The sequence below is a fragment of the Ursus americanus genome, chromosome 12, assembly GCF_024610735.1.
Source record: "Ursus americanus isolate L20-20 chromosome 12, mUrsAme1.1.p, whole genome shotgun sequence".
Classification (NCBI taxonomy): domain Eukaryota; kingdom Metazoa; phylum Chordata; class Mammalia; order Carnivora; family Ursidae; genus Ursus; species Ursus americanus.
This window is the reverse complement of record NC_142138.1, coordinates 39,876,357-40,164,714: the sequence shown is the minus strand read 5'-3', so window position 1 is coordinate 40,164,714 and position 288,358 is coordinate 39,876,357. Positions and strand designations below refer to the sequence as shown.

The 288,358-nt window shown below is 40.4% G+C and overlaps 1 long non-coding RNA gene across 2 annotated transcripts; it reads left to right on the top strand.

The window, feature by feature from the left end:
• Positions 1–83,498: 83,498 nt before the first annotated feature.
• LOC123795245 (uncharacterized) lies at positions 83,499–254,402 on the top strand. Of its 2 annotated transcripts, none has more exons than XR_006780417.2 (4): positions 83,499–83,723; positions 159,573–159,635; positions 168,055–168,128; positions 254,148–254,402. It is a non-coding gene; the product is annotated as an uncharacterized LOC123795245 (long non-coding RNA). The 2 variants fall into 2 exon arrangements; XR_015726294.1 differs by lacking the exon at positions 254,148–254,402 and adding an exon at positions 243,542–246,261.
• The last annotated feature ends 33,956 nt before the right edge of the window (positions 254,403–288,358 follow it).

The following is a 288,358-nucleotide window of genomic DNA, read 5'->3' as shown; positions in this document are numbered from 1 at the left end:
AACAGGTAAAGATTTCAGACTACTTGCTATGGGACAGATTTCATGCAGGGTCTTTACATATATTGTTGATAATCCTTCTCACGATAATCCTAAGAGCCGTTGCTCTCATTTTGGAAGATAAGGGAGCTAAGGCTTAAATAGTTTAATAAATGCTTGATGTAACACAGCTGATAATTGGGTAGATCTAGGATTTGAATCTGAATCTGTCTGGTTCTAGAAACTGTGTTCAAAACCAGGAAGTTATACTTGCTTCCATGGCTCCTAACATGGAACTTTTGATAGGCGATTACTCCAGTCAAGAACCTAACAGTCACAGAAAGGTACCCGGCCACATGCCAGAATCACACTGTCCTATTCTTTCTGTCAGTCCGGAGCATGCGCTGCTCGCCAGAGCAGATGTTCCGTGCGTGCCCGTGGACTTCACCAGGGGTCCCGGAGTTCTTTGAGGTGTGTTCATTCTTTGAAATTTGACACGCAAATGAGCTTGTAGAGCTCCACAGACCTTATTTGTTGTATTTGTTTTTTGTTTCACTTTCAGATTTTGGTATTAATTGGGCCAAAGTGAAAAATAAATTGGGTGTCATTGGTGTTTTGAGGTTGACTGACTTCTGAGAAAGAGAAGAGAGACCTTTAAAGAATTTAAATCCTACCTGAATAGATGGTTCGGGGTAGCAGCCCTCATAAACTACGCCTGTCTCCAGCCTGACCTTTGTCCCAATCTCGGAATCAAAGTCCGTGGAGCCTTTCTTGGGTTCCTACTTTGAATCTGGCCCAGGTCAATAGCCAGTAAAAGGAAATTGTGCTGAATTATCACAATTTGTATTTGTGCTGACTTCTTGGAAATCAGGCAAGACGGATGAGGTGCAGTATCTGCACACTTGATTACCCCCTTCCCCAATTTTTCTGTGGTTTCATTTTGGCTTTCTTTGCTACAGCGTTTTAGCTCTAACTTTGGGCACTGAATCATGCTCCGATGTCCCATCAAGCATCTCGGTAATGTGATAAATTCATCCAAAGTCTCACAGTGCCATCCTGCACGTGACAAATGCAATAACACGTCAGGCTCGGAATGATACCCATATTAGGCAGATACTCCCTCTGCTGACAGCAGGTGTTTCTGCTTTATCTGAAAATAATTCACTGAATAGATAATTGGTGAATCCCCAGTGGGAACAAAACTTGATTCTGTCTGAGCATAGGTTACCAAGTGTACCACCATAAAATAATTGATTTTGTGATATATTAAGTGGGGACGTACTCAAGACTACTGAACTTTTCACTTAGGGCCTGGGGCTGAAGTTGAACTAGGCTCCCAAAGGTGAAGAACCCATGCATGACACGGGCAGGGCTTCACACTCCGACAGCCAATTTAACTTTCATTTTCTTTATTAATCTAATATGTTCTACCTTTCACCAGGACGTGATGTGCAGGGAGTTTCATTAAAACGGTTGAGTTGTTATTGGAGATAATCACCGAAGGAATGTATCACAAAGTCAAGAAAGTCTGAATCAGTTTTTATGCTGTTGTTTTAGAGAAGAGGTTTCGGATGCTGATAGGGAAGTTACTCTAGCTATAGGGCGAATTTAATTGCGTTTTTAGAAACTTCTTTTAATCCTATAATAACAAAAAAATTAAATCAGTGCTGACATTTTTTGTTGCCAGAAGAAGGTAGTAAAAGGGTAAAGAAATAATTGTTAGTTCTGAGAATATAATTAGCGACTTTAATGCTTTAATCTAAAAAATGCATATTTTGAGCCTAGGTGAATGATTAAAGAAAAGATATTGAAAGTCTTTGAAATTTCTAACTGTGTTTGTTTTTAATTGTGAGTTATGATCACTATAATTAGCTCATTTAGTGCATTTATAATGTAAACAAATATAAATTTCTACAAGTTCAGGGATATTTCAGGGCGAATAAGATTGACATCGTGACCTGTGGCTCTCTGCATTAAGCCTTTCTTCTAATGTCTGGCAGAAGTTTATTCTCTGCTTGTTGGGGGAGAGGGGGGCTGGTGAGGAAAGGAGGTTACAGAAGCCAGGATCAAACAGTGGGAGACTAGAGTCAAGGGTGGGATGTGTTCGGAGATTTATTCCAAAGGGGTGATAAGGCTGTTCCCAGGAGTAGCCTGGGCTCCCTCGGGCCCATCAAGGTTGGGCTGTGTTTCCCTGTCCCCTTGGATGGAGCCTGAGGCTGGGTCTGACTTGGAAGCACCGGAGGAAGGGCCAGGATGCAGATAAAGGAAAGCTCGCTGGCACTGAGCCTCTGTGAATGCAGAACCTGACTCCCCTGCTCCGTCTCTATCCTGCCCCACCTTGACAGAACCACGAGACCTCATTACTATGCACTAGAAAAGGGAAAAGGAAAAAAAAAAAAAACCCAGAGGGATCTGGGGAATGAACTTTTTGGGGGTCTTATTTCTCTCAGAGGTGCACATTAAAATTCTCTCTTTCATTCATTAATGTGAGTACAAAGCTGCCTGAGAAAATAGCTGGTGGGACCTCCCTTAATGAATAGTGGGGCTTTTCTATGCTCTAGAGGCTTAAAATTGGGTTTCATCCCACTGAGGATTTTTTTTTTTCCTTCTCCTTCTGTCTTCTTAACACTACATGTTTGGTTATATTTCTAGGACTCACCTAGGCTGTGACCTGCCACATCTAGTTCTAATCGCTCATATGATTACATTGGGCCACCCACAGATAGGCAAGGAGGGGCTGGTGTCAGAGGCTCCCAGAAGTTCAGGTATTTTTCCAACATTATTTGAAAGTTTCTACTCTGTCAATCATATGCGATCAAACTTGTTCTTGTGAAGTTCCTCATAGTGCTTGGTTTAGAATAGGCCAGGTATGGATATAAAAATCTTTTCTCTTGCTTTCAGGGTTTTTACCGTGGTTTGAAATGGAACGAACCCTTTTGGGAATTTCATGGCTTAGTTTCTTTAGAATTTTGACCTCAGCTTACTCGATTTTCTCCCTGTCTTCCAGATGTGCTCGGCTGCTCCATCACGCTGTGTTTGTGCCCCTCTCCAACAGTGACCCTCCAGATCACGCATCTGGGGTGTTTCTCGAATTATGTGACCAGTTCTCCTCCCAGGTACATCTCTAAGTTTCCTAAGGAAACATCGTGTCTTTTCTACTTGTCTGTGTCTCCAGGGTCAACAAATAGGGTTGCTCAATTAACGTTTTCATGAGAACGATGATCGTCGACAGAAAAGCCATGTTGTCATCAATTTGCTCCTCACTCCCACCATAGGGAAACTTAGGATAACCAGGAGCCCTTGGTCATAATTCCAGATCTTTAGACCAACTTGTCTGGAACTGGTAGCTAGAATGTTTATGGAGAGAGCTTAACTAATCTAAGTAAAATGGTGGTAGCAAGAGAAATGCTGAGAAATATCTTTTTCCCCATGCAAATTGAGAACGAGGTGACATTGTGATGGCAAGTTAGAGGAGCTTCTGGGTCAGCCCCAAGAAGATGCCAGAAGACCTCACACTGGGAACCGCAGACACACTCGGCAGTGGACGGTCGCTCTGTTCCACACCAGCTGAGAAACCCAGAGCTGTTTTTCCGATGGGAAAGGTATTTGGAAGTCTAGTTTAAAATATGTTGTTTTCTGTAGTTTCTCTTTGATAATTGTTTTAACTCATGGTATTTAATTTACTTTTATTGCACCCTGTATATTTTAAACACAAACAAATAAAAAACCCCAGTGTGTTATATTATTTAGAGCAAGATTAATTAAGAAGTGTGTATAGAGAAAGGTAGAAAAAGAGGGGTATAAGTCATAAATACTTAAGAGCCATGATACAGTTACCTAAAGCTCCAGAAACGGTTCTGGATCACTCACTATTTGTTTACTGTTTCCTGAGTGTTTACTAGGCCAGGTATTATGCTAACATGGCTTTATTTGTTTATTGTCTAATATTGTAAAGCTAGTCTATATCCATTCTAAATCAATGAAATGTATGGTCTCATAGACTGGCCAGTGTATTGGGCCACTTAAAAACATGTGGCATCTTTAGAACCATGATATTCTGGACTTCACACTGTTGATAGAGAGCTACTTTGTCCATAATTGTCTACCGATTTGCCTGTAGGCTTCTAAAAAAGGCAGATAATTTTTTTTTCCAGTGGGACCCAAGGAAAATTTGGTGACAGGAAGGCCAGGATAAAATTCTTTAAAAAAAAAAAAAAAGAGTTAAAAGCCTACCTTCAGCACCAGGGGCTCTATTTCCTATCTTCGGGAATCGTTTGGCTGCTTAAATTTTAGCACACATGGTGTAAAGAGTTAATATTGTGCAGCCAAAGTGAGCAAACTCATAAAGGAAAAGGCGGTGCTTCCTCTGTAGGATCAGATCTGTTACCCATTATTTGGTTCTGCTGCTGAAGGAGAAAAATAAGTCTTGGATATTACAGCTGTCACTGTGACATCTGTTGTTCCGGGATCCGTGACTGCTTCAGTCACCACCTGACCCAGACCATCACCATAACATTCTGTCCACTATTAAACTGTGAAAGGCCCTCGCCCTCCAGGTGGTACTTCAAGGTTGACATACCAAGGTGTTCGTCTCTGTCCCCCACGAATGCCTCGCAACTGAAAAATACAGCTTCACTTTGTGCAGAATTGATGGCCAACCAAGTCTCCCAGGGTTCAAGGGGAGCGGCAGAGAGCAAGCGTTCTTGAGGCGTAGCCCCGTTCTGCTCTTAATCACTTGTCACAACTCCTGGAGGGCCTCAGAGCATTCAGAGGGGGTCGCTTTTTGTTCTTTGTCATCGGTTCTCCCTTTCTTTGGAACAGATGAGTACAGCTCTTCAAGCCACAATAGCAAAGCGGCAGACGCAGAGCCAAGCTCCCAAAACAAGTATGGGAGGGGCTCATGAGTCCTCCCTAACCCAGGAAGAAGATTTTACTTGTAGAAAGTTCCTCTAAACACAGCCCCCCTTCTGGTTGTGTGTGTTTGGTTCAAATCATTAATGACTTAAATGAACGGCCACTGCTGATTTAGACGCAAACTTGGCGCATCGCAAGAAGAGTGTATCACGTGAGTGACCAAACTCAGGCGTGCCCGTACATTTACAGGAATGTAATAAATATGGAAAGTAAGGCACATCTCTGCTGTAAGAAGCTGCCCTTCCGAGGGTGCAGTTACCTGTTCGCTCATTTACCCTTTCCTCCGCTCGGAACCTACGTATGGAGACCCCGTAAAGGCACTGTGCTGGGAACCAGGGTCCGGCGGCACTCAGAGGGGAGACATTCTCTGCTCCCATGAAGTTGAGCGTGACAAGAAAAAGCAGGGTTCACGTCTCTATTTGTGATACAGATTTCTCCCACATATTGAAAGAAAGAAAAATCGAACCACTCCCAGCCACAGAGCCATCTGAGAGTCAGCAAGAAGCGGTTTACTTTCGTTACACAATGAAGGCACCAGATGATCTAAATCACAAAGAAAACACAAGAGCCACAAGCCGCTTCGCACATGGTATACTTCAATTTCCTTTCCTTACTTCCACTTCCCTACAATTTCTAGCCCTAATTCTGCTACTAGTTAAATGTATGATCTGAAACAAAGCACTTAACTTCTCTAAACCTTGATTCTCTCACACGTGAGATTGCTTTCGTTGATGTCGAAGATTTTTTTTTTTTTCTTAACCTGGAAAATACGCTACTCTTTTTCAGACAAGCTTAAATCTTTTAAATTCACTGTCTCCACCGTGCCTAAGGACATTTGCAGCTGAGGGAGGCCTAAGCATTCCGGTTGAACAGGCAGGATGGGAAAACACAGGGTCTGTGCTGCCCAAGCAGCGTCCGAGGAGGCCCGGGGTTCTCCGCTCACCTGCAGAGCCCCTGGAGTCTGGGCCTGAACAAAGACACGTTATCCAGACCTGGCAATATTTACCCAGCTCAGAAGACAGCAGGAGTGTTGGCAAGAGACAAGCCTGGGGACTGCACTTTGTGGCATCTGTTGTCACTTTATAGGTCTGCTTTTGTGGTGCAAGGTCTTCTCTTTGTTCTTCTTTTCTGTGTTATCGACTCAGTGCGCGAAGATTTAAGTAGTCGCTACCCAGTGAGTGTTGTCATCTTACCTCGTGGCTGTCCTGGTTAGAGGGGCAGGCACCCAGATGTGGGGAATGGAGACAGAGGAAGAATGAACTAAAAATTAAACCTCATATTTTATGTTTTCTCTATAACAAAAATTAGCTTAAGTATTTAATCAGACAGTCACCATCGATTATTGCATAACAACTGAAAGGACAATAAAATGTTGGGTAAAATTGAAAAATCAGTACAGGCCCCTGGGAGCCCTTGAATACTTTTCCCACTGACCCTAAATTTTAGACCTCTGCTTTAGTTATTCTTGGCTCTTTCTTTGCATGGATTTCCTCTCACAAACAGCTAATATTCTGGGGCTGATCAGATCAGGTATTTGGAGAAAAAGGTTATCAAAAGGCCCTGTTCAGACGAATGGGCTTCTGAAGTAGCAAGACTATGAACACCACAAGAGGTTGATGGCATGACAGAATACTTTAGAATCTGGAATATTTTTTAGGGTTCTTTTTTTTTTTCTTTCTGAGAATAAAAATTTGGAAATGAGATGCCCAAAAGTCCATTTGCCCACTGGCCGGAATGGCCCTCCACTTCGTTGTTCCTTTTCAGAATCTTTCAGGCTCTCTAGCTCTGTAACAGTATGAAGACGTATTCGTTTACACTGACAAGGATTTTAAAGATCGTGTTTGTGGACTATAAGGAGTCTTTCCCAGGGAAACAATTACCGAAGTAGTTTTATGCCGTTGTGATTAGGGGCTAAGAGAAAGGAAGAAACATGTTTTTGGAACTTAATGTATTTTTTTAAAGTTAGTACTTAAAAGCTACCCCCTTAGTTCTTAACTATCTCAAGGTAAAGACAATATTAAATTACTTACTCATGGTGGCAGCCTGTCAGATTGAACGTGTCGCCGAAAGACATTGGCAAACCCAAAAGCAGATCAGTGCAGGGCAGGCGAGCGTGGGGCTTGAGACGGCCTTGAAGGAGCGAGACAGACATGAGTGGGCATGGAACCTGGTGCCACACCTCAGTAAAGCCCAGCTGGAGAACGGGCATGGTCTTCTTCCCGCTCTAGGAGCCCCTTCCCTCTCTGGTGATATGCGCGTGCAGACTGGCACTCCCGTGAGCACACGTGAAAGAAACAGGCATTTTAACAGATGAGGACGTTATGTTCTCAGGGTAAACACTGGGAAGTATCAGGTTCATCTTGCTGAAACCACAAGGGTCTGTTGTTACCCGATAGGTACCTGGGTTTGCTCAGAACTTAGAGGACATACGAGTTTTAAAGCAGACGCAGCTGGTAAGAAAATGGTAGCACTGATATACACCAAAGCTAATAGAGGAAAGGATGGAATCAGATAAACTCTATAAAGAATTGGAAATTCAGAGTCTAGGGCTACACTGTCTAATATGGTAGCCATTATTACAGTAATGACTATAGGGCATTGAAGATGAGGCTGGTCCAAATCGAGATGAGTTTTAAGTGTAAAATACAAAATGGCTTTTGAAGACTTACTATGAAAAAGAACATGAAATATCTCATTGATAAATCTTTATACTGATTATATGTCAAAATAACAATATTGTGGACATGTTGAGCTAAGTAACATATTAGAATTGATATCACCTGTTTCCTTGTATGTTTTTTAATATGGGCAGTAGAAAGTTTAAAATGACCTGTGAGACTTGCACAGTGGTGCCCACTCTGTTTCTCTTGGGCAGCACTGGCCTGGAGGCTGCCCCCACGAGCAAGCCGCACGTATCTGAATGTGGGGGAACACAGGAGGGACACTTGTGTTAAGGAGCTAAAAGAAAAAAAGAAATCCATGTTTCTAAAATAAATCCTATAGGATACTGTTCTTATGCATCTTATGCTTATGCAGATCAGGTTACGCCGTGGATCAAGTAGTGTACCCTAAACCTTAATAACACTATTCAACAAAATCTCATCTACCTATTGGCTTGGAATGCAGCATCGCACACCTACCGACAAGAAGGAAGAGAGGGAAGGAGTGTAAGGAAAGTGCTAAGATTGGGGAATAGAGACAATTCATTCACTATATAAAAGTGCTTTTCAGCAACTCCCACAATTAGAGAAATTCCAGAAACAATTAAAGGATTTGGAAGTCCCCAAGGATTCACTGTAAGAAAGCCTATTGTCTAACAGAAACCCCCAGGAGAATCAAAGAAATGCGTTGCTTTCATGGGATTTTGCTGTTCTAGGTAATTTTCAACATGCTGAACATTTCTTCCCCGTCTTGCTCCAGAAGAGTTCTGTATGAATTGGGTCTTCAAAGAGAAAACGTTTTGTTTCCTTATGAAGCCACTCAAAGACTCCTCCAGCTTAACCCCTCCTGAAATGAAGGACGCCTTCTCAGAAGACTGTTCCATCACTCGAGCCCTCGTTGCGCACTGCGCCTGAGATGTTTTTCAATCCCAGTGTAATTATCTCCATGATGGAGGAGGCTCCAGATGCGTTTATTTGCCCCTCTCTGTGACTGGAAAATGTATTCCATATTCAGTTAAACTCAGTAATTAAAATGGCCTAATCTGCATTCGCTTTGTAACCGCAGGCTGAGACTCCCCCCCCCCTCAACCCCAGAGGTGGGAGGGCTTCTGCTCTTAAACCCACCACGAAGAGCTCCGATTGGCCAGTGCGTAGTTAGAACAGGTGAAATAATCTAATCTGGAATATTGCTCTCCTCACCTTTTTTAATAAACATTTTGCCTCACCACAGACCTTAATATAACAGCAGTAAAGGCAAGAGAGGAAATTGGAAACATGGCCAGGAGTGTGCCTTATGGTTCATAACAGCCCCAAATCGCGACTGTTTATTAAAACTAACACCCTTTTGTGAGGGTGTGGATCAAAATATCCAGTGGTTTCTCTTCTTTGATATTTCCTCTTTTTTTTTTTTTTTTTAATCGCACTGAGTTTAAGTTTCAGTTTTAGGGTTTAATTAAGTTTCTGAAATTGTTTCTGACTAAAACATTGACATAAAAAAGCCGCTTCTCCCTAATCGGGCCCCATCAAATATTTCCATCATTTATTTCAATCAGTAGGAGATGTGTGTGGATGGATTACTTCTTGGGCCACCGAGATAAGAAAGAGTTAAGGCAGGTGAAGGAAGGGAGGAGTGAGGAGGCCAGAGAACTGCCTCACAAAATACAATTAAGGGCCTTTCCCAGGCCTGGGGCGCTTGGTGCTGCCAGCGGAAAGGAGCACCGAGCACAATGTTCTCCTTGTCCGCATACCTCCCTTTTGTTTCAGCAGCACTTTGGATCCCACACATGCAAAAGTTTGAATTTCCTGTTGGCTCTGAGGTGAGATTTATAACATTTATTAAGGTTACTATTCATTGTGAATTTACTGGGCAATAAGCCTAAAAGCTTTTAGGGGTTTAATTGCCTGTGTTTACAGGGGTTGCAAAGCTCCCCCAGTGTCACTGTCAGCCAGGTTGGCCAAACGTAGACTTCTCAGAGCGTCCAACATGCATGTCCTAGTCTAAGGGGAGGTCCAGAGAAAAGCTGAAGGGCTCTAAGGAGCTTTAGGTTGGTTTTCTGCTCTGGCTACTTTGGTCCACTTTTCTCTGTCTCCTCTACCTCCTTCTGGCCATGTCGGAAGACACATTTGAACTTTCTGTGTATTCCAGGAAGAGAGGGGAAATAATTTGAAATAATCTGGATGGCAGGTTTCAAAAATAATTTGAAATCATTGAGAGGGTAAGTGGGAGTGGAAAGAACGGAAGTAAACACGTGTTACAAACATAATGTGGGCTAAAGAACCATGTTCACGTTCACCGTCACATTTAATCTTCACGACGGTCCTGTCAGGCAGAGACTGTTGTCCCCACTTTACAAATGAGGAAACCAAGGCTTAGTTAAAACTTTTGCTAGTAAACACAAGAGCTGGGATTTGAACTCCATTTTTCTGTGGCTTCCCCGTCCCGGTTCTGAGCTCCACACTGGGTTGACCCCTCTTTTACAGCTGGCTGACGTTCTTTTAACTTTAGCAGTCGGTTCCCTTGTGTCATCAGGACATTGGAAAGCAGAGGGTAAACTGTTTGGTTTTTAAGATAGTGGGTTTGCTTTGCTGCAGAAAGGTAGCTTTTCCACAATGGCCTTATCCCTGGGCCTCACCACACCCTTCCAGAATGGAATGTGCAGGAGCGAAATAAAGCACATTGGACAGTGTCAGGGGCCACATAGGAAAAATGGACAGATGTCCGTCAGCCCCCGGGAATGGCAGCTACTGAGGCAGCTCTGTGTAATTTGATGAAAGAATTGGAAAGAGAAATGTCTGCGGGCCCATTTTGTTCTTTCATTCATTCATTTATTCAACACATAGTTGGTCAGCACCCTCTGCACGAGGCACTGCGGTAGCACTTTACCTGCTCCCTTCCTGCCCTGCAGAGGTGGCCGGGATGCTGGCCATGCCCTGTCTCTTTAAAGGCTTTCCCAGGTCTGCCCAAGGTCTGCCACAGTGACCAACTTCCCAAGCCGCTTCAGAGGTAGCTTTTCCACGGGGAAGAACGAATCAAAGGCAGAAAATAAAAGATCTGATGAGCAGACATTGTACTCTTCATATGAAATAAGTAAACGAACATATATCTGTGTATGTAAATACACATACAGAGCATAACCTTCACATAGAATAAATAAATGAACACATGTATATGTACATACATATGTGTGTGCATTTGTGTACGTAATCAGACTACTTCCAGTCCAGGCTACCAAATTGCCATTACAGATTTATGATTGGGCTCCTAACAGGCGGAGAACCTAGAGGCACAGAGGCCTAGGCGGGAGAGCCGTCGCTGTTGCAAATGTATTGTTCAGGACATTTGCTAATTTATTGATGCAGCAGAGGTACAATCAGATTCAGTTATTCAGCTGAAGAATAAATTGGAATATTTTGGTGCATTTCTTTAAAAAAAAAAAGGCACTTTCAAGCCTATGTATTAAAATGACAAAGTCTTAAATAGGGGTCTCTTTTTCTAAACAAAAGATATGCAAATTGCAATTCAAGATTTATATTATGATAAAAACTGAAATACAAAAGAGTCATTATCCTGCAAAATGTAAAAGTGCGTTGCTTCATGAGTCTATAATGATATAATGGGATGTTGATGTAGTAAGAGGTGTCAGAAGGGAGACAATGACCTTAAAATTTTAAGTCAGAAACATTAGAATTGAACAGTAAGTATCTATCTACCCACCTAACTCCCCATCTATTTATTGAATATTGCATATTTTGAAAATTTGAGATGAGAAGCAGCACATTTTTATCTTCCAATGTCGTAGGCATAATAAGGGGGTTGGGTTGGAGAGGAGGTGGGAAATACTGTTCACATAGCCGTTCCAACTCTGGAGTTGGAAAAAGATTTGCCTTGAATATTAGATCAATAGGACTATTTCTCTTGAGAATCAGTGGTGTGTTCTTCCGGGCCGAGCCACGGGGTCAGCACCTTTAACATCAAATGTCAGGAACCCCAATGCTCCCTGCATAAGACAGACCTGTGGTTAGTTGCAGGGACTCCCAGTGTTTAAGACAATGGGAACAATTTCTAGTTGATCGTTGTGTGTCACCGAAAGAGAATGATTCAACCTAACCAGACTGCATGGGAACACGATCCATCCATTTATTCTATCAAATCCCAGAGAAACTGCAGCAAACTGATATTTAGGTTTGAGGTTATTCTACTGGCTTATTCTAAAAACTGGAGGGGAGAGAAAGAGACAGTGTTTCCAATGGAGGCATAGTTTAAGTAATCAAGTGATATACCACATGTGAAACAGATGTACAGACTTGTTCCCACTACCACACAGAGCAGAAGGCCTGCGTTAGCTTTATTTGGCAGGAATTTCTATACTTGCTTCACTATTTGATCTTAACTTAAACAAAGGACGTTGGTCTCAGCCACCACTGACTTCAGGGCAACGGCTCTGTCTTCTTTCTGAAAGGCTGTGGAATTGTGACACCTCAGAAATCAGATGGTGGCACGGTATGGAAGTACCTTAAATGTTTATTTATTGTTTTAGTGAGCCAAACCCTCCCTGTCTTGTTTCTGAGTATGCCACTGATTGCGCTGAGAGTCGTAGGCAGAAGGACCTCACTTTTATACACATGTCAGAACCTTGGCAAAGCAATTCCCAGGACCTCAGAACAAACCCAAACAAGCCAGGGACTCTAAATGAGGCCTAAGAAAATACTCTCAGACCAAACTCCTGATAATTTTCCAGTTCAGAAAGTTGTTGAGGGTCTTCTGTCAGGGCGAGCTCATGGTTTATGATTTTTGAGCCTGTGTGACGCTCCTTTCTATTTCATCTTGACTTAATGTCATTAGTCTTCCTTCACAGAAACCTGAGCGTTCATTTTCTAATCTATCTAGATGATACGCTGACAGCATTTCCCCTGATCGAGACTTTACCATTTATGTCTCTGCCTCTGTTAATCATTTTCAGAAATGAGATTTATAGTAAAAAGGATTAAATCAATTCTGACTACCTCCAAATTTCCAGGTTTTCGGGGATTCTTGATGAACACAGAAACCATGGCCCCTTAGAGATGCTTTCCTAAGAAGATCTTTCTTACCTGTGCTCGTTGGCCTTTCGGAGCTGGCCACCTCTCTGTGGATTATAGCAAGTCAACTTCTCTCGGTTTTGTTTGGCAACCGCACCACAGAGGCCGCCCTCTGAGCAACTCAAGCTATTTTTGATTGGAAATAGATGAGTGAGCTATCAATTCTCCTCTCCTTCATTCTCCATCTTTCCTTCTTTCCCTTCTTCCCAGTCCTAAAATGAGTACCCTTAGGAAACGTGTCAGCCTAGTTCAATTAAGTGTTTATCTTTTGAGTTTCTCATCATGGGGTAAATTATGACATTTTTAGCAGCCAGGGGTCGAAGAGAAAAATTGCACCAGTCCAAACTAAATCACAGCTTATTTTCTCCCTTTCTAATTTCTCTAATCTGCAGCTGACTTAAAATACCATGACTGCTATGCATTGGCTTTGCGCGAGGCAAAGAACTCATGCAAATAGAATCCTTTTCTCTCCTTCTTTTCCTTCCTTTGTTCCTTCCGCCTTGCAGCCCTTCCTTTTCTTTTTCCAAATACACTCTCATTATTTTGCTTCATTGAAGAGATTTTTTATATCCTCTCTCAGTCCCCTTGGATTTCCTCCTCCAATATTCATGCTAAGTACAGGGATAGTATTAGCATTCCCCGACTTTTTTTTTTTTTTTTTTTTTTGGTCCTTCCCTAAACCCTGCCTACCCCGTGAGGTACCCTATCTCAGCAAAAGGACAGTGATCATATTGACATATCCTTGGTCATGTGTCTAGGTGACCAGACTCAGTGCCTTAAATTCACTGAGCCAGTCATCCACCAATAGTTGTTTAAACCATCTGGCCCACGTCCGCCCGCGTGCTGTCTGCTGTGATGTAGAACGTACCTGGATCATAATCCTCTCGGTTTGATTCCCTTTGTCTGGCCCTGTGCTCATCCCCTTGGTCTAGGGAGACATTTTGGTTCCCTGTCTTTTACCTGCGTTACTGTGTAGATTCTAGAATGGTCCTAGGATGTAACCTGAAAATCAGCTGGACTCTCTCCTTTTTGGACCACGCTGGGAAACTACTAAAGATATAATTAACTTATACCCCTAGAATCTTTCCCCAGTACCATTTTTCCTTGGTTACTAAAGCACTCATCACTGTCCCCAGGTTTGAGGGCATGGAGGTGGGTAATGCGTCAAACGTTTTTGCCTCAATTCAGAATGTCTTTTCTTCACCGTGGTGAGCTGGCCCATGCCTATATATTCTAAAGTCATTGTGTTACCTGTCATTTATCTGGTGATGGTTAGGAATTTATACATTTAAGATTTGTATCTTACACATACAAAGATCTCAATGTCCAGGATCCTGGCCCTGAATGCCTTACTGCTTCTCCATGGAGATTATCCTTGGAGCTGCTGGATGCCCCCTCTAAGTCTTTGGACTGAGATAGTATAGTGACCTGCGCTCTTGCTGTTACCATTTCTTGCGCTAGTATTCCAGGGCTAGGAAAGAACCAGAAAATGAATTTCTGGCAGTTCAAGATATGTCAGATTAAAGAGGGACAGAAGAAGCAATAGCCTGAGCATCTTACTCCTTTGTTAGTTGATAATAAGGGATTTAGCAAGCAAGAGTAGAATAACAAATACTACTAGGTCATAGTCTCAGGGATTTCATGATTCACATCATGTAGGGTGCTCCCTGCCGTCACTACCCACAACAAGCACCTGCTGTATACACAGGGCACTCTGATTCATGAACAGTGCAAAACATTATAAAATACAGTTCTTTTTTTCTGGGGACTTATTATAATGAGACTAAGAGAGACCACCATAGACTTAAAGGATACAAACTACCATATAACACTTGTTTGGACATTAGCATTGAAGGTGTTCCCAAGACAATACAATGACTGAAACTGAAACAAAGTAGAACTTTACCTAGGGACATGGCTGGCTTCGTGGGTGTGTGACCTGTGCAGTCTCAGGGGACCTCACACTTGGTTTAATTCTCTGCTGCCTCTATCTTGAAATTATGTTTTTTTTAATTTAAATTCAAATAGCCATCATATAGTACACCATGAGTTTCAGATGTAGAGTTCAGTAATTCACCAGTTGTGTATAACACCCAGTGCTCATCACAACACATGCCCTCCTTAATGTCCATCACCCAGTTACCCCATCCCCCAACCCCCCTCCCCTCCAGCAACTCTGTTTGTTTCCTATAGTTAAGAGTCTCTCACTAGCTTGAAATTCTTAACAATTTAATCTTTGAATTTGTGTTTTGTAAGTCCTAAGGGCCAGTGGAGCACATGCATGGGAAAAGGATTACGTGTGACACGCGTTGTCCATCTTTCCTCATTGCCCTGTTCACATACAGAATTCATGGTGTCCAGGGAGTGTGGACTTCTGGAGCCAACCACTTGTGCTGGAAGTGATGACATGGAAAGAAAGGCAACGATAGGATGACCCATGGTTCATTTTCCTTTCAGTCTCCTTATTCATCAGTATTGAAATTAACACATTGGTAGAATGAGCGGGTATAAAGAAGTGCAGTAAGAACAGGTGAGCTAGGTTTGTCAGCATTTCCACAGCTTTGGTAACAAAATAACTATGCGTATACCAACTACAAAATAAAAATCGTGCAATTTCAGTAAATCTGTTTACAGTAAAGTTTAAATACTTTCTATTTAAAACTGTCATTGCATAATATAAAGATGAACAATAAAATCCAGGCAAATAATTTAAAATTTCAATTTTTACTTACTTAGAATGCCACTAAATAGTAAATAAAAACCATCATGGCAATTCAAGAGAGAGACAATGGAAGAAAGGAAAAAAGTTTTATAATTTAATATGTCTAATGGCATTTGTTTCCTGTTCTTTGAGCAAGGGTCTGCACATTTTCGTTCTTCACAGGGCACCACAGATTGTGTAGTACCTGCATGAGAGTCCTGATGGAGAGACGAACCCAAGAGAAGCAGAGGGTCACTACTGGAAGTGCTACCTCATGCCCTGACATTGATTTCCCCGCTCTGGTCCATGAGTATCAAAGTGAAAGTGCAAGCCCTCAGAAGCATCTCTTCTGTTGATTCTAAGCTTAGAAAATTAAACCTACCCCCAAATGCTTGATGCATTCTCAGTTTTCTTTTCTTCTGCTTACTCTATGTTTTTTCATGGTCTATATATTCAACTCATAAATCCCCGTCTATGACTGACTGGGGGTAAGGTGTAAGACTAGGGCAGTTACGTTTTTCTCAAAGTGCTGAATAGCTATTTGTGACCTTAATTGTCTCCTGAATAGTATTTAAACACCTGATTTTTATTTGTAAGCTTCTTGTAAACATGTCTTAAAACTTCCAACCATTTCTATGCCCTCGCTGTCTGCACCCCTGAACACTGCCTAGGTTTCCACTATCCTTCTGTTGGATTCTCAGGTCCACCCCAGCGACCATCTCAATACCTTCTTTATGGGACTTGCCTCTTCCACCTCTTAAGTCATGCCACCATTTGTACCTGGAGTAGTCTTATGCAGCCATCTGATTACTCGTATTTATCCCATCTCCAGTTGTGAAAAAAGGATATTTCTTGTCTCTATCTCACCTTGACTACAGATCCAACAAAAAGGGGGTGGAAGTACTTTATAACTATAAAGCACTCTACTGATCTACAGCATAATCACTAAAGACATTTAAATTATATTGACAGCAGTTAGTACTTGCTTAGTGTATGCCCCGTAGTATTCCAAACCTTCACATGCATTAATTTCTTTATATTCTCACAGCAGAGAAGTAACTTGTTAAACAGCTAATAAGTGGTGGAGGTGAGACTCCAACCAGAAATCTCCTTGTTTTACCTTCCTAAGGAGAGATTCTGGGAAGTACTATAACGTCATACATTAGTATGCAGTAATACTGACCAGTCAGCTTGTAGTTATGAAGACTCTACGTCTGTACGCCCCAGAGAAAGGGGGAGGCAGAACTCCCAAATGTTCATATCAAGAATTGCCTGCCAGAAAATCTGCCCACTGTTTGCCTCTATGGTTTTGTCTTGTTCAGTTTTGTTTGTTGGTTTGCTTTTTGTTTTTGTTTTGTTTTGTTGAATTTTAGAGACTAGACCTTCTCTGGGAAGTCTGGTTTTGCTTGGATTGTCCGCCCGAGACCGGAGCATGGAGAACAGGCGTGCCTTTGCTGTCTCCCACAAATGCTCGCTACAGCTGTGTGACCACCAGCCTGCAAGACTGCACTGCAGTCCACTTGGAAATTCCTAGCAGGACCACCCAGAAGCTGCAGCTGGTGCTGAATAAGGTGGCCGCCTGTTTACATGAGAATGAGAGCTGAAGGAAGTGGACAGTACCTGCTTTCCGTTGTCAGCCAAAACCTGGATTCCTGTGGGAAGATCTGATGTGTAATCTAGAAATATTCATAGATTTTTGGCCCTAACTATTTTCCAGACATGGGGTCTTCCCTTTCCAGAATTGGGGCAGAATGGAGCTTCTGCAGAGCCAACTGTAGGTCTAGAAACATGGGTCGGGCAGGGTCCAAATGTACTGATCCACAGATAGGCCATGTTGAAAGAGCCATTTTCTCATACAAAGACTTTCCGTTGAATCATATCCTATGCACTATCTCTGGCTTGTGAGAAAAACAACACAGAATTGTAAGAAGAAAGAGCTGTCCTCAAAATCCCGCGTCTGTTGCGGATAACCCAGTTCCCGCTTAGCTACTTGCTTTGAGAGTGCGTTTGGCAATAGTTGCAGGAGAAAGCTTTTCTGCCCAACGAAGACAAGTGTCTAGAAAAACTGACTTGTGGGGAGGGTTGTGCGTGTGGAAGCCAGGAAGAGCTTCTCAGAGCTGTGGCAGTGCCTTTATAACACACTTTAGGTAACAGACTTTCACTGGACAGTTTATCTTACCTCTACGTTTTTGTAACTCAAATCCTTCTTTGCAATTCCGTCTTGGTACTCTTTAGAGGGTTCATAATTTAAGAATTGCTAATACCTACTTCCAAGGTAAATTCAGATCTTCAAATATCAAGCTGCCATGAGTTGAGGAGGATCTGTGTTAACAGCTCTGTCTCTTCGGCTTTGGCCTTTTAATGCGCCCGCTCCACACCCTTGGGGTCCATGCGGCAGGCAGGCGCTGGGAAGGAGAAAGAAGAAAGCAAGTCACCCAGAGATAAACACTGCAAGCAGGTGAGGCTTTTTCTCCCTTGTTAGCCTGGAGTACATTCTTTGAGGCTGAGCCTTGAGAGCAAAAGCTCACTAAGATCTACTGAATTGGTAGTAGGTAGCAGGCATTTAATCACACAACAGTCCCAGGAGGGAGGAAGGAAATGAGATAACATTTAATGAGCACCCACTATCCAATGGGCATGGAGCTAGTAGCTTTACAATGTATTGTTTCGTTTAGTCTTTATAATTAGGGTTGCTATAGCTAGCAAATTAAAATCCAGTTAACATCTAGTTAAATTTGAATTTTAGGTAAGCAACAAATATTTCTCAGTGTAAGTACATCCCATACAATATTTGGGGTATACTTATAATAGAAAAGTTGTTTAAAATTCATACTTAAAAGGAAGTCTTGTGCTTTACTGGCAACCCTATTTACAATAATCTTAAGCAGCAGGAATTACTATTCCCATTTTATAATTGAGAGAACTGAGACTCAGAGACATTAAGAAATTTGCCCAAGATGGTAAATAACGTCAGAGATGGAATAGCAAACTGGTTCTGTTTGATTCTAAATTCTATACTATCAGCAACTCCGCCATGGTTCTCCTCATCCTAGAGAAGAAATAGAATCTGTTTTTATTCAGTTAAATAGACTGCCCCAAGAGAGCTCACTTCAATTTTAAATACTATGTATTTATTAATGATCTATCTGGTCCAAAACCTCGTGTTAGGGCTGGAGAGAAGGAAGGATGCATGACCAAGATAATTAAAGAACCAGGGCCTGCCCTCCCAGGAAAATATAATGTAGTAAAGAACATAAGAGAGAGTGAGACGCTGAATGTGTTACTGATCCGTTTCAAGCTTTTAAGCAGGAACATTACAGTGTTACAGTCAAGTTTGCTTTAAAATCTTGAACTAGTGGTGAGCTCCTCTGCGGAGAGTCTGGGGTGAGTGTTACTGAGAGGAAAATAGATGAACGTCCTCAGTGACCCCAAGGAGCAATGTTCCTCCTTGTAGGAGATCAGCGGCTGCCTCTTTGTGGTCTCCCCGATGACTTCAGACCACGCTCTAGGTTACACAGTGACTGGTTTGGCTGTCACGTGGCTTGCCTCACTGATGACCAGGGTGCCTGGTAAATCTGTCCAGCGAGGGGGCCGCCCCTCCCCTCTTTCAGCACCGCATGTGCCACCTGCTTGTGAGAAGCAGATGAGTAAGAAAGACTCAAAAGCATGCAGAAGCCAAGGCAGCAAGTATGAGAAGCGCCAAGAAATTAGAATCCTCATAAAATCATCGTCGAGTACTTCCCTCGTGTCAGGCATTGTGTCAAGTATTTTGTAGGCGTTATTTCTAAACAGGGCAAGAAAACAGCAAAATCGTGATCTCTCTCTCTCTCACAGATGAGAACACTGAGGCTCAAGGACAGTCAGGAGCATGCTGAAGGTCACACAGCTAATATGAAGGTCTATCTGAGCTGAACCCTGCTTTAGGCTTCAGAGCCATGGAGTTCCCTCCTTAAAACAACAGGAACGGAACCTTCTTCCCTCCAGACAGGCAGGAAAATTCACCACTGAACAGCAAACAAAAAGAGATGATGTTCAGGGCCGTGGTGAAAAGAAGCAGGGCTGAATCTAATACCATTCTCTCTTATCTCTTAATTGAAGCCAGGGGTACACAGGACCGTTTTTGTAGCTAACATCGAAAATAGAAATCAACACTGTGCAAATGTATATCTAATAGTGTAGCTTACGGTGTGCTTCCTTTGCCCTGTATCATTTTACAAAGTAGAAAAGATTCGGGAAGAGAAACTTAGAAGTGGACACAGAAAAAGCATATATTTTGATAGTAAAGGGCTTTTTAAAGTTGAAGTTCTGTTTTTGATAAGAAAAAGCTTTTAAGAATGCTTTTTATATAGTATTGTATATCTGTATTTATAGTCAATTTCTTCCTTCACTTTGCTTCTTCTATGCTCAATGCTAAGTTCCCCTTCATATTTTCCCAATGGTTAACGGTCTGCTTCTGAAAATTATCCATTAAAATTTTATCAATTTTGTATTTTGGTGAGCCAGTATGAGGAAATGCCATTGTGAAATTAGATTTTCCTTTGACATCAGGCGCCCAGTCAGCAATCCAATCCCATGTGTTTCTATTGAGACATTAGGGTTTGATATAATTTTGGGCAGAAAACATTTTAAAAATGAAACAATTGAATTTTCTAGATGGTCTTGGGGACCACTTAGCTTAAGAGAATACACTTCCAAATCAAAAGCCTTTCAATCATTTTAAATATTATTTGGATGATATTTGCTCTGTGTGTAGTAGCAGTTTGAATTTGTATTGAATGTTTGACCGGCTCACGCACACATAGATGATGTATGAAATTATTATTTCATATTTTTCTAGTGTTTGCATTGCAAGTGACATCTGGCTGACAGGAACTTGGAGAAATGGGATACAAAGTGAATGCTGCAGTTACCACAAGCATCATATTTATCAAAAGGTTTAAGGTCGGTCTGTCTTTGTTTAACATATGAAACTTGGAGCAACGACCGAGAAGCACTATGTTTTTGTGTTGCGTGCATTTTTTAACTGAGTTGTTTAGTAAGAGAGTAGTCAGAGAATAAACACTAATTGTATTATTTGTTCTGCTGATGAAACTAAATATTATACATCCTAAGTTTAAGAAAACACACTTAAATTGGATTTGATATAATTTCCATACATTTTGCCTGTGTTCAGAGACTTTACAGCTTTCATGTTAGAAAAGCATGCATACTCAACACTGTTCATCGTTGCACAGAAAAGTCGATGTGAGAGAAAAAAAAAAGGCTCAGCTGCATTTTTGGTTTTATTTTTTTAATTTGTGAATGTGCAAAATGTAAAAAAGACATGTGAAAACATGTAGTATGGCATTTGCAAGCTCTAACTCTACTGAAATAGACACATACGACTATAAACATTCTCTTATTATCCCTTTTCACGGAGGGCATGGTGCAAACCATTAATTCGGTCATGAGAGATATCATTCATTTAAGAAAAATTTATGAGCCTTCTAGGGGACTGTGGACTACCCAAGTGCTGGAGATCTGCAGAGAAGTCAGATGATCCCAGCTGTTAATAAACTCACAAGCAGCAGGGAGGGTCAATATGAAACAACCAAGCACAATACAGGATCACAGAGACCATGATAAGGTTTAGGATCATTGGCAAAGTAGGGGCAGAATGGTGATGGTGGTCCATCTCCCAAAGACACATTGGTAAACAAAAAAGGCCGTCTGGACATTGAAAATCTTTGTGTATCACAGTAAGACCTGCTCATTTTTTGAAACTTGAAAATTTCAGGGAAATAGGAAGATGGCAAAAATATCCTTGTTCTTATCTTCTAAAAAGAAATACTGCTGACCTGCTTCTAACATGTCCTTCATTTCTTTTCTCAATAACTTTTTTGAAAGCACTGTGATAGTCCTGCAAATATACTGCATATATTCAAAAAAATTAATTTGCTGCTTAAAAAATGTGTCATTGTTGGATGCACTTCCATGTTATTTTCAACTCTTCCTATACCGAGTTATTAATGACTGTATAATAGTACAGTTGATATTCACTGCCATACATTAGTGATTACTCCATTCAGATATTTCAGTTGGGCACCTGGATGGTGCATTTGGTTAGGCATCCGACTCTTGATTTCGGCTCAGGTCATGATCTCAAGGTTCTGAGATCCAGTCCCCGCACTGGGCTCTGTGCTCAGCATGGAGCCTGCTTGAGATTCTCTCTCCCTCTCCCTCTATCCCTCTCGCTCATGTGCGTGTGTGCTCTCTTTCTCTCTCTCTCTTTCTCAGTAAATAAATAGATCTTTAAAAAAAGATACCTGATTTGTTTTTCATCTCCCTTAACCAGCAATGAGTTGCTAACTTTTAAGAAGGGAATTTGGGAGAAGAGAGATAAATCTCCAATGGTGGGATTCCTGGCACCAGAATCAAACACGAAAAAGGTAAGTAGCATTTATTCGGCATCTGTTACTGTTCTAGGTACTTTACATATGCTACTTCGTTTATTGCCACAGGAATCCTGATTCAAGTGTGGTATAGAATAGACTGGAATCACCCAGAGCTGGGCTGCAACTTAAAACCCGGCTTTGTCCAGCTGTGTGATTTCCAGAAAATTAGTTAATCTCTCTAACTCTCAGCCTCCTCATTTATGAATTCGGGCAGTGTCATCATCCATTTATTTAACAATAGTTTCTTAAGCTTATTTTATGCGTAAGGTATCTTGCTAGGTATTAGAGACCTAAGATGAGTGTGGTATGTCTCACGTCTTTGAAGAGCTTACACGTAAGCCTAATGGCAGAATCAGACACGGAAAGAAAAAGGCCAGACGGGTCCCAGGGGAACTCAGACGAGAAGGGAATACATTCCTCCTGGTGGAGTAACATTTGGTCTGGGTCCTAAGTAATGAGGAGCAGGTTTTAACTTGCTGTTCTTCACCAAGAGTGTCCCTCTTCTGCTAACCAGGCAACTGTCTGCTGTGTTATGCATTTTTGCCCTTATCCCTGCCCTGAAGAAACTTACTGGCTAGTTTCAGTCCTGCCAGAAGAATGTGGCTTCTGTTTTATAGACTAACACACTAATTTATTAAAGAAGTGATTGTACTGGTTCGGAGGTGATTGGTTTCTGCCAGAGTCCTTCCTTCTCAGAGACGTGTCTAACTGTGAGATGATAGAAAATGTATATTGATCTCGGCCCGAGTTCCTGACACAGAGCTCCTGAGACTCTTGTCATTTCAATGACAGGGGTTTTGGGGGTGTCTTTTGTTCTAAGGAGGGCACTCTGGGTGGGCTCCTGGATGACTCCTGGATGAGGGCTAGTCACCAGAAAGACCAGGCCATGATGAGAAACTTAAATATTCAGCCTCACCCCCCCCCAACCCCCATCCTCCAGTGAGGAGAGGACTGAAAATGGAATTAATGATGGATATGCTTATGTGACAAAGACTCCATGAAAGTATGGGGTTCAGAGAGCTTCCAGGTTGTTGAACAGGTGGAGGGGCTGGGGGAGCAGCACGCTCAGAGAGGGCGTGGAGGCTCCGTGTCCCTTCCCGCGTACTTGCCCTGTGTGTCTCCTCCATCTGTGTGTTCGTCTGGATCCTTTTCTAATCAACTGGTAAATGTAAGTAAATGTTTCCCTGAGTTCTGTGAGCTGCTCTAGCAACTTCACGGAACCCAAGGGGGGCGGGTCGTGGGAACCTTCAGTCCAATGGTGTCTGAAGTGGGTGGGGGGCGGTCTTGTGGGACCGTCTTTCACCTGTGGGATTTGATGCTATCTCTGAGTAGACAGTGTCAGAATTGAGTTAAATTGTAGGACACCCCGCTGGTTTTACTGTGGGGAAAAAAACCTCCATGCATGGGGTGACCAGCAGTGTGAGTCCCATATGAGTAGTCAAGAAGACTCACAGGAGAGAAAGTCATTGTAGGGAAGAACTGGGTTTTCTTCCCTACAGGGAAGGTGTAAAGTGAGTTTCTTTTTTATGTTAACCTTGTAAACAAAGGGTCCTGTTGGCCCAGGGGTCACCTTTTGACACTGTTCTTTCAAAGCCTCATTAATCTGAATAAAACTGTTACTAAAATGTCTGGGTTTTACAAAAGGACAATGGCATTAAACAACATACAGACATGCTGAGTAATCAGATTTGGGCCTCTACATTATTAAGTCCCTCTCTGCTAAAAGTTTCCCAATCTTAAAGCTTGACTACTCAGACCTAAAGGCAACTTTTCATTCATAATTTAGCAAATTAAAATGTTTCAGACAGCATTAAAGTTGTCATTTGAACTAGAAAGATCTTTAATTTTTTTTCTTTCTCTTCCCAAAATTGGATCCAAAAGTATATCTGAATGTTCACCACATCTGGGAAGGTAAATATATTTGCAAATTTTACTAATGAACCCCAATTTTAAAATAAACTAATCTGTAGCTCCTGTCTTCTGTTATAAACCAATGGGGCATCAGTTAGCGATTGCTGTCGAACTACAGCATGACAACCCACCCCACAATTCAGCGGCTCAAAACAGTCATTCATTTAGCTTTTGAGGGTCAAGGTAACCGGGATTGACTGACCTACACTGGTCATGGCTAGTGGTGGCTCCATGTCACCCTCTCCTTGGGACCCATGGATTAGTTTGGGCATATCCTGCTCCTGGTAATGGCAGAGTCACAAAAGATAGTCCGAACCCTTTTCAAACCTGTTTGCATCCTGCCTGCTAATGTCCTACTGGCCAAACAAGTCACTTAGCTGAACCAAATCAAGGTTTGGGAGAGCACTGCAGAGGGGCAGGTCAAACGGCATAGATGCAGGGAGTGGAGACGAATTGAGGCCTAATATTAGCAGGGTCTATCCCAGATGGCCATAGCACTTTCTACAAAGAAGAATGGGGTTTAAATAGGTATTTATTTTTTTTATTTCCTTTTCTTTAAAGCCTTCTATATTTTATGCCTTGACTTATTATCATCCTGCCGTCCTACAAGATGCATTTCAATATCCATATTTGCAGATGAAGAAATTGAGGCTCAGAGATGCCGAGTAACCAACTTAAGCTCTCACGGCTGGTCAGTGGCAGAGTCTGGACTTAAATCCTGTCTGTGGGCTCTGGGTCTTGCGTTCTTTTCTTTCTCCTGTGTAACACCGCCGCTCTGTAAATTTCACTTGTGAAATTCAAGAACCGGAAGGAATTTTAGAACTTATCTCATCTTTTTTATTTTGTAGATGAAACAACTGAGCCACAGAGAGATGATGTCCACACTTTTATGATATTAATTAATAGAAAATCAAGGGGCTAGAAACTGAGTCTCTTGGTTCCTCACTTTCTCCATTATTTCATACTTTTTTTTTTTATTGTACACAAATTTCCTGAAGGCCCGCGATGCGCCAGGCCTCGTGTCAATTCCTCTCTCTGATGCTCACATCGTATTCTGATGACGGAGATGTAGAGGAAGTTCTCTTGAGTATCCAGTAAGTGACACCATGGTTGACCATGTTTTCCTCCAATTTCCCATAAACTGAAATCCTGAACTGCTTCATCGGTCTGTTTCATCCACGGCACAGGACAGTCTTCCTCTCTGGCACTGACCCATCGCACATTTCCCGGAGCCCGGTGGGCCTGGGAGGCTGCGGGAGCCGTGCAGGCAGCCTGCCGCTCACTGCCCATGGCGAAGGAGAGCACCTAGCTCCACTCTGGCAGCTGTGAAACGACGCTGAAATCCTACAGCTGCCAGGCCCCAACTTAATTAGAGCTGACCTTAAGATGAATTTTGCAAGCCACTTAAATCTCTCTTTTTGGAAAGTTTTCAGAGTGAAAAGGAGAAAACAATAAAATGTCTCCAATTTGCAGTCCCTCCCTCTGAGATGGGCCGCATGCGCCCCCATGCTCTCCCCGGCACTGACTCATTATCCCCAGTGGGCCCTGCAAGCCTAAGACGGATGGAAAACAAGAGAAATAGAGTTTAGAGCCGTTCGCATGGGATCGAAGCCGCCCTCCCCATGTCTCAGGGCCCGTTGTATTAGCTGTGGGAGGACAAGGATGGTGTGGAGGAAAGTTGGAGGCAAACCGCCCGGGTGTGGGAGGTACTAGGGCGAGTCGTTTAGCCTTTTCCTCTTGAAAAAGAAAGTCCGCCTGTACCCAGGCACGGCCCTGGCACATAGCAGGTGCTCCGTAATATTGGGTGAATGAATGATGATTGAATGAACGACTCTCTCCCTCTTGCTGTTGCCTCTCTGATTGTGTTTCCCTTGATTTGGGGGAAATTCTGCTCTGGGCCCCAGTACAGCATAGAGGATAATGGTTTAGGCTGTATATTCAGTCATTCAGCCACCATGTATGAGCATTGACTGTGACCGTGGCATTGAGGAAGTGACAGGTCACAGGTCTGTGCAGCTGCTAACCTTGAGGAGCTTGCTGTCTCATGAGATAAGTTAGACCTGAGTTTTGAACCCCGACCCTGCCACTCATTAGTTCTTTGTAGACCAGTTATTTATATCTTCATGCCTCAGGGTGTCCTCATATGTTAAAAAAAAAAAAAGTATTATAATAATAGTACCTAATTTGATTAATATATATAAAGCATTTAGAATGCTGTCTGACGTCCAAAAAGCACTATGTAAATGTTTGTGACTATTTCATATATTGCTGTGAGGACTAAATGTGAAAACGCATGTAAAGAGCTGACCATGATGCTGGCAGATGTCAAGAACTTTGTAAATTATAGATATTATCCTTTCCTGTTATGAGGAACTTTAAGCATCACGGCCATTCTCACTTGATGTGGGGGAGGTGGGAAGTGGCAGGGGAGTGGATTAGGGGGAGAGTAGGGCTGGGTCTCAGGCAACTGCAGTTTGACCAGTTTTCTGCTTCTCAAGCAAATACTGTGAATCACACACACGCAAACACACATCCTTTACAGCACTGTTAAGGTTACATTTTGGAGGAGGGGTGCCTGTGTCCCTAATTTAAATCTTCCTAGAAGTAGAAATCCCTTATCCTGGATTCACTCCCATCTCATGGACAGTTATTCTACTTGGACAGCTATTCTGGGATGCAGCGGGACGGAATTTCCCAGCAAGATCAGAAGACGCCATGTTGGCCAGGGTACCTCTGCGTGGGTGTCAGGGGCAGGGGGCTGCTCCTTTCTGCTCTGGAGGGATTCTTCCCCATCCTCGCAGCCTGTCAGCATCTGTAGAATGATATATTTTCCTTCACACTTACACTCCTTTCCTGTATCAAGTGTTTCTTACTTGGTATTGCCCTGTTCCTTTGGATCCAATGAAACCATTAGAGATCCGCCATTAATCATTCTTAATTTTATTCCCTTCCTCCTCTCCCACCGGACTTCCACTAGGGCCTCTCCTCCTGTACATAATCACTCCAACCTGTTATTTTTCCTTCTCTGTGGGTTTCTCCCTCCTCCTGAATAGCTCACTCATAAACAGCATCATTGAGATCAAGATAAGTAGATGTACAAGTGCCTCTGTACTTGAGGCTTCCCATCTGGGCACGTCCTCCTCCTGCACCGAAGCGTGTCTAGGACTTCGGTCTCCGCAGCCCTCTTCAGCGGCAGAGCAACGTCTGCTCTCTCTGTGCCTTCTCGCACACCCACAAATGTGGCACCCACAGAATCACGCCCAGGCCTCTAAACAGCCCCCAGTCAGCCGTGCCCCCAGTGGTGACCGTGGTGATGGGGATGGCGGGAGAAGGGGGCGTGAGGACATCTGAACGCCCATCTCCCAGGCCACAGCATAGAGTGAGTGAGGGACAGTCAGCATGAGGAAGAGGAGTGGTTAGAAGCAAGATTCCAACGGGTTGTCCCGTGCTCTCACAGGAAAGGGAGGGAGAAAAACGCGGCCTTACATTGCAGCAGCGGAGAGTTTTGCTAAACAGAAGAACCACTTGACATCAGAGGCGAATAACCCCGGAAACAAGTAACCAAGTCAGTCCTGAAAGCTATGTTCCGAAACGAAACATAATTGTGTATTTTGAGTAGTGTGGAAAGAGATTTTCCCGGGGATGAGGTTGGAGTGGGGTGGGATTGCACTAGACAAATACATATAATCTTAGAACCGGAAGGGGCATGAGGGGCCCACACCGTCTGCTTCACAGAAAAGGCACTGAGTATGTTGGTCCAAGGTTTCAAGGCTAGCTTGTGTTTGATGCTCCCAGCTTTGTGACTCCTAGTCCAGTGCTCTTTCTGGAGCCCCAATTTAACTTAGAGACTGCATCCCACTTCAAGATTTTTCTTTTTTTTCTTTTTTAAAAGGAGGAGAGGGAGGATGAGGATGATAAAAGGAAAGTGATGGGTGCTAGGTTTTCCATCATCCTGGTTGACTCAGGGTGTGTAGGGGAGAAAATCCTCCCTTGCGGGCGAGAAGGACCAGTTAACAGTAACAGGTAGCCATTAACCCTGAAGCTGAAGACTGTGAAGACATGCCGTTATCTCTTCATTTTGTTGTTTAAAGGGCTGGGTTCCATAGGCGGAGAAGGAGCCATGCTGAAGAGCGACACTTACCATTTGCTCCTCCAAACACATTCTGTAGGAGGGCGTGGGATTTCACAGCAGTGAGAGCAAAACTATTCACAGCAGTACCATATGTTCCCCACCATCAGGAGCGGCGGTACTGGTCACTGGACTTGGCAGGCAAACCAACTGAATGGAAATTCTGAAGACCACAGTAGGAGTTTTCTCTTTGTGGGTTTTGGATGGTAAAATCTTCAATCTGTTCCACAGGCAGAAATCAGAGTGAAAAATAATTCTACACAAATTGTGTGGTGTGGATGTGTGTGTGAAAGAACATGACTACGTGTTGCTTCTGGAAAAGTTAAAGGAGAAGCAGAGGCTCGGCGTTTATCTTGGACTATCCTACAGAGGTAGGGGATCAGAACTTGAGTGCAAAAGGGGAGAAGACTGAGAGAGGGAAAGATGGAGAAGGATTATTTTTAGTATAAATTCCATGTTTTCAGCTTTTTTGTCTAAGAAAAAAAGTAAGATTGAGAAGAATTTCCCAAATGCCAAGACCATTTAATAGCAGAATTACAACTGACGATAAGTGCAGCACTTTTTAAAGCTTGTCCTTTCTCTGTTATTAACTTTGTTCTTTCGGTTGTGCCAGAGAAAGCACAAGAGACAGAAATTGGCAGAAATATGGGTCTGAAGAACAGAAATTCAACTCAAATGAAAATACCGTGAAAACCTCTAGTAAAAAAAGTCTTCAGTTTAATAGCACAACTTTCATCATCAAGAAGAGGTTTATTTGAATTAAAAGTAAAATTTAGGACGCTCTATTATCTAATCATTAGTCATTCTGGCCACGTATGGGCTATTTTCTCTTTCCAAAGTGGTTTGCAATCATTAGTTAATCCACTCAGCATGCTTAGTCTAAACTGTGTTATATGCATGTAATAGATAAGGACGGTTGTAGGGGGGAGGCCGCCGACACGGCGGGCTGAGGCACAGACCGGGAAGTCAGGGGCCGTGCCTCCTCCTCGGAACCCCCCGCTCCTCCGTCGGCCGCGGGAGCTGGGCCTCTGCCCCAGGACTTCAAAACAAGGATTCCACTTGTCTAAAACAGAAATATCTTTTTATTACATAAAATATCTTCTCCAACAATTGTTGGGAGGCCTGGAGTTTTCATTTCACTCTGGCAGCCTGTGGGGCCAGTGGTCCTCCTAGGGAAAATCGATTCGAAAGGGCCAGTCTCTCCGAAATCTCTCCGTGGAGGGACGGCCCACGGTTAGATGCTAACCCAGGATCCCTGCCCCGTGAGGACCTCGGCCGGAGAGTGTAGATGCACTGGGACAGATCCGCGGTACGATTCCCATTCGTTTCTCTTTGGTCATCGGTAGTGCTGGTCTGTGTTGGTGTCTGAGGCTTGCCAACTTCAGTCTTTCTCTTGATAAGAAGGACGCTCTAGGCAAGTGGCTTTTAAGTGTTCTGATGTGAAGTTTTTCAAAGGCGAACCAAGGCTTGTGTCCAGCAGAGCTTGTCCACATCGTGCCCGGATTACAACTGTAGCTTTCCTTTCATTTTATTTGTGTGCTCCCACCCGATCCAGACACACTAGTGTGTGGCTCCGACACTGTTTTCCGTGTGCGTAATTAGCCTCTACGTGACATGCAGGGACCTGTGGCTTCTTAGCTGCCTTCTTCATTTTCTCCCCATTTTAACTCACAGTCTCTGGGGTCTTGGGGTTTGTTTTTCTTGTTTGTTTGTTTGCTTGTTTTCATTCTTTTCGCGGTAAGAGTCTGTCCAGACTGAACTTACCTAACTGCTTCAGGTTTTAGATTTTTCTCTGGATACTACAAATTTAGTTTGGTCTATAGACCCATTAAATTAAATCTGTCCTACCTTACACCGTGTATAACCCAGTTGTCACTCAATCAGTAGATACGCATGCTAAAATCTTACTTAAACTCGTGTTAAGGAGTTCCCTTTTGTAAACCTTAAGGATTTTTTAATTGCATTTAAATGTTCATAATTTCACAGTTTCTTTCTCAATAGTTTGCTTGGTAAGATTTTGATTTTTTTGAAAGATGTCTAATAAGTCTTAACTGTGTCCTGATAATGAAAACAAAACAAAACAAAAATGACCAGGACTTCAGTATTTCATTTGGAGACTATTCAGAAATTCTTTACTTGTGCTAACTGATTACCAGTGACGACGGCCCCCAAAACGCCCCCACAGAGCACATGGCCAGCCTCGGGTGATTCACTGTGGCGTCACTGGGAGAGATTACGAAGCCCAGGGCTGTGATGGTGCCAGTCCATGCCTTTTCAGTGAGAAAGCATTCAGGCTCCACAGAGTGTTAATCTGGCCACAAAATGGGAGACGGCTAAATCTGCCTGGAATGTCTGGCTGCTGGTTGGCAGACGCAGCCCTTTCTTCACCTTGGATCTGCTGGGCTAAGGATGCTTTCATAGTAATTTTCCAATGTCTTCCTTGATCAGTAGACTGCAGCATTTTATCATTTTGCAGATTTTGTTTTCTTCATGGGTTATTACTTCCACTGAACTGCACTTAACATCTATTAGCTTAGGTCTCCAGAAGATCAAAGTCTCTCTGTATCTGATTATTCTGCTCTTTGCAATTTGTGTCTCCCCCTCACTGCATCCCCTCCCCACCAATCCAGGAGCCTTGCACGTTTACAGATTTGGTTTCAGTGTCTTCCCCTAAATTGTTTATAGACATAAAAGCTTTATAAAGAGGGCATTGTGCCTTCAGAGAGAGAATAAGAGAGAGAAAAAATGAAGACAGCAGTAGTAATTCTTGCATTATTTCTATCTCAATATGCATCATTTAAAACTCATGTGTAAAATCTTTTAAAACTCCTGTTTAAATATTTTTCTTTTTGAACCCGGGTGGGCAAGGGAGAAAGAAGTGCTAATGTCACAGAATTATGCTAATGGTATAGAAGTCAAATTCCTGTTGAGATTTTTTCTTTTTCTAAATCACTCACTCTGCCCCTTTCCTTTTTTCCAAAGCCCTGTCCAGTCTCCCCACATTTTTAGTTAAAAACATTTGCATTGTCTTTTTTAGGAACCTGTCCACCGGGCCAACATTCCATTCATTTTATGGTTTACTGTTAACCTTAATGACTAGGTTCTAATGGAGGATTTTATTTCCTTTCTGAACATCTAGTAAATAAGAATCATCCTCTAAATTTGGTCTCGTAGCTGTGATGTACCAAAGATCCTCTATCACATGTCAACCCAGTCTCAACAATAGACCAAAGCTGGCCCGGTCAGGGCATTTGCACTGGCCCTAAAAAAGAATATTTTTAGAAACCACGTAAGAGGCCTAGTACACACCTATCAGCAGACATGAAGTGGGTGCTTGTGAGTGGAGACAGGTATTAAAAACTAAAACTACATCTGGCAGCCAAAAAAACAAAAAACAAAAAACAAAACTCTAAGGAGATTTGAATTTGAAGAATTTATTTTTTTTATTTTTTTTTTAAGATTTTTATTTATTTATTTGACAGAGATAGAGACAGCCAGTGAGAGAGGGAACACAAGCAGGGGGAGTGGGAGAGGAAGAAGCAGGCTCCTAGCGGAGGAGCCTGACATGGGGCTCGATCCCAGAACGCCGGGATCACGCCCTGAGCTGAAGGCAGATGCTTAACCGCTGTGCCACCCAGGTGCCCCAAGAATCTGAAGAATTTATTGAAATAAAGGCCAGGAGCTTTTTTTGTGAGGATATTCCCTTGTCAGAAATGCTTAACGCTATTCTCCATGGTGAATAGAAGAAGCCAAAGCAAGAGGGAGAAGATAAAGTGGGAGCTAGAGCATGGCTTTTCAAACTTGAAGGCTCTGATCCAGTAGGACCGGGGTGGGACCTGAGAGTTTAACATGCTCCCAAGTGATTCAGATGCTGCTGAGCCAGGGACCACTCTTTAGCAAAGAGGTAGAGGCTTTCTCTGCACCCCGCAGCTAGTCTGACCCTGCAGAAGGCCCCCTCATTTCACCTAGCACAAGAGACCCTTTCCTTGTGAGACATTAGTCAACGAGAGCGGATGCTTGGGCGTCCTAGATCAAAGGATCTGAAACTTTTCTGTGTATTTTAATTCTCTAAGAACTTTAAAAACCCTAATTCCCAGGCCACAGGCCTTATCAATTAAATCAGAATCTCCAGGAATAGTCCCCAGGCATCAGTATTTTTCAAAATTCTCCAGAGGATTCCAAGGTACAGTCAAGTTTGAGAACCAATGGCTTGAACAAGATACATTAACTAGCATAATAACAGCAGCCAACATGTGTCGGCTGCTTCTATATAAATATCAGGTATTGTGATAAATACATACATTTTTCAAATTGAATCATCAAATAAACCCCTCTTACAGATCAGGAAGCAGGCAGAGATTATGTAGCTAGATAGCTGATGGAACAACTAATAGAAAGGCAAAAAGAGCACTGTCACCTGGAAGTAAGCGTTTGGTGGAGGACCAGAGAACTTGCTCATTGATGAACATTTGTGTGTGAATCCAGGTTTTCTTCTATTTGTATTTTTGACTTTTACCCAACAGTTGGTGATGCCATGTTTAAAATTCCATCCCCCTCTCTTGCTTCACACCCACCCTCAAAGACCCAAGCCTGTTCCAGACTCTTGAGCTGAGGTTAATTGACTTCAGTTGCTGGCTTCTGGAGCCTTGACCCCCAGTAGGCTTTGTTTTGTCTCGTTTCAGAGATTACTGTGGTCTCTCTTACCCCCAACTGGGCAGCAGGGGGAGCTACGGCTACCAGAAAAAACAACCTGTAAAACTACCCCCAAATGATACGGCTTTTATGTTATTTCCTAAAAGAAAAATCTCCTAGCAGTTCTTCATGCGAAAGCTCATGTGTCCTGCCCCAGACCCCAGAGGATAGGCAAATAGCCATTTGGGCATTCTAACAGCAGAAAAGTTACAGGGGTCCTCAAGAGGATCGGAGACAACTGAGAGGAGGCTATACCAGTACAATAGTTGGTGTAGTCAAGATGGCTGATCAGTCCAGAACGGAGCCATAAAGAATTGATTGCATTTTCCTGAATGCTGTTCCTCATTCAGAGAGGACTGAACAACTATAATAAAATGTGTAAAATATAAGCATGAGCTTTCTTTTTTAACTCTGATCAATGATTTGAATAGAAATTTTTGAATCCGTGTTCCTAACTTTAAATGGCTACATATTAGGTCAATATAGGTTCATTTAACTCAGGCTGTACTTACGTTAGAGGACATAGGGACGGTGAGGAGTTGGAATCCCCAAAACAGCACTCTTGTGTTAAGAGATTTTGAAGGAAATTTGAAAAATCCTAGAAAGAGAAAATTCTCCCTCAGTTCACTGCAGAGCAGGGTACCAATTTACCCCAAACCGTAAATTTAGAGAGGCTGATCCCAAGCCTGAGAGCCTTTTCAGAATTGCTTTGGCTCAGACCCTTAGATGGTGATGTGCTCAGAGGAGATTAAGGCCTGTTACTATGAACATATTAGGATGTCTAAGTAGAACTAGAAGCTAAATATACCAACTCAGTTCATAAGAAACCTCTGTTCTCTTAACTACTCTTTACCTGGCCTCCACTTCATCCTCCCTCCCCAACCCTGAGGTAGGAAATCACAAGGGAAAGGGTGATGGGTATCCCATGCCATATTCCATTCACAAAGATAATCTGTTTAGAATTCCTATTCTACTCTTAATCCTGGAGTGTTCATGTATCATCTCTGGGAAGAATTTAAGGATGATGGAATCAGACCATTTTCTGTTTAACAGCTTTTGGCCACTATGATGCTAGGAGCCTTTAATGTGCTGCCGTGAGTTGATAAAGCTCCTGGAAAGTGATATGTAAGCTTCATGAAGGGCATCGCCGTGTGTGCAATGGATTTTTGGAGTGTGATCTCTATGGCTTTGAGTCCCTGAAGCAATTGTTAGCAGAGTGATATGAAAATATATTCAGTGCTTAACCTTAATTTCACTCGCCGTATTCTTCACAAATGTGTCCTAATTACGTGTGAGCTTGCTTCTCTTCTCCTCGATGCACTCGAGCTAGTAAAGGAACTGGGCTATTGCACCGCACGCGGACAGATTAGCAGTGGCACAAATGCATGCAAAAATACACAGACAAGTCTTTGCTCTGTAGTCAGTCTCCCTGGTAATCCTCCCGTGTCCTTGAAATTGAGTTGCCAGTTTACATACACCAGCTAAGGGGTCTGCTTCTCCTCACTGAGCTCTGTCTGAGAGCCCCCGTATTACTTGACTAGCGTGTGAGAGTTACACGCTCCACCCCTGTCCTGCCGAATCTCCCCGGGATCCTGAGCCAGACCAGAGACATTTGGAAACACATACAGTCCCCTCTGCAGCAAAATATTTCACTTGAGGAAAGGAGAAGTGACAATCTTATTAAGAAAGCTGACTCTTTAAACAGGATTTTTTTTTTTTTTTTTTTTTTGAATCTCAGTGACTATAGAGGCTCACATACTGGCGAAGGCTTAAAGGAAGGTGGTCTGTAGTTTGAGAGACTCTCCAGTCACAGCACAGAACAGGCTCACCGGTCTGTGGGATCACACACCAAGGAGAGAAGGAGGTATGGATGCGCGGTCAGACCCGGGAGCTGTCCCTCCTCTCCAGGAATAAAAATTGCAATTCTGCATGTTTTGTCTCCAGGTTAAAAATAAATAAATAAATAAATAAATAAATAAATAAATAAATAAATAAATAAATAAATAAATAAAGTGGTGTGGGCAGTTTTTCCCTAATGTCCTAATAGGCTGCCTGAGGCATATAAGCATGAACAATAAACCTTGTTAAATGATAATCTGAAAAGGAAAATTGAGACCTTATTCAAATGTGATGGAGAAAACACACTCATACACTCCCTACCACCTTGTCATAAGCAGAGGAGGGCTCTCTCCAGGGAAGCAGTGAAGGATCCATGCACATTGGAGGGCCAACTAATATGGGAATTGGGAACACATTCAACTATACCCACACTTTACCCCTGTGTCCTCAAAAGCTGGGTTGAAAACTCTTTCGGGGGCACCACACAAAGAAGAGTTTTGCTACTTCTTTCCTGGGCTTAGCTTTTCCCATCACACCCCACAATAAACAAGTCTGAAGGGTCAGACATAAACTAGGGTCCTTCAGGAATTGGCCCCTATCCCACTTCCGTGGATACCACTTTCTTTTCCCTTCTCTACTTGTGCTTTTTATTCATTGCTGGGTCTACCTCCTAGAGGAAGAAATCCGGTTTCCCTATAATTCACCTTTTGGGGTGGGCCAAATTTTCACGATTTTGGAGCAAAGAAATTACTGAAGTCCCACCAAATTTGAGGCAAGCTCCCAAGTAGGGGCTCCTTTCGAAAACCTCTTCTCTGCTTCACCTGCAAAGCTTTTCTTCCTGAGAAATGATTCACTCTCCCGCTTTTGATGGGGCTCTGTTTAGCAGGTGTGACAGACGCTGTTGATTTGCTCACTCAACACCTCTTTCCAACCCCCCTCCTTTCTTGCCCCCCTTCACCAGTGCTTTCCCACTCACTTTCCCAGCCTCCCTTGGATCAGGCAGAGGATGGGGGTGGGGTTTGCAGTTCTGTTGATAGGAGTCCAAGGCAGTTGTGGCACCGCTCATCTGGGAAAGCGGGTTTTCTTCCTGACAAATGTTAGAAATAAAGCCAGCACCCACCCTTCTTACTTTTTTCCACTAAAGGTAAGTATTGCTTGAAGGTATAGCTAGTATCTGGCAATAAGGAAATACTAAGGGTATCAGAGTGGAAATATAGAAGGAACTGGGTTCTCGATAACTTGGTTGAGTTACCATAGCTCCATGCATCTTGTATGGATGTCCTAGATTATCTGTCTGCCAATTTCTTGTTAGGTTACAAAATATATATATATATATATAAATATATCTCTCAAAGCCAGAAATATCAGGTATTCTGTTACTTACAGATTAATATGTCCCTAAGTAGAATAAATAACATAAAAACCAAACCCAAATTACCCCCCTCCCACCCCACAAAAAGCTTTATCCCACTGAGTTCCAAGCTCTGTGTTAGGGGAAGACATAACCATGATCGCTCATGTTGCCATGTTCTTATTTTTGCCATTTTACAGATAGGGCAACTAAAGGCTGGGGGTCTAAAGCAGCTTTACAAGGTCACACGGTAAGCCGCTAAAAGCTGGGGAGTAGAGCCAAGAGCTCTATAATCCCAGGCGAGGCCTCCTCTGCTCTGTCTCTCCCCCTCAGCTGGGAAAATGTCAAAGGATTTATCAAAAACAGCCTGAAGCTAGATTAGGTATTTTAATACCCAAAGCACTTAATTACTAATACAGTTTAAGGTACATTAACCTAATTGGAAACTTTCTACATATGGCATAGGTTTTTTTTTTCCTTTCCCTGAAAAAATTAATAGTATTTTTTTCAAACTTTTCTACTAGCCCGCCTCATCTTTATGTGTTATTACTGGTTTTCAAAGTTAAAAAAAATATCACAGCCAAGAGCTGAATTAATGTTATTTTCTTCTATAAAAGAATAAATAGTATAAAACGAATAAAGTGGGAGAAAAAACAAATAAGAAATTGTACCTGATCATTGCATATCTTATGCACTTAACATGCTGGGAAGCTGGCGGGACTCCATCATGGGAACCCAGAGGTCATCCTTGGCTCTTCTGCCCCCTCACATCCCCCCCTCCAATCCATACCACTTCCTGTTGTGTCTAGCATTTCTCGCTGCCTTGCAGTGAGGCCCTTAGGCCAGGCACTCCATGTTCTCCTCTGGATTCCTGCGATGGCTCTCCAGCCAGTGCCTAGTCTCATTCCAGTCTGTTCCCCACACTGCAGTTGGAGAGATCCTTATAAAATGCAAACCAGATCAGTCAGCCCCCTATTTCAAACCCTTCGATGGCTCCCCATGGTCCTCAGGACAAGTCCAGACTCACTGCTATGACTCCTTGCTGTGGCCCTCATTGCCTGTTTTATGTCTAATTCCCCGGTCTTCCCTCGATGCTCCGGCCGTATCAGACTACTTGCATTTCTCCAGACTGACTATGCTTTTCCTCCCTTCCAGACCCTCGCAGGAGCTGACCACTGCTGGCAACGTTCACTTCCTGCTCTTCCTCTCGCTTCCTGCCACCAGTTCTCAAGCTAACTCCTCATCATCTGCTGTCCAAGCACCATTTTCTCTAGAATCTTCTCTGGACCAGCTCCTCCCCAGACAAGGGTAAGGGCCTCTCTAATGTGTTCCCATAGCAACCTGGCATAAAACACACTGAGATAATGCTGAAATTATTTGCTGGTGCGTCTGTCTCCCCGGGGGTATCTTGAGAGCAGAGGCTGCATTTTATTCACCTTTGCTTCATCGGCACCTAGCACAGCGATGCTTACAAAATAGATACTCAGGAAAAATAATTGTGAAATGAATGAAAAAATAAGCAAACTCCCCTTGCGCCAAGGTCTACGCCCAGGTGGGCCGGGAGGATGACTTTACTGTTCCCGAAGTCACAGAGAGCTTGTTCGCCCCGCGCTTAGTAAGGAAGGCATCCGTGTTTAGTCAGGGTCCGGCCTCCAACACGGCTGGGTCGCGGGTTGTTAATGCAGATGGAGAAAACTGGCAAATCTGAGCTGACTACCCTCTGAGAAGGAACGGATGTAGGGTAGTCTTGAAGAGCCCCATACGCCTCATGGAGGCCAAATGTGGGGCAGAGGGATTTTAGGGTTCTAACCGTACATGCACAGTTTTGGATTCCCCTCTCTCCTTACCCCTTCCTCGCCTCCCCACCGCTCCTTTCTGCTGATGCCATTATCCTGATGTTTTTCGCGACAAAACCAGAGGTGCCTCCAGAATCGACTCTTCTTTTTAAGCCAGATAACTTCATAAATTGTCCACACACAGATGCCCTGTAGAAGCTAAAGCTGACATTTCACACCAGAACATTATGTATGAAGCAGCACTAAGTAGGGAACGGATGGCATTTCTCTGCACTCTCTCTTAATGCACCTGTGACCTCTAAGTAACAAAGTCGTGCACGCCGTCGGCACCGATGGCTGCCTTCAGCCGGCAGTAGCTGAACACAAATGGGTGGGCTGGGTGGAAATAGCATGCCTCGTAGGACCTTCAGGGTCTGTGGCCTTTATTCGTTACGTGAGCATAACATGTATGCGGCCACCCTTGTTTCTCTCCAAGCCCGTGGCCACAGAGGCTTGTGGGCCTGGTAGCCTGTGGCCATCGCACTTCTGAGAGGTCAGCCTCGATGTCAGGAAAGCTGTGCATGGAACGTCCAAAGAAAGAGGCAAACTACCTTTGAGAGATCTGTTATCTGGAGCTGGCTCTGCTCATAAGGGAAGAATCCGTAGCGGAGTGAGTCGGTGTATACAGGAAGTAGGCTGCGTCCGTGTTTGGGACGGCCATCTCCGTGTGTGCTTAACTTACCCACACTGGCTCCTGACCTGAGTTGCCAGAGCCACCTGGGGACAGGAGCTGGGGTTGTGGGAGGGTAGTCTCCTACAAATCTCCCAAAAGACTGCGACATAATCAAAAGGACTGTTTAGAAGTTCTTCAAAAGCAATATAGAAAGAAAAAGGCACTGGAGGTGACAGCTTCGGGGGCACATAAAGTCCTCTCGTCTGGAGCTTGGTAAGGTCTGAAATTTCAGTCGATCAATAAATATCGAGTGTTTAATATACGTAGGACATGGCACTCTGTGCTGTAGATGCTACAAGGTGAAAAACACAGTCCCTGTCTTCAAGGAGATGTCCCTCTAACGTGGGGAGTAAGCTCATATACTAGTGAGGAAAAAATTGCATCAGTGAGACAAATAAAAAGGGAGTCAGCAAAAGGGGAAATCACTGCCAGCCGGGATTACCTGGAAGGCTCCCTGGAGGTCCAGCCAGTGGACCAGACTTTGCTGGAGAGGTAGGGTTATCATGGGACCCATCTCCCCACCCCCACCCCTTCATGACACCCTCCCCACCCTGCACACACTTAGGTGGACACTAAATCCTCTAGGAGACACTAAAGAACATGTGGAAACAATAACCAACTTTTACTAACTTATTTAATGGGATTTGGGGCCTCTGGGAACTCTATCTTTTATTTTCCTGTAGGACCAAAGCATTACTATTCTCCACTCCACCTGAGGAAGCGTTTCAGTCTTCTGTCACATGAGGCTTTTCTGTCTCCTTGAAAATGTTTTCGCGAAGGATACCCAGGTACATAGACGCTTCTGCTAAAGGACAGTTGCAATACTTTCACCCGCAAAGGATAAATTGATAATATCCTCATTGCAACCGCTGATCAACGTAATTTGATTTCTTTTCCCATTAGCTTCTCCCTCCTATTTGCTCTACGGTGGTTTTATCTTCCTCTTCCCATTCCAACTGTGGAAACATTTAAACTTTTTGGCCAGTCTTGCAAACCCTATGTACCCAAATCAGAAGGCTTTGTTCTTCCTTCCCTTGCTCCCAACAAGGCCTCACAGGAACCTGTTTGCATGCGAGCCTCCCTGCCTTCAAATCCCTTCCCACTCTCCCCTTCCATCCTCCAATTATTTCAAAAGTTTTGCCCCATGGCAGAGGATTTTAACCTTTTGAATCTTCCCATAATACTTGAGTGCGTAGAAGAGCAGAGCGGGAGCTTAAGGCAGCTTTTTTACTGTTATTTTAACCAGGATGCAGGACAGGGAAACAAGGCGTCAGAGTAAGAGTGCTAGCAGCTTTGGGGCATTTTATGCAAATGGCCTTTTCTTCTAGGCTCCTTTGGCAGCATTCCTACAAGTTGTCTTTCCCACCACTACGGTGAGTGGGTACACGTTGGACACATGAATTCACACTCTCTCTCTCACACACACACGCACGCACACGCATACACACACGCAAACAGCCTTGCCAGGGTCAGAAGTTGAGCTAGAATCAAGGTGAAATGCCCTTTTTAGGAGGCCCAGGGCTGGGAGCTAAGGGGAAGCATCGAAGCCACAGGGCAGGCATCGCCTTTGTTGTTTCTTATCTACTCGATCTCTTAATTTCTGCTCCTTTAAAGGGGGCTAACAAGAGCGCCTGCCTCATAGGTGACAGAAAAGCGCATCTGTAAAGCACAAAGAACAGGGCTTGGAACAGGGCTTGGCACATCGCCAGTACCTTAAGTGTTTAGTAAATACTAAGATGAACATGTAAGACCAGAGCCCAGCATGTAGTACACCCTCTACACGTGACTGAAGCAGCTCTATTCTTACCTGCTGCTTGAAAAACCCCCCGCCCCCACCCCCCAGACGCCATCCGTTCTAGGCGCTTTCCATGAACGGCTGCTAGGTAGTTCCGGGTCCCCACTCACCACCTTCTCCAGGGGCTGCAGCTTTAAGAAAACTTTTAGGCATTACGTATCTTGAAGCAAGTGTAACCTACATCACAAATGGGTAGCCTTTCTCCATCCTGAAGTTGGGTTAAGCCTTCCAGGTAATCAGGGCTGCCAGTGATTTCCCCTTTTCCCGGCTCCCTTTTTATTTATTTCACTGATGCAATGGTCGAGCCTAGGAAAGTGTACAGATACCAGCTTTCTTCCTGAAGCCAATAGAACAGTGTGTTGCAAACTTTGTTGCAAACTTTTTTTTGAGAGTGACCTACAGTAAGAAAGTCATTTTCTGTTGCCACCCAGTGCATAAGCACATGTGTTAATGGCTGACAGGAAAGCTCCTTAGAGCGATACTCTTACTATGTACAACACAGTTGGGTATTTTCACTTCCTTCTGTTTCATTTTTTAAAGTACTGTTTATGACCACTAAATTGATTTCAGAACCCACCAATGGGTCATGATCTGTAGTTTGACAAACACCAAGTCAGACCAAAAGTATCTTTAGGAACAGGCTAATGATAAGAAATGGAATCCTATAAAAGACTCTAAAAGTTCTTTAATGGAAGAAAGATGACTATTGATTTGGGCCGGTGTACCCATGTTTCATTCTCCTTGAGAATTTAAATTGCAAAGATAAATTCTCAGCTTCAGGTGTGTTTCTAAAAAAAAAAAAAAAACGACATTGCTTCACAAAGCTGAAGTAATGGCCCCCCGGGTGGCATTCTGGGACACATAGGTTTCTCTAGGACAAGTAATTATATTGAGGATTATCCAATTGAACTCTGAATAAGCGAGACCATGTAATGGCATGTGGTAGAGACAGGGATATCAACTCCTTCTCTTTGACCCTATTCCCGATTTGCACAAATCTTTGAAATATACTTACACCTTACAATCTACAAGTTCTTTTGGCAACTGGTATCAAAATAAATGGAGATGGGATCCCATTCCTACTGGACAAGTTGCCGTGGCACTCTGGCTTCCTGTTTAACAAACATCAGTATGCCTTTACTTCTGTACAGTACGTGGCAATTTACAAAGTGTCTGAATGCATAGTATCTCAGCCGCATAACAGTCCTGTGAGGTATAGTGGGCAGATACATTTACACATTGTATTTATGACTGCAATGGCATTTAAAACTTAATGGTTTACATTTTCATCATAAGGAGGGAGCATTTTGAAACATGTTGCTGGCTAATAACAAAAGGCAGTGCAATGTGGAAAGAACACTAGATTTGGCCTGAAAGACATGAGTTAAGATTCACAGTGTGCTAACTACCCGGCGTGTGCTTTGGGGAAGGTCTCCTAAACTCTAGCCTAGTGTTACGTTTAGCAAGCAGGGAGGCATAAACTGTGCCCACAAGTGAAAGATTGATGTGGTGGGAAGTAACATGAACTTGAGTGTCAGAACTGGATTCAGATCTTGTCTTTGACCCAAGCTTGTCAACTCAGGCAAGCAGTGTAGCCTCTCTAAACTTTAGTATCTTCATCTGTAAAATAGACATTATAGTGAAATATCACTGGCCAATTAAAACATCCTTCTAATTGATGTAACACACCTGCTTCTGAGTGCCTCCAATTTATTCCATCTTCGTGCCAATTTTAAAAAGTAAATCTAAGTCATTGCTTAACAACTTTACACGGTTTTCCGTTGTACCTCAGACAGACCAAAATCTTTGCTTTGGGCTACAAGGCCCCACATCATATGGTCCCTGCCCGTCTCTCCAGCCTTACTTAATGCCTCCTTTTCCTTCTGTCCCAAACATTTAGCCAAAACTGGTACTGTACTGAATTCTGTCTGGCTCCAGGCATTTGGTTGTTTAGAGCCTGTGCCCACTGCTCTTTCTTCTGCTGGAAATGATCCTGCCCGTCATGACCCCCATTCCACTCCTTCTCATCTTGTAGGTTTCAATGTAAATGTCACCGTGTTGAGAAAGACTTCCTGAACTCCTAGATCAGGTCAGGTCCTTATGTTCTATAACATTATGGGACCCTATTCTTGGTCTTTAGAGCCCACAAATGTAATTAAATAATGTTCATATAATTATTTGTGTAACATGGGCTCCTCCCACTGGAGTTTAAATTCCAGGAGGGCAGAAACTATGACTATCTATTCATGACCCTTAACTCAGGGCATGGCTTACTTCACTTGAATCCCGATAGCTGGGAATCTTGAAAAGTTACTTCTCCTCTCTGCACCCCACTTATCTGTAAAGGATGGGGGGTAGGTGGCAAAGGGTGGAAGATTAATAGGATTTATTCCCATAGAACTATGTGAAGATAGGGGCGCCTGGGTGGCTCAGTCGTTAAGCATCTGCCTTCGGCTCAGGGCGTGATCCCGGCATTCTGGGATCGAGCCCCACATCGGGCTCCTCCTCTGGGAGCCTGCTTCATCCTCTCCCACTCCCCCTGCTTGTGTTCCCTCTCTCGCTGGCTGTCTCTTTCTGTCAAATAAATAAATAAAATCTTTAAAAAAAAAAAAAGAACTATGTGAAGATAAAAAGAGAAAACATATGATAAAGTGCTATAGTCCAGCACTCAACACAGGATAATAGATGTTAACTATTAGGTGATAAATATTGGTGAAATTAACAGGCAAATTAGTTGATGAAATGAGATAAAGCTTGTAAAGAAGCACATACAAAGTCTGGAATTATAGTAGACAGTAATTGTGAGCACCACGCTTCCTTCAGTATTGAGAGAATCCCTCAGTGGGAGCTCTCATCAAAAGAGTTGAAGGAAATATTGAGTGGGCATAGTTACGAGGAAAAGATACAGGAATTTGTTATCATTCAAGTAGCCAACTCCTAAGCTGCACTTTGGTCATTTCTTTCTTTCTTTTATTTTTTTTTAAAGATTTTATTTATTTATTTATTTACTTATTTGAGAGAAAGAGAGAGAGTAAGGAGGGGCAAAGGGGGGAAGAATCTGAAGCAGATTCCGTCTGTACTGAGTGGGGAGCCCAACTCAGGGCTCAGTTCCACGACCAGGAGATCATGACCTGAGCTGAAATTGAGAATCAGATACTTAACTGACTGAGCCACCCAGACACTCCTCATTGGTCATTTCTGAGGGAGATGATTCTACGGACTCTTACCAGTGAGTGTAAATTCTGGCAATGGATTGGGAAGGGGTGAGCTGAGGGTTGGGGCCAGGGTCACGGTATGCATAGCAGTGACAGGGGCACCCCGTGTGTGAAGACATCAAGAGCCACTGGAACTTCATTCCTGAGGCAAATGAGGACTTGGAACAGAAGCAGTAGGAAGAGTTCAGGAGACCTTGGAAGACTGGAAGTAGGAAGTAGGAAGAAAAGAAACAAGCTCCTAAGGGAGTTTGAAGTGTAAGAAGTAGAGGTAGTAGAAATCTGACTCTCTGGCAGGATCCATAAAAGAGAAAGAAGCTTCTTGTGATGAAATGCAGAATGAGGGATGAAACCCATTTTGCCTGGGCTACTGGAGACATTGCTTTGCAACATGAACCATGTGCAGAAATTAAAAGAAAATTGGATAACTTTCACAGGAGTTAAGATGCTCTGAGCTTGCCTGGTGTATTGACATGGATAGGGTTTGACAGCTGGATTCATTGGGGGTTTGAGCTGAAGATCATGAAAGATCATAGCTCATGAAGACAAGATGAAGTGAAGGTGGAGCTGAAGAATTGCCGGGAGGGGTTGAATACAGATAACAGCATTAAGGACGCAGCCAATGCCTAGATAAATGAACAAACAATCAAATATATAAATAAATACATTTTTGAAAGTCAGCTGAGAACACAGAAGAGATCAAGGAAAAAGATCTTTGATGGTATTGCCCAAGATTCAAGGTACAAATGCACATATTTGCCTCCACCTTAGAGACTGGAACAGAGGGGATTCTGCGACACAGCTTTGGGCCTGGTAAGATTCATGGTTCTCTCTCCCACCAAATCTTCCTACCTTGCAATTAGTTCTCATCTCTACCAAAACCCCACACTGGGAACTTGACTTCTCAAACACAGAATACCATTTGGCAGCCGGGAAAGAAGGGGTTAAAGAAGCATGGTTGTGGCACAGCTGGGAACTATTAACAATTAAGTTCTTGGACAGAAACCAGCAGGAAGCTGATGAGGGGCTATGGAGACACAATGGCCTCTAAAAAGTAAAAACTTGATTCAGAAATGAATGAGCTGCCTTTACCAGTGAACCTTCAGCAAAATCCAAATTCCCTAATTAAAAATGAAAAGTAGGTATTGGTTAAGAGCTTATATTATGCCTAGCCATAAATCAGAGTTCTTAATAAGGAAGATAATGAGTAAGTTCATAACTTCTAGAGATATATTTTTTATTTAAAAAAAAAAAAAGCCCATATGAGATATAGGAGTGATCCTGACCTGACCTCAAAATTGGTGAGTCAGTGTAAGGTGCCCTAGTGCTTCAGCCATTTGCCTCCAGTTCTGTTTCCATTTTGATGGCAAGAGGTTTGATTTTGGAGGTACAGTAGTAAACCTAGTACATCAGGGTTGTATTATCCCGGGGTTCCCACGCTCCACGCTTTTCGGCTTACTTTCTCCCTGCCTCTGATCACCTGAAGACCCCATCTTCCTACTGATTTCTCTTATTTCTCTCTAACCCACCAGAATCCATACCAGACATTCATGGTTCCCTAATATCCTCTGATAAACTGAAATGCCCCAATTCATGACAAATTGGCAGAAACCTATGGGTTACTTCAGTCTCCCACCAATATTCTGTGAGAATCTTTTGAAAAATTGCAGCTAATCCTCATTTCTTCCTTCTCCTTGCTTGTATATTCCATCTCTACCATCCCTATTGATCCAATCGGATCATATTCAATTTGGCCCTTTATTTCATGTTGTCTTTGAACCACTCGGTCGTCTAATGTATAAAGTGTTACCTTCTACTAAAGATTGCAAACCGCTTGACAAGTGGGGGCATGCCTCATGGTTCATTTTGATCTATACTGTTTCATACAATGCTACTTACACCAGAAAACTTAAAGGGTAATAAGTCCTTTTAGAGCTGAACAGAGCATCTCCATGTCACTGAAAACTGTCCAGGCTGCTTCAGAAGATATGAGCTAGAGAGGGAGCCAAAAAGTGTGCTGTCCAAAGCCCTTCTCTGCATAGGACCCTTAAGGAATATGTAATATAAAAATTCAGATGTAAGGGTATTCAGCCAACATAATTGATACTGTTTACATAAGACTTGAGACTAAAGGAAAATGGGAGTGAGAAGCATTGCCTTACTTGATGACCACCACTGCCAGCTAGCACACCTGACACCATAGAGGAATTCAGTTGTGCGTGCTGAACGAATGAATAGATGAAAATAATTGGTCAAGAATCAATGATAATGTTAGTAGTTGGTTGGATTAATGAGGGAATATTTCCCAGATAAATTGGGAAATGCATAATTTAATTTTGGGAAGGGATAGAGTTTGAGGCTTCACAAGGGAGGAGACTGCTTAGGCGAAAACTATGGCCTAAGAAATCGTAGGGAAGAGAAAGCAGTAGAATGCTTTTTCTTTTGAAGGGAGAGGGTTAAGGGATAATGCAGGAAGGGAGATCATGTGCCCTAGAGAGTGGTGAGCATTGGAGAAGTGAGCATAGAAAGAGCTTGGGTAGAGAATAATTTAAGATGGTGGTGTCAGAAATTTGAGAGGCCATTAGGGAGTTAGGGCAATTAGGAGAGATTAACCCAAACAGAATAGTCTATCATGAACAGAAAGGTAAGGGGGGGAATGCATGGGTGATAGGGACTTGCTTTGGCTACATGTTATTAAGGAGTGTCATTTTCTGGGACCCAGTCATACAGACTTCTGTGATATTAAACTCAAGCTGGTAAGTCCCTGGAAGACAGAGGGCATTTTACTGCCCTCACTTGGAAGGTGAAGCCATTGAACTCAAATCCTAGGAATGTGTTACTTTGTTCTCTTAATAATAATAATGAATTTTCAGAGCTGGCAATATACAAATTCAAGATGCCTGGACTGAGTTGAAAGTACTCTCCAAAATGGACGGTTCAGATGATGAGTGAGCTTGGAAATCCGTGCTAATTAGACCAGCTTCTACCAACCCAAGGAGGTCATCTGACCAGTTTTCACAGCTGAATAAGAGCTGAAAACTTCAGACACATGGTCCCCTGATGATCAGGTCGTTCATGAGCAAAGAAGTAGGTAAGAAGCCACATCACTGGCGCTGAGAATTATCCTCACCCTGTATCTCTTTGAAATGTCGGCTGGAATTTTGTGAGTGGACATAAAGGACGACGCAGCTATGCTGGGCACCATCACTTCATGATCAATGGTCAAGACACTCTGGAAGAGGTGTAGTGGTGCTGATGCATGCCACTTCTGTGATTAGATTTTTATCTTTTTTTTTTTTTTTGAGAGATAGTCCCCAATTTAAGCAGAATCCTTGGCTAGAAGGAAAAATACAACCTCACATCTCTATCAATTTTGATTTATATTCGTTTTTCTATGTGAATATGACACACATTTGTCAAGGAAAAAATATTTCATGGAAGCATTTTTTTAATGCTGTAGGTAGAAATTGCCTGTGCTTTCTAATTAGACCCTATAAAAAGCCAGTTCCCACGTGCACAAAAGTTCCCTTGGGTTACCAATAGCAAGCCCCGTAGGAATGTCGGGAAATTCAGGCAGAATCGTTGGGGCCAATCTCATGCCATCTGCTCAGCATCCTCAAAAATCCTATTCCAGAAGGCAGTTCTTCGAGTTCTTAAGCGTCTTTTTGACTTGACTCAGTGTGGCTGATAAAAATAACCTTCATATTTTGAATCACAATCCCATGCACACTTTCCTAAAAAAATTGGGCAAAAATTTGTCAGTCTCTCTAGTCTCACTCATTGTCTGTCTCACAAACTGTGCTTAGCTCTAAGAACCACTCTCCTCCCTTAATGGCTGTATATTAAGAGATGTTGTCATCTCGTTAAAGAGTGTGTGGGGGCGGGGGGGGTATGTCTCCCTTTGATCACCTGTCCTCTGTTTCTGTGGACTTTGCATTTCGGCAGCCTCTATTGTTTGAGTGATAAGCCCATAGCTGGTGAACAGAGTGCTTGCTGGTAGGGTGAGAGCAATGTCTTTAACTATTTATTATCACTTTCTGTAAACTCAACTCAAATATAGAAGGAGGCAAGCAGAAACCAAAAAGACGTCTTCTTAAGATTCATAGTGTTTCCTCTGCAAAGAGCATATTCTTTATCAAGGACTGAGAAAGTGTCCTTTTTCCCTTTTTCCTTCAGCATATGAAATATTTACTTGTTAGGCTGCTCTGATGTAACCGTTTTCCGTAGAGCTACAGTGGCCCGGCCCATCAGTGTGCTGGTTCATTAAGTGTGACCTAAACCAACTTGACTTGAGCTCTGCATTAAATGCACAAAACCCATTTGAGCTGACCAGCAGCAGAAGTGGTACTCAGAGAAATTGGAAAGGATTTCTCCCAAATGCTTTCTACTTACTTACAGCACTCAAGTAATGGTTGAAGATTAGCATATGACATGACAGATTACATTAAGTCATGTCTTCCAGGGCTTTATGACAGCACTATCACATTAGCTTCTTAGCACTGGCACATCGAGGCACGCAAATGTTTTCAGACCCTTTTATTCAAATCTACAAGCTGACATGGCAGCCCTGATATGATTATTAGTCATTTGAGAGACTTTAATTCACGTCATCAGATAACAGGTTCTGCTAAAAGGTTAGAGAAACTGTCTGCTTTTAATGAAGCTCTCAGAAAAGACCCTCAAAAACCCTGTTACACACCAAGAGCCCGGTTTGACTTTATTGACAAGACCCCCCCCCCCCCAGAATGAACTTGAGTGGAATAACTAAATAGCATCCAGACATCAGAAATATGGTCTACTTTTCAGAGAAGACCAGGTTGGATGGTTGTGGTTTTCTCCTTCCTCACTGCACTCCCCTCTGGCCCATTCTAATTTGACCGTGGCCTCTGGTGCAGAGCATGGGCGACCCTGAGACATTTTTAGAAGCTGATATCCGATAGGAGTCGAACAGGCATAAAGATAATTATTCCTAGAACATTCACTACACTTGGGGCATAAGCACTGCCGTAGCTCACAGTAATGGGTTAATGGTGTTTGGCCAAGCATGGCATGACTAAGTGGTGATGTGACTGAAGATCACTGGAGTTTGTAATCCATAGTTTGTTCGCTGTAAATCGGTTTTGTAGTCAAATGTTTTGTTTTATAATGCGGCGATCTGCACTTAAACCCCCATAGAAACCCTCTTTTCAGAAGGCTTCTGCATAGATCAATGGAGTCTGGCACCAATGATGATCTTGTTAGAATAAAGGAAGATGGCACTAGGAAGTTGAAGCGGTGCACTGTGATGAGCAGAGCCGGACAGAGACCTCTCCAGGTGAAAAAGGTGTTTGATCAAAGAGCAGAGCGGAAAACACATTTTCTGAAACCTGGAAAAGTGAATGCAAAGGCACTTTTTTTCTTTCCTTATTTTTGTTAAGGTCCTGAACGGTGGATACTGAAAAACCATTGCAGGAGACCTTCAAAAGAGCTGACGTGAAAGTTTTGAGCAGTCTCGAAAGCCTGTGCTTTGTTCTTTGGTTTTTGGTTTGTTTTTTTAATGTTCAGTGTCAACTTGTTTGCTCAGATTTCTGAAGGAAAGAAAGATATACTTACAGTTTATAGTATGCCAATTTATGGCCATTCTACTATTTAAGAGAATAGTCAAATTATTTGACTTGTGGTTGATTTCATTTCTTCCTATGCATAGGTGTTAACATATATTGCCTTACCTGAATTATGAACTTAGTAGGACTCATCTTATCTTTTCTCCAACTTTCTTTTCCTTCTTTCTCATCAATTTAACAACCGTTTTTGAGATCTTCTTGTATATACTCTGTCCTTCCTTGTAGCTTTTCTTCCAACCTAATTCATAATGTTTTCTAAAATAATCTTGGCTGAAGGGACGAGTAAGCTACCAAATATGGAGGATCCAAAGGGGCATTGATCAACTATAGCGTAAACTAGCTCTGATTTAACTAAGAGCTTCTCTAAAGAAATGGTCTGACAAGAGCAAAGAGGTAAAGGAAAATCTAAATCTAAATTTAGATTATATAAATTAAACCATTCTCGTCTCTCCTTTTCCCATCACCTTTTTTTGCCTCTTTGGCACCTTCATCCTATCAGCGTGACCCTTCACCCTAGCAGACAGAGCGTAGATGCATACCACGTTGTCCGAAGAAGGTGGCCCTCTGGAGAATCTCAGTGGCCATCAGGAAAAGGCTGCTGACCCTCCCTTCCCCACCCAGTGCTCCTTGCCACTCCGACCCACAAAGCCAGATCTAGGTGGACATTTCAGTTGTGCGGCAGGTACTGAGTATCTGCCCTAAGCCGTACTCTGTTCAATGCCAGACACGCCCATGTTGTGCATTCGACCCCTATTACCCTTCCATTCAGGCTACAAAGCAACTCTCTTTCCTGCAGGCCGATTAGACTTTGTGAAAATACCACTTTCTCCATATAATAAAAGCAATAGCAGGCCTCTCCTTAGTACCCCTAAATTCCCTTTCCATGCCGGTAGATGTCTCTTCCCGCCTTTTAAGGCTTTCAAACACATTCCCTTTTCCTTCTTTCAATTAGAGCTGACCTCCTTTCACTTTCAATCACACCATAAAAAAAAAAAAAGGCTTCCTTTCCTCCTTTTAGTGCTTTTCTTCTAAAAATAACTCCTCTAAATTCTGAGTACCCAAGGATGATGGTGCTTATTCATCTTCCTGTGCCCACCAGCCAGTACAGTGCCTGATATATGGCAGATGATCAATAAGCATTCGGCGACTGAATGAATGAGTACCTAGAGAAATAACACAGGAAACTGTCGTAACTATACAGAAAGCTGTATTCTGACTCCTGGTAGTGTTCGCCTTTGCCCCTGCAGTAAGACAGTGTCTCCGCCCACAGCCCCTCCTGCCCCCTGGGAGCCCCACTTTATGCATGTGTGTATTATGTGTGTAGGTATGTGGACGTGTATTGTATATTCGACTTCCCTTTTAATGTTTTTTTCCATATCATAGATTAGGAACTTCATACTTTTTTGGCTCATAGACAGACACTTGCCCAAGAATTATAGTAAAATGATGAGCAGTGTACCCCCAGTTACTGCTGGTACTTTAAACTCTTCTTCCTCCTTAGGGTAGAGGCCACCCTTGGGGCTCGGGCCTCATCACCTGCACAATCTCCCCTCTGATACTGGACCTGATTCACCCAATGTTTTTTAAATAAAGGATTTAACCAATGTTTTGAATGTGTTCTTGGCTCACCTGCCTGTTCTGTGGGCCTCAGAGACCAAATCCTGGCTCTCTGGTCTCCAAAACACATCAAGAGTATACAAATAATTTAAGAATATCATTTGGACGCCAACATTGAACATCCCACAAAATTTGCACTGGCTTAAGCCAATTTCCCAGCACAGTGTTCTCCCATTTCTATTCCTCTCCATTTCAGGGTTTTAAAAGAAAACAAACATCTGCATGCATAGATTAGAACCCTCCCATAAACACATGTTCCTATCAAAACCAATCAAAATGGAGAAAAGAAAGAACAGAATATCATACATTTTTTCTTTAGATGTGATGTCTGATTTTCATTAGGTTTAACCTTATTTCTTTTAGATCTTAGGCAGTGACCCAGTATTTATTTTCCTGGCTGGGCCCTGTTCTTGCCAATATTTCACTCTGGCTCCTGGAGGCCTTGCAGGGGAGTTCAAGGCTCTCACCCTCCCTTCTCTCTTCTGCCGCCCCTCCGAGACACACATTTGTCACGTGGATCCTTCGTTTCATCTCAGAGTTAATTCCAGGCCCTTTCTTTCCTCCTATTCACTGCTTCTTAATTTCTCCCTTTCTTATTGGATTTATGACTGAATAGTTTAATTTATTCATCATATAATGTCTTTGTAACTCGTTTTTTCTAGTAATTTACACTGGACCATATGCTTTCTGCTGCTGCCTCCTATTATATTGATCTGTAAAGCTTCTGGGGGCAATGATTAGCATGAAAGAAGCTCTGCAAATGAAAGTTATATTGTATCCTATTTGTTCTCTTTTGAACAAAATATATTTCAGAGTTTTCCAAGTAGTATCCGATGTTCTTTAATTTTGCAGGGTTTTGTATGATGTTACTGATACAAATGTGTGTGTTGCGATGTGTATGTATACATATATATATTACAGTTATGTGTGTGTATATGTACATATATATGTATGTATTTTATGCAACTCTAAACAGAGCATTTTTTAAATTGGACATTGACTTGAAATTAATACGGTCTTCAGAGTCAGTTCACTGGGTGTATTTTGTAGACAGTGCTGATCCACGAAGCCAAAACTTCCAAAATTTCTTATAGAAGGAGTTTGAGCCACATAGCAATTAACTTGTGTGCAGAGCGTATTCTCTGTTTGATATGTCTGATCTGTTTGCATAGGTCACAGGAGATAACATAGAGGCTAGTACTTTGTTAATTGTAAAGATAGTGCAAATACCAACATTGAAATTGTCCTGGGGGGGGTACTCGCCTCTTTGAGTCCTTGTCTTCTCATGCATAAAATGAAGATGACAGCAGTGCCTGTCCCTAGCAATGTCCTGATGGTCCCAGGAGCAATGTATGCAAAAATACTTTATCAATAGAAAAGAATTTTATGAAATATCGATAAATATTATTTAAAAGGCAAACATTCCTCTTCTTTGCTCTTTGTTCGTATTCTTTGTTCTTCAGATTTCACAGAGCCTAAGGCGTGTTCATCTGAACTCTATAGACAAAGCCGTGACGTGGTTATCTGTGCTAACAAGTAACATGCCAGGACAACTTAAAGATGTCAATCAACCAAAATTATACAGTGCCACTACTTCTAAACAAAATCTTAGAAAATCTGTGACTTTCCATACTCAGCAAAATGATACAGTCGACAAGTAGTCCTGTAACCCCTAAGATGTCTTTCATGGGCCACAACAGATTGAATGCTGGGAATTTTGCGCCTCCTGGTCATTTTAGGAATTTGCCTGAAACTCCGTCCATAAAACTGAGGATTAACTTCCTCAAACCAGAGGGGAGCCAGATAAGCCCTGAAGAAGGTTGGGACTACAGTTGAACCCGGCCTCTGTGACGAGCTTTTGACATTTACCTCGAGCCAGTTTCCTCTGTGACTCTCTGAGAGCACTGGACTGGACCAGAGGATCTCGGAGTCTTTATCAGTGAGACCCTGAGTTCAAATGCAGTGGACGTGGAAGCCCGTTTTAGACAACAGATATAGACAGGACTGTTGGAACTGAAATGCAGGTGGGTGTCTAAAGCTGTGCTTGCATGAGTTCTGCTCATGCCATGTCAGCCTTCCCCTGCAGAATCCATAGGCACCTCAGAAAACCACCGATTGAAAAGACTTGCCCTGTTCCTTCTGGCTTTTTCCTAGAAAGGCGTTTTCCCCTCTGTCTTATGTCATCCAAGGTCTTGCCCAAAGTTTTTTCTGCTGTGTCTCCTCCAGTCTCCCCCATTCTTTTTTATTTTGAGAAATTTCAGATATTAAAAAAAAAACCCACAAAAACAGTAAAACAAACACTCATATTCATACCACCTAATATTGGTGACATTTTGTCTTAGTTGTTTTTAATATTTTTAAGAAATAAAACTTTACTTATATATATTTAAGAATATATATTACACATAAATATATAATACTATTTCTATATCTTTATTAAGTAATAAATTATTTAATTAAATATTGAATAATATTTATTTATTTATTTCTCTCTCCCCAGAGGCAATCATCATCATGAATTTGTTGTGTTTCCTTTTCATCTATATTTTAAGACAAAACCAAAACAAACCTTATATATAAGGTTTTCCATAAATAATATATGGCATTTTTTTTTTTGCTGCGATTTTATAATAGATGCGATGTTCTGTTTCTTGTTTCTGTTTTTGTTTTCGTTTTTTTAATTTCTGCTCAGGATTATGTAAACGAGACATAGCCAGGTTGATTTTTAACTGTTGTGTAGTTTTTCTTCATATGAATAGTCTACATTTTATTTACCCATCTCCCTATTTGTGAGGTTTTAGGCAGTTTTCCCCTCTGTTCAATCTTAAAGTGTATACTCGCATAGCTTTTATAGCTGTGTCTGCACTCAGCTGTAAGGGTCTCTCTAAATTGTACACCTGCACGTGGTCTTGTTGGACCCTAAGGTATTTACTTTAAACAGTTTACTAGAGGATGCCAAGTTCTGTCCCGAATGCTGGTAGCAACTCATCTCTTAGTGTTTTCATTGCCAGTATTTCATAATCTTGAATTTTTAAATTATTTTACATTTTGGTTAAGAAAAAAGCTACAGAAGAGTTCCTAATGTTGGGGATTATCACTTTTATTAGGGGATAATAATTTGTATTTCCTTGATTATCACTGAGTTTGAGCATTTTAAAAAATATCTTATGGCTCTTAGGATTTTCTTTGCTGTGAATTGCAATTCAATGTTTTGAATAATTTTCGGACTTTGCTGTTATTTTTTTCTTACTGTTTTTTAAAAGTTCTTTATATGTATTCTGGAAGTTAATTGTTAATCAATTATCTATTATACATGGCAAATATCTCCTATGGTGTGTCATCATCATTTTATCTCCATATTATTATTATCCTCATTTTACAGGCGAAAGTATGAGATACAGAAGACTTGAGAAATGAACTCTAAAAATTCATGTGGAAGAGTTAAAGTTTATGAATAATGGAGAAAATTTAAAATAGATGATAGGGTGCCTTAGTTGCTAAGTCAGTTAAACGTCTGACTTTGGCTCAGGTCATGATCTCTCAGACCCTGCACTCAGCTGGGAGTCTGCTTGTCCCTCTCCCCCTGCCCCTCCCCCTGCTCATGCTCTCCCCCCCTCTCTCAAATAAAAAAATAAAAATCTTGGGGCACCTGGGTGGCTCAGTCCATTAAGGGTCTACCTTTGGCTCAGGTCATGATCCCAGGATGGTGGGATTGAGCCCCCCCATTGGCTCTGTGCTCAGCGGGGAGCCTGCTTCTCCCTCTGCCCCTCCCCCTCCTCGTGCACGTGCACACACTCTCTCTCTTCTGTCCCCACCCTCTCTCTCTCTCTCAAATAAATAAATAAATCTTTAAAAATAAATAAACAAACAAATAAATAAATATCTTTTAAAAAATAAAATGAAATAGATGAGCAAAGAGGTGGTATGGCTGTGGCAGTTTCTTGTGGTTGCAGGACTGAGGTCCCCATATTTTTGCTTACTATCAGACCCAAGGGCTAGGCTCAGCCTCTAGAGGACACCCATGCATGGCCCTCACCACATGGCCACATCCAAGTTCAAAGACAGTAATGGAGACTCCACCTTGCATCACATTTTCCTCACTTCAAATCTCTGACCTCAGGAAGAACCCAGTCTCTTTTAAAAGTTCCCTTGATTAGGTCAGGTCCAGGTAGAATAATCTCCCTATTTTAAGGTCAATTGATTTGCAACCTTAATTACATCTATAAATCCCTTCAACAACACCTAGATCAGTGTTTGACTAAATGACGGGGAGAAGATGTGTGTAAACAGGGAGCCAGAATCTTGGAGGTTATCTTTGAATTCTGACTACTATGGAAGGTCCTTTTTTCCGTCTCTTTCAATACAATTCCCTTTAAATCTGTGGTTCTCAGACAGGGATAAGTTTGCTTCTTGGGGATATTTGGCAATGTCTGGAAACACTTTAAGTTGTCAGAACCAGGGGACATGGTGCTACTGGGGTCTAGTGGAGTAGATACCACAATTCACTGAACAGCCTCCCATAACAAAGAACATCTTTCCTAAAATGTCGGTGCTGAGGCTGAGAAATCCTGTTTTGCATTACCTTGCGTTGCTAGTAGACTTTTGATAATATTTACCTGGTCCATCTTCTACCATACCTTTATTTTCTGCCTTCTCTATCATTTGCTTTTAAACTAGTCTCTTAAAAAAAATCTTTTATCTCAGTTTTATTTTATCTACTCTGGGATTATCTATCTCTATTCCAAGAGTTTGCTGCTTACATGAGTTATCATTACTTATATATTTGTTCTCTTAAAATCTTGGTTTTTCACCCCTTTGTTCTTGCTTTCTGATGGATAATAAGCTTTGCTTGTTTCTTTTTTTCCCCCTCTCTCCTCCTTTGAAAGTTAGATATTCCAAGCTTATTCTTTTACTGCTAAACTTTACTAAATTATTGCTTTTTAGATGTGTCGGAATAAATCAGTATTTTTATTTTCTTGCTGAATAAGACAAAATTCCAGCAAATTCTAAACTTCCTTTTAGCATCTTTCTAATGTGCAAGTTGTTAGTTACCTATTTTTTATTTTCTAATGAATGTTATTAACTATAATAAAAATACTAACTCTTGTTTTATCATAATTATCATTCCTTATCATTTACAAATATTAGTAGTAATAGTATGTTTATTATATTCATAGTTATCTCTGCTGAAGATTTACCACCTTGCATTGTCGGTGTCCTGGTTCATCTTTTTCTTGTGTCCCACACTTTCCTTTTAGTACATTTTTATCTCATGGAAGTAATTTTAAAGTAGTTTCTTGAAAGAGGGTGGGTTACTATGGGTAGTAAACTTTATAATCTCTAGGGTGTCTGTTAATACATCTGTTTTAATCTCATCTGAAGCAATAGTTTGGATTGTTTTTGAATTCTAGGCTGATGGCAAATTTTGTTCAGATTTTCAAACATATTAATTTGATTATTTTCCGACATATATGGTTGCTGATGATGGATCCGTTGCTAAATTTATTGTCATTCCTTGAGGATAATCACTCTTTCCTCTAGTGGTTTTTTATGATTTTTTTCTTTATCCATGATTTTCTATAAATTCCCTACAGTGTTTCTAAGTGTAGGCTTATTTTTAATTCTACCAAGCATTCAATGTGTCTTTTCAATTTAAATTCCTGTTTTTGTCAAATCTGAAATGTTCTCAACTGTTTCTCATCAAGTATTATCTACCAACCATTCTTTCTGTGTTCTACTTTCAAAACTCTTATCAGACATAGATGTACCTTTCCCTGTTTCTCCTGCTAAGTATAGCTAAAGATCCTGGACATCACATATAAAATAAACAGCAAGAAGGCTGAAAGGTGATGAGAAGAAGGCAGACTGTTTAGAGACTGCAGGACCTTAGACAACATGGCAGTGAATCCTGTGGGCTTTATTTTTACCACATACATCCCAGACTGGGTGCCAAAGGAGCCTGCAACCCAGAAACACCTAGGGCATAAACAAAAAAAACCCAAGAAAAGTTAGCTCTTTCTATCCAAAAGACTAGGAAAAGAGAAAGCTAGCAAAATAGAAAATTTAGAGAAAGTAACGCCCTACTGCAGCCAGGCAGCACAAAACCTAGCCTAATCCTGATCCAACCCCTACCTCCCCCAGCACAGGCTTGGTGAGGAGTCTAGACTTCCATCCTCGCCTGGCTGGAATTAGATGTTTCCCAGCTCCCACCCACCAGGGTGATAGCAGCAAAGCCTGAATAGGAAGCCAGGACTTTTAACCCAGGGAAAGAAACAAGGAAACTCCCACCTCTGATATCAATGGATAGATTTTCCCCACCACCTACTGGTGGTATCAGAGGAGGCCTAGTGGAGAGCCAGGACTTCCGCCACCTTTCAGAGGTAATAAAGTATGCCCACCACTGCAGCGTCAGTGGAAGTGATATAGGGAGTCTGAACTCTTATCCCTTCCTAGCAGTAATGAGAACCGCCACACCCCAAAGGCCCTGAGGGAACCTGGACCCCGACCTGGCAGTAATGACAAGGTGGTGGGCCTTCTCACTTGTGCAGCATCAGAAAAACTCTGCCAAAACAAAAGATTTAAATAACACTCTAGGGTCACAAAACATAATACCCCAAATTTCTAGGGTATAATCAAAAATCATTCATCATACCAGGAATGAGGGAAATCTCAATTTGAATAAGAAAAGAGAATCAACAGATGCCAACACTGGGATGATACAGATATTAAAGTTATCTGACCAGGATTTTAAAGCAGTCATCATAAAAATGCTTTGAATGAGCAATTACAAAGAAACTTGACATAAATGAAAAAATAGAATGTCTCATAAGAGAAATAGAAGATCTAGGGGCGCCTGGGTGGCACAGCGGTTAAGCGTCTGCCTTCGGCCCAGGGCGTGATCCTGGTGTTCTGGGATCGAGCCCCACATCGGGCTCTTCTGCTGGGAGCCTGCTTCTTCCTCTCCCACTCCCCCTGCTTGTGTTCCTTCTCTCGCTGGCTGTCTCTATCTCTGTCGAATAAATAAATAAAATCTTTAAAAAAAAAAAAAAAGAGAAATAGAAGATCTAAAGAAGAGCCAAAGGGAAATTTTTTAATTGAAATAACACAAAAGTAAAACAAAAAACTCAATGGATGAGCTCAGCAGAAGATTGGATGGGACAAAGAAAAAAAAGAGTGAACTTGAATATGGAACAATAGAAATCACCCACTGTGAACAGAGAGAAATAGACTGGAGGAAAAAAAGGGAAGAGAGAAAGAGAGAGAGAGAGAGAGAGTGCAACAGACCTCAGGAACTAGAACAAAAGATCTAACATTTGTGTAATCCAAGTCCAAAGGATGGAGAGAACACAGAACTGAAAAAGCATTTGATGAAAATTTCCCAGACTTAGAAAAACAAAACCCCAGAGATCTGTAGATTCAAGAATCCAACAAAATTCAGAATAAACTCAAGGAAATCCATGCGCAGACACATAATAATCAATCTTCTGAAAACTAAAGGCAAGGAAATAATCTTGAAAGCAGCAAGAAATGGCAGTTTACCTATAGGGGAAAACTATTTGGATGGCAGTGATTTTTTATCAGCCAAATCATCAAGATCAAAATCAACAGGATAAGTTATGTTGACAGTACATACCCTTGATATAATGTGATGAAATGGCACTTGATTTCTGTGGATTTCTTCCTAAAATTCACAAACCCAGTCTAATCATGAGAAAAAGAACAGACAAATCCCAATTAGGGGACATTCTATAAAATAACCAACCATTTCTTCTTAAAACTAGTAAGATCATCAAAAACAAGGAAAGCCTGAAATACTGTCATAACCAAGAGGAGCCTAAGGACCCATGACAATTCATGTAATGTATTATGCTGTAGGAGATCCCAGACAGAAAAAGGACGTTAGGTAAAAACTAAGAAAATGTAAATAAATTGTGGACTTAATTAATAATAATGTATTGATAATGATTAATTAATTACAACAAACGTACTAGACCAATTTAAGATGTTAATAATAGGGGAAAATAAAAATGGGGTAGATGGGGAACTCTCCTATATTACCTTTGCAAATTTTCTATAACTCCAGAACTGTTCTAAAAAATAAAGTTTATTTTAAAAAAGAAGTAAATGATCCAAATATAGCAGTTAAAAGACAATTTGGCAGAATGGATTGAAAACATAACTCAAGTGTCTGCTGTTTATGAGAAACTCATTTCAAATACAGGTTTCCCCTGCTATCCAAAAGTAGAGGATTCCTATGAAACCTTTTGTAAGAAGAAAGGTACAAAGCAAAAAATAACCCCTGCTTTCCAAAAGTTCACATTACAGCATTCCCCTTTTATGAGAAATCTACACTGGAATCTGTTTTCACTACATGAAAGAAATTTAAAGGGAATTTTGCTTTCATGAAAAAAGCCATTACTATATTAATGCAGATCTTTCATAAAAGCAAAATGGTATAATGTGAACTCTCAGAAAGCAGGTGATACCTGTATATAGATTTAGGAAAGCTGAAAGTTAAAGACTGGAAAAAAATATATACCATGCAAATACTAATCCAAAGAGAGCAGGTGTGGCTATTTTATTATCAAAATAAGTAGATTTCAGAGCAAAGAAAATGATGAGGGGCAAGGAGACATTCACGCAGTTATACGCACATATTGTACCAATGTTAATTTCCTAGTTTTGATATTATATTAAAATATAAAATGTAATAAGATATAACCTTTGGAGGAAACTGGAAAAGGGTATATGGGACCTCAGTTTACTATTTTTGAGAATTCCTGTGAATCTATAATTATTTAAAAAGAAAACTTTTTTTTTTAAACTATCATTTATTGGAGCTTCTCATTCTATTTTTCAGATTTCTTGACTTTTCTTTCATTGGTACCATTTCTCATTTCTTTATGTTCTTTTCAGGGAGATGTCCTCTGTTCTATCTTCCAGTTCTCTCTTTAGCTGTATCTTTTTACCTGTCTATTAAGACTTTGTCTTTATTTTATTCTTTTTACAGTTTTATTGAGAAATAATTGATATTCAACAGTATAAATTTTAAGTCGTACAACATGATGATTTTGTTTACCTATATTGTGAAATGATTACCACAATAAGTTCAACTAACAACTGTCTTCTCATATAGATACAATAAAAACAAAAAAAGAAAAAAAGGGGGGAAAGTCCTCCTTGTGATGAAAACTCTTAGGATTAACACTCTTAACCTTCCTATATGTCACACAGCAGTGCTAACGATAGTCATTCCATTGTACATTACATCCCTAGTGCTTATTTATCTAACAACTGGAAATTTGTGCCTTTGACCACCTTCCTCCAATTCACCCTCCCCCATCCTCCACCTCCAGTAACCTCTAGTCTAATCTCTTTTCCTATGAGTTTGGTTTTTGTTTTGCTTGCTTTATTTTGTGCATTTTATTCTTAGATTCCACATATGAGATCATATGGTATTTGTTTTTCCCTGTTTGGCTTATTTCACTGAGCATAATGCCTCCAAGATCCATCCGTGCTAGTGCAATTGGTACGATTTCTTCATTTTTTAGGGCTGAATAGGATTTCATTTCACAATTTCTTTATCCATTCATCCACTGATGGACATCATTTTGCTCCTCTGACTAGTTAATTTCCAATGTCCTAGCCTCTGGGTCACTGATTCTTTCTTCTGCATGGTCAAGTCTATTTTTGAAACTCTCTGTTGAATTTTTTAGTTCAGTTACTATATTTTTCAACTCTAGGATTTCTATTTTCTATGTGTTTGTTTTTTATCATTGCTGTCCTCTTGTTGAACTTCTCCTTTTGTTCATGCATTGTTTTCCTAACTTTGTTTGGTTGTCTATGTTTTCTTGTAGTTTAGTCATCTTCCTCATGAGGATTATTCTGAATTCTTTGTCTGGAAGTTCACAAACCTCATTTCTTTAGTGTCAGTTATTGGACCTTTATTAGTTTTCATTGATGGTAACATATTTACTCAAAATTTTGTGATCCTGGATTCCTTGTGTTGGTATATGTGCATTTGAGTAATAGGGCTTCTCTATTAGGCTTCACAGGTTTACTTTGGCAAAGGCTGCTCAGTTTGGGTTTTGGGGTATGTCTGCTGGTACTCTCCTAGGGCAGGTGGGTTTTGCTAAAATGGTCTATTTTGGGGTGAGGGAACTGTTTGAGCTCTGACGATGGGGTTGTTCCACTGCTGAGAATAGTTGGATGGGACTGCTGGCTTGATTCCCTACCCATGTGAGGCTGTAGGATAGGCTCCATGGTGGGTTCACAGGCCAGGCTTACTAGATGTTTGGGACTGGGTACTGTATTCAGTAGTCAATGAAGCCACGAAGTCACTTCCCTGCCCTGACATAGCAGCGTAGGACCCAGGGCCTATAGAGTTGGTTGTTTGTGGACATGAATCAGGCCAGCGCGTGCACGGACTTCCCTAGTCAGGTGAGGGCACCGGTTTTGCTTTGCAGACAGGGAAGTGTAGGCTTTTCTCTCTGTTCAATTGACACTATACATCGGGCTGCCGAATGGGCTATGCTGCTTCCCAGATGCTCTGGTCAGCCAGGCTGAAGGCTGTCTTCAGCGATGACTGGGGCTATGGATTAGATCCCCCGTCTCCCTGCCAGCAGGAGAAGCAGCTCTGAAGCTGGCAAAGGTGCCTTAACTCAAGCCAATCTATGCCCCAAGTTCCCGGACTGAACAAGGCCACTGGCTTTGTTCTGGAAATGATCAGCTCTGCCTGCCCTTTTTTGACTCAAGTGCTACTGGGCTTCCAAGAGTTGTCTTTAGCTTTTCTAGTCAGATGAGGGAGGCACTGATGAGCTGCTCCACAGCAGCTGGGACTAGGCATCAGCTCCTTGGCGTGGGTGGGAAGGGGAGGGGCTGCTCCAGGCTGCTCTCAGGTTCCTCAACAGGCTCTCCAGTTGGGAGGAGCAGGGAGCCTCTGCTTTGGCTACAACCTAATCACCCTGCCCAGATAAATCATGGGAACATTCTACACCTGGTCCTGGCTTTGCTCTGGTGGTGATCAGCTGTTCCCGCTCACCTTCCACCTCGAGCCGTGCAATTCCGTGGGAGCAGAAAACACTCTCCACGGTAAGGGAGCTGCAGTGCAGCTCCTTGCCTGGGTTTGGGCAAACCAGGCTCTAGTGGTCGTGAAATTCCTTGTTTGAGGATCTGAACAAGGCAGATCTGCACCTCACCAAGTTTCCCGGTCAGATAGGCCCCCAACTTGGTTCTGCGAATGAGCGAAGTCACCGGTTTCGATTACTGCTTGAGCACTACAAGGTATGAACTTGGTCTGCCAAGACCAGTGTCCTGGTTGTTACAAGCTTTCCTGTTTGTCCATCACAGTCAGATGCCCCGGGGTTGACCCCTGTGATTCCCCTGCAATCCCTGTGGTATGAGTAAGGCTCTTGCAAAGCAATCCATAACACGATGGCTGGGGTGGGGGAGGCCTGGTTGTTTCCCGGGGGTTCTGTTTTCCCAACTGGAGGAACTGGAGGCTCAGGGGAGACCTCTTCACATGGTGCTGTGCCTGCCTGGGGGAAGGACAATGTAGTCAACGTGCAGCTGCTTCTCCTACCCTCCTAAGGCGGTCCGTCTTGGTCTCTGTGGTGCAGAGGGAGCACTTCAGCCTCAGCCCCATGTTCCTGGATTCTCTCACTGGTGTTTTGTTCTTGAATGGTTGTTAGTTGTTTTTCGCCTGGGAGGGAGTGAAGTAAGGAATGACCTATGTCGCCATCTTGGTGACCTAGACTTTTTTAAACTGGCTACATTATCTCCATTTCTCTGATTGTTTTTCAAGTCCATCTAATTGCATATACTTGTTTCATAACCTCACTATTATAATGTATCTCTCTTATCTGAAATTCCCTAGGAGTAAATTTTTCCTTCTGTTGCTCATCGTCTCTCAGCGATTATGGAATTCCCCATTTTCTGGGCTTGCTTTCTTCCACATGTGGCCTCGCTGTGTGGCCCGCTCTTGAGGGGGTTGTGTAGTTGTTACGTAATTAGACTCTACAGTTTTCTAATTAATGTCTGCTCTTTACATTCCCACACCACATGGCTCAAATTCAAGCCCAGTTCCTGACCATGGATTTCCATCCATCACAGATTATTATTTATATCTGTGGGCCAAGGTGGGCCGCTAGCTTTAAGCGTCAACCCAGCCAGAGGATAGATATATTCCAGTTCCCTTTTATGGAAGTCAGTTTGTTCTTGGCTCCCAACGTGATAGGGATCCCGCTTTCACTTCCCTTTATACACAGTTTGCATTTTAAACTGTTATCACCATGTGGTTAAAACTCCACTCCTAAGATTTTCCTTCATAAGTCATTTGACTTCCAGTTACTACTATGGATTTTTTTTCTTTTTTTAACTTATCTGGTACCTAAAGGTTTCCCTTTCTTTCATTCAAGATCAGCTATATGCTTTTGAAAAAAAAGGTAAGAGTTTTATTTGGTATTTCTAAACACTTGAAATAGAAGGTAAAGATGTTTAAGAAATGTTCTTAATATCATCAGTTTACCCCAGAATGCTTCTAGATTACCTTCTACCATGTGTTCCTGCATTTTTTTTTTTGAGGGTCTCTTTCCTCTTTTAAGGCAGGAACCATAGCTCATCAAACTTTGTATCCTGATGACACTATAATATTTCCTAGTCCAGAGTAAATCCTTGTTGAATAAATGCATTAATTAAGGGATTAGATGACTGGACAAGCATTTTTTTGCCACACCCTACATTTGATGAATACCTCTGTTTAGACGTAAAGCTCATATGAGATTTATTATCACTAGATATCAGCGATTCTGCTAATCAACTTGTCCAAGACCACAGAGGGATAGAGCTGAATAAAAACAACAGAACAAAACAGTCACAAAGTTATTAATTCTATCCACTCACAGGTTTATACCATGGTTCAAGCTGGCTCCATGCTTTCTATCTGACAGCAGTCTAGAGAATATTGTCCTTACCGGCTGATGACAGAGGGATGTTAGGTTTCACAGTCAGGAAGGGACCTCCAGCCTCGGGAAGAGGCACCTTCCCGAAAAAATAAAGGAATATGGAAAACAATAAAATGAAGAATTAATGCTGTTTATCTTTAGCAGTTGTGAAATATAGTTTTAACAAATACCCATCAATATGCTGTATTTCCTGGAAACTTCTTTTCTCCTCTCAAATATTCATTTTCAGGAATTGTACTAAAAATCAACCCAGGAATTTGGTTTTGACAGCGTGCTGCAATCCTTATCCCCTTCAGTCATTTTATTACATAAAATAATTCTTACTTGGCTCAAGATTATTCTGGCCGGTACAAGGCTGTCCTCACCTGACTCAGGCCCTTTCTTGCCTCATCTGCCACCATAAAATATACTCCGTTCTCACATCTGACTTCTCAGAATTGGCTGGACAAGTCAGGCATCCTTCACTTCTCTGTCCTCAAGCATTTCACTCTGAAAAGAGACAGTTTCCCCCTTGTCTGCCTGGCAAACAGCTACCCAAATTTCCAAACCAGTCTCTAAGCCTATCCTTTGTTGCTTCCTTCTTAGGAAATGTTAAATATTCCTTAGAAATCCTTCCCTTTGACCTTTATACCTCTAGTTTAACAGTTATAATATGAAGTAGCATTATGGTGGTAGAAAAGAAATTTTTAGAGAGAGATATTTTTAGGGTAATGCTTGGCACCTAGTGTCCACCCAACACTGTTTGATAAAACAAAAGTATTTCCAAAAATCTGTATGCCTAAGGACATTTCCTCTGTGGAATCCGACTCTCCACTGAATAAGTGACTGACCTAGGTTGAGAGCTCAGCGGCGGATCCCCTCAGCTTGCTGGGGCCCCTCTGTTCTTTCATCAGGACTCCTGATCACCTCAGGCCTGTCCCTGCTCGCTTGTGCCTTAGCTGACCAGGGAGTACCCGGCCCGTTGGCGCGATGGCCTTACTCTCTGTCACAGAATGAAAGGAAGCTCTGTTAACAATTACGCCAAGACAACAGGTATAAACTGCGATTGTCCTAAGCAAACTGGGACGCGCAACCACTGTACCTATTGACTGCTTCACCTCGTATGTTTTGCCAGAGATTTACAGCCCAGTATTTTTCTAACTGAAGGCCATATTCTTTCATAATAATAACCACCACTTACAGTACACCCATTAGAGACTAGACTCTATAATAAACTAGTTCTTTTTGACCGATGAGGAAATTAAGGCGGCAGACTAAGCGATTTGGCCAAGACCACCCAGGTATGAATTGGTGGATACAAGATTTGAACATGGGTCTGTCTGACCCCAAGACATCTTTCCTTTTTGCCAGGCAGTCCTTATTTTATACCACCCCAAAGGCTCATATAAATTCCATTGCTGTAGGCAATTTTTACTATGTAAAATCTCCCTTAACATAAGTGAGGCATGTGCTAGGACTTGGAAACATTTGAAGGATTGAAAATTTCCTTTGTTGGGGGCGCCTGGGTGGCACAGCGGTTAAGCGTCTGTCTTCGGCTCAGGGTGTGATCCCGGTGTTATGGGATCGAGCCCCACATCAGGCTCCTCCGCTATGAGCCTGCTTCTTCCTCTCCCACTCCCCCTGCTTGTGTTCCCTCTCTCATTGGCTGTATCTATCTCTGTCGAATAAATAAATAAAATCTTTAAAAAAAAAAAAAAAAGAAAGAAAAAGAAAATTTCCTTTGTTATGGTAAGACTTAACTTGAGCAGCTTAGGTTTTCATTTCTCATCATGCCATTTTCTAGGGGCTCTATACCTGTCCCTCCCTTCTCTCTTTCTCTGTCATCTGGATTCCTTTAATCCTTTATCCACTTCCCCCCCTCCATATTACAAGTCCTTTGCATGACCGGGATGCCAATTTCTTATTCAGAGAAATACACTTACGTGTTGGTTCAGCGCTCCAGTCTGTTAGTGTACGGAGCTCACGGCAATTGGACACTCCACACCTGATGAACTAACTGGAGCTTGGCTGAGTTGTTGTTATGTTTCCCTAGGTTGTTGTAAGGTTTAACACTTGCAGACGAGAGTGCAGCTCTAGGGATAAGACCAGTTTTTCCAAGGGCTCGAGAACCCCTGGGTTTCATCTAGATGAATTTCCCCTCGTAAGAGAACTTACTACTCTCCCAGGCAGGGTAGCCTTCGATGCCAGAGCTTCCCACCAACACAGAAAAGCTCAGGGGCCTGACTCAGTGGCCACAGATTCCAGGTGTGATGTGGGGGAATGTCTGTGATAAGAGACAATGAAAATGGTAGGAACTGTGAAAAATCCCTTGTACGGGAGGTGAAAGGGGAGAGATTAACTCAGTAAGTTGTCAGCTCATTTTCTTACTGTGCTATCATGAGCTTTAACTAAAAATAAAAAAAAAAATCTGTTTGATCTCCTGTACTGGAGATGTATTTCAAGGCCCGTATCTGTCACTGAAATCTACAAAGTGTGCTTCAGCTATAAATCTCTATCCTTGAATGTACACATGCAATTATCTTAGAGAGATCTGGCTTCCATAAAAATGACAATTGTCATTCCTGGTCTTGCTTTCCTTCGTATAAGTATAATGTTTATGTTTAAAAAATAACCTTCAATTGATAGGTAACAGAGAAATTTATGCCATTATCATATTAAATGTCATATCCTTAAACATCTTTTAGTAGACAGGAAAAAACCCAATCCTTTTACTTACGCTGTATTTCTTACAGTGGGCCAGCACTAAAAAGTCATCAGTAAAATTACTTTACAAATTAAATGTTGTGAGATTCCATGGGTTACAAACAGTTTGGATTGGCATGCATCATGACTGTGATGTTGTTTCTAATTATGAATATAATACTGGTTTGAGACGGCGAGCCATTTCCTCCAGGCTGCCATGCTATTGTCCAAAAATTGTATAAATCCTGTCCTTGCCAGACTCAGTTTTTCAAAGCACCCCAAGTTCTCACTGTTCAATGTCTGTGCTCTGTATTTGAGAACTGGTGGTGCCTTCAAATATAAAAGCTTAAACTAAAAACAAACTTACGAAAAATCAAATGTAAGTCAGTACTATAGGAACGAGTAGTCGTGGCAGACTCACACGAGCTTTGCCCTCTTGGAAGTCAGGCCATGACTCTGTGGGGCAGGGATCGTGCCTGGTGTGCTCTGTGGCACAGAGCAGGTATTAAGGAACGCTTGTTGCCGAGTTAATACTATTATGACGGTAATAATGATAGGTAACATACACCGAGCGCTTACAAGACACAGGACCCCGTTCTCTCTGCTGTACAGACACCATCTTGGTTTCTTTTCTCATTAAAACTTTATGAGGCAGATTTTACAAATGAAGTGTTGTAACTGGCACAAAACCTCAGCTGAGGCAGAGAGTAGAGCAAACACAGACACCGTGGCTGAAGTCCCACGTCCGTGGTCTCAGTCACTACCCAATGCTGAATGCAGTTTCGATGTATCTGTGTGAACTAACTTCCAACGTAATAGGTTTTGTTCCAGTGGTAAAGGTAAAATAATAAGTGTTTGAAGTTGATACTTGGCGTCAAACTCAGTACAACGTCCTGGCCGTACTTTATCACGCTTCCATCCTTCACCCGCTCCGAGCTTGCTATTACTATTCTGACGCTGCTGACGAAGTATCACATGAGTGGCAAACAAAGGGTCTGATGTATATAAAAATACAATGTATATATAATATATATATAATAGAATTTATATGTAATATATAATTATCATAAATAATATTAATCCTAAAATAGTAAAAGTAAAATTATATATGTTAGAATTTATTTTAAGGAATTGATTGTCTCATTGCTGTTCTGGGGCTGGCAGGTCTAGTCCAAAGCCTGTGAGGCAGGCTGGGGGGCAGGCTGGAGACGCCAAGAAGTGGACACTTCAGTTTTGAGGCCTAGGCGATGGCATTGATTATGACAATATCCCACCAAAGTGCACTCAAAGGAGATGCCGCAGAGACCGATGTGGATGGTTTGCAAACTCTCTTTAGTCTGCATTACCCTAGACTTGGGCAAGAGAGGCTGTGGGCCAAGGTCCTGCACTTTAAAGCACCTTGCCTTGATGCTTATAACCTTCCCCATGAATTATAGCCTGGGCCTGTGGGGCTGATGGGAATGTACCACCAGGATTCTATTCCTGCTGTCTAGACCAGGGCCTAGGTTCCCCAGACTCTGGATTTCTTTGCTCCAATGGCCTGAACCCAAACAGTCCTTTCCCTCAACTTTTACCATCCAAGGATGTAACACGTGCAAATTTGCAGAGACTGTGGACAGGGTTTCTGACTGTGGGCTTGGTGCCCACAGAATCAACGTGAAGTCCTGGTGTAGGAGATGGAACTGGGAATGGTAAGAGAATGTGAGCAGACTAGAGTATGAATACCAGGGGCAGAGAGCCAGGAGTTGGCCTGATCTCATTCCAGAATTTCCATCACAAACTCAGGAGTCCAAGAATTCTAGATTTGAACATGTTCTCAATCATTATGAATATATATTTGAAAAAGTAGGAGGAAAGAATGTGTGTTTTTTTTTTTAAGATTTTTATTTATTTGAGAGAGAGAGAGAGAGAGAGAGAGTGCAGGGGGAGGGACAGAGGGAGAGGGAGAGGGACAAGCAGACTCCATGCTGAGCATGGAGTCCTGTGCAGGGCTCTATCTAGGACCCTGAGATCATGACCTGAGCCAAAATCAAGAGTCAGACGCTCAACCGACTGAGCCACCCAGGCACCCCAATAGAATGTGTTTTGTTTAATGATTGTTTAGTTTCATTTATAATGGTTCATTTAAAATATTTAGATGTGTGGTCTCCATTTATGGTCTTGTCCGCAGCTCCACAAATGTCAAGGATGGGTTTTGCCTCAGGACCCCTTAATGATCCCTCAGGGTTACCTGAGGAGATGAGAGGCTGCATACACCGGGGTCATGCTTCCCAATCCCATCTTTAGGCAGAATAGTGCTTTTACTTGTTTCTCATGTCAGATATTATTAGCGGAAAAATAATAAATCTGCTGGCTTAAAGCAAATGTTTACAAAACATAAGCAATTACAAGATTAAAATTTTGAGTGACTTTAGAAGTCTTCTACTAACAGTCCTTGATTTTACCAAAGAGAAAACCAAGAATCCTAGAAGATGAGGGAACACCAGAGTCCTTGCCTAGTGCTCTTCGCTATCTTGGTTATGTCTGAGTTTTGCCAGGCTCATTGCAGACGCAGCCAGGGGTGGAAATACAGCACAGTTAACTTTGCTTTAAGATACCCAGCCCACCTTTTCAGATACTCCCTATTTCTGGAGCTCAGTTATCTAGAGTTCTCTCTCCTTGCACCAATATTTATTGAAATGTAGACACAACAAGGCTCAACCATTTAGTAAGAATAAAAATTATATGGTACTGCTCCTAAGGGCAATGGCATTTTAAGCCTGTTTCCAATTGTAAAATGAAGTATTTCATAGCAAATAAGGGAGGCATTCTGTGTGTACATTGGACTTAAAGCAGGAGGAGCTTTAGGGTTTGGGATCTTGCACAATATTTGTACCCATGGGGCTCCCCCTGGAGGTAAAGGGTTATTAATAATAATGTAGGCTACCTAGGAAGAGTTGAAGTTTCTCACTTCTTTCAGTCTCTTCAGGTTGCAGGAAGAATCTGAGAGCAATAAGCCCACCTAACAGTGATCTCAGATTTACCACCCCTCTACCCGTGAAACAGTAGAATCTCCTTGGAAGATTTCTGGAGATAGACATGAACCTGTTTTGCAATAGCAGGATCTGCTTCCTGCTCAAGAGACCAACACCTTAGAGTCCATCCGCCCTGGACTGAGCACAACTGCACAACCACTACTTTTCTCCATCCTTCCAGTCCACCCCCCTTTCTGATACCAGTGATTGTTTCTCCCGGTCCTTCTCTACTCCCTTTCATAGCGTTCAGCTCCCCTCACACAGGGCTGATGTCTACCTTCAGCAGGGCTCTGGGCATTCATTGTCACGGTGTCCACCCTACCAAGCTTCTATCCTCGGACTTGTACTAGCTCGGTTCTCGGTCTCTCAGGGTGGTGACTGAGCTATCGCAGGAGTGATGCTGGCATTCTCTAGAGCTTCTGTGTCGGTATCGACAGTTCAGAATCCCCCTGTCCTAGGCTTAGGGGACACAGAGCCCTCCGTAGGTGACTTTTACAATCTGGGCAGGAAGCAACTCCATATGTGGCTCTAGGCAGCATAGGGTGCGGGACCTAGGAGGCCAGTGGGAAGAGCAACGTGCACAGAGCGCTATTTTGGGCTTGCAGCAACCCCCACATGGAGAGGAACCCTAGATACTAGTTAGTGGAGTTTAGGACCTTCTCTTCTTTTTCTTCTTTTTTTTAATAATAATTTTTTATTATGTTATGTTAGTCGCCATACAGTACATCCCTAGTTTTTGATGTAATGTTTCATGATTCATTACTTGCGTATAACACCCAGTGTGCCATGCAATACGTGCCCTCCTTACTACCCATCACCGGCCTATCCCAATCCTCCATCCCCCTCCCCTCTGAAGCCCTCAGTTTGTTTCCCAGAGTCCATAGTCTCTCATGGTTCATTCCCCCTTCTGTTTACCCCCCCTTCATTCTTCCCTTTCTCCTCCTACCGATCTTCCTTTTTCTTATGTTCCATAAATGAGTGAAACCATATGATAATTGTCTTTCTCTGCTTGACTTATTTCACTTAGCATTATCTCCTCCAGTCCTGTCCATGTTGCTGCAAATATTGTGAAATCGTTCTTTCTGATGGCTGAGTAATATTCCATTGTATATATGGACCACATCTTCTTAATCCAGTCATCTGTTGAAGGGCATCTTGACTCCTTCCACTATTTAGCTATTGTGGACAATGCTGCTATGAACACTGGGGTGCATATGGCCCTTCTCTTCACTACGTCTGTATCTTTGGGGTAAATACCCAGTAGTGCAATGGCTGGATCCTAGGGTAGCTCAATTTTGAACTTTTAAGGGACCTCCACACTGTTTTCCAAAGTGGCTGTACCAACTTGCATTCCCACCAACAATGTAGGAGGGATCCCCTTTCTCCACATCCTCTCCAACATTTGTTGTTTCCTGCCTTGTCAATTTTTGCCATTCTAACTGGCATAAGGTGGTATCTCAATGTGGTTTTGATTTGAATTTCCCTGATGGCTAATGATTTTGAACATTTTTTCATGTGTCTGTTAGCCATTTGTATGTCTTCATTGGAAAAGTGTCTGTTCATATCTTCTGCCCATTTTTTGATTTGATTATTTGTTTCCCATGTATTGAGTTTGAGAAGTTCTTTGTAGGTCTTGGATACTAATCTTTTATCTGTAGTGTCATTTGCAAATATCTTCTTCCATTCCGTGGGCTACCTCTTAGTTTTTTTGACTGTTTCCTTAGGACCTTATCTTCTAATATGTACGTCAGTGTAAGTAGGTAACCAGGATCAAATGAGATATTCTAGAAAAATCTGCTGCTGCTTATAGATTGATTGATTCCATACTACTGATTCCATACTATTTTCTCTTTCTGTTCAGGTTTCAGAATTGGTTGCTCAAGTATTAATTTTTTTTTTTAAACTGCGGCATGATTAATTGCCCTCAACTTAAAAAAAAGAAAATTTTAAAAACCTGAATACATATCCAAAGTGTAGTGGTAGTGAAAGATATTCTTAACAAAACCACATATGTATTTTATATACATACTTCGAAACTATGATATTTTGCCTACTTGTATTATAAAATATATAATATTAATAATATATGATTTGAAATAATGCATAATTTATTAAATAGAGTATAGGTTTGCTCTCTGAATTTGAAGTAAGGTTAAGAATAAGCTAGGGGACAATAAAGCTGCTAAATAATTGGATTTTTCCCCACATTTCAGGTGGAAGAAAACAGAACCCTCCCCTCCTCTTAGAGAATCACCTGTCTTATGAGGGACATTGTAAATGTTGTGGTGAAGACTGTGGACTCTGCAGCCCTATCATATGGGTTCAGATCTCAGTTCTATTACTTCCTGAACAAATTACTTAACCTTCCTGTCTCCTCCAGTGTAAATGGAAATAACAGGAGATCCTATGTCATAGGGTTGATGTAAAAACCTACATCTCTTACATATTTTTTAATTAAATCAGTTTTCCTTTTCTCAAAATGATAGCACAGTGGGGAACTCAGATAGTAAGACAGTTGTTTGACGTTCTTGCCAGGGATTCCATACCTTATTTGTGATGAGTTATGAACAGAGATCACTAGAATCCTATGGAAAGATTACATATCTTTAACTGAAGGCTCCCAAATTGACTCACTAGCTGTCTATTTACCCCAGTTGACTCTCAGATTCAATTCAAAGTTATTGTGAATATTGTTTTCTATTTGAGCAGAAAGCCAAGGTTGGATTTAGCTGGGACTGTTAACAATGAAGATGTTATTTATTTGCACCTAAAATTATATTTCTTTAGGTTTCACATTTTATATATGTAAATGTAGTGGGTGTTAAAAAGAAGGTTAAAATAGTAAAAGTGGTGTGTGTGTATGTGTGTATAAATATAAATTATATGTATGTGTGTGTATATATATAAATATAAATTATATGTATGTGTGTGTATATATATAAATATAAATTATATATACACACACACAAATGGAAGCAAGTAGTAAAATCGAATACTCAGTCTATCTGGGAAACCTGCAAAGTAAAAACTTCCACAGAAGACCACAGCCTGGGCACCATTATTCACCTGGTGACAGGTGCCCGAGCTGTAGAAATGGTATCTGTAAGGAAATAAACAGCCTTACACATGCAAGCCTTGCAAACAAAATACTAAAAGTGATGGCTGTTGTCACTTCTCCGGCAACTTAAACAAAATTCTTGCATTCCACTGAATTAAGGGGGAAGAACACTGGGAATCCTAGATTCTAACCCCGCCCTTACCTCTGAGCATCTGTGTGGTTTTAGGCTGGTTACTTCTCCTGTGCGAGCCTCAGTTTTCTTATAGGAAGATTTGACTAGATGATTTATAAAGAATCTTCTAGCTCTAAGATTATATGACTCTGAATTCCATACATGTAAGGAGTTTGAAGGAAGATGGGGACAGATCAATTTTAACAGGAACTTGAAGTGGTGTGACTTTGAAATAAGAGTGCCAGCAGAACTGAAAAAAATATATAAACTCCAGATTAAATTTCTTAGGAATATGTAATTATATAACATCTTTTGAGGACGCTACATACTCTTGCCCCGTAATTTCTAGTTTTATACATATTTTTCAGCGACACCTGAAAAATATATAGAGCTTGGCTAACCACTAACCATTGTCATCTCAGATCATGTTTACACTTCTCTCTTGTGAATGTTGATAGAAGGTGAAGGGGGAGGGACGTTCCTTTTCATGACTTGACTACAAGTCCCAGAATATGTCACACACAAAAAAGAAAAGCAAAGTTTACAGTTTGGGTTAATTTTTAAACCTGGTCTTTGTGGTTTGAATCTTAAAGTTTCTGGGATTTTTATGTTCTTAGAATCCTATTTCTTGATAACTAGAGAAGATATTGGAATTTTATGGCCAACAATGTTTTGTGGCCTCTTAATTGAAAAAAAAAAAGGTCTCCATGTTATTGTCTGATCACTCTATGTCAGACACTGTGCTAGGCACTGCTTCAGTCCTCACCGTCACCTATCCTAAGACGTGCTACGAAAACCCATTTTACAGAGGAGGATACTAGAGTGTGGAAATTTTAGTCACATAATTTGTAAATGAGAGAGCTGGAATTCAAAAGCTTTGTCCCTTTGGCTTTAAAGGCTATTCAATTTCTTTCTTTCTTTCTTTCTTTCTTTCTTTCTTTCTTTCTTTCTTTCTTTCTTTCTTTCTTTCTTTCTTTCTTTCTTTCAAGATTTTTAAATTTATTTGACAGAGAGAGAGACAGCCAGCGAGAGAGGGAACACAAGCAGGGGGAGTGAGAGGAAGAAGCAGGCTCCCAGAGGAGGAGCCTGACGTGAGGCTCCATCCCAGGACGCTGGGATCACGCCCTGAGCCAAAGGCAGACGCTTAAGGACTGAGCCACCCAGGCGCCCCTATTCGATTTCTTTAACATCATTGACAGGGCTGTAAATGCTTACTTTCGTAACGCTTAATTTAAATATGTACCATGTTACTGGAAGGCTTCATAGTGATAGATTTTGTTTTTCTGAGCAGTGTATGTATTCTTGCCTTTTATGGCACTGAACCTGACAAGGAAATGTCTTCTAATCGATGACTACCTCTTGCTCGTACAGTCTTCTGTTGGACAAATGCTGCCTAAATGCACTGAATATGTGCGACGCACCAACATTTTACAGATAGCAACTTAATTCATTTTCATGCTAATAAAATGACCAAACCCGACTATTATAATCCCATTTTAAAGAAGAGAAAGAAAACAAAGCTGTAGAAGAGATAGGACACTGGCCCAACATCATATGGCCAGTAAGGGACGGGAACTGAAACCCAGATAAGCCTGGCTCCAGGCTGGGATTTTCGCTGGTTTATTACACTTGATTGTTTATAAAAAGTTTCCACACTGTCCCCTCACTTCCCAGTGTTAAAGGTTGAGGCCGAAGTGAGCGACTCGGCCCTGGACAGGCACTCCCGGCTCCCCCAGCACTGAGTAGTGAGCTCACACAGGAATAACCAGAAACCGGCCCCAGCCCTGGAGACGCTGCTGCCCCCGGTGCTGGGCAAGTACCACAGGCCGCTCAAGTTACGGAAAAGCAAATACAGCTCTATCGGCCTTTTACTGCCCTTGATTAACATCACAGGCAGTTTTGCCGTGCTCTTTAGATAGTTTTGCAGGGACAAGAATCCCAGGAAGGGAAGTGGCGAGCATAGAGTTCAAAGTCGAAATTCGTCTGGGCTAGTTAGTAAGAGATCCTTCTTCCCAGCATGGCAGCCTTCCCAAAGGCTTATCCTTGAAGTCGGAGTTCATGGTTCTAGTCTGGAGATGAGCTCCTTATTTTAGAAAGTTCGGCTAACGTGAAGGCCATCGGCTTCCTGTTGGGTGTGCGGTCCCGAAAGGTGGGTAAATTTGGCAACGTACCAACTATATCAACTGCCCAGCCCCACTTCGTCTACCCACTACGTTCCTTACTCCCCACAGGGTGCCTAAGAAAACAATCACGTTATATTAGCTGAGCTTTATGGAAAAACTCAACTAACATATTTAACACACTGGCTATGGATTCATTAAAAGCCGCCGTGCAAAGTTGGCCCCGATACTACGCAATATGAAGAGGAAGAAGCAAATTGTATTGAAAATCAGGAATTTCCAGCTGTTCGAATGAAACACCCCAAGGGCTGTGGAAGATGTAATGCCTCCAGAATGGAAAGAAAGTGCTGACAACTTTGCTTTTCTGATGGCACCCACAGTTAGTAGACACACAGGTGATCCTGATGAGCTAAGGCTTCCTTCCCAGTTGGGGGACAGATGCCGCCACTGTAGTCATAGTGGGTGCATAAAGAGACCCCAGCAAGAGCAGAGGGGAAAGGATGGAGCTTTCCCGAAGACATGAATATCAAAGGCGGATGCTGGTCGAGGACATAGTCGATCAGCTTAGCTGGTGATGGCAGGCTCCTGCTGTGATAAAAAATATAAGGCAAAATATGAGGCAAATCCGATAAAAAGCATATTTTTAAACTGCTGTGCCTGAGACAGCATGGTTTAGTGCTTGCACTCTCCCCGCAGTTCAGCTGCAAACGGGGCTGGCTCCGAGTACCTCTCCCCGCTCGGGAAGCCGGCTCCTCCACGGCGGCTGACATTCTTGGCGTGGCAGTCTGGAGAAGTTTGCGTTGGCACCCTCCGGGTTGAAACTGGACTCTGGATAAACACAATTCTGCAGTTCCCAGTGCTGCCAGAGCCTTCAACTCCATAAACATCAGTATTCATCCCCCACCCCTCACCCCCCCACCCCGTGAAAATGAAAAGAAAATGAAACTGTATTGGAGATTGTTTCCCTTGAATAAACACCAAACACACTCTAAAAACCAAAGCTGCTCTCCTCTCTGATATTAAACGCAGTAATTACACTATGAAACCTAAGCCTATAAATTCAAGCTTGGGAAGGTAAAATTGTGGAGAGGGAGAAACCCAGGAAAATGTGTCCACTCTGCACATGTGCAGATTTTTTTCTTTTGAAAGCTCGTCAGTATGATAGAAAGCTCGTCAGTAGGTTAGAAGCGTCCCTCTGGGGCAGTGAAAATCATTACACCCCGCATTTCGACGAGGTACGTCTATTTCATACTCAGATTGCTGGGCTCAAATGCTCGAGCGTTCTAGATACAAGGAAGTTGATGCCCTTAGAGTTTACTTTGTGTGTCTGGGCATGTGTGTTAGCCTCCACATCTGAATCGATGAGATCTTTGAGGATAGCCCCGGAAGCCACGGCTTCCTGTGTCACAGGTAGCTGGCTGACTAGGAGGCTGAGTGTCTGAAGAGAAGCTCTGTTGTCTTAAGTCAGGCCCAGTTTCTGGTTTGTTTGCTCAGGTGGCCACTGTCCTCCACCATGAAATAGTATCATTCAGGCCTCCTCTGCACTCTGGCTACGGTAAAACTCTCCCTCCAACCGCACACAATGAGGTTCAGGCAACAGTGCTTTAGAACCAACGAGTAGTGGGACCCCTGGGAGGCTCAGCCGTTAAGTGTCTGCCTTTGGCTCAGGTCACGATCTCAGGGTCCTGGGCTCGAGCCCCACGTCTGGCTCCTTGCTCAGTGGGGAGCCTGCTTCTCCCTCTGCTCATGCTCTCTCTCAAATAAATAAATAAATCTAACAAACAAAAAACGACCATTAGCTGGAAACTCCCGCCCCAAGGAAGAACTTCTGTCTTACCTCTTTATCTTTGCTTTGCCTCTTTCTAACAGTGGCGTTTGTTTGCTAATCAGAAGAGACGAACCTTGGGTTTCAGTTCAGAATTCCCTTAGCTCATTGAATGTTTGAATACAGAGAAAGGTTGGGAATAGTTTGGACCACTAAAAGCAAACGTTAAAGAGAATTTTTCTTACGCTCGAAAAAAGAAAGACCTCGTCCTGTTTAGTGAAATGTTTTATGTGCCAGAGAGGGTAAAGCTAATACAGCAGCAAAATAAATGCCCCCTCAGCCCACTTGGTCAAATTTATCCTTTACAACTGGATTCCTCAATTTTGTATCTAAAGGGAATTTGTCTACTCTTCAGGATATTTCTTTGTACTTTTGTCCTTTCTCCCCAATCTATTCTATTAACAATATCTTTCACTCTCTTTCCAGAAAGATGCGATTAGGTTCTCATCTTGCCTTTCTAATGTGGCTCTCTGCTTCCTTAATGTAGGTCACAGCTACATTCGTCCCGGCCAGGGCCTCGTACTGGACCATCTTGCCACGTCTATAGCCGCACTTGGTGGATTGCAAGGTCAACGCCTCCCAGCTCTACGTGGGGCAGACCCCTTCTGCTGACCCAAACTGGAAACAATTTAAACTTTGCTTGTGGCCTTTTCTTTCTCTTCCATGTTCTATTTCTATGCGTTCTCAAGCCTTCTTATCCTCAGGCAAAGAGAGATGAGAGTCACCACTTTTTATCATCATGGTGCCACAGGGTGTTTTATTCTGCGGACGACAGTCTTCCACACACCTGTGAACACACACATAAGGAGGATGGTGCATAAAAACTCTTTTATTAAAGGCTGAGATATGCCAGAGACACAGCCGTGTGGGGCCGTGGGCTCCCATGCCAGGAAGGTTTCCCTCGCGCTTTCCTCGAACTTCTTCTGTATATGGTGAAGCATTACTTTCGTGTTAATTTTTACAATTGTCTATTAAATTCTCTGCTAAAATGACACACTACAGAATCTATCCTAAGAGCAAATGGAGAGCAAAATTATAAACCTAAGCAGATAGAAGCCACACTTCTGAGTCAGACAGGTGTTTAGAAATTGATAACAATTAAAACACGTGAGAGTGGGACAATAGTTACGTTAGATGCAATTTTGAAAACTGTGTTGGCCAAATGACAGCGGGGGGAGCTTATCATGGAGAACAGGACTTGGGTAAAACAGGGGGCTGAGACGAAGAGAGGCAGAAAATAAATTATTAGAAAGGCCCACAGACTAGTTAAGGTTTGGGGGTCTCTGTGTCACAGTGTCGCCACTCAATAAATAAACCCTGAAAAAATCAGATGATTATTTGGTGGTGTTAACGTGTACATAGGGTCTCAGACACAACCAAGGACGCAATATGATCAGTTCACTTATGAATTTCAATGGGGGTGGGCAGAGCAAAGTAGGACCGGCACTAATTGTTGTCATCCACGCTCACAATGGATAGATTGGGATATCAGAATGTTTGCTCGTCTGTTAATTCAAAGAGCAGATATATCTGACAAAAAATTCCTCTATTCACTGTGTGGAACTGTCTTCATCATAAAAACGTCTATTTGGGAAATAGAGGAATGAGGAAATAGAGGAATGACTATTTCACATTCCGATGAAGGAATGAATTTAGATTATCTTAAAGGTTATCGTCATCAGGTACTGGTCAGATGATATATGGTTTTAGAATCCTCAGCAAGTAGAACAGACCGTACAGTGAGTCACTAACTGGAGTCAGAATGTACTCACTCTACTGGATAATGCTGGGCCACGATGCAGTTGCATTTACAGAAGTTAGCAGTTTTGAAATGACTGAAGCACGGGTTATAGTAAATTAAATTTTTAAAGTATTTTACATTATTACTCTTTAATTTCTTTATTAAGCCTGAGGAATCACCTCGGAATCGTTAATGGCCAATTTACAAACAACAGAGGAGTATCTTCTTAACAACCTGTTTCCAGAACTCTATTTGCATATTTTGGTTTTGTTAAGATGAACCGAAGGGCACATACAGATTTCTAAGCTATGAATTCATGAAAAGATAATTGTTAAGAATCAAGGGAAGAATTAGAGAAAAATTACCATAAAATCCTTCTTCCCTTGCTTCACGGAGAAAGTAGTGGGAAACAGGCACACTTTGCTCAGTTACTCTGAATCTTTCAGCAACTAATGCCCCTGAGCTCACCCCTCCCACTCACCTGTTCTTAAAATATATGACCCTAAACTTGACACTACTTTAGATGGAAAACCCACTCTTACTTCTAGTATTTCAAGCTGTGGATCCCCCTCTTGTATTTTTCTGGTCAATCCAACACCATCTGCTTTCTAATTTCCAGACATTTCTCTCTCTCTCTCTCTCTTTTTTTTTTCCTGGTCTATTTCTGCTCCCTTTTCGAGTTTTACTAGCCCCCTATGGTATATGTGTGTATACATATCCTGCACTAAGGGGAACCATGAGAGGGAAGCAAGGCAGAATCTCGTACTAAGGCCCCCACCCTGAACAGGCTTTTGTTGGAAAGATTTCTTGGAGAAAGACTTATATCCCAGTGTTGGGATAAAAAGTGGCAAGGAAGTTAAAGGACAGTGCTGTGATTTTCTTAGTGGTTCTGTACATTTTCTATTCTGCCCTATTTTTTGTCCATTCTTCTTGTATTAAACCATTTTCTGATTTTTACACCTCTATTTTTTTCTTTCTTATCTACTAACACAAGTTCCTTTCATTCTTCTTTATTTTTTAGTTATTAGTGGTACCTTTTTTCCCCTAAGTGATTTTGATCTTCTTTTTTTAATCAATGCAATTTCATTAATTCTGGGTACATATGTAACTGGTCTTTGCCATGTAAAGATAGCAATCAAACAATTTTATCATTTCGGGTCATACATATTTTAAGTTAATAAATTAGATTTATAAGAGATATAATAATATTCCACAGCTTTGGGAAGATGTAGTCATGGGATTTAATTACAAGGAGGGACAGAGGATAGGTTAGAGAGAGTTTTCAAACTTACAAAAGACATATCAGAATTTATACTGTATAATAAAGATTATAATAAATCTAATAAATATGACAAATCACTTTATGTATTCAAGGTTTCTTATTTCTTTTAGTAAAACTTTATATTTCCGGGTTTTCTATATATAACCTGCTTTTATCTTGATGAGCTTATTTCTAAGTATTTTATATTTTTGTTTCCTATTAAGAATTAGATATTTGTGGGGCGCCTGGGTAGCGCAGTCGTTAAAGCGTCTGCCTTCGGCTCAGGGCGTGATCCCGGCGTTCCGGGATCGAGTCCCACATCGGGCTCCTCCGCTATGAGCCTGCTTCTTCCTCTCTCACTCCCCTGCTGTGTTCCCTCTCTCGCTGGCTGTCTCTCTGTCACATAAATAAATAAAATATTAAAAAAAAAAAGAATTAGGTATTCGTTTCATAATAATTTCCAACTAGTTTTTATTGAAATTTGTAAAAGTTACCTTTTTGTATGTTTATTTTGTAACATACTGAAGTAGTTCATATTAATTTGAGGATGTTTCATCGATTCTTTTGGGTTTTCTAGTAGGAAATCATAGGTAAGAAATTGTATCATAGGTAAATAATTTCCCCATCTCAATATTTATATCTCTCATTTCTTTTCCTTGCTTTTTACAGAAGCTAGAATTTTCAGTGGTGATAGTTTTCATTCTTGTCTTGGTCTTTACGCAATGATATTGCCTTTAGATTTAACAATCAGGCATGATATTGGCCAGATCGATTGATTGATTGATTTTATTCTTTTTTCCAACATAGCTGAATATTATAGAGATACAGAAGGTAAAACAAAGACCATTGATAAATCCAACACAATCCCAATAAAAATACTTGGTGATAGAAATGATTCTGAAATTTATGCAAGAAGGAGAATTCTTAAGAATATGCGAAAAGCTTTTAGAAAAGAAGAACAATGAAAAGACACTTCCTCTGCTTCATAATAAATGTATTTACAAAGTACAGTAACAATACAATTGCAAAATTATGATAGAGGGCTCATTCATTCACTCAGTATATACAGACTAAACGTTTGCTAGATTTAGTGGATAAAAATATAGGACACCGGCTAAAATTGTATTTCAGATATAGTGAATAATTTTTTAGTGTAAGTATGTCCCATGCAATATTTGGAACACATTCATACTAAAAAATTATTCATTGTTTACTTGAAATTCAAACTTAAGTGGAAGCCCTATGTTTTACATGGCACCTTAATTGAATACCTATATGTACATAGATGTATTATAGGCAAATAATTTCCCTGTCCCAATATTTACATCATTCCTTTAACTTTTTTTTTTAAACAGAGGCTAGATTTCCAGTGGTGATAGTTTTCATCCTTGTCATCTTTTTCATCCAATGATAATGCCTTTAGTATTTAACCATTGAGTATTTAACCATATATATATATATATAAAATAAATAAACCCCCCCCCACATATATATCCATCCCCTGTATGCCATGGGAAGCAGAATGTGGAAATGAACAAAAATACTGCCCTCACTGAACTCTCAGAAATAGCAAAAATAGATCAGTATACACAACTCAAAACAGATCTGGGTGTATTCAAGCACCTAGTATATAATAAAGATAATATTTAATGTTAGTGGAAAAACAGATAAATTATTTAAAAAATATCCATGGTATAATTCACTTTCCATTGAAAAGAGACCTAATAAAGCCAGACTGCTACCTTATACTACACACAAAATTTAAATTCCTTCCAGCTAAAAAAATTGGAAGAAAATGTAAGAGAATATTTTCATTGAATTAGGATGAGCAAGGTGTTTCTAAACAAGATGCAAAACTGAAAATATACAAAGAAAAATATTGCTAAGTTTTACATTAATTGCAATTTCTTTCAACAAGTCTGTTAAAGACAAGGGACATACTGATTGTTAGAAAATATTTGTAGCCTATGTAAGAATAAAATTTTAAATGTCAATATTAATTTATAAATAATCCCTACAAATCAAAAAGAGGAGTTAACAAACAAACAAAAAGAACTATGGAGAAACTACACAAGTAGGAATTTTTAAATCTATTAATAACGAAGAGAATTCACATCAACAGTGACAAGTTGCCAATTTTCACTTTTCAGATTGATAAGAACAAGGATAAAATATGTGATGTTGACAAAAACGTGGGAAAAGGAGCACTGTGTGAACTATTTTGGATAATAATAGTGATGTGGTACAATTGTTTTAGAGACTGCTTTGCCATTATTTAACATTTTGTTACGTGTTCTCTTTGATTCTGAAATTTCACTTTTAGAAATCTCATGTAGAATATTTACACATGGGCACAAATGTCAATTTCAATGATCATAATAGCTGCATTGGTTATATTAAAACATAGGAACAGCCTAAATGTCCACTCTAATAGGCTGACTCCCAAAGTGATCAAGTTCTAATGTCCGGAACCTGTGACTGTTACTTTCTGTGACAAAAAAAGGACTATAATTTAGTGATAAATATACGTCATCACTTATATGTAAGGACTACAATTTAGTGTAAATGTTAAGTCATAACTTATAAAATAAGGTATCACTGAAGTTAAGGATCTTGAGATCATTTAAGTTAAGGAATCTATCAGATTATCCAGCTGGGCCCCATTCAGTCACAAGCATCCTTAGGAAAAGGAGGCAGAGGGAGATTTGACCCACACTGAGCAGAAGGCCCCATGAAGATGGAGCAGAGAGACATTCGAGGATGCTGGTCAGAGTTTGGAGTGATGTGGCCACAAGTCAAGGAATGCTGGCCGCCACTGGAAGCTGCAAAGGCGAGGAATGGATTCTCCCCTAGTGCCTCTGGAGGGCGTGTAGTCCTGCCGGCAATTCGATTTCAGCCCAGTAATACTGATTTCACGCTTCTGGTCTCCAGAACTATGAACGAAAGGGTTGTTTTAAGTCATCTAGTTTATGCTAGCTCGTTATAGTGGCCATAGGAAAATAATAGCCCCACAAAAAGAGGAACAGTTATAAAAAATGTTATGTCCATAGATGGGAATTTAATCATTGCAATAACGGGTGTGTCTATATATGTACATGGAACACATCCTAAGATACAAATTGCAGTAGCATACTATTTATAGCAGAATCTCATGTGTGTGAAAAAAGTAAACCCATATGTGTATACACATAAATACATAGATAGGTGCCTGACCAGATGTTATTTTTAAATATAAATACAGAAATTACCTATGGAAGAGCATAAGTTGTGGGAGGAAAAAAGGCAATTTCCATAGTATTATACTGTTTAGGGATTTTGCATCATTTTTTATAAAGGGAAATGTGCTGGGAGTTTCCCCCAAACTACATTTTTACAGATTTGAAATATCCAATCTCTTTGAATGCCTATTTAATGCTTGTCTCCTTTACTAGACTTAAAGTTGCTTGAGAGTAGGAACGGCACCCGTCTTGTTCACTTTGGTCCCCAGCACTTCATGCTCAGCTGTCACATATTATACTCCTAAAAAAAATAATGTGTGAAATGAATGACGGGCTGTAACCTCTATCAGTAGCAGCCAGAGGTGAGCACACCCCCAAACTGACAGCAAACGCAGGCAGAGCCTTAAGAAATGACAGCACATACCTCCGTTTCTTCCGTCCTTCCCTCCAAAAATATGACAGCAGCGGCAGCTGAAGCAGGAAGACACACCCAAATGTTCCACCTCTGTTTCCATCAGATAACTAGCTCACTGTCATAAGCTTGGAATATTCTGAGGGGATCCCGGCTGGCGCTGCCCTGATTGCCAGGCTGAGGACAGTGTCTTGCCCTTCAGAAGCTGTATGGGAAGTCAGTGCATGCAGACCCAGGGCAAATCCAGAATGGCATTTGTAGAAAAAAGTATGGCTGCCTTCCTGCAGAAGTTTCCAGGGTAGATGCCAATGCTTTACCATCCATTTACCCTTGAGGAGCAAGGCTTCCTGGATGGGAGCAATGTAGGAAATGGAGCCAGTTGACCTCCTTGGGTGGTCAGTGTCCCCTGCTCCCTGTGCCTGGCATGGACAGGGTCTCTGCCAGAGGAGGACAGGGAGGGTCTGGTGCATAATGAGTTTAAGGAAAAATTAGCCTGAAAAAAAAAATCACTTAGCTCTCAAATGTCTAGTGATATTTATAGACGTTGTGGGTTAAATTACACTTCACTGACTTTGTCCTTTACTTTGACAAGCTAGATAAGATGATCTCGTTTTAAATAATCTTTTGTGTTTAGGTATTTCTCTGGCAGTTTTGTATTACAATTTAAAAATAGACTAGCCTATGCCTATACTCATGTTGGCTATGGTATTTTGAACTTGATTTCTGAGGCTGCTGACAGCTTTTGAAAGATTTAACGACTGGCAGCAAGAAAAACTCCCATAGAAAGTGTTCTATGAAATTTTTTCTCCTGGAAAAAAAAAAGGCATCATTTAGCAGGTAATATATTGCAATAAAAATATGGTTATGCAATAATGGTTCATTAATATGACAAATCATAACATAACCTTTTCTATTAAATGTAAAAAGCAATTTATTGAAATGAAGACATCTTCTTTCCTATGGTGCATTTCCATAGTCATTGGTTTGAAAGGTTTCTTTTTTATTATTATTCAAAACAGTCATTTTGATTTGCACAGGAGATAACAGTTGTTCATGACATTTTTATTTCTGCATAAACAGATTTCCATTTTGGCGAAGGTTAATACAGTAGGAATTTGTTTTTACTTTTGGATATACTGTGATACCGCCAGAGCACTTTGTTTGGTATGGAACCGCTAATTTATCCTTTATGCCTTTACGATCTTGTCAGAGCCGCATGTCTTCCTTAGTTTTTCTAATCTAAAATAATCCCAGGGAAATCCTTTGATTGTCTGTTTGGACCTGCTCCATTCCTAAAGCAGGAATGTAATGGGCTTTATGGCACTTACTTGGGAGTAATTTATCCAGCAGAGTGACTATAGATACTTGTTTTAATAAGAATATGCTTTATGGTAAGTGGGGACTGCTATTTAATTAGCCAAAGGGAAAGTAGTTCATGATACAATCTGTTCCAATCATCTTGGACATTAAACAAAAAGTCAGGCTAAGTTATTTATGTACATGCACTTTATTTGTAGTTGCTTTGAGCAAACCTCTTCACTGAAACTTTATAGCATTTTCTGAGTGAGCTGAATTGTGGTGTAGGAGGAATCAGGGAAGAAAAGGACATGAGAGCATCCTATAAAATTTTTGAAAAAGAAACAGAAGGTTTACTTATTGCTATCAAGGTTGTGAGTACAGGCATACCAAATGGAAAACAGACAGAGAACTATGATTTATCCTCTGCCATTAGGTGCATTTGGTGGAAAGTTACCATCTTTAGTGCATAGTTGGTGGAAGAATGTTGTGGGATGTGTAAGGTAGTGTGTGTGTGTGTTTCCCTTAGATTTCCAGTTGCTTCCAACAGGAACATGTTTTTGAAAATTCACAGTTACGGTCCTCTATATTTTATAAGAAATAGAGGAAATTTATGAGATTCAATGAAGACCTAATCATTTCAATTCTTAGAGCAAAATTTAGCATATGGGCACATTTTAAGAAATCTTCCCTTGCTAATAAAACTATAATGATATAATGGATGTAAGTGGTATTCATTTCTAATTGGCCAACATTTGGGGCAAGTACGTAATTGACCATTGAAGGGATTGTCACAAATGTATCTATGGATGGTTAAAAAAAAAGAGAGAGAAGAAAGGAAACATAATATGAAACTATATTCCTAGGGTATTGCCTCCTAGGTTATGGTTTGCTCAATAGTTGTGTATTTTTTCTCTCTTCCTGTGTAAACTATTGCAAGCCTAAAGAAGTTACCTATCGTAGGCACAAAGAACCCAGGAGCTAGAATCTGAGACAGATGTGGCTACACTACATTTTACCGCTGTGGTCCTCGGAAACATGCCTCACCTAGTGAAGTCTATTTCCCCACGTGCCCTTTCCACTTTGTAACACTGCAGAGAGAATTACATGACCTAGTATTTCCAAGTGTCTTCTGTGAAGTGAAGGTCTAGTGTAAGTTAGCACTTGCTCGTGCAACTCCTTGAGCATAAGGTTTGGGTTATAGTCATTTTTGCGCATCCCTGCACAGGGCTTTCTACCCCAGCGGGGCTCAGAACTCATCCTTAGTACTCTCTAAATGCTGTATAGTTGTCGGTACCTATTTCCTACACCTCTATTATTTTGTCCATAGTAGATATCTCATTCTTTTCAAAATGACTTTAAAAACTACAACTCAAACCAAAGAGCTCTAAATCACACAGTTTCTCTCTGTCACCTAAGGAACCACAGCACTGTCTTCACAATTGACCTGTTTCTCAGTGGCGGTGCAAAGATGTGACACCGTGCTAGGGTGAGGAGAACACTGTGGGCAAAGGACTCTGGTGGTCATGCAGTAAGGCATGTTAGGCCCACATACCATTGTGTGATTTTCATATCATTTTTACTTTACACCCTTAGTTTCTCCTGGGGAAAAAACCCCTGTTCTCCTGGGGAAATCTCAGTTGCCTAAACAAACACCCCAAAGATGGCCGCATATATGAAGTCATCTCCTAGACAGCTCGGGGAGGTTATGAAAGGTTTTGGAGCCATTACTGGTTCAACCATTGACTGCCACATGGTCCCAGCCATCAGGGAACAGGGGCAGTGCAGTCGCCTCTCGAAATGAGAGCCTGGTTGAGCCTGGGGATAGTATTCTTAACGTAAGGAGACAGAAAAGGAAGTACTAAAGACCGAACTTTCCTTCAACTCGGCGGTCTCACACATCCCTCAGTGACTTGGAAAGTTTTCTGACATGAGACAGTGTGCAGAGCAAGCTAGTCACTCCCCTTCCTCCTCCTGAAGACGTGTAAACAGCTGGTGCATGCAGTCCCCCTGGCTGGAGAGGGGTAAATGCACGACCGATGTTCAACAAATATAGGCTTATACCTGAGCTCAGAAAATACTGCATATTCCACAGGACAAAGGGCCCAGCACGGCTCATGGTCATTTCAGGTGATCAGTGTCAAGTGTTGGAGTATCAGCGTCAATACCTTTTTTTTTTTAAAGGCTGTTATTTGTTTCTTCTTTGGAATTCTTTAGGTCCTTTTGCTACAGCTTTCTCCACCCAACATTACACAATTGTGAGAATCGTTGATCACCATAATGCTAGTTTTCCTCAGTTCTTGTTGGTTTTCATTGTCAAATTTGATTCATGTTATTTTTTTTTTAAAGATTTTATTTATTCAACAGAGATAGAGACAGCCAGCGAGAGAGGGAACACAAGCAGGGGGAGTGGGAGAGGAAGAAGCAGGCTCCCAGCGGAGGAGCCTGATGTGGGGCTCGATCCCATAACGCCGGGATCACATCCAGAGCCGAAGGCAGACGCTTAATCACTGTGCCACCCAGGCGCCCCTGATTCATGTTATTTTTAATCTTATGTTGAGAAATCAAGGAGACCTAATTTTTCTCTCAACTCATGTTTGCAACTCATTTGTACCAGTGTGAGCTCAGAGGGTGAGGAGGGTGGTACAAGGAGGGTGAGCTCAGCTTCTGTTAACTACATTTTTCTCATAGTGTCCAAAGGTCTTGACTATGTAATAGGGAGCTCGGATACGAGGTTAAGGCCTAAACGCAGACATCTGATTCATCAAGTATCACTTATGCAATGAGTCTGAGTGTCACTGATCTAAGTAGTAAGTGGAGGGAATTAAATACCCTGTCCCAGCCCTCTAGGACAATGGCGGCCTGCTGACAGTTGTGGCTGAATACTTGTTACGTGGTAGCTACTCAACCAGCCTTGACAAAATTGAATGAAAAGTATAAAATAAACTCAAACTCAGGCAAACATAGAACACAATAGGAATGATTTAGATGGGCTGATTTCTCTTTTGTCACCAACTTTATAATGCTGAAAGTTCTGGAATCCTCAGGGTTTCAGAAGAGTGGAGTAAATGTCTCTCTGTATATCAGGATGTATGCTTGTGTTTACCATTATGGCATTTTTCATACTGTGGGGCTTACTTTTGTCTTTCTCACCAGACTGCAAGTTCCTTGTGGGCAGATCTCATGTCGTTTCGTCATTTCTTTCCTTTATTCACACCAGCTTCTCTAACTTCTGTAACAGGATGGGTGCTCAATAACCCTTCCACGTTGGATGAATAATGGGTGAAGGAATGAATGACCAGTGCTCAGCCCAAAGTACAGCCTGGGTGTACCCAATCCTAGTTTTCTTTCCATTTCCTAGGCTTAGTTCATACCCCAGATGATACTCTTTATTTCTACAAGTCAACTCCCAGAAAAGAAAATTATGTTATAAGAACACTCAAAGTGGAGTTCAGCCTGAAATTGCTGCATTAAAATGATTATCTTGCATGAACCCAAGCGTCTTAAGAATAATTTAATGTCTTACATCAGTTGGTGCTTCTGCTCTTCCTGTTTGAGGTCCCTTATTATAGATTTCCTAACATCATTTTTTAATGAGAAAGAGGAAAGTATAAATTATAGAAATTAAAAATACTAATGTTTCTATTTACATTATTGTTCACAACCATAACCTGATTCTTGAGGTTCTTTGCTAAGAGCTAAGTATATAATCTGAACTCTATTGTATTTCGTTTGGAAAACATTTTGCTCTTTCTTATTTGGGGAGGGCAACAAAAATAGGTCCCTTTACCTGTGAGAAGCTGTTAGAAACAATTTGTAAAAACTAGCTCCTGTCAAAGCACTCTTGCCCCACTTACTTCCTTTCTCGCACATCAGCCCCGGCAGCAGATAGAACAGATCATATTAGCTTCATTTTGCAGGGAAAACTGAGGTCGTGAATTTGAGTTCATTTGGTCCCCGTGTAGGACACTACCGGTGCATCACCCACAGGAGTTTCTAGAGCTACAAAACTAAGCATAGCTTCCTCTGAAGAAGCTGACAGCCTAGTTGAGGCAATATCGCCCTTCGACTGAGGTAGCCAGGGCCCCTCGTCTAGACACTAAGCTTTAAAGGGCCCTTAATCCCTCTTCTGACTATTCTTCTCTCCATGGGGCTATGAGATGTGCTCACCCAGAATTTGAGCCACCCTGTCTTCCAGACCACACATCAGAGACCCAGAATTTCTTGCCCAGTGAAGAAGCCCTACTTCCTGGGCTCGTGCACAGCCTTGTCACCAGGCTCCCCCTCTCAAGGGCACATCACTCATCTCTAGACCCAATAAGTTCCAGTCCAAAGGTCCACAAGGTGCAAAAAAGAACAGAGGGTGAGAAGAGCAGAGTAGAGAGCTCCAGAGAAATGTTAGGGACAGGCCTGAGAAGGGGAGATAGGGAAGCCAGCAATTACGGCACTACCTGTGGTTAAGAGGTATGATGGAAGTGAACAGAAAACACTATGGGAAGACTGAGAAAGGACAACCAACCCAGTTAGGGAGTGAGAGTGGAAGAAAGGGGTGTTGGCAAGGCTCTTAGAGAAGACGCTGAGCTGTGGGGGAGGGGTACAATTATGGTGTGAGGGCGCGAAAGGAACGAAGGGCTGTTAGGGAAAGGTCGCACAGAGCGAGACCATGTGGTAATTCATGGACCTGCAAGTTCTTCCATGTAGCTGAAGAAAGAGAAAGGGGCAAAAAAGTTGTGGAGAGAGATGCACAATTGCTGATATTTGCTACCAGCATTCAGTCCCCTGTCTTAGGGCAATCGAACCTGATTTTATTTGGATTTTCCCCATCAGCTATTGTTGGGCAGGGCTGGGGACAGGTGCCTTCTTTCTATTAGACTGAAGTCAAAAAGAGTGGCAAAATGCTGAAAATCACGGACGTCCTTCTGTTTCCAGAGCATTTCCATGTGGAACAGTCAAACAGCTTCTAACTTAGAGCCCTCTGGAATGGCCTGGTATCTCCTTAGGTGGAATCTTGTTCTGTAACCTTTCTTTCCAACCTGTCAGCACCGCACAGCATTCTAACAAATGTGATTTTTATTAAGCAAGTCATAGTTGGTGTCATTTGGTGGAAATCAAAGAGCCCTAGCTGATATCAGAAGAAAACAAGGTCTGCCTATTAAAGGCCTTGAAGGCCACGCTGTGGCATTTGAACTTTATTTTGAAGGCAATGAAGAACTGTAAAAAAAAGATCCTAACATGAATGAAATGGTTAAATTATTTGCCAAATGTCTGGCTACCCTAACTTACCAACTTAATAAGGATCTGGAATTCTCCACAGAGGCAATATGTTAAACAGGTGGCCCTCAGTAAGACAAAAAACATGGTGGCTCTTATTATTATTCCTATTCTTAAAGAAATGCAGCTCTCCAAATGACTTTTAATTTTGCTCATAAATGAATAAATATTGAGCTCATAGCACTCTCTACGCCTTCTCTTTTTAATATTTGGATCATGAAATAGTCATTGTTACCTAGATTAAGATATTTATAAATACATAGGAGTTGTATTATGTATGCTTTTTCTTTGTGATTTTCATCCTTTTGCATATTCTGAGCATAAATATTAAGAATAGCTTCTTTAAGAATTAGTTAACTGAGAATAAACTTGTCCATAAACTTGTCCAAGCATGTGTTGAGTACGATTTATCTGTCCACCTTAATCAAAAATTGTTTTTATACATTTTAAAGGGGAAAGACAATTGTGATATGTTTAACTCTTAAAGTAATTTATTCATTCATTTAGCAACTGTATTAAGGTATTTTAACGCAAGGTGCTATACCAGACCCATTTTCTGATGACTCACTCAAGGAGTTCCCAAACATCCGGTGAGAGACAAACCAACTGTGCCCTGTGCATTGTTTTACAGTTACTCTGACAATTCTAAGATGAGTCTTTTTGAATAAAATCTCTTCAAACTTTGAAAATATAAATAAATTCCCATGATCTGGCAAATCCAGGAGATTTCATGTGGCTGGCTGTCAGGGAGAGTGTGTATGTATCTTTGCAGTTTTGGCAAGTTGGGGGCCTACAAGGTAAGAATGAGACCTTGATGCCCTTATGACTTTATTAGCTATTGTACTCTGAAGATGACAAGCCTACATGTTTTGAAATTTACAGTTTCCTGGAGCTTTTCCACAAACAGTTTTGACGTCGTATAGAATACTTGATCAACTGTCACCCAAGGCGATTTGAAGGAAATGCAGGAAATGGAAGGGTCTATTTTGAACCTTGAAAATGCAAGGTCTTCTCTTTTGCCATGATGAAGAAAAATAAACCCTTATAGAGAAGATCTATGGAACACTGGAGTTGAAATTCCAAGCTCTGCGTTACTACAATTTCTGGACATTGTCACAAAACTGCTAAGCAGTATTTGCAGCTCTTTGCAAAGCTTGTCAGTAAGACAACTTTAGTGAGAACTGGAATTTTATGATCATAGATATTACACCTGACGCTATATCATGGTTAAAAATGAATTTGGAAAGATACAAGGACTCAATTAGCAAGGCAATGACGAATAAGCAGCATTCCAGAAATCCTCACTCTGTGATACTTTGACATTTATAGCTGTGTGACTTTAAGGAGGATGCCTAATCTAATTCAGTCCCAGTCATCTCATCTTTAGACATAGCTAAGAATACCTACTTCTTAAGATTACTGGGACAATTTCATGAGATAACGCATATAAAGTGCAAAATGAAATTCCTGGCATATACTAGGAGTTGAATAGATGCCGTGTCCTTTCTATTCTTGTTAGTGCTGTATGCGATTTACTCCCAGGAGAAGGTAAAGCTCTTTTAAAAATGGCATTCGTTTTACTGATAATAGAATTAAAAAGTTATCTGCCAATTATTGAAGACCTACTTAGTTCCAGATTAATAATATCTTATGTTTATATCACACAATTACGTGAAGTAAGCCTTATTACTGCAGTTTTACAGATAAGGAAAATAAGACCCAGAGAGGTTAGATGACTCGACCAGGGACACAGAACTAGTAGGGGAAGCTGCATGTGATTCTAGGCCTGATTCCAAAGCCCCTACTCTTTCTATTTGTGCACACGTATCAGTCAGGTGGCGATAATTAGAAGCTGATCAATCCCTTACACAAATCACTGTGAGAGTGGATACACGATCAAAAATCCTTCACCGTTAGAGACATCTTAATGTTGTCTGGGCATTTTTTTCTTATACCTTTGACCTTTATTAATTATAAAAATTTTATTTCTTAATTTTATTAAAGTCCCTTGGTTGAAAATTTTCTATTTAAAATCTGATATTTACACACATGCCCATTTGAATTTTTTAAGGAGTTAATTTTCCCATGATGTCTCATTTGCTAGTGCACACATACCATCCCTGTAAACACAGAGCACTGCAAGGCTTTCTAGTCAAATAGGAGCAGGATGGGGGATGGATTGAAGCTAGTATTTATACCTTAATTCCCTGGGTTGGAGTGTTAATGTATGAATATCACTAGGCCTCAGGGTGCAGTCATAGGAGGCATTCTCAGTTAATTTCACTATTTCATAAAGACAGAGTCAAGAATGTCTTATCCCTGGTCTTTCCACAGGGATTTGTCTTCCACTTCATACTGTCAGTAGACTTTACAAGAAGGCTTGATAAGTTCTCATCAGTGATTACAATCTATTGTATTTTATTGTCAATAATTGTATATGTGAATATATACACAGATGCCCACCTGCATCAAATGAGAAGGGCTACAGATTTATTTTCCCACGTTACTTTTCTGAATAACAATTTTTCCACATTGGAGTCATTACGGAGAACAGGAAGCTTTATTTTTCCCTTGCTGTTCTCTGTTTCTACGCATCTGGTCAGAGAGTACCCGGGTGTCGGTGGGTGTCCTTTGCTGTCTCAGCACTGAGCACATTAGTATGTTGTTGTAATTTGCCATTTTCCCCTCTTTAAAGTACCCCCCAAAAAAGTCTTTTTGTATTGCATGATAAATACCAATCAAATGTTAGTAGAAAAATACATAAATTCATGTTATTTCGTTTTTAAAGTCTTTATAGGAGTTTGAGATTTTGGGGTAGGGGAAGAAGGGGACAAGGAGGAGTATTGTTTTCACTTAATTCCATGTTGACCAAAATTGTTACTGGGAGTAAAATTAAAATATACTTTTCCTGAGCCTTTACCATTACATATACTTATTAATGTTAGGCCTTCTAGAATATATATCCAAATCTTCTAAGGGCCAGACCAATGGACAGATCATTTTTGCTTGAAGATACAGTTCCCCCACCATCATACATTAGCACTTGTTTATGATGACAAATTCAAGTTTAGGACTCAATGATTTCTCTTCACTTATTCTCTAAGGCGAGAAAGTGAATTTTCTTCTTGGACATCTGAGAAATGTATATGGAACCCAATCATTGAGTCTACTGCAGTGGGTGATCATGTCATCAGTCAACTAAAAAATGCCGTGAGCAATGAGATTCTCAAGTATATTGGAGAGATTGACTGAATATATTAATAAGTGAAGTCTAATTAGAAATGCGGCAGGATTTGATTCCTACATCAAAGAAAGCAGTGAGATCCCACTCACGGCAACCTTATTCTCTTTCTTATTAGTGACGATCATTACACCAATCCTAAAATGGAAGTAATGTGAGAACACAGTCTTGCCTCAGATTAAAGCCTTGGGATGGTTACTTCTTGAAAGCAGGAGATCTCATTCTTTGAAAATTCATGAAAAAAAATGTTGAACAACAAGTTGTTTGAGTTATTCTGGGTACTTTTTAGACCAGAATGTGTTAGATGATTTTTAAAAAAATATATGAACATACTGTCCTTAAAAAATTAGAACGTTATAGCATAAACTAGAGTTTCTATAATCCCAGAGGTGACCACTATTCTGAGTTTGACGTGTATTCTTCTAATCCTTTTCTGCTCCCTAACCCCTCTGATTCTGTGTTGTGCATTTTTGACTAAATGTGCAAGTATGATTATGGCAACATTGATTTTCAGGTGTGGCTTGTAGAATTAGTCTCATTACTTTAAAGTCAAAGCTTGTATAATTCATTTTTATAATTCTGTTTAGTATTTCCCCAGGCCTTCCAATACTTAAAAAGAAACACACAACAGGGGAATAACTCCTGAGGCAGCACTCAGATGGCGGGAATTCTACAATCACTTATTAAATTGGCCTCCTAAATCCTGAGCGGATTTAGTAAGATGGAATTTCAAAGGGCGTTACAATGTATTGAATACCATTTTACTTAAAAGAAAACTGGAGTTCAGAAAATTAGATCTAGTGGGGTTCCTATGGGAAGCCTCCTTTTTCTTCTACCCTCCTCATCCCCCCACCCGTCTCTTAATGTCTTGCAGAGAAAGGCAAGAAGAGCCACAGATCAAACTAAAGAAATCATCCAAACCTTTGTTCTTGCTTACCGGACTCTAGCCCCTCTACTCTTTTATGATGCTGCTTGGTCTGAGTTATTATTAGGATTTATAAGCAGTCCCATGATAGACTTAGATTTTTTAGGTGTTTATAACTGTCATAAAAATTTAGTGTGGCATGCAAGGTCTCAACCTGGCAGTAAATTTTGCAATAATACTGCTCCATATTGTAAGAAAGTTGTTTGTCCATCTTCAAGGAGTTGGGAAAAGGGTGGAACAGAGCAAGCATTTCATTGTACTAGGAAAATTTTGTCACTGGAAGGAAGAAGCTACTTTGTTTTGCAGAAAGAAAGGGTTTTAAGTGCCGTAAGGACGGGTACCATATGTCAGAGTAGATCAGAACCCAGAGCAGCCTCTGTAGTCACCAGCTGCTTCACTTTGGGCCAATTACTTCGCCACTCTGTCCCTGAAAATTCCTTGTTTGCACAATGAGGATAATAATAGTAACCACCTTATAAGGTTTGGGGGAGCATTGAATTAGTTAATGTATGGCAAACATTTAGAATAGCGCTAGGCAAATAAAAGAACTATGTGTTCCTACTTAATCTTATCTTAGAGAGCTGGCTAAATTTTCTAAATTCTTGCCCAGACATACTCACTAATAATGAAGTCGTGTTTTGAGGTACCTAGAGGTTAACAGAAAACGTAATTATGATTGTCATTATGCATCATGTGTAGTCAGAGAGCAACTGTAAGGATATTCCATTTTTATATTTTCGCTAGACACAGTCTAGGGACGAGAAACAGAACTCTACGGAATGCCATCAGACTTCTCCCTTCCTCCAGAAAGGGAGATGCAGACAAAGCTGAACCCCAAGTGGGAAGGAGGATGCGCTCTGGACTGAGGGCAGCATGTCCAGAAAAATCATGGTTTCGGTCTTGGTTACCGTGAGTCTCAAGCAGATAGTAGTCTCGGATCTTATTTCCCAAAAGGTCTTATCGTTTAGAATTACAGATGGTTGACTCTAAAGAAAATCTGAAGGTTCTTCTTTCCCCAAAGGAAAGAATCTGCTTAAGTGGGTAGACAGGGCACTTTCCTAGCAGACCCTTGGTAGTCTGACTTTTGTAAGAAGCTGCTTTTGGAGCTCTGTGACTGTTGAATAACAATCTCTTTTTTAAAAATTGCCATAAATTTTAGCTTGACATATAGGAAGAAAAAAGGGCACAATCTTTCTATTTTCCACATTTGAATAGTAGTTGTTTCCTTTTTTTCTCCTTTAAGCCAGTAACAGGTGTGTGTGTGTGTGTGTGTGTGTGTGTGTGTGTGTGTGTGTTCATAGACAGCACATTCACTTTTGTAGTGAAATTACTGAGTGAGAAGAAGGAGAATTGAAATTCACTGCCTGCCTGCTATCTCTGAGGCCTGCACGGGGGCTATTATACATTATCTGTTTGATCCTTACAATAATATTGAGAGATATTCTTATTCCCATTTAGAAGAAGAGAAAGCCAAGGTTCAGATGAGATGAGCTTGCAGAGTAGTAAGAAATGGAACCTAGATCTGAGTACAGGTCTGCCTCCAAGGCACGTGCTCTTGCTTGTCCCGTAGAACTCACTTGTGGGTGGACACACCCATAGGAGTTCACAAGACTCGTATGCTACTAGACATGGAAATAGCCATATAGAACAGATAGGTGGGATTTGTTCCTGGTGTTCCCTTCATCCATCTGCCTGCCGTCATCCTTCCCAGTCCTTCACTGTGGTATCCATTTTTCTCATTCTGTCCTAAACTCACCAAATGCAAATCAATACCCTTTTAAGACCTGATTGCCTAAGTCTCAGTTGTCAGGATCATGTTTGGTGAGTAGAGCTAGCCCGATAGACCAGTTCATACTAACTCTACTCATCTCAACTTGCAGTGATGCAGTTCTGGCCCTTCCACCCTGCCCACTCTGCTGCTTCCAGACACCTTCAGGACCCCGTAACACCAAACATGCTAGCCCGAATTTAAACCTGACATGAAGCAGAGGCAGGAAAGAGCTCTCATGTATTTTCCCACAAACAGTTTCCATCTTAGTGTGGTACTATTTCCTCTTGATTCTTCCTGAGCCAATGGCCAGCTCTTAGTTGACACTCTTTGAGTCTGAAGACTGGTAGCTTCCATGGTCAGGTGATGTTTTGCACCTCTTCTCTTCTCCATGTTCCCCCTTTATCGTGTGTTATTTGTGCATATCCCTCAATCCCAGTAGATGACAGATATATTTGCAGACAAGGTCTGGTGATTATACGACACTTGTATGAGTCCTGTCCTTCAGCATCAGTGCCCTGATGACATGCAGGGCAGCCGAGGTTAAACCCAAGGCATTTCAAAGCCCAAATCCCTGAATTCAAATTCTTGCTCTGTTATTTATTAACAATGTGATCATAGGCAGACTATTAAGCATCACTGAACCTCACTTTCCTTATAGGTAAAATGGAAAGAATAGTAGAACCTAGCTCATGGAGATGTAAAGATTCAATAAGACAATTTATTCAAAACACTTCATACATTGTGTCAATTCTAACTCAATAAAACTGGGGAAGAAAACACTTTATACGGGATCTGGCACATAGTAAATTATCACTATTTATGTGGCAAAATTTTAAAACTGTCAGACAGAAACATCAGGCCTGTAGATCGGTGATTTGTAAAGATTGAAGTAGAACATTGAGCATCACGTGAAATGCACGTGGTGAAATTAATATGAGCTGCAGCTCATTCAACTTTTAATCTAGCTTTATTCCTTGAAGGGACATTATAAAAATCATGTAGATTCTTGACCCAAATTAATTAGTTATCATTATTTAGTTATATTCACAAATAACTATTAAATACTTACTACTTACCAGGTGTTATTTATCAGATGAATTATGCTCAAAAGATGCAGGTTAGTAGACATCATCAAAAAAGGCATTTAAAAGGTAATGTTCTTCATTTTATATAAATCCTTTTTTATTTTAAAAATTTAATGTCATGTAAATTGCATTCAGGGAATAAGAGCTTTTGATCTCATTACAAGATACAAGTTTTTCTATTAGGAGGCAGAGTTAATTTTCAGTCTGTGGTCAGCCTGGTGATTCCATAGTGGTTTTTCCCACTTGGGACAATTCTCTTAAATCCATGTGATGTGAGCTACAGGGTATTGTTACATAGATTTGAATATGGTACATCCATTGTAACTTGCAACGTATGCTGCAAGAACTCAGAGATTTTTGTCTACTTTGTACACTCCTGAAGCCTTAGCAACTAGACCAGTTCCTGATATACATTGCTAATGAAATGTTTTGCTGCTACGTACTAGATTTTGTGATAGACTCTATTAACATAGATGAGAAATGGCTCCTGCTAAGATCATACTCACCATAAACTGAAAGAAAATAAGTAAATCAATGGAAATTAAGTGAAAGATATCTCTTTGGTGTGAAATAATGGCAATTCTTCCTGTAGAATGTAGAGGTAGAAAATCTAGGTTTTCAAGTTATTTGGAGTTTTCCAGATGAGCATAAGTTGATGTTGGAGGAAATATAGGCAAAGGGCAGTCTAGAATGATTGGATTTATGGAAAACCACAGCACCGTCGCTATTTTCAAATAATTTGGAATGATCAGAGCCCATGGTGTGGAAGAAGAGTAGCAAAGCAAACAGTTAGTAGGAGATGAGGGTGGTTGCCAGACTGTGGAAAGTCTTTGTGCCATTAAGGAGCAAACTCTTATGTTGTGGGCAAAGGGGAACCATTAATGTAGAGTTATCAAAATGGAATGACATAGTTTTTGTCTCTTAAAAAGATCAATCCAGCAACAGTGTGAGGATCTGTTGTATGGTCAAAAGACTGGAGGAAATGGGAAATGTCCCATAATTTAGGTAGAAACAATGCAAGTATTAACAAAGGCAGGGCTGTGGTGGCAGCTGGAGAGATTTTAAGGTCTAGAGTAAAAGGAACCTATTGACATGAATGAGGCAAGCAAAGAAGGAAAGGTCAAGGTTTCTTACTTGGGTAAAGGGTAGATGGTAAAACCATTAATCACAAATGAAAAATTTAGCTTTGAAAAAGTAGGATTTTCATGTGGAGCTGTCCAGTGGGTAGTTCTTATATGTATGGGTTTGTAGCTCAGAAGAGAAGTTTGGGTGGTAATATATCTGCTATCTTCAGAGTTTATACAATCATCCAGAGAAACTATGAAAAATTAGAAAAACTATGAGACCTCTAAAGAGTTAGAATTCTCTGAGCAATTGTCCTAAATCAGAGGCTTCCAGTGGGCAAGCTCTGCCCACATACTCAGCTCCTTCTGCTCTCATTCTAAAGAGATGAAAGGAGACCTTAACATTAAGATAGCTTAAAAAAAGGAAAAGAAAAGAAAAAAAAGAGAAGAGAAGAAGAAGAAGCAGCAGAAAAGATTTGAGCCAGAACTTCAGGTTTATCCATGAAGACAGAAGTCTCCGAACTTGGATGTGTAGACACAATCTACTACGCGAGGTGGCCCGTCGGAGGATGAGAAGAAAGTACTGCAATGTCCACGTACATTTTTTGTCCACATGAATAATAAGAGTGAAGTTAACCTTCACTATATTTAATAACAGATTAAAATAGTGCTCACTCCCTCCACGTTTGAGAAGATCAAGTGTCATCTAAGGGTCCCTAAAAGAAAGCTGATAATTCTGTAAGGTGAAATGGTTAGTGAAGTCACCTTCAACTCATCTGTTTATTTTACTCATAATATGGTATATTCTGGTTTATGTAGGGCCAGGGATATGAATTTATAGATTATGTTATCAGATTTTACTAAAAAAAACCTCTCCTAAAATGGACAAGTGGTTCACAAATTTTCTGGCAAAGAAATAACACTGATTGAAGATAGTACCCTTAATGCAAGCACAGATGAATCTAGGGAACATACAAAGCTGACACTTCCACTCACAGAATAAACTCTGTCTGTGAGCCGAAAACAATTAAGATTTGTTTGGATCTTCCGATATTCTTCCAAATGAGTAAAAAAAAAAAAAATTTTTTTAAAAAGCTACTTGAAATATGGGTTTATCATCCACTATCATGACAATTAACCTCAAATGGAACATATGCACTGAGATATCAGCTAATGATCTTTAAAAATAATGCTTATTTTATCTCATTCTTATGAATTTATATTTTGTGCATGTATTTTCATCTATTCGGAGAATATGAGGTAATATAATTGATAAAGTATGTATATAGAAGGTTGGTTTGGTAACTTGAATTTTTTTTTAAAGGTAGGAATGAACAATCAATAAGATTTGGAGAGCAGTGAGTTAAGGAGTGGAGGGATTTTTGAGCAAGTTAAGGAGAGTCAAAATGGATGTCCATAGCCTATATCCTCTTCCACATAAGCTGAGAAAGGGGTTCCCTGTATTTCTCTGTGTAATGCATCCCTTTAAAGAAAGCCACAATCTCCTCATCACACTATTGATTACATTATTGAAATTAAATCTCTGAGCCATAACAGGGCGCAGAGGCAAGAGGAGGAGAAATTTTAGCAATGTGATGATTTTATTAAATGTTTGAGAGCCTCAGCGCCAGAAATTACAAGTGCAATCATTGGTCCTAGTTTCACAGACCATTAAGCAAACAACCTGTTTCTGTTTGGACTATTTTATTTGATTCAGGTAACATAAAAGACTTTCGTAACAAGAAATCCATGAAGAAAAGTTTACTTCTCAATATGCTTCCATTTAATCATGCAAACTTCCATATGAATAACATAGCTATATATTGCAAGTTGTGGCACTGACACTGGCATATTGGCTATCCTTCAGATTCCTGAGTTTTTCCATAGCCATCTGTTGGTTCTGGGGGTTCAGAGAGTGCAATCATCGTGAGAAATCTTAAAGGTTTATAGAAGTAAATCCAACATGGAAACTGTAGTGTGAACCCCATTTGCTGTCAATACTTGAATTGCTTTGATGGATTGCAATTCCCAGAATGTCAAGGGCTAAAGGAAAATAATAACAGTGCATTCAGTAAAACCAAAAAATCAGACTTTCAATGATGATTATGCACATCTACCAATATCTAAGAATTAGAAGACATTGATAAATGAAATTGACAAAGTTTAAAGACAAACACCTTGAATATAATAAATTTAGGTTTCTTTTAAGGAAACGAGTATTTTTCATGACTTGAGGGAAAAATAATACAAACTCTACAAATCTGGAGATATAAATGATAGCATTTGTCCAGTAGATAAAATATTACAGGAATTAGTATTTGGCATCTAAGATTCTTCGTGAGCAAAAGACAGGTACGTCTCAATGTGAAGAAGAATATGGCAGTGATGGGTGTAATGTAGAAGAGATGAAGGAGCTGAGTAACATTTATAAAAAGCGTAGTGTAAGAATATTAAGCCATCTTTATGGACCTATTTTATTTTAAAGATTATTATTTATTATAAGTGGGGGGAACAGCGGAGGGAGAGGCAGAAGCAGGCTCTCTGCTGAGCAGGGAGCCCAATGCAGGGCTCGATCCCAGAACCCCAAGATCATGACCCAAGCCAAAGGCAGATGCTTAATGGACCGAGCCACCCAGGTGCCCCATGGACCCATTTTAATTACCTCTCACACTGACAAAGGCAAGTAGTTATAGGAAAAATTTCACAATCATCACAGAGATTCAGAGTTTTATCTAACCATGGTATTTCTTAACTCGTCCCCAAGTTGGCTCAAGAAGTTGAGGTAAACAATCTCTCTCCCAGAGATAAATAGTAAACCTACAGTTTGTACCTGATTTTTCCTGGGATCCATGTTCTCTGGGTGGGTCCAACAGTGAATAATGAATATCAAAAGAAATGATCATTCAGCACTGGACCAAGTATGGGATCCACAATTACAAGCACTTTAACCAAGGGGAAGAAAAATAGTTTGTTGAATTAGAAACACTTTCAGGAAACTAATGAGGTGATATAGGAGTGAAATAGATAAGAATAAGAAAATCGTAATCTTCTGATTAGAGAAGGGCTTCGAAAGTAAGAGAAGGGGCGCCTGAGTCTCAGCAGAAACTGCCCATGGAGAGGCTCCAGACGGAACACATCTTTGGCATCTCGTGTTTATCTAAGCAGGAATTCATGTGCATCTGGGGGCAGTTTCATGAGTCTATTGCAAAATTTGCATTATGTCCAAATTAGTCGTAATCAAATAGCAATCAATTTCCGTCTTCAATATATATTGAACGATTTTTTAGTGGTAATTGGCCGAGATTTTCTTTGGGTTTAAAAGTGGACTATTTTGCTCTTTATCTTTATTACTCTTGTGTACCCTTACCAAGTCCCTACGCTGAACGCAATATATTAAAACAAAACCACATGCACTTGGCCTCCTTACTTCATGCTGAGTCACTGACTAGTTCTCCTTTTGCTGGCTTTTGATCCCAGGTGTAAGTCCAAGCCTCTGGTCCCCCTTGGTTACTCATCTTTCTTAAGGCTAGGCTTTTCATCTTCTTGACATTTATGCCTCCTCTTCTTCTGCCATCTGTTCTCACCAGCATAAGAGATCTTCTGGAAGGTTTTCAATTTTCTTAGATTTCCACCCTCTCACACCTCTCTTGATGCTGCAGCTAATACTTGCCTGTCTTGAACCCATTTCGCTTGATCTTTGCTTTAGATGATACAGTTAGAGAAGTCTCCTTACACTAAGATCTCATGAGCCAGTTCTTCTTGCACCTTCTTTGGTATCTATATCGAAACCAAACTTTCTTCTAAGACATCACTGAAGCTTTATCTTTGAGCATACTCCAGAATTCGCATCTTAAGGACTACAGGGATTGGCAGGCAATTCTCTTAACTAGACACTTAAGAAACCGCCTCCAGTTTGCTGAAAATGGAACATATGATGCAATTAGGATTTACGGATGCAGTTGTGGAGAACTCAATATCAGGAAGCAGGTGGGTAGGGGAAGGGGAAGAGGGGTACGAAGTGTTGTTTGTCTTTTGTGGATGACCAAGAAAAAAAAAAACCTGCCACCATTCTGACAGTCATTGTGTAAGTGCACAAAAATAACCAACTAGGATATATCCAATTGCAAGCTCCTCCCACCTCTGGATATTTTATCTTTAAATCTGCCACCTCTGCTTGTGAGCGTGAAATGGTAATAACAGTGACAAAGGCTACTAGGCATAAATCCTCCCAGAAAGCAAACAACTTGTATATTCTTGATGCCAACAGCAATAAGGGGGGGAAAAGGCAGCAAAAGAAGGTTTAGCGTAGAATAAGGGCAGCGGCTCATGATAACAGGAGGCAGAGAGGACGTGCCTCTTGTCTGTCTGAGGACTGCTCTTGATGATATGTAGAGCAGTTCCTGGACTTGGTGGTAGAGAACACACACACCTCTGGGAAACAAAGCGGAACCTGATTATGAATGAAGCCCAGGGGATTTCCCCCACGTGACCCGGTCCCATTACGATCGTCAGTGGCTGCCTCTTGCTATCTAGGAAGACTTTGGGAGCCAGCTGCATAATAAGGGCTTTCTGAGCTCCAAAAAGTATAAGGTATTTGGCATCTGTACACTTACGTCTTCCTGTAACAGTGTATTTTATTGTTTGGAGAAAGAAGTAAATCCATGTGAAGCAAAAGTGATGAGAGCTTTTAGTGATTTTTATGGTTATATGTGAAGATACATTTGGCACTTTCCATTCCTGAAAGGTTTTTTTTTTTTATTTAAATGGTAGGTGATGGTCTCCCCCTGTTTCTCCTTCTCGCATTCACTCTTCTTGATCCCATCAGCAACGTATTTCCTTTTCTTTTCTTCTTTTTTTTTAATGATTTCTTATTATATTATGTTAGTCACCATACAGTACATCCCCGGTTTCCGATGTAAAGTTCGATGGTTCATTAGTTGCGTATAACACCCAGTGCACCATGCAATACGTGCCCTCCTTACTACCCATCACCGGTCTATCCCATTCCCCCACCCCTCTCCCCTCTGAGGCCCTCAGTTTGTTTCTCATAGTCCATAGTCTCTCATGTTTCATTCCCCCTTCTGATTACCCCCCCTTTCTTTATCCCTTTCTTCCCCTACCAATCATCCTAGTTCTTATGTTCCATAGATGAGAGAAATCATATGATAGTTGTCTTTCTCTGCTTGACTTATTTCACTTAGCATTATCTCCTCCAGTGCCGTCCATGTTGCAGCAAATGTTGAGAATTCGTTCTTTCTGATAGCTGAGTAATATTCCATTGTATATATGGACCACAACTTCTTAATCCAGTCATCTGTTGAAGGGCATCTCGGCTCCTTCCACGATTTAGCTATTGTGGACAATGCTGCTATGAACATTGGGGTGCATATGGCCCTTCTCTTCACTACGTCTGTATCTTTGGGGTAAACACCCAGTAGTGCAATGGCTGGGTCATAGGATAGCTCAATTTTTAACATATTTCCTTTTCTAAACCCTTCCCTCCTCCCAATGAAGAATAGAAGATAAACACAGGGTGACCACTCTCTTCCTTGGGAGAAGAAACTTTTCTTCACATCAGGTGACGAAACAAGGCATGTGCTATCCACTCATTTTCCGTTATCTCTTCCTATGGATGGCTATTTCAAAGGTGATCTTATAAGAAGCCCCAAATAGGCAATTTGCCAATGCCAGGCAACTAGCAACTCATATCTGATGTGGCCAACCTCAGAAGTATTTTGGATTAGACTGCTGAAAAATCATCAAAAATCTAAGCCTTCTTCTATTTACTCTCGGCCTATGGGTGTTTCTAGTCGGGGTGGGGTAGTCCACACAACAAAGCCCAGGGCAGCAACGTGGCAAAATCAGCAGCTCCCCCCAATTCCACTCAAAGCTTCAAATCCAAGAATGCGTTCTGGAATCAAAGGGAAGTACTTGCTGCCGAGAGCATGCCACAGTGCCTGGTCGTAAGAGGTATAAACGAAGAAGTTTCCCGATGTTTGTGGACTAAAAGGCAGGTCCTTGGTGCTATAATTTTAATACGAGTGGTGGTGGTGGCGGGGGTGTTGTGTGTGTGTGTGTGTGTGTGTGAATATTTATTACAAACTTATTCTTCACCTAGGAAGTTCTTGGCAGGAATTTAAAATGTAAGGGTTATAAACTAATAAATGTGCTTTGAACAGTGCCAGTCTTACAGTCAAGAGAGGGCAGTACGTGGCACTATTAAGGATAACAAGAATTCTCTGATGGGAACTCTAATAAATGTAGTAGCATGCTGTAATAAAGAGCACTAGAAAATGGATGAGGTATAACAAAATTATTCACAAAGAGAAATGGAAAAGGATGTCATGCTGAGTGGTTACATGCAGTTATATAGACACTAACAAGGTTATCACGAGAAGCTGAGTGCTAGTACGTTCACATATGTTTTCTAACTAGCACAAAGAGAGACTGTTTTTATCTTGAAGAGCAGGAGAGCCTGGAGTTAGAGGTGTGCTAAATCTTGCTACTGATTTTTAATAATTCAGAGCCAAATAGCAATAATGGTTCATGTAGGTCAGTTTAATGAACAAAGCAACCTCACTTCAGGTTGTTTGATGGAAGGTTCTCTGCCGAGTTGCTAACTGGTATACTTTACAGCTATCTCCAGGGTTCTTTTTGATATGATATTATCCTCCTCACACACTGAGCTTTCTATACACCAAAATATAATGTGATGCCACAAGCGAGGATGAAAACACTGAAAGAATTTTCAAATGAGCCCATGAGCTCTTGCTCTGAAACCACAGTGATGCTAAAAAAACAGAGGCAGCCGCCCCGCGTACATACCTCTCAAAGAAAGTTTTCCAGGAACCACAGTAATTCAAAGAGTTGGCTGGGCAGTCTTCCGACAGTCCTTGGAACTGACAGGAGAAGTTTACCCACAATATTTTCGTTATCTGATGCTCGCCACCACAAAACAGCAACAGATTGACGCGATATTAGACTGATTGTAACCAATTCGTTAAACACGATGATACGTAATCATTTTATTGACATGCAGGACATGTGGGCTCCTCTCTTCCTGTGAATTCCCTTCCGTGCTAAATTTAAATAGTGCCGCATTGCCAGTGTGATTTACATTTAACCCATGGAAAGAAGTTTTAACCTAGGGATTTGAGGCATTTAGATTTTTTGAGACCAAAATCATATCAAGACATGGCTAGGAGTATCAGCAGCAGTGTCTCAAGTCAATAAAAATCATTCCAAGGATTTTTCCTACTGAATTTGGCCCTTGGGGATTTTTCTTAGAGATTCCATTTTAGTTGAAGCCCTGAGTCATCTCTATATGAGGGGAAACCAGAAAACCCACCAACATTAGCATTCTGCAGCTTTGGCCACATAACCTTCATGACTGACCTGAGCCTCGTAGAATGAAGACTTGTCTCCGTCTCTCTCCTCAGATGCCTAACATGGTATCTGGTGTGCTAGTCAGCAGGGCTAACGTAAAGACTGGGCGATGTTGGGTTTTTCAGTGTATTAGCTCTTGGGATATTTCTCCTTCGTTCTCTGCTCTTCTCTGGCATCTCAAAGTGTACACTTACACATTTTGGAAGCACTTGGAAAGTAAAGACACAGATATCGAAGGGTGGACGTCCTCTGACCACACCCTCCCCACCCTCATGAACTGCATGTGGCAAGGGCTCCCTAGGCTCCTCCTAGACGCCATGCCTTACCCCGCAGTGTTCAGTTACACTCAACTTCTCGTGCCAGGGGTTCCTCATGAGTTGAGGTATATTCCATCCGTCTCAAGTGCCACTTGCCCTGAATTTATTTAGTGGGGCTCCGGGCCTGGAACAGAGGCAAGGTTCTTCCTCTCAGGTTATAAATGCTATCATTGTGTGTGCGCTGGTTCCCCACGGTAAGCCACCTGCCCAGGGAGGGTTGTGTTTCCCAGAGAGTTTTCACGCTGAACGTTTGCTGCAGCTGAAGCATTTATGAATGGAAAGATTGAGGGCAGGGGGCTGGGTGTGGGGTTCAAATTGAGAAACTGAGTACTTGTTTCTTAACTGAGGAAAACAAACCATCCTTTGCTCTCCAGGAAGAGCCTGCGCAATGGGGGCGCAGGTGACAACTTCCACGCTGAGAGTCAAAGAGGATTAAATCCCCCATCTCATTAATTACAACAGTCTTGCACACTTGCAAAACTTACGGTAGGTGAGCAGTCATCTACTTCACCTGCTTTGAGCCTCATCAGAGTGTAGGGTATGTGTGGTCAACCCCATTTTACAGGGGAGAAAACCAAGGCTTATAAACTATGAGATTTGCCGCTTAAATCCTAGTAGTGAGTGTTGAAGGCAACTGAGGTCTTCTCTCTCTCAGTCCATCGATTTCTGCCTCAAAAACATCTATAGGTCCTTTGTCAGCTGTTAACACCTTTACCTAGCCCTTTTCATAGCGACCATGGGAAGCAGGAAAGAGATCTCGTTGCTGAAGACAGAGGCAGGTGAACTTGGAGGAAGCTGGAAAGATTTGGTCCGTGACGTCACACCGTGCCGGAAGGACTGGGTAGATTTGCAGGCCCGAGGAAGCTAGCGCACGGGGGCCTCAGGGAAGGAACGGATAGTAAATGTTCCTAATTGAGGAGAGAGGAAGGGAGCTTGGATAAACTCTAAAGACCAACTTCTCCTTCCCAAGTTTGCCTTGGGGAGCAATACAGCAGAAAGCGATTAGTGCAGGCCTTAACGCTTTGTATGTGAGAGTGACTAACGTTTATTGAGGGGAGACGAATGTAAGCAGAGCCTTCCTTTCCAAGGAGTGACTAAAATTCTGCTTCTAAAGCTTCCCGATTCCCTGTCTTCCTGGGTCACCCCTTAGTGTAGCAAAAACCCTGGAACAAAGTCTCCTGGCAAGAATGTGTTAAAGAAATGAGCATTACAGAAAGAACGAAAAATGAGAAATACCAGGAAATGTTTCGAAGACACTGCATCATTGTTACTGGGAGGAAGTGTCACACGTAACTTCAGACTAACTGTTTATGTGGTGGAAAATCAATTTTGAAAAATGTAAGCAGTGGCCACAGTGGGGCCCTAGCTAGGATTTGAAATAAACCTCCCTTAAGTAGGACATAATTATTTTCTTTGGTTTCTAAAATAGTGGCTTTCATAAGCAATAAAAATATTTATTTAATGCTACCGACCCTAACCTGTTTATCAAATCGAACCGTAGTCCCAGGCATTCAGTCCTAGCTCTGGCTCACGGACAGGTGGGCGACGTCTGCTGCAGGGGGAGGTCATCTCTTGCTGGGACACGCCGGAGAGGGGGATCGCAATGAAAAGGATGCCAACAGCAGGCACCATCTCATTCTCCATGCTGAATCCCCACCAACCTTGCCAGCCACATTTTATCTATGAAACAGATTTATGGTTCTAAAAAGCAGAACACACTCATCAAATGAATTTATTTTAAATACTGAAGCCAAATTGGAATTTTTCATTGCATCTGTGACTTTTTACAATGAATCTGGATATAGTTTTGTACCCACTTCCAGTCTGGAACAAGTTCTATCTTACTAAGTATTTGGTCTACCCACCTTCCTCTGTGAACCACACTTAAGGCTTCATTCCCTTACCCAAGTGGGAGTCCTCCAAAACTGACAGCTCTGAGGTGTTAGGCGACTGAGTCTTACGTCTTTGATACCCGCTGGCCTGTGAGGAATGGCCGTATTCTAAAGAATTCGATGCTCTTTCAACTTACTTTTACATAGCAAGACAACACAGAGTAGCCACTCACTGATACTTCTGGTTGTGACTTTGGCTACCTAGGTTAAGCCTTGACTGCATACAATGGAGAGATTTTATTCAGGCAGTGCTTTTTGACACTGGCAATTAACTAGTTGGCGTAGGGGGCAAATAACTAATTTAATGTGATTTGAAGCTTAAAAGAAGCTGGGGATTTTTTTTTAGCTTTCTTCATCATGAAGTGTAATGTAGATGCGAAAACCCCACAAATCACAAAAATGTACACAAAAATATGTAGCTCAATGATTTGTCACAAAACAAACACCTCTGTGACCACCACCACCTGGGCCTAAAAGCGTAATGCTTGATAAGGCATTCCTTCTATTCATTAATTAATTCAGCAGATATTTTCTTTTTTTTTTTTTTAAAGATTTTATTTATTTATTTGACAGAGACAGCCAGTGAGAGAGGGAACACAGCAGGGGGAGTGGGAGAGGAAGAAGCAGGCTCATAGCGGAGGAGCCTGATGTGGGGCTCGATCCCATAACGCCGGGATCACGCCCTGAGCCGAAGGCAGACACTTATCGACTGCGCTACCCAGGCGCCCCTCAGCAGATATTTTCTGTGTCCTCGCCGTGCCAAGCACTGTCCTAGGCATACTTACAATACAGCGGAAAAGACAAAACAATATACAAATGAATATATAACCCTTCCGACAGATATGTGATATGAAGAGAAATGGAGCAGGGTAAGGGACATAGAGGGTGGACGCGGAGGAGGGCAGCTACTTTCGATGTAGGGTTACCAGGAGGGCCTTTGAAGGACAGGGATCACGTGTAGTTTTGGGTTGTGTCCCTGGGTGCCTAGCCCAAAGTATCAATGACCAACTGTCTTTTGAGTAAATTAGACAACGATGGAATCGAGCACTCATGACAGAACAAAACAACCACAAAAACAAACAGAAAACAGCAGGAAACAATTGCAGATTAGTTGGGTTTGTGCGCAAGAAGGCTAGGCGAATGGCATTCGTCAGGGCAGAAGAAAACGTTGGTCGTTAAGCTCCAGACAATGTGTGGCATTAGGGCAGGAAATGTGATTCATTTTCAGGCACTTCCTTCTGAACTGCGGCACTGAGCTGAGATTTGACAAGTTCGAGAGAGCTCTAAGTGAAGACACCAGACTATTCAATTCGGACCAAACAGTGTTCACCCATCCATGGCTAGCCTTCACCTTCCGACATGTTTTCCAAATCGGTGACTGTGTATTTTGAAATGCCAGTGAAAGATAAAGGCAGTGAGGACAAAGGATAAAAAGCTCAAGGAATGAAATACTCTTCAATTTTAATACTGGCATTGCTGAATAGCCCACCAAGTATCACTTGAAGCCTCTGAGGATCAGAGGGACTAAGTGGGGAGGGAAAGGTGCCTCCTTCAATCCTGAGACCCAGGTCAATCAGTAATGTTACTTGGTCAAAGTTGCAGAACCCACATACAGAATTGGCTCAGTTTCAATTAACATGGGATCTAAATGGAAAATTTCAAGAGTCAGTTTCAATAGAAAAAATATTTCCAGGGCTTTTTTTTTTTTTCTTTTCCTTTTTCTTCTAAAGATGTAGCCTTTAAGGACACTGAGAAAGAGGGGCGCCTGCGTGGATCAGTTGGTTAAGCGTCTGTCTTCGGTTCAGGTCATGTTCCTGGGGTCCTGGGATCGAGTCCCACTTCAGACTCCCTGCTCAGTAGGGAGTCTGCTTCTCTCTCCCCCTCTCCCTTTGCCCCTCCCCCTGCTTCTGTGCATGCTTTCTCTCTCTCTCTCTCAAATAAATAAAATCTTAAAAAAAAAAAAAGGATACTGAAAGGGAGGAAGGAGGGGTAGGGAAAGAAGGAAGGGAAAAAGGAAGAGAGAGAGAGAGGAAGAAAGAAGGCAGGGAAAGGAGGGACCCTTGATACTGACATTTTGAGGAATATTAGAAATTTGCAAAAAATAGAATGGAAATGTCTGTGAGATTCTCACATAACTCCTTTATTTTGCCAGTTAGAAAATTATGTTAGGCTACTTCTGTATTTTGTTTCTTTCTTATATCTGTTGCAAATTGATATTCCTAGCATTGTGCCCTACACGTAGTAGTCCTTCAATAAATGTACCCTGATGATATTGATTTCACTAAATCCATTTCCCACTTTCTTTTTAATGACTCCTAATAATCCTCATAATTAAGTTAAATCAATAGTAACACAAGTGTGGAATTCAGCATTAAAAAAATCATGTAGTCATTCATTCCATCAATCAATAAATATTAATTGCACTCAGGCATTGTGCTTCCATGCTGGGGTTTTCGCTATAAAGATGGCGTCTACGGCCCTTGCTCCAGAGCTTATAAAATCTACCCTGAACGACATTCAAAACCATCATCGCCAGCATCACCACCATCATCACTAACACATAATTTCCTCAGTGACGGGCACTCTTGTAGCATTTTACATATATTAACTCATTTATTCTTCCGAGCAACATTTGGAATAGATAATAATATTAGGTTCTTTTTTTTTTTTTGATGAGGAAACAAAGGCTCCAGAAAATTAAGAAATATAAAAAGTGAATTTCAATACTGTGCTGAAGTTGTATGAATCATAATGTGATGGTTAAAATGATGCCTCAAAGCAGCTATTGGCATCAATAGAAAAAGAAGATTAAGATTCCTCTTCCTCCACATATCCTCCCTCTGCTTATAGAAAAAAAATCTGAAAGTCTTTAAATATTTTTAATTTAAATGTTATCTTTTACTTTTCTAACTTTTTCAGAGGAGAATCACTGGTGCTAATCGTTCCAAGGCTTTATATACTTGGTGTTTGGGAAGTTATTTGTTAAGACAGAGAAGGTAATACAGATTATACGATGTGATCCAGAGCCTTCCAAAATGAGGGGAAAGGGCATTGAGATGTAAGCAAAGGCACTCTCCTTGGGAATTTAGAGCCCTGTGTTTCATTCTCTGACCTTACTACATAGACTTCCACGCCATCCAGGGCTGCCATTGGGTAATAACTGTGTCCAGCAACCCCTGGGACCCAACCAATTTATCATCAACTCGGCTGGAGGGATTTTTGGTTGCTTGCATCCTGTCCTGTGCTGGGGGGTCTAAGGAAGCCAAAGGGTTGCTAATGGCCATGTTAAATTCTCCTGGCCTCAGCTATTCTCTCCCTCGAGTCTCTCAATCTCCCGGTCCAATTGGGGACATCCGGAGGAATTTATCTGCACGCCAGGAGCTCAAGAAGCATTTACTGCTGGTTTGTCTGTATCAGCAAGGAGAAAGGTGGTTTTAGTCGGGGTGGCTGTGCTCTGCATTTTATGATGCTACTCCAATAGGAGGGGGCAATCTGCTGCCCACGGTAAGATACAAGGGAAAGGAATTCACAACAACTCGTGTTTGGGGAAACATTTTCTTGAATTTAAGGTTATCCATCAAGATAACAGTTATTACTAATGCCCCTATCTGATGTTGTCTAAATAAAGTCCATTAACTGACTTTACATTCCCAGGTCCAGTTGCAATAACTTTATTATAGCTGTCAATACGCTGCTGAAAATCATAATTCTAGCATTGATTTCTACTTCTTCTTTGCTTAAAGACCCTTTGGCATCTCCACCGAATTTCTGGAGTTTAAAAAATTTGTGGTATTGGGTGGAGGATTTAAAAAGTCATCATGTGAACAGGAGTCCCCAGGTGATCTTCCTTATGCGATATTTTAGACAATTTAATTCTGTTCCACAAAATATAGAATCAGTGACTCAGGGTAAATTTTTTTTCTCTCCACTTTCAAATTTAAAAATAGTTTTAGACAGCATGAAATGCATTTGCATCATTTTCACAAACATCATATAAACATGGACATGCCTGCTTCATCATGGTTCCCCACGACACCATCCCCAATCTGACCTATACATTTTTAAGTCAACCTGAAAAACTCTTCCTGCAGCTGACTCAAATGTGAAATATTATAATTTCTCTTAGTGAGAATATGCTTGACATATTTTGATGCTGAATGGGCTTTGTTTCTCAGAGATTACAGAGAAGAACAATGTAATTTGCATCACCCACCAAAGGCAAGATGAACAGCAAAAGTAGGAGAGGTGCTGTGGTGGTGCCGGGTGTATTTGAATTTTGCTTTACTGACTTGCGAGGCAGAGGGTATGATGCAGGTACTACGGTAGAGCCCACAGTGAAGGTTTCTTCCAAAGGAGTATGGATTTCAAGGACCTGTCGTTGCCCTTGGCAAGTACTCTTCCCAGCCTTCCTGTTCTGAGCGCTGCGTTTTCTTACCAAACCAAATAATGGGGCCTGACGTCCACAGTCACTGAGCAAGAGAATTTACAGATCTGGATTTTATTCCTGGCCCAGCCACACCTTGTTCTCTTTTCTAGTTATGTGTTGTTTTTTGTCTTTTTTGGTTTTTTTAATATATATATTTTTTCTCTTTCAGTTAGGACTCCAACCCATGGTCTTTTAAGAGGCCACCTCACAGGGTAGAAGGAACAGCAGCCGCTTTGGAGTCAGCAAAGGCCGAGCTGCCGTCCTGAGTCTGCCACAAATAAGGTAGAAGACCTTAGGCAAATTATTTAATCTTTTGGAGATTCAGATCCCTTATCTGCAAAGTAGAAATAAGATTGCCTACCTTGCAGAGTTGTTTGTGAGAATTTAATTAAACTTTACAAATATAGGGACCAGCACAGTATAAGTTACATTGTAGGGAGGCAATTATAATAAGAATGGAACATAAACAGATAAGTGAAAATATAGGGTATTGTCATCTGGTGTCTTTGTCTTTTTTTCAGTGGATGCAATGTCATTTCTGGGGAAGTATTATTTGTCCAGTGAAAGAGGAATTTGTTTTCAGATACTTTCTCCCTTTACTAAATGACAAAGAAATTTACATTTATTTCTCGGTTTCTTTGATGCAAACATTGGGTAGGATAGTAAGAAAATTAAATTGTTGAGTAAGTCCAATTGAAAAGCCTAAAAAAATAATTGCTTTATAGGCAGTTTAGGAAATGAAGTAATTTGATTTTAATTTTCTTGCTTAAAAGATATTCTGAACACCCGTCAGCTATTTGGACCGTCTGGCCACACTTTCAGCTTCTGTAATACGTAGGGTTAGGTCAGGGTGACGTTCAGTTTCTCTTCAGGAGCTGAAGGCAGTATGATTCTGGGATGCACAGAGGGGGAAATGGGATCCTGAGCTCCTTGCCCTTAGGAAAGGACCCTTTGTTCATATACCTAAGACAGGATCATTTCAGGATCACAGAAATCACCTGTGATATATTTTATATATATATAATATATTACATATATATGACATACTATGTATATAAAAACATATTTTGCCATGTCACAACCAACGTTCAACAAGAAAACAGGGGACAATATGATGTGCTGCACCCCCGCAGAAGTTTTAGTCTTAGATTTTTTACTGACCCTGATTTCCTCCAGTGTCTTAACCCCTCAACTGTGATCTCTCATCTATAAAAGAAGGGGCTTCAACTAGGTGATGCTGGAATTTTCTTCAATATGACACTCATGACAATAATTATAAAAGTGAAGAGAATAGCTCCAGTACTGTCGTTACAGGTGAGACCCTAAGGTTTGCCTGAGTTCCAAGAACTGGCTAGGTGACCTCGGGCACTTTCATTTCCTTACCTGTAAAATGGGAGCAGGAGTAAGAGGAACCTTGAAGGGCTGTTGTGAGGATTAAGTGAATAATATGCGTGAGATGTGTGCCACAGCTTAGAATGAATGTCAGCCAGTGGTGCAGGGGTGACCAGGGACTCACTCCTTAATTTAATTTTACGGCCGGCAACCGTATAAGTATTAATATCCATATTTTATAGAAGAAGTTACTGAAGTTCAGGGAGGTTAAGTAATTTTTCAAATGTCGTATGACTGGCAAGTAGCAGTCTGATGTTGAAACTAGGTCTGTTTAATTTTAACCAGTAGGAAGGATACTTCCAGCTCTTTAATTCGATACAGATTCTTTGATTAGAATTACAAAATGGCACTTACGACTTAGATGTTCCATGTTTTCATGCCCAAAGCACTCCACACCTGTAACTAGCAAAGCGTTCATCCTGCCCGGTTATTTTGATTGTTTTTTCATTTGACCAACAACAGACGGGGCTTGAGGATAAGAATCAGGGCTTGCAAGGCCAAGGGATGTGGATCCTGGCACATAGTAGACATATACGAAATGTCCTTCGAACAAAATATATTTTAATAAAATAAAGAGTCTGGCAAAACAAAGCAGAATGAAACAAAACCAACTTCTTTGGGTTAATTTGGCTTTATGGAGGATAAAACAGAGCTACAGAGACTAGGAAAATAGCACTCTATCAGGGCACTGGGATGAGCAGACGCTGAAGGTAAGATACTATTTAACCTTGAGACGGGAAATGGGATTCATTTTCAGGAACTTCCTTCTGAAACAATTGTTCCAAACTAAGATTTCACTGATTCTTACAATGAATGTAATTAAAATTAATCAAAATTTTCATACCCAGAGAAATTTTAAACTTACAAGGTCTATTAAATTTGGACCAAACAGAGGCAGTTCGGTTTCAAAGACAGTGTAGGAGAAATTCACTATGGTTGGTGTTTCCTATTAAAATTTATACCATCCATCATCCTAATAGATTATCCATACGATTTGTCTATCACATTATGAGAACAAAATGCTATCTTGTCTCCTTGATACAGTGTCTTAAAATGAAAAAAAAAAGAAAGAAAGCAAGAAACACCACACTGTTCCTTTTCTAGTTTTTTTTCTTTGAAGTTGTTCATAGCACACAAGGTCTGGCATCGGGAGTAATTAGAGTAAACCATGCAGAAATCCCAAAGGAAGCAGGCAGGTAGGATAATGTTTGCTGAATTAAAAACTTAAAAAGAAAGCTCAGTGTTTTAGAGGACGAGAAGGTGAACAAATTCTTACTAGGATGACTAAATGAGTGAATCGGTCTTACCTGTCTAAATTAGACTCCCTTGGCCATATTCTAAGATGTAATCATAATTATGGGGAAAGTTGGAGAGGGAACTTTTGGTAATTGACAACACTGTATACACAATAGGCAGACAAATGGTTTTGAAGATCGTGACCAACAGTAACCGTGCACTAGAGTCACCCGCGTGCCTGCCTCCATCCCAGGCCTAAGGAAGCTGAAGTTCTAGTCTGTAGAGATGGGTTCAGACCCCTGCCCCGAACAGGTTTCTGGAGAGATCGTAGGGATTTATCGACAGTGTGAAGAGCCCTGACAGATAGGACCCTTGCAGAGAAAGACTTCATTTTCCTCAAATAGATTTTCATTTTTTTGGTTAATTTAGTTTATGTCACCTGCGTATTGCTTTTATATTCCCCTTCCTTACAAAGGCAAAATGATGCGAAGTATTGAAAAACAAAAATAGGGTAAAAATAGGGGATCCGGATTAAGCAAGGAAAAACATCCCAAATGTTACTTTATGTATGTTTGCTGTACTTTATGTCTCCATTCTTTATGTGTGTATGTAAATAATTCATCTTTACCTCAAATTCGCGTTTAACTGGGCGTCTTATATTTTATCTGGCTACTCTGTGCAAAAGGCACGAGTCACAGCCCGCAGGCAGCGAGGCTGTCCTTTGCAGATGACCTCGCGAGTGAACTGATGCAGAGCCAACTACATGTGTCACCCAAAATAACATACTTAATCTAAACCTTACAAATGTTTCCTTTGTTTAGGCAACAAGAATTCAAAAGCGGCCGTAATAATAGAACAGCCTCTGTTACAAACTTTCTTCCTTACTTTTCTTAATTCTCTTTCAATTCACTGCGTTGTTGTTTTTAAAGAACAAAGTTTTTGTTCAGGGAAATAGCCTGAAAGAAACTCAGCTGTCTTCCAAACTCGAAGCTGTACTTACAAAAAGTACTAATACTAAAATGTACGCAGCCACCAAGACCTTCAGGAAATCGACACAAAGGAGGCGATGATGACAAGCATCTCTCCCGCATCTCGATCTGTCTCTGTGTTCTCAAAGGGCAACAGGTGTGGCCGCAATTTGAACAGATGTTTCCACATGTGGGAGTTGGGTTTGAGTCTATTTGCTGCCTCTGCCTTTGCCTTTCTATCATTCATGGTGGTGATGTGTGTTTTCATGCTGTCGAGCTCCTTTGCCTCACTTTCTGCCTCTATTTGGTAGGGCTGTGGGCTGTGGTGTGCTATTTCTTTCTTGCATATTTTTATATGATTGTTAAGAACTTTTTTTTTTTAATTTTAGTCTTGCTGTTTTGAGACTCCTGAATCAGACTTTCTGGTCACTGTTTTAGGGTATGATTTTATAGCAGACAGAGAGGGAGAGAGAGAGAGAGAGAGAGAGAGAGAGAGAACAGTAGAGGCATTATTCTTATGGGGGGAAAAAAATCCCTCAGCCAAAGGCAGATGACCTTGCCCTTGTTCTGCCTTGACCCGGAAGTTGAACTGCCCCAGGAAGTCATTAACACGTCAGTAGTGACTGTTTTGTCAGGTCTTATTGTTTAATTAGATCACAACTAAGATCCTGACTCTAAAATCCTTTCGGCACATGCCACGATCCTCAGTACTTAGGATCAAATACTTCTAGCAGCTGCCTATGTAAGGCAAAAGGCAAGTAACTTCAATATTTGAACTCATTTCTTTTTTAAATAAGAGACTCCTAGAATAAAAAGTTTCTAGTGATTAATCACTCAAACTCTTTTGAGTAATTGCACCCTGTGGCTCCCAAATGCTCAATTTGGCTACAAAGTTTCTCTTCAGTCACACGAAGTGCTCGGCACCAGGTCTGGAGAGTAAGTCTTCAGTCCTTTCCACAATATATGCTGGTTTGACGGTGCTTCCTCTGTGTTCATGGACTATGACAACCTCGTCAGACGCAAGGGTGAATCAAAGTTCTAGACCTGAGGCATGAGGAGATTTGTGGCGGACTTCAGGTGTTTGGCCCTAATAGCTCTGGCCTATCGGAGCGGGACTTTCTAGAGGCGTATCCCAGAAATTAATGCCATCCAAGAATTAGAAAGAGGAAACATGTAAAATCCTAGAAATCTCAGTCCACAAGACACCCAGTTTATGTTTCAAGTGATAAATCTTTTCAGCATCAAATGTCTAAGTGTTTGTCACTTTCTCTAAGGAGACCATGCCACAGACCAATGGATGTGATTGTTGAGATTTTGCCCCTGGGGAAGTTGCCTGCATTCCATTTTGCTTAATTCCATTTTACAGCTACTAGTGATGCTATTAGAAACAAGTCTTCTCTTTACTTTTTTCTTCCTTTCATGTTTTTTTTCATATGTTAAAATCCATCAATTATTTTTGTTGCTAATATCTTCCTCTCTAATCTCCATTTAACCAAGTTTGACATGTCGAACTATGTTAATGTTTCCTTTTACACCTTTATTTCCAATATCTGTAGAGTCGTGATTTTGCTTTTCTAAATTCCATTCTTTGTTTTCAATGTTTTTTCTTTTTTTTTCTTCCCAAAATGTAAGGAGAATTATTCAAGTTGTCATAAGAGGGTGGTATAGGAATACTTAGGAGAGACACCACCTCAGATTGCTAAGGTCCAGAGTGGGGGAGGGAAAAGTTTTCTTGGCTGAGAAGACCTCTCATGTGGAGAACTGAAGAGGAGCGGGCAGAGGGAATAGATGAATGAAACTGCACGCAGTGAGTTTGGTATGAAGGAAGGTAAATGGTGAAGACTGAGTAAAAGGTGACAAGGCAAGAGAGAAAAGAAAGGATCAAATTGTAAAGGACATTGTACACTTTACTAAGGTATGGTCTTTATCCTAATAGTAAAGAGGAGTAATAAAGGGTTTTAAGAAGGAGAGTGGTTGGATTTCTGTTTTTGAAAGATCACTCTGGCCCCAAGTGCAGAGTAGATTAGAGTAGGAGAAAACTTGAGTAAAAGCGAGTGGTAGAAGGGTATTTTAGAAAACTAACCGAAAAGAAGTGCCCCAAACTCAGGTAGCAATCATGCACAAAGCCAGGCCACTAGAATGTATACAGTTCGGTGACTCATTAAGTGATGGTGAGAGTGAGTGTAAGGCAATGAAGGATGGCTCTCCATGTTCAGGTTTGAGAAAATCAGGGAATTGTGGAAACGATTCATTCATTTATTGAGAAAGAAAATACAAAGATGAAAGGTCCAGTCTGGATAGGAGGTAGATTCCATTTGAACACGTTGAGTTCGTCGTGCCTGATGTACACTCAGGTACAGATACCCAGTTGACTGATTGAGTCATAAATACGGTATCCATCAGTTTAGAGAAGGTGGCGAGGTCTTAAGAATCAATGAGACCACCCAGAGAGAGGTTTTAGAGTGAGATTAGAGAGTCTACAACTTTTGAAGTACGCACAAAAGAAAATTAAGCGATGAAGGATAATGATAATGAATAGCCACAGAAGTAGGACTGAACCAAAAGACAGTGTTCTGCCACCAAAAAGGGGAGGAAAGCTCTTCAAGACGTACTCAGTACTATCAAATAGAGAAGTGGAGCCTGAAAGGCTCGTTGCATTCAGTAGGAGGGCAGACGTCAGTGACTGTCAGATATGATTTCATGGGAGTGATTGTTTTAGAGCCAATTGCAATGGGATTTGTTTAGTCAGTTTTGTAATTCATGTCTTTGAAAGAATTTATGCATTTAATCTAAGTTGTCATATTTATTGGTACAAAATTTTCATAATCTCTAATTATCAGCTTATTCCCAATGGGATTTATAATGGTGTCCTCTAGTTCATTCTGGATGTTGGCAGTTTGTCTCTTCCTCTTTTTATCTTCATCAGTCTAGCAAGACGTGTCAATTTTGTTGACTTTTTCAGTAGAACATTTGGTTCTATTGGTTCACTATATGCTTTTTCTATTTATTCAACTTCTCTTCTTTATTGTTTCCTTCCTTCTGCTTATTCTGAGTTTAATTTGCTCTTCTTTTTTTAGTTTCTTAATGTAGGAGGTTAGATCATTGAGTTTAGAATTTTTTATGTTTTCCAATATAAGCAATTAAAGCTATAAAATTTGCCTCAAGCAAGTTTAGCTGCACCCACATTTTTGATATGTTGTTTTTTTTGACTGTTTGTTCATTTCAATATATTTTCTAATTTGCCTCATGATTTCTTCCTTCTTAAATGGGTTATTTAGAAGCATATTGCTTTATTGCCAAATATTTGAGGATCTTACAGATACATTTCTGTTATTTGATTCTAATTTAATTTTTAGTGGTTAGCTAACACACATTATATAGTTTCAATTTTATTTTAAATTTACTGAAACTTATTTTTGACTTACTATATTGTCTAGCTGAATGCTTGCGTATACTTGGAAAAAAAACGTGTGCTCTGCTTGTGTTGGTTGGAGCATTCCATAAATGTCAATTATGTCAAGTTGTTTAGTGTAGCTCAACTCTTCTGTATTCTTACTGACTTTCTGCCAGTTTGGTCTATGAATACTTGTCCTTTCAATTTATTCAGATTTTACTCTATGTACTTTGAAGCCCTTTTATCAGGGGCATATATACTTAGGATTGTTTTGTCTCCTTGATGGATTAATTCCTTTAACATGAGACTCCTGGCACTAGACCTTGTTCCAGAATCTGTTTTATGTGGTATTACTTATAGGCATTCCAGGTTTTTAATGCTCTGAGTTACTATCATATAACTTTTCCTTCTTTTTGCTTTTAACATAGCTGTGCTTTTATATTTAAGATGAATTTCTTGTTAACAGCATAGAATTGGGTCTTTCACTATGTAGCCTGACAATTTCTGTCTTTTAACTGGAGGGTTCAGACCATTTACATTTAATATAATTATTGATATGGTCAAATTTAAATTATCAACCTGCTATTTTTTGTTTCTACTGGACATATCTGTTCTTTGTTTCTTCTTTATTATTATTTTTTAAAGATTTTATTTATTTATTTGACAGAGAGACAGCCAGCGAGAGAGGGAACACAAGCAAGGGGAGTGGGAGAGGAAGAAGCAGGCTTCCCGCTGAGCAAGGAGCCCGATGCGGGGCTCGATCCCAGAACATTGGGATCACGTCCTGAGCCGAAGGCAGATACTTAATGACTGAGCCACCCAGGCACCCCTCTTCTTTACTCTTTTCATCCCTTTTTGTGAATTGAATATTCTTTGAATTCCATTTTACCTCTGCTATTGGCTTATTAGTTATACTTCTATGGGTTTGTGTTTTTTTGGTTTTTTTTTTTTTTTCAGGTTTTTTTAGTGATTCCTTAGGGCTTCCAAAATGTATTTTACTTATCACAATTGCTTTTCCATTTAGGATGACTGACCATACCTATTTCCTAAGTCTGGGGAGTTTCCCAGGATTTAAGACATTAAAAAAAAGAAAAGAAAAGAAAAAGGATTTAAGACATTTAGTGCTTAAACCAGGAAAGTCCCAGGCACTTAGGAATGAGATGGATCACCCTACTCTTTATGAATAATATAAGAATACTAAAAGAGTATGTTATAAACCCCATAATACATTACTATTTATGTTTGATTTAGACAGTCAATTATCTTTTAAAGAATTTTAAAACATAAGAAAGCTTGTTATATTTATTCACATATTTGCAGTTCTTCACATTCTTTATTTCTTTGTGAAATCCAAGTTTCCATTTGGTATCATTTTCTTTGATAAAATTTCTTTGTTGAATTTCATTTAGCTTTACTGAAAGTTCATATCTGCAGGTGACAAGTACTCTCTAACTTATTTTAAATTTAAGTTTAAATTTTATTAAGACATTATTTTCTTAGAACAGTTTAAGTCAACAAAGTTGAGGGGAAGTTACAGAGATTTCCTAATTGTCTCCTGCCCTTATGTATGCATAGCCTCCCCCATTGTCAACATCCCCCAACAAAGTGGCACATTTGTTATAATCAATGAACTTGCACTTGCTCATCATAATTACCCCAAATCTATAATTTACAGTAAAGTTTTCTCTTGGTGTCTTACGTTCTGTAGGTTTGGACAAATGTGTAATGACATACGCCCATCATTATGGTATCATACAGAGTATTTCACCCTAAAAATTCTCTACACTCCTCCTGTTCATCCCTCTCCACCCCCAATACCTAGAAACCACTTATATTTTTACTGTCTCCATAATTGTTCCTTTTCCAGAATGTCATATGGTTGTAATCACACAGTGCATAGCCTATACAGATTGTCTTTTTCAGTTAATAACATTTAAAGTTCTTCCATGTCTACTTATGGCTTGATAGCTTATTTCTTTTTAACACTAAATAATAATTTATTGTCTGGATGTACTATAGTTTATTTATCCATTCACATATACTGAAGGACATCTTAGGCTTCCAGATTTTGTCAGTTATGAATAAAGCTGCTATAAGCATCCATGTACAGGTTTTTGTGTGAACATAACTTTTCAACTCCTTTGGGGACAAACCAAGGAGTGCAATTGCTGTACTGTATGATGAGAGGATGTTTAGTTTTGTAAGAAACTACCAGACCATCTTTCAAAATAGCTGTACCATTTTGTCTTCTCACCAGCAATGAGTGAGAGTTCCTTTTGCTCCACATATTGTCAGCATTTGATGTTGTCAGTGTTCCAGATTTTGGCCATTCTGATAGGTATGGTGTGATGTCTCGGCATTGTTTTAATGTGCATATCACTAATGACATACAAAGCGAGCATCTTTTCATATGCTGATTTGCCATCAGCATATCTTCTTTGGTGAGGTGTCTATTAAGGTCTTGGCCCATCTTTTAATCACGTGCTTTCTTTGTTGACTTTTAATTACTCTCAGTTTTATTTTCTACAAGAACTTTTATTTTGCCCTCTTCATTTCAAAGACATTTTCATACATATAGAATTCTAGGTTGAAAGTGGTTTTAGCACTTTAAAGATCACATTCCATTTTCTTCTGACTTTCATATTTCTTACGAGAAGTCTTCAGTGTCATATCTTTGTGCTCTACGTCATATATCTTTTTTCTCTATTTCTAAGATTTTATCTGTGTCATTACTTTCCTCAATATCATTCTTCCTTGCTCTGTGTGCATGTGTGTGTATGTGTTTATCCTGCTTTCAGTTTATATTGAGCTTTTTAGAATCTAGCTTTATAATTTTCAGCAATTTTGGAAAACTTTTGGCCATCATTTCTTCAAATCTTTTTCTTCTCCCTCTCTAGGATCCAATGGCACATATTTGAAACCACTTCATAATGTTCTATGGGTTACTGAGACTCTGTTCTCTTTTTTTTCTTTTAGTCTTTTTTCGCTTTTTGCTTTATTCTATTGGTATAACTCAACACTTACTGAACATTTCATTTCATCTGTAGTATCTAATTTATTATTAACCTCATCAAGGAAAATTTTCATTTCTGATTTGTATTTTACTTTTAGAAGTTTTAATTATTTCTCATTTATATTTTTCATTTCTCTTCCTTTGTTTCTATAATTTAAATAGTATAATAGTTGTTTCAATATCCTTGTCTGCTAGTCATATCATTTCTGAGTATGTTTCCATTGACTGATTTTCTGGGCTGTGTTTAGTTTCCTTCCCTATATCCATGGGCCAGAAACTGACTCCAGGTAGAAATCTAGGGGAATTGGAGAGGTTACCTCTTTCGTGTCCCTTTTCTCAGGGATCACAGTTCTGCACTGTCTATTGTTCAATGTCTGAAAACAGTTACTTCATATATTTTGTCAAACCCTCTGATTATTATGATGGCAATTTAAGTCTGGTTCTTGCTTCTCCATCATGGCAAAAAACAGATGTGCCACCATTAAAATTTGGGGCTTTTGTTACAGAGCATTATTATAACAATAATTGAATAACACAAAAATAATTCTATGTGTCAGACTTGTCCCTAAGGGTATAAAAATGGACAAGAAGCAGTACCTGCCCTCAAAGAACTCAGGAAATCAGACATAGATGATAAGACAGTGGGTTCAATCCCATAGTAATAGTATGTTCTGGGTATTTAGGAGCTCTCAACTTTACCTTTGGGAACCATTGTACACTCTAGTATGAAACTCAAAGCTGGGTTCTAAAGGATTAATAAGGGTAATTTTAGATCAGACGTAATATAGGGAAAAGATGTTCCATGCAGAAAAGACAGCATGGGCAAAAAAGCATAAGGAAAAGTAATAGCAGGGTGTGGTTGGGAGACACAAGAAGTTTGGCATTTCTAGAACATAAGAGGGGAGAAGCCAGTGAGAGTCAGAGAGGCTAGAAAAGAAAGCAGAGATTAATCATGAAGGGCCTTGTCAGCCACATTAATGAGTTGGGCTTTATCCAAGGTTGTGGGAAGCCACTGGGGTGTTTTAGGGAAAGGACCAATGTATAGGCAACATACGCAGTGGACTAGGGAATAAATTACAAGACTAAGGCCAGGGTTATTTCAGTGGTCCAGGGAGATACTGACGGGCTGAACTGGAGTTGTGATCCCAGGAATGAGAAGAAAAACAAGATTTGATAAATAATAATACCTCCCACTTCTTGAATGTTTACTACATCCCAGGCTCTGCTCTAAGTACTCTGCATTAATTTATTTATAACCCTTATAACCACCCTATAAAATAGATACTTTTGATATCCCAATTTAATGATTAGAAACTGAGCACCACATAATTAAGTCACCTACATTTCGCAGCCAGTAAGCAGAAAACTGAGACAAGCCCGGACAGCCTGGCCGCGGAGTCTTCATTTTTAACGATGGTATTGTACTACTTCAGGACGATCGCTCAGTATTGGAATTACGTGCTTACTTATCCGATTTCTCTTCCAGACTGAAAACACTTGGAAAGCAAAGACTACTTCTTGGTCTTTGTAATATACCCGGGATATACTGCAACAAACTGGACAGACAAGGAACTTGCCATCCTGGAGAGTCAACAAATAGAGAAAAGAAATTTAAAAAAAAATTCAGAGAGTGCTATGAGCAAACAAGACAAAGTAAAGCAGGCTAAGGGGTTGCTTTGGAAAGGGTGTAAGAGAAGTCCTCTCTGAGGAGGCAGCATTGAGTCCAGGTCACCCAGGTACCTGAGGTTGCCTTGCTCTAATCTAGGAAGAGAAGGAAGGCCTGTGCTGCAGAAACACGAGCAAGGGAGAAGACAGTGTGTGATAGTATCAGAGAAGGGTACAAAGCCAGGTCCTTCCTAGAGCAAGTCTTGGAGGAAATTTGCATTTGATTCCAAGTGCAAGGAACAGTCGGTGGAAGGTTTGTTGGGGGCGGGGGGATGATAAGATCTAATTTACATTTGAAAGGAAACTTTGAAAAGTGGAAAGGAAGGAAGTGAAAATTAGAGAAGGGAAGCTTAGAATCTGAGGCATGGAGCTGGATAATTCTGTAAAAATGCAATCTGAGATGCAGCTGTCTTTGGGGGTCATTAGAGGTTAGGAACAGAAGAAATTTGAGGTCAGGAGATAATCTGTTTAGATGTTCAAATCTTTGAGAATGATAACTGTTGATGATGAAGAAGAGATGTGCTATGTCATCCAAAAACAGGGAAAGAGTATCTAGATAAAAATTTAATAATGGGGAAAATTTTGCATAGGCCTATGATATGAATGTTGAGAAAGAAAAAAAAAAGAAAGAAAAAAAAAGAAAGGGAGAGAGAAAAGGAAGGAAGGAAGGAAGGAAGGAAGGGGGGATGGAAGGAAGGAAGGAAGGAAGGAAGGAAGGAAGGAAGGAAGGAAGGAAGGGAAGGAGGATGGAAGGAAGGAAGGAAGGGAGGGGGGAAGGAAGGAAGGAAGGAAGGAAGGAAGGAAGGAAGGAAGGAAGGAAGGAAGGAAGGAAGGAAGGGGGGAAGGGAGGGAGGGAGGATGGAAGGAAGGAAGGGAAGAAGGAAGGAGGAGAGGCTAATGGGGGATGACTATAGGAAAATAGTAGAACAAATCAGTGAAGGCCAGTGAAGGGGAACAGATTTTGCCCTGCTGAAATATGCCTCTGGCATGAGGATTATTTTGAGCTAAAGGCAATCAAAACCCAGCAGATTCAGGAAAAACTCCCCCTCAACTGTCTAAATTTATATTGGAAAGAGGGCCTGTATCAGGAAGAGAGCTATTACCAGAGATAACTTTTTACCTAAGAAACTTATCTGCATAACAAGGCAAACTGTCTTCCGAACATCTCTGCTGCCTTCCTGTGAGCCGCCTTCCCCCCTTTGAGTCCCCAGACCCCTACCCCTTAGCTCATGATGTTATATAAGCCTCAGTTACCTGGTTGCTCTTCGGGTCTCCTATTTTTATGGAGCTCCCATATGTACAAAATGTGTTGGTTTTTCTCTTGTTAGTCTGTCTTATACCAGTTTAATTGTTAGACCAGCAGAAGAAAATAGAAGGGAAGAAGGGAAATTTTTTCACCCCTACACTTGTGGTTAATGAATAGAATGATGGACTCTGATGGCCATCAGGAAAATAAAGTTTAGTTTCAGTCGAAGTGAGGAAATAGAATGTTTGAGGACAATACTGAGTATAGGAGAGTCGCCAGTAGGAGAGCGGGTATGCCATAGTCCACAATACGAGAGTACCACAGAGAGGGTGGGCAAGCTAGATAAGAAAAACTATCTTCACCAACTCCGGGTCTCTCCCACTTTTCACATATAACTTCCAGAGTCACTTTGATTTGAAATGAGCCCATTTGGCAGTTTTGGACAAAGAAAATATCCCCACCCCATTTATAAAAATAGAGTGGAGGCTCAGCATAAGCGGCCCAAGATGGAGGGGAGGTGGGGAAGACAAAGTGTCTCCATTAACTCAAAGTATACACCCTAATGTGGTGCAGAGGGTGAGGGGTGGAAAGTGAGAGACAGGGGCGCCTGGGGGGCTCGGTCGTTAAGTGTCTGCCTGCAGCTCAGGTCATGATCCCAGGGTCCTGGGATCGAGCCCCACATTGGGCTCCCTGCTCTGCAGGAAGCCTGCTTCTCCCTCTCCTAATCCCCCTGCTGGTGTTCCCTCTCTCACTGTGTCTCTCTCTGTCAAATAAATAAAATCTTAAAAAAAAAAAAGTGAGAGACAGAGATAAAGACACAAGGAAACAAAGAATGAAATTCGAGAAGGATGGCAAAACTTGCAAAAAAAAAAAAAAAAACCAGAAAAAAAGAAAAGAAAGAAAGAGGCCAGGCAGAGAGGCAAGCATAGGATGTTGGTTTTTTGATGTATTAAGAAATCAAAATACAACCGGACTTCAGTGAAAGAATGGAATATATTTCCTTGTCCATTAATTTGGTAATCTTATCAAAAAGCATATGGGTTTGTGAAAAGATAATAGATAACAGAGCAAAAAGAATTAGGGTAATTTTCTTTTTTTTTTTTTTTATATCATCTAACTTGTATACATATGAAAAGTAAATGTTTCCACTAGGGAGTAAAACACTCAGCAAACCCTGTTTAGCATCTATGAGCAGGTTTGTCAGATGGTTACTAAAATGAGTTATATTCAATCTTCAGGCTGTATGTTCCTTCTGTATGTCCCCAGGCCCTGGCCTTAGGGACTGCACACATCTGCTGGAAGTCACATATACTCTATGAGAATCAGAATTAGAAATTATAGCTGCTTCATCTAATAAGACAATAGGGAATCCCAGCTATTACAGCCCTGTAGGAAAACTTCTCCCGAGAATGTTTCAATCACATTCCATGGGAAGATATCGGGTGCTGTTGTTTTCACAAGTGTGTGGGTTCATGGCTTCACAAATGGTGGGCATACCGCAGCACCTCGCGGGTGGGAGCATACGCCCTTAACCCACGCTGCAGGGTATTAACCCTGAGCTCCCAGCCAGACATCCGTCAGCTGACCTTCCCGGAGCTGTCATTAGCCCCTAACATGCTTCTTTGCTCCAATCAAGCCACCCTGCTTACTATTCCCTGTGTACGACTTGCTAATTTTAGTACCAATTGCTCTGAATCATAGCATGTCAGAGCTGAAAAGGCTCTTAGAGATTTAGGCCAGCCCTCCTCAATTTACACCTGAGGAAACACATTTCAATAGTCCTTCAAACCCTAGCTCCGAACTTGCTTCCCACAGATTGCTTTCCCTGTTAAGTTGCAGCCAGCTCTGGAAACCACCCCTTTCCTTTGTACTTCTTTTGCTAATATAATTTCTGTTTCTCCAAGAAGGAAGTCTTGGATAAGTCAGCGTGCTTCTCCTGGCAACTCTTTCCTTTGCTCTACTAGGAAAGGGCTGGATTTGATGGTCACTAGAGTCCTTTTTTTCCTGTATTTTCTTTCTACAAATTTAACTTTGAAGTCTCATATTCTTTATAATTGTTCTTGGTCATATGTGCAGGCAGTCCTTGCTTTGTGTGGGATCTTGTTATCCGAAATTGGTGCGTGCTGGTGCCTGCTCCCCTTGGCAGCATCCCGTGGTGTTGGAGTTCAAATGTCGTATAGCACAGAACCGTGCAAAGGGAAGAATCATGGCCCCTCTGTGTGCGGTTCAGCTAAGACTGCATGGGGCACAGCAAGAACTGCCTCTATTTTCCAACACTTGAGTAGTTTTGTGCCTTTTGGAATTCATTCTCCAGATATTTTTTGAGGATCTAACCTTCCCTTAGTAGATAAACTGAAATTCAAGGACATTGAACTTCCCTGGCCAAGGACGATCACATGACCAGAACTAGGCCACTCGGATGGTCTCCCTGGAATTCAGAGTTTATGCCAATATAACCCAAGGATTGAAAAAGGCTGAAATATATTCACCTGATGTCATTGTTCTGCAGGGATCGTTCCCTAGTTCCTCTTTACCATCTCCTGGTAGAACTAATCTGCTCACTATACTTTCCAAAGTCTGATTCTTTAGCTTTTCTTGGGGTTCTGAGGATTCCCCTATGGCCTTCTACTGCATGCCTCTTTTGTTTCGGTTATGCAGAACTGATCTGCATTGCAAGCCACAGAAACACCTTAACTGATAAGGTGTTTCTGGTTTTGCTTGAACCAGCATATTTATTTCCTCCTACAAACTCCAGAAACCAATAGTACCCACCGATTGTGCCTCCCATTTCTGAGCGCCTCCTGTTTCTAGCCCTTTTGTAATCTGACTCTCATCTCATTTAAACCCCACCCTTAAAAGTTATTTATTCCTAAATATAAAGGCGTTTTTGCACTTTCTCAATCTTCTGGATATTTCCTTTCAGTGTCTGACCATATGGAAATTCCCTTCCACTTTTTTCTCTGATATGCCATGGTGAGTCAGTTTGGCCCCCAGTTCTCTACCAACTTTCCCTTTCCTCTTTTAAGCCCCCCTTCTTCCTTTTATGTCATAAATATTGACATATATAGGCTGTGTCCCTGGCCCTCTCTGTTCTACTCTGGCCTAGTTTCTCAGCCTGGATCTTTCCTCCCCCAACCTCAGAGTGTATGGTAGTCAGCTGAATGAAGGCAAAAATTACATAGGGCATATCTCCTCATAGATTTTGCTTGACACTGGGGAGGAGAAAACATTATTTTATATTAATTAGTATTAAAATGGATTTTTAAGATAAGAATTTTCCCTTTTTTCAGTATGTTATTTGAGAGATAGTGGTCTGCTCCCTAATATCCAACCATTTTCACTCGGGCATGAGTAGAAGAGGCTGTCACAGGATGTGGTCTGCCCAAGTCGATCACACGTGCTCTTATGGTAGTTTAACAAAATAATGAAGAGTCTGGGCTTTGAGATCAGATGGGTATGGCTCCACGTTTCACCACTTACTAGATATGTGACCTTGAGCAAGTTCTTTAACCTCTCTTAGCCTAAGTCTTCTCATCTATGAAATGGGACAAGGATGTCTACTTTGTAGAACTGGTGTTAAGAATTACATGAGATGATCCCTATAAAATGAAATGTGTCCAGTGAAAGCTAATTGCTGCAGAAAATTGCTATTCATCTATGTAAATCAGGCAGATCTTTATCTCTAGCCCTGGGCATCCTCTCAAGTTCTAGTCCATAACTTACAGTGATTATTTAGTTGTCTTGCTTAAATTCCATTTATCTAAACTGAAGTTCTTTCTCTCTGAGTCTGTCTCTGTCTGTCTCTTTCAGACGTCTATTTTTACCAATGTCCCCACCATTTGGTCCAGAAGTAAGGCATAAACCTCTGGTACTTTTATCCATGTCACTACAACATGTCCAATCTCTTCTTAACCAGACCAAAATTCAGAGTCTTGCCTCTACAGTGTCTCACTGAAATTTCCCTTTTATTTGTTTTTTGCTTGTTTGTTTGTTTACAATCAATGAACCTACCTGACATATCATCATCACCTAAAGTCCATAGCTTACACTAGGTTTCACTCTTGGTGGTGTACATTCTGTGCATTTTGATAAGTGTGTAATGACATATATTCATCATGATATCATACAAAATAGTTTTGCTGCTCTCCCTATCTATACCTTCCTTCCCACAAATACCCGATGAAGTGTCTTTTTGGTCTTCTGCTCATTTTTTGGGGATTGTTTCCGTATTGTTGAATTTTAAGGGGTTTTTGTACGTTTTGCCTGTTTCGTATCAAATGTGCCTTTTGTGAATAATTTCTCCCAGTCTGTGAAGAAATAATTTCTTCTCAGTATTTCCAACATTGAACTAAAGATTTGACTTCATCTGTTTTCTTCCTTTGGTTCAAGTTCCTCCTGCTAGAATTTATAGGATGAGATCAGTCTATCTAGGGAAGACACAGTCTCTGAAGCCTCAAATATCAACTCCGTAACTTACTAGCTGTGTAATTTTTAACAATTAACTTAAGCACCAATAATAATGAAAATTCCCTCATGGGGTTGTTGTAAAGGTTAAATGAGTTAATACTTATGAAGGAGCTTAGAACACCTCTTGGCATGTATAAGCTCTAAATACATGTTAGCTCTCATTATTAGCCACTTTTTCATGTGATGGCTCTTTCAGATATTTGGAAATAATTATGATGTCTCTCTTCGCCTGTTTTTCATTTTTCTCCTTCAAGCTTACCACATCTAGTTTCTTCATTATATATAAACATTTATTCTGGAGTTAGAAAGACTTGGGTTTGAGCTCTGCTACGTCCCGGATGTATAAATTTGGGCACATTACTTAACCCACTGAAGCATTTTTATCATAGGGAGAAGGGAGAACTATGGTTCTATGCTGAATAGTAGCCCCAAGGATATTCATCAGGTCCTAGTTCCTGGAACCTGTGAAAATCCTTCATCTGGAAAAAGATCAATTAAATTAAGGGTCTTAAAAATGAAGCGATTGTTCTGGATTAGCTAGGCAGACCCTAACTGCAATCACTAGTGTCCTTACAAGAATGAGGCGAAGGAAGAGACTTGTCTACGGAAGCAGAGAAAGCAATAACGACGTAGCAGAGGGTGAGCACATACAACCACAGACCACGGAATGCTGACATCCACCAAACCTGGAAGACGTACGGAACAGATCACCCTCGGGAGCCTTTCAAAGGAAATAGCCCCATGACTGAAACCTCGTTTAGCCCCATTGACTCCTTTCTGACTTCTGGCCTCCAGAACGGAAAGAGAATAAATTTGTTTGTTGAGCAGGAACATGCAGCTCCCAGCCCCAGGTGAGGATTCCCACCTTTTGGAGGATGGCAAAGAAAATGACATGCCGACCACCAGGAGTCGGAGCCCACAGATACTGGCCACTGCATCCCCAGTGGGCTCAGAGTCGCGAAGAACTCAGCTCACAAGGTGTGGTTGGAAGAACACTTTAAACACAGGAAGGAGAAAAGGCACAGCAAGATAAGGGTCTGCATTGTGTGCCTGCCTCCCAGAGTCAGCAGGACCTTCCTGATAGCCCACCTATGGCGATGGACTGCACGGACCCCTCTTGTCCTGCGGGTGAAAACCCTGTTTCCTCCCCTCGGAAGGCAGATAGCCCACCGCGCTGGCCAGGTGCACGTGATAACAACGCTTAAGCAGTTCGAAGACGTTCGCTGTGAACTCAGAATAGGGAAAGACTTCTCCTGATAAGGAAAGAGAATCTGAACTATTGCCTGGCACTGGCCTCCATATAAGAGAACGTTCCAGACCCAGGGCACTGATTAGGCAATCCCCAGGACTGGCCCTACGTAGCAGGATGGCTGCTTCCCTAACAATATTGTTTTCAGCCACTAAATTCATCATGTTTTTACAGAAACAATAGGAAATTAATATAATTATATTGATCAAATTCAGTTTTTAAGAGGATCGCATGAGGAAAAAAAATATATTTATGGGTATAACGTGCTCACCACAGTGCCTTACATACTGCCTTATACAAAGTAAATACACCACGTCCAGATACTAAAAAAATGACTCAGAGCACAGCGAGACAAATGGATTGAAAAGATTAAAGATGTGTAGGCAGCAAAGCACATGTTTATGTCGTACCCCACATAAGAAATGAAGGTGATAGCAGGCTAGAGAGAAGTAGAAAGATTTCACGTAGTTTTAGAGGGTAGAAAAATGTTGGCCATGCATGACATGGAGGGGAGTAGAGGCAGAGAAGAGTAAAGAGTCAAGCTGGACTTCTAGCTTCCTGGCCTGAGCAATCTTACCATCTGTTCTTCCCCTTTCTCTTTGGGGACGAAAGGCTTACATTTTTTAAAGGTGAAGTGGTTAGGCTGTGGCAGTGGAACAAAATAAATGGCCCACTTTTCCACTGGTCTACTATTAACTTGTCCCAGACACCGTCACAACCTGCAGAGAACCAGAGCCGTGTTTCATCTGATTCTTTGTTTTAATTCAGCATTTTTTTCCATAACATAAATACTTACGGCAGTTGCAGCTTTATTCTCTGACTTCAGAATGGCCTAAAATCTGCCACAGTGACAGTAATCCCAGGACCTTCCAAAGTCCCGTACTCCATAAAACTATTCCCTTGAAGAGGACAGTCAGAAATCAAGGACCTGACTCAGGAAGCAAGGCAAAGCTTCCAGAAACGTTTGGCAACAGTATGGCCATACTGCCTTACCCCTGGATAATTTAGTCAAGTGACAAATGTGTCCAGTGGGTCTCCATTTAGTATGTGGGGTGGCCAGGAAAAAATGAAATTGAAAGAAAAAAGCCATTCAGCGATTGTGTTTGTCTGGGTCCACAGTTTATGTGATTGATATTGGATGTAGAATTCTTTCTCTTTTGACACAATCAATTACACTGACAAATTTTTTCTAATCTTAGATCTGTGCATACCTGCGAATTGCAATGTTTCCAGAAGACTCATTATAATCATCACTGAATATTTGTTGAGAACCCACTGGGCACAGAGAACTATACTAGGCATGTGATCAAGAGAGAGCCTATTTCCAGCCAAGTCCTTTTGTTTCCATCCTGTTCTGGGAGTAATAACATACCTAAGGAAAGTGAAATTCTACACATAATCAAACTTATTATCTGATTTGATCATTATTTTGATTGCTACTTATGATTTATAATAGAGGTCATTATTTTATTACATACTTTCTGTATATAATTAAGTTACTTTAAATGAAGACTTTCATTCAGCTCAAGTTAGTAAGAATAATGTATTTCAGATTTTCTCGTCATCAACTGAAGAGAAATTGAGCCACAAAAAAGGTATTATACTATTGAACCATTTTTTTTCAAAAATTTAGAATGCATTGTATATATAAATGGGAAGATTGATGGCATTTACTATGAGATAAATTTCATTGTTTCAAAAAATTATCACAAGTCTGTCAAGGAAACTAAGTACCTCGCATTCTATGTGGGGCTTGAATTCTCTGATCATATTACAAGTTTCAAGTTTTAACAGGTAAAAAAGATCACGTTGTTATAGTTGCACATATATTTTGTAAAAGACAAAAGGGCCGATTTGATAAAGGAAAAAAGAAAAATCAGTGCCTCTCAAAACAGAATTTCACGCTTTTCATTGTTAGTGAGTTGGTTTATGTGTCAGGTAAACTTTGATCTTAAAAATATCTTTCACAGGCATGATTTCCTCCAGAGACTGTTTTCTGTCTTGATACCCTCATAAGTGAAACAAGAATAAATATTTTGTTCCCATAAAATATTCCTCCTATGACTATTCGTATCTCTCAAACTTGTCTTTGTGTGAAGAAAGTTGTAGCCAATTTTTTGGAGATGTTTTTAGCTTTTCAGAAAGCTGCTCTCTCTCTTAAATGGAAACACCCTAAACCTTGAGGAAGGGGGGGGATATTTCCATATCACATCACCTTGATTTAATATCCAGTGTCCACAGCAAATTTTGTCTTGGTTTCTATCCGTCTGCTTCCTTGCTCTCTTCCCTAATTTTTCCCTCCCTCTCTCCCTGTGCCTTCCCTCTCCTCTGCCTCCCTCAGCAGCATGCCTCTGTCAGGGCAGGAAGTGAGAGAATGTCAGCAGTTGCGCGCTGTTCTTTCCTGCTCTGCTGCGGCAAGTGGAGAGGCCTTGCCCTTCTGCCCGAGCCATGTAGCACCATTTAGGTACATTCTGTGCAGCCCCTCAGACAATGTCTTCCTTATTGTGCCAGAATCTTCTCGGAAACCTAAGCAGGAGGAGTTAGTCAACAGCATATTCTCTATGATCACAAAAAGTAATCTGGACTGTGTTTCGGCTATATTTAAACTGAATTTAAAATGATAAGGTCTGCATGTGTTTCCCTCGCTGATAGGGGAGAGCTCATTTATTTTCCCATGGGCTCCTATTTCTGTTATCAGAATTTTTGAATTAGTCGTGTCCTAATTAATTCATTCATCAATGTAAATTTGGATATTTTTGCATTTGTGGCTCTTCCTTCACTTTTTTGCAGTGTTTATAAAGACATCTCGACACCCAGAGGCAGTCGGGTTTGTTAGGGTCACCCCAATTGATCCACCTCAGGGGTCCAGTTCATCTTCCCATTGCTGAGAACGCCACTGCAAAAGTGGGGGCCTGGCACCCATCTAGGACCAAACTTTCTCATTTTCTCAAAGACCTCATTTCCTCTAGTCAGCCCAAAAGAGAGTCAATAAACTGAAGCACTTTTGTGAAGGGTTTACTATCAAGAACAGGTCCACTGCACGTGAAAACCTCATGATTAAAGTTTTTATATACTCACCCTGATGGTGATTTCCACCCATTTTATTGTGGTATTTAAGTGCCATGTGACTTTCCACGGAGAAAGTCCCAAACTTGCAAAGTTAGGACTTAGTAATAACCTGAGAATATGAATAAGCAGTGGTGGCCAAAACTTCACTCTCCCTTCATCTTCCTCCCACCCGCTGCCACCTGCCATGCCATCCACTTCACCCCTGCAGGGATAATGAACCGGACTTTGTTTCCAAACTCAGAATGCCAGGCCCAAAGTATTACCTCTCTTATGCAGACATATACAGAGAAGTTATTATCGGGTCTGGATTTATCTCACCCAACTTCAGAGCTGTCCTTTGCGCTCCAAGAGATCCCAGGGGATTTCTTCTCCTCTGATTAGAAGGGAGATATAGATTATTTCTCTTGTTTGAAGTTAAAGTTCATTCACTAGAGAAATGCATAATTTATTTCTACCATGGTGACTGTGTCTAAAAGAAATAGTCTACGGACTGGTCAGTAGTTCTGATATGTGCTCATACTTTATTTCTAAGTGAAATGCTTAGAATTTCCTGTAGAAATATCATGACAACTGGTGATTTGTTCCCCAGCACCCCCCCCAACACATACACAGTTATTTTACTATAGAATATATTTACTCTGGACTATAGTACTAGTGATATCAGTTTACCTATGTCTTAATACCATATATCACACAGAGTCCATGAGAAAACACAGGTTTATCTGGAACATATTCCCCTTTCTTTTCATGTTAGAACATGATAAGGAAAGGTAGGTACTTTCGGTGTACTAATTAACAAGACATTAATGAGCTCCTTAAATGATTCTTTCAACCAACTCTTCACCCGCTCAAAATGAAGAATGGAGGACAAAGTTTACGGGGACAGAGGCACCAGACTCAATCTACGTGTAAACCTGTTACATTGACATCATCAAGATTAAGGATAGGGCATAGACGTTGAACCAGAAAAAGCAGACTATGGATCTTGGCTCCACTACTTATTGGTTTGACCCTTTTTAAAGTCTCAAATTTTTATAGGTAAAGTGAGAATAATGGTAGTATCTATTGCACTAGGATTCTTAGAAACTATTTGAGATGATGCATGAAAAGTACTTCATACAATGCCTACCCCAGAGAACGCTAGTTGTGCTTACATAAGGTGCCTTTTGCTATCTACCCCACTGTGATTTCCCCTTCTCCAGGAATTGCCCCTTACCTCCACAAACCAAGAATGAGGCTCAACAGCAATGCCAGCAATATTTGACTCTGTCCACTTAATCATAGCTGGTTGGAATGGACATTGACTCAAGCTAATTAGATTTGCTCTCTGAGAATTTTGGGTTGTGAGTCAAGAGCCTTAGAATAGGAGTCGGAAGTTGATTTCATCCTAGTGGCAGCCCTCAAGAGACAAGGTTCAAAAATGTTTGCTGTTCAGGTTCCCTACTTCCTTTTGAAAGCTGTTGATCTCCCTGGATTTTATGAGATACTCTAGATCCTTCCAGTAGATTCCCATAACCACCTGTTTTCTAAGTTATACTAGCTTCAGTTGGTTTCTAAAGCTTACAAATTTTTTTTTCTAACTGTAGTTGGTAGTAGTCACTGTAATGGTAAAGGTGACATCATGACTAGGAGTAATCCTAACTCTTTGGCTTCTCACTCCGTGTGTTTTGCAGTCTGGCTCCAACCTTTATGTTTATTTCACCTTTATGTTTTATTTATATCTTTGGTGATAGGCTCCAGATTTTACTCTGAATATATGGCTTCATGGAACCCATATGGGAATCTAGAGAGAAGTCATTCGTTAAACATACATTGAATAAATGGAAGAACTTGTGAAAGACATAAAGCTAGATTTGATAAGTAAGAATCTAAAGTTTGTAGTGAAAAATGAGGTTTTTGGAAAGTGCTTTAAAGTAAGGCATGTTAATGGTCAGTGGTAAAAATGTGTACATCTCATGGTGCCATTGAGCCACAGACCAAATCTAGACGAATTAATAAATGATTTTCTCTCTTAAGCTAAATACGGTTATTAGAAAATATTAAGAAGTTGTGGTCCATATATACAATGGAATATTACTCAGCAATCAGAAAGAATGAGTTCTCAACATTTGCTACAACATGGACAGCACTGGAGGAGATAATGCTTAGTGAAATAAGTCAAGCAGAGAAAGACAACTATCATATGATTTCTCTCATCTATGGAACATAAGAACTAGAATGATCAGTAGGGGAAGAAAGGGATAAAGAAAGGGGGGGTAATCAGAAGGGGGAATGAAACATGAGAGACTATGGACTATGAGAAACAAACTGAGGGCTACAGAGGGGAGGGGGGTGGGGGAATGGGATAGACCGGTGATGGGTAGTAAGGAGGGCACATATTGCATGGTGCACTGGGTGTTATACACAACTAATGAATCATCGAGCCTTACATCGAAAACCGGGGATGTACTGTATGGTGACTAACATAATATAATAAAAAATCGTTATTAATAAAAAAAAAAAAAAGAAAATATGATTTTTTAAAATTATATTTTAAAAAACCCTCAAAGTAGATGGGTCACTAACATAAAAAGAATCTTCATGAAGACAGATCTTTCTCTATTTGCTATAACATAGCCACTCCCTTCAACCTCCATAACACTAGTCATGGTAAGTGTCATATCTCATAGTGAGTCCTGAAGGTAGTCTTTTGTCTGAGAACTTGGGGTAAATGGCTGGTAAGTGCAGCTTTTGCACGCTTTTGAGTTGAGTTGGCTCTTAGAAATTGTAGATTTAGCTGTGAGGTACTGGTTACTTGAAGAAGGTTCTGACTTTGGATGCTAGTTACTTAAAAGTCAAAATATTATAATGATGAGAAGTTGGAAAAACACCTGTGGGAACAACCTTTCTAAAAATTCTTCTTGCCAAAGAAATTAGAAGTTCTGTGAGGGGATTTGGGTAAAAATACCCAGCAGACTAGCGTCCTCCTAGACTTTCTCCCTGGAACTATCCGGCAGAAATTTAACCTGGCCTTGCTCTTCTATTGTTTGAAAAGGGCAGAGATTCTTTTATGGGGAAATGGGAGGAGAACAGAAATGTATTTTAATTTACTTTTATGATAAATATCATTAAATCCAAATTTAAAGCTATATATTTTTATTTTCAGTTTGATGCCCATAATGCAAGAAGGAGTCATTTAATAAGAGATTGAAATAAGCATTTACTAACAATGAAGTCATTATTTTAATGAAACCTGATCAACTTTCCCGAATAATTTGGGATTTTTTTAAAACAACATATTTCAAGGCAGAAAAAAAAAAAAAAGGAAAAGACCATACGTTTGGCAGAAATGAAAAATGGTTACTATGGCAGCTTGATTTGGACACGGAAAACCTGTTTCAAGCTATTCATAAACCCAACTCTTGCAAACTATTTATTATGTACAATAAATTATATGAAACATGTAATGAAAAAATGAGAGTGACTTGTTTTAGAACTCGGAGAGTTAATGAAAACTATTTGAGAAGGAAGGACTGGGTAAGATGTGGATCCTCGTGTTCCCTGCTGAACTGGCTTGATGAATTTTTATCCATACCAAGAGGACCCCCCACTCTTCACCAGTTGACACAAATGTCACGTTCGTTAAGGAAGAAAAAAATGTGGAATGTGCCGTAACCACGTAAAGTGCACCATTTTCCCAATCCAAATGCAATTCATTTAGCCTCTATTCTTCATGGCTGAGTGGATGTCTCTCGTTACATACCCAAGACGAAACTTGGAGATAGTGATGGGGGGACAGATGTATTGCCGGCTCTCATATTCTGAGCTGCTTATTCTGCATGAGGGCTTTAAAAAGACAATGTGATAGTATTTTCTAAGCGGAGCATGTATGTTTCTGTGAGTCCAGCGGAGCTGGCAATTCTGTGTCAAATATATATATTTCTGCATATGCATGACACAAGATAAGGGCTTGGTTTCTGATCTGAAAGACATATAATCTAATTGTCAAAAAATTTACATTCTTATAACAAGAATCATGAGAAGCAATATGCAAATAAGTGTTTCATATGGATAATAAATGGCATGGAAATTTCACAATGGGACAAATGGATTTGGGTGGGGACGAGGATAGGTGATGTATGGCTTTATTTCAAAATCTGAAGGGCTGTGCTTTGTAGGATGGAAACAATTTGGAAAAGAAGTAGGGAATAGGGAGACAGGAAGGCTTTAGAGCAGAGGTCTGGTGGGCAGAACAGTACATGCTAACGAAAGCAACGTCTAGTACGTGTTCAAGTACTATCTTATAAAAAGGCAGTAAAGAATCCGACCTGGCAGCAAAAAAACTATTCAAGAAATGTGGACAGTAAGAAAATGAAAGTAAAATCCAATACAGTTACTGAATCTGTAAAGTAGTCAAAATAAACTCCGTCCTTATAAGCAAGATTCAACAGAGCTCTACCCCTGAAGCCAGACCACCTGGACTGAAATCCAAGCTTCACGTTTACGAACTACGTCACTCTTCGTGCCTCAATTTCTTCATCTGTAAGATGGGTATGGAAATGTCTCTCGACAAGTAAATTTAAAAATTCACTTTCTTATTAGCATTTTTACATTAATTTAATTTTTAATAGCTGTGTGGTGATGTAACTGACACATAACTGATAATAAACTGCACGTATTTAAAGTGTAAAATATGACTGATTGCCACACACGTGCACATGTACGCAAAATTCTGAAGCCATCTCCACAGTCAAAATCATCAACATATTTAATACCCTCAAAAATTTCTTCCTGCCCCAATCCCTCACGTCCATTTCTATTTTCTACCCTTCTGTCCCCAGGCAAACACTTAAACGCTTTCTTCATGATACGTTACTTTGCATTTTCTACAATTGTATGTAAACGGAATCACACAGTTTCTGCACTTTTGGTCAGAGGAGTGGTCTGGCTTCTTCAACACAGCAGAATTATGTTGATGTCAGTCCAGGCTTCTGCACGCACTACTAGCTTATTCGTTTTTGTTGCTGAGTAGTATTCTTCAGCAATACAGCGTGTGTGGATACCCCACAATTTCTGTATCCACTCACCTGTTGATGGACATTTGGGTGTTTCCACTTTTCAGCTACTACGAATAAAGCTGCTGTGGACATTTATCCGTGTTGTATGTGGCCACATGCTTTCCCGCTTGTCTTGGGTGAATACACACAGGTAGGGTGGCTGGGCCACATATTACTATGTTTAACTTGTTCAGAAACCACCAAACTGCTCTCCAAAGACGTAGGATTTACATTCCCACCAGCAGTATCTGGCTCTCTCACATGCTCGCCAACACCGGGTGGATCCGTGTTTTAATTTTAGACGTTCTAAAAGGAGTTTAGGAATATATCATGTTAATTCTGATTTTCTCTACCCTAGTGATTAATAATGTTGAACACAGCTTCATGTGCTTACTTGCCATCCACATAATTTCTTTCTTCGGCCAAATGTCGGTCTCTAGCTGTTGCTCCTGTTGTTTAGTTTCGTATTATTGAGTTTCATTGTCTCTCAGTCTTTGTCTTATTCTTCATTCTCTATCTTTCACACAGGAGAAGGTTTCAATTTTGATTAAGTCCAATTTCTCATTTTTTTCTTTTATGGAGTATGCATTTAATATATCTAAGAAATTTTGACAGAACCCAGGAGCAGAAAGATTTTCTCCTGTTTTTTTTTTTTTTTTTTTTTTTTTTTGGATCTTTCATAGTTTGGGATTTTATGGTTAGGTCTGTGGCCTGTTTTCAGTGTCCATAATGTGAGGTGGATTGAAGTTTATTTTTTGACATATAGGTACCAATTATTTCAGTTCTATTTGTTGAAAAGACTAATTTTTCACCACTGAATTCCCTTGTACCTTTGTCAAAAATCAATTGACCATATATGTGTGGGTCTATTTCTGAATTCTAGTCCGTTCCATTGATATATTTGTCTATTTCTTGATTTCTATATCTTCATAAAAAATCTTAAAATCATGTAGTGTAAGTCCTCCAACTTTATTCTTCAAAATTGTTCTACTTTTTCTAGGTTCATTGAACTTCCACATGAATTTTAGAATCAACTTGTTAATTTCACCATTAAAAATCACTTTACAGTTCTTATTAAGATATTATATCTCTAGGTCAATTTGAAGGATAATGGATATCTTAACAATACTGAGTATTCTGATCTATGAATTCATATTTCTCCATTTATTTATGTAGTCTTCTACAGCAGTGTTTTCAAGTTTTATATATATATATATATATATGTATTTCATATGTTTATGCTTTTGTAAATAATACTGATTTTTTTATTTCAAAATAAGTTGTTTTGAGTTAGAATATAAAAATACACTGATTTTGTATATTGATCTTCTATCTTGCAACTTTGCTAAATTAATTCATGGCTTCATAAAATTTTACAATAGACATTTGTGTCATATTTTTTTACTGTTTTGGTATGTTTTGACTGTTTTACTGTTTCCTGTTCAAGTTAGATGCTTCATTTTTCTTGTCTTACTTTGCTATTTAGAGCCTCCAGTATAATTTTGAATAGAAGTAAGGGTAGCCTACATTCTTTCCTTGTTCCTCATCTTATGGGGAAAGCATTCAGTCTTTCACTATTATCAGTGATTGTAATGTTGTAGGTTTTTCACAGATGCCATTTAACAATTGTTCCCATATATTCCTAGTTTGCAGGTATTTTTTTTTCACTAGAAATGGATGTTGGATTTTGTCTGATGCTTTCTTTCCTTTACTGATGATTATATGATTTTTTCTTTGTTTTTAGTCTGCTAATAAGGTGAATTACATTGATTTTCAAATGTTAAACCAATCTTTTATCCTTGGCAAAAACCTCACTTGGTTATGATGCATTTGCTTTTTACATATTGTTGGATTGAAGACCTAAAATTTGTAAAGAGTTTTTGCATCTATGTTCATTAGGGGTATTGGTCTATAGTTTTTTTTTTTTTTTTGTCATTTATTTTTTATTTTTTTATAATAATTTTTTATTATGTTATGTTAGTCGCCGTACAGTACATCCCTAGTTTTTGCTGTAATGTTCCGTGATCCATTACTTGTGTACAACACCCAGTGTTTTGTTTTTTGTTGTTGTTGCTGTTTCCTTGTATCAGGTATTAGTACCGGCCTCACAAAATGAGTTAAGAATTAACTTGTTTCAGTTTTCTGCAAGAGTTTGTGTTGAATTGGTATTATTTCTTCCTTAAAAGTGCCAGTGAAGCCCTCTGGGCTTGCAGTTTTCTTTGTGAGAAGGTTTTTAACTACATAACAATTTCTTTACTATATATAAGACCGTTTGGGTTATCTATTTGTTTTTAAGTGAACTTTCCATAGTTTGTGATTTCTTAGAAGAAATTTATTTCATCTAAGTTGTCAGATTTATTAATACTAAGTTGTCATACTGTTCTCTTATGGTCCTTTTCGTATCTGTGGAAACTGTAGTGATGTCACCTCTCTCATTCATGATATTACTAATTTGTACCTCCACCTTCCATCTTTTTCTCTGATCTCCTAGATAAAGATCTACCAATTTTAGTGATCTGCTCATACAACCAGCTTTTGGGTTGGCTGATGCATTGTTGATCCAATATATATCTTCACTGATTTTTCCTTATTTATTTATCACTCATTGAGAGAGGAATGTTAAAATCTCAATTTATAATTATATATTTGTCTATTTCTCCCTGTAGTTCTATGGATTTTGTGTTATGTATTTTGAAGTTCTGTTGTTAAATCATAAACATTTAAAATTATTATGTCATTATATGATGACTGGATAAAGAAGATGTGGTACACACACACACACACACACACACACACACACACACCCCAGAATATTAGTCACAAAAAAGAATGAAATCTTGCCATCTGCAACAATGTGGATGGAGCTAGAGAGTATTATGCTAAGCAAAATAAGTCAGAGAAAAATAAATACCATATGAATTCAATCATATGTGGAATTTAAGAAACAAACAAATGATCATGGAGGAAAAAAGAGAGAGAAGAAAACCAAGAGACAGACTCTTAACTATAGAGAACAAACTGATGGTTACTGGAGGGAAGGTGGGGAGGGGTGGGTTTAACAGGTGATGGGGATTAAGGAGTGTACTTGTTTTGATGAGCACCAGATGTTGTATGTGAGTACTGAATCACTAAATCATACACCTGAAACTAATATTACACTGTATGCTAACTAACTGGAATTTAACTAAAAACTAAACAAACAAACAAAAAAAGATTATGAGGTCCTCTTGATGATTTCACCCATCTCTCATTGTGAACTGTATTTCTTTATCCATGGTAATATTCTTTGCTCTAAAATCTACTTTGTCTCATATTAATATGACCACTCCAATTTTTTTGGTTGGTACTAGCATAGTACATATATCTCTTTCCATCCTTTACTTCTAATTTGTTTGTGTCTCTATATTTGAAGTGGGTTTTTTGCAGGTACAAGCAAGGTCTTGTTCTTTTATCCAATCTGATACTCTTTGCCTTTTAGTCGGGGCATTTAGACTATTTACCTTTAATGTAATTGTTGATGTAGTTGGGTTAAAATCTACCATATTTCTACCAATTTCTACCATTTCCATGTCCTTTATTTCCTTTTTTAAAAATCTGCCTTTTTTTCTAGAAATTGAGTATTTTGACTTATCATCTATAACTCTTTTTTGGTGTTATTTCAGTAGTTCGTAGTACGTGTTATTTACTTATCACAGTCTATTTTCAAGTGCTATATGCCACTTCATGTATAAGAAACTTACAACAGTATACTTAAGTGTATCCCTACTCAGCCTATGTGCTATTATTTTCATACATTTTACTTCTACTTGTGTTATAAACCCCACAATAAATTTTTTTAAAAAATATTTTCTTTAGTCAAGTATCTTTTAAAGGAATTTAGATAGTAAGAAAACATATTTTTATTACCTAGATAGTTAATATTTTAGGAGTTCTTCAGTCCTGGATGCAGATTTCCTTCTGGTATAATTTTCCTTTTGCTTGAATAACTTCCTTTAGCATTTCTTATAATGCAGGTGACCAATAATAATTTCTTTCTACTTTTGTATGTCTTAAAAGTCTTACATTTGCTTCATTTGGGGAAGATATTTCACCTGGGTATAAAATTCTTGGTTGTTTTTGTTTTCGTAATGCTCTAAAGATGTTGCTCCATTATCTTCAGGTTTGCATTCTTTATTCCCTAGAAAGAAGTCTGGATAAATCCTCTTAATCTTTGTTCCTCTGCATAAAATATGTCATTATTTTGTCTAACTGTATTTAAGATTTTCTATATATCACCAGTTTTAAGTCATTTTATTATGAGTGGTGGTATAGTTTCCTTCAAGTTTCCTAAGATTGGGTTTATTGAATTTGTAGTTTTAGAGATTTAAATAAAGTTGAAAATGTTTCAGCCATTATTTCTTCAAATATTTTTCCCTTATTCCCTCTGCCTTCCCTTCTCCCCTTCTTTTGGGACTCCAATTACATGTATGTTATATTATTTAAAGTAGTCCTACAACTCCCTAATGCTTTGCTATGTTTTATTTTAATTTTTAGTAACTTTTCTCTCTGAGTTTTATTTTGAGTGGTTTCTGTTTCTGTATTTTCAAGTTCACTATTTTTTCCCTCTAAAATGTCTAATATGCTATTAATCCAATTCAGTATTATTGTTTTTCATCCTAGCATTGTACTTTCTGCCTGAGAAGTTCTGTTTGGGTCTTTCTTTTATCTTCCTTCTACTTAACATGCTCAATTTCCCCCTAAGCTTCTTGAACAAACAATATGATTACAAATAACTGTTGTAGTGCCTTTGTTCTATTAATTGCGTTATCTGTGTCATTTCTTGATTAATTTATTTTCTCCTCATTAGGAATTGTGTTTCCCTGCTTCTTAACATGCTCAGTAATGCTGGATTGTATGCTAGACAATGAAAAATTTGCCTTGCTAGGTGCTGGATATTCTTGTATCCCTAAAAATATTCTTGAGCCATGACCTACAATGCAGTAAAGTTACTTGAAAGTTTTACTTTTTTGGGTCTTCCTTTTAAGCTTCCTTGGGTGAAACCAGAGAAATGTTCAGTGTAGAATTAATTCTGCCCTAATACTGAGGCAAAATCCTTGTGAGTGCTCTGATGCCCCATGAATTATAAGGTTTCCCACTCTGCTTGGTGGGAACAGAAACTACTCCTTTCTGTGTAAGCTTTAGTCTCTACTCCCTTCAATTTCTTCTGGCAGTTCCTTTTTCCAGCTACAGATAATTTCCTCACACATTTGTACAAATCAGTCCTGACCATAGCTGAAGAGCCTCTAGCGATCTCTGGATCTTCCTTTCTATGCAAATCTCTCCTCTCTATTACACTTCTCTAGAATCCCACCTTTGTTTCCTCAATTCATGGAAACTATCAGCTTTTGTTTGGGTTCCCCCATCTGTGGTACAGCCTGGAAATTCTCTCAAGACAGTAAGTCAGGGCAGGGGCTCCTGGGTGGCTCAGCCAGTTAAGCATCTAACTTCGGCTCATGTCCTGATCCCATGGTCCTGGGATTGAGCCCCACATTGGACTCCCTGCATGGAAGAGTCTGCCTCTCCCCTTCCATCTGCCTGCTCATGCTCTCTCTCTCTCAAAGAAATAAATCTTAAAAACAAAACAAAACAAACCAACCCAGTGAGTCTCGGCAAATGTATGATTCACTTTATTTCTTCTCTGTCAAGAATCATTGTCTCTTGTTATTGATGTGAAATATCTTGAAAGCTTTTATTTTATGTATTCCATCCAATTTTTCTGTTTTTTCACATGGAAGGGTAATGGTTCCCGATACTCATTCTAGGCTGAAGTAACAGCCTTTTTGAAAGTATATCTTTTTTTAAATTTCCTCAACTTTATACTTTCTATTGCTCAGTCTTATCTCCTTTCTCTGATATTCCATGAGCACTGGGCTATGGGCTATGCTTTCAATATATTCAGAATACAACTATATCTTTGTATCTTTTTCTTAAATAGCCTCACGGAAGCCATCATTTATTGCAGGAACTTTTTAATTGTTCTCCCTGATCTTTCCCTTATCCACCTACACTCTATCGTCAATCCAGTAACAAAATGATCCCTTTAATAGCTTTGGCAAGAAAGAAAGAAAGAAAGAAAGAAAGAAAGAAAGAAAGAAAGAAAGAAAGAAAGAAAGAAAGAAAGAAAGAAAGAAAGAAAGAAAGAGAAGGAAGGAAGGAAGGAAGGAAGGAAGGAAGGAAGGAAGGAAGGAAGAGAGAGAGAGAGAAAGAAAGAAAGAAAGAAAGAAAGAAAGAAAGAAAGAAAGAAAGAAAGAAAAAGAGAGCCACCCCTCTGTTAAGAACCCTGCAATAGCTCCCCATTTCACCCATAGTAAAAGTTAATATATATAATGGCCTAAAGCACTATATAATCTTGCTTTTGCTATCCCTTTAATATCATCTCCAACTACTTTCCCTGTGGGTTACTCCTTTTTAGTTAACAGGCCCCCTTGCTGTTCTTTGAGCCACTCAGACACACAATGCCTCGGGGCCTTTCCACTTTTGCCTGGAAAGCTATGGCCTCAAAAACCTGTATGACTTGCTCCCTTGCCAACCTCAGTGTTTTCTCACATGTGTCATCTTGCCTGTATAAATTTGTGTCTTAGCACCACCCACCACCTCAGTCCAGACATTCCTCATATCCTTTTGTGCTTGATTTTTGTTTGTCCTTAGCTCTCATCACCATCTGACATAATTAGTCGGCTCCAGTCTCTGGGATTCCTTTCTATTCCACGAGCACACCAGGCACTTTCTGGCCTCCTTTTGTATTTACTATTCCCTTTTCTTGAACAAGTCTGCCAGCAAAATATATCTGTAGTTGTCTTCTTTAAGCCTTTCTTCAAATGCCATCCTCTCCATGGGTCTTCATTAATTATTGTGTTTAATACAATCTCTCCCCGACTCTTTGGCTTTATATATATCCCTTTTCCACTTTTTTTTTGTTTCCTCAAGAGGACTTACAAAATGATGCACTATACATTTTATTATCTATGTATTTTATTTTCTATCTCATCAAAATGGAAGCTACATGGTAACAGAGGTTCCTCTCTCTCTCTCTCTCTCTCTCTCTTTCTTTCCTTCCTTCCTTCTTCTTTCCTTCCTTCCTTCCTCCCTCCCTCCCTCCCTCCCTCCCTCCCTTTTTTCTTTTCTTTTCCTCTTTCCTTTTCCTTTATTTCTTTTCTCTCTTTCTCTCTTTCTTCCTCTGCTTTATATCCAGAACCTAGACACAAAACTAGTGGTCCTTGGTAAATACAGCTGATTTAATTTTTTAAATGATTATTTTTCTGGAAATTACCAAGTTTATAACCTAGAAGAGGATATGCAGACTGCTTTAGAACACTTTCCCCATTATGTACTGAGTTCAAAATCTCCAAGTTGCATTTTCTCCTCCAAAACTCTATTTTATGGAGGCGGAAGTGTTCTTACACAGTTAGGAACAAAAAGTAACTAGTATATCTAAGCACTCAGCATCAATGTCACAACTTTCAACTCCACCGTCCAGCTTCCAGTCCCACAGCGGAATAGAAACTGCAAAATGATCGGAAAAAAACTGCTTTTTAATTAGTAAGCACCTTTTTAATTAGTAAGACAGAAACTAACACTGGTTTATTTTCCACTTACACTTAAGACCCATTATTTAATCCTTATTACATCTCTGTTAGGTGAGTTACTGTGATCATTTTACAGATGAAGAAACTGAGGTCAAAAGAGTAACTGGCATTCAAATCAAGAGCTGGGATTTGAACACAGCATTTTTTCCTCCTAAGCCCACCTCTTTGCACCTACACTGTGCTGCGTCAAAGGGAAGAATATAACCTAGACACAAATATTCAGAAAGACTGATAGGACCCACGGGCCATCCCACATACCATGATCCATGTTGAGGATGTCATCTCTGGATAGCACAGCACAGTCATTAATGTTCATAATGATAAAACCAAGTCATCAAAAAAAGATTAATTACATTCCATCCACTCTGTTTAAGAAGGCAGGGAAGTGTGAAATCCATTTTAGAAAGATTTCCATCAAAAATGATTAAAATTTTCAGCTATCCAGAATGATTCATTCCCTGGGGTTTCCACATAGCCAAATATGTAAATGAAAAAGCACAAATATTGCCCATTTCCCACAAAACAAAACAAACAAGCAACCTACATAAAAGAGGTGCAGGACTCAATCAAATTGGGGATTGGCTATGCGTACCGTGTATATACTAAGCTATGCACTGCCAAAGCTGGCAGGCATCCATTTTTTATGGTATATCTGTTCTCATTTGTCAGGTGTCCTTTTGAACGGTTGGTCCCCTTGCCAGAAAGGTTTTAATTCTTTTGATTATTTCTTCTGCTGCGAGTCTTTTAGGATGGGATAGATTTATTCCCTATATCTTGAGCGCATAGTTGGAATCACTGAGACTGCTTGACCCACAACTCCCTCCAAAAGCTAACTTTACTTCAAGTACAAAAGAAAGGTTATTTTAATATTGTAAAAGCGAAGCTGAATACTATTTAATTTGTATTTACTTACAAAAACAAGAAACAAATATATTCCTTATCTCAGTCTGCACTAGTCTATGGTAGCTGGTAGTCAATGCATTTTGGTTAAAAGAATTTTTGCTGTGCATTAGTAGAAGAATGGTTACATTAATTGCGTTAAATTATGGTACATCGAGATGATGGAATGATGTATACTTATTTCAAATAATGACCTGACAGAGGCTGACATGGATCTTTATTCACCTCTGTATCCTCATCTCCCAGAATTCTTGTCATCTAATGAGTTTCCAGTAGCTATTGGTTGAAAGAATTAATAAATAAAGGAAATATAAAATTAATGAACAAGTGGTAGAACTCTGATTATTGATATAATTATATGAGTAATATGATATAATTTGGGGAGGAGTATATGCATGTAATTGAATCAAGAAATCTGGATTGCCACACAAGTAAATCATCATTAATAGTTACTCTGATAAACGTGGGGGACTTATGAGAGAATCTTACTTTTTATTTCATTTATATATTATTTCACCGTTCACAATAAATACATATTACTTTTATAATTAAAATAAGTCATGCAATAGCTATCACAAAAATGATTTTTCACATCAGTCTGAAATTTAAGTGTTCATTATAGAACTAAAAAGATGAGATGATATCAGCTGCCCACAATATAGAACATTGTATGGAATAAATGCTGATGGAGCCAGAAACAATCTCTCAGTGTTAAAAAGACTTAACAGGCAAAATGTGAAGAGGTATAAAAAATTAAACAGAAAAGAAATTATCAAAAATATTCATGGAGTGGAGGGTGGTTGGGAGTGACTGCTTAATGGGTATGGGGATTCCTTTTGGGGTTATGAAAATGCTTGGGAACTAAACAGAGGTGATGGCTGCACGTTATGAATGTACTAAATGTCACTAAATTGTTTGCTCACTTTGAAATGGCTAATTTTATGTGAATTTCACTTTAGTAAAAATATGTGTGTGTGTGTGTGTGTGTGTACACATACACCACATTCATTGGATGAAAATAAAACAAAAATGTGTAAAGACCCTGAAAATTATCCGGGCCAATTATGTGGAGATGCTTAATTGGGACGTAAAGAAGGGACAAGGATTGATTCTAATCACCAGTGCCTAATTATTAGAAAAATAAACCCTAGTATCTATTTCTTATGACAGTCTTTCCAATTGATATTACCTTCCGGAGCAAGATAACAGGAAAAAAAAAATCAAATTCTGGCACCAGAAAAGGTCAACCACTCTCAGTTACATAGATCACAAAATACTGTGCCTGGCAATGAGCTCCTCACCGGCAGAGATCACACTTACTTCATCTCTGTGTCCTCAGAAGCCGGCATCGTGCCTGACACAATTCATGATGAATGTTTTAATGTTGAGTAGTTTAGCAAGGGGAGTAACGCTGGGATGAAGTGGCCATCAGATCATGTGTCATGTTGGCCAATGGAGGATTGAACATCCAAACCCCTATTGCAGTCTTCCAACCAAAGCAAGCAACGAAGAATGGTTCATTCTTTCCCAGAAGAGCCTTCTACCTCCCCCCCATAAGATGTCCAAGGATCAATTAAGAAGTTAGTGAAAATGAATAATCCTGGGCTCCATCTCCAGATATTCTAGTTCAGCAGGTCTCCAGTTGGGGCTGGAAACCGCTTATTTCAAAAGAGGTTCTCAGGTGGTTTCATGCAGGTCATCTGTGGACCATGCTTCTAAACACATGGAAGCTCAGGGCTGGGAATGGTCAATGTCTTTTTACACAGGAAGTACAGGGTTAGTAGCCATTATATTCTTTTGTTTTCATTCCGTATAAGAAGAACTTTATAACAACTAAAGCTGTCCAGAAAATGAGAATGTCTTGTGGCGTCATGAGCTTTAGAAATAGTCACATGGTTGAAGATTCTCTCAGGGGTGTTATGATAAATTCCTTTGCCCTAAGCCGGATTTCAATTGGTTGGCTACTAGGGTTCCTTTCACCTCAGATTCTGATTCTATAATGAAAAGAGGTTGAGGGAGGAGTAGAGGCGGATGATTCATGTATATGCAACTGCTTTGAAAAATGTGGATTACTATAAAAATCTGAAATATTATTCTTAATATTCATGATTTGGGGGCAGAAGTTTAACATCATTTTTGGAATGTTTGTGAACTTCATTTCTATTTTTATGAAAATATTCAATAGAATATTATATACAAATAGATGAATTTGGGAAACTTGAATTTTATTTGTAAAATATAATAGGCCTGATGTTTTCAGCATTTATTTTGTCTTCAGTTCTAATAATTTTACCTTTTTTTCTGATCTTGAAACTAATGAACTTTCACAGTAGAAAATTTATAAAATTTAAAAAGTTAAAGAAAAAAAATAAGATAAAATCACACAGTATTTTACCACTGAGAGAGAACCTCTATTAGCATTTTGGACTATTTTTCTTCCCCTCCCTTCCAAATACACACACACCCACAAAAAATTTTATGGTGAGAATTTTGCTGTTGTTTTACACAGCCTTTGAAAACATATTCTTTTTTTTTTTTTTTAAGATTTTATTTATTTATTTGACAGAGATAGAGACAGCCAGCGAGAGAGGGAACAAAAGCAGGGCGAGTAGGAGAGGAAGAAGCAGGCTCCTAGTGGAGGAGCCTGATGTGGGGCTCGATCCCATAATGCTGGGATCACGCCCTGAGCCAAAGGCAGACGCTTAACCGCTGCGCCACCCAGGCGCCCCTGAAAACATATTCTTAATCAACAGCCTACTATACTATTAGCAAATGGATTAATGCCAGAATTAAATGGCCCTTGGGTCCAGTGTGATATTGACTAGTGGAGAACTGAACTCAAAAGCCCGTGTGGCTGTCTCCAAAGTGAGGCAAGCAAAAAGAATTCTGTTTTTTATTTGATTTGTTTCTTATCTCTGGACAGTTAGATTATTTCCATTTTTTTCTCTTACAACAAGTATTTGATAAAAATGCTTGCACATGGTTCGCTGAGTTACCTCTATATCTTTAGGTTAGATTTTCAGGTATGGAGATTATCGTTCAAATCCTATCAACATTTGTAGACATTCCATACATATTTTTAAAGTGCTTTACAGAAAGATTGCACCAAATTATGCTTCCACCCACCACGGATGAGAGGGCTTCTCTCACTATACAGTGGCAAACACGAGGATAAACAATAAAAACAAAACAGAAAACTCTTCTACCACATTTAATGGGAAAAAATTTGAATCTCGTTTTCACTTGCTGTCCTTTGATTGCCAGTGGAGTTGAATATGTTTGCCAATCCGTATAACTCATTCGTATCTTCTTCTAATGTTCCAGTTTACTTTTATAACATTTCTTCACCTGAGGCCCAACTGTGGGGAAGTTTAATCTTCAAAATTCTTCATAGTGGTACTTTTTTGGAGGGGGCAGAATGTGGATTGGGAGGGAGAATTTTATAAAGAAGGAGATGCATTTACCAAGTTATTTTAATATTTATATTATTAATTTTTTTTTAATGTGTGGCATTTGGTATCTGCAGAGCTATGAAATGGAAACTTTTTTCTTGAGAATAATATGACAATAGATATGAATGACTTTTTCATCAGCTTTGGAAGACACTATGCAATAATAAATATACATTTTCCGGTAACTACACCAAAATTCTGTTTTTAATAAACTGAAAGTTTCAATCAGAAAGAGCTAGTTTCAGGCAGATTTATTTTTATATTGAAAAAAAAAACCCTCAACTTGACCAAGTTTCTTCAGCTTGTATGATAATCAAGATTCTGTGCATCTCCTGTCTGGGTAACTGCCCACAGGTTACTGGGGACGTCTTCCAAGTGAGCATGAGCCCATCCTGCACGGTAGCGTGCTGTCGCAAATTTCTGAATTCAATACAGTATATGTTTTTTCTCAAGCTTTCTCCTGTGAAATAGAACATTTGTTAAATAATATAAGTGCATTGTTGCATTTTAACATCTCCACAGTCTATTAAAAGGTCACACCCTCAGAGCGTGATTTAAATGAACTTTCTAGATACTACGCCTTTGTCAATAAACTTTACCCTAATGTACTTCTTTAATCTTACATTTTGTTTTAGGAAACAAACTTTTCCTTTCATTTTTGATGCTTCAGGTGTTGAAGCTGTGGACTGTGCTCGGTTTCCTAGCAGTAGCATTAGCCTTAATAGCTTGAAGCCTGTGTTGAATTGTGCCTTGCTTTACTATTGGTATTCAGATCTCACTTCTTAGTCTATGTCCTTGTACAAAGGAAAAATTGCCTTCTCTTCAATTATTTTCTTTCTCTACTTTTCACTTAAGACTAGAAATGGCCAAAAAAATATCCTGCCAATTTAAAAATGGTTTCCCCCAAACCACACTTTCCAACGCTTGTGTTTTTCTTCTATTAGTTTGCATCTCAAAGTGTATAGTCTGTGATTCAAAGTGTGCAAGAAAGAAATGTTGCTATTCATTTGCCATGACTAATTGAAATGTTCGAGCATTCCATCCCATTACGTATTGGGGAACACAAACGTTGGCAATTAAATGAATTCCAGACTTGTCCATTTAAACAGTTTTTTGGATAAATATTCAGTTGATTCAAAGTCTAGCTTCTTCTTGGTGATATTTCTCTCATTCCTTTTCTATTTCTCAAGATGGTGCTTGGGTTCATGGAAAAGCTTCTGTACCTACTTTCAAAGAGCAAGGAAGTCTGCATGCTGTCCTTCACATCTTTGCTGGTCTATGATGTGAACAGCCAATAGGGTCTTTTTAGTCACCAAGCATGCAGCACTAGTGCCTCCTGAATTATTGTTACCATTGCTTTTTTTTGAGGGGGGGTGGCATAATGCTGTTGACACTCATGGCGGGCGAATGCCAAGGAAATGTCCAGCTTCATTTTTACTACACTACAGCCTTATCTCAACTCTTACCAATTCTGCAGAATCTCTGGTCAGTGTCCTTTCATCTGCTCCTAATCTCACTCTGGTGGTCTCTTTGTACATCCACTGTTTCCCAATTCAACTATCTTCTTGTGCCTCTTAGTTTCATAAGGCAACTTCTAGATCTCTTCTACACTCCCACTTTCTACTTCGATATGTCAGATGGCCCTTTCTCCTCTATAGAGGTAACCCCGATGTTGATGCAAGCTGTCCTGAAGGTTCTTCTCAGGACTTCCCTCTGATTGAATACTGCTAGGTCAGCAATTTCTAAATGACATCCTAGAAACATCTTCAGTGGCATCCTCGGCTATCATCATGCTGACCTGAGGTATTTTCTTCAGACATTTGTGATTTTCCCGAGCTATGTCTACCTGAAACATCAAGTACTGAGTTTTTCAAACCTTCCATCTTACCTCTTAAGTCTTCCTGAGGGGAAAGCCAGGACACTTAATTTTGATTCTTGCCTCCTTCCTTCCAATTCTTTCGGAGTCACTGCTCGGACTACTAGACCTTTTGCTTTCTTTTAGTTGAAATTGAGCTTTCCCTACATCATACTCTTTTTCCTCTCTATACTAAAGCATATTTTCATACTCCTGTGGTTTAATTTGTGTATGAAAGTAGCTCCTGGAATTTAGAAACTCCCTTTCTTTTGCCACAAATCCTGATTCACAAGACCTTTGTCTCACTACACACTGATAAAAAATAAAAAACAACAACCTTCCTTGAACAATGCCTTTTTTCCTCTTTGTATTCCTGCTTTAATAATCCAAATCCTGCCTGAGATAATGGATGCCTCTGGCTGAATAGGGGGAGGGTCAATTAATTTATTTCAAAAAGTCTTATCCCCGTTATAGTTGAAACTGATGATATTGATAAATTACTTTTATCTTCCAGTTGTTTCCAAATTCATTTTAGAGGAACCATTCCTTTTCTCCAGAACCTACTTTTAAAAACAAAGTGTTTTTAAACAAAGATATACTATAGTTTGTCTTCAGCTACACAATAGCTCCCATGTAGTACTACCCATAAAGATTTCAATGAAAATTTCTTTGTTTTTTTTCCAATTTCAATCCAATTCAACAAGCATCAGTTTATATTTTTTAACCAGCCTCTGATTATGCATCTTATAGGCAAGAGAGGTTTACGAAAGGAGAAGACAAGGTTTATAGCGCCTCAAAGGTAAGGAACCAGATGCAAACGCGAAATAATCAGGATACAATGCAAGAGCAGGAAGAATTGTATCAACACACAGAAACTGTTTATGATAGGTCATTAATAGATATGTATTGTTCTTCACTGTGCGTTGTATAGACAACACAGTGTAGGCTCTCTGGGCAACTTGCAAATAATGAGAGTTAGAGAGGACATTAAAATGGAGGAAGAGAGATGGGCTAGTGCTCACATTTTTAGTAGAATCTGGAAATGTAGAAATGAGGAAATCCTCTGTTCCAAGCAAGAAGAAAACAACTTGGGGAGCAACTTGGCAAAGAATTGTGGGTTCAGAGGGCAGTTCTGTTATGTTAAGCTTTAAATTGGCTGAACAACACAAGTCATTCTAGAAGAATGTACTTTTTCAGATACTTGTTCTTGGCATTGCCTCCCTTGTTTTCCCCACCTCCATATTTTTCATAAAGCAAATGCTTTGTCATACATATTCTTCCTCTTCATGGAATTGATGTCGCTCGTTCCACTGCTTCTGTTTGCTTGGTCACGGCTGTCCACGAATCTTTCTTCTCCCAAGTGGACTGTCTAAGTGAGGCTCCTAGCAAATAATGGGCAGCCCAAGGGTCAGCCCCGATGGGGCTTGCAAGCTTTTAACTTTGGAGGAGAGCCATTTTTGCTACTAGTGAGACTTATGAGAGTTTGTTTTTCTCCTTATGTTGCAGCTAAATTTCCACTGAAATAATAATAGCTCAAAAAACAAAAAAAGAAAAAGATCCTACCCTTTCATCTTTTCTCACTCCTTTCGCTGGCAAGTATGTTGGGAAAATGAGAAGACACTGCTAAACTCTCTCCCCACCCACAGCTCTTCTGAAACCGCCTTGTCCACAGTCGCAGGGTCCTAAAGAGACTCATCTCAAAGACTTTTATTTCCATTTCATTATCCTTGCCCTTGCCACCACCCTTGGCACTTTAACCAAGCCCTCTTAAAATGTTTTTTCCCTGGTTTCTAGAATGGAACGCTCTTCTGATTTGCCTCCTACCGCTCCAGGCTATTCCTTTTCTGCCTCCTCTTGCTTCCCAAATGCAACTATTTTCTGAGATTCTGTCCTTATCTCTGTCTTTTCTCCCCTTGAATTCACTACCTAGGTAATCTTGTTCACCTTTAATATAATTTCTATGCAGACAAACCTTAAATATATATGTTTATATATAACTTAAATTAATATGTATTATATATTAAATATATATTTATATATTTACATATTATATTTATATATTTATATACTTATAAATATATATATGTTAGATCAATCAGTTGATAGATATAGATAGATATCGCCAATGGACTTCTCCAACGGACTACAATTCAGGATTTCCAAATGTTTGCTGAACATTGCTATTTTGATTCTTGTGCTAGTCACTTCAAATTCAATGTGTGCAAAGCTGAAACTCCCACCTCCTTTCTCAGGTCTCCCCTCTTCACTCCTCTGTATCCATCACTGGCAGTCACGTGCTGGAGCTGGCTCTTACCAGCTTATGGGGCCTTACTGTGTGCCCCTGTTCCCAACTCCAGTCTGGCCATGGTGTGAACATTTACTCCACAGATAAATGCTACAAATTGCAGGTTTGTTTTCTTTTCCTCTCCTCTCTTTTCTCTTTTCTTTTTCTTTTCTCTTATTCTTTTATTTTTATTTTTTTAAAGATTTATTTATTTATTTGAGAGAGAGAGAAAGTCAGTGCATAAGGAGGGAGAGAGGCAGAGGGTGAGGGAGAGAGAGAATCTCAAGCAGATTCCCTGCTGAGCATGGACTCTGACTTGGGGCTCAATCTCAGAACCCTGAGATCATAACCATAGCCCAAATCAAGAGTTGGACACTTAACCTACCCAAATGTATGTGCCCCTCTTTCTTTCTCTCTCTTTCTTTCTTTCTTTCTTTCTTTCTTTCTTTCTTTCTTTCTTTCTTTCTTTCTTTCTTTCTTTCTTTCTCTTTCTCTTCCTTCCTTCCCCTCCCCTCCCCTTCTCTCCCCTCCCCTCCCCTTCTCTCCCCTCCCCTCCCCTTCTCTCCCCTCCCCTCCTCCCCCCTCCCCTCCTCCCCCCTCCCCTCCCCTCCCCTTCCCTCTCCCTCCCTTCTTTCCTTCCTTCCTTCCTTCCTTCCTTCCTTCCTTCCTTCCTTCCCTCTCCCTCCCCTTCCCTCTCCCTCCCTTCCTTCCTTCCTTCTTTCCTTCCTTCCTTCCTTCCTTCCTTCCTTCCTTCCTTCCTTCCTTCCTTCCTTCTTTTTCTGAGAACGTTTTCCAACACACCACTGATTATTGTCATACCATTCTCCCAATCGCCTAAACTTGACACTTAGGGGTAATTTTGGACAACTTTCTTTTCCATATACCCTAAATCCATTCAACTGTCAAGTCTCTAATGCTTACATCACTCCAAACTTTACTATGTTCATGGCTCCTGACCAATTTCTTGCTAGGCTTTTCTCACAGACCTTCTCTTATCTCTAACCAACTTAGCAAAATTCTGCAAAGTTAATCTTCCTAAGGAACAGTTGTGATCATAGTCAAAAGTTGCCAGTGATGTTCCTTGCTTACCAAAGTTGAGTCATTAATTTTCAGTAAAGCTCAGCTATAATCTGGCCCCTAGTCCTACTCCAGTACACCACACACTTCAGGATGCTGAGCTCCTAGTTTGTGCCTAGATCATAAGTACTTAGGAAACCCCAGAGGATGACATTGTCTAACCGACCAAATGAGGAAGCCTTGTTGACTCTGTGCCTATTTTGTTCCTCCTGAATTCCTCCTCTGCCATTTCCACACACCTAGATCTTACCTATATGTCCAGGGTCAGCCTGATGGCCACTTCTCAAGTGGAAATTATCTTTTTTCATCATCTAAGGACCCAATCTTGGAGCATTTTACTTTTACAATCACATCATCAGTAACATTTTCTGTCTTTTAGTAAGTGAATATACTACATTCTATTTTTTTTAAGTGGCCAGGACCATGGTGAACTTCTTGAGTCTAATGGGCATACAACCAAAATGTGTCAAATAAATGGATGTGAATGAAAACACCTAGGATTTATGTAAAATTATTTCATCTCAAAAATTATCTCATAGTTTCCCATTTTTTACAACATTGTAATGAAGGAAGAAATCAGAAATTTAGCTCATTTGTGATATTACTCATTGGGAAGTTGAGGACTATCACTAAGATGAGTTTATGCCTAAGACTTGAGATTTCCTGGGGCGCCTGGGTGGCTCAGTCGTTAAGCATCTGCCTTCGGCTCAGGGCGTGATCCCGGCATTCTGGGATCGAGCCCCACATCAGGCTCCTCTGCTATGAGCCTGCTTCTTCCTCTCCCACTCCCCCTGCTTGTGTTCCCTCTCTCGCTGGCTGTCTCTCTCTCTGTCAAATAAATAAATAAAATCTTAAAAAAAAAAAAAAGAAAAGAAAAGAAAAATTCTAAAAAAAAAAAAAAAGCCTTGAGATTTCCTACTTCTCCAACATCATTTCCTACCATGCACACCCTTTACATTCGAGGCAGAGTTGATAAGCTTGGATGATGGATTGGTTAATATCCCTCTTCCTTGGATGTGAAAGGAAGGAAATTAAGGCTTTTAAGGAAACACTATACTGGACTGTAAGCTTTCTGAGGACAGAGACCCAGTCTGCTTTATTCTCTGGAATAACTCCAGTACCTCGGTTGCCTCAACAATATTCAGTTAAATTAATGAACCACACTGCCTGTGTTTTTTCAACACTATAAGCAGAAGGATGAATACCATTCCTAGTATTATTTTGCAAAAGTTTATTTTCCAAAGTTTTTTTTCCAAGCTACAAAATCACTGTGTTGTAGATTAAGGACTTCTCCCCAAGGGCTTTATTGGTTTATTTATTTACAGAGTTTGACTATAGCGTGGCAGATAGCATCAGTAACTGAGCACAGAGGAAGAGTAATCGGGCACTGTTTTAAAATTTACCGATGACCTCCTGCAGCAGTAACACTTTAACTTAGGCAGTGTGAATAACATCTCTAAATATTTTTTACCCTTACTTATCTATTAGATGATGGCTGACATCCTTAAGTGTGCAAGGTTATAGTTAATGATCGTTGAACATATTTATCTTGTTCTAAATACATTTACTTGCTCTCAGTCTGGAGTTTGGGGTTTGTTTGCTTGCTTTTGTTTTGTTTGTTTATTTCTTAACATTAGACTGAGAGGTTTCCCCTTTGTTTTCCTCTCTGATCTGGAAATGGCTCCACTAGCAAAAGCTAAATATCTCTTTGAAATGTGTGTACACAGACTGGTTGACAATACAAATTGGTAAACCATATGAGTAGATACTGCAATCTGCAGAATATCACCATAGGCCAAGATCCAAAATGAGAAAAAGAAATTTCTGAAACTCATGAGGGTAATAGATAACATGCCAGGCCTAACCAGAATTGCTGAACCAGCTATTAATATTCTCTCTCTATATACAAGTATGTATTATTTTCCTTACCCATATCCTTCTCACAATACAGCAGATGTTTTTATATGAATATTGTATCTGCAGTTTAAATTTTTGCTATGTTATACCCCCATAGCAATATTTATGTTGAAAGCTCTAGTCCACTAAACACACCTCCCTCATGGAAGGTTTTAATGTCCTGAATTCCTCTTGTGTAGCTAACAATTATTGGATTATGGCTTATGGAAGCTTGTTCGAAAGTGTAGATTCCATGAACAGCTTTTTTGTACTTAGTGTTCAAATGAGACAGTAAGGCCCATTAACCCATCTGACAAGCTACTTCAAGAGATCGTGATTCTAAAATATGAATGTAAAAAGCAAAAGCATTATCTTAGCCTAGTCCCTTCCGTTTCTGTCTCTGGGTAATATTTTCTCGATTAGTGTGGTGGGTAGACTGTTGCTTAAACAGGTCAATGCAAATTAGCCTTGTGATTTCCTTTGTAATAAAAGTGTGATCTCCTTCACCTAATCTGTAGTTGAGTATTATTCAGGCTATTGCTTTGTGTTTCTATTAAAGACAGAGGAGTCAGAAGAATGGCAAATGTAATCCATTATCACCTACTTCAGATATGGGTTTTAAATGATTTTTTTTTAGTTTAACATAAATTTTATAAAATGTTGGCTGTCATCTTTGAAAGAGTGACACTGTACCTTTATTTTAATAATTTCTTGGAAAATGGTAAATAATCAAAACTTCCAACATGTATCATGGTAGATAAGGCACTTTTAAAATATAGGAGAAATTTATCTCTATGGCCAATGACCAAACACTAGCTAATGTTCATACTACCAATACGGGAAAAACATGTACATCTATAAATGATATGAATTATATTTTCATTGCGAGGAAAGAGATTGTAAATTAAGTAAGTCCTTTGGCCTTCTTAATGATGATTAATAATAATGGCCAATAATAATAAACACCATTTATTGAGTGCTACCCATCTGCCAATCCTTAACATAAACTAATTTCACCACAGCTCTGAATACGTATTACCCCGTTTCACAGGTGAGGAAATCAAAGAGAAGAAAGGTTATATAATGTATGTAATGCTTTGTCTTGGAAAATTGCTGAGGGTGGAATATAGTGCCACATCTCTCTGGTTTCAATGCCCATACTCTTTGAGTATTTATTTTGTCCCCCACCCCTAAACTCTGTCCATACAGCCAGCTCCCACAATTTGGAAAATGTACAGTTCCTAACGGAGTTTATAGGCTCCCAAGTTCACTTATAAATGTCCTTTTCAGGGGCACCTGGGTGGCTCAGTTGGTTAAGCATCTGCCTTCAGCTCAGGTCAGGATCCCAGGGTCCTGGGATGGTCGGGCTCCCTGCTCAGCAAGGAGTCCGTTTCTCTCCCTCTCCCTCTGTGTGTGCTCTCTTTCTCTGTAGCTCTCACTCTCTCTCAAATAAATAAATAAATAAAATCTTAAAAAAAAAAATAAGTCTTTTTCTATAAACCAGTCTTTTTCTTACAGGTACTTATAAATAAGACCCTAAAGCCTCATTTTTTTGGATCTTATTTCAATCTTCCACATTGTATCAAAGTATACCTTGACCTGTGACCCATCCCTTAATTCCCACAGTGAACACAGATGACCTTTTTCTCAGCTGGCCAGTTGTTTAAATCTCTACCTGTGCTTGGAGAGACAGACTCAGCCTCCAGCTCCTCTGGCCAAGTGGGAAGCTTGTCTCACTCATTTCTTATCTGCAGCATCTCTCACAATGTCTGGCACTAAATGAATGGGTGTTTTGTAGCTAATTGTTTCCCTACAGAGACCTAGAGCTCCTCCAACGTCAGGACCACATCTAAGGGTTCTAATATGTCTGCCTCAGGGCCTAGGGGGATAGAGCCAGGGCCCACACCCACGTGGTAGAATGTAAGGAAGGGATGAGTTAATCACGAGACAAAGCAGAATAGCAGCCCCCCTAAAACTACAAGGAGAATGGTAAACAAATGGGCCAAAAGTCTTGCCACTGACGGGTTTCTTTATGGAATATTTTGGATAATAATAAACAAATATCAAGAATAATAATAATAGATCTCCCTCAATGTCCTATTATATCCCTGAAACTGTGCCAGATTCTTAATCTATGTTATCTTGTTTAATTCTTAGGAAAAAAACAGATCATATTTTTCTTTTTTAGAGGTGAAGAACTCAAAAGGCAGAGCAGTCACTGCTGTGAAGTACCAAGCTAATTTGAACACAGGTTTGTCTCCCTTTAGTTCGCAAGCTTTTCCACAATCCCAAATCTGGAGTTTATCCAGGAAAATAAGAGGTTCCTGCATCTTATAAAATACCACTGATTCTTTCACGTGTTTTGTGTAATTACAGACTTACAGCAGTTCAATGAGTTTTTATAAACTATTTATATACTTAAAAATATAGTCTGCACCAAGTACGTTGTTATTTTCATGAAATCATTAAGTGTGCATCCAAGAATTGGGAGCTAAATAAGGCAACCGTTGGCCACACTGATATTTTTAGGTCTGTTTTACAGAGGGGGGTGCTGTATGCATGTGTGCAGGGGTGTGTGTGTGTGTGTGCAGGGGTGTGTGTGTAATGTGTTACCCACAATACTAAGAGAGCTCAATTCTTGAGATTGATGATTATCTCTCATTTATCTCCACGGTTAACAAAGGAGGAAAGTCCTCAAAACACATCATTTATATTGTAAGGTAGCCTATGCTCTACCTGATGAAACGAATTGGGAAACATTTGAACTATTGTATGCAGGCATCAATTTTGGGTGCTGTCTAGTAGAGAGGCACGTAACCTTATTACACTATTATCCAAAGGAAAGATGGGTATAAAAAGGAAGAATAAAATACTGAGCAAATTGCTTGTTCTTTACCCAAGTTCACCCTGGAAGATGTCTCCTTTCTGGTTCTACTCTTTATTTTAACCTCCTAATTTAGTTTGTGTTTATTTAATTATTTATCCATTTCAGAAAGAAATTTACCAGTAAAATGACTAATTTTTAAAAAGAAACCAAATATATTTCAGAGGCTCTGCCAATGTGTAATGTCTTCTAACGCTGGCCAAAAATAGCAGTAGACTAATTTTGAAATCACTGTTTTCTCTGTAGAATTCTCAACGTTATTCTCATTTGCCCTCCTTTCTTGAATCCCCCACCTCCAAACTCCCACCCCGGAAAAAAAGAAAAACAGATTACAGTAAATTTTGGCAAGGAGTTCTATTGGCATCATTTTCTTAGAAGTCACGTGCTTTGGATTTCCTCTTGTTTATGATATATTAAAATGCCTTCCAGATGTTTTTAATTATGAAAAAAAAAGTTTTCAAGAAAGCAGAGTAATCCAAATAAAGTTTCCTCTTTTTTTTTTAATGGCCAATAAATTAGTATATTCCAGCTTATCAAACTGCCCCATAATTCTGAGGGTGACCTCTTTAAAGAAGGTCAGGCATTGAATGAGACAGCTACATTTGGGCAGAGGCAGGGTTTTACCAAGAACACTTTCAGTTCCTGTTTCCAATTGAGCCTGCTCCCTGCCTGGGGCCTAGCCTGATGTACAAGCCCATTGGCTGGGCTTGCTTAAATGTCCCACACAAATATAAACACCTCTACAGTGTGGGGAAGATGAAAGGAATAGCTTATTGATATTGTATATGCTAACGTTTGGATGTGGGACAGGAAAGACAGCACTGAGCTGCTGGTATGCAACGCTGAAGCCGGGCGGCATGGAGAGGTTTTCATTTACTGATGCTGGATGCGTGCCCAGACTGCCATAGTGGAATGCAGGGAGAAACACAGAAAGGAGGAGGACCACAGAATGGTTTTTCGTGAACATCCATGTGGGGCAGAAGAATAAATACATATGAAGGCTATGTTTCTAGAAATGAAAGAACTGGCCACTGAGGAGCAGTTGGGAGCCCCCCTGCCCCCGCCCCCCAAGTCCCAACCTGGCCCTCTTCATTTGTACTTGAAGGTAACCGTTCATCCTAATTTTGATTCAGGGCATGAGTAAGACTATAATTCGGCTGAAAGAGAAAGACAGGGCAGGGCAGGAAGAAACCTTAGCTTGCTTTGCCTGTTGTTGTTTTAAGCTTAGCAAGGAGAATAAATGTGTTTTTCTTTGACTAATGTTACCAAAAGAGAAAGAGCTTTGTGGATTATAGACATGGTAGCTTTTAAAAATGTATCTGCTGAACATCTGTCATGTGGGACAGACCAGTAACCCTTTAGGAAGTGGAGATTTGGTGACTCACAGTGTGAATTTGAATTTAAATGGCACATTCATTGGGACATTCATTGGCCTCACTTAATGGAGTATTTTCTGATAATTAACTCCCATCCGCCTAGCCCCACCTCATCTCTCTGTTTCTAACTCTAAGCATATTTGCCAACAAGACTAAGTGTGTTAATGATGATAGCTTTGGAGAAATAGCTCATCAAAATAGGGGCCTGCCAGGGTGTGGTGCTTGAGAAAATTTTAAATCAAGAAAGTAAGACAGTGTGACACATACAAACCAGTTACTCAGTCCTCATTCGCTGCGTTCCGACAATGTACAGAGAAGAAATGGAATCCTGTAGAAGGGAGAAATTAAAAAGAAGTTTCACTAGGTAAGAGCGGATGGGGCAACAGAGGAAAGTTATGGGATATTCTAGAGGATTCTAGTTCAGAGGTTAAGAAGATTGGAATTTAGAGGAATTGATAAGTATCTTGAGGAGAGAAAAGGAAGCTCACCAATGGGTCCAGGATAGTTACCTTGCTATCGGCATTCTGCAACTGGGATTCTGCAGCTATGCACAAAATAAGTGCCAGATGGGGCCAAAATATTATTTGTTTCTTCAGTCAAGATGTACCTAATGGTGACGGGCAGAAGATAGCAGAACAAATGAATATAGCAGGGGTATCTATTAATAGCAGAACAAATGAATATAGCAGGGGTATCTTGTCATCTGCCAAGATAGCAGTGAGGTAAGAAAGGAATTAGATTAAAGAAAGCATCCCTGGTGGCCATTGATGAAGACCACTTGATGCAGTTTGAATTAAACGATTGGAAGAATCTTTGGGAAAGTGTTACATCTGGGAGAAGAACAGGTCAACAAATGAATCGTGTGGAATAGGACAAGTAGGAAACTGCCATCCTTACCGAATTGATGAGACTCTTGAAGTTACCAATAGCGTCAACCTAATGAACAGAGGTAAAGAAACAGATCGAGTGATTCGACAGCTCGGTTTAGTAAACATTTATTTCTGACTTACCACGTGTTAGGCAAAATTCCGCGTACTCTTGAAGAAACAAAGACTGACACTGGAGCACGAATTTCCTTGGCTTCTCTAGCCAGAAAATACACCTGCTGACGTGGCTTCAGCCGAAGGACATCACCCTCAGATGTAGGAAGCCCACTGTAATCATTCAAGCTTTCATCTTTAGGAGGAAAGCAAGCAGGGCAGCGAGGGAAAGAAAAACAACCCCCAGCTCTTTCTCCTGCCAAAGAAGAGCTGTAATCCACAAGGAGATAAATGGTCCAGGCAGATCACTCTCATATTCAAACAGTATTGCCCACGTTCTCCCGACAGTCCTTGCCCTAAGAGTTCATCGTTTCGCATTCCAGGTATGACTTGCTCAGAAATAACCTGGATGCAGCCCCAGGATACCTCCTTCTCCTCCTCTTCCTTCCTCCCCACCTTGCTCTCTCCGTTCTAGGTAGAGCGGCTTTCTCGCCGCTCACGCTAAACATGCCCCCACCTCAGGTTGTTATCTTTGTGATTCCTTTTACCTGCATGTATGTTATTGCTCTAGATATCTGCGTGGCTTCTATTCTCACTTCTAGAGGGATCTGCTAAAATGTGACTTTATCAAAGTGGCCTTCCCTGACTACCTTCTGCAGAACTGCTCTGCCTCCATCCCCTTTATCTGCTCTATTTGTCTCCAGAGTATGTATCACCAGCAGACAAACTATATAATTTGCGGGTTATTTCTTGCCTTCTGCCATTTGAATGTGACCTCCATGAAAGCAGGGCCTTTGTCTCTTTTATTCCTCACTAGTTTCCCGAACCTGTAATAGCGGCTCGCTCATAGTAGGTGTTGAATAAACATTTGTTGAATATAGGAATTTGTGTCCAAGGAAAAGCACAAAGTGCACTTGGACATGGACAAAAGATAGAATGATTCTAGCTGAAAGTGTCATGAAGGTCTTTGGAAATACGGTTGATGGAGATGTACTAGTGCCTGGGTCTGTGGTGGGAGGGGAGGGGAGGAGCAAGAGAGGGACAGGGCCAGAGACAGGGCCAGAGAGAGAGAGAAAGAGATTCTTATCCAACAGTATTCTTCAAAGGCTATACAATGTCAAATCATAATGATATCTGAGAATAATTACTAGAACTAGTAAAGGCTTTGGAAACTAAATCATTATGAGAGATGACTTACGGAACTGATAATTTTCTCAGCCTAAAGAAAAGAAAACAAAGCACGGAGGAGATAGGAGTAGGAGTCAGAGGATGGAACAATATGACTGCCTTTAAATATTGCAGAGATAGCCTCTGAAATAATGAGTAGACTTTTTTCCTATTGTTAGGACAGGAAGTTTTAGGAAGATTTGGTAATTTTGTTTTAAAATTCTAATCATTAGAGCTGTCCCAAAGTGGAATAAACCCCATCACTGTATAAATCAGAAATAATCCAAGAAAGCCATTGTAAACCAGACTCCTGTTTTAGGTAAGAGGTTATACCTGATGACTCGTCATTAAGTATCTTTCAAACTCGGTTTTTGCACACGCGCGCGCGCGCACACACACACACACACACACACACACACTTGTTGGGTTTTAACTACAAATCATCTAGCTAGTTTCTAAAATAGAGGACATCCAGTTAAAGTTGAAGTCAGATAAACAAGGAATAGTTTTTTTTTTTATCGTAAGTAGGTCTTATGCAATATTTAGAGGAAACTTTTATCAATAATTCTTTTGTTATTCATCTGAAATTCAAATCTAACTGGACATCCTGTATTTTATCTGGCAGCCTTATGCTTTAGGGAACAACATAACAAAATAAAGGTACGTGTCTTCAGAATTCAGGATTTCCAAATATAAAGCAGGGGATGACATGGCAGAATTTATTCACACATCTGTGGGCGTGATAGCTTTGGGGCAGATTTGGAGGTATTGATCTTACAGCCATTCCATCAAGTGAGGTTTTTTTCTCTTATTTTCATTTTTAAATCTCTTTTTTTCACAGTTTTTGAGAATTCTGAAGTGTATTTGTTTTAATGTTGATTTGGTGAGGCGGGGGGTGGGGGCACCCGTAGTCTTTAGAATTTCACAAGGGACTTTGTCCTAAGTGATTCACAGCATATCCTGGTGGCTTTTGGGCTCAGTATTTTCTTATCAAATCTAACTTCCAATTCAGTTAGTTGGGGCACATTCTTTAGTACTCATTATTAGCATTAATGCTGACGAACGATTGGATTCACTTTTAATAGACTATAATTTAAAAATGATAATTATATTGAAATTAAAATAATGACAGAGTAGTTACCAAACAACTTACTACAATTTTATTTCAGATCAATGGAAGCCTGGCTCAAATGACACTAATAGAAGGAAAACATTTCTGTTTAACAGCTGAAGAGATGCTGTTGTAAGGGCTAAGGCATAGCACTTTGAAATTATAAAATTTTTGACAGTTTTGAAATTATAAATTCATTTTTTAAACTTTTTCAAATTTTGTGCGACAAGTGAGGGGTCGTAAATATTTTCTGTTGCACTATTTCTAATTGCCTAATTTCAGTATTCACATGAAATGCAATCGCCTTGTATAAAACGGTCTCTGACCTCAGAAGGCTCAGGGCTACTTTGGAAGGGCAAAATGAACAGAAATGAAACAAGGACAAGAAAATGGATTCAGTGTGCTATCCGGTTCTAAAACCAAAAATGTAAAGCATAGAGAAATCATGCTGGGAAAGCTTCTCAGAGAAATGGGGACTTAATGTGTGCCTCGTAGGGTGGCTTGGGAATGCGTACTTGGAGAGGGGTGAATTTAAGGCCAAGGAGAAACAGTGTGCGTAAAACTTTTGACCAAAAAACAAACAAACAAACAAACATACATACAAACAAGAACGAGCGAAGGAGAAGGCAGTGGTGACACAGAACGCAAGGAAAAAGTAGAAACACTTCTGTCTGGAAATCATGGCACATGATCAGGAACAGAAAACAGAGTCACATTGATCAGGACCGTAAAGGCCACACCACAGAATTTAAGCTCACTGTCAGGCTATAGAGAACCATCATATATGCCTGCCCAAGAAATGGGCATCCCAAGATGGCATTTCTGGTGGCATTCATTGTTACGTCAGCTCAACAAAACCCACTCTGAACACTTCCATCCTGTCCAACCTAAACTCAGAGGACAGCAACCGACATGATCATTTTTTTTTAAGATTTTATTTATTTATTCGACGGAGATAGAGACAGCCAGCGAGAGAGGGAACACAAGCAGGGGGAGCGGGAGAGGAAGAAGCAGGCTCATAGCGGAGGTGCCCGATGCGGGGCTCGATCCCAGAACGCTGGGATCACGCCCTGAGCCGAAGGCAGACACCTAACCGCTGTGCCACCCAGGCGCCCCAACATGATCATTTTTTTTTAGTGTTTCTTCAAGAAAAGTCTTTTTTTTTAAACAGATTTTCGAGCTTATAGGGTTACTTCTATTCAAAATGAAGACCTACAAACTTCTCTCTGTGGATACAAATAAATACTTAGATCCCCGAGAATTTCAAGTGGCTTGGTGGCTTGGTGACCAGAAGGTGAGAGAATAGCTTGATCCTGACTTGTTGTCACAGGCAGGTCCCCGCTGAGAGCCACGGTGGGGCGGGGGGGGGGGGGGTGGCTCTGTCTGGGCTCTTGGATCAGGCACCGAGATTACTTTCTGAGCATTAATCTCTTTGAGACCAGGCACGCTCTTCCAAGAGATGCCACTTCCATACCGTTCTCCACCAACCAAAGAGGAAGGCATTTTTGTGAGATCTCTTTTTGCCAGCTCGTCCATCAGAGAATATTTATTTGTTCATTAATTTGTTTTATGAACATTGTACGAGTTACACAGTACAGTACCTTCTGATCATTTATTGCCAGGATTTATGCTCTGTGACTTGATGGAAAGAAAGTGCAGCCCCAGCATGGAGCTCCCTCATTCCCTGTGTAAGCAGTTGTGCCGCGATTTACACGGTAGAGACTTTCTTTTTAGACACAGTAATTAGCACTTGTCTCATTTATACATCTCCCTTAACACTGTGTCCCCTTTAAAAATATTTTTATTTAAAATGGCATGCAAGGAAATAGCTCAGCATGCATTAGGGGGAAAAAAGAAGAAGAAACAACAAACCACTGATAAATCCATCTGTTAAAAACCACAGTACACAAATTAAAAGAGTAAGTTAACATTATATGTCTTAATCCCCTAGCGCCATTGTTCGTGCTTACTGTTTCTTGCGGAATATTCAAAAGATATTTTTTCCAGTAGACCAACTCCTTTTAGTTCACACCCTGGAAATGCTTTGCTTGCTTTAAATAGGTCCATTATGCTCTCAAACACCCACATATTTACTGAAGTCCGGCCTTAGTGAAACTAGCTATATGGTTTTCCTTCTCTATTATTTATTTTGTCTTCTCCAACTCTCCCTTCAAACAATTCTTAGTTACCCGAAGATGTACTAAATTCCTCAACAAAGTTTGCCTACTAAATGCAAACTGTGATTCTGCCAGAGCAAGAGGCAGTAACTCAACAGTTCTAAGATTTCTTGCTTAATTCTTAAATGTTTCCCTTCCTCCATCCCTTGTGAGACAGGTGAGAAAAGCAATTGCCCCCACTGCTTAATGCATCACAACTCAGAAACTCACTCCATCCTTGTAATTCTGAATCCCAGCCCAGCTGGTGGTTCCTGGATTTCAGACTCTGAATATGAGTTCAGCACTTTTAAATCAATCACTCTGAACAGTATTTCTGTCACATGGAAACCTTTTCTTCTTTGGCAGAAAAGCTTTCCTGATTTTGACTGCAGCCCTGGAGAACTGGATAGTCTCATAAATGAAACCAGGATGTAGGAGAAAAATTAAACTAGATATAATTTTCTAACGCTGTCGTTCGAAGAGTCCTCTTCCATCTGCTGTTCGGGAAGACGAAGGCACCTCTGTGCCCTGTAAGATTTTTCAAACAGTTTCCCCATTCCAGGTTAATGGCTTGTTGCAGTTTGACTAGCAAGGGGTTACTTGGCTTAGGTGGAAGTAGAAGGGGGAAGGAAACACTCCTTAGATTCTATTCCTCTAGCTTCCCATTCTCCCTCCAATTATTCAGATGTTTGTAGAATCAAGTTACATCACAAATTTTGCTATTTATTGCTCCTCGCAGGTTACGTCCATCTCTGACAGTGCTGCTGTTGGGGGAAGGGATAAGTCGGTACCGAGGCCTCTGGGCTTAGCCAGATGGGACAGGGCACAGCAGCTTCGGAAATAATGCTTCTCCCGTTTCACTAGGACAAGTGTAAAACTCAGGCCTTGAAAATCAAGAAATAATGTCAATACCCTGCAAATGGTATAAGAGACCAACTCTTTGGGGGCTTTAAATAATAAGAACTCAACAATTTTTATAATTTTTACTCTTTACAGAGTCAACTATTCCCGACTCTTGGCATGCACCTCCTGTCGACTACCATATATGATCGATTTACCCAAACATCGAGGTAACACAGAAACTAATGCTTCCTATATTCTTAGCTGTCTACTGTGCTCTTCCATGGATACATGCGTCTCCCATCACCTAAAATGATCTAAAATGTATATAGAAATATAGACGGTAAGATATACTGAGAAAAGTGGACAGGGAGGTGCTGATTTCCTCTGCCAGAGTGCGCTGGAGGATACTGACAAATGCCATTTCCTGCCGCTTTTCATACAATGATTATTTCTTATATCTTGATTTCGTCAAAATGCCCCAAATATTTCATATAATCCCTTGGATACGTCGAAATGATTTTATCTATAGATAGCCATTTATTTGTGGACATTCAGTGTGAGATTTCTGACTTCTAAGATATGCTGGCATTAGTAGTTATGGGTATATATGAATAGTGAGGAAGAAAGGTTTCAACATATATGAGCATAACTAGCAAATTTATGGAAATAATATTGCAGTAAGTACATTCATTCACTCAACATTTATCCAGCACATATTTATTGAGTGTTTACTATTACTGAGTGCTGGGCCCTAGGTTAGCTATTGTAATTCACCAGTAGGAGAAACAGACATGGTCCCTGACTTCATGAATTCTGGACATTGGCTTCTTTGAAACAGGAGCACCAGGCTCTTAAATTCTTTAGAGAAACATCGCTGGACTCAATTGCTATAGAATTTGGAAAGTCTAAGTATGCAGCGATAAGCAAATAGCACTAAGGAAAGGCCATATAAGAGGTGTGCTTCAAATGGAAGAAAATCATAGAGCATTCGAGCTAAAAAGTACCTTAAAGATCTTATATCTCAGCCTTCTTATTAGAAGAATGAATTTCTTGTTTATGGTAACACAATGGTTGATGGCTGAGTTGCGTCCATAATACACGTCTCTTGACATCCAGGAAAGGACCTCACCAATCAGTGCACTTTGAACAGTCGTATGATAAATTCCAATTCCAGTGTATTCATTGCACAGGAAAGTGTAGTGGGTTGAATTGTGTTCCCCTCCCCCCCCCAATTCCTATGTTAAAGTCCTACCCTCCGCTATCTTAGAATGTGATCTTATTTGGCATAGAGTCATTGCAGATATAATTAGCTAAATTAAGATGAAGTCATACCGGCATAGGGTGGGCCTCTCCTCTAATATGACTGGAGTCCTTGTCAAAAGGAGAAGTTTGGAAACTGACATGTTCATTGGAAAAAGGCCATGTAAAAATTGGAATTACACTGTTACAAGCCAAGGAATTACCAGGAGGCTAGAAGAGAGGCTGGGAACAGATTTTCCCTCATGCCTTCAGAGAGAGCATGAACCGGGAGACACCTCGATCTCAGACTTCTAGCTTCCAGGATGGTGAGACAATTAATTTCTGTTGTTCAAGTCACATACTTTCTGGCACTTCCTTACAAGAATCCTAGGAAGCTAAGACAGAAGCCAATTGTATTTTAGGCTTACTCAGCTTGCTTTTCATTCATCAAACATCTCTTTATTGAGCACCTACTACATGCCAAGCACTGCACAAAACAGTGGATGAAGACCCAATCCCTCTCCTCAAAAAATACATGAGTATACCAAAGCATTAAATAATGATGCTGGGTTCCTCCCACCCCAATCTGGGATCCACTTCCATCTGTGTGGTTCTTTCCCAATAAATATGATGTATTCCCCTAATCAACACAGGAAGACTAGATTCCACTTCTATCTTGGGCCTAGCCTCTTCCCTGGAAATATGTGAAACTTGCTTCCCAGACATAGTAATCCTCTCCAATCAGTGAGTCATGGGCTGGGGGTGGGATTGGGGCCAGTGACAATCCCTTAGCGTGCTATTAAACCAAGCATCTCAAATCCACCCACCAGAGGAGTGCACGGAGGCCAGCACTGAGTCCCTGTCATGCTTTATCAGGGCCATAAAGTGAGTATTTAAAATTTTAAAGTTTTCAAATGAAATATACAAAAGTTGATTATTTAGCAGTTTATCAACATTACCCCCCCTGTGGCAAAGGGAACAGACAATAAAATTGTTCAAAAGAGGATTCAAAACTACTTTCTGCCGTTTTACTGCAACTTTAAAGAGGTCTAAAAACAAGTCTCCCAGAAGGCCCCTGGCCGGCTTTGCTGCTTGCACCCCTGAGAGCATGGCTGCATTCCTACAGCTGATGCCGCTGGAGTTGGTCCCTGTCCGTTCCCATGGGGACGGCGCTCTGTCACGCCTTCCAGGGCTGTGCCTGTGACAACCAGAAGCCGGAGCAAATTGCGGGAACTCTGGCCCGCAGAGCCTACAGTGAGACAAATTGTGACTTCGGTTGTCCCCACCTCATAATGACCTGTTGCCTTTCTCCATCTCTCAGCGACCGTCTGCCCCAAAGCTTTCTGTCCCCACTGCCACGATGGCCGCTTTCATGCAAAGAACAGTAAGGATGGAATGAAAGTCAGACACAATGTGGCAAAAGTTATGATCACCCCTTAGTAGTTTCCCTTTATGGGGACGGTAGGATTCCCACATAGGCACGTCAGGAAAGGAGAGAAACAAATCGTGCTTTTCCCAGGTTGTGAGGAACACCACACTATTTATGCTTCTAGAAATCCCACCGGAAGAGCTTGAAAGATGAACTTTTAAGTGAATTTATGAGGGTCTAATTACCCACGGATTTTAGTGCAGTTGCTATTTTTTACTTGAGGCCAGCTCTGTTTAAATCTTACCTTTTTTATCTAGAAAAACAAAATATACAGGCTCATAATGTCCAGAATATCCCTTTTAAATGGCAGAGGATAAGCCAACAGGTCTAGTACATCTGACATCTCTTTAAGGCCTCTTGGCCCTTTTGTGTTTTTGTTTTATTGTCTCTTCTCAGCTGCAAGAGAGCATAATGGGAAATTAAAATGTTCTCCCCTATGGACTTATATTGGACTTCCTGGAATTAAGCGTCTGCTGTGGTGGGTGTGGGACCCCCACTTGCCACTCTGTGGAGGACAATGGCCCCATGTCCAGTTGCACCTAAAGAGTGGCTGACCCAAAGTGAAATACAGACAAAAATCCAAGTTCCAGCACATGGTTATGAGATCACAGAGAGAAGGGAGAAAGTTAAGGATCATATTATTATTAGACTTAGGTACTCATTCACTCAGTCATTTATTTATTCAAAAATGTTTATTGAGCACTTACGGTGGGCTGGGTACTGTGCTAACCTCTAGGGATACGATGTTGCACAAAAGGAGGCGTGCTTACTATCCTCACAGAGCTCGAAGTCTGATGAGAGGGGGTCTCCATCAAAATGATAGAAATAAGTAAGTAAAAGTGCAAATGTGGGTGCCGCGAACAATAATCCTATAGTATTACATGGGCATAGAATGAGCCAGTTTTACCTAGTCTAGGGTGCTGTTCGTGGGAAGAGGGTCTCAGAGGAGCCTTGCCAGAAAAAAAAAAATCATCAATGTACTAAGATTTAAAGAACCTGTAGCACTCAATTATTAATAGCCAGAGGTGGAGGTGGGAATTGAAATGGGGTAGAAAACATTCTGGGCAGAGTACAGAAAGAGGTCACACATCCTTTGTCGAAGGAAGAAGGGCACATTTCAGGAACTCGAAGACCTATGTGCCCGAACACCTGGAGGGAAAGGTGTGAAATGAAGCTGGAGTGTAGCGGGAGGCAGCCAGTCCATGCAGGGCTTGGCAGACCCTACTAAAGCTTTGGAAGTAATCCAAAGAACAATGGAGAGCTACTGAAAGGCTTAAAGGAGAGAAAGTAACATGAGGAGGAAACCATTGTCCTGCTAGGATCAGAAGGAGTTAGCTGCAACCTGCGAAAACTCCCTGCTGCCCCCTAACTCCACCGTCAGCCCAGAGCCACACCTTCTAGAAACCCAGAGTAACTGCAGTTTACCATGGGAGCCCTAAAGGCTCAAATCATTTTATTTTCTTGCACATTGATTGAACAAGGTCATATTCCCCAACAATGGGGACAGCGAACTCTCACTTAAATTGCAGCAATCTGGACTGCATACCTCGCAAGATTAGCCACGACTTGCAGATTTAGAAAACAAAATATTCTTTTTTTTTTTTTAAAGATTTTATTTATTTATTTGACAGAGATAGAGACAGCCAGCGAGAGAGGGAACACAAGCAGGGGGAGTGCGAGAGGAAGAAGCAGACTCATAGCGGAGGAGCCTGACGTGGGGCTCGATCCCATAACGCCGGGATCACGCCCTGAGCCGAAGGCAGACGCTCAACCGCTGTGCCACCCAGGTGCCCCAAAACAAAATATTCTATTTGGAGTATCTCAGCAGAACCACCTGCTAGGAGAGCAAGTAAAACTTGTTGAGAATATTTCTGTATCACCTTTAATTTACTTCAATCTCTATAGCTAACTTCTAACGCAGTGCATATTCCAGACTATCAAAGATGATCAAAAGTGATAGTAATGTAATGTAAGTTGTTTACCTTCAGAAATAATGAGCTGATTCATAATAACAGAGCAATAACCACACTTCCATGTTACTGGCCAAGAAAACCTGGCTATTACCCAAATTTGGGTAAATCACACCACAAACACATGTTAATTTTGGCTGCCCCTCCTTACTTAACTAAATGTTTATTTCGAATTATCTGAGCTCCCTGCCTTCCTTTTCAGCCCCTCTTCAATACATTGTGGATGGAGGGATCTTTTCAAAACTTGAGTTTGCTCGTGCCATTTTGCCCGTTGCAAAGCCTTTGCTGGTTGCCCCTGTTGAGGGTTGGGCGGAGCATGGCCAAACAGCAGCAGGGTCATGAGGAGGCCCCGTGTGCAGCCCCACCTGTGTCTCCAATTTCATCTGGCCCTGTGCTCCCCACCACTTTCTGTGCCCGGCGCTCAGTGGGAGGGGAAACAGTGCTGTGAACAAGATCCCGCCTCTGTCCTCAAGACTCATGCCGTCCGGTGAGAGATGTTACATGACATGACATGGATTCCATTATTGCTATGTCAATGGGCAACTTTCGACACAGTTAAATGCAGCATGCTAACAGAGCACAAATGACCAACACTTAATCCAGGCTCGTAGTATCTGGGCAAGTTTTCCTGATTCAGCATCCTCTAACACATAGCTTCAGGGATGAAGACCACACAATTGAAAACTTAATTATATGTATTCTGATATAGGCCATTCTTTTTTTTCTTCTTCTTCTCCTATGCTAATCTTGTTTCCCAAATTATACTGTAAACTCCTTGAAGGCAAAGACTATCACTTACACTTATGTATACTGAGCATTGTCCCTATAGTTCTAACCACGTGGTACATGCTTCTAAATTATGGTGACCAATTAATAGGACAGTGAATTCTTGCCTCAGAGTGTGAGAGGCAAGGGAGGAGTGGTAAAAGAGCTGGGTACACCAAGTCAACAAGGAATGGAAAGCAGTGGCCATGGGGAAAAGGCTGGCGCAAAGACAAAGCTTTATTGGTACTTTTAATTTTTTTTCCAGTTTAACAGTGATAATGATATAACGACTCTATGATTTAATTGGCAGGTAGGAGCCAGGAAAAGACCTCACTAACTCACACTAATGAGAGGTAGGCCCATTGCAGTCCAATGGAGGTTGCTCTTAGTAATTGATTTTCTATTTTTAAAATATGTGCTTAGCTCACTCTGGCCAACATACACACCAGTTGACTGCAACACAGAATACACTTTGTTCTTTCATTTTGTCAAGTGTGGTTGCATTTTAATTATTTATGATAATACTTAATAGTATATTAGTAAGTGTCCTGTAGTGTGGCATGTAAAAATAATGAAGTCTCAGTAATATGAGAACATGATAGAGCTCTCAGCTATTAAATCTTTGCTGAGAAGTGAAATGAGACTGCGGGGTTCTTTGTGAGAATTGGGGGTTTGCAGATTAGGGAAGTGAAAATTAGCAAAGTTCTTCTGAATTACATTTATGAAGTATGTATATGGTGGTATTTTAAAATGCATTGAATATGACTAATATGTTTGAATATGACAAATATGTTAAGATACATGGTTCTTTTATGTAGACTGCTTAGTAGATAATAAGACTTTAAAAAAAATTAGACCTCAGCTGGTTTTTTCTTGATGGCGTACTTTTATATACTTTATTTTTATTTCTGATTCCCACAAAACACATTCTATCTCCAGATTATTAAGAATAATTTGAGCATGTGAAGGTTTTTTAAATTTCAAATTAATCTTTCTTATGGTTATGGATGGAGTTATAATCATTTCCTGGGGAAAAATAAGATTAATGTTTTAAAAGTTATATAAGACTTCATATTTTTGCTATTGGTATATTTTACATAGTTTTTTTACATAAATATTCTGTTACATCCAACTTTCCAATTCTAAATTCCAGAAATAAATTTTACAAGATTCAGTTGAATAAATGTCTGCCAGAAGACTCCACCAAATTCTACCTCCAAACACCATCCCCCCTGGAAAAAAAGGGGGGGGGCTTTTTCTCTGCAGCAGGGTCTTTGTTTTTTTCTACCATTTTAGAAGTGCTTGCCCAGTTCCTTTGTCTTGGTAATTGAAAATGTTTCCCAATCCTTTCTGGCCTTCTCTGCAGACCATCTCTTCTCATTCTTTGAATAGCTCCTTCTTCATTTCCTTGCCTTTTTGTCCTCATCCCTGTGTTCTCTCATAGCTCATCCCTCATTCTCCTAAAACTCTTGTTGGCACCATGTTCCTGTTCTAATTGGTTCTATTCCCTCACCCACTAATTTTATGAGTTCTTTTTCTCTCCCACATTCATCAAGGGCTAAAATAAGAGTTTTGTCCTATTACCAAAAGATTGAGAATATCTATGCTCTGAGGTTGTACATTTTAAGTGGCCGGTATTTATGGCACAGTTTGTATCATGACTCTAAGCTAGTTGTTGAGAGAATAGGAATTGAATGTTCATAGTAAGAACACTCATGGAAAGCCTAATCATATTATAAAAATAAAAATCCAGAGATGAAGAGGTCTTGTCTCTACTTTAAGGATTGAGAGCAGAGGCAACCTTGCAAATAAATTTCAAAATTATTAGCCCAGATGAAAATTTTGGCACTGCAGCTCTGTTTATGTGTTTTGTTTACGAAATGAAGAGAATATGTATAAATATATATTTAGTCACTCATAGGGATTACAATTTTTATTTGCTTTATACAAATAGTTGATAGCTTCTCTGGAAACTGGGTTATAAGCACTAACGATACCTGTCATGAATAGGGAAAAGATATGTAGGACATGACATCTAAAGAACATGGCTAGTACATACAACTTAGAAAATATGACATACTAGGTTCCCCAGGAGGAGGCCCCAGGGCCTCAGGTCAATAAGAAGCTCATGTAGGTAGAGAACACAAGGTAAACTATACTTGGGAGAATCCTTCGAGAGGCTTGAAGACGGCCATAGTATCTCTATCATCATATCAGCTGCTGAGGGCAAGTATTTTGTTCTCAGGGCAAGACACTGGCCAGAGTAAAGTGGAACAGAATCAGATTCAGGGCTAGGGTTTCTCAGAATAGGGATTTTCAAGACAGCGGGCAGAAACCAAAACAAAAGCAAACAAGCCTCAGTCGAGGAACTTTGGGCTCATGAGGAAAGGCATTCACTCGGGAGCTCAATGGCCACTGTAGGAGCACTGGGTCCTCGATTTAATTAATAGCACACAAAACATAAGAGCACAGTGGTTAGGGCTGAGGTGATCAGATTCCACTGCACTAAGGCTGTGAGGAAAAAAAATATATTGATGGCTTTGGGAACTATGGTGAGTGTCACCACTCAGAAGAAGTAATTAAGAAACACAGCTGGGTAAGACAGAATCAGAGGCTGACAAGCAGTGATTTCCAAAGTAAAATATCTATGGCTATATATGTATCCATTTAAGTACACAAATAAATATGCATTTATGATAAGTATGCACATATACCAACACAACACAGCTCCTTTCCGTCTTGCATCAGAGGAATTTGTGCCATAAAGGGTCTAGGCTAATATGTAGAAATACCACTCCTCTATATACTCTAAATGCATCCAGACACCTACAAAATTGACATGTTCCACATTCTAGTGCTTTCCAGTTTCAAAGTACACTAGGTACATACTAGAGAACAAAGGAAAGAATTTTTTTTTTTTGAGAACTTCCATTTCTAAGCAACGACAAATCAGATAGCTTGAAAACTCTCCCAGCAACGAAACACCTAGAAATTGTAGCAAAACAAATACATAACATACATGCTCTTAAGTGTATAGGTCAGAAAATTGATTGACAAGCAGTGCAGTGAGCTTCAGCTCAAGCTGATACTTCAGTGCTAGCAGGAAGAGGTTACCAGATTCAGAAACCAAGGAATAAGAGGCAAGGTATGGAAGCCATAGTAAGAGAGAGAGAGAGTAATAACTGAGACCCTGTTTAAAAATCTGAAACCAGACAGCCTAAGTTTAAGAACTCTGCCCACCTGTACAGAAAAATAAGGATGCTTTTCTGTATAAACAGAAGCTCTAAGTGGGAGGGGGAGGGAATTACACACTTGAGAATTTATAATCTTGTTCGTTCCATTAGGCAGATGTGCTCTCAAATTTATACTAGCAGCATGAGCAAAAACCCCCTCAAACTAAGAAATTTACATGTCATGGGTCCAAGCTGGGATGATGCAGACAATCAAACACACACAAAAATGACGAGGGATAGACACACACACCCCAACAGGCTAAATATGATTCTCACAGATAAATCTTTATTCAAAACCAATTCTCACAATTCAGAATTTACAAAACACTCTAGAAAATAATTCACCATGAACAAGAGTGATCACACACAGAAATCAGAGGATTATATTTTTATATGCATCCTACTCTCACATAAGAAGCTTAAATACTATAAAATAATTATGTTTACAATAACTAAATACTTTCAAAAGCAGTGAGAACATGATCCAGGAATAAGGTACTATTAAAAAAGACTAGCCAGCTATTGAAATAATGGAAATAGAAAATGTAAAAATTTTAAATATAGTCCTTAACAATATGTAACTAGTGTTCTATTTAAACACAAGATTAGATCTAGCTAAAGAGAGAATTAGGAAACAGGAGGATAGATCTCTGGAAAATATTTTTATGATGTGGTGTGGAAAGATAAAGAGAAGGATAAAATGGAAGAGAGTTTAAGAGACATAGAGGATCAAATAAAAAGTCAAACACATATTCTGAAGGAGTCCAGAAGAGAACAGGGAGAATGGAGAAGAGACAACGTTGAAACAATAATTGAGAAATTGTTCCAAATTTATATGAATGTGAATTATCAGATTCAAGCAGTACGAGTAATCTCAAACATGATAAATACAATTGAATCCACGCCTAGACACATCATACTGAAACTTCACAACACTAAATTTTTTTAAAAGATTTAATTTATTCATTTGTGGGAGAGAGAAAACACGAGCAGGGGGAGGGTCAGAGGGAGAGGAAGAAGCAGACTCCCCACTGAGCAGGGAGCCTGATGCAGAGCTGATCCCAGGACCCTGAGATCATGATCTGAGCCAAAGTCAAAAGCTTAACCAACTGAGCCACCCAGGCACTGCAGAACACCAAATTTTAAAAAGCTACTTTTGAAAGAATAAAAATATACTGACAACAGAATTATCAATAGCCATACTACCAATCAAAGAGAGGGCTTTCAGTATGTTGAACCCAAATAGTCATCAACTGAAGCTATGCTGTTGTGGCAACTGCAGAGATGGTTGTAGTCTCCACCCAACTTTCAGGTCAAATATCATGACTGATGGTGCCGCACAAACACCGACAAGGTATGAAAAGATGTATTAATCTCAGAATGAGTCTTTCTGCAGAAAATAGACTCCCAGGCAGTTCTGAAAAGAGCCTGAGAGAGTATGGTATGGAGACTGTCTTATGATGGTTACATAGTGAGGGGCTGAGGTGAGGATTTCCTCGCACGATCCAGGGTTTACATGGTTTAAACTTTTTGCGTACGAGGACTGCAGTGTTATGGTTGTAATAAGCCATCATGGGATGCTCTTCATTCTTTCTAGGTTAAAAACAGAACAAACTGGATTGTTAAATAGAAAAACAGTGGAGATGATCACATTTTTCTAAATGGTCTTATATAATAGGTTTCAATCCTTAGAAGCCTTATTTTAATTTATAGTGGGCATATTGACTATTTTAACTGGGGGCAGGGAGGTAAAAATGTCCATCAGATCTTTTTTGCCAAGACAATTTTAGTCCCAAAAGTTTAATTTTATTTAACATTGAGGCAGAGTATTTGTCCTCATTATGGGTATTTTCAGGCACTGAGTAATATGGCTATGGGAAATTAAAGCAAGGCAATAGTTTCAATGGTTAAGATGTATCATATCTGTTTGTACTCTACATTATGTTCAACAACTCCTCTAAGATTACAGGTGGGATATCATTGGAATTTAGTGGAATCTTCAAGTATAACTATAATTTGAGCCCCAGTATTGATTAAGGTCATGAAGTTTGCCCATTGACATATCTCAGTAAATGTTAAAGTTAGTTCAGAACCTATGTTATAAAGGCACAAAAACAAATTAGTTTTGTCTTTTTGTGAGATAATTTCTTTTAGTAAGTTTGGATTTCTAACTGGGTTGATATATGGACTTTCGTGTTCATTTTTTGTTTCCTTTACCCTGTATTCAGGGTTTTTTAAATTCAGGGTTTTTTTGTTTGTTTGTTTATTTTTGCAGTTACTGGATATACCTTGGGGAGGTCCTCTCCACCTTGCTTATATTTATATTTCTTCCTCCTTTGAGTTTCATGTTAGTATCATCAGGGTTAGGGGCCTCCCCGTGGCAATGGCTGAATTAATGACAGGGGTATCATGGTTGTTATCCCTATAATCCTGAGTATTGATATTTTTTTTGGTGATGGGGGCACAGTTAGCAGCAGTAGCACCGCCATTTTGTTGGGTCCCAGTGAGAAATCTGCTTGTAGGAGCATGGACGTCAGCTCGCCACATGGTGAGTGTTCTCCCTCCATATGAGTGACCACTGAATGGGCCTGTATCGTGTACCCGGTATCTGTCTTTCTCCTGAGAGCTTTATAGGATGGGAACCAATACCTGTTTGAGAGTCAAAACCAACAGTCACAAGGTAAGAGTTGTTCCCATTATACTAGCATGAGTCATGGCTAATGATGGAATCAAGAAAAACAATTCAATCTGAGACATGCAGTGGGGTCCGTGCTGAGCACACAACTCAAGGTCCCTTCAATGAGGGTCCCAATTCCACATGCTTGTCCTTAAATGCCAATCAGCAAAGCTTCCAACTTAGGTTTAGTAGGACTCAGTAAACACAGTATGAAGGAGCACAGTTCAAGGCACAAACTTTCCAGGAGGCAGCAACACAGCTAAAAGAACATCCTAGTAGCAGGTAGCAGGGTCACTTAGCAAGCCAAAGCAAGAGAAGAAGTTGTTGGTCGGGTACTTTGCTCACTGCACCCGTTGCCATGGTCACTCCTCAAAGACAGAATGGATCCACCCTCACCCAAAAGATGGTTCAGGTGTTGAAACTAATAATGCCACACATACACCAAGGATATGGGAAGGTTTATTACATACAAGGCAGCAGCCCCTGGCCGAGAGCTTATGCTAAGGATATGATAGGAAAACATGTTTGTGACCCCTCGGGCTTTAGCCTGGTCTGCTCAGGGCTGAATGCCGCCCCAACCGAAACCTGATTGCCCTTGACAATAGCCCGTGGGGTCCATAGAAACATGTTTAAGAATAGGCCTCACTTGCTCAACGTTACATCATCTACTCCGTGACCTTCCCCGTGATGTATTACTATTCACTAGGATATGCTACAGATCACGAGACTCCCCTTGATTGTCTTTGTTTACCGCCAATAAATACGCGAGGTTGCAGCTGTTCAGGCCGGTCGCACTCTTTGCGGTCGTCCCCTGCACCCACGCTTTCTTTCACAGCTAACCTGTCTGTGCCTCGTCCGTCTCCCAAATCACGCCGGGGCTCCGCAGGCCGTGTCACGGCAATACACAATGAAGCTTTCTGGGGATATGGGACAGGTTCTCAAGCAGGTCCAATATATGGGTTGAGAGCAGAGGAGGGGGCAGATGGCTTGGGGTTTAGGGTGGGGTTAGGAGCTGGATATGGGTTAGGAGTTCTCTCATGTGGACCATGTGTGCATGGTTTGAACTTCCTGTTGACTCCAAAGGAAGGAGTGCCCAGGCTTTCTTATCAGCTTTCCCAGATGAGTGGCAGAAGATGAGCAAGTGGTGAGGCTCGAAAAGGACCAGCAGTCAAACAGCAAGTATGGAACCGGACTATTACATATATGATTAATGAACTATTATTCAAGAATGGGGATAAAGTCAAATGTTCTTAAAAAAAACCTGAGCTTATCATAAGTAGAATTTCAGTGAAGGAATGAGGGCTGAAGAATATACTTCCGGGCAAAGAAACATAAAGCCAGAAGGAAGGTCTAAAGCGTAAGATGGAATGGTGAGCAAAGCTGTGGGTGACGTCACCTGGGAGAGCCTATGATGAGGCCCAGTTCTGGCAGACCCCGCTAACGTGGCTTCAACTCATGGACTTACTTGGTTACATTCACAGAGCACCGTGTTAGTTGATGACATTGTGGCAACGTGCAAGGCAAGGAATGTCCCAGACCTCATGGAATCTCCATTCTCAGGGAGAAAGGAAGGCTGTGTGCACAAACTGGCTGCTGCTGCTGCTTCTGCAAATTCTTGTGGTCCCAACACCATATTCTGTTGGATCTTGTTCTTTGATTTGACAGGCTGTTCCCCTTGGGTGCAAGAACCCATTGATTGCTCTGCTACGTCCCACACAACGAAGTGTGCTGGGTCTGACGTGCACAGAGCCTGGGGCATTTACCCTGAAGCAGAAAGGGGAGAAGAGCACCTCGGTTACTGCAACAACACCCACGCACCGGACGCTGACACATTCAAGACTCTTTGTAACATCTTGAAGCCACTGAAACAGCCACAAATCAAGAGTGATCAACAGTAACTTCCTAACAAAGCTATTTAAAATGAAGTATCCCTTTCTTTGTTCTTCCAACCAACTTTTTCCTACCTCTTCTTTAGCCTTCATTCTGCTTCTATTATTATTCATGTATCCTTGGTGAACCACTATGTCAGAATCCTAAGGAACGTGATTCCTGAGTTTAGAAGATCTGTGCTTGATTCCTGGGTTGCCTCTTCATCGGTTGTGTGATTTTAGGCAAGGTCACTTAATTTTTCCAAGCCTTAGATTCCTACTCTGTGAGATGGGAATACTAATAGTACTTAGCCATATAGTGTACTGAGGATTAGAAGTGATATAGCCTACGATGTGTATTGCTCAAGTCTTGGCACAAATGACAAAAGTCATGTTAGCAAATAACATCGATCTGTTCCCCCCACTGATATGTACGCCTTTGAAGGTGAGAGACTGTGTCACAATCTGCTTGATAAATCAGCATCACCTAGGACTGTGATCTATATATGTGTGTGTGCATGTGTGTGTCTCAGTAAAATCAACATGTATTCTCAAATTCGTTAAGTTCAAATTCATGTTTAATCCTACCACTAGATTTATGCTTCCCTCGACTTCACGTCCGTCTTTGTTTTATCTCGATTTTTTTAATCTCTTTCAGTTTCTTTACCTTTTTGTCTTCTCAATCTCAATAGTCATGAAAGTCCCAAGAGATAGGTGAGAAGAATGATTTAAAAAAACAAACAAACAAACAAAAAAACCCCAAACCCTTTGCATAAGGCAAAGCAGTCATGGAATCTAAATGAAATTTAATTTCGGAACTGCACTGGAATAAGGACGTCTAGGCATAAACTCTGAACTCCTAGCCACAGCAACATGCCTGTCCCCCAGCTCCCCGGCGTCGTCGGGCCACTGCGGGGCAGGTGTCACGGTGCAAAGGTAGTGACCTGCGGCAATGGCTCCGGTCAGCGTAGCGGCCCCGATGGCTGTCCTCCCAGGGTCTGGCAAAGGTATCAGGAAGTTCTCTCTCCATGCTGATTTCTTGAGTATAAAACTTCAAACTCCATCACGGCCGCTGCCATTAACTGATGGAATCAATGAAGCGAGCAGCATTACCTGCTGAAACGGACCTAGCAAAGACGCGGGAAGGGACAGCCGTGTAGAAAAGATGGAACAAAAAGACACTGCACCGGCTTTTCTTCGGGCTGTGTTTTTAGAAACGTTAAGTTCCAGCAACGTGTTCTTTTACATCGCTTTGAGCAAGTGCTTCCCCAGCAACTCGAAACAACCCCTGCTGGGCCTCATTCCTTAACCTCGCTAAGTTATTACAGTTAATACTGTGGTTAATGGTTTCTGGAAAGACGATATCTATCAGCATCAGAGTGTACACATTTTGGCCTAAATATTGAGAAATCATAGGTATGTAATGCAAAGCCTGGGTGTGCCTGCCTGTAGAAAGTAGCTTATTAGGATTAATCTTTTACAGAGTGACTAATGCACAGGGAATGAGGCCCCTTCCTCTCTGACTCCTAGCGGTTTCGTCCAAGTTCTCAAACAGGTCTCTTTGGAATGTAGCTGGTCGCTCTTGAAGACTGCTCAAAGATAGGGAACGTAGAAACCTTGATTTTTATTTTTTTTTACTTTTGTATACTCTAGCAAGTTCTTGAAAATCAAATGGCAGAATCTAAGCAGAAGACTGACTGCCAAAACGCATGCCCAGTCGGGGAAAAGTATGTGGGGAATCATCCAGCATACTTCAAGCGCTACGAGTGCAGCCTGGTAGAACTCTGTATTACCTTCTGTTCGGATTCCTGAGCTCTGCCAGACTTTTGTTTGAAAAAGCATCTTTATGAAGCAGTACATTTGTTATGTTGTATCTGAGAATACTTTGCTTTCACCTTGGTTCCTGCTTTTAACTTGAGTGAACTGACTTGCTCTCTTGAGCTGCTCTTAGAGGACAGACCGGAAGGACACGAGACAGGTGACATTATGCTGAGGATACCAGGCACGTCTTATTAGGGGAATATTTTTTTCTGCTAAAATGAGCGTAAAACAATAAGAGTTTTTGTACTAGTGCTGTAATCAGCTAATAAAAGTCAAATCCTCTTCCAGGGAAATGTAATTGTTACTCCTTGTAAAAAAAAAAAAAAAAAAAAAAGGAGGGGATTGCTGTTTTATCAATAAAAGCATACAGAGCTGAATACCTACACAAAGAAATTTTCAGTATAATTTATGGCATTTCATCACGTTGAACTGCATTCCAAGTAATTCACCCTGGCAGTTTTACTCTCAAAATAGAAATCTTTATATTTTTCTTGCCTTCATCAAATGAAATGAGTTTGTGTTCAACTATAGTCCATATACTTGATAATTTGTCTGACTGGGTAAGGTTATTAGCAATTTAAGAAATAAACCCATTTGGATTTTCAGAGAGAGTTAACAGAAATAGGAGATTGCTATGATGATCTCTTAAAAATTACAATGTAACACACAACAGTGAGATTTAAGTAACAAGATTTTCCACTCACCAATAACAACGAGGAAATTCAAACTCAAATTCCCTCTATTAATTTCCAGGGATTAAGTGGTTGGTATTGAAGTCAAAGAAAGATACATTTTACAAAGCTGAGAGGTCATTCAGTTCAGAAAAGCAGACCTAACGCACACTATCTTTAGAAGTTCTGTGGTTAAAACGCCTCAGATCAGTTGGGTGAAAGATTTTGTAAGATTCTCCAGCCTGCTCAGAATGAAATAGAAGGAGGTGATCACAGTTAGAGGATCCTGAAGGTCTTGACTGATAAAACGTGAGGCCTGCAAGGGCACCTGAAGATTCATTAACATAACCCCATAGTTTCGTAAAGGAGGAAATTAGGCTTGAAGAGATTAAGTGACGAGGCGACCACCACTCCACTGGTCTCGCTATCTTGCCCTTCAGAGAGAGATCTTCTAATTCTCCCATCAGGTTCTTTCAGGAATTAATGATTTTCTTGAATTTTATTTGGATTCCTTTTGATTTTATATTTTGTAATGAGGATGATAATTCTTGGGTAAAATACTGATATATAGATTTTTCAAAATTGTTACTTACTCTTTTTAACTTCCATTTAGCCTCTTGTGACATTACCAAGAAATGCAGATGGCATTTTACATTTGGATTCAACTTTTCAATTTACAAAACACTTGAATATCTAAGACTTGCCAATAATATAAGCTACTTACTGTTCAACCAAATGAGGATGAGCAAAGTTAAATGACTTTGCCAAGGGCACACAATCAGGCAATGAAGAAGTCAGAATTCGAAGGAGTTGAACTGTTTGATAGCTATCTTTCTGTAAGAGCTTCATTTGGCGAAGAGATTTAGACCCGAACAGAAATCCCATTTTCACCTTATACTAGTTTGGGGACATTGGTTAAGTGATCTCTTTAAGTCACAATTGTCTGTTTGTTGATGATAATAATAACCATAGATTTTTCTATAACTATTAAGTGACTAGAGAAAGAGAAAGAGAGTTGTGTTTCTATGAATTTCAGTTAACACTGTTGGTAATTATCCTTTACATCTTTCAGAATGTAAGCCCCTTCAGGGTGAAGATATGTGTTTTGTCTTTAAGGCAGAATGTCAACAATGACAAGATCTGGGCAGCTATATATCCCCAGCACTTAGTGTGTTTCTAGAGGAGAATGGGTGTCCAATAAAGAGTTGTTTTTATTGTAGCAGAGTTTAATATTGACTTTGAAAATAAACCCTACCCTGGGTTGACTGGCTGGTTGGCTTCCTATTTCTGTATTTATTTAAGTATGAGATGAGAGGTGTGAATTTTTTTTTAATTATTATTATTATGTTCAGTTAACCACTGTATAAGACATCATTAGTTTTTGATGCAGTGTTCAATGATAGAGGTGTGAATTTTCTATTCTGTCTTAAGGTCTCAGTTCTCACGTGCCTCTCGAGTGGTAAGCGTCTTGCTCTGCCATGGTTTCTCTGGTGCTTGAAGTTAGAGTGTGTAAGTCTTGTAGCATGCTCTCTAGCTCCTTGTCCGGCAAGCTCACCATATTATCTGATGCTCGACCGAAGAAACTCTCTAGTCCAGTGGTAGAGGAAAATCGGCTAGGCGGAGCTTACTGATTAATTGGACTATACTTCCCGTACTTTTTGAAATGTAAAGGTGCTGATAATATACAGTGTTTAATTCACATACCAGCTTGAGCTACCTCATGAGATCTAGCTTGACCGAAAACTGATTTTACGGTTTTATTTATTTGCAAACCAGATGGAATATAAGACACAAATATACACACGTGTATACATGTGTATTTTGTATGACCAGTTGACTGAGGAAGAGAAAGCTCAAGCCTAGTTTCCAGATGTTTCTGCATGATATTCAGGCACCGCCCAGAACTGAGCAGCTGCAGCACAGCACTGCCCTTTCTGGGACATACTTGAAGGACAGTGGTAATGGGAAATCCTCCCAGGGGGCGAACTTCAAGCAGGACACCTAGATGCACTGGATGGTAAATGGCAAGAGGTAAGAGTTCATATAGATTCACGGGTGGTGGCCAATGGTTTAGCTGGATGGTTAGGGACTTGGAAGGAACATGATTGGAAAACTGGCAACAAAAAAATTTGGAGAAGAGGTATGTGGATAGACCTCTCTAAATGGGAAAAAAAAAAAGTGAAGATATTTGTGTCCCATGTCAATGATTACCAAAAGGTAACTCTAGCAGAGGAGAATTTTAATAATCAAGTGGATAGGATAAGCTCTCCTGTGGCTATCAATCAGCGTGTTCTCCCCAGCCACCCCTGTCACTGACCAAGGGGCTCATGGACCATGTGGCCACGCCGGAAGGGCTGCAGGTTATACAGAGGCTCAGCAATATACACCTCCACTTACCAACACCAACCAGGCACCAGCTGGTGCTGAATGCCCAACATGCCAGCATCAGAGAGCAGCACAGTGCCCCCGATACGGCACCGTTCTCGAGGGTGAGCACCCGGCAACCTGGTCGACTGCACTGGACTGATTTTATCATGGAAGAGGCAATGCTTTCTTCTTACTGGAATGGATACTTACCCTGAGTATGAATTTGCTTTCCCTGTACACAATGCTTCTGTCAAAACTACCATCCGTGGATGTACAGAATGCTTTACCTACTCATGGGGTTCCACACGACTGCTGGTTAATGGGGTGAGGGAACTACAGTTGACCTCCCCTTTGGTAGCCGGGGGTGGGGCAGAAGAAACACACGCTCCGCACTACAGCAAGTGCATTTTATCAAGCGGGCCCCGGAGATGCACTGCAAGTTCTGAAGTCAGAGGATGAAAACATCAGACTTGCACTGAAAACATTCAGCTCCAGCAGAAGCAGAGGTGGAGTGAGGTATCACTTGTATTTTCCAGGCCCTAACACCCTAAGGGTAAAAATAGGTTTGCAGGAACATTCGCAAGGCGTTATTTTCCTGACCAGTCACAGACCACTCCTACTATTTTTTTTTTCCTAAATAGATCTGAGAGTCCTCAGAGGTGTCTCCTACAAGGTCAAGTCCCTTTGGCTATTTTGTGATATTCATTATTTCACTTCTTCCCTATGTAAGTGTGTCCCAGCAAAGCTGTCTGGGACTCAGTCCTGCTTCCTCCACTTACTAGCTAAGTGAATGCAGTCACGTTATAAGGAATAAACAAGTTAGTATATGTAGAGTACTTAGAACAGTGCCTAGCATATATTAAATGCTTAATAAATATTAAATATAACAGTTGTAATTCCTATTAGGAAAGTGTTTTTCATACTGGGGGTCAGAATCCATTAATAGTCCATAAGGACCAAGCAGCATATTTTTTAACACAAAAGAATGTAAGATACAATATAATAGAAAATAACAGTGAGTGTAGAAAATATCAGAACACGTTGTATGGCAAGGGACAGCATTGTTTCTTGCAGCTCTGTTTCGGTACACGTGGGTAGTGTGTACATATGCATGTGCGGGCACTCAGCTGGGATAGAAAATACACTTCTCACTGTGCTTCATGATCAGAAAGGCAGATGTGCGATTTTTACTGCTTTATGCATAACCCCTAGTTCTTGGAACGTAGCAGGAACTCATGAATATTGGTTGGGATCAGTGAATGGATGCATGAGAACGCTGGCTTTCTGTGCTCATGTCCCTGGTGGTTGTCAATGTCCGAAAGGGCCGTTCTGTTGCTAATGCATAGTCAAGGGGCAGAGGCTGCTGTTTCTGTGGCCGCCCATTGGCATCTACACCAAGGTCACTGATGGAACTAAGGTCTCTGCCAAGGACACGTCCTCCCCTGGCTGCAGAATACGCTGAAATCAATGTTGCCAAGGGCTACCCTTCCAGTGTTCTGTTGAGAGTGAGGTGAAATTAAGTTGTGGTTTTCACCCGCAGCCACGCGAGACTCAGACAAAAGTCTGCAAGGCTGGCTGTGGGGCATGGACTGGAGATAGGCTGCGGCCTTCAGAAGCATCTCTGGCCTCCGACATTAGCCCACCTTTCTGGAACCAAAACTACCTTCTTTGTTTCTATTTTCCTTGAATCCTTTTTCTTTATTTTTTGGAATGTACTAAATCTATCATAATGATAGAGCCCTGTAAGCAGCCTTGCCTACCTAGACTTATCTCAACATGCTTGTATCCTGTGGTGAACACAAGTGATCTCATGCTGTTATCAGGGCCTTTGGCGATATTCTTGGCAAGATGTAACAAGGGACTGAAACAAGTCAATGGCCATGTTCATTGAGACGTGGTAACATTAACCTGGGGGATTTGGGACACTGTGCACCCATTCATGGATAATATTCAAAACATGTAACGACCAGTTTGGGAAGAACACTGACCAACAAATCTGATGCCACAAACAAGCAGAAAGACTCCAGACAAACAATACTGTAGCTGTGAGTCACTGTGCACTGGCTGAATCTCAGCTTTAACTTCCATGATTGTTTTGGGTCATGGTTTCAAAAGTTCAAGTTAACAGAGATTTCTGAGCAATAGCATGGAGCTTAGAAGACAAAAGAAACTTGTGATTATTAAAATGCATTGGCAGAGGGCAGGCAGCTGAGAGAATGATCACTGGTTGTGTCTAAATGAATTGGGTCTAAATGAAGCTGTGTTTAAGGATCACAGCTTCAGAAGCTCCAGGGAGGCCTCCCCTTGAGAATTCACCAGCCAGTAACTGCCTATAGCGTATACAGAGTTTTCCCAACTCATACGAAACCATATAGGGCAGAGACATTTCCCCTATTGATCTGACTTCCCTGTGGAGTTAGAGAGGACAAGAGTTTTTACAATTCATGAAATTAGAGCATCATTCTTAAGCTTAATGATAAACCTGCTAACTGTTCATCTGAGTTAGCCCAGAAATGCCCTATAACATTGTACAGTGCTAGACCTTTTGAACTGAAAGATTAGTTTTGATATGAAAAAAAAAAAGTTGCCTTCCTATTGCATTTGATGTTGGAGACAGTAAAATTCCCAATTATTCGAGGTTCTAAAACTTCTCTTTTTTAATTCACTACCCTTGCAATTTTTATCAAGAGTATAGAGAACAAATAACTCACCTGCTCCATGCCGACATCTCCTTTACATTGTCCTAAGTATTAAAACGTCACTTTGACATTTACATTGGTTAGAGTTGTATGTTTTTCATTTTGTCTCTTAGTTAAACATTAGCTATTTTTACCCTACCCTATTCTGTTATCACATACACATACAAAATTATACTTGTTTGTTGACAGAGAGAGAAAGAAAAAAAAAAGTTAATGACAGAAAGCATTTCGTAGGTGTTTTGAGAGCCCAAAGAGGAAACAGGAATGTTGTTTGCAATTTTTCTGTATCTTATCGACGTCCTCCCTAATATTCTTTCTTCTAGATTCTTTAACACATTTTGTTTTAAATGTCCAGTTCCTCTTTGTTCCCCATAAAAGCGATGTGGACTAGGGATTCCGACTCGGTTAGGCGTGCTCTGACAAGAACACTCACAGCAGCACATAAAGCACAAACCTGTTAAGGATTTCACCTTTTAAGAAATGACAGAATAATTACAGGACAACATGTCCTTCATGAGTAAAAACAACTAAACTAAAGTGCTTTCAAGGCTGGCGTGGCCTACTTCTCTCCTGGCAAGCTGCATAAATCATCGACTGCGAGGGGACTGTTTCACGGGCGCGTGTGTGTGCAGGCGCGCGTGTGTGGACGTGCCTGTTGGTGTGTGCACGGCCACCTCATGGGTTAATGCACTTGGTTTCAGGTTAGTTGAAACTCTGATAATAAACCCCCAGTACATTTTACGTCCATCTCTCTCCCCCTTAATCTTTAAACCTCAGGCTGCTTTAAGGGGAAAATGTAATCCATATATGTCTGACTCATTTTCATTTAAATCGTCAAAAAGTTGTTTTAGAAGAGTTCTTTGATGTCCCAGACTCCCTTGAGCTTTTTCTTAGCCTATTTTCTTAAAAACAGGAATTAGCATTTTCCCAGGTGTGGAGGGGCTCTAACTCTCTTCCTCCCCAAACACAACCCCCCACCATCCCCACCCCAGTTCTCAATTGAAAAAAAAAAAAAGTTTGGAGTTACTGAGGGAGTGCTGGTACAGAAAACAGCTTATCTGAGGATCAAAAGCATTTACAAATATGAACTCTTAATGCAGGGCCCCACATTGAGGTTAATAATTAACATTTCTGCTCTTTCGGGACCTCGTTCTCCCCAGAGGACCTGCCCCGGGGAAGTGTTCCCTCTCCCCATACTTGACTGGTACCTGCCTTCTGGAGAACTGAGAGATGTGGATCTTAATGCAAGCCGTTTTTTTTTTTCTGCCTTATCATATTTTTGATAGACCTACAGATATGCCCATGTTGAAACCCATATTTTTTGCCTTCCGGGTGGTATTTTACTTCTTTGCTTTGCACCTAATGTGTATCATTTTATTCTGGTTTTCACATTCAGGACAGACTTCTTAATCATTTTTAGATACACAAAAGTAGGCATATTCCATTTTACTGTGCACAGTATTATCCAAAGAGTAATCTATGTTTGGCTAAAACTCAAGGGTTCCCACAGTGAAGTCCTAACTTTAATCAATGGAGAAATCTCAGAAAATTGTTTAGAAGAAATGCACAGAGAAAGAGAGCAAATGTTATAGTCCCGTATTTCTCACTTTTTTGAAGACTTTTTAAAATAAGGGAGTTAGATTTCAAATATACTTTCTTTTTCCTCAACACTGTTGAAGCTTCCCGTTTCAGATTAAATTCAATTAATATCAGAGGGGATGAATCTGTGATAGTGGCTTCTCTGAATCATCCTGAAGAAACCCACCGTCATCTTATACCAAGTGGCGAATCATTTTGGAATCTGGATATAGGATTCTAGCTTTGGAAGCTCAGAATCCGTGGGGGGTGGGGGGGAGTTTTCTGTATTATCTTTGAAATGCAAGACTGATCACGCCACCCCATTTAAAACCTTTAGTGGCTATTCACTGCATCCAGAATAAAGAACAAAATTCAGGATTAAACAGTCAACCAAGCTCGGGGGCGCCTGGGTGGCTCAGTCGGTTAAGTGCCCGACTCTCAATTTTGGCTCAGGTCATGATCTTGGGGTCCTGAGATAGAGCCCCACATCGGGCTCGCACATGGGGCATGGAGTCTGCTTGAGATTCTCTCTCTCCCTCTCCCTCTGCCCCTCCTCCCTGCTCTTGCCCTAAAAAAAAAAAAAAAAAAAAAAAAAAAAGTCAACCCAGCTCTGCAGGCTGTCATTGCTGTCAGTGTCTCTGCTCCTTCTCATGGGTGCTGCGTCAGAGCCGCAGAGGGCCCCCTCTCCTTCCCTGGCATATGCTTGCTTATCTCTGTGTCTTTGTGCATGCTGATGCCTAGCTCAGGAGTGCTCTCCTGCTTTTAGTACCTGCTGGATTTTTCTGTCATTCAAGGCTTCCCTCAAAGGATATCTCCTCTGTGTAGCTTCCCTTAACTCCTTCAGGCAAGTTGATATGACCTGTCACTTTACCTCTTGGTCTTCCCCAGGACAGTGCAAGCTTTTGGAGGGGAAGCCCTGTAAAGCATTAGTTGTTATAGCTGCAGCACATTGCACGGTACCTGCCGGAGTGATATTCTAGGGATAGCGATCTGCACACATCCTAGCCACAGCTATAAGCCTCAAATGCGGTCAGCAGGAAGGCAGCCAGGCTGGGCTCGGGGTCCCCCAGCCCACTGCAACCGGAGCAGCCTGGCTTTCACTGGTGCTCATTCTGGGCTTCAACAGCAGCACACGGTGGGCACTTCTTAGATATTTATTAAATGGATGGATGGACAATGGATGAAGGGATGAATGGATATGACAATGCAAAATCTTAGAATACAATCCAATTTGACAAGTCCACAAATATTCTATTACGCACTTATATGTGGTATTTCAGTGCTAGGTCCAATGAAATCTATAAAGAAGTAAATAATTCAAAGTCCACTTGTAGAAATTTGGCATTAGTGAGTCTGAGCTTTACTACATAAAAATAAATTAATTAATTAACAGGAGTTCCAGAACCAAACAATAATCTAAGCCCCACAGGTGGCTTTTGAGGCTAAAGCAGCAAACGCAATCCAAACTGAAGTAAGAAGGTCTAGTGGTGCTCTGAATAGTGCCTTAAATAGCATACTATTTGTAATTTGCCATAAATTTTTCCGCTGATAACCTTCTCTGAAACTCACCACTATAATGCCTTGAAAGTATTGCTTTGCATGATTTAAGGAAATATGAGGTGAAATAACACCACCACCAACAATAAATAGGTAAGTTAAGTGACCAGCCCAATTTTCATAGCTAGACAGCCACAGAACTAAGAAAGAAGGATCCATATCTGTCCATCAAGGGCAGGTTCAACTTTTGTGGGACCTAAAGCATATACAATTTGTATGGGGGAACATCTTCACAAAAAAAAAAAAAAAGACAGAATTAACAATACAAAATTAGAAAGTAAATATTTCTTTAGAATGACAAAAAATCACATATTTTTTATTAATTGCATGACATCCATTAATGGTGCTTTTTTCTCTGCATTTTTTAAAAGATTTTATTTTTGAGCAATCCCTAGACCCAACGTGGGGCTCAAACTCACAATCCCGAGATCAAGAGTAGAATGCTCTATGGACTGGGCCAGCCAGGTGCCCCCCATTTTTTTAGCTGTATACTCTGTTCAGACTTCCAGCCCTGGGTTTTCTCCTGTATCATTTATCAGGACCAAAATTGTAATCAACCAGCTTGGTATAGTTAAAAACAAAACCTCTAAGCCTGTGTATAAGAACTGGACTCCACTCGAGCTGTGTGCAAGTTTAGAACACCCTGCCCCATTCATTTATGGCCTCACCTACTGCTTCCCTTAAGAGGCAGTCAGGTTTGAGCACATATTTAAAACCAAAACAGTTTTTGTTTGGAGAGTCATTAAATGGTCCTTTTGATAATCAGAAAGCCCATGGTGCTGGGGTGGGGGCAGGTGTCATCTTTTTCAGAACTGCGTCACTCCTGAATCAATGTTAACCCAAACAGTGTCTCCTTACTATCACTTGTTTTATGACCAGCTCTAAACACCATACGTGGCATGCAGGCAGCATATAAACCATAGCTGGTGAGTGAATGAAAGAATGAATGACAGGACAATGTTTTATAGTAAAAAATATCATCCAGAGCAGTGATGCTTGAGGCACCTGCTCCTGTGGTCCAGAGAGAGAATCTGGAGGATCCCCTACTAGGCAGTCACTAGAAAGAGGCACCCAACCATTATCTAAGAAATAGGACAGTTTATACAAAGAACAGAAGCAGAGGGGAGGTAATGGGGTCAGTCGGTCAGTGAGCAGGAGATTCTGGGACAGTGACGCCGTTCTCTTAGCTGTACCATAGTAAAATCCTTCTTTCACCTTCTGTGCGCACTCCCGTCTCACTCTCCAGCTTCTGCACCCGTTTGTCAACGGGTGACCTTTTTTCATCAGCCTGGAGAGGCGGTGATGACGCTAACAGCCCGGTATACGTCCTCTACTGCACTATAGGAAACTGAAAAAGGCGTTCCACAGGGAGCACGGCGGACTAGCTCTCTCTCCGCCCTCCCCGGTGGTACTCATTGCGGTCATGCGCTTCCCGTCCTCCCGGCAGCCCCCTTCTCTTGCTCAGCATATGCGCACCTACAGCGTCTCCCTCGGACGCTGGTAATCACTTCCCAAATGACTCCACGTGTGACCTCATGGTCCCAGTGCCTCTGCAGCTCGCTGAGTTTTTGGTCTTGCATTTATCGTTTTCCCCCCCAGCCACGTAACGGCAGGTCTTCTGAGGCTCCGCATGGGGAGCACCCCTCGATGCCCTGCGTTCAGCTTCTCCTTCCACAGAGTTCAGTCACTAACCCGGCTGCATACTAAGACTTTTTGATCTTGGTTACCCTCTTGTGCACCTTTTTTATTCTCCTCCAGCATTTATTTCCTGTAATGTGATATTTGTGTGGGAGCCTAACCATCGGGTTGCCACGCTCTGACCTTTGGTGTTCAAATCATTTGTGAAATCTGCTGCATGGCCTTTTCACTTTCGGTTTTCCATCAGTACTTCCTTCCGTTATTTTGCTTCATTCACATCTGTGTTTGCTTATTGTGCACCCAAATATGTCAGACATTTTAATGGCAAAAGAAAAAAAATACACAGACATACCATCATCTTCTTTTCTAAGGTGTCCTAGGTTGTGATCCCTAAATAGACTCCAAAGTACTCTAGAGAAGAGGGTTATTAATAGAACATCAAATACAGTGGAGACTCAATGAACTCGATGAACTAGGCTGGCCTGAACCTAAGGAGATAAAGGGCGTTATTAAGATCTTTTGGGGACATTTCTCATGCAATGCTTTTATCATTTATTCCCCAATCTTTGCCTAAACCACCTCTGCTAGCCTTCCGTTTTCAGATTCTAAAGTCCTTTGCAGAGCTTTAAAAACACTCTTCAAACTCCATAGTTTTGTGTCCATATCTGTCTCCCCGCCCCCCAACACTGTGGACTCCACAGGAGCACCAGGAGTTTATCTGCTTGTTGACCATTGTATCCCTGTTCCAGAAGATAGTATGTGCTCAGTGCATGTTTGTTGAAGGAATAATGAATGGACCTCACCTCATTCTTCTCATTGTCAATGATCTTCAATATGGACATTTTCTGGTTTTTGTTTCCTTTGTTCTAGCTAGTTTTCTCTTCCCTTTATTCTTAGAGTTGTAGCACTTTCTGACCTCCACTTCAGTCTTGCCTTAGCTTTTATGTTCTTTTTCTTTTTCATTGACTCTCAACTTCAGAGGAATCATTATAATATATTTTCCTCCCACCATTGTCTACCACTTTCCAGGTCTTTGGGACCCTGGAATAGAATCAGGGGTTCTACTTGGAGAGAAACAATTCTAAATTATAATGCAAAATTATAGATGGGCGCCTGGGTTGGAAAGTCAACCTCTGCCCCCCGAACTCTTCTCCGTCAGTTTCTCTTAGAAGTGGCAGATGATATTGTGTAACGAAGATACTGAGAATAAATCTGAAAGCACAACAAATTTAATTTAAAGAATCATTGAACAGAATAAGGAGATAAAAGTGGTATACAGGTGAAAGGGGTTGTGATGATAGATAAGCAGAAGTAGGAATGAGACACTAAATTTGAGAGTCAAGAATTTGAGAGCTAACATCCCCATGGCTCATGAAAATGTACTATAGCATAGTGATTAACAGCTTTTGATTTATAAAAGCATGGGTTTCATTCATTAGCTCTGTGACCTCAGGCAAATTACCTAACCCCTCTGTGCTGCAGTTTCTTCGTAAAGTATTACCATACAGGGTCTCTGTAGGGTTTAGGTTGGTTGATGTGCGATCAAGTGGTCGGTTAGTAGCAGCAGTTAGAGTTATGGTTTGTTTGAACCATAAGAAAAACCTGGGTTCAGGAATTGCAGAAGAAGAGAGAAGAGCAAGAGGGGAGAAAAGGTAGTAACTAACCCAGCCTCTAGTTTCCTTGGCATCGCTCGACCTTCCACGCTACCCAACCACCACTCCCGGCCAGGAAGCGATGAAGACAGTAGAATTTCTAGCTCCTGAAGGCCTCGTTTCAATGAATGAGATGAAATGCTTGCATTCCAGGAGCTGACTGTTGTCCCTGGCCAGCGCGAATGAGCCACAGCAGATCAGCTGCAAATGAAACATGGGCACACAGCAATTCTCCCTCAGAACAGCATCACCAAACTGATGAGGTTCACATTGCCCAGGCCATGATGAGTTTGCTTTGGGGGCCCCTCACTATTGGACGCTTGGTTATTGATGCTCTGACTAGAAGGCTCAAGGAAAAGGCCAGCTTTGGTCCTGTGGTTCCTCTCGGGAAGAATGGAGAAGCTGGAGAGGCCCATTTTTCTAAGGCAGTTTGCCTCCAAGCTACAGACTATATCATGTTGGTAAAATGATAAACACTGATGATTACCACCCGCATTTGCATCTATATTCATAAAGCAGAATGCATTCTATGTAGCAAACCCAGCGCCCTTGTTTATTATTTCTTTGTGCAACATGAAACAGGGGTCTGAACAAATAATCTTCCCCTCATGTTTAATCCTGAGGCTAGTCTCTTGTTTTTGGCTTTTAGACATTCTCGAAATGTTCAAACGGCCTGCTAAACACTATTTCTTGTTCTTGAAATACAATATTTTGAACTCTATTATTCCACCTTCATCTGCTTCCCATGTAATCTCATAGCATGGAGTAATTTAAAAGAAATATTGTTCCTGTGTGGCTTTCTTTTTCTAACTTAAGACCAAATTCTGGGCTATTGTGAAGTTTAGAAAGCTACCTCAAACATCTGAATACTTAGCTAACTCACCACATAGATTTTTTAACATTTCTTCAAGTACTAAACTGTAGGCAGGCTTAGCCCAACCATTTCTCCAAACATTGGCTCCACGATTCAGAGGTTATTTTCAATGGCCAAGACAAAGTATGATTGTATGAAACATTTCTCCCTATTTCTCTCAAACCCTGGAGGCTGGTCTCTTCTGGCCCAGCTCTGGAAAGCCAGTCTCAAGGAGATCAGGGGAGGCATGGGAAGTCTCCCAGGTAAAGTGCTTGCCCCCCCAGGGACAGCGTGTGCTGAAGTGGGCCCAGCGTTCTCAGACCTCTCCGTGACTAGTTATGGCTCGCTGTCAAATTTCTGATGTGGTCCTGGGATCTGCTAAGTATCTTTTGCTTCAGTCCGTAGTCAGCCTAGGTATTATAGGACTTCTGCAAACCGGAGTAAAATGTCCGAGCCTATTCTAGACCTACTTTAGAACTAAACCCATTTCATTCAGTGGCGGGTTATGGCAATAGGCCAATAATTACTCATCTCCTTATTTATTATTATTATCACTTTGGGAAGAGGGATTTCTTACCGGTTTCATTTAAAGTTCCCATCTCTTTTGCTTCTTCTGTCTGTATTACCATCCATGAATCTTGAATTATGGCACGTCTTTGGTATGTATCTGTCTTCAATATGTAGCTGCCTTTAATAAACATCGAAAGTCACGCATAGCTGTAGATGTCACTTATCTGATGATCCAAGAGTGAAAGGGGTAAAAAGAAGTGTCTCTTGGGCCAGACATGACAGGATGAAGCATCGTGAGGTTACTCTTGGTTTTTGAGGGTGGGACTCCTTTTTCGAACAGGGTAGAAGGAGCTGTCTTTAAAATGCATGGCCCGCCACCAAGGCAAAGCAGGACGGATGCCGTTTAAAAGGAGATTGTATCTCTGCAAAAGCCAGTAAACTTTTTTTTGGAAAGAAGTGTTCATCGAGGACTTAGAATCAACTTTGTATGTAAATGCATACTAAAAATAAACCATGCATTATGGATGATAGGTACATGGCTCTGTCTCAAGGATTTTGCAGACTAGTTGGAAAGCAAGCCCCTTACCTACAAAACATTTCATCCAACCGTCCATTTCCATAGCCAACCAATGTGTTGTGCTGTTATTTTTTTTCCCTACTGGAACCTCCAGACTAGCTGTCGGGGTGACAGACACTCTGCCTTATCACTAGCTCCGTGGAGACCAACATATGGAAAAGTAAAAAAAGGATCCGCAGCCCAAACAATGTGCTTCTGTTGCTTGTTGCTGAGTGTTCTGTTGGGCTGGTGCTCTAGCTGTCCCACCGATAATGTTTTCTGGTCTTAAAAAGTGATGAAACCAAACATAAGTTAGAAAAGTATCCAAGAGGAACAAAGGAAAATGTGGAAAACATCTGTGGTCTCAAATGATATGTTTTCATTTGATTTCATTGAAAATGTTTGCAGATCTACAATATTTGATATGTATGGCTCTCTCTTGGATAATTTAACTTTCAATATAGGCAAGTTCCTCAGTAAAAAACTATAGGGGTATCAGTGGGTGACAAGTTAACACAAACTGACTGTTTTTGAGAACGCGCTTCGAGCATTTTCAGTATTTGACACTATTGGGTCTCTTCTATGTTTTTTGGTACTATACAGTCTCTTGTATGTTTTTTCCTCTCTTTCTGCATATGTGGCCTCCGCCTTTTGCATTCAATATGTAGGGCAGTCCTTTCGTGTAGCCCTGGACCCCGACTAGCCACCCCCAGTTCTGAGATGAAAAGACGTTATCGTCCATCCCAATGTTTGGCTCTCCCTTCTGAGGCTTCGGCCACATCCTCTGTGTTCGGTGGAGGGACCCGTATGCAGGACAAGCTCCACCCTAAGACATTTGTTTAGAGAGCTGTGGGGGTTGACCGCCCTCGTGAACACTTTAACTGGGTCCTTTAAGATCCCATCCTAGAAGCGCAGCCGTGCGTCTGCATTGCACTTTCCTAAGCATCATTTGGGTAAACGGAGGTTCTTTCTCTGGCAAAGAAATTCTGACCCCATCCCTTGCCCCATTGCCTGAGTACATGGGCACAGGCAAGAGAGGCTCAGAGCACAGATGATCAGCTTTTGAGAAATCCAAGGGGGGCCAAGATGCCAGCTTCTGACACAGGCAGGCACGGCAGAAGGGCATTAATTATCCATAACTACAAGCATTTCCATGCGCACACTTTCCACCTGCTGGGTCTAACTCTGTGACAGTCTGACTTCACCCACTGTGGGGATCTTTAAAAGGTATCATCCTTATGAACATTCTTTGAGCCCTTGCAATGTGAGAACATTATGAGAGGTTCTGGGAATCAAAAAGAGAAAAGACAGGTCTCCTACACTCTAGAGACTCAAGTCTAGGTGAGAAAGAATTGAACAAAAAAGCTGAGATGCAAGGGGCCCTGTGTTTACTACCATGCGGGTGAGGGCAATAATACAGACTGCGAGATTTTAGGGAAGGGAAGTACTTCAGTCTGGAGGGTGGCTCTACACAGATCTGAGTGTGTTGGAAAGGACACTAAGTTCTTGTGGACAAGGACTTTGGTTCAAAGCAATGGACTCTGATGCGGTTAGCTATCTGTAAGCTAGAAATGATAGGTTTTTAAATAAGAGATTGTCTGCAAGTTTAAGTTGTACGCGCTTTTCATGGAAGTCGGAAACCAGAATACAGAGGGGCCAGCCCTGTCTCAGAGTGTGTTAGGTGGAGCTGCTAGGGAGCCGGGCAGAGGAAGCCGCTGAAGCCCTTGTTTGCACAGGAAAGCCTTGATAGATAAGAGAAAAACACTGAGGCTGCAGGCTCCTGCTTTGAACTGTGCAGATGGGAGATGTGCAAAGAATGCTACAAGCCCCCTGCTTTGACACAGATAAGAGAAACAGAGAGAAGATAGAGCCCTGGGTCGGAAGGCTGAGGGCCTCGAGAAAAGGCAATGCTCATGCATTTCAACCAGTGAAGGCTTCTAGCAACCAGGATATGGGAGAGTGGGGGAAAGAAAGCATGTCAGGAAGAACTGCAGGGGGAGGGATATATACTGGCGTAGGAAAAGCCAAGCTTCTGGAGATCCTACCGGCCTTCTAGAAGAAGCATTTTTGCCTGGAGACTTCTTAACCTCACCAAGGATGAACTTTCCGAACCAATTTCCATGTCTCTGGCCATTTCCACCTGGCTGCAGCCTAACAAACTCATAAGCCCGCCGTGTCTGGTTGAGCCGTGCGTTCTTCATAAAATTTGAGCGCATTGAAACTGAATTTCTAATTCCCCAGATATTGACCCAGGATTGACACCACTCCTTCAGATCGTATAAAAGGCTTCGGTGTCCCCAGGATCACGCATATTTCCAGGTGAACGCGGGGCCAGTGCAGGTTGGTGCTTTGAGTCAGTTTGGGAGAGCCGATGCCTTCCGAGAGACCTGGATTTTCAAGCATGAAGTTGCTCTTGTTCTAGCCCAAGTATGATAGTGGAGACTTCGGTAAAGTTTTAACTGGTCATTAAAAGTGCCTTTCATATCAGAATTTTCAAGGGCACTGATAAGTGAACAAAAAGAAAAGGCAGGCATAGGAATTATAAAAATAAGCAATCATTCATTTTGAATATGAAAGGGGAATGTGCCTTTTTCAGGGTGTTTCAAGAAATTTTGTAAAAAGTGTATTTTTTGCTGCTAGATTGCTATTAAGGACACCTCTAAACCTATCCGCCCTAAGAATATTGCTTTGCCACTTTTTTGTTAAGAAGGGAAATGAATGAAGTTTGAAAATGTAAAACTTCCAATGTGTTTTCAATTGAAGATCATGGCACTTTCGTCCCGAAATTTGGGGAAGATAACTTTTAATTACAGTAATAAGAACCACATGGGCAATGATTGATGTGAACCTGATGTGTCCTATTCCTTTATTAATCTTTTTAATTAGAGGCAAAGAATGTTTTATCTGCCGGGAAGGAGATGAGGTGGGCCTGCCGCTCTGCTGCCCTCTGGGGCTGGAGAACCTGATTGCTCACCAGGAGTCCCTGTTAACCTGGGGCCAGAAGGTGACGGACCCAAAGCTGGGAACACTTGTTTCCAGCTGGGAATGGCTTTGCTTGTATCTCCTGCCGCAAATCATCGGCATGAGCAAGCTTTTTTTTCTTTTTCTTTCTGTTGGATTGGTTTTTGCTGGCACTGTTAAACTAGGGAGTTGGGGAAGACTTCAAATTGTTGCCACACCGATGCTGGGAGTTCACCTCTGCCATGGAAGTAAGGAGGAGGAACTGAAATGGCAGACGTCAGGGAAGCGGGAAAGGGAGCCCAGAGTACACTAGAATCACGGCGGAAAGTGTGCTTAGGCCACAGAAACAAAAATACTGAGGTCAGCATAACTGGGATTGCTGGCTAATGACAGAACTGACAAAATTTTAAAAAGGAGGTGGGTGGAAAGAATAAAAAAGTACGAAGTAAGTAAGCAACAGTTATGAAGGATGATAAAATACTCCCCGTGAATGGTAAAGGTTGATAGAAGTCAACTCTTTTGGGCTCTGTGATAAGAATCATATATTCATTCAACAAATTTTATTGAGGTCTTACTACGTGTCATACCGTGCTGGGCTGCGGGGAGGCTATTACTGGGAAGATGACCTGGAAGAGGCACAAGGTCATGAATGACACAGGTGCATATGTGGGTATAGAGATACAATAAAGGAATTATTGAATTGCAGGGTAGTGAAGAGGTCAGGGTAGATCTCGGCAGAGTGAGTAGCCCATGAGCTTACTGCTGCAGGAGAGCGATTTTCTGGGTCTATATAGAAAAAAGCTGTTTTGGCAGAAAGAATAGCTGCTCAAAGCTATGGGGGCTATGAAGCAGCATTTGCTGTTCAGAAAACTGTGTGTCGTTTGGCGTGGGTCTGGATTGGGTGAACGGTGCACAGTGAGGCTAGAGTGGCAGGAGGCCAAATCAAAAAGGGACTTCACGGTGTGCGTGATGGGAATCCAGCAAGGAGCTTAAATAAGGAGTCATTGGAGTGTGGGGGTGAGGAGCACAAGCGGTAGAGTCAGAGACACTCTGCACGATAGATTCACCCTTCACCGGGTGCCCAGACGGTGGCCGCATGAATGACACGGGGCTCTGGCTGAATCATCACAACGCCCCTTACCGCTCACTCCAGGCCTCACGGTTTGGGCCATAAGGAGGGACTAATACCGCCCCAAGAGTCTCAGTGAGGAAACAATGGAAGTGTCTGGCATGTAGTAGGTGCTCAGTAAGTGTTACTTTCAGTTGCTTGTGTAACTCCTGGCTCAACAGAAATTAGCTGCTGAGAACTTCGATTTTAAAAGTGCCTGTTATTTTCTCATAAGTCAGGGTGCTAGCCCCATCCAGCAAGAGTTTTAAGGGAAAAATAGAAGTTCAATTCCAGATTTTCTCATGAACTTCAGTGGCTCCCAAACAGCTGAATCTTTTATAGCCCACTTCTTACATGTGATGCAGTCAAAACAGGTCAGGACAATAAATACTCTAAAGGAGAATGAAGTCTTTGGGAGAGGAGTGCACTGTGAGGAGACGCGCTCAGAGAAGTCTTCCTAAAAGACTTCAGATGGTGGGGTGCCTGGGTGGCTCAGTCGGCTGAGCCCCCACCTGTGATTTCGGCTCAGGTCATGATCTCATGGGTCCTGGGATTGAGCCCTGTGTCAGGCTCCATGCTCAGCAGGGAGTCTTCTCGAAGATTCTCTCCCTCTGCCCCTCTCCCAATTCCCACACCCTGTCTCTCTCTCTCTCTAAAATAAGTAAGTAAATCTTAAAAAACAAAACAAAACAAAGACTTCAGATGATGACAACATCTACTCAAATAGGCAAGCTCCTACTTCTTCGCCTTCAAATCTCAAAATCTGAAACCATCTAGAAAAGCCTCTCCTAATCAAGAGTTGTACATAGTACGATGTGAGGGTAGTAAGAAGAGCAGGCCCCAGTGGGTTTGCCGAGACTGAAGGCAAGTCCAGGCCAGACCAGAGGAATGCTGAGAAGGGAGTGAAAATGCTCCTGTGTCGGGTGGAAGACTTCCGGGGTGCAGGGACCAGCCTCCTACCTGGGGCCCCCAGTGAGTGGAGGGAGGGGCCAGAGCTAGGGGCGGGAAGGTGGTTCTGCGGCCATATCCGCGCACGTTGTTTCCTGATACTCTTTTCTCTTGTCCTCTCATCGCCCAGTGCTGCCGTGTGTTCCTTGGTTTACGATCTACTTCTTGTTCTTGGACTTTGATCAGATGGGACACAGAGCTAAAACAGATATATTTTGGTTTTTCTTGCTCAAAAAGTTAGAGAGCTTTTAAGGCAATGCTCCTGAACATGACCCGCCTTTGGGTCTTTTTGTTTTTGGCGTGCTGTTCTGTGCATGTGTGGGGGAGAGGACCCACCAAGGGTGTGTTCCAATCTCTTCAAATACATTATCGCCCACAGCAAATGTCAAAATTTCTTGGCTCTCTTCACATATGTAATGACCTGTAGGAGTCAAGCTGTGGAGCTCTGCAAGAGAAAGGAAATACAGCAAGACAAAAACCAGCACAGGCTGTTCCATAGGGAAAGGGACCTATTATTAAATAATCTTTATCCAGATAACACATGATTGGTTTCTTCTTAGTCCACTGTTGTCTTTAGTGGGATTTGTTGTCGACACACCTCCAAGAGCCGGCAATTTCCTTTCTCTCCTCCCTCCCTTCCTCCCTCCCACCCTACTTTTCTCCCTAACCCCATCCCTCCCTCCCTCCCTTCCTCCCTCCCTTCCTCCCTCCCACCCTACTTTTCTCCCTAACCCCATCCCTCCCTCCCTCCCTTCCTCCCTCCCTCCCTTCCTTCCTCCCTCCCTTCCTTCCTCCCTTCCATCTATCCATCCTTCCTTCCTTTGACAAACAGGTATTAGTTTGCTTAAATTAAGAAGCACACAGTAAGGGTCCAGTGCTGGGTGCCACCTCCCAGGGGTGTCCGCAATGCCATTTGTAAGAGGTGCTTGCGTAAAACATGTGAAACTATACAGTAAGTCATCCTCATGATAGCAGCTACAGGCTCGCTCATGTCTTAGGGCTCTTGATGCGCCCTCACGCTACTCCCTAACAACTTCCTTCCAATACGCCTCTTGTGCTTCTGTTTGTCCACACATATGACAAGCGTCACTTGCTGGCTCTTGGGGGGGGGGGTGTTAACCTGGCCATTGAAGTAGTCAAGATTCTGAGGATAGTACGCAATCAAAACTTGGATTTAACCCAGCATTTCATGTTAAATCGCGTAAGTTCCAGTGGGGCCAACGATAAGAATCGCTGATTAGATATTCTGATAATATTCTGATTCTTCATGCTTAAGTAAGAAAGGCTGGTGGAAGAGAAGCTTGGGGGTTTCTGAGGGGTTTCTGACACCTGAAGCACACCATGTCGGATGCCATCTATTCATTCTAGGTCAGACCAGCCTTAGCTTGCTACCCATGACCGCTGAGCCTGGGACAGGCACACGTGTCGGTTGCTTTCCTCTTCATCTCACTCTTACTTCTGCATTTCCTCCACTAACTTGCTCCCCCGCCCCCGCTCTTCATCAGATACTGAACAGTTTCTTGTTTGTCTGAGATTTAAGCTTTAACTCTAGACCATTTAGGTTCTTTTGACTTTTAGCCAGCATAGAACTGCTCCAAGACTAACTTCATCTCTTAAAGATTACTGACTTGATGGAAATTTGGAAGCCTAAAGGGAACCATGGAAAATGTTTTGACTTGTATTTTTCCAACTATTTTAGTTCTGCCAACTGAAGATCAGTGGGAAGGAAGATAAAAGCAAATCTCTGGTTAATTTAATCTCATCCAACTCATCAATCCCAGGATCTTGTTAATTAATAAGCCATGTTGTTCAACTAACTCATTGAGCACTTTCTATAGGTTAAGTAATATGCTGGGAGTTAGGGCTACAAAAATTGGTAAGATATGGTCCCTGGTAGATCAATAGATCTTGGTTGAGAATTTTGAATCCGTATTTTTAACAATCAGGGGATTCTGATAGAGGTGCTCTGAGAACCAAATTTTAGGAAACTCTGGTTAGCAATGATTCAAATTTCTCAAACCTGGGTTTATTTTCAAAATAGATGAAAGAAGAGAATGTTAAATGCCCTTTAATTCTGATGTCTAGTCCTGTCTGCAACAGGGATCTTGAGCCCAGTTGGTGAAGGTTTTGGTAAACAAAGACCATATGTTGACAACATCTCATTCTTGCTAATGACCCCAAATGAATCATCTGCTAGTGAGAATTGCCCAGCTTAGCTCTCCTGGTATCACAGATCCCTTCCTGTGTATGTTACCCATAAATATCCTATTGGTTTTGCCAATTTTTTTAAAATGGTGATCTGTTGGGGACAGAGGGGGGGATGATGCTCTCATTTGCCTTAAGTGCTTCAACATTGGTGAAAGCAACAGATCTGGGCAGTTTATAGAACTCTTTGCTCATGAGAAGAAGCAGCTTTCTCTATTCAGTCTTGGCATTGGTCTCTAATGTTCTTTCCTCTTGCCTGTAATTAGAGTGTTGATTGAAGTCCTAACAAAGTACAGGACACTCTGGACTTGCTGAGGGAAAATAGAAGACGCTGCTCTTTGAAACGAGTGTCTCTTGGACTGAACATGGAGAACCCCAGGATAGGACTGTGAGAGTGCCCTAAGCCAAACAGAGTCTACAGTTCCAGATCTTGGAACAGCTATTGGTCAGGAGAATCAGTTTAGCTCCATAACCTGCTCAGATACAAATACGATGATGGTGTATTCGTGGGCTATTGTATTTAAAGTATTACTGTACAACTCTATGATCACATAAGTATGTATGATTGAACAAGAGAGCTTTGACATTTGAGAACCTAACAATTAAGATTATAGCTTTTTGAGTGGCTGACCCAAAGGGTGAGGTGTCTGATGTGCAGGGCTGATACTCAGCCAGTACCCATTGGTTTATCTCTACTGGTTGTTCATGACTGACATCTTTTATGATTGTCTGGGTGCCCATTTTGACCGGTTGATGGGCCTTGGGCCTTCCTGGGCTTAACAAATTTTTGGTATCACTCCTGTGATTTGTGATTTTTTATGAAGACATGTTCTTGAGTCCCACTTATTCTGAGTGGATGGGCCCAGCTGGATCACACTCATCAGGTCTGAAGAAGATGCTTACGTTTTTCAACTAGACTTCACAGAACAATATGCTTTATTGATGTCCACAAAAATAAGGGTTTTCAACATTTTGAGATATACCTATTAGGAACATGAAGACTCTACTAAATTGCAGTTTGAATCAAGCAAATACAAGCTGTTTACCTATTTGGAAACCGGAGCACATGATTATTTTCATTGTCCTCCCCACCAAACTTAGGTTTAGGAAGAGACTCTGTTGACACTCCCTTTATTGGAAAACTGTCATTTCAACAAACCTACTTGGCTAGCACTGGAAATACCATCAAGAAGATAGACATGGTCCCTGTTACTGAAATTTATAACATGCTTCTCTCAGCCCCACACACTGTCACATGACACCCACTGCTGGTACTTGGCTTCTCCAGAACTCATGTTTGCCAAACTCCTTATTATCATTCTCACCCTCTCCAAAACACTTTAATCCATCCATGTGCTTCTCCAGATTTATCAAGCAATTACTATGTTATAGGCATCATGTTAAACATTTTATATGTATCATTTAATCTACCCAATAACACTGTGGAACAGGTGCTGTCACCAAACCCATTTTGCAGATTAGTGAATTTAGTTCCATGGAACTTAAGGAACTTGTTCAAGGTTACAAAATCAATAATGATAAAGCCTCATTTCGAATTCAGGCAGTCTTATTCCAGACCTGGTAAAGATGTAAATTATTACCCAAACTGAGTCAACGTTGAATAAGTAAATTTTAAATTTTAAGGAACTGAACTTAGGGTGTACTATGCAGTTTCTTTTGTTTGACCGCAGAGAGTCAGGGCTAGAGCCAGTGACTTTCCTGGTTAAAAGGGATCTTAGAGCTCTCAGAGGAGAACCAAGAAAAATTCTCTCCAGCAGTATCCCTAACTGAGGGTCATCCCCCTTGAGGCCAATGATAGGGCTCTCCTCTCTGGAGAAACAGAACCAACACAATATATATTTGAATATATTTGTATATATATATATATAATATATATAATAAGAGAGAGAGAAAAAGAGAAATAGTTATTATAGGAATTGGTTTACACAATTACAGAGGTCGAGAAATCCTATCATCTACTGTCTGCAAGCTGGACAGCCAGAAAACGCCGTGATCTAATTATGTTCAAATTCCAAAGGCTTGCCAATCTGGGGCCAATGGTGTAAGTCCTTCCCTGAGTCAGAAAACCCAAGAACCAGGAGGTTGATGTTGGAGGGCAGGATAAGATGGACATCTCAGCTCAAGGAGAGAAAACAATAGGCCCGTCCTCCACCTTTGTGTTTTATTCGTTCATTCATTCAGGCCTTGAAAGGATTGGCTGATGCCTACCCACATGGGTGAGGGTGAGGTTCTTTATTTATCTACTGATCGAAATGCTAGTCTCTTCCAGAGACAACCTCACAGACGCACCCCGAAATAATGATATACCAGCTATCCCGGCATCTCTTCACCCAGTCAAGTTTACAGATAAAATTAACCATCACAGGATGCTTGTCACTTCCTGAGCCAACCCGTTTCACTCATGGACTTGGCTTTGTGGACTGTTTTTCGTCCTGAGGCACTGAAATACTCCTTTTGATAACTTTCACCCACTGGGGCTACTCCTGTCTCCTAGAGTGATCCAGAATAAGTCTACTCTCTTTTTCTAGGCCTTATTTCATGTCTCTAGCTCTGAATTTTCTATTTGATAGTCCATTTTTCAAAGATGTTAAGGACGCCTATGGCAAAATTTGTCCGGCAGATGTGATTCACTTCGCTTGCACGATATTGGCATTCACAGAAGTGCTTTACTTTTTAATTAAAGCATAGCTAGTATTTAAAGTTAGGAGGTTTTGAGGGGGTCTGGGTGGCTCAGTCAGTTGAGCGTCCAACTCTTGATTTTGGCTCAGGTCATGATCTCAGGGTCTTGGGATCCAGCCCCGTGCCGGGCTTTGCACTCAGCATGGAGTCTGCTTGTCCCTCTGCTCCTACCCCTCATCTCTAAAATATAAATAAATAAAAATATAAAATAAAATAAAAGTTGGGAAGTTGTTTCCCCATCTTCTCTTGATAATGATACCCTCTGTAGTCCTTCACCCATGTTCCTGCATAGCATCCCTCTGCCAAGTAGCCACCGCTCCATTACATGGGGAGTCCCCTCTGCTCTGGACCCTCTCCGTGATTCGTCATCCTGCTTACACTTTCATTTTGCTTGAGACAAAAAATATTTCTTGGACCCATTTCTCTCTCAAAGGACGGAGGGAAAAAGAAGTACTGAGAAGTCTGCATTTTCAGAAAAATAGGAGCAGGAATAATTCTTTAAGGAGGCGAAAAGTAATTCTTTCTACCTGGCTTGCTTTGCTCACATTTATTATTTGCTTGGCTCTTAGAAGGCCTCTGAGTTCATGACCTGGGCTTTAATTTCTCTTTTTTTTCCCCTTCGTATAACATGTTTGCCAAACCTCTTACCGTTGTTCTCACCCTCTCGAAAAACACTTTGGTCTGTTCCTGTGCTTCTGCAGACGTGCTTCAACCGGCTCAGAAAACGTGTGTCTTTGCCCTAAAATGCTAGTTTGTGACTTAAACTTCTGCTTGTATTTCCCCTGTTTCCCCAACCAGAATCTTTGGTCCACTTCCTACATGTTAAATGTCAAGGCAGAAAAAAAAAAAAAAAAAAAAAAAGGCATACATCCTGGTGCATTTTCTTTGAGGTTATATAAAAGTGATATGGAGACATATCTTTGAGATGTGACCTGGTGAGGCCAGGTCAGGGTCAGGTCTTAAAAGACAAAATGCAGAATCTCCCTGTTGGCTTTCTCAACCAAGGTGTCAGGATGTCATGAACCAAATTGGAATCTCAACTGAGCGTCTTCAGGCATTGTATTTTCAGAAAAAAAAAAAAAAAAAGTGGTCTTTAATAACTATAACTGGGCAAGAGCTCATCTTTATAGCCCATTATATTGATAGAAAGAGCAACTAATGACCCCTCATTAAAATCTAAAGCCTCCAATTATTTTATTATTGTTATTTAATATCTATTGAGTTCTTGCTTTAATTTTACCCAGCTGGTCCTAAGGATGTAAATGTCTTAGTTGGTGTGGAATTTAATTTAGGCTTCTTTTTGGACTAATATCAAGAATCTCTTTCCAACTTTGTTAGTTCTTTACCCCTCCCAACACACGCACACACACACATGTGCACACACGTACACACAGGTATGCACACCTACCAGACACACACAAATTCGTACCTTTCCTTGCTGCACCTTATTTTCTCTATTATTTCTGGAACAGAAAAAATGGAGGGAATTTGCCAGAAGAAGCAAAAGGCAACATGACTTTATTCTAATCAGCTATTGAAAGAGGATTCTGTTAGCTCCTTTTATACTTACTACAGATAAAGAATTTAAACTGTAACTGTAAGATTTTGTTCAAAAATAAGTCAAACTTTATCCTTTTGTTCCCTGAACCTTAACTCCTGTTGGTCGGGGACTGAATACCATATTTCTGGGAAAAGAAACTAAGATGGAGTTTTCAGGCTTTCAAACTGAGCAGGCTGACCAGAGTGCCCATAGCTCACTATCACTTTCTGGTGGGATAAGAAAGATCTGTCTCAATCTGTGACGTGAGCTTCGGAAGCAGCAGCTAAATTTCGATCTCTGTAAGTTACAATACTTTCATGACTATATAGGACATGATAATAGTGGGCTTCTGCAGCAAGGCACCCCTGCAACCTTGAATTGTGTGCCCACTTTCTCATGGAGCATTCAGACTCCCCAGGTCATTCACTCAATTTTTCACACAAATCTGTGGAGTGCATACTCTGTGTACCAGGCGTCTGCTAGAGAGAAATAATGAAGACCATGCCACCTGTCCTCATAAAGCTTCAGGACCAGTCTCTCTGGGATGCTTATATTAAGAGATTATGTTCAAAGTATTTACCAACAGTAGAGGCCCTGCCTGGTCAAAACAGATACCGACAATATTGGTATCTATAGGCTGAATTATCAGTCTTTGTCCTGCTTCCCAAATGGGGAACTGTGAAAAATAAAACTAAAGTTCTAATCCATTTTCTTGAAAGGATATCCAAAATCTTAATAAAGAAAAATGCAACTTATATTATGTGCAATGTTGTTCCCTCCTTTCCTCCTCCACACAGCTGCTCTGGGTTCTCCTCTCTTCTGGCAAAGCCTGGTCATCTGTCTAGAAGGGCCATCCTAAGCTATCACCAGCAGATTTTACAGAATTCCTTTGGAATATTACAATTACTGTCCAGTTAATCAAATAAGCTGAAAATCTGTCAATAGATTTTTTTCAATACCAAAGGCAATATTACGATTAGAAGAAACATTCCCCCAGCACAGACACACAGAATCTTCTTTCTAAATATTTGTTTATTCTTTGCTCAATCCCTCCACCCCCTCTCTTGTTTCTCCTCTTCTCATTAATAAGATGTAGGTCAAAATACTAAGAAGGAATTCTAGGAGAAGGCACAAGTGTGGGGGGGACAGAAAGTTGTAGTTTCCCCTTCACTGTCGATGATCCCTTTGAAAATTAGCAACAACCTGATAGTAGGTAGAATACAGTAAGATGTGGGGAAAGGTCCTCAGTATCTTCTTTAGCCCCGCATCTTTAGAATACTGTTCTCCTTTTTTGAAATGAGACTGTCTATAAGTGACAATGAATAGAAGTATCCTAGAATTACTGCAACACAAGGTATTATTAATAAAGTTATTTTAATAAAATAGACAATAATTAATTATTATTACAGGCACACATAAAACTTCCAAAAATGACTCACAAGGCATTAAAAATAATATTACACCATATTTAAGACCTTAATAGGCTAGAATAACAAGAAAAAACACACAATGAGCCAAAGTGCCAAGTATTTTAAGGGTTACCAAATACTGCATTTTCCACAATGTTTTTTTTTGTTTTGTTTTGTTTTTTTGTTTGTTTGTTTGTTTGTTTGTTTGTTTGTTTTAAAGATTTTATTTATTTATGTGACAGAGAGACAGCCAGTGAGAGAGGGAACACAAGCAGGGGGAGTGGGAGAGGAAGAAGCAGGCTCATAGCGGAGGAGCCTGACGTGGGGCTCGATCCCAGAACGCCGGGATCACGCCCCGAGCCGAAGGCAGATGCTTAACGACTAAGCCACCCAGGCGCCCCTCCACAATGGTTTTTTTAAACAACTTTAGTGTGGCAAATTTGACATATCATATAATTCGCCTCTTTCAAGTGTTAAATGCACATTGTGTTCAGTTAACCAAGTTGTATAATCATCTCCATAAATCAGCTTTAGAACATTTTCATCACCCCAATGAGATCTGTCATGCCTATTTACTATTAATCTCCACTCCCAACCCCCACCCCAAGCAACCGTAATGTACTTTCTATCTCTGTCTAGTTGCCTTTCCTGGACATTTGATATGAATGGAATCATATAGCATGTGGCTTCCGGTGTTGGCTTCTCTCACTCAGTATAATGCTTTTGCAGTTCATCCCTGTCAGAGCATGTATCAGTAATTGTTCTTTTTTATGACCAAGTGGTAGTCCATGGTTCAAGATACACCATTTTTTGTGTATTCATTCACCAGCTGATGAACATTGAGATTGTTTCCAGTTTTTGACTCTTTTAAGGAATGTTGCTCTTAAGATTGTGAGTAACACCAAGTCTAGGGGGATGTATATTTTCATTTCTCTTAGATAGACACCTATGAGGGGGCTACCCACGTCCTCTGAGACAGTGATTTATAATGGGGGTGGGGGAGAACAAAGTCTTTGAATTAAGGCAGATCTCAGTTTTAGCTACAACTTTTGCATGACACTGCATCTCTATGAGTCTTATTTTTTTTTCATCTGTATGGAAGAAATCCAGTATTGATCACATTGGGTTATCATGAGATGCAAAAGATAAAATAGAAATTAAATTCCCAGTCTAGATCCAGGCACATGAAAGTTACTCAGTATTTGGTAACTATTATTAATGAAACATTACAAATCAGAATTTAAAGTGATAATTCTTGGGGCATCTGGGTGGCTCAGGCATTAAGCATCTGCCTTCAGCTCAGGGCGTGATCCTGGCATTCTGGGATCGAGCCCCATATCAGGCTCCTCTACTGGGAGCCTGCTTCTTCCTCTCCCACTTCCCCTGCTTGTGTTCCCTCCCTTGCTGGCTCTCTCTCTCTCTGTGTCAAATAAATAAATAAAATCTTTAAAAATAAATAAATAAAAAAAAATAAAGTAATAATTCTCCTAAAATTATCAGAGCACAAAGTAACCATGTTTCAGACCAGGTTTGAACATTTTCTCACTGTCGGACATGGCAGAAACTGAACTTGTTTAAGCCTCTGGTTTCCCAATCTGTATAATTTATCTTTCAGGGTTCTTAGAAGGATTTCATGGGATCATATGGGTAAAAGAAATTAGCAGAGATCTGGTCCACCCTAGATGCTTAGTAAATGGTAGCCATGGAAATTATTTGGAAGTTTTGTTTTACATATTTCTGTTTTTGCAACTTGATTCTCCAAATGTGTAAGGCTTTCCAGAAACCCAGGCAGGAATATGGTCATTTATGTAGTCCTCCTTTCATAGGTTAGAAAAACTGAATTTCAGAACAAAAAGAACATCATAATTAAAATGACAGCTAATATTTATTGAGCATTCATTCATTCATATGGGAAGCACGAGGATGAGAATTTTATGTAGCTAATAAATGGAATATTCCCAATAACCCCAGTAGTAGAAGCCTGTATTGGTAAACTCCCCCTTTTACAGATGAAGAAACTTTGATTGTTGAGACTGAATAAATGAGGCAAAACCAGGACCAAGCTATCTGCCTCCAAGACCATAATCCTATCCATTCAGCTCTAATGCCCTGTACTCTAACCATAAGGAACAAGCTCAACCCACCTGACTCCCAGCCTGCTTGGACTCCGTGGGACATATTTGGTCTGTGAAATATGATTTCTAAAATCAAATTAAATGTGACTCTTGCCCCTCTTCCTTACCTACCTTGCTCACTTAATAGAGTTGGTGAGAAATCTGACCTCAGTTAGTTTTCTCAGGTCCTTCTATGTTGTTCTTGAATTGTGTAAGAATCCTGGAGCTTATGCCATCCAAGAATTTAAGAAACGTGGAAGAGTATTTTTTCCTCTTGCTTTCAGTCCACCACAGTAGCCACTGAGATGCATAACGTGCATGCCAGTGCTTACTATTTGGTAGTCCCTCCTAGCAAACCCATTGCTCATGGCATCCACCTTTTCTTTTCTCACACTCTGTCCCTCGAGATTTCTGCATAACTCCCAAGGCCTCTGTACTTGACATTCCTGTCCCATCTTCAATCTTCAGATCTTGAGCATGTTGGGATCTCTGTGGCTGAGCTACTCCTCTTCTCCTCTTTTCAAACAGACCCTTGGAGAGTGGAACTTATGCACAGCACAGACCTGTCAACTCTCCCCTGAGGAAAGGGGGGCTAAAACCACCAACATGTATAGCCTTCGCCACCCCCTTTGAAAAAGCATTGGAAAAATATTCCCAATAATTCACAGCAAACCCATAAGGCACAATTCATTTTCAGTGTGGTTATTCTGCCACATTAAATTTTCAATAAATCGTTGTGGTACAGGGATGTTGGGTATTCGAAAAAGAAGATTAGAGAGTGAGCCGACACTGCTGCTAATTCACAGACTCTGAAGGGGCCTAGCATTTCACAAAATCTTTGATTCCTGATATACAAAACAATGACACTGTCCCCGGAAGCAATTGTCTAAAGCACCGCCAGGCCCCGGAGTTCCTGTTGGGATCGTCGCTGGCACAGGCGTGAGTGTACGTAGTGCCATTCTTAAAAAAAAAAAAAAAAAAAAACCTTTTTCCCCTTATTTTCCCATTTTCCCTTCCCTAGGTGTATCTCTTTGGTTTTTTCCAATTATATTCAGCAACACAATTAAAAAGTGGCAAAACAGGTGTCAAAGTTACTCATTATGTAAGAGTACAGAACAGCCATGTAGAGAGTGGTGAAAGACTCGTCCCAGTTAGCGGATAATGGAAAGTTCTGCACCTCTGTCCCACATTCCCCTTTACAGGACACCGTCACCCACTTCTGGGGTTTCAGGAGATGGCAGCAAGGTCACCAGTGACCTCAGTGTGAAAGGCTGATGTGTTGGCCTCACTAAGGAACTGAGCGAATGGCAGGTGGCGAGCAGTAGGTTGTCCTGAGGAAGAAACTGCATGGTTTCAAGCCAACGCTCTCAGCCTTTTTTGAGATCCTCTTCTCAGATCCTGATAACTTGTACAGCTCTTTAAATTGTAAATGGGATTGGGCCAGTCCTACAGAGAGATCTCCCCAGTGACGCTTTCATCACAGTCATGTCTCTTTATCTGAAAGAGTTTTAAATTAGGTGTTTAAGCAGCATTTTAGGAAGTGCAGGCTAAACAGGTGATACCTTTCCCAGAAGGTTATCTCCCCTCAGCACAGGAAAGTTGGTTAACATTGGAGGAGGTGCATTTAATCGACTTGTCTGGTTCTCAGGAAAGGTCAGGCAATACTGCCCTCCTTCCTCGGTCCTTCCGTCTCCTTTCTCTTCCTTTTCCCCCTTCTTTATTCAAATGCCTTTTTTGTTAATTTAAAATGTTGTAATTAAGTACTGCACACAGAAGAATATTTGTAATATTTGAGTAAGGTTTAAAAACTAAAAATAAAACGAATGTCCGTGTAACCTACCACATAGCTGAATGAATAGAACACATTCTTGAAGCTCCTGTGTATTCCTGTTTCCCTCGAGTTATTCACTGTCCTATAGTTTATGTTCTGTATTTCCCTGTTTTTCTTCATGGCTTTGTCACACATGTTGTTAAAATCCAATAATTCATTCTACGTGTAAGATTTGCTTTTCTCATTTAACGTATTTCTGAAGCCTAGCCCATGTTTATATCTACAAGATAGATGGATACAGATAGCAATATAGAAACATAGCACTAGATGCATGGTATACATTTCAGAATATATAGTAGTTCACTGGGTACGTATATTACAATTTTTTGTCTGTTTGTCCATCGGTATTATAAGCTGGCCTAATGTTTTTGTTTGTGTTTTATTTTCTATTGCAAACAAGTGACTAGGATCATTTTGGTGCATGTCTCCTAACTTATACTTGCAAAAGTTTGTAGTGCAGCAGTTTTCAAACCTTCTCATCTCATGACCCCTTTTCACCCTTGAAAATTGTTGAGGACTCCTGAGAGCTTCTGGTAATGTGCTGGAGGCACATACGCCCTGATTTCAAACTACTTTACAAAGCTAACAGTAATCAAAACAGTTTGGTATTGGCCTACCAAAACAGACACATAGATCAGTGGAATAAATAGAGAGCCCAGAAATAAACCCACTGTATATGAACAATTAACGATAACAAAGGAAGCAAGAATATACAGTGGGGAAAGGACGGTCCCTTTAATAAATGGTGCTGGAAAAACTGGACAGCTATAATCAAAAGAATGAAACTGAACCACTTTCTTACACCATCAGAAATTAACTCAAGATAAAGACTTGAATGCAGACCAGAAACCATAATACTCGTAGAAGTAAATATAGGTGGTAAGCTCCCTGACATTGGTCTTAGCAATACCTTTTTGAATCTGACTCCAGAAACAATGGCAACAAAAGCAAAAATAAATGGGACTCCATCAAACTTAAAGGCATCTGCACAGCTAAGGAAACCATCAACGAAATAAAAAGACAACCTGTCAAATGGGAGAATAGATTTGCAAATCATATATCTGAGAAGAGGCTAATATCTAAAATATATGAAGAACTCATATAACTCAATAACAACAACAACAAATCCAGTTTAAAAAATGGGCGGAGGATCTGAATAGTTTTTTCAAAGAAGACGTACAGACGGTCAATGGGCACATGAAAAGAGGCTCAGTATTACTCGTCATCAGGGAAACGCAAATCAAAACCACAATGAGATATCACCTCACACCTGTCAGAAGGGCTATTATCAAAAAGACGAAAATTTAACAAGTGTTGGCAAAGATGTGGAGAGAAGGGAAGCTTCATGCACTGTTGGTGGGAATGTAAATGGTGCAGCCACTATAGAAAACAGTATGGAGATTCCTCAAAAAATTGAAAACAAATATCGTATGACCTAGTAATTCCACCACTGGGTATTTAGTTAAAGAAAGTGAAAATACTAATTGGAAAAGATATGTGCATCTTTGCAAAGTTCACTGCGTCGTTATTTACATAGCGATGATGAGGCAACAATCTAAATGGCCGTCAGTGGATGAAGAGGGTGTGGTATAATATGCAATGGAATACTACTTAGCTATAAAAAAGAATGAAATCTTGCCATTGGCAACAACATGGATGGATCCTGAGGGTCTCCTGCTAAGTGAAATAAGTCAGACAGAGAAAGACAACTGCTGTATGATTTCACTTATATCTGGAATCTAAAAAATGAATAAATAAACAAAACTCATAGACACGGGGAACAGATTGGTTGTTACCAGCAGAGAGGAGGTTGGGGGCTGGGCAAATTAGTGAAAAGGAGCAATAGGTACAAACTTCCAGTAAAAAATAAGTTGTGTGGATGTGACATACAGCAGGAAAACTATGGCCGATAATATTGTTTTGCAAATTTGAAAGTTGCTAATAAAGTAAATCTTAAAAGCTGTTGTCACAAGAAAAAAAAATGTAACTGTGTATGGTGACAGATGGTAAGTAAATGTGATGCGTTGGTCATTTTGCAATGTGTACAAGTATCAAATCATTATGCCGTATGCCTGAGACTGATAGATTGTTGTACCTCGATTATACTTCAGTTAAAAGTAATCAAATAAAATAACAATAACCCCCATTATAAGTTCATGCCAATAACAGTTTTACAAAAATAACTATTTCTAAAAAACAAAAATAAGTTCATGAGAAAAGTGACATTATTTTTAATTTTTGGAAATTGTTTACTGTCTCTTTTAAAGCAAAACAACCAAATTCGCATTTCTGCTCTTCATTCAGTCTGTTGGGTTTGTAGTTTTGGTCCAAGTATTTGAAAAACATCTGGAATCACACAAATATGCAGTTGGAAATGAGGGGACCTTGCAAAAATGCTGAAAAACTTCTCAAATCACACTTTGAGAACCACTGCCCAGGAGTTGAATTGCTTTCCAAAATAATCTCAAATTGTTTTTAAAAGTGGTTGTATCAATTTGTACTCCTACCAGCAGCGTACACAAGTTGTGGTTTATGCCCTTGAAGACATTTAATATTGTCAGGCTTTTATATCACTTAAAATCTGTTTGATAGCAAATGGTATCCTATAATGGCTTTAATTTTCATTTATGTGATGACTAATGAATCGAACATCTTAGGGCTATGCATGTTTCTTCTTATTATAATGCTAGTCAAATCTTTTGACCATTTTAATGTTGAGTTATTTATCCTTTTATCGATTTGTTCTTTTTACATTCTGGATATCATTCTTTTGACCTCTAAATACTGAAAATACCTTTCCCGTTTTGTGGCTCGCCTTTTTGTTCTCTTTATGCTAACTTTTGATTAAAGGTTATAAATTTTAATGAGGGAAATTTTATCAACATTTAATTTTATAATCTGCCCTTTTGAAGATCTAGTTTAAAGAAGCCTTTCCTATCCCAAAATCATAAAAATGTTCTCCTAAACATCCTTCCAAAAGCTTTTTGCTTTCACATTTAAGCTGTTAGGCCACTAAGAATTGTGTGTATTGTGAGGTTGGCTTGTTGCATATCTCTAACCATTAGTCCCATACTAATTTATTGAATTGCCCATGCTTTCCCAATGGACTTAATCACCAGTTTTTTATATGTCAAATTTCGTATATAGTCGCATCTATATCTTGGCTCTCTATTGAATGAACCGGTCAATTCATCTATTTCTGACCAATACCATATTATCTTTATTACTATAGTTCTAATTACCCTTGATATACGTTAGTGCTGACCACTCCAACTTCTTTAGGAATATCTTGGGCTGTTGTTGTTCTCTTATTTTCCATTTAAATTTCATAATTACCATATTCACCATTGTACTTGGGGAGAAAAAATAAACCTTGGAAATTTAGTTGGCATTACACTGAACCTATAGATCAATTTGGGAAGGATTGACATTTTGGTAAAATTGAGACTTCCTATCCTTGAATATAGTAACCTCTAAATTTTTCTTGGTCTTCTTTAATATCCTTCGAGTAAATATCAGATTTTGTTCCATAAAGTTCTTGTCTGACTTCTGTTAATTTATTCCTGGATCCCTTACATTTTATAGTTATTATAAATAATATCCTTTTAAATTTTTATATTTTTAATTATTACTGGTATAGAGAAATCTAACTCTTTTTTTATGTGACAGTTTAGTAAACTTCTTATTAATCCTAATAATTTGTCAGTAGTTTCCTGGAATATTCTTTATAGATCTTTGCAGACAGGTATGTTCTCAGCATATTATACTTTTCTTTCTTCTTTCTCATTCTTATGTCATTTTTTTTTCTTATTGTACTAGTAAGGGGCTCAAATATAATGATGAATAGAAGTGTTGAGGGCTGGCATCTTGTCAGGTAACTGATTTTAAAGAAAATATTTTAAAGTTTTACCATTATGTATCATGATTGTAATCAGATTTTTTTTGCAGACACCCTTTATGAGTTTAAGAAAAGCCCTTTCATTTTTATACTAAGAACTTTTTTCATGAATAAAATTTGACTATTTTCAAATGCCTCTGTATCTTCAGAAGATTTGTGGTTTTTTCCCTTTAATCTGCTAGATATGATAAACTATGCATCGATGGAATTTCTAATGTTGAGTCACACTTGTATTTCTGTAACAAACCTACAATAGATTTGATATATTTTCTGTTTTATGCATGCTGGGATTCTGTTTGTTAGTTTTGTTTGGGAACTTTGACATGTGCGCTCCTGCGACAGATGAGAGAGGATAGTGATTTGCCTCTGACACAGCTCTTGTACGGTGTTGGTTTTCAGCTTACACTAAAAGTCACGTAAAGTGACTCGAGGTATGTTCTTCCTCTGCTATTCTCTGTCAGATTTTATGTGCAGAAATAACATATTCTTTGAATGTTTGGTGTAACTACTTTGCAGAACTACTTGGGCTTTGCATTTTCTTGGTAGGAAATTTTTAATCTGTTTTAATTTTTTAAATTAATTGTTTAAGGACTATATATGTTTCTTCTTTGTTTTTCTTTTTCCTTGACTCAAATTTTATTGTATTTTCCTGGGAACATATCCTTTTCATAAATGTTATCAAATTTATTGGCAGAAAGTGGTTCACATTAATCTTTTATTCTTTTAAATCTCCATAACTTTTGTTGTAATGGCCCCCTTAACTTCCAAATATTAAAATGTTTTACAGTTGTCTGGTTAATCTTGTCTTAGTTTTATGACTTTTATTAATCTCTTTGAACAACGAATCTTAAATTTTGTTGAATTTCTCTACGTTTGTTTTCTATTTCATTATTTTCTGCTTTTATCTATTTCTTCTCTCCTTTCTTCCATTTTCTTAGGGTTTGTTCTGTGCTTTTTTATATCTCTAAAGCTTAGATATATAGCTTATTAATTTTGAAAGGATTTCTGTTTTTCTAATTGTTAGCATTTTTAAGGCTATAATTTTTCCTCTAATGACCACATTAGCTGCATTTCTTGTTTTGATATTGATTACATTTGGTATTTTTATTATTATTCTGTACTAAGTATTTTCTAATTTCTATTATGATTTATTCCTTGACTCATTATTTATTTAGAAATATTTTTAATATTTTTGAGTCTTGCTTTATGGTATAGTGGGTGGTCAATTTCAAATTCAATTGTTAGATGTTTTATACAAGTATTTTAGTGTGTTATATATGGTTTTCAAATTTATATTCTCACTCATTTTTGTGTGCTCAGTTTAGCAATTGTTGAAACACTTGTATTAAATATCCCCCAATGAAAGTATATTTATCATTTTCTTTATGTAGTTCTTTCTATTTTTGATATATATACTCTTAGGCTGTATTAATACTAATAAACACATTTAGAACTTGATATCTTCCAGGTATGTTTAACATTTTCTTTTTTCTTTTTTCTTTTTTTTAAGATTTTATTTATTTATTTAACAGAGATAGCCAGTGAGAGAGGGAACACAAGCAGGGGGAGTGGGAGAGGAAGAAGCAGGCTCATAGTGGAGGAGCCTGATGTGGGGCTCGATCCCATACCACCGGGATCACGCCCTGAGCCGAAGGCAGGCACTTAACTGCTGTGCCACCCAGGTGCCCCTACATTTTCAAATTATATAATAACCTTTTTAGTATCTAGTAATGCTCTTGGTATTGAAGTCTATTTTGAATTATTTGAATTACCTCATTACTGCAATATACCAATTCTTTTTTGTATTTTTTCTTTTTTATCCTTGTATTTTAAGCATTTTTTAGTCTTATATTTTAAATATTTTTCTTGTAAATAGCATATATGTGGTATTTTTTTTTTTAATTCCTTCATCCAATATTTGTCTTTTATTCCCAACATTTGTCTTCTAACTGGAATGTTTCATTCATTTCAATGTATTGTGGCTACCAGTATATTGAGATTAATTTCTCTATTTTATTTTATACTGTTTGTCCAGTTTTATATATGATAGAATTTTATCTGGGGAAATGCCTTGAGACTTAGTTTCAAGGGGCTTACCTCTATAGAGGATATTTACTGCCAATTTGGAACTTCCAAATCAGAATATCTTTTGACATGATTTTTGGATCTGAATTTTTTTTCCCTTTGGTAAGATAGGTAGTATAAATATATAGGCTACAACCTTGAGTGAGAGCTGGCTTATGAATTAACAGGAGAAAATTTTCCCTCTACCCAGACATAAGTTTCTCTGTTGCTCCCCTGTAAGACAAGTTTTCTTCACCTTCACCCAATTCCCTATAGGTGAAGACCTTTGTGATCTTGGCTTTATGTGGTGTTGGGCTATCAGAATCCCCAAGTTAGTTGGTGTCTATGATTTGTTTCCTGTCTCAGATTCATCAAGGCTGAATTTCAGATCCCCAAAGAATAACAGTTGCCTCTCAAGTTATTTGGGTTTTGCTTGTTTTTATTTTGGGTTTTATAAAAGGTTTCAAAAAACCCTTACTCCTATGGATTCACTTATGTTTGGCCCCTGAGGATTTCCTCTACCTTCTTGCCTACTCAGTTAAACATTTAAAAAACTTAGCGTATGTTTATATAGAATTTTTTATAGCTAGATAAGTGTTTAAGATATCTAATCACACATATTCTGAATATAGAAGTGCTTTCTCAGCCTTTTCTTAAGCACTTATATTAATTTTGAATAAATAATATATCAAATTCATCAAATCATAAAATTTTAGTTCTAATTCATGATAGAACTACCCAAGAGGGTAGTAGATGGGGGGGGAGGGTTTCATAGACTTTGAGATCAAAAAGAATCTGTTGTAAGTTTATTAGCCTGCATATATCCAGTGCTGGAAGTGAGAAACATTAGTCAACCTGAAAAATGAAGGTGGAAGCCAGATATTCACCCATGTGTTCATCCAGTCAGCAGACAGGCATTCTGCACTTGCTGTAGGCCAGAAACTAGGTTGTGTGCCAAGGGTGTAGTTGGGGATAAAACACATAGGATTCTTGCCCTCTCAGAGCTTACTGTCTGTGTGAAAGTAGTCTGAAGGTGCATACAACAAGCTAAAGTGGTCTGAGTGGAGAAAAACCGAAGTATGAACAAGAGTTGGTGGGAGCAAATAGGAAAGCTGTAGACTATAGGAGGGGTGACTGTTCAGGCAAAAGAAGGTTAAGAAATTAGTCTAGGAAATATCAATCTTGCATATGGCAGTGACATTCCATGTATAGACCTACATTCTTCAGGGGCAAGTAAGATCTCTTAATAAGACCATGATGTCTAGATAAGGATGAGCATTTAGGGAAATGCCTTTACCAGATCTGCAGAATTTAAAAATATTTATAATAGGATTTTTGCATCTACCGTGTATCCAAATTATAATTGATGAAGTATTGTGAAATAGTAATGAATGAGCTACAGCTAAAATCCCAGGTGTCACTTTTGTTTGAGGTAGACAAGAAGTCTTACATTGACTTTGAATCTTATGTAGGTGTTACACCTCTCTGATCCTTGGTCACTTTTTGGATGTCAGAGATGTCCTTTTTTTTTTTTTTTTTTTTTTCACATTTTATGCTGCCAGAACTGTAATCCAATAACAATTTTCCCGGTAAGTGCTTCTCACGTGCCACTAGGGAGCAATAGCTTTGCCGCACTGCACTTAAAAGAGTTTAAACTAAAAAGACACAAATTTCACTTTCTTATCTACTGTGGTTGTGAATATGCTAAGAAAATAATATTTTAAATTATTGAATTTACACTCCTATGAGACATCAACATAATTGCACAAAGGGCACCTTTAATTTTTTTTATGTACTTACTTATTAATAAAGAAGAACTTTCTATTCATACACCAAAAGATTGGTCCAGTGGAACAAAACAATAATGCAATGAAACCTCTAGTTCATTAAATTGGAATGCTGAGATTGAATTACTAATTTATGTTGTTTTTAATTTCATGTTATAAATTATACTATTTTAAAATATGGGAGGAAACTGTTCCCTTGGAGTCTGCTTACTTCCAACTCTGGCTAGGAAAGTTTTATTTTTCCCCGGGGAACTGCGGAGTAGGGGGATTCACTGAAACAGTGCGGTTTCACAGGAGCGTACCATGAAACATTCATAGACACAGCCCTGCAGTACAGGAGGCTTAATAAACATAGCCAATCACTGAAAAATATCACATGGCGTTCTAAGGCTTTTGAAAGGCATTTTCAAAAGGAAAAAGGTTGATTTTGACTTCAGAGGTGTGCCAGATATGTTTGCATCGAGAGCGAGCACACTCTGAGATGAGGGTATGTCAACGATTGGCATGGGATCAGCCCTTGGAAGGGAGAGAAAGGAAGGAAGCAGAACTGGGGTAGAGGGAGAGGTTGGGCTGTAATACAGTCTCAAACAAGGCCTCAGCCAAGCCCCTGAGAACTCTGAACCAGGCAGACGGTCAGAGTTGGGTGAGGAAACCATCTTTTTACCTCTGGGTGGACTAGGCCTTGGATGCAGACTGACCCTGGGAGTGGGCATGACCTGGGGCGAGGTGGATCTCCACATCAAGAGTGTCAGAGGAGGGCCGCTGCTGAGAGCTGTCTGCTGGCAGGGCTGGCAGCACTCCCAGCATTGGGGAAATAAGTCCTTCGATCCTAAACATAGATTCGGGAGGTGTATCGTAGGATCCACTATTAAAAAGAATTTAAATAAAATCAGACAAATGTCCAATAGGTAATGAAGGACAAATATCTGACTTGGGAGATTTTAGTCCATTAAACATTATCTTCATTCATTTAGCAGCCATGCCTTTAGTATGTATTATGTGCAAACATTTTACCAGACATTGTGGAAACACCATGGAAAGAAATCAATCATGGAGGAAGAGGACTCTCTGAGCATCTAGCATAGGTCGAGCATTTTATAGAGATTTTTCCTCCAATCCTTGCAAAACGCATATGAGATCGGTATTGATTCCGATGAAGAAACTGAGATTTTTGTGAGCGATATAAATTTGTTCAAGGGCACATAGGAAGTAGACAGTGGAGCAGGGCTGCAGCCTGTTCTGCCCAAGCCCTAAGCTCATGCCCTTTCTCCTGCAGAGCACTGTGCTGCCACCAGGGCGGCTGGACAGCCAGGACACAGGCAAATTAAGCTGCCACGTTCCGTGCACAGGCGAAGCGTTGAGAGACACAGAAGAAGAAGTGACTAATTATCCCTGAAAGACTGATGATTGGAGTGACCTGGCAAACTGAGTCGGGATCCCCACCAGATTGGAATAACGGGGACAAAAACGTGACAAATCAAAGGAGATGCACGACAATTAGAGACATAAATACGATGAGAGGCGTAATAATGAGAGATGTAATGAATCCACGCAGGATTCGTCATAATCTCTCTGAAGCTAAACCACATCATGCTTCAAACTCTCACTCTGTACTTCAGTCCTTCAGGAGTCAGCTCACATCCTTCATGTGGCACAGGGCCTAAGGCCACTAGCATGATCCCATCCTCGCTTGCCTTGTAGGCCCCAGCTCTTGACTTGACACCCCAGCCAGGCTGAACCACTACCAGTTCACTCAGCCCTTGCTCTGTGTGTCTCTTCACTGGGTCTCTGTCACTGTCCTTCTCTACTTCTATTTCTCTCTCAGACTCTCTTGCCCTCTCTGTGTGTTTGTGTGTTTGTCCTCTGTCACTCAGGACACTCTCCACCTCGGGACCCTCTCCACCTCACTGCCTCTCGCCTGGATATTCCAGGTGTCTGCTCAAATGTCACCCTGGGAAACCCACTCTGGGGTGGTGCCCTCCTCCATGCCCCACAGCACCCCGTGTCCATCTACCCCATCACAGTGTCCCTCACACTTTGTTGAAATAGCCTCTTCCTAAGAGTGTCTGCTCCTCACTAGACTGTTAGCAACGTGAGGAAAGGGACCACATCATAGTTACACTCTATCACTTGCCCTAAGCACAGTGCACAGTACATCTTCATCATGTTACGTAGAAGGGAGGGAGGAAGGGAGGGAGGGAGGGAGGGAGGGAGGGAGGGAGGGAGGGAGGGAGGGAGGAAGAAGGAAGGAAGGAAGGAAGGAAGGAAGGAAGGAAGGAAGGAAGGAAGGAAGGAAGGAAGGAAGGAAGGAAGGAAGTTGGTCAGACACGTGGGCCAACAGTGAACTGAGAATTATATCTGGCAATTCAGATTTTTAAAACATCTCTTATAAGAGGGTATTGTAAGGTTTATTAACAGCTTTTGAATGACAAAAAAAAAGAAGAAATTTAGAACATTCTAATTTCAGAATGTTTTCATGTCAATACTAAAATGTGTCCCTTAGACTAGAACATGTTTGGCAGTAATTTTGAGAGAAAAAAACTAAAAAGTTTTAATATCTTAGGTTTTTTGTAATGTCTGTACTGTATGTTCCTGACATTTGCTATCTTAGCTCCTTTGGAGTTTCCCTAATAAAAACATATTTTTTAAGGCCATTTTTGTTTGTTTTGCTTTTTCTTTTCTTTGTCATTCAAATTCACCCTCCTCCGTACAATTTCGTAAATTTTCAATCATAAAATTATCATATGCTTATTATAGAAATTTCAGGAACTACAGAAATGGAGAAGAATAAAACTCACCTAAAGGGTACTACGAAGAAATTTCTATTATAAATTCCCCCCCTTCTATTTCTTCTCCTTTTTCTTTATCACATAATTGAGCCATGCTTTAAATTTTATTTTTTTTAAAGATTTATTTATTTGAGAGAGAGGAAGTGCAGGGGGTGGGCAGGGGAAGAGGGAGAAGGTATCTTCAAGCAGACTCTGCTCTGAGTGTGGAGCCCAATGTGGGGCTTGATCTCACGACCCCAAGATCATGACCTGAGCGGAAATCAAGAGTCAGCACCCAATCAACTGAGCCACTCAAGCACCCCAACATTCAAATTGATAGCCTCTTTTTTTCCTCCTCAAAGCGTAATATAAACTTCTCCACAAGTCATTAAAAATTCCTCAAAAAAGCATTTTTGATTGGTGTGAGATATTTAATTATACAAGCACATCTTAATCTACTTAATGATTCTTTTGTTTTGGGACATTTAGTTTCCATTTTTGTTGTTGTTGTTATAAAACTGTAACTAAAAAATAAATTAGCAGTGAGACTTGACATAGCTTGGAAGTGCCTCGTATTTGGAGGGATGATGTTAGTCATACCAGTCCTCTCCATTTTAGCTAGTTATTTGGGCTACTATTAATTTTAAAAACCTCAATTTACTATCCTAAAACTAAATTCCACTAAAGGAAATTATGAGACTAATCTGGTATCCCTTAGAAGAAGAAGAATTTATCCACATTTATTTATTCACTCATCACACGTTATTAATCGCTGTTCTGTGGTTTAGGTCTAAAAACTGTAGAAGCTGTCAGAAAGAGGCCATCTGAGAGCTTATGGTTTTCTGTGGCAACCAGTCAGGCACACATATAACACTGATGGAAGACTTGTGGGCTCAGAGTGGTAAGAACTCAGACAATTAATATTATAGAATTTCTGGAGGGAGAGATCTTTTCTATTGGGGTCTCATAGAAAGCCCTAAGTTAATGACAACATTCTGGGGTAATTTGCTTGTCGTTTGTTTATGGATGGACGTATGTATTTACAGATGTCAAAACATAAAATAGAGTTATGATTTTGTTCAAAATTCTTATGAGCCAATTTAAAAGCTGTAATCAAATAATAGGTAGTGATATTTGTACAAAACTACTGTTCAAAAAATACATTTGAGTTCTAAAGATCAGCAGAAAAGTAAATTGTAAAAGCAATTGTGACTTGAAGATATCTACAATCAGATATCTTGTTTTACAAGATATGTAATGTTTTGCAATATTGATCTCTCTACCTTGTTTAATTTCTGAAAAAAATGGTAGATTTTTTATGCACTTTTTAAAAATTCTTCTCCATTAAGCTCTAAAGAAAATGCATTTCTCCTAGAAGAAAAATTATGTTATCCTGCTATAGCGAATGTTTGTAGTTGGCCTGCCCTCGTTGAAGCCTCCCATAGGTAGCATAATCTGGCTGTGCCCTGTGCATGTCTTAATTTCAGGTGAGGGTCTCCTTTTTCTCACTTGCCTTAAGGCCCAACGCATTATATGGTTATGGAATTAGAAGGAAGTGTCCATTACTGTACATCCTTCCTCCAAGCATGCCTTGGCTTTATTTCTGGAGGTCATGCTCTTAGCACACACTAATTTGCCTGTTGTATATCATGCCTAGCCATGCTTCCAGATATGTGGGTTCTCTTCAGGATGATGGTCTAACACTGTGAGCCCTGAATATTTCCAAAGGTTCAAAGAGCATCCCAAGTCAGAATGCCAGTGTGAACTCAAGGTTTAAGGCACTTTTAAGGGATTACCTTTTCATGCCTTGTTAGCTAGAAGACCCTTGGAGATTGTTTCCATAAAATGACACATACAGATGCAAAGAAGATGCCAAGGATCAAATAAGAACCAGATTTTTAAATATTACAGTGTGTTCTTTTTCACTATCCTTTTGGCGCTGTTATTTTCTGCTAGCATGGCGGGGGGAAGTAGGATACATGCTAATATGTTTTATATGTATCTCTCTGGCACATATAATTTTGAAAGGAGTCTTCTCACTCAAAACACATTTTTTTCCTAATAGAATTCTGTTCAGGAAGAAAGACCTAGATCGAAAGCTGTACCTCTGTGGTAAGAAACCCAGCTGTTCGTCTTGCCATGATTTGTTCAAAGATGAGCTCTGATGATGGGAAACAAATTATTTATAACCCATGAGTTCACATATGAAAGGCATTGCACTCCGAGTAAGTAATTGGCTGTTGGTCCAGGAGAGCTAATGTTCTAAATCTGTGAGCATTGTTCATACACGTTAATACTCGAGGTCATCATTAGGCAGATAGCCAGTCAAGTCACACATTTCTGTCCCATGCTTGAAGAATAGACTTCAAGGTTTTTCTATTCTTGACCTCCATTTCTTTTCTATAGCCATAATTTCCACCAAAATATACCGTTTCTTGGCTTTACTATCTTCTTATACTTTTCTAATTGGGTGTTTCCCATAGCTGTGCATAAGTGGTTTAATTGCTCTCACCAGCTCCCCTCAGAACTCTGAACAGATTCATCCTCACCCATTTGTGGCTTCCAAGAGCTAACGACGCATCTGGAAGATGTAGCTTACAGCGAGGAACAGGCCATAAACAGAGCCTGGATGGGTGGCAGGGCAAGGAGGAAGGGAGCGCCATCTTTCCAAAGCAAAATTCTGGTTTTCCGCACCCTGTGTTGGACTTGCAGAAGTAAAGTAGTTGCTCACAGGTGAAAGAACTATGATAATTATTCCTAAACGTGAGAATTTCCTCATAGGTACATTAATCATATTTAACATTTATGAAAATCATGGAGAATTACATGAGATTTACAAAATACATGGTCAGCATTTCACTAATTTACATATACATGGCACGACACAGCCAAAATATTTGTAAGAAATAGGTATTTAAACCTGAGCAGTGAGGATATTTGGGGGCCGTAGTGAGAGGAAAGGTTTAGTGTTTCCTGGGGTGAAAAGGTTTTTGTTTTTTTTTTTCTTCTGGCTTTGCTTTTAAGCTTGTAACTTGCCTTTGTTTACCCGCCGTTCTCCTCCATAAAGTGGAAATAGATTTTCATGAAGAGGCTTTGAGAAATAGGTTAAATAGGGTAACAGGTTACTACAGGTTTCTAGAAGAACGTGATATGCCCCCCAGCCTCTTACATTTGATTTAAAGCAATCTGTTCCCCCCTGAGTAATTGACTGCTTTAGACCAGGAGAAAACAATGGTGTTTATGCTGATGTGAGCGCTCGTTCCCCTTCTACGGGAAACTCATGGGTCAGCCGCAGTCCCAAACACCAGAGAAATTAACACGGAGACACCTTCAGAGGAAATTGGACATGAAATGTTATGAAACATGCCACATCCCCTTTCAAGCTGTGGTGGTGGGTTCCACAAGACTTATGATTTGAAAATCCAAGGATACACTCAATTATAAAGATATAAAACACATTAGTTTTGATAGAAGAACTCTGAAATCTGCGGTTCTCTTCATTGGCACTCTTCCCCACGCTGTGCTGGGCAGAACATGTGCAGTACTATTCTGAGTTTTCCGGAAGTGAAACAACTTTATGGAAATCATATGCAAAATGTTTCTCAAGTTTTTTTGCAGTTTACTTTTTTATGAGTCTGTTAAAAATTTAAGAGAAGCCTTGTTGACATTTTATATGCTTATTTTTCTTTCAAAGGAAAATGGAGGATTTTTAAATTTTCATATCTAAGATGATAAAAGGTGAAATAACATCATAACTCTTATCTTGTTCAATTTGATATTTGGTTGTTTTATTTTCTTTTATGAGTTTTATTCATCTTGTAACCAGTCTTGTATGTCTTATATTAAAAAAAAAAAAAAAAGGTTTATTTCCCTCGTTCTGTTTTGAGGAATCTGCCTGGAGCTGTAGGATCCAGGTAGAAAAACGATCGTGAGGTTCAAACTCTTAAAATACTACCTTTGAAAAAATGTTAATAAATAATATAAATATTTTAAATATTATCATTTCAGCACTTTTAAGTATGCCAACAAGTGATTCTGGTGAATACTTCGTCCTCTGAGAAAACTAAGGAAAAGAACATATTGTCGTCTTGAATGTATTTGAATATCACAAACATATTGTTTCCCTCCGAATGTGCTTATGAAATGGAATATTTTTAGTGGAAGGATATGGCTCCAGCCATCTATTACTTTATATAATGTTTTATTCATCCAACTGACACTAAGATTTTTATAGTTCTCCAAATAGTTTACCGATCCAAGCACTTCTTTGGCCATCAGAGTCCCTTTGTGATCTCTTAAGAGAGAAACGTTATGACATTTGTAGATACAGCAATTCATTAGGTTTAACACAACTCTTAGTTCGTTAATTAAATATTGACTTGAGCCTCCAGGTTCTACTTCAGGTGAAAGTGAGCTTTAGCAGCAACTGGTTGTGCCGATTCATTGCAGTTATTCAACCGACGTGTGTTGAGTGTGTCCTCTTTGCAAAGCAACACTTCGGTGCTGTATGTCTACGTGGAGGTGTGGTGGGAGAAGGATGCAAAGATGAAAAGCATCCAAGTTTTATTTATTTTTATTATTATGACAAAGATAAGAATTAGAAAGCTATCGAAAAAAGCTGATGAGCTCTTTCGCAATAAGCAAGCATGAAGCAGCTGTGGGAGGAGGAGACGGAATGGTGGCATTTTTCAAAATGGGCATTTGGCATTACAGATTGATGCGCGAAAAATAAAAACAAGGATAAACTATTGAGTCAACAAATTATTATTATAGCTATTTTTATGGGGTGATCTTGCTCTGCTTTTGGATTAAGCCGCAAATTTCAGTCACTCATTAGCATTCCTTCTTTGAAATGACTTTAATATGGTTGTATATTAATTCGATTGCTACGAGTTTCCTGAAATAGAAGATTGACTTGACCTGTGGCTGGTGCTCGAGAGATCGCATCCTGTGTCACATCAGCGAATTAGCACTGAGTTTAACCCTTATATAGTAAAGCCCAGCACGGGCAAAACAACAGCATGGCTATTTTTCATTAACTATGGTACCACATAGGGGTTATATAACTGGGAGCATAACTTTGCAAAGTTTATAAACATAACAGAGAACATTCTCACGGGTGTCCTAGGCCAGGCCTCATGCATCGCTCCTTGAGGTCACCCAGAGTTCCCGCTCCAGACACAGCTCACCCTTCAGTTGCAAGGGGAGGCCGGCTGCCCACACGGGCTGTCCCAGCGCTCACCCCTCCAGCGATCCCACTCAGCAGCCCTGTGCTCCGGCCAGCCTGTCGCCAGAGGAAGATTGATTGCCCCTTAGTAATGTTTCTCGTAAGTTTCACCAATCTGGGTCTTTTTCAGTCCCTGAGTTCTTAGCACCTGACCCCCGCAATGTGGCATTCCTTGAGGCCCTGGCCTGACGAGACCACAGAGTTCCTGAGAGAACCGGATTTTTAGCACTGCGGCCCTAAGAATCTGGGACTCAGAGGTCTGTGAACACCACTAAGGGTGGGCACTCCCGGCCATGCGGTGCAGGACACTGCGGCTACCCCCCAACCCTCAGGGGAGGCTTCCAACGCTTCGGTGAAGTCCGCCGTGCCCAGCCTTTCCGCATGGCGTGATCAGCCCAAGCTGTTCCTTAAGCAAGGCTCTCCTCGTCCTTCACCTCCCTCACTACGCAGACATGCAAGGACAGGATTTTAAGGCCATAAGAAAGAAAGGCCACTGGGGAGTTCTCAGAGATCAATGCTCCCAGAGCTCGGTGTTAAAATTCCAGATCCCAGACAACAGTCTTGGCCCCAACAATGTTTTGACGTTGTTATGATGTCATAAAATACCAAATATTATAGTTCAGTGGAGGTGTGGGTACGTCTGCACGTGCTTGTGCATGACAGACAGACAACCCCAGCCCTTTACAAGTGTGGGGCCAGTGGATAGGACCCACCATCCACCTCATGGGGTAATTGTGTCACATTAACTGCTACTCTTTGGCATTATATCTCAGGGTCATTATTCGAACCGTAGTAGATTCAAATGGCCAAATCGTGACTTGTGCTTTATAGAACTTTGCTGGATTTCCCCCTTATCCCATCTTTTTAAACTTATGGATCATGAGGAGTGGTTTCTCCCCCCTTCCATTTCTGTACCATGTTTCGAAACACATAAAATTATGTTTCTCTTTCAATTCTGTTTTCCCCTCTCAGCATGATTTTATAGACCTTTTTTTTTAAGATTTTTTTTTTTTAAAGATTTTATTTATTTATTTATTTATTTGACAGAGAGAGACAGTGAGAGAGGGAACACAAGCAAGGGGAGCGTGAGAGGGAGAAGCAGGCTTCCCGCCGGGCAGGAAGCCCAGGACCCTGGGATCATGACCTGAGCCGAAGGCAGAGGCTTAATGGCTGAGCCACCCAATTGGTGGCTATTGGTGCCCCAATAGACCATTTTTAAAAACACACACACAAATCACTCCCTCTACCTTTCTGTCCAAATGTAACTGAGCTGCAGACAGTCGTGTTTGGAGGAAGGGAGCGGCTTATTCCTCTGCCAGCCTCCACCCCGCCTTCAAAATGGGGAACTTTATTAAGAACTCACCCTGGGGGTGCCTGGGTGGATCAGATGGTTAAGTGTCTGCCTTTGGCTCAGGTCATGGTCCGAGGGTCCTGGGATCCAGCCCTGCATCGGGCTCCTGCTCAGCGAGGAGCCTGCTTCTCCCTCTCCCTCTAATGTTCCTCCTGTTCCCCCTGCTTGTGCTCTCTCACTCTCTCTGTCAAATAAATAAATAAAATCTTTAAAAAAAAAAAAAATGAACTCACCCTGCCTGAGATCCTCTGGGAAAATTCCTTCCAAAAAGAATAGGGGACCGTGGGAGGCAAGGAACTGGGTAGAAGTCAGACTGGAGTTTGAATCCTGAATCTGGCATTTAATTGCTCGGTGGCCCTGGGCAAGTTACTTCTTCATGCTTCAGTTTCCTCATCAATAAAATGCAGGTCATAAGACTTACCTGACACAAGAATTTAGTGAATTAAGGTACATCTAATACCTGGTAGTGGTTGGCATGCAGTAAGTGCTTAATAAGTAAGAGTGAGGGGCGCCTGGGTGGCTCAGTCGTTAGCGGCTGCCTTCAACTCAGGGCGTGATCCCAGGGTCCTGGGATCGAGTCCCCCGTTGGGCTCCTTGCTCCGCTGGAACCTTCTTCCTCTCCCACTCCCCCTGCTTGTGTTCCCTCTCTCACTGGCTGTCTTTCTCTGTCAAATAAATAAATAAAATCTTAAAAAAAAAATAAGTAGGAGTGAGGGTATGGGGGGCCATTCCTGACATAAAAGAGCTCCCCAGACTTAAACTCCCAGACAATGATATTGAACTACTATATAATGATGGTGCAGTGTCCATGTTTTACCGTTTTTTAAACAACATAAAGACCTTTGCTAACCTATCCGCTTAGGCTACTTACCACCTGTTCTTTCCTATGGCCCTGCCTGAAGTCCAGACTTGGTTAGGATGTGATCGAAGAAGTGACTTTGAGTCAAGACACCTACTCTGCCACTCCCTGCCTCCGTTCACTGGCCCTGCTCCAAATTAGAATGGCATCAAAGAAACTCTCATTTGATTTTTATCTTCACACCTACCCAGACTCACATGAAAGCTCAAGTTACAGTCTCTCAATGTCGTGTAGACACGTAGACTCTAAGTAGAAAACTGGGACACATTTTATTTTTTATTGAAAGGATAGTTGATTGTCATGGAAATTAAGGAAAAGGTGATCAACTTTCCAGATACTTCTTTAGTGAATTTCCAAGTGACAGTTACTCCTTCTGATGGTCAATTCTGTAGCTGTTGCCCCAGAAGTACTGTGCCATGAGCTTAGAGCAAAATGAAAAGTCCAATTACAATGCAACTTTTGAAGGCCTACGTAGACAGAAAAGGCCACTTACGAGCCGAAAAATCAGCATGAGTGCCTGTAAAAATAGGGTATACAGTTGTGTCTCTAGTGTCTTTCTTCTCATAACTTTTCATAACAGGAACTTGAACCAAACCATGATGCTAAAATAAAACCTCCACATTGAGGCAAAGTGGTTTTGGTTTTGGTTTTGGTTTTTTATACCTATGCCTCTGTATAAAATACCACAAGTAGTCATTTGGCAAAGCAGCAAGAGTCCTGGTTATAACACAGAGGCTAAGTGTATTCACTTATTCTTTGACTTGACAAGCACTTTTTTTTTTTTAAAGATTTTATTTATTCATTTGACAGAGAGAGACAGCCAGCGAGAGAGGGAACACAAGCAGGGGGAGTGGGAGAGGAAGAAGCAGGCTCATAGCGGAAGAGCCTGATGTGGGGCTCGATCCCACAACGCCGGGATCACGCCCTGAGCCAGAGGCAGACGCTTAACAACTGGGCCACCCAGGCGCCCCTTGACAAGCACTTTTGAGCACCTACTCCCTGCAAAGCATTGAGACAGTCCTCACGTACCCTGGTGAGAAAACAGGTCATGGTTCTTGCCTTCATGGCGCTAAGAGTTGAGGAGTCAGACAGTAAACCATGAGCAACCCAGTAAACATATGATGACGTAATATATACAGTGATCAGTGAGGCCGAGGAGATATGTGGACTCCCTCGGCAACATACGTAGGTCAGGTGTGCCAAGAAGGCCTCTCTGAGAAGGGGCTGCATCCATCCAGGACTGCAAAACGAACTTGGGGGAAGTCAGGGGCACCGAGCTCTGGGTAGAGGAGGAACCACAGGCTTTGACGCAGAACAGACTTGCTGTGTAAACAAACAGAAAGGAGGGAGATGGGGTACCTCGCAGATTTGCCTCCAAATCTTGGCTTTTCTCTGTATTATCTGAGCAGGTTATCTGGGGGGTAGTGAATATCACAGTTAGAAGTGTGAACCATAGAGTCAGGGGTAGAGGGTTCACTTGGCTTCACGACTTACCAGATGTGCGTCCTTCCATTTCTTAACCTCCCTGTTCCTTAATTTTCCCCTTTGTAAAATGAGGCTCAGAATACTTAGTTTCTAGGATCATCGGGAGGATTACATAAGATTAAACGTAAACTTGTAGAGTAGGGCTTACGGTACAAGAAACATAAAAAGTGTTAATTATTCTAATAATGATAGTAATCATAATAATAATAAAACTTGCTGACCCCCAGAGGGTTAAAATGAGTATAATTCTAAAAATAAAGCCAACCTCATACTATTCTATAGATAGTAAAATTCTTAGCATATATTGCCTAACATATATCACTCAAAACTCTGGAAGCTATTACTACCGTTGTTTTTAAATTAGTAATAGTATTGACTCTAAGTTTCAACTAGTATCAAATCTATATGGTTTGTACATTGACTAAACCCAAAATATTCTTAGAACTGAGCTTTAGCCAACATTTCATTTGGTTCAAGTCCATATTCTATACATAAAGAAGCACATTTGTTATGCTCGAGTTTTCTATCTGTCTCAAGGCCTTCCTCACTTGTCTCCTGTAAATGCTGCCTTTACCACTCAAGGCCCTAGATGCGTAGCTAAACAGGCCTGTTAGTGTTTGTCGTGTCGCCTTATTAATATCTTTCCTTTTGGCCTCAGAAGACAACGGAAAGAACACAAAGTTAGCTACAGCTCGTCTCCGAACAGCTCACAATCTCCATCGCGCCAACGTGTGCTGCAAATAAGGAAGTAAAAGAGTCATTGGTGGGGGTAACGAGCTGAAGTTTTTATCACTGGCAGTCACCCGGTCTGGCCAGTTTTGTGGGAAATTCAGTAAGGTGTAGACGATGGATGATGGACGGAAGGAAGGAAGGAAGGAAGGAAAGAGGGAAGGAAGGAAGGAAGGAAGGAAGGAAGGAAGGAAGGAAGGAAGGAAGGAAGGAAGGAGGAGGAATCAAGGGTGAAAAGCGTAGGGATAGACACACTGTACTAAAACATAGCCATGCACCCAGAGAGCTGTGGAATTATAAAAGCTCAAGACCTCTTGTGTGCAATGAAATAGAAACCAGTCCACATACCAAATGACAATCATGTAGCGGGTGTAACAGAAATATAGTACTCTCACCACTTTAGTCTTTGTTCTATTTCTGTTTGATTTCATTTTCATAAGAATCTGTGAGCAACCTTAAGGCTTGGTCTCTGCAATGCAAAAACAAATATAAATGAAACTGCAAAAGTCCCTGATTCTAAGATACACTTATCAGTTCTTTTTCCCATTAAGTGATGCAAGGGAACACCTACGATTGCTTTCCTTTGAATGCATGCATTCACTTTTTCATCAATGTGATGAAAAGAGCTCTGGAACTGAAGTCAGAAAACCCAGCCTGCCGCTGAGAACCTAGCAACTGTGATACCTTGAATGGGTGGCTTAAGCGCTCAAAATGTTTCTTTCCTTATTTACAGAGTGAGAAAGTTGAATGATAGGATCCCCAAGTTTCCTTCCATCCACGAAGATTTAAGCCTTCAATTGCAATCAGTTCCAGGAGTGCTCCCAGTAATTATGTCCCACGATGTGATGAAATGCGTATCTCTATGTACTGAATGAAGGCTAACTCTTGCAAATTGAAGGATGCAGTCGATGCGAGTCTTTTTGCAATAAACATCATTGTTTCATCAAACAGAAGTCAAACCCAAACCTCAACTTTCCAGTGAATGACTGCTGCCTCTCCATGAGTGCACGGACGCCTGGCGCACCTGTACACACCACCCCCAGGGAAGCATATGATTATGTCAGGATACAAGTCCCTTCAAGTGGGTCTAGGGCAGGGGTAATGAAATCGTCACCTCCACCTTTCACTACACTTGTCAAAGAACGATAGTTTAGAGTTTAGCTTCCTTTTTTTTTTTTTTTTTGGTTTGTTTTCTTACTACCCTACTGGACTTATAATTATCTCTGTCATTCAAAGTGAAAAGCATGTAGAAAATAAAAACAAAATCACTCTTACACTAAAGCATTAAGCTTACACGAGGATCATTTTCACATTTTCTCCTTTAAGAATAACATGTAGATACTGAAAATGTTTACCTTCTGTTTTTTAACCCTCTTGCTGCTGGGGGTGGGTGGGTAGGATTTAATTAGTGTGCGGTTGAGTTCATTTAGTAAGAAATGCAGAGAAGTGGCAACAGCCGAACACTATTCTTTATCAATGCGGTGGGGAAGAAGAGGCTGTCTGCGGAGCATTCTTTTCCTACTTCGTAGCTCTCAAAGTAGCCAGTTAATTAGATTCCATGGTTACTGCTATTGTGATATCTGCTTATTTGAAGTGCAAAGATAATCATCAATTGTACACTCTTGACTACACTATTAATGGCTTTAATACCCACATTGTGTTTACATTTTGCATTGCAACGAACACTTAGCTATTGTGGTTTTTCACATGTAGTAATTCAGTGAATACTGTCTCCGTGTAATGCCCTCGCCACCTCATTCTGCAGTATTGTGTTGTTTTTCTAGTGAGGTCTTGAAATGTGGGGCATTATGTATGAGTTATGCTAATTTGTTAGGGCAATGAATACATTAATTTCATTAGTAAATGGCCTCAAAGCAATAATTACCAGTGTAGGTGTGTCAGAAGTGATCATGTTCAGTTTTGCCAGTTAATTATTAAGATTTTGTTCTGAGGGACCCAGATTTGACATCCAGCTTCAATTTAGCCATAAATAAAACCCCGAAGTATGTAGGGATGAAGCAATGAAGCCAAGAACTCGTGTTGCGTGTACGTATTTGCACTCTTTGTCCAGTTGTGACTGCCAATAAGATGCCAAAATAATTAGTGTCAGTGATATAAAGTTTCAGTATCGCCTTAAAAGCACGTTTTATTAAAAATAGCAATTATGCCTCCTTGATACCCTTTTTTGCCTCCCATAACTGGATTTTACATTATCCACAAAACAGTGTGTGACTTGCTAAGATGAATTCCACTTAGAATTGTTGTCTACAATTCCTCTTTAAAGCTCAAATCGCTTTTTTTTAAATAAATGGAATTTTCCTCTAATGGATTAATTGGCTCCCTGAGCCTGCCATATTATTATACTACTTAAACCATTTGCTGCTAAGCAGTAATAATAGAGCCTATACTCCAATATTAATTTCCACAAAAATTTGACATTCTTTTTATAATCATACACCTGTTGGAACAATTTAATGCATCTCCATTTGCTAAAATGATGTGTAGAGGTCGTGTGAAACTGAGTAATCGCTTGGGCTGTTTATGGAATCTTGGAATGCTAAACTGTTCTCAGTGTCCTGGGCTTCTGCTCTAATGGGAAAATAATCGTCTCTACAATTTGGGGAGGAAAAGAATACAGTGGAGTTTGAGAAGCTGGCGACCCACACGTGTGGGTCACGTGAGACATCACAGGGTGAGGGACGAAGTAAACGCAGGATAGGTGGATAGAGGAGGAAGCCATTACAGGAGGAAAAAATGCAGGCAAAGTGCTGGCAGAAAGCGTACTGCTCTCAGGGTTTAATAAGTCCAAAAAAGCCTGAGTCATTTCTGCCAGTGATTGCCGATGAATCAACAAGCAGCAGTAATCCTAAACATAATAATGGCAACGATGAGAGTGGAGCTGGCCGGCGAGGAAACTGGTTCTCTTTTAGATTCTTCTCGTCTCGTAGGGAAATCACTGGTGCTTCTGTTCCCCGGTCTGATTTTCCACGCACTGACTCTGCCACTGCACCGTCTAGCTTCCACCTGCCTTTAGCTTTGGCCGTGTAATAAAATTTTGATTTTTTGATGTTTCTAGACTTCAGCCACAGCCTTGAAATCTGAACCTGGGCTTCCATGGGCAACCAACCATCCTGTCCTCAGGATTTAGAAAAGACAGATCTTGTTTTACTCTGAAGCCAGATTTCATTTACCTGGATGGACAGCCAATGTCGGACACTCTCAGTTTTCACAGATCACAGCAGTTTGGACAACGATCATATAGCCTGTGAATTTTGTGATGGTGGTCCTCAATGTTAAGGATTTGCTGAAAAAGATCTCTTCCTTCCACTTTAAGTTAATGAAGAAGTTCAAACTTAAGAAGTGATTCTGGTTTAGACTAGCAGAGTCTAGAATTTATTTAAGGATATTTAATTAACATGAATTTATCTTGAGCAGGATCATTGGTTGTGATCTTGACTTTTTAAACTATTGCCTACATTTGAAACACATTTGTAGACAGGAATTGCCATTTTTGTGAAATGTACAGAAGAAAAGGTAAGGTCAAGGAGCCCTCTTCTAACTGAAGACATTAAGTTAGGACAAAGCTTTACTTGCTCAATTAAAGGGAGAGCTTAGAGGCATTAAATTTGAGTTACAGGGTAGAGATTAAGAACTGAGGCCTCTGGGGCGCCTGGGTGGCGCAGTCATTAAGCGTCTGCCTTCGGCTCAGGGCGTGATCCCGGCCTTCTGGGATCGAGCCCCACATCAGGCTCCTCTGCTGGGAGCCTGCTTCTTCCTCTCCCACTCCCCCTGCTTGTGTTCCCTCTCTCGCTGGCTGTCTCTGTCAAATAAGTAAAATAAAATCTTTTTAAAAAAAATCTTAAAAAAAAGAAAAAAGAACTGAGGCCTCTGTATTACATAGTTCCGGAGTTGCCCATTCACATCATATTCTGAATGAAAGCCAACACCAGGAATTGTGCAGTACACAACCTGCGCAGCCATCTATAGCAACCCCATTAAGGACTCAGGCTAAGGAGTGAGAAGGATTGGGGTTTATCAAAGCATTGCCATTTACTCCCCGCATTACGATGAACCAATCGTATAATCTCCACGAGCCACAGACTTCTCATGTATAAAGAGCAATAATAAAGTATGACCTGTGTCACAGAAGTGTCATGAAGGTTTAATGAATTAATGCATGTCTGCAAGCCTGTCACATGGCAAGAACGCACCTAACATTAGTTATCATTATTATTACCAGTAGTATTGGTTTCTTTTTATTAAGTGGTAATGTCAAAGCTCTAAAAACAGGAGGCCTAAAGGGGACGGCATTCTACCTCTGCCCCGGCTCCCAGGGACAGTCCAGAAGCTAGCCCTTGGCTGATGCTAACTCAGCGGCAGAGTCTGAGGCTTCTGTGCCTTTCCTACTTAATGCCCCGCTACCGTGATCGCAAGTATTTCTCCGGCTCCCTAAATGTCCTTCTGTTGTTTGCCAGTAGCCTTTTTCTTTCTGTCTCGTGTTTTTTTCCTTGCTTCCCCTTTCCTCACAGTGTCTCCACCACCCTCCGCTACGCTCTCTGCTCCCTCAGCTACAGGCGCGTCTGCAGGTGTCAGAGCCCCGCGCGCTCCTCTCCGTCTCCGTGTCCCGACCAGGGCACGTGAGCACTTAGACCTGAGCGCCACTGAGCACCCTGCACGTGAGTTTGAGGAGAACTAACCAAAAGAAATTAAACTCTACGTGTTATTCCCTGGCACCTCTTTCTTCTAGCCTGTCATAGGTACTTACACTGAGATTTTGGAGAGCTACCATGCACCAGCAATTGTGCTAAGCCTTTCCATAATTTCATTATTTAATAATCACTAACGTATAGGTATAAATATTACTGCTCCTTTAGGGATGGTAAAACCTAGACTTGGAGAGAGTTAGAGTTACTTGTCCAATCGCATTTAGCTGGTAAGTACTGAAATATTTACGTAAGCCCAGCTACGACTCCAAAGCCCATTCTCTCAACCACGACCTCTACTCCTCTTCTGCTACATTTATAGATTCTTACTGTTTGGGTCAAACACATCATTCAAACCTAAGCCTTGGAGCATTGCATAGCAGGAAAAATAAGGAGATTTATTACCAAAAATAAGGAGATTTATGACCATATTATTTCTATGCATGACCTATTTTTTACCTTCCTTCTTAGAATATTGACCTTAGTCGTCTTTTTTTTTTTTTTTTTGAGTGGTCATATGATTAGTGCAAAAAACACCACAAACCTACAAGCTAACGACACAGCGACGACAGGGTTACCCATATAGTCGGGAGGCGTGCGTATCCATTACACGTTCGTCCTCGTCGGAGGGTGATCTTCTGCTCCAGGCAGGCCCTGTTTTTGTGGACCGAGGGACAGGGATGATGCCAGCAGGTAGATCCTGGACAACACCGAAAGTTCCATTCGGTTAACAGTGTTGCACTTAGGACCATAGCAAACGCCGTCCGGCAGCCACTTCATTCAGGGAGCTCAGCGCTTGCCAATACGTGGGCTCCGGGCTCCTGGGAGACCCCAGAATTAATATCAGAGAAGCTAAAACCAAGGATTATCTCGAATAGCATTATATTTCATACAGATACATTTATTATTTTTCAGTGTATTTTCAAAGACCGGCAGAGGAGGATGTGACTAATAATCCAGATTTTAAAGCACATACATAGCGGATCATGAGACTCTGTAACAAAATTAAATGGGTTTTTCCCGAAAGAAAAAGATGGAGGACCACTGGATAGCCGACTGTGGCCTCGAGAATGTTTAAATTGAAGCAGGACAGAAATAAGGGTAGCAAAGAGTATCGTGTATCTCTTTAATTAAAGAATTTGTACATCGACACCTCAGAGCCCTGAAACAAATGGTAGCCGCGTCCAGCCTCATGGGGGGAGAACAGGCTCAGGTCTGCAGAAAATGAGAAAAAAAAGAAAGGGGAGGAGCTGGTCTCTACCATCCATCCTCAGTGTCTGCTGCTGTCCCTGTTCTTTTCTTTACACTACCTTGAATTTAGTAAGAGAAAAGGTAAAATACCTCCAAAGCCAAGCCAAGTCACGTGAAAAGGAAAATGCCAGAAGTCTTTGTCTTCGTGCTTTACCTACACATGCCCTTAGCAACACCTTGCTGTCTGTGGCGCTTTGTACGATACTCTTCAAAGATTCTAGCTGGAGAGAGCCGGGCGGAGCGACTAGGGTCCCGGGGAGGCCTCCTGCCTATCACACCCTGGACACAGAGCTCGGTTTCACAAGAGATACCCTTAACGTCCAGCCCAGAGAAAACATATTATCTCAGACGAATCAGCCTCCCAGCACCTTCCTCTCCTGGCCCCTCCCGGGTCACTGCCTTGTTCCGTCGTATTTGAAAACCGTCCCAACCCTGAAGCATTAGACATCCTGGGCAGCCAGGGCCTGCCTTAGCGCAGACCGTCTCCCCGGGTGCCAGGAGGAGAGCCCTCCGCCCTGCCCGGATGCCACACTCTCTTTGCAGAGATCTCGAAGCTGTCGAGGAGTCAGCTGACAGAGAGATCTCTGCCTGGTGGGAAACCTGCCCACTGGGAGGGCGGCGCCGTTGTCCCTCTGGCTTACTACGCCCCGACGTTAAGCAGCCTTTTGCTAGTGGAGCTAGAGTATGAATCTAGAACTTGTTAAACAGTTTGTCTCTCTGCTTATTCCCTTGGATTTAGGTGAAATCTGAACTTCTGAATTTTAAATTAATATTTATGGCACAATTTAATACACATTTAGTAATGTAAAGAATCTGATTGAAAGATGTGGTTTGCGCATAAGCCCCACCAGAAACTCATTTACTAACAGAATCCAACCCTAAGTAAAATAAACAGCTTTGCTTTCTACTGACATTTTATAACTACCTTAAGGGAAAGGTGGAGAGGGGAATTGGGTTTCCATGTGGATTTAATTCAAGAACTTCCCGAGAAAGTGCTTGAAGGCAATACGGTAGTGAGCCAACTTTTTTTCTGTTAAGTCACAAAAAAATAGATTGTACCAAATAGAGGGGATCAACCACAGCTGCAAAGAGGAAATTTAGAATTATCATCATACCAGTATCAGAAGGTCCTTTATGTTTATAGCTTCATAAAAGTTCAGTTAGAGTAGTTGCTGCCAACTAATAAAAAAGTAATGAAAAATTTTGCAGATTTTTTGTGTAGACAGCAGTTACCTAATCCCCAAATCCTGATGAATTCATATATTCAAAATATTTAAAAGGCAAAATACACCCAAGAATTTATTTGTGATCTCTTTAAAGGCATAGGACTTATCCACATTAATAGATAAGAAACAACTATATTGTTTGGCTGTACATCAATATATGCTTGAAAATAAAGTCTGATTTCTTTATTGCCCAAACTTTTGAGAAACCATAATTAAGCAATGACACTCCAGGGTGGATGTTATTAGGTAAAAATGAAGGCCTTGTCCCTTTAATGCCCCTTGATGTGTGTTATTACCCAGGAACCCCTGGCTTCCGTGTCTTTTTGTGATTATAAAGGAGGTCTCTTTCACATTTATTTTTTTTTAATGAATTCTAACAAGAGGGCTTTGTATTTATTGTACTAACACATCCATCCATTTGGGGGAAAATAGTTCCTATTGGAAGGACGAAAGGAAGCAAACGAGAAGTGCTTGAAAATATTTTTTCTGCTATTTTTGGTGCTGAGTTTTTTTTCCCGTAGTGTATTTTTAATACGAAAGTGCAGACACCTTCTGTGTGTTTCGTAAGTTTCTCCGTGTCCCCTTTCCTGTTCACATCACTCTCTGAGCCCTGCGCCATCGGCTGGCCTGCTCTGTCTAGTAAGCCTTAGCCTCCAACAGATTGCCCTTAACCTTTACTTTTCATTAGAGAGCACAAAGCGGGAGGCAGTGGGGGAGGAGGAGAATTAAAATTGGAGGTGTTTCAAGCGTCTGTACTACATTATGCCACTATATGAAAAAGTCATATAGTTTGAAATGAAAAGTGAAGTATGGCGCTTGTGATCTGGCATTAAAATTCATTGCTGGGTAAAGCTCATAAAAATCTGTATATAAATGTTGCTGTTATTATTTATGAATAATAATTGTATGATAATGCTTCCTCTTTAGTTAATTATTTGTGTGGAGGCTTAAGTACACTTAGCTATTATTATTACTTATAAAATCTGGATGTTTGTTGAGTGCCATGTGCCAGTCACTGTCTTAACATACTTTACATACATTATCTCAGTTCATCTTCACAATAACTAATGTATATGCATAGACATCACATGTATTATACACACACGCACAGGCGCACACACACACACACACACACACACACACACGAGTTACAGTTGGTAACTGTCCTAAGTCATTGGGCTAGTGAGTAATGAGGAAAGATTCTTGCCTGCCCAGGTCAGGCAGATCAAGAGCCCGATATCTTAACTAGTTCACTCCATAAATCATTGCCATCCCGAGACCCATGTTAAATAAGTAAATAAAGAGTAGCCTTTTACAGCTGAAGAAATCAGGACTGAAAGAAAACAATTAACTTATAAATGTCACATAGTTATCCAGCAGTGGACCAAGGAGAGGGAAGTAGACGTTTCTGAATATGGCTCACTGCCTTGACCGCAAAACCACGTAGTCTGAACTCTTTTGATGATCCTTTCTTTGGGAGTGGTTATTAACATTGGAAAGCTTCAAGGACCATGATGGAAGCCCAGATTAACACCAATTGCATTTTTTTTTTTATTAACAAAAATATAAGCTTACCCATGAGAGCTACTGCCTGGGAGGTATGAAAGAAATATCCAGAGAGAGGATCAAAATAAAACAAACTCAATTTAAAAGCACTCCTTTTGCCATAAATTTGGTGTGCTGGAGGTCAAATCAGACCCCTGTGTGCAAATGAAGTAGAGTATCTCTCGCTTAACACAGATGTTTTACTCTCCTCTGACAACCACATTTTTGGTAACAGGATTCTATTATATAAGAAAGGGAAGTGCTACCAGCTTGGAGTTTTTGCAAATTTTCAGCTTTTGTACATTCTTTTTCTAGTGAGCATGTGAATCGAGTAGGAACAGAACAAACCACGCGCGTGCACACACACGCACACGCGCGCGCGCGCGCACACACACACACACACACACACTCCCCCAAACAGACAAAACATAAAAAGCTCTCCCGAGCACCACTCCTGGTCCCCACCCCGCAGCTTGTATCCCATCCTGCTGAGATCGATTTCAGAAGGGCCAACCTCCTAAGTACCCTTCGACTGGCCCATTGTTCTGATTTTGCAGGCGTATCATTTTTCACTCAGCGCAGTTGCCAAGCACCGGCAAGATGCCCTGGTAAAAAAACCCACGCCTCGCAATCTGCCGCCTTCGTCCTGCATGCCCCTTAGCCCCAGCCATTCGATCACCTCGCGTGGAACTGCCTGGAGCTGTTTGTTGAACTGCTTCATGTTACTCTTTGACTGAGAGAGAGACAAATGTTCCATATTATCTTTAATTTCCATAAAATTGTTTTAATCTTTGCTTTATAATAAATGTATAACGGTGCCCTCGGGGGATCTCTGTTTTGTATTATAGGTGTCTCCATTGGAGTTATGTGCGAGATAGAACTGCTCAGCGTTTGCCTTTCACCCAAAGGACTCGAAAGATACTTTGAAACAAAAGATTCCTCTGGGAATCATCCATAAGCATAAAATGGAAAATTTCCTTTCCCGCAGTATGCCTCCATTCCACCTTCCCATTCTGGAGACGTGATTATTAGCCAAATCAGATCAGGAACAGAAGCAGCAGGAGCTGAAAGATTCTTGCCCTTCTGACCGGCCCAGCTTTGGGTGTGACATTTATGTGTGGGTGTGTATCCATATAATTATAAATACAGAATACACAAACGGCATCGCAAGGTATAATTAATTAGCTAAACTAAAAGCCTTTGCCACTGTGTCAGTTTTAAACTTTTTAGCTCCAATGATTTTTTAATATACCAGCTTGACGATAAAGGAGAAGGGGAAAGGGGTGGGAACGGGGAAGATCCCGTGAATACATTTTTTGACATTTTGTTTATTATCATGTTATCTAGGCTAGTGGTAAATGGATGGACTTGTCAGCAGAAATCTCTCGGTGAAGTAAATAAAGAATCTTAATAGCAAGGACCATAGAACTAACGGCAAATTGCTCACAAAGAGATCTAATTTATTGGTTTCGTTTTCACTGAGATTCTGTTCTGGATTCCGGCTTTGCCAGAAGAAACAGCTGAATGATGACATGAACCCATGCGCAGAGAGAGTGCTCTATCTGTAGAAAACGGGAAAACGTGGAGGGAGTCTCTGCATGGCCTCACCCCACCTTCTTCTAAAAGTTAGCTTCCTTTTTACCGCCGTGGTATCTCCACAAAGCTAAAGTCTGGAAGGTCGCCTCCAGTTTTATTTTCTGGTCTCTCTTAATAAGCCCATGCTGCATTCATGAAAGGAAAATATTGAATGTGACCACACCAGTTATAATATTATGGCTATTTGGGTTTAAGCATAATAAAGATACCAACAAGGGCTCCTCAGTTATTAATATTTTTTTCAGGTTAAAAGGCAGCAATAAATCATAAAGAGCATTTCCAAGCAGGAGCACTTTTATAGAAAATTGCTTGCTATTTAAACAAAATATTTGCTCTTCATCTCAGGAAAATATGTGGAAGCTTCTGAACAAGGAGCTATTTTACCTCGTCTCTGCCTTCTATAATTAGCCCCCTCTTATTTGAAAAAAAAATTTTTTTTATTTGCTTGCCCAGATCACAGCAAAATATAGGGTCCCAGTTTGCTTTGGCCAAATGAACAATTTTTTCATTAGCAGCCTATGTTTTTCCACAGAGTGTAGGGCACTCAATTGAAATATTTGCCCTTCTGTGTCCATTCTTCTGAAAGTCTGGAGACCTCTGTGTAGCTCTCTTTTTGGCATGAACCAAACAAGATAAACAGGCAGGGAGTTTCGGTCCAATAGACATGGTAGGAATTTCTCCCCACCCCTCGTCAGTATAAAATCTCCTTTACTTACGCACTTCGGAGAATACCTCTCCCATGAACTCTGAGCCCAGAGGTCTGCTCAGGATGGGGCCATTTATCTCCAAAAGTTGGCTTTGGGCGGGAGTCTGGAGGAGAAGGTCACCCAGATATTAACCTATCTTTCTTCACTCCTGGATTGGACTTGCTGGTTAGAAGGAAGCAACGGATATTTCAGACTATTGCCTGGTGCTCATTTGACCTTCTCCACTTCATCATCGTCTCTTAGAGAAGCCAACGGATTTGACTGACTACACCTTAGTCATCACATGGCTTATGATGGTTTATTGTTTATTCATTTACCCTGGAAAGAAAACGTAATCATGAATATCTGTTTAAATATTCCCTTCGGCCAAAAATAACCATGTCAGTGGCAGATGAGATCAGGACCATAGGTGAAAAACAAACGAACCCATCTTCTTCTAGGCCAACTGCAGCGCCAATTTCATATTCTGAGTTAAACGCGTTTTTTTTTCTCTCTTGAAAATAAGTTCCTAAAAAGAGTTCCTGGCATTCCAAGTAATGATTGTAAATCTACCAAGTTAATTTATGAACCAATAAAGTCCTGTCAAGTCTCCTTCCCATCTTCTGGAAAACAGGTCTGCAGAGATGAAAAAAAAGCCCAGCTAGTTACTAAGGAAATATATTCTTGCTTCTCATATATTCCTCTTCAGCCTTGCTTCGGAGCTGGCTTCTGTGCACTGTGGAATATGGAAATCCCTACAAACTCAGAAAGTATTTGGGGTGATAATGGTCTACATTGTTAGATAGTAAGGCTTTAAGGAAATTAACAATAAATGCATCATTATTATATCCAAACTGCCATCAGATTACATTCAAAACTCTAAATGAAAAGCTGAGGCATTCGGTTCCTCAGACACAGAACATCAAATCAAGGCTGTTACCAGAAGACAGTATTTAAGATGGCCCCCCTCCCTTTTCTCCTCAGTAAACACCTTGTAAATTTGTCTGAAATTTTCAAATTTTGCATTAATTGAGGCTCCATTGCCTGTTCATTTGAGTTTTGGTGTGAAAATATATCAAATCTTAACACACAAAAAGCTGCTCTCTCAAGCCACATTTCATAACATGATTTCATCAGATGGTCTTAATTTTCTGCATGACATTATCTTTCAAGCTGACATAAGACTGGGCTGTGATATTTGCATACTCAAGACAGAACCGTGCAGCTTAACTATGTTTCTGCTTGTGTGGGAATTTGGGGCATTTTTACTTTGAGGACTCAAACAAATAAACCTTCCAAAAATAAAAATAAAAATATTTTCTCTACTCTTTGAATGACTTTGTTCTTGCCTTTTAACTAAAGAAACACTGAGCTATTTTAAACAGTAACTGTAGTATCCGAATCCGTTGTCCTAGTAGTCGTGAGGTGTATGTATCTCTGACGTCCAGACCAATTAGTCAAGGAGACTTGGCTATTTTACTTGGCTAGCATCCATATCATTGTAAATGTGCAAGAGGAGAGAGGTGTTTTTACGGACAGAAAGACTGTATATTTTAAATCTTGCCATCTCGGGAAAATCCATCACTAACCTTGGAGTTGGAAGACCAAGCACTTGGCTCCCCGACTTGCCAGCTCTGACCAGAGAAGTCACCTAACATCGTGTCGAGGTCTCTTTACATGTATATTCACTCTTTATTAAAATACGTTTCTTGAGTGCCCACAACATGCTGAATGCTGTTTTGGACACTATGAATTTGAAAATATCCATTAATTAGTCTAGAAATGCAGCAGATTAGAATTGGAAGGGCATCTTAGTCCAATCTTCTGTAGGGATGAGGAAATGAGCGCAGGTGGGGTCAATGACCCGTTCAGGCTGTGACACGATGAGAAAGGGGGGGAAGAGCCGGAGCTCAGTCCCATCCTCCTCTAAATGCTCATCGCCCCTGTCTCTCTCCCAAGGTTCATAACCAGACAAGAAGACTGTGGAAATGTTATCATTATTAGCAGAAAAAGAAAGTCATCCTCTCCCTCACTTACTGAAGTTCAATCAATGAAAACTGTCCTTTTGTTTGTTGAGATGGTTGATCGGTGGTTTGTTTCCACGAAAAGGGAGATAGTGCACTGGCTAGTTTCTGATACTCCTCGGTCCCATCAGAGTCTGGGCACAGTAGATATACAGTAAGAAGTCTAGCTCCTGCACATTGCACTGGCAATGCTCTTGTGAACGTCACCAATGACCTCGTAGTTCCACGTCCATGGATGCGTTTTACGTCAGCTCCCATTAACATCTGACACAGCTGATCACTCCTTTCTTGAAAGACACCCTTCAAGGCACTGCTCAGATGCCACATGGATCGGCTTCTCACTGGCTGGCCATGCCCCTTCCATCTCCTTTTCTGATTCTCCTCTCTCTCTGACTCCGATCCCGGAGCACCACAGGCTCCCCACTCAGAGTGCCCCCCTTTGCTCCCCATACTCGCTCTCCCTGTGAGCTTATCCAGTCACCCCACAGCTTTGAATACCATCTGCATCCTGCCAATGTCCTGGCCCATATTTTCAGACCTAACCTCTATATTTTCAAACTACCTCCTCATTATCTCCACTAGGATGTTCAGTATACCTTTGTATCAGTTAAGAATGCGTTCTGCTATGAGTAACAGAAAACTTGATTGACATGACAGGCTTATTTGTGTCACTTGGTCTGGGGCAGACGTCACTGCTCTATGGTGACATCAAGAACCCACTCTCCTATCTTCCAGCACTACCGTCTTCATGGTACACATCTAGTTCTTATTATCACCAACAGCTGCTGCAACTCAAGTCCCCTTTCTGCATTCCAGGAAGAAGGTGGGAAGGCCAAAAGTACAGAGGGAAAAAGCCTCCTTCCGCGGCTAGGCCCTGTTTTATTTTATATTGTTTCAGGAAGTTAAGCCAAGCAAATCTACCTACACCCCAGCACGGAGCTCATGACCCTGAGATCATGACCTGAGTCAAAATCAAGAGTAGAACGCTTGGTCCCATCAGAGCCACCTAGGTGCCCCAGCAGTCCCTGTATTTCTCGTAGGCAGACTAAAACCTTGTCATCATCATTGATTTCTCTCTTCCTCTCATAAGACACATCAAATTCAGCAGCAGAGCCTTTTAGAGTTACTTTCAAAATATATCCAGACTCTGACCACGACACACCCCTTCTTCCATTCCCCGCTTAGTCCAACCTCCATCATCTCCCACTTGCATTATTGCAAAACCCTCCTAACTGCTCTCCCCGCCCTGCAGGTCATTCTCTACTCAGAGACCAAGTGATCCTTTCAAAACCCAAGTCAGTTCATGTCACTTCTCGCTTAGAACCCTCCCATGACTTCCGCCTCACTCAATATTAAATTCCAGCTCCTCACGAGCAACCTACAATGACCTCCTTGTTCTTGCCCCGGCTGCCTTTGGACCTGCCATACCCACGCTGGCCTCCTTGTGGTTCCTCCAGCACACCACTGTACTCTCCTGCCCTGGGGCTCTTGCAGTGTTCCCTCTGCCTGAAGCACCTGACTCCTACGTGTCTGCAGGTCTTACTGCCCCACTTCCTTTCAGTCTCTGTTTGGATGTCAGTAGTCATAGAGGCTTTTCTAGAACTCCTTATATAAAGTAGTAACATCAGCCAATTCCATCCTTTTCTCTCTCTTTACATTGCTTTAAATTGGGTGGTTGATATATATATCGAAAGATTGATTGACAGAGATAGAGATGTCTGTGTATGTGTGTGTGTGGTCAATTTCCTATACTTTCAACGAGAACATACCTCCAAGATACTTGGGACTTTGCTTCATTAATTGCCTGCATATAATACTCAGTAGGCACAGAGCAAAGTAATGCTTATAGGTGTCAAAACAATGCAAGGTACACTCTATGCATTATCTGATTCAATCCTCACCACCTTATGAGGTAGTTACCATAGTATCCTCATTTTATAATTGATAAAACGGAGGTTCAGAGATGCTTGCAACTTATCTGAGATCTCACACTTAGTAAGTGGCAGAACCAGGACATGACTCCATGTGTACCTGACTCCAAAGCCCAAGCTCCTAACCCCCCCTTCACTGCCTTTCAATAAATATTGAAAGAATGATTGATATATTTACAGACAAACAAAAGCTTAACTGAATTTTCTTTGTTCCCTGGAGGTTTTCACAGTTTAATTCCATTTGCATCGGATGTTCAATTATTGGTCTTTTGTGTCCTTTCTTCTCTAATTTTTAGAAGGAGCGTTTCACAATCCTCAAGAATCCTCCTGGATTGAGTCCCCCTCCGACCCCCCATGCAGGACTGATCTTATAATAGTTTGGGTATTTTTCTCTGCAACTTTAAAAGAGGGAATAAAATAGTATTAGCACTACCTAGTCTGATGGACTAGGGTAGAGGGATTGGAGACATACCTGTGGGATTGTCTGTTTCCTTCAGATTCTCCTCTTGTAATTTAGCTAGTTGCCTGGCATTTTTTGTGAAAACTGGAAGGAAATTCTAGGCAAGGTTGAAGAAGCTACTTCTCGGGAAAGTTTAAGAACGGGATTGATAGATTATGCAAATTAGCATGGGATCCAGACTTCAGAGGAATTAGGCTAGATTTATTCAACAAATGTTTTTATTAAATAGGAAGTCTTAATTCTACTGGCCTTAAAGACATATTTTCTGTGACCAGTACCTTACTGACAAAGTTTGTGAGGAAATTTGATGTGCATGAACTTAAATCTGTCTGCAGCACGGAATCGGAGAGTTGAATCCAAGCTGCTGTGTTGGTTTGTGCACATGCGGGCCCACGTGTGTAGCTCGCATCATAAGTGGTGGTTTATCTGTGTCAGCCACACGAGGCTGCTTCCGGCCAGACCTTCAATTCTTCAAGGCTTTGTTGATCCGAACTCTCAACGATGAGTTGCTCCCTATCAGAAAACCAGACTAATGACTGTGATCTGTTCTGGCATCTTAACAATATCTGAATTCATTTGTAACTCAAGACTTTGAGGGGGAAATAAAGAGTTAAGAGGTGAGAAAGACCATGAACTATAGGTTTACTGAATCTTCCACTTAAATAGGTAAATACGCAGAGCCGATCCCATAGAAGAGTGGAGAGCACCCAGGTGCTTCTGACACGATCCAACCAGCCTCAGGCGAGTTGCTCAGCTGATGTAGGCGGTTTTCCGACACAGCTCTTCCTGCTGTGCCTCTGATCTCTGGTACCCACCTGCTAGCTCCTCCATCTTTCACACCCCAACGGCTGAGAGGTTACTGGGAGCCAGGCCATATTCTAAGTAGCTTTACGTAAAGATGAGCTAAACGTAGACCCTCTGCTGTTATCAGAATATAACAATAGTGCATAGTAGGCCCTCAGAAAATATTGAGGAAATTGAAGCACAGAGCGATTAGGTAGCTGCCCAAGGTCGCTCAGCTAGGAAGGGGCTGAGCCTCCTAAAACCCAGGCTGTCCGGCCGCCGAGCCTGGGTTTGCCCCCGCCGTGTAATACCGTGCCTGCGAATCACAGAGCACGTGGCCCATTACCCAGCGCCCAGTCCCGCCGGGTCCCTGAAAGACGCAACGCCCTCGGCTGCACAGAGCTCATCACCTGCTCTGATCGCTGACGTGCCGTGTAGGACGAGGCTGGAGACAGGAGTCCAGAGACCTGGTTTCAAGTAACAGCTCTGCCACAGCGAGCGGTGTGACACCGGACAACTTAACGGCTCTCGACTCTTCAGTTTCCTCAATCGTAAAATGAGGGGATGGACACTAGATGATGTTAAAGTCCCTTTCGGCTATAACATTTTATGAGTCTGCTTCCTCTATTATCTGTTCCTATTTCGATCGCTTTTTAAAAGTTACAGCAATTGGCTTTTGAACCAATCTGTGCACCAGAAAAGCTGTAGATGGTACTTTGCAGTGATATTGAAGTGACTGCCTGTGTCACTGTCCCTGACTACTTCCAGGGACTCAGTGTTTAGAGTGGGAGACAAACATAAACAAATGACACTCTAGTGCCGGGAGAGGACTAGCACAGCTTTTCTATTTGAAGATGATTTTTATGAGAGGAGCCCACTTACAGGGAATCCACGTTAAATGGGGACCAAGTTTTCATAAGCAATTGTGAAAACGCATTTTACTGTGATTTCATATTAAAATAGAATCTAGCACATATGAAAGTAAGTGTACTATTTTATCTAAAATAACACCATTTCAATTATATTTCCAACCAGCTTTAATTCTAAAAATGAGCAAAGAATGGATCAAGTGATTACTTTTGGGGTGATGTTTTTCAAAGCTATTTGATGATAGCCTGATTGAACATTTATTTCAAATTTAACCTACTATGTGATCATAAACATTTTTGTAATATTCAGGAAACTAGTTTTCCGTGAGGCCTCTATTAATCCTTAAATACTAAAATCATTCTCATTTGAAGTTCCATTTACTCTTTTTGTCCATTTCTCTTCTTTATTTGTTAACTGGTTTATTTTGATAAGATTCTCCTTTGTTACCGGTTTTGGTCATTGTCATTGGCTCTCAGAATCACTGTCATCAACTTAATTTTGTTAAGATTTTGTTTCACTCCATAATGTACTTGTCTGGTTTTCCTTTTGTGGTACAATGTTTGATAGTCAATGAAATGACAACCCATGAAGCTTTAACTTTTTTGGAAGGGAGAGATCCTGGGCCATCTTTGGTAAGCATGTTGGTGTGAGCATTAATTGCAAATGCTCAGTACATTAAAGAATATTTTCGTATTATGTCAATTTTGTCTTCCCTATAAGCTCATAAATGTAAGTACTCAGGCAAGACTATTTCTATATCAACAGTTTCCAGTATAATACAGTAGTTATGACAACTACGTTTAATTAGATTTACAGACACACACGTCTCATTGATCTGCTTTTACTTGAACACTTAACTGTACTCTCACGCATAGTCACAAGGCTGGGTTCTCTTTAGTCAAGTAAGTGATGATTCCATTTAACAGCTAATGTCTTGTATAGTCACCTTGTTTTGAAACTACAAGAAAACGAAATCTTAGATGTTGCATGCTACAAAGTAAACTTCAGAGAGCTTCTTTGTCATTCACCAACATAAAAATGTCTCAGCCATTTTGATTACACATTTGAGTAAATATTATTTATTTAAAATATAATTAAGGTTAATGACCACTTTCTTTTTAAGGGATAGGTATTCCTTATCTTCTTAACAATGATGTGAGTGCCAGATGTTTGCCTAGTGCTCCTTCCCTACCTTTCTCCCGCTTCCGTCTGTGTCACTGGGAACTACATTTCCCAGAACCCCTTGCCAACTAGTTATGGGGTCCTTTCAGCCAATGGGAAGGACTGGACGAAGCCCTCGGGTAAGAAGAAGAGACTAGGGGAGAAGATGGTGTCTTTCTCCCTCTAATACCTTCTAAGGTAACATCTTTGGCTGTTTTGTATTTCCTCCATTGTTCTAGCTCCTACTTGACAGAATTCCTTCCCCAATTCCAGCTTCGGCTAGGCAGCTGTCTCTGTGGTTCTAGCCCCAGCTGATTTTTACCAGCTTTTAGGTCTTAATACCATCAGCTTTTCTTGTTTCCTTCACCCCTCAGGGTGGTCATGGCTTCCCACTAATCTCTGGGTTGCCTGGTTATTTCCTCTTTGGCTTCTCAGCTCTTCCATCATCTAAATTACAAATTCCCTCTTTTCAAAATATCTACAGTGGTTTTGATTTTCTCGACTTAGTCCCTGACTAATATGATATACAAGCAATTAGATACTAGTGAACTATACTAGGGAACTAATATATAATATAGCCTAAGCCCTGGCACAAGAGCACCTCATGAAAATTTCCCATTCAAGTGAGTTGTGCTGAAAGCTTTGAATAGTTCGTGTAGCTGCTTAAACATGCAAGTGTCATTTAAGAAGTTTCAGTGGAATGGGAATTATCTCTGGCGTGGATTGTACAAGATCCAAACGTACTTATTAAGGCCAAGGTCATTTGCTGATTTTCCCAGGAAGTGTGTTAGCGCTTCTTCCTTTGCATCATCTTTCAAATCCTCTATTACAGCCCCTTGTTCATTACACTAGAGCAGCATTCTCAACTGTGGCCTTATTGACATTTTGGGCTGAATAATTTCTTGTTGAGGTGGGAGAGGGGACGTTCTCTTGTACATTGTAGGAGATTAGCAGCATCACTGACTCCTACCAATAGGATGCCACTAGCACCACCACTCCCACCTCGTCATAATGACCAGAAATATCTCCAGCCATTACCAAGTGTCCCATTGAGGGGCAAAGCCACCCCTAGTCTAGAACCATTGTACTGCACTTATTTGCTTACAGATAGATTTCTGGTCTAGATTGTAAATTACTTTATGAAGAAATGATAAGTTGAACATATTTTTGATTTGAACTTTACTCAAAACGTAGTATAAAAGCACCCAAAATTTTAGTTAATCGTTGCATGCATAAACTAATAATTTAGGACATTAATAGTCATATGGATTAATTATATCATATTACTTTTTCTCACAGAAGTTATAGGGAGATAGAATATACATTTATGCATAACTTAGAGTAAAAATTAGGAAACTTTGGGGCAATTTTCATTACTGTTTGAATTAAATCAGTTTCAGGAGGAATGGTATAATAATAAATACACCATAATGAATGTTTTATACTATATAATAGTATAAATAAATAGCATAGTATAGTATAAATAAACAGTATAAATAAAACAAATAAATAATAAAACACATAATGAATGTTTTGTACTATATTCAAGATGGTCTTCAAAAAACTACTCTGGCATGAGCTCTATAAAAACCTCTGTGGTACATAAAAATTACCACTATTTTACAACGAGGAAAAAAGAGCTCAGAGGGTTAAGTGACCTTCCCAAGCCCACACCATGTCAGTGTCATGACCTGGACTTGGGGAAGCCTTCACCTCCCAGCCCTACCCCCTTCAGCACTCTTTTCAAAATATGAGCTGCCTGGGGTTGTGTCCTCCTGAAGCTCTCCTCTCCCTGGGCTTGCAGGACAGCACGTCCTCTAGATCGGGTCATCTTCTCTACCTTGTCCGGCACCATCTTTGCTATCAGCTCCCCCTGGGTCCGCACGCTGCTCAGTGTCCTGGCTTGGCCCGCTTCTCTTCTTGACTGCACATGTTTCTTCCAGCTCTTCTGACCACGTCAACCACTACATTCACGGCTCATGGGCACAGGACCTCTGCAGCCCTACGCCTGGTTTCAAATCCTGGCTGCCCCACCACTTCATTTGCTACCTTGGGGAGTTATGAAACATCTTTATGCGTCAGATTCCTCGGCTATCAAACGATGATGGAAAACGGACCTACCTCATAAGGAGGCTACGAGGGCCACAAAATAGCCTAAGTCATGTATAGTGCTTAGGAAAGTGGCTGGCACGTTGTAAGAGCCCACTAAATATTAATATGTACTAACAAATTAAATAAAACGAAGCATATATCCCTCATATCCCTCGGTTGTCTCTGTCCTGGGCTCCAAACCCAAAGCAGAAGAGGAGGTGGAGAAGGGAAGAGGCCCCCTGGGCCAGTGAAAATGCTAATGGAGAAACGCATCAGGAGACAGATAATAATAAAATGACAAAGAAAAACTTCCAAAATCTTCTTCACTGACTCACCAAGGGACACGGTGTCTCTCTTCCCTGCACGCTTCTAGCCCACCTTGGTGCTGCTGCTGTGCCCATCACCTTGCACCGAGGTTCACATTTAGCTGGGCCTTTGCTCCTAGACCTGGAGACCCTTCCTGGAGTTAATGGGTCATGTCCATCCCCCTACTCTCAGCACCCAGCAAAGTGCCTGACGGGCCGGTAGCACTTAATAAATCTCTGTTGAATGAAAGAAGACCGACCTGGTGAATGAGTGGGGATAGCTTTTAGAAACGCATCTCCCAGGCAAGCAAGCAGTGGGCTTACAGGGCTTGGATCCGTGTGTGTGATTGTCAGAGTTGCGAGCAGTGACTAAGGAGACGGCTCCCCCGCCAGATCTTTCCCTTTTAGAAACTCTCATGCACCATCTACTACTTCGGAGCTTTAGCAAATCTGCAGCCTGGGTCATGGCCTCTTGATCTCCAATTCTTTTAGAAACCTGTATTTTAAAAACTTTTTTTTCAGTACCTCTGTTACACACCAGCTTTCTTTTTCTGCTCCTGATGTTCCCTAGTATTTCACAAGTAGACTGTGATGTCTTGCCTCTATGTGGCATGAAATCCTTTGGAATGGCATCCGCTAAGTGCAGTCGTGCCCGGAGGCAGGAGGGTAGATCCAGGCGCCCTCAGACAGCTCCTTTTAGCCTTCAAAGTCCCCGATGTGAGCCTGACAGCAGTACTTCTGCATTTGCGATACTTGTGTTGACCAGAATCTCGTAGTTAAGATCATTTCCGAACAAGGGCTACGCAGAGAAAAGGGGAGCCAAGCAACATATTGGGAGATGCCATACGAAGGGACAGGGAACCCGAGGAAAAAAATGTCTATGTTTGTGTCCTGACTGGATGAGAAGCAAGGAGAGAAGGGAGAGGAAGGGGCCCAGCAAAGATATTCCAGTCAATTTTCTCCACAAATAAACAATTCCGCTGTTAATAAAAAGAGGTTTCTTTTTATGATTGCCAGCTAAAGTGCACATTCTCTGCAGTAAAGCAGCTTTTAAAGCAAGTTTAAGGGGTTAGAAGGGTCTAGAAGATTTTATAACTAGCTGCCTTCTGCTTTTATGCCCTGCTAACATCACCATCCTCCAAATCCTTTCCTCTCCTTAACCTAAGGGAAGAGCAAATTTCCATTGGTGCAGATTAGTGCTGAGTGATGACTTTTCTGGCATCCAAATCGGCATCAGCTCAGTCTACCGGTTCAGCTTCAGGTTCACAGATCCGCGGGTGATGTTTTGGCTACTGACTTAAATGTGTTAATTTTTTAACACTCACCAGGTCGCCTTTTGAAGTTAACACCCTTTTAGGGAAAGTAAGGGAAATTCACACCTCTTCAAAGGCAACTGTTTTCAGAAGACTTACAAGAGTGTAGTGTATGTTGATCACATATGTAGTGTATGTAAAGCTCATCGCTTGGAAAAAGCATAAAAAGTTTGCTCTGGAGTGTTCTTTTGAAGATCACATATATGAAGAATGAGTTTATTCATTTGTTAAAAAAAAAAATAGGAAAGCTGTGGCATATCATGTCCCAGTGCTAGGAATTCCCCAAGGCATCCGCGGTCACAAGGAGGGTCACCACATTACTACACGCATGTTGTCTTCCCCACCACATTCCTGCAGGCAGACTCCTCTCCAAGTCCTCCATTTTATTTATCTTTAAAAATCTCTAACCCTAGCCCAGGGTTAGGGCTCCTCTTGAGAATATACTCAATAAATGTTTGTTGATTGCTACTCCAAAGTCCTGAGAAATTTAGGAATTGTGTTTCCCATCCTTGCCTTCATGCTTGTTTTGGTCAGTAAGTCAAAAGGCGTCATATAGACCAATAGCACATGAAAAGATGTGCACCATCCCCAATCACCAGGGAAATGTAAGTCAAAACTGCAGTGAGATACCTACCACCTCACGCCCAAAGGAAGGCAAGACACATGCCATTAGGTTGGCTACTATCAAAGAAGAAAAAAAAAAAGAAAAACAGAAGATAACAACTGTTGGCAAGGTTGTGGAGAAATTGGAACCTCTGTGCACTGATGGTGAGAATAGAAAATGGTGCAATTTCGATGGAAAACAGTTTGACAATTCCTCAAAAAATTAAAACTAGAACTACCATACGATCCAGCAACTCCCTTTCCAGGTATACACCCAAAAGAAGTGAAAACAGGAGCTCAAGCAGATATTTGTACACCCATGCTCATGGCAAGTTATTCACAATAGCCAAAAGGTGGAAGCAACTTAGGTGTCCATCAACAGACGAAGAGATAAACAAAATACAGTACATGTATACAATGGAGTATTATTTAGCATTAAAAAGGAGGGAAACACTGACCCATAGTACAACAGGGATGACCGTTGAGGACATTATGCTAAGTGAAATAAGCCAGTCACAAAAAAAACTATGTTGTATGATTCCACTCCTCCGCAGTACCTTGAGTAGTCAAACTCACAGAGACAGAAAGTAGAATGGTTACCTAAGGGGAGAGGTAAATGGGGAATTGTTTAATGGGTGTAGAGTTTCAGTTTTGCATGACGAGGAAAGAGTTCTGGGGACTGGTTCCACAACAGTGTACATGTTCTTAACACTACCAAACCGTGCACTTAAAATGGTTAAGATGGCAAATTGTATATTACGTGTATCTTACCACGATGTAAAAAAGAACACTGTCCAAAAAATGAAAGAAGCAGCTATGTAGGTGAAATGCAGAAGGGTGTCCTAATTCCCTCTGGATCTTAAATGTGAATGATGTAGGTCACAAATAAAATATCACCCTGATTTTTATGAGCCGCAATATTGGAATTGTATCAATTTCAGAGTCCATTAACTTTTGATAACCAGGGTGGTTGGTGATCTGCAGTAGATTCTTTGTGTATACATGTGTGCAGGTGTGTGCGCACACCCAGGCCCCACCCCGCCATGTGCGCATTAACTGTGCTCACGTTTAAAGGAAGGCAAGACACATGGCAAATTCTAAAAGGGGTGATAACGCTTGTTCCTTTAGAGCGAAGAGCTGGCAATTGATGTGATTAAAATGCATCATGGCAAATATTTAGTAGTAAAATGTTCATTTTATCAGTAACACTTATCTTTAAAATGAGGCCTGAAAACAAAAACAAAACAGCGACAAAAAAACGTAGCGCTGTGTCTAGTATTTCTCCCTTCGTTGTGCATTTCTCAGTTGATTCTCAGTTAGACACGTCGGTGCAGTTTTGTAACCCTGACATAGAAAACATCGTTGTAAATAATATAACTGGGAGTTTGGAGAGTATATGCTATTAGGGAAGAACTTGTTTTTTTTTCCCTTTCCCTTTTTTTTTTTTCTTTTAAGGAAAAAACAAATCCCTAAACACTGTGATGAAATGTTTTATGTCTGTGCTGTCTGCAGTAGGAAGATGTGAAATTAAGGAGAGCTATGAAATATAAAGACTCTAGACCTGCATATGATTATCCATATTAAATTGAAGTAAATCTGCTTTATATTGCTCACTGTGAGTTTTCTCTTGCAAAACAAGATTCCACCCCCGCCTTGGTCTTTACAGTTTTCACGAATCCAAATGCCTGGGAAGATTTGGGAACTCAAGGCAAGTTTTGGCTGCTTCTAGGCTTTCAAAATGTTAAATTAAACTTTATGAAAGGTAATTAACTCAAAATAATCAAACGGGATTGGCATTGTCATTGTCTGGCAGCTGAAGAAGAGAGGTAGAAATTCAAGCTATCTGGATCCTTTGGATAAAATACTTTTTAGTCCAACAGTTGTAAAGAACACGTTTTCATGAAAAAAAAAAAAAACAAACAACTGTGACTTGGTTCTTGAATGGAAAAAAAAATGCACACATATATATTCTTTCTTCCCATCCACTGAAATAAAGATAAGACATGATGCCTTCTCTTCCAGGAGTTGCAGATGTTTTGCAGAAACCCCATCAGCCATCCAGCTCTCTTTTTCTACAAATCCATACCTGACCAATAGCTGAGTTGTCACTGTCACATGCCTCCTTTTCTTGGCTATTACCATCTTCCTAGTTTGTGATCTAATTATTTCTCTACTCAAATTAGTGCGGTCTTCTTTCTGACGCTAGGATTTCTCCAACCAATATCTATGTTTTATTGGTGCAAAATTAAGCTTCATTCAGTCCCCTGGTTTTCACCATGCTCTCCCCTGGCTCATAAAATTTCAGTAGTCTGCAGACCCACCATATTTAGTCCGGCTCCCTGGGCTTGCTTTGAAGTCCTCCGTAATCTGGACCTTCCCAGTCTTTTCAGACTTATCTACTATTATCCTCTGTGCACCCTCACTTCCAGCGACACTTGGCTTTTTGAAGGTTTCAGAATCTTTTCTCCTGTGCTTCTGCTATTTCTTCCACCTGGAATCCAAGCACAGTTTGTTGCCTCTTGAAATCTTATCATTTTTTTCAGAACCCCAAGTTAAATGCCATTCTTTCCATGAAGACTTCCCTTATCATTTTGAATGAAGCTGATGCCTCATTCCTCTGAATTCCTGAATCAGGCTTCTCCCTCCCCTGCTTGTGACTTAAGATATGTTGTACCTTCACTTTTTGCATATAAGCCATTAAGTCCTACATTTTTTTTTTCAGGAGTCGGACTTCATCCATGCTGACATTTTCATAGGACCTGGTGCTTTGGGTTATATATAATAAACATTTGTTGATGGGATAGGTTTGGTTTATTCCATTTCCATAGTTTATTGGTTAAATTTGTTGAGTTGGTTTAATTGATCAAATTCTCAATAGAGAAGAAATATCATGGACTTTTAGACCAGTACAGCAAATTTGGAAGCATTTACTGAAACACTTTCTTTGCTCCAGGCAAAGTGGGGAGATGAAGAGGCTCTGACGAACACCCCCCAGGCCATCAGGGGAACAGTGTGAGTAAGCCAGTGCGTAAGGAAAGGCTGCCAGCACGCAGCCTTCACTCTCTCCGGGCTCCTGTGCTGACAGAGCTACAGTGAAGGGGAGAGTAAATGTAGCTTTCGTGACTCTGCATCTGACAATACTGCATTAGAGACAGAACACAAATCTTCTTTATGACCCCTATTTTCTTGCCTATTTTTTCTCTGCTCAGTGAAGTCTGATGTCACTCAAGCACTTTCCTTTCTACTGGTCTGCTTTTCCTCTCTAGCAACTTTGAGACTTGACTTTTTGACTTTGATGCTTTTAAACCTAGCTATCGTGTATTCAGGTGTAAGGATTTTCCCCCTGCTATCTTTCTTGTTTGGAAATGTGATCTTTTTAATCAAATGTGTTTCATTTCTGTTGCTGGTAAATTCTTGGATATTTCATCAAATATTTTTTCTTTCATTTACTTGTACCTCTCCTTCTGGGTCTTCTATTACTCATATTTTGGTATCTCCTCTTTTATCCTCTGTATCTTTTAACTTTTCTTTTATGCCTCCTTTTTGTCTGCTGAGAGAACCTCTTGATGTTATCCTCCAATTCACTAATTTATTTTTGAGATGTGTCTGCCATTTTACATGTCTGTGAAGTTCTTTGGTCTACCATATTTTCCTTAGATTTTGAGTTGATTTCTCTTTATCATTTGTAACTATTTCATGTTATCAATATACCAACTTATATATTTCAGGATGTTTATTATGATTATTTTAAATTCATGATTCATGTTCTGTTTGGCCCATCAATTCCACTTCATGTGTAAAAAATGCATAGCTTTCGTTTTTTATCTTTCTTGGCTTGCATACCTCTAATAGTTTCGTATTTTTAAGAAGGCGAATAATGGCTATACCCATGGCCTTCCACTCTCCAATTCAACCAGACCTCTGTATCATCTTGATGTCACCCTGTCTTTCTGGCTGTCACTGGGCTGCAATTACTAATATTTTTCTCATCATGGTGGTTTTGGAATAGGTAATAAGTACATTTAAGAATCTCACCCCCAGCCTATTACTTCACTATTACACAAATATTTGTCCACTCTGGGCTGCTCATCTTTACCTTCCCCACATACAAACACCCTGATCCAAACATTTTCTTTATTCCCAGGGGTTTCACACAGTTTTGTTTTCTCAGATCCATTGACCTCAGTCTCCTTTTGGGGCATCTCTAGGGTAGGGTTCAAGGTAAGCCAACAGGTATGTTTATTAGCCCCTCTTAGATATTTTTATACAATTTTCAGTTAAAAAATCCTACCCATTTTTTAATGTCCCTTTGCCAAATGAACTATTTTAGGAAGAAGTGTTTCTTTGCTTTTGGCATGATAGTCAAGGTTCAGTCTTGGTTAATGTGTTCTTGGCTGACAATATGAAAAACAGATCCAACTCTGAAGGGACATGCCTGAAGCTTAGACTACTAAAAAGCCTTAGTCAGTATATAAGTCAGGATGAACTTAGAGAAGTAGAACCAACAAGATGATAGATAGATAGATGATAGATAGATAAGGACAGACAGACATAGATATATATAATGAATATATACATTGCAAGGTCTTATGTATATTATATATATATATGTTAAATATACACACATGTAGGACAGGAGGAGAAAGAAAGAAATTTTTTATGGGCATTTCCTTCTTATACAATTAAGGGAGCAAGCGAACAGTCTATATAACGCTGCTCTCTTTACATTTTATGCTGGAGGTTGAAGTCCTAGGGGCAGGGAATTGAGAAAGGAGGTTGGATGTAACAAGTAGAAGAGCGAGAACAACCTGGTACCTGCCAACCCAAGTTGGAAGCCACACGTCAGTTCTCTGCACGAGAACCCCTATCAGTTCTTCATGCCCTACAACCTTGATGATAATCATATTTCGCAGAAGTTAGTTCCCCTCGTGATTGAGCTTAACACCTGTTCCAGGAGCTGAGGAAGCTGAAGGAAAACCCAGAGAAAGAGAGTAGTTGCAGGCCCTGCTGCTATCCCACACCAGTGAAGTAAGCCAAATCCTAACTAGACAAAGGAGCGTGAGCTGCAAAATTGCCTGGCAATCCTGCCCTGAGCTTTTGAAATATAAAACAACGTGACCACTGTTCCAGTTCCATCCTCCAACTGTGGCCCACCATTGCCCGTAACATACAGGAAGAGAATTCTGGGAAATGCAGTTCAGCCTCGCCAAATTACTGTGGCTCCTGATTTCCTCATCATATTCCACCTGTCAGCCTTATTAAATTAAATGTTAGAATGCCTTTCCTATGCCAAAGAAAATGGCTAAACTGTTACAGGAATGAATATAGCCTCCAACCCTTCCTCAGAATTTCTGCCTTATACTGACTTCTCAAGATTTCAAAAATCAATTTCAATGGACAAAAAAGTCTTGTAGTATACCAACCAGGGCCCTGGCAGAAAACAGATGGCACCCTCAAAGTAAGCAGACTTGCAGACAATTTACTAATTAAAATTAATGGGTGGGGTGTAAGGAAGCCACAGGGATAGTACAGTGCCCTGGGGCTAGTAACAGTGGTGATCTTGCCATACTCTTGCCCAAAGGGATGGGACAGGCCAGTTACTGGGATCCAGTGAGAGAGAGGCACAGAGAAACACTATCTGGAAAAAAACCAGGGACCTTCCACAGAGGGACACGGCCAATTTGAGTCATCCCTGCAAATTGATGAGCCAGAAGAACAAATATTTTGATCTCTCTCTCTCCCTCCTTCTGTTCCACCACAGGGACTTCCCATTGACTAGACACAACTAAAGCCAAAGGACAAAATGGCCCATCCTCACTCTCCCAGGGCAGAGAATTGGGTGAAGAAGAGCGGAAAATATCTGAGGAGCAAATAGAAAAGATTTGGCAAAACTGTCATCATCATCATCCACACAAAAATTAGAAAGACCTGAAAATTACTTAGGTCATTGAGTCCTCTTAGAGGTGAAGAAGGGCATGTGTTGAATAGTTGTGGTTTATCAAGGATAAAGGTTTATCAAGGATCCTTTGGGAGCAGTGCTATGCTCCTGTCATATCCCTCATGCCTAGCACAACATCTGGCTCATAGTAGGTGCTCAATAAATGTGTATTTACTGATCTGGTTGAATTGAATGAGATTGTGTAAGGCCAACCCACAATTTAAACACTAGAATCCTAAAGGCCAATTGTATCCCTCCACCTCCAGATATTTTAATTTTCAAATATCAGAAACACTACAAATTGAATAATTCAACTCCCTTTGTTTATTCCCACCCCTGCCATCAGTAATTTAAGTCAGAAAGCAGGAAGCAGGGAAACGGAAGGGCCTGTGTGATTTACCAAATGTGTAATTAGCCTCCAGTTAGACCCGAATAGGCTACAGCCCTCCGACTCCTGTTGAATATTCTTGTATCAGCATCTTGAGTGCTTCCTCAGGCCTTCAGAACTCACAAGAGCCAGACAAGTGAGGAAGCCTTCTTATATTTGGAAAATGACTCCATATGTCCCATACTAGCTTTTCTTTTAAACTATGTGTAAATGATTTATTGTAGTAGCAAATCAGATCACGATAAGATAAAGCTTTTTAGAGGTCATTAAAGAGTTTGGGGGAAGTTCCTACAAAGATGCTAGTCTTACATTGAGTGATAAGGCAACTTAACAATTTATGTCAAAGTTTGCAAAATGTGTTTGTCTGATAAACAGTTTGCTCCGCAGGCATCAATCATACTTGCTCTCTGTGCTGTGCTGTATTTTTCATGAAGTGAACTTTAGCGACTTTGCCCATCTCCAGGTTTTTGAGATTGTGGCATGCAACGGAGAGCTTCTCATCTCCCCCTGCAGTAGGTGGCCAATGCTGGCACTCTCAACGGGCCTGGTAAGAAAGGAAAGTCCAAGGAAGCTGGTGTCATTGGGAAGGGAAGGTTCAAACAGCGCACAGATCAGGGAAAACGGATATAGTAAGATGAAACAAACAGGTGAAGCATGCACGCGCCTGCGCACTCCCGCATGCACGCGCCTGCGCACCGCCGCATGCACCACCTTTCTAGGCGGTTTACCGAACCAAAGGGCGTGATAAGCTTCTGTAAGAATTCATAAGAATTCTGTTGAGAGGCATTTTTGACATGAAGTAGAGAGCCGACTCCCACGTTGCACTCTGGTCCTTGCATGAGTCCTCGTCTGGAAAATGAGAATAACGCCTGCAACAGCCACCTTGTCGAGTCGTCCCGGAGAAGCCCAGGAGCCCACTCTGCAAACTAAATCACTATGCAAATAAAGGCCGTCACAGTAAGTGTTGGTTCAGGAGCGAGGATATGTTTATTGTTCCTCCGTAATTTAAAAAATAAAATAAAACACCCAAGACCGCAGGACAACTTGGTTAACGTACCTTCGGCTTTCTCAAATCTTACCATTTTAGAAGCATTTGCAACTGCTTATAAATCACTTCTCAAAATTGCCCTGAGCTGAAATGATATTTCTGAACGCATGTTAAAAGCCTGTAAGTGCTTCTGTTCTCGAACAAAGTGAAATCAGGTTACGTTAATAGAAGTATTAATTAATTTGCTCTAATTTTATTCAGCAGAATTAGCATTATTGAAAAGTCTTTACCATTCTTGAGTACCCTAAAGTGCGTGAGGCTTTAGCGATGGGGCTCGGGCTGCAGCACCTACCAGTGAGTGTGAGAGCATGGAAGATTAGTCTCTAATTTGGAAACCTGAGATGTACTGGGAAATGCTGTGGGGTGTGTTATAATGAAAATACCAATCCACATTAGCTATGGTTGCCATAAGCAAAAATCTTAATATCTTGGCCAAACCTACTTAAGGTTCATGTAATAAACCCGCATTCCTAATTTTATTAGTGATGTGCCAAGTTAAGCACTTTGCTGGCCTTTGGACAGATTTATAGCTTGACTGGGCTGAATTAGTGGTGACTGACAAGAGGACATTGTTTTATAGGATGCTATTTAGATAAAGACCTGCAGGGTGTTTCTGTAATGTTGTCACTTCAAGTCCAAACAGGAAAAAAGAAATGTGTATTAAGGAGGACTCTTCATTAGCTTTTATGAGTTTAATCTAGTGCAGTCAAACGCTTCCTTATAAGGCAAGACATTTTAATGTACAGAGACAACCTTATCTCTGTTCCAGGTTTCAAAATAAAACAATCTTTTAGGCTTAATAGTGCATCAAAAAAAGAAAGTTTGATGAGTTAATATTTGTTCAGTTCTTAGAACACTGCCTGGCACATAGCAAGGCACACTCTCCGTTTGTTAAGTAAGTTAAATAAATAAAATCAAAATCCTTGTTCTCATTCCACAGTGTATATGTATATGTTTATTAAAAAAATCACATTTAGCCACTCATCCCCTCTTTACCAGCATTTTCTTGCTGGTGGGGTTTTCTAAATTATTAGTCATTATTTCTCCCTATGGTTTTTAAAATTCAGATCCTTCTTGTTACAAGGAGGAAGATCAGAACCTTCTATTTATTCATGGACATCAGTGCTAACATTCCTGCTGGCTTTTCACATTGAAAGCTGTCTGCCTGTGAGTTATGGGAGATGGTATTGGCTTCAGATGGTTTTGGTGAGGATGTAAAGTTTTGGGTCTCGCTGTACCTCAGTCTTAACAGCTGAATGATTTCATGCACAAAGACCAGGGGGAGGGGGACAGTCCCTTGCAACTGGGGGAACAAGTGTTCTTTACAATCTAAAACCACTGGCCTATAAATGTGCTTTCCCTGGGACTTAAATAGGCCATTGGCCTGAATGTCAAATTCATTAATCCAAATCCTGACTCCTCTCTCTTTTCTCATATGTGTGTATGTGTATATATATATATATATATATATATATATATATATATATATATATTCCCACTTTGTATAGTCCCATTATAAAGACTTTACTTGAAACTCAAACCTGAGATGTAAGGTTCTCACATTTAGAAAATAGGCTCCTATTGCCTACATGTCATTAGTGGAGGTCATATAACAAACAGATTCCAACATACTGAGAGGTAAGTTCTGAAACGTGTCTTTGGTCACCTGTGAGCCTTCCTACAGACACTTCGGGTCCAGGTGGGAATTTACCAGGGGTGCTGTTGTATCTTTCTCCAACACGTTCACACTTCATCTGAGGAGCTCAAAATACTCCAAAAAGCATATTGCTCAATATTTCTCCCAGCCCTTTTCTATTTTACATTATTATCGTAGTTTACCCAAGCATAAACCCAGCCTCTAACAACTTGTGCAAGGCCACAGGGAAGTCAGCAACCCCAGCCTCCCACCCTCTGCTTTTCATAGGGTGCATTCCCAGAAAACATGCCCCTCCCTGTGGGCTCTCAGCCACTTTGGTAATGCAGGTGCAAGGAATACAAAGTAGCATCACCTGTTCTAATTCTCGTTCCTAATGCTTTTGGCCAAATGTCTGGTTGTCAAGCGCAGACAGCCCGCATGTGTATCGGGCCCCTGTACGAAGCAGCGCATGCTCTAAGGCTCACTTTCCTCCTCTGGAAAATAAGGTTGATAATAGTTCACCTTTCATTGGGTCATTTAGAAATAAAGGTAAAGATCTTAGGACAGTGCTGGCACATACTAAGTGTTAGCTTAAGCATTATTATTACCATTATTGCTATTACTCTATTATTAATCTTTTTTTTTTTTTTTGTAATAAGAAAAAAATTAAGTTAGACGAGATCTCGCTCCTGCTCTATCTTATCTGTTTGGGTGCCTCCTAGGCATACCCACGGCTGAGCTTAGCGTGTGGCAAACACAGGCATCGTGGGTAAAGCCCTGAAAACTGTCCCTGTATCTGATAGCCAAGGTCCAGATCCCTGCCTCCAGACTCAATATCTGTTCCAACACTCAGGTGTGTGTGCGTGTGCTACGTGTCTGTGTACATACATGTATGCATAAATGGATATATGAATATCTTTTTACAGTAGAATTAGGTGATAACAATGAATGTGAAGAGCAACGTGGCACTAAAACGTTGCTTTAGAGGAACTGTATTGTAACCCCTAAAGACTGCTTTTATTTCACAACTTTTTTGTTTTGTGTGTGTTCATATATTTTGACTCCTAGGTAGAGAGTGTATCTATTTGAATCCTGGTTTGAAAAGTACTTTCTATCACGACACACTGATGTTTTGGCTTCTCTTCTCCCTTCCCTTCTCTTCTCTTCCCTTCCCTCCCCCTCTTCCTTTCCCCCTCCCCCTTCCCTTCCCTTCCCCTCCCTATCCCCTTCCCCTCCCTTCCCTTCCCTTTCTTTCCCTTCTCCTCCCCTCCTTTCCTTTCTCAAGTCTTAGATGGCAGAAGAGCCTTCCACTCCCATCATCTGCCCCATTAACTGTGCTACCGGCTTTCTGGGGCCAGGATAAAGTCACATGGCTGAGATGCCACCTCTAATCCCATTTTCCATCTGTATACCGGATTTTGTTAACCACTTTTTAAATAAAAATACAGCATGATTCTAATGTACTAAGGAGTTCCACGGATAACCATATAATTTCAAAACGATACTGATTTTGTTTATATGCAGCATAATCTTTTACAGTCCTTAGTCTTTATTTGAAGCATTGCAAAGTGGATTTTTATGAAAGGTATTATAAAGGACTCCTTGTTTCTTCATAACAGATCTGAACGTTAACTGATCAGAGTTCAGATAAATAGTCTTTACTCTCCATTAAAATATTAAAAAGCCTTTGGTAAGAAACTGGCATAAAGATCCTTCATTCTTGTTTAATGAACACTTGTTGGCAAGGATAACACTTTAATAGCTTTGCAGAATGAATTTTGTGTGCGTACCCTCCATTTCCCTGTCAGACACTTGTCCAGGTGCTGGAAATTGATTGGGGAAAGCATATTTTTACTCATTAGTTTTGTATTTGATTACAGAACAGTAAAATATGAACCACCGAGTCCCCGAGGCATAGCTGTGTACATTGAGATTAATAATTGCATGTCATCATGTTTTCCATTGAAATTTATATGGACAGATAGGATAGGTGTTTCTTAAGTAGGTTTAAAAGCAAAGCAAATTTGTATTTAATCTTTTTTGCAGCTAGAGTTTCCCTAATGGAGAAAAGGTTAGGCAATATCATATATTTTAAACATAGTTTTAATTTATTTTTTTCTCTTTTCTATTTTTGCCCTTCCCAGTGGAAGCATATCAGATTTTCATGCTAACCACTACTAAAAAAAAAAAAAAAAAATCAGTGCCTATAAGGACAATATGATATAAAACCTGTCAACAGAGACCAGTTTTGCCCACATTCCAGCAAGCGCAATGAGGAAGGATGATTATAGGTGCAGACAAGTTTCACCATTCAAACAAGGAGCTTAAATACAAAACAAAAATTACAGGTTGATCTTCAAGATATATCTTTTTTTTTTAATCTACAAAGTTGTTTCTTTTTTTTATATGAAGATTGTAATTTTCCCCTTAAACAAGGTATGTGTTTGGAGGCTGAGGTTGTAAATTATTTTTGGTTATGCTTGGAAAAAAATTATCATTTTGTTGTTTTGTGGCATAATAATAATAAAAGAGGTGCATTGAATAAGTGATTTTGCTTAGACTGTGCTACGGTTAAGCAACGCCAATCATATTGCGCTCTTTTCTGTGAAGATTCTCGTAAATGCAATTTCCAAAACAGAATCTAATGAGGTACTTAATGGTCACAAAACTGGCACATTTGATAATTAATGTTCCTTACTGATTTTTTGCTGATGCAGCACAGTGATAAACAGGGGCACAAGTTAACCAAACATATTCGTGAACCACTAGTTAAGATAAGAGCACACAAAGAACTTTAGTACCATTATTTACTATAGAATGAATGAACACTTGATGGCATCCTTCTAGGGTCAGCTAGAAAGCTCTAGACAGACAAAAAGTGTCTCTTCTAAGAAGCAGAAACCCCTTCTCACTTGGAAGAGTATGAGAGGGTTTCTTGATTTGTCTGCTTACGCTATATCCCACTAACAAAAACTAAGATACTTCACTTCTAAGATTTTCGGCTACCAAAAAAAATAAAAAATAAAAAAATAAAAAAATTTTCTGAACAGTTACTATGTGCCATGCACTTAATTATATATTTTTTCCTTGGATCCCCATAATAATTCTACATACAAATAATTGTCCTCATTTTAAAGATTAAGTTACTGAGGCTTAGCAACATTAAGGCTTTAACATAGCTTATTAGCAAAAGAGGCCATGCATAGGAAAAGCAGTGACAGTGACGTACAAAGAGAAGACTGCAGTCTCACTAAGCACATGAGTCTGGATCCAGGAGCTACTGTGTAATTTGCAAGTATGTGAGACACTTAGACTTTTTGGCCTCAGTTTTCTTACCTGTAAAATGGGATAATATTTCATAGTGGTTCAGGATTGGAAATCATATCTGTAATTCAGCTTAGGAGTTGACCCGAAGACATTGAATGATTATGAAATGGTAGTTCTTTCTCCAAAATACACACACACACACACACACACACACACACACACACACACTGCTCCCAAAGAATTCAGAAGTGGAATTAGATCCACCCCCAAATCTTGGGACCTTTCCAATATACCGTTCTGTGTTTTGTAAACATGAGTTAAAGTAATTCATTGTCTCACAGCACACAAAGCAAGTTTAAATTGTAATTGATGGATACCTGAGTCTTCAAATGTGGCACATGACTTGATGAGCATCTTTAATAAAAGTGCATTAAAAGGGCTCATCAACCTCATGACTCCAGACCTGGCTTTGTGTGACTTCTACAAACATTCGTAATAAGATCAGATGAAATTCTGTTGCTCAAAACTCATGCAGAAATTGTTTTCCCTTTACCCCCCAGTTACTAATTATAGAATTTGATTTGGGGCATGTACGCATGTGTACAATTCTGGACATTACATTGGGTGGTTGACTTGAGATCCCTTTTTAATGGAGAACAGTTTAGATTAAAATTAAAATGTAGAAATGATTGGGAAAAATATGATCTGAAATCTTTACTAGATATTACTCTTTCAAAAGAAGGAAAGATTAGATACTATGGTTAAGAACGACCACTTCTAGTTTTCTCTTAAATTGCATCAATGTTTTATGGCAGATGGATCGTGTTTATTTTTTGTTGTTGTTGTTTGTAAATTCCCATTGACTTCAAAAGGGGCATGCCTACTAAGAATAGTATGCTTTTCACAGCTGAGATTTAAGGGATTTGAGGGACTCAGAAAAGCTGAGAGATAATTGAAGACTCACAGGGGAGGCATAGAAAGGATCAGAACAGCAACGGGAGGCTCAGGGAGGATTGTAGGGGCTCCAAAGAAGCTGCGAGTGGATCAGTGTAACAAGCAGAAGTCAAAGGAGCTCCTAATGGCAGAGGAATGATGAGAGAGAATTAGAATGTCTTAGGGGACAAGAAAGAGGACACAAGTATGGGCTAACTATGCCCAGAACAGTACATTCATGCTGGGCAACCTCACTCATCCCTACGGACTAGATCCAGCTTACATGCTAATAACTCGTTCCCTCGCACCAGACCATAAATCCAGTTGCGCACTGAACATCTCCACTGGGCTGGCCAACAGACACTTCACACTCAGCATGTCTCAGACTGAATTCATCATCTCTCCTCCCATAACGCAGGTGTCAGAGTAGCTCAGAGAATCTCTCTGACTTGTACCCCCCATTTAGAATCTTCTGGTTCTGGGTTTACCGTCTAGTACTTAGCTTCTCTCTCTCTACTTGGCTACTCCAGATTGATTTTTATTGCAGTGCCTGCCTGGCTTTCAATTTCCCTTTGTGCTATGCTCTTATCCCTGGGTCTTATCAAGACCGTATCCCTGGAGAAATCCCATATCTGGCTTTCTGCTCATTTAAGAGAAGAATGCATCCCTTGGTCTAATCTAGAAGTTGGGACTTGTTCTAGATTCCTCCTTTCTCATTACCTCCTCTGGCTAATAAGCTACCAGGTCTAATCAATTCTACCTCAAAAAGATTTCTCCCAGTCCTTTTGATCACTCTTCTCTATCTTGCCCTCACTGCCATTTACTTGAGTTCATTATTTCATCAACGCTTGACTGGAACATTGCACTAGGCTCCCACCTGGTTGCCTGACTGCACATTCGGTTTCTACCTCCCACTCTATTTACTTAAATTATGGTTCTAAAAAATCTACGCAAGTAGATCAAATTAATTAATCCAATTAAAATATTTTGGTGTCTCCCCACTGGTTTCAAGACAAAGTCCGAACGCTTGAACGTGGCATGTAAATTCCTTCTCAGTTTGTCCTCTTACTTCTCCATCGTCGTTCTTTGCTGTTCCTCATCTCACAGGTCACCCTCCTGCTGCACTGCAGTGCTTACAGCTGAAAGCCATGTCCTGCTTCCATTGCTTTGCTATTCCCTCTATTTTTTTTTTTTTAAAGATTTTATTTATTTATTTGACAGAGATAGAGACAGCCAGCGAGAGAGGGAACACAAGCAGGGGGAGTGGGAGAGGAAGAAGCAGGCTCATAGCGGAGAGCCTGATGTGGGGCTCGATCCCATAACGCCGGGATCACGCCCTGAGCCGAAGGCAGACACTTAACCGCTGTGCCACCCAGGCGCCCCTGCTATTCCCTCTATTTGCAATGCCTTTCTCTCAGTGCCCTCTCCTCCCACTGTCAAGCTGATGAACAACTTCTTCCTCAAGACTCAGCTCAAGTGCCGCCCAATCAAGAAGGCCCTCTGAGGGACTCTTCCATTCAATCTCTACAGTCATGGCTACATACACACACTATGTCACCAGGGCCAAGGCTCGCAAGCAAATCCAGACCATAGAATGGGAATAATTTGGGGGTGAGTCCATGGCTCGCTGAGGAGACAGGGAAGAAGTCTGGCCCAGGACATTAAGCAGGGAGGTCTTGGGACAGATCCCTATGCTGCGGATGATAGTTCAGATCTCAAGAGAGTTGGTGAAGGTCATGGGTTTCCTCATAGGGAGATGAAGTCTGACAAAGGAAATCCACCGAAGCAGTGGATTAGTCTGAGCAGGCAGGTGATTGTCTGGTAGGTGGGAATTTTGTTAGAAAGAGCGGAATTACAGTCCCTGCACTTAGGGAGAGCTGAAGAGCTTCATAAAATGGGATTTAGGTTCAGGACACAAGACAGATAACCAGTAACCAGGACAGGGGTAAAAAGAGGAAACCAGGTCTAGAAATAGATAAAAAGGCACTTGTAAGACACAGAGGCCTACGTGAAAGAGAGACTCGGAGCACCAGAGGGTGACGGGGTGCTGTGCCCCAGCAGTCTGTGTGGGAATACTTCCGCACTGGCCAAAGGCCCCAACCCAGGGACTTAGCGGAGCTCGTCTCCAATGGCGGAAGTATGTCTGCAGCCTCGCTGCGAAGGGGGGCTTTGAAGCCAGAGTCAGGCAGACCCCCTCCATGCTCCAGCTGATATTAATTCTGTCAAGGTGGCAGTTTTTCTTGACATTTGGCCTAATTTTTTTTCTTTGCTTAATTTTATTCAATGCAATTTGAAGAGCAATTATTATACCATTATGCCTTACTTTGTTACACCTTTTCTTACTCTGCTTTAGCAAATCTCTCTCCTTGATATTTGCAGACTGCCAGTGTTTGTAAATTGTCAACACATCCCTGTTAATTGTTGCTTAGTCAGCCCTCGCTCCAGTTTACATCCCTAACCTTTCTCTGTATTCCAGGCCATTCATTACATAAGCAGTTGCCTAGCGCAGGCTGGCCCTCATCTTTCTGACCTGGAAACGGGGGACTCGGGAGGTGCTCCCTCAGTATTGTTTGCGTCACCGTTGACCCCCGTGGGGCAGGCTGCTACAGAAACATAGTTCCTCATCCCCTTTGCAGGCGGCCCAGCTCCACCCTGTCACTGGGCGGTGGGAGGGTAAGAAATGTAGTCTCCTTCCACAAATGATAATAATCTCCTTATCTGGGATGGTAGGAAGCGATCAAATCACATCTTATACCTGAAGGGTTTAGTTTTATTTCATGGCTCAGTGGTTACATGCAGGAACTTTAAAGACAGAGGCCAGATTTGGGGTCTATTTTTGCTGAGCAGACTTGGGCAAGTTCCACACGTCTATAGGCCTCAGTTTCCCTTGCTGTAAAATGGGCGTGAGGTATAACTCACAGAACTGTAATAAAGAGAAAATACATGTAAACACTTGGCACAATGTCACTTATATAGGAATTGTTCAACAAATGGGTGAGTCCAGTTATATGTGGAAAAGCGTGCAGCCTCAGGTTCTTCTTGAGGGTGTCTTTTTTCTTTTTCTTTTTTTTTTCCTTCAGTATTATCAAAGCCGACATTTCCCAAGACTGTTAACAGTGGACAGAGCACTTTTGCCAAGCTTTGGGGGTTTCAGTCCCCCAAATTCATCGTGTTCTCCTTTTCCCATGCCAGCAAGGGCAGATCTCTCTGCCAATTTCACCCACTTTAGAGAATTGGGAAATAGGAAATTCCTTTTACCTTTCTGTTAAAATCCTTGTCAATATGTATCATCCCTCACTGGAGATTCGTGGTTAAATATATTTGGCAAGAGCTACCCTCTCCCCCTCAGCTCACGCTAGAGACGTTGAAAGGCTGTTCTAGATGAAAGCATGAGAGAGAATTCTGATGGCCCTGAAGTGTGTTGAGCAGCGAGGGCCTGCACGGTTCATACACATCTGTCATCTCGTTTCTTTTCATCTTCATGCCAAACCTATAAGGTCGGTATTATTAGCCCCTCGTTGCATAAAAGGAAACTGAGGATCATGGTTTTTCTGTTTATTAGAGCTAATTAACTGCAAAATTTGGATCTCTTCATACCATGTCTCATTTTAAGGCAGTCTCCCAGGCAATGAGCTCTAAAGAAAGTAGCTTTGCAAGACTTCCTTGGCCACCATATCGTCTCTTAGCAGCTTTAAATTCTCAACCAGCATATCTGGATTTGAATCCTGGCTCTATGTCTTATGAACTGTGTGATCCTAGGCAAGGGTTTTAGCTGTTAGAAGCTTCATTTTCATCTGTAAAATGGATATGATGATCCCTTCATGGGATAGCTGGGCATACCTCCTAATATTTATATGATGTGGTAAATGGTGGACCTCTTCTGCTCATTCCGTTCTGTTTCAGGTTCTTGGCAAACATTCTAAACTCTCTTTTGTTCTTCCTGGAAAAACCGCTGTTGTCCATGGGAAATTGTTAATGATTTTCAGATATATCCAAAGTAAAGCCCAAATCCTTGACTCTTGTGTTAAGTGTCCAAGTACCTTGAGATATGCCTCGCTAATTTCCACCCAAAACACTTCATGACTTAAATAAACATAGTTCTACCTTGGTTTAGTTAAACAAGCTGCCATCCAATGTTTAGGAAGAAGTGAAAAATGATATGGTGTTAGTTGGAGCGGGAAGTGGGGAATTAATATTTTTATTTTTAATATCATAAAAAGTAGTCCCCACCTCACCCTCACCCCCACAATATTTAAAATTTGTATTCAACTACATCATGTTGGTCATTAAATTATTTCTGAAAACTCAGCATTGCTTTTCAGAATTGTTTGGGAAATAAACAAGTAATTTCACTTCCTGCCCAAGCTGGGTGAATTTTTTTTTTAACCTAGAATATTAAAGCCAATTTCCTGAAACCAATAAATTTCGCCATAGTTTTCTTTCCTGATTTTGATCTGCCCCCAGACTGATAAAGCTGGTAGCTGATATTTGTCAGTTCTTAAATGAACACATAACCTCTGTGTTGAAAGCAGTGCGGCTCGGTGCAAAGACCAGACAATCCTCAGACTTGGTTCAAAGGGCAGCTCCTTCTCTTAAAGTTCTGTGTGACCTTGGGCAAGATTCTCTGATTCTTAATCACCTCATCTATAAAACCAGAGTGGGCATTCATTCTGCCATGAACAGTCATGACAGGAGGGGCCCTGCTCTGGGCACCAAGAATACTGCAGGGAAGCCAACACAAAAACCCCTGCTTCCTAGAAGCTTGTATTCCAGGTGGGGAGGCAGACATTAACAAGCAAAGAAATAAATAATACATAACGTATAATATGTGAGATGGTACAAAATAACATGGAGCAAAACAAAGCAAGCCAGAGACAACGTGGAGTGCCGGGAGGGCGGGGATGGGCTGCTGTGGGTACAGGGACACCAGAGAGCCAGCATTGCCCGCTTGCCACCGCGAGCCGAGTACGATGGCTGGTACTTGTAGAAATAGCCCACAGCATAGAACTTGTGGGATAAAAGTCAATCTGATTGAGCACAGCGTGCTGCCCCCCGCTTCCGTTTTAAGCATCAACATAGTATTTATTGTTCAAACTCTGATAGGCAGATGTCTTCACTGAATTTTAAAAACACTTGCCCTCTTCTCCAGTCTGCAGAAAACAATCTTAAACTCAAAGGAATGCCAAGTGGTTTTTTTTTTTGTGGCGTGTTAGTTGTGTCCATGAATGAAATTGAAGTCACTTCAACAAATGATACAAACAGATTGTTATAGCCTGGGTGAGCATTGCGGAGCTAAACAGAAAAGAAATAACACAGAGGATTCTTAGGTATGTCCTTCCTTTTTCTGTGGCTCAGTCCCTCTGCCCGTTGTCATGGGTGATAGGAAGCTGGCAGGGGCTGTCACCTGCTGCTCACCATTACGGAGGTGTTTCAGCCCAGAACGCTTGGGAGAGCTCTCAAGAATATTGCCATTCTGAGATCCCATACTCACCTCTCGTGCGTTTCATCTCCACTTGAAACTGAACGGAATCCCACTAATTATCTCTTCAGATAGTAAATCAGTTTCTCCTATGTGAAAAGAATGCTGCTATCCAAGTCCCTCTTTTTGTCTGGGATCGCCAGAGAGTTATTACAGTTGGTATTGAACTCATAAGAATAATTTTAGCATGACTGCAACAACAAAGCATTTTATAAATGTATAACCTTGTTTTTCTTAAAAAGCCCTGAATAACTGTGAAGTCACATTGCTGGCTTAAGTGTGATAGCTCTTCTCTCTCTCTGCTCCCTCCAACTTTAAAAGCCTGTATTCAGTCCCTGGCTTTAAAGTCAAGGCAATGTGCTGATTGACTGTGCTGACATAATTGTGTTAATGACAAGACACGACGGCTACATTGTTAGATAGGTCGCTTATCATCACTATTTATTTAGCTCACTCTGCCAAGTCTGAATTATACTTTTTATACATTGTGGTTAGAGTCAGTCATTTAAAGTGCTTCAGTGTTGAAACAACATTTTTTTACAAGTCTTTTAGCTGTAGTTCAAGAGAAAAAAGTCTTCTACGGCATCATTAAACAGGGTTCAAAGTAAGTCCTTGCTGAAAGATGTGAAGGTTGAGCTCTTAGGAAATGAAATCTTTGATCTCCAAAATGATTAGTGAAACCATTTTTGTACACAGGCCCATTTTTAATCTCATGTTAGAGAAAATAATACAATTTAATCTACATAATACTTCTCATTCTGATGCCTTGAGTCAACCTCTGTCGCTAGTGTATAGAACTGCCCGAGAGCCCTCTGCTCTTTGCTGAAGGAAGGAGCTAGAGACAGGTCTATCTTTCAAGGCATCAGAGCTATTGGGCTGAATACAGAAGGACATGGTGTCATCTTATCTCGAAAGGATGCTATTTCAAAGATGTGACATTCTCAGGGTCGTCTTTTTCCCCAGGTAATACTTAGTAGAGGTATATACATATATATAATATATGTATATATGTATATACGTATAATATATACACATATATATGTATAATAACCATGAGTCATTAGACTGAACCATTGAAGCAATAGGCTATCCCCAAGCCATTCTGTGAGAACTGGAAGTATGGCCCGCGGGCTAAGAAAAGATAAAGAGGTTAGCACACAGGCTGAGCAACTCTAGACTGGCCTGACAAATGGGGGTGTGAACGTGTAGTGACTAAACCAAAAGCTCAGATTGTCCTTCAAGTTCATAAAACTGACTTTCATTCTTTTTAATTTTACTTGCTTTCAATGCATTTTAAAGCTTTATTTATTTATTTATTTATTTATTTATTTATTTATTTATTTATTATTCATTTGGCTCCAGACACTGTTCTAGGCTCTGAGACATAGTAATGAGTAAAACCAACCTCCCATCCTCATGAAGTTTCCATTCTGTGGAAGACCCTCATGAGCATTCTCGTATGTGAGTGCTACGCTCTCAGGCGGGAATTTCTCCAACTTCTGGGTCATAAGCTACTCTCATCTTTGGTTTTACTGATATCGCCAAACTGTCTCCAACATGGCTGTATCGATTTATACCTTTCTACCCAGTTATCTCACCAACTCTTGATATCGTCATACTTTTAGATTTTGCAAACCTGGTGGATATGAAATCGTACCCCACCGCAAGTTCAACTTGCCTTCCGTGGCTACCAAGCAGATTGAGCAGCTTTTTGTTCATCACTGAGTTTGTTGTCGGGTGTCGTCACTCTGTTTCCTATTTTGCCTGCTCATTCATGTTTTTTTCACTTGCTCATTTTTTAAATGGAATGCTTTTCTTTTTCTCATTGATTTGTGGGAAGTTTTTATGTATTGTGGGTAATAATGCTTGTCGGTTATGTATCGCAAATCATTTCACCCGGTCTGTACTTTTCCTTTCTTGTTATAGTAGTATTTGTTGGACAGAAGTTTTCAATGTTGTCAGGTTTTTCCTTACGGCTTTACTGTTAAAATGTCTTGTCCTACATTGAGATCATAAAGGTATTCTCTAATTTCTTCTAAGTGTTTTTAAGTTTTGCTTTCCTATTGAGGTCTCTAATTCACCAAGAATGCATTTGTGTTCGTTATGAGGTAGTGATTCAGTTTTTTCTCCATATGGTTATCTAGTATTATCATGGCAGACCATGGCTTTGTCATGCCACCTTAGTCATACATTAGAGTTCTGTATGTTCTTGGCTGTCTTCTGGACGACTCATCCAGTTGCTTCTATTCCATAGTCCAATGTGTCTATTACTGACTCACTACCATACTGTATTAATTACTGTGAGTATAATTATAATAATAATGCTTCTTGATATATAATATCACATGTCCCATCTTCTTCTTATTTTAAATCATCTTAGCCCTTTGCATTTCCATATTAAATTTATAATAACTTGTCAGATTATGTTTTAAAAATCCTATTTAAATTTTGACCAGACTTCATACTTTAATTTGGAGGAAAACTATGTTATTATAATGATAAGTTTTCGTTTCCATGAATTTGGTCCCTCCATTTGTTTAGATCTCCTTAAAGCTTTAAATCTTTTCCTTTAAGGTTTTCACTTCTCTTCAAAATTTTTGTTGGAATCTCCTTTCTAAATATTCGTCTAATTGTTGCTTACAGAAATGCACTGCATTTTTGTATATTGGTCATTTATCCAAAAATCTTCTTCAAGTCTCTTCGAAGTCTTAAACCTTGTCAGTACGTACTCTGTTTTCTTAAAAAAAAAAAAAAGTCATTAATGAATTATAAATCTTTTCCTTCCTTATTTTTAATTTATTTTTTAAAATGTATTCATTTAATATAATAAACATAGCTAAGACCCCCCCCCCAGATGCAAATGAAGGCAAGTTAGCATTTAATCTCTCTTAGCTCTGAAATTTTTTAAATATTTCACCATTAAGGATGATTTTTGCTGTTGATTTAGCAGGGTTGTTTTTGTTTGTTTCATTTTGAAGAATTTCCTTTCTATTTCTAGATTATTATGACTTTCTATCACAAGGAAGCTTTGAATGTCATCACTTCTGCATCTGATGAGTGATCTCATGTGTTTTTTCTCCTTAAATTCATCAATGTAGTGAGTTGCCTCAATAGATTTCTTAATATTAAGCCAAACTCGCCATTCTGAAACATCTTCAATTGGGTCACGATGTATTTCTTTTAATATATTGTTGGATATATTTTATTTACAATTTGTTTTTTATTCTGGTAAAATGTGCAGAGCATAAAATTTACCATCTTAACAATTTTAAAGTGTACGGTTTCGTATTAAGTATATTCACAATGTTGTGTGACCAATCTCCAGAACTTTTTCATTTTGCAAAACTGGAACTCTATACCTATTACACAATAACTGCCCATCCCCCTCCCCCCCACCAGCCCTCAACAATCACCATTTTACTTTCTTTCCATATGAATTTGACTACCTTATATAAGTAGAACATAGAATATTTGTCTTTTTGTGACTGTCTTATTTCATTTACAATAAGGTCCTCAAGGTTCCTAGGTTCATCCATGTTGTATGTGTCAGGATTTCCTTCCTTTTTAATGCTGAATAATATTCCGCCTATATGTATATGTTTTATGCCTTTATGCCACATTTTAGTTATCCATTCAACTATCCATGGACACATGGGCTGCTTCCACCTTTCGGCTATGAATGTGGTATACAGGTATCTCCTTTATTTATGATTTTTAATCTATATTCAAAAGATTGTCTCGATATTGTTTTCTCACAATGTTCTTGTCTGGTTTAGATTTGAAGGTTGCAATAGGCTAATAAAACTAGAAAAGAACTATTATTTTTTTTTCTTCCTAGAACAGTTTATTTATGATTGGGATTATCTGTCCCTCAAATGTTTAGAAAAGATTATCTTTAAAATCATTTAGGGTTTGGTGTTTTTATTGTGGTAGAATTTTAACTCTTTATACAATTTCTTTCTTGTTTCCAGACCTAGTCATAATTTCTCTTACTTTTGAGTCTGTTGTGGTAAATTACAGTTTTCTAGAAATTTTTCTATCCCATCTAATTTTTCAAATATATTCACATAACATGTCTCACACCATTTTCCTAATAAATTTGTACTCTATAGTTATACCTTATTGTGACTCTTAATATTTTTATTTCTATTTTGTGCCAACTTTGCTTTTCATCGACCAGTTCTACCGAGGTTTTGACTACATTTTAGTCGTTTTAAATAATCCCCAGAATTTTAAATTCTTTCTCTTATATCTTTTATTTTAATTTCTGCTCTGATTTTTAACATTTCCTACTTCTTTCTTTGGCTTTACTCCATTGTGCTTTCTCTAACTTCTTGGTAGAATAATAATTCAATAATATTCAGTTTTCTTAAAAGAATTTAAGGCTATAAATTTTCTTTTCTTTTTTTTTAAAGATTTGATTTTATTTATTCGACAGAGATAGAGACAGCCAGCGAGAGAGGGAAACAAGCAGGGGGAGTGGGAGAGGAAGCAGCAGGCTTATAGCAGAGGAGCCTGATGTGGGGCTCGATCCCATAACGCTGGGATCACGCCCTGAGCAGAAGGCAGACGCTTAACCGCTGTGCCACCGAGGCGCCCCTAAGGCTATAAATTTTCTTCTATGTACCTCTTTAGCTGTACTCTACAAGTTTTGTTCCATAGTATTTTTATTTTTATTAAATTTTAAATATTTTCCAAGTCTATTTTAAGCCCTTCTTTGATATATGTTATTTAAAAATATGATTTTTAAAATATTTTGATTATTAAATTATTCCCCAAAACCATATTTTTCACCAGAAGTAATAAATTTCTAATTGTGTGAAGTGGCTTTTTTCTTTAATAATTTAATTTTAAAATTTACCTCAGTCACCAGTAGCGTCAGTGATATTTTCTTTTGTTTTTCATCAATTTCAAAGCAAGTCCTATAGCACCAAAGAAGCTCTACAATATGTGATGTTCGTTATTAACCCTAAATAAATTGTCGGCTTTTGAAAATTTCTCTCATCACTCTCTATCCTTTTAAAAAAATCTCTTCTTTTGGGGGCACCTGGGTGGCACAGCGGTTGAGCGTCTGCCTTCGGCTCAGGGCGTGATCCCGGTGTTATGGGATCGAGCCCCACATCAGGCTACTCCTCTATGAGCCTGCTTCTTCCTCTTGCACTCCCCCTGCTTGTGTTCCCTCCCTTGCTGGCTGTCTCTATCTCTGTCAAATAAATTTAAAAAATCTTAAAAAAAAAAATCTCTTCTTTTGATGGAAGTTTAGTGCTGTTAGTCCTAAACGTATGTGGCCTAGAGCAGAGTCTCTTAATGATTAAATTCTGTCTACCCTATCATTCTACAAGATTCCTCAAGAATATAATCATAAAAAATATTGTAGGTAAGTACAGTTTAGGGCTGCAGCCCATATCACATCTGATCATCTGGTCTACTGTTCCCTCTTAGCCCATGTGTGAAAGCCAGTGGCTTCTAATGTACACCTAGCAAACCCAGGAGTGGAAGATCTCTGAGCAGCTTTTAGTATTCACATCCCCTGGGACTTACCCTGCTATTATGTGTTCTAGTGGAAGTGTTCTTTGATTAAGAGAAGTTTTGGGGACTAGTCCTGCCACACCAGTCTCATGGGAAGAAGGCAGAGAAGAGAGAACATGATGGAAAGTAGTTAAGAGACGGAAGTGATTAACCCAGGCTGGTTCATTTTATAAGCTATTCATTCCTTCCAATAAGAGCACCACACTCCAGTAAAGTAGGGACACTTTCTGTGGATAAGGACTTTGTTTTTGTCTGTGGCACACTTCAAAGCTCCTTTTCCTTGAGGAGTGATAGGGGCAACAGCTCCACATCTCAGTTCCCAATAGTTACATTGTTTCAACAAAATTATTTGCAGACTGGTGACCAGGGGCAAGGGCACCTGCCACATCCAAAGAGGAATGCACCAGCACATGCTAATCCTTACGACATATTTTCTGCCCTTGACCTTGTGATCAATTCATAATTGAAGTGGAGAAGTGACTGACTATATCAAGTGGAACTCGGGTGTCTGGGATTCAATAAAGTGATTAAACAGGGGACAATATGAGGCTGGGAAGGAAAAGGTGGATGTTATCCTTAGAGGGAAGGGGATGGGTAGCACTTAGGTGAATGTAATACTGAGATTGGTTAATGATTAATTCATTTATTTACTGAATATTTATGACAATAATAGCAAGTATTTACATAGCATCTACTAGGTACTGAGACCTTTACATTTATTAAATTACTTAACATTTATGACAATCCTCTGATGTTTTTGTCATCTCTGATTCATACATGATGCAACTGAGGCATGGAAAAAATATTGATCACATTGCTAGCAGGTGGCAGAACTGAGATTCTAACCCAGGCAAACTAGTTAGAGAGTCCAGGCTCAACTTAGCCACTCTGTTACATGGTCTCAATATATTATTATACGTAGATATATTAGAACACATATACATATAGAATACATTGGTACAAAGATGGCACATAATCTTGAACAAGACGTTGACACTGTTCTCTACCCTAATGAGCTTACAGTATTTTTAGAGTGATGCTAAGTTAATAGCCAAGTGAAATACAGCATTGAAGTATAACATACCTAAGAACAAGAAGCTATTATCAAGGAACCTAAGAGGGGAACCCAGTGATTTTTAGAGATTCACGCCAAATGGCAGAAATTATATCTAAGCTGAGACCTAAAAATGAAGAGTAATTATTTAAGCAAAGACATTGAGAGGATAGCGTTCCAGGCAGAGGAAGAAGAATATGGAAAGGCCCCCAAGCATGAAACAATGTGTTCAAAAGGTTCATTGCAGAACATTGCTGGAAGGCAATGAGAAAAGGCATAATAGTAAATGCTGGCATAACCCTATTCAAAAGGTCGTACCATTGTTGGACCCAACTGGACTAGAATTAGCTATGTGGAAAAAAAAAAAAAAACAGACAAACTAGAAAGTCATAAAACTCAAGGGAAGTCATCTTTGTAGTGGCTTAAATGCCTTGCATTTAAGAAAACATAGCATGCAAAAGACAATGAGAGAAATAGCTTTCTTGACTTCTGACAAGTTGACAGATTGCAACATGTCAGGCAGATCAATTATATTGTTCAATAATATTTCATGTATTTCTCCCTCATGCTCTCTCTACCAGACTCTAAGTTTCTTGAGTACAGAATCATGTCTAAATTTCCTTTAAAACTATAGCCCAGAGAAGGCATCATAGATATGTTAACAGTAGTTTTCCCTGGTGAACAGTAAATCTCTACCATGATTATTTACATCTCATATGCTAGGTTTGTTAACACACTTTAAGACCTTAGTCTCTTTGACCTCTAAGGAAGAAAATAATCACACTTTCAAGAAAGGCACAAAGTTAGTGTATTATTCTTATTTCAAACAATTTGCAGTGAATTTGAAATGTGAGTGAATTTTATTCCTCATAATAGAATAGCTCCTTTCTGGTCCTAATGGTGTGAGTAAATATAGATTTCCATGTGAATATAAATTGACATTTTTTTCTGTATTTGTGCACTGCTCTATGAATGAATGGGCAATATATTTTTATAGCACATTATTTTCCTTGTTCTTTCAGACAAATTGTAAGCAATTAGGAAAATCGGTATTTTTGACCCTTGTTAAGACAATGTGCATTTTTTACTCTGTAGTCTAAAGAAAATGGAGTTGCCCTCGGATGTATTGGGTGCTTTTGGAACCACAAGGTCATTGGCCATGTCATATGTGTACAAAGACAGAAGCACTCTCTTAATTTTCTTTAATATAATGGGGACACAGTAGCCATTATGTCCTCATCTAGCCCTTATGTAGTTCGCAGAACATGGAAAATGCATGACACAGAGTGGCTTCTAGAAACTACTGTACATAGTATTCACAAATTATATGTACTTGTGAATACATATATGTATTCTCTCAATAGACAGAAATATAGATGATAGATATAAATATATAGATATAGAGATCCATAAATTAACATCAGAATATCAAGAGTTTATTAACTATAAAGAAAAGATAAAAAGGTCATCAGGGAAAAAAGATACTTTTGTCAGAAGTTTTGTTTTTGATGGTTACAGGTGTCAAGAGAAAAACAGATCCAACTATCATCACTAGTAGTTGACCCCAGGTGTCATTTATTCCAAATATAGTTATTGAGTGCCTCCAACGTGCCAGGCACTGTATTAGACTCTGGGAGTATAGTAGTGCGTAAGACAGACACAACTACTCCTAGGGATTCAGGCCATACTGAGTCATAAATAGCCTTAAGGTAAATCTCAGAGAAGGTCCTGTACACGCAGGCATAGCTCTTGTGGGAAGCCAAGTACTAATGATTCCTGTCATTACCTTTGTCTTAAGCAGACACTAGAAGCTAAAACAATTATTCTCCTAAATCCATTTTGTTCAATCCTCTCTACTGGTATTAACTCATTCAGACAGGGAAAATACCAAAAGAAATCTCTACATACATGCAACTATTCAACCAGCCTTGACAGTTTTTTTCTAAACTGTTCCATGCTAACTTTCCTTATGTGTCCCCTTTTTCCTCCTGTACCCATCTCTAGATGTCTCCACCCCACGTGTAGACAGTAAAGAAACTAACATCTGATTTTCACTAAGCTGACTCTCTCGTTGGACCGTATCTTTCAACCCACTCCAGCTTGTAGACTTTTCCATGAGTCCTCCTCCTGCATTTACAAAGGTTCTTCCTCCTGGCATGTCAAGTTTGGTAACTTAGTGCATGGGAAAAAATACGTCCATCCTACCAGAGAGTGGCCCACTTTACACTTAGCTGCACATCAGCTGATGTGTAACTAACTCAGGGTTCGGTTTCAAGGAAGTTAAAGTCCTATACCCTGCAGCAAAGTTATAAAGATCAGTGTAAGTGGGTATCGTGGCATTGTTTTCTTTATTATAAACCATCATCTACTTAGAACTAAAGGAATGCTAGTGGAATTTTGCTTTCAGGTTTGGAAGAAGAGTTCTGTTGTTCTAGCTTCTTCCTCATTCTTAATATTTCTTTAAGCAATAAATGTCTTCAGGCGTGTCGTCTGCCTCTCAAAACAGAAACTCTAAACCTTTAAATGATTTATCTATTATGAACACATCCCCTCATGAGGCCATCATACGTCTTTTCTTTTCCCTCTACTTTGAGTTATTCTTTATACTTCAGGGCCCGTGGTTTTTTAAATTTTTTAATCAGTGATGAAAAAGTTTGTCTTTATGTCATAATAATTCGTTAAGTATACTTGGAAAAATACATAAATGTTCAGAGTAAATGCAATATGTCCCGTCAGATATGTTTACAGAATGAGAATGAAGAGAGGCAAGTTCTTTAGAGGAACTGAAGAAGCTTCCTAGTAGAATGGAGGGAATCACCAACTCTCATCTAGGAATGATGATGGAACAAGCTGACTCTGGAGGATTAATTACTGATTTGGATACTAGTTAACCTGTTTAAAAACTCTTAGCTTTAATCCCTGACGATCCACAATTTCCCAGAGGCTGTTCTGGGTGATCAGCATTTTAAAGGAAGCCAAATATCTTGGCAGTGCTTAAAGTCATATGGTCAATGATTTTGTAAAAATAATCTGTATCAGATTAAGTAAATTCTCTTCTATTCTTAATTTCCCCAGACTTTTCATAGTCATGAATGGATATTAAATTTTACCTATTTGTTTTATATCCTTGAGGTGATGATATTTTTTATTCTATTAATATGGGTGATTCACTGATTAATTTTTGAATATTCTTGGGATAAGCTTGGCTTGGTTATGATGCATTTATTATTTTAATATACCATTAGATTCTGTTTTTTAATATATCACTTAGGGTTTTTGCAGCAATATATTGTTTTAAAGATGTATCTGTTTATTTTAGAGAGACAGAGAGCTAGCGTGTGCTAGTCAGGGGAGGGGCAGAGGGAGAGCATCTTCAAGCAGACTCACCCCCACCCCACCACAGCTGAGCACAGAGTCTGACTTGGGGCTCCATCCCAGGACCCATGAGACTATGATTGAGCTGAAACCAAGAATGGGATGCTTAACTGAGTGAGACAGCCAGGCACTCCTTGCAGAAATATTTACATGAGAAATTGGCTTGTATTTATATTTTCTTTTAAAGTCCTTTACAGGTTTTAATATCAAGGCTATTTTAGCCTTTTTATTTTTTATTTTTTTATTTTTAAAGATTTTTATTTATTTATTCGACAGAGATAGAGACAGCCAGTGAGAGAGGGAACACAAGCAGGGGGAGTGGGAGAGGAAGAAGCAGGCTCATAGCAGAGGAGCCTGATGTGGGGCTCGATCCCATAACGCCGGGATCACGCCCTGAGCCGAAGGCAGACGCTTAACCGCTGTGCCACCCAGGCGCCCCTATTTTAGCCTTTTTAAATGAATGAGAAAGTGTTTTCAGTTCAATTCTCTGGGAGAATTTGTATAGGATTGGTGTAATTTTCCTTAAATGTTTGTAAGAATTCACTGCTGAAGCCATCTGGGTTTAAAGGGTTTTTTTGCAGGAAGGTTTTCATTAAGGATTCAGTTTATTTAATGGATATAAAAACTATATGAATTTTCTATTTAATATTGCATTAGTTTTGAAAACTCACATTTTTCTAGAAATTTATCTATTTCATCTAAATTTTCAAGTTTATGGGCATAAAGTTTTCCATATTATGCTCTTGGTATCCTTTCAATATCTCTAGGATTGCAGTGATAACTCATTTTTCAGTTCTAACACTGATAATTTGTATCTTCTCTCTTCTTTTGATCAGACTATCAATCTAAGAGTCTTTCCAAAGAATAAACTTCTGACTTTGTTGATTAATTCCCTTGTAAATTTCATTTGTTTGTTTCCTTATCTTCTGCTTTTGTACTTAATAGTTTCTTTCTTTTCTTTCTTTCTTTCTTTCTTTCTTTCTTTCTTTCTTTCTTTCTTTCTTTCTCTTTCTTTCTTTCTTTCTTTCTTTCTTTCTTTCTTTCTTTCTTTCTTTCTTTCTTTCTTTCTTTCTTTCTTCTCATTTGTTGTGGGTTCTTACCCTACATTTCTTTAGGTCATTTCTCACATTATTGATTTTCAGCCTTTCTTTTCTAGTGTATCCATTTCAGGCTATCAATTTCCCTCTGATCTCAGCCTTCACAAATTTCTAAAAGTTTTGATGTCATGTTTTCATTATCATTTAGCTCAAAATATTTTCTAATTTCCCTAGTAATTTCTTATTTTTACTAAGATGATTTTTAAATTTATTTATTTATCTGAGAGAGACACAGAGTGAGCAAGCGTGGGGGGAGGGGCAGAGGCAGAGGGAGAAAGAACCATAAGCAAACTCCATGCTGAATTCGGAGCCAATGAGGGGCTCGATCTCATGACCCAGAGATCACGGCCTTGGGCCAGGAGCCAAAACCAAGAGTCAGATGCTTAACTAAGCCACCCAGGCGTCCCTAGAAAGATAATTTTTAAATATGTTCCTTGATCTCCAAAAATTGGGATTTTAAAAAATCTTTTTATTAATTTCTAGCTTAATTCTGCTCAAGTTAGAACACACTGTGATCTCAGTCTTCCAAAACTTCAAACTTGCTTGATGGTCCAGGATATGGTCAACTTTGGCTGGTAAATATTCCATATGCATGTGAATATAATAGGTATTGTTATTAATAGGTATTGTTAGATTAATATTCCATAATATTAATCTATTAATATTCCATATGCATGTGAATATAATAGGTATTGTTATTAATAGGTATTGTTAGATTAATAAAATGTGTTATACTCTCTTACCACAATTATAGATATATTTATGCATATTTTTGTTTCTGTTAGTTTTTGACTTGTTATTTTGAAACTATGTTATTAAGAGCTTACAATTATTATATATACCTGACAGTTTGATCCTTTGTCATTTTGAAATGTCACTGTTCTCTCTCTAAAAATACTCCTTTTTTTAATATTATTATAAATACGGCAGCTTTTTTTTTTTTTTTTTTTTGGTTAGGATTTGCATTATTCCTTTGTCCATCCTATTACTTTCAAATTATCTGTATATTTATATCTAAGATGTGTCTCCTATAAGTAACATATAATTGGCTTTTGTTTTTCATCCAATCTGACCACCTCCACCTCTCTCTTTGAATAGGAGTTTGGGCTGTTTACACTAAATGTAATTACTGATGTCTGTAGTTTTATAGCTATAATCTTACTACTTGTTTTTTATTTGTTCCTTCTGCTTTATATGTGGTTTTTCTCTCCCTTTTTTCTTCTTTTAAATTATTTTTTATCATCCCATTTTCTCTTAGTTCATTACTATTTTATCATTATTTTTAGTGATTACTCTAGAGATTAAAGTATGCATCCTTTTTTTATTATAGTTCATGTTTTTACCCTTTCTCAAATAATGCTGATATTACATTTTCACTTCCTTTGCCCTATCACTTATATTATTTTCTATGCACTTTAATTCTCTATGTATTTTATACTACATGAGACATTTGTGTTCTTATTTCTTATAGTAAATATTAATTTTCATTTACCTACACCGATCAATGATTTCTTTCTTTCTTTTCTTTTTTTTTTTCTTTTCTTTTTCTTTTTTCTTTTCTTTTCCTTTTCTCTTTTTCTTTTTTTGACACTGAGCTTTCTTAAAGGTTGGTCTGCTCACAAAGAAACAATTTGCAAAACAGATCAGAGTTTTAGCAGAGCAATTTGCCTCATGCAGGCTGAGACAAGGTGACCAAGAAGGAAGCCTGAAAACCTGAATTTTATGTTGGGTTCACCTCTGGCTGACTAGAGAATATTGGACAAGTTTCTCAACTTGTCTGCAACCACATTTCCTTATTCTTAAAATGAGCGGTTGGAATTATTGAAAGTTGATTCCAATTTTAGTTCTTTTGTGATACTAAGACATTTTTCTTTGCCGGGGCTACATTAATAGACCATGCCATTAGATCATAGTGTCCCTTATTACTTTAAATTATTTATTTTATTTAATTAAATTATAAATTTTAGTATATTAAGTTAAATAATAGCTTTAATTTTATTAAATTATTTTAATGCAGTTAGAGCCACAACTACAGTTACAGGAATTTTTTGTTATTTCTATTCAAATCTAAAAGTTGAACAAACTAAAATATTTCCAT